Below are 288,358 nucleotides of genomic sequence, written 5' to 3'. Positions count from 1 at the left end.
TGATGCTTCTAGTGGTAGCGGACTAGACAGTGGCGTTTCTAAGGGCAGCTCTATAGTCTGATCTGTGTGTCCAGTGTTGCGTGGGGGTACTAAGGGTGGCTCCAGTGGCATAGATGGTGCATTGCCGTCCTCTTGTGCAGCCATTGGGGTGCTAAGCTCTCTAGACTTAGATGATTTTGGGGTAACAAGCTACTATTTAGGTTGATATATTGGTTGGACTTTGATGACCGCAACTGTTGTGGGTTCTGTGGGTCTTGCAACTTGGGTTTCATGGGTTGTCATTGCCTTAGATGGAGTGTGGCTGCCTAGGGGTGGGGTGGCAAGCAATGGTCATGGTTGGGCTATGCTTCTAGGATTTCCCTTCTTGGGCACCCATATCCAGATGTTTCCTTCATAATATCCCTAGGCTCACAACAAATCTTTAAGGATCCCTTGTGGCTTGATTGTGCACCTACGTCGATAGCATCAGGTCAGTCTCTTAGGTTTCGAATGATAGTTGTTAGCCTTGAGAGGCTATGTTTGCTTGCTATGAGTAGCTCGCTTTTGGTGCCTTGGCACCCATTTAAACATGGGCTATGTGGCTTTGGGGATGGCCTTAGTTGGCGGTGGTGTTGTAGTCTGGGTGGGTTGTGATGACTCACGACCCCCCTCCTTAGGCTTGGTCCTAGGTAGCATAGCAGGCTTTGTTGGAGCCTTGCTGCCCTTGCTGTAAGCTGTCATGATTCGAATGTTGCCAATGGAAAGGCGAATGTGCTGCAAATCATAGTCCACGTTGCAGTGTGCTTGCTTCTTGAAAGTGAGTCCTAACAACGATTCTTGACTTGGATCCTTCGTATTTGGCAATACATAGAAGATGACTGATAGGCTCTCAGACTCGATAGAGACTGCAATCTTGCACTTCCCTAGGAGTGCATATGACTTGCCCTTGAATGGGCTGAGTTTAGCATTGGTGGGCTGTAACTGTGGCTAACCAATGAGGGTCCAATGAGCGTAAATCAAGACATTGAAGCCAGCTACCTCATCGATCAAGGCATCAAATGCGTGTGTGCATTGGGAAGTGGCCGTGATGCGCAGGCATGCTGGAGCTACTACCTCCTCATCCTTGTCCTCTAGTTCACTGATGGTGGCTATGCGGACATTGATAGGGGATTCTAGAATATGGGAGGGTAGTAGCATCTGTCCCACGGTCATTTTATAGGTTGTCTGATAGGCCCATAATGCTACCATAAGTTTGTTGTTCCAATCACTTCACGTGGTAGAAACTACCTTTATAAGGACATTGACTAAGATCTTGTTCATGGATTCTGTTTGGTCATTAGCTTGAGGGTAGTAGGGTGAGGATTTCATGTGGATGATTAAGAAGGTTGAGAGCAGGAGGGCAATCATCTCATTGATGAAGTGAGTGCCTTGGCCACTTACTAATTTGATTGGGAAACCAAATCATGAGATAACTTGCTTCCACAAGAACTTTGTTGTGGTCCTAGTGTCTTTCTTCGTGGTGGCTCATGCCTTGGTGGGTGCATCTATCCTAAGCAAGGGTGTGACCGGTGGTTGGGCTATCCCTACGTGTTTGCAATCTATTGCTCCCATGTGCTCCAACCAGGAGCAATCACACTCCATCCGCATGACTTCTCTCTCGATCTTGTAAGCATTCCTTCTTTGGGGCTTGGAGTCTGCTCTGATGTGCTCTATCACCTTTCCGTTAGTGTTGTACTCTACGGTGTCTACTTCTTCCTCTCTTTCCTCACTAATGGAGTGGCAGCCCTCATACTCATTGTTGGAATCAACTCCTCCTGACTACTTGTCATTCCCTAGACTCTCATCTCTAGCCTGTCCTTCGTCGGTGACTAAGGCCCAATTGTACAGTAAGTTCAAATCGTGCACCTTAGTCCATTTCCACTTAGGTTTGTCCAGCAAATATTTGAGTGACTTGAGATTAACAGTGACGTTGCTTGTCAATTTGCCTGTGGCATACTCGAGGATCTCATGAAGTTCTAGCCTACTGCTAGGAACATGGAAAGAGATAGGTCTAGGTGATTGAGCTCCTGGCCATCATATAGAGTGGCACCGTGGGCTCCTTCTTTGACAAGCTCACAGTTTTTATAGCTTGTTTGTACGTCTCCTCTTCGTCTGAGAATGGGAGATCGATGGTCACTAGGACATGCATCCAATCTCGCTCATCCTTAGGGAAAGGGATGCACTTGGTTAATGGCCCGTACGATTTCTTTACTGGCACCCTTGAGATGGTAGAGATGGCATCTAGGTCAACGGGGGTTGTCTTCCAAGTGTCCATCTCGACCCTCACAACTTCTGTTCAGTTTCCTAAGAATATTAGACCGTTGCCCTAGTCTTCGACAACTTGAGTGTTTCTCATCCAAGGCGGCCTAGCAGAATGTTGTAGTCCACTCCCTTCATGACGATGAAGTTCACATAGAACTGGACACCCGCGATCTTCACTGGCCAATTTTTCAAGACTCTAAATGGACTAACTTTCATTCTGTTAGCTAGAGTGACATTGAACCTAGTGGTTTCGACATGTGGGTTTTCCCAAGCCTAGAGCACAGTATGGTTCAACACACTCACTCCCGCCCCCATATCTACGATTCCCTTTCATGCTATGTCTCCTATGGCTAGGATAGGCAAGAGTGTGTTGTGCATCTCAATGCCTTCCCAAAAGGTGCTGATGTGTAGTGACTTTGGCACTGAGTGCAGCATCAAGCTGGGTATCTGCGTGACTGCATCATGATCCTGCAAGTCAATAGCAGCATACTCCATTGGTTCTTCCACCCAGTGTTTCAACTCCTACCATAGCGTGGGGTGCTGTCTGAGTAGGTCTCCTAAACTTAGAGTCACTAGGGTGGTCACTAATGTCATGAGGAGGTTGCTGGTTGCTTGCCTCTCTCCTAGGTTTGTGCTTCTTGGCCATTGTTCTTAACTGATTGTCTGGCCCACAGCATCTGAACTTGGCCTAGGTGGCACCGCCACCTGTGGCATGGGTGCATCTCTCAACCTTGGTCATGCAAGTGAGATTGGCATGCTCACTCTACAAAGATCCTCGATCTCATCCTCTAAGATAGGCTCAGCTTCCTTGAGGTGCTCATGGGCTTCCTTTAGCCACTCTCCTTGACTTTGGGTATGGCCTCGAGTTGGCGCCTAGGGTAAGGATACTCCCCTACCTTGGCACTTCCTTTCTCTTCCGCCTTTGGAGAAGTGGTCTCTGCCTCTGCATCCGTGACCTTGTTGCCAATCACTAGCATTGTTGGATCCTCAGTCTTAAGTGTGACCTTTGCGTTAGTCTTTTTCTTCCTTCTCCTTTGGCTCTTCTTTACTATTGAGGCTGCATCTAAATTGCTAGGCCCTGGCAGTGATATGCCTACTTGCTTTGCCTATGCTCTAGTCATAATATGCAGCGGGATGGGTGTGTCCTTGCTGTCGAATGTCTTGACTTCAAACATCCCCAAAGGCAATGATGGCACAATTACCAAGCTAGAGGATGGCTTCCATCTAGGGCAATCAACAAAGAGATGAGTGATGCTGCACACTTGACACATCTAAGGTCAGCTTTTTTCCTATTCTCTTGTTCTCTCTTTGGATAGCATGATGAGATATGGCATGGGTGACCACAAGTCCAACATGATTGGATTTTGGATTGGGCCAGCGAATCCTCTGCCCCTAGCTCTACCTAACGCCATTACCAGTATTGGTCAATAGTCTATCAGGACGGATTGCCCTCGTTGTTGTACGAGACGTAAGGGTTCACATAGGCTTCATCTTTGTTAGGCTCCTCCACATAATGGACTGGAGCATCGCTTGATGAATGGGTTACGTAGGGTCCTGGTGACCTGGGTATGCCTATCGGGTTAATCTCCATCCTAGGGATGGTTGGTTTTGCATCGTTTGGTGCTAGGAGTGAAGCTGGACTCCTCTTCCAAAGAAATTTGGCAACTTCTTCATCAGAGCATCGCTCAATGGATGGGTCACTATGGGTCTAGGTGGCCTAGGGATTCTTGTGGAGTTGATGTCAATCCTAGGGGTAGTTGGCTTCGAGTCATTGGGTGTTGGTAGAGCTAATAGAGATCTTCTTCCAAAGTTGGGCTGCTTATTCCCTAGATAGTAGGGTTGAGTATAGGGTTGTGGGTATGGGAGCCTTCTTAGCAATCGGTAGTGCATCACAACATATCCAAATCTATCGTAGTTAGCACAAGTCCATGATCTAGGGTCGGGACATTCAATTGGAATATGGTTCCACCACAATGCACACATTGCATGTGGGGTCGCACTAGTCTTTTCAATATCTCTTGTAGCTTGGCCAACTCTAACTTCAAGTCAGCTATCTCTTGGTTTTGATCGATTTTTTTCCCTCATCTTGCATGCTATGGATTGATTGCTAACTAAGGGTTATGGTTCTCTCAATGTTCTTAGAGGTGGTGTTCTCTTGTAGTGTGGCTCTTGAGCTTCTCTCTCTCAGCAAGTCATCCTCCACACGTATTGCCTCTTCAAAGACCTTGGCTAACATGCCCCTTTGCAAGTTTGAGTTACTAGGTAAGCCCTTATAGAGTTCTTTGTTTTGGATTCCATTGACAAACGTGGCAGAGATTGCTCTTTCATTGGGTTGCTGTGTCACTAGAATCCTCTTATAGAGACTCTTCACATGATTGACATTCATCAACATGACAATGAGGTTTCCTAAGTATTCATCTTCAGAAAATCTCTTAATGAAAAGATCCTTTAGGCTATTGAAGTTGTTGTAGTCAGCTTTGTCTAGGCTAGCAAACCAAGTTCATCCCTTATCTCTTAGGTAGAGTCCAAAAGCTTGTGCATGATGCTGAGTAGAGTCCATGAGATTGTTTGCCTCACACACCTACTCAAAATTGTCAACAAACCTATAAGGATCATTATCTGCTTGATACTTCTCAATTTTCTTTGCAATTATAGGTATCTTGGTCTGGCTTTTAGTGTTTAGGGTGATTCCCAGTCTAGCTAGCAATAGAGATGCTAGGGCTACTCCACTTTGCTTTGCAGCAGTGTTATCTAATAGTCACTTTGTGCGAATCTCACTCAATGTAAGATCCACTTCTAATGCTCACTCTCTATCAACATTTTCTCATGCTCTATTTGTGCTTGAGATGGCTAGGACTCAATGGACCTCATTGAGCTCTATCTCTTGGCATAGCCTTCGAGCATGTTGCTCCTAGTTGTAGCTAGCTATGCATTGCAAGGAAACTCTTCCTAGCCTCCTCTTCTCCTTGATATCAGCTATGATTTCACATGCGAATCTCCCATGGTGTGCTATTTTTGTTTGATGGTTGTATCATGATATGAGTTGCTATATTTTGATTGGAAACTCTCCTAGGTCAAGGTCTTGGTTGCCTGAGTTTGTGTTAGCACTTGACATGCTAGCAATTTCTTGAACCACTAAGGTTTCAATGAGGGTGATTAGGTTGTCTAAGGATGCATCTCTAATTGTGTCTTGTTCCTTTCTTCACTTGTTGGGTTGAGGCTATTCATTTCTCAGTGTTTCTATGGACTTTCTATGATTTTCTTGGTTTGTTTCTATGGTCCCAGGGATTTTGCAAGTCCTACTGGTGGGTTCATTTCTTTGCTTAGTTCCGCTTTAGTGTGTGCCTTGCTAATTAAATCACTTTCCAAGTTATGCTTACTCACACACTTGGAGGGTGCAATGTAAGGTGAGTTGTGTACAATTAGGCTTTCAAATTTTATCATCACCTAAGTGTCTACAATGCACTTTGCAACCTTCAATGAAATCACACACACACCCCCCTTGCCAGTCAATTGTTCCATATAATTGTAGCTATTTTACATGAGTTGCGATCACACCTGACAATCAATTTTGATCCTCCATGGGGTCTTGATGTGGGTGGTCCATCGGAGTAGTCAAATAGTGTCTCTATTGAGAAGTAAACTGCAAGTGATCGGCTGACTTGGTCAATTCTTGGGCTTGTCACAAGATGAATTCGGGTGTTGATCAGCTCTATGGTCACACCTGCAAGTCTCGAATCTACCTAGGGTCACTTGATAATTAGCTCATAGCCTTTGGTATGTTTGGGGGGTCTAGATGGTCCCTAAAAATGTGTTCTAATTTAGGTTGTTTGCAAAATTGGACATTCAAGTGTTGTAGGTTTTTGTTTGTTTGAGTCCCAAACTCAACCGCCCGAGTGTGGTCAATTTGGACTGTTTGAGTGGCAGGGTCCATCGACTCGGACAGAGGCGCCAATCTAAGTCCGAGAGGGGGTGTGCTTGAGTGGAAAATTTGGCCTTTTTTAGGCCATTCGAGGAGAATTTTAGGTGTTTGAATGGATAGACTTGGTCACCCGAGTGGGAGGCATTCAAAATCTCTTTTTTTTTCTCCTAGGTTCCTGATTGTGATAGAAACTTATATTTTCTTTCTTTTTTCTTATTTTCTCAACCTTAATGCATCCTATTAATGAAAAACTCTATACCATTGATCTAACTAACGTTTGTAAATCTTCCAAAACCTAAACTACCATGCAAAGGATATCAAATACCTTCTAACTCCCTCACTCTATACCTACACCAAGCGCCATTTTAGAGATGACCTCCTACTCCGTCACTCAATTTGGAGTGTACAAGCACTCAATCTTGAATCTATTGGTTCCATCTCAACGAATCCAAAATGTTATCACTATTACTAGCAACCGCTAAGACCTTATGGATTGTTTATCAAGTCAAGCGTTTCAAGCGAGTGGCAATGGCTACCTCTCACATATTTGTGCATGCTCTCAGACAAGGATGTAGTGAGCTTACCGTTGAATTTGATCATTGTAGTCATCTTCCTCAAATCCTTTGATGGCTCCATGATTCAAAGTGCTAGCTCAAGCAAGCTCCATCTCCATTTACAACTTTCATAGGAGGGAGCATGGCACTCTTTTACAAAGTACTTAAATGCGCTTTATCTCTTGTGTGCCCTACTCTTGATTTTAAAAATCTTCCCGTGCTTCTTGGTCTTCTTTTTCCATCAGTCTATCTTCTTATGCTCCTTCTTAAGCCTTCTTTGTGCCTTGTGTTGTTTTGAGGGTTAACACTCCCCACTCTTCACAATTGTATCTATTATTACTTGAAGCCAAAGATATCGAGTGTAATGAATCCTAGTAATCGATTACCTAAAGTCTCATAATCACTATAAAGCATTTTTTCTCACTTCCCTTTGTGTATTGCTACAATTTATAGATATTTCAACCTATATATTACCTTTTGTTGCAACTTGGCCCACCACATTTATAGCATCAATGATATTTTAAATAACACATGTATCATCCTCATAATCCACACATATGCCCTACAAACCAAGTTTTTATTTTTGTACCATTGCATTTGTTGGCTTCCTAAGAAATTGTTGTTGTTTAAAATGATATCGATAATTTCTTCATGAAATTCTCTTTTTGCAATTCCAAGAGCTTCTCGAAGAGTAAAGTCAACCCTACTATTTAAGATATGCTCATCAAGTACATTCTTCAAATCAATTTCTATCTCACTATCTGACTACAGTTTGTGCCGTGGTTATTTTCTCCTTTTCTTTCCATCCTGCTTTTCTCTTGAGACACATCTTCCATCACATACTTTGGAGTAGACCTAGTAGAAGCTCTAGGCTTATTCATATTTCCATGAGTCACTCTCTTAGAAGTACTTGCATTATCCTTGTCCCTTCTTCTCTTCTCTTTGACAACCACATCCATGTTCTAAGTCTTGACAAGATAAGCATAAGAGCTAAAAATGAATCTACTGGAATATCCTAATGTGTCATCTCATGAATGCTCTTGCTTGCACTAGCTAATTAGCTATGTGTATTACATGAGTCCAAATCTAAATTCAATCTACAACCCAAAAATGGTAGCTTCCACTACTATATATACATTCCTAGTAGCCATATCCTTAAGAAATTTCTGCATCCTACCTTTTCAAATTTTGGCTCAAGTGGAAAACCTATTTTTTGCAAATAAAAGTTTTCATCTTTCCAAAAAAAAAGGATTTCTTTCTAAAGCATCCCGATGTATATCACAGTTTGCTTATGCAGAGTACTGTCACACCAAATGCAATGATGAACAAATCCCTCTCAAATTGAAGCCTTAGGGGATGTAGCCCACCCTTTTTCACAAGGTTTGCAACCTTAAGTTGTAGGTCATGCATCCCTTCAAACAAGTCATCCATAACACCATCTTTAACAAAAGGTGTGGCCATAGACACATGCTGTTTCATTATAGGATTTGTTGCCTTACTAGAGGTTGTGTGCATAATCTTAACATATAATCTAGCCCATATTCTTTTCCTCAACAAGCATAGAGATAACATCTTTTACATTTTGTCAGTTTGTTTTCAAAACTAGTTATTTCATTTCATCTTCCAAGAGCTCTTTGAAGCTCACTTACCAAGTAAGATCTGGAGCCTACAAAAACAACTTTAACTTTTGAGTCTCTAGAGCCTACTTCTCAATAGTGTCCAACGATCAAACGAACACTCAAACTCATGCAATAACTCAAAAAATCCACATTTTCTATATAGATCTTTAGATAGACTGAAACATTCCAACCATCAAAAAATTTCAATTGGCTTTCAATAAATTACAAAGCTTTAATGACAATAAATTCATATATTATAGATATTTGTAGTTGATGTTGTTGCTATTATTGTTGCAAATACATATTGAAGGTTTACAATAATTGTCTCACCTCATCATAAGAACCTGCAAGAGATGTCGTAGCATCACCATCCCCCATAACTCTTTAAATGGCATTTCATGTGGGAAGGAGGGGGGATAAGTGAAAGACCTTAATCACAAGGATTTAGTAAGAAGAGCCACAAAGGAGATAGATAAGAAATCTATGAAAAAAAGAATGTATTCTACAATAGAGACACAAGAAATGTTAGAAACCTTGCTATGTGAGAATCTTTGATCCAAATCTTATACAACATACATGAATCCAATTCAGATAAGATAGAGATGATAGCTCAAGATGATTTCACTAAGATGATAGCTATGCTTGAGATGATAGCTCATAATATCGGATATACATCAATCTGATTTGCTATATAGATGATCCAAAATCAAGAGATAGACCGCTTTGCTACTAACAAAACCTATATATGCATAGATTTCATTCAAGACAAAGCAACCCACATAAATCCAAAAGCTTTATGCTAGAGCTTTTAGAAGACACTTATTTCAGCCCTAAAGCTTTATGCATCAAGACTTTTCGTAGTAAAGCAAGAAATCTTCAAATCTATCCATACTCTGTCTCATCAGAATAGACATAGGTAAGAGAAGGCATCTGAATTTGATTGCCAAAAATATGGACTGTAGTATTTAGCCTATATATCTTGTATTACAATAGTGATTTGTTGTAGATAATCAATCCATAAAATACTTCCAAGAACTCTTCATCTTCAAGCTTTGCTATCTCTTGGTGTTACCTTTCTATGAGTTGCTTCTCTTCATGAACAAAAAACATGAGATATCTCCCTTCACATCTTTAATTAGCAAATTCTCTATAGATAGCACCCCTATTCTTCCTATAGTTTCATATATTTTCCTATCCTTAATGATGTCCAATTTTCAGCCCATAAATCCCTTCCTAAAGTCAACAAAGCATACATTAAGACTAGGTAAAAATCTTCTTGTGTAAAGTGTCTTATAGACACCTAAACTTAAGCATGAACCACATGAACTTGTCAAGTAACATAAAGAAGACTAAAGTTCCAATGAGCATGTAAGCCACTTTTTAAATCTCTATATCCAATCATCACTGAACTAACTCAATTCCTCATGTAGACAATCCAACAAGTGTCAGTAGTGTTAAAAGATGCGGGATCTAGAGCATGGCAGGCTATGGTGGCTACACAGAGCAAAGTCTGAGAAAAGGACAATGTTGAGCAGTAGATAGGGCAATGTCAAGTTCTTATGTGATATAGAGAAGCCTTGGAAGTCAAGGAATAAATCTCCAAAAGAGAGCTTGGAGAGATATGCCCTCTACAGAAAGTTATGGAAGCTCAAAGGCAGAGATGTGCAGACTGGCTATGGCTACCAAGGTGGAGTGAGTGGAGATATGTTGAGAGATGAGCTCATTAGCTATGGACTTGACCTGACTTGAGGTTAAGAGGGACTAAGAGAGCAGGGAAGGGAGTCATGCCATGCCCTACTGTGCTCTGATACCATGGACATGTAGCACTTTGAGTAGCTAGATCTTCCAAACCAGGCCATATCTTTGAGTACTCTCTTCTGTGGATCTCTTCATAGATCTAGGGGGCATCATCTTGTTACCACAATCGTCATCAGCCCATCTCTGCCACAACATTGCTCAAAATTCGTGCTCGCTATAAAAAAATGGCACAGTTTGATAATTTGCTCCCTACTCTCTCCACACACCACGAGGCTAGCTGCCATGATAGGGCTTTGGTAGCCTATCATGACCTAAGCTTCCTTGCCATATAAAAAGCTCTTGAAAGGATTCAGTCTATAGTGCACACATAAGAAAAAACCATGATGTCCTCAGAAACCCTAATCCAGACTCCATACCCAAACTATCAAAGCTTCATTTCTCCTTTAGTTTCTCTCTCCTCCCAACCAAGCCAAACCATAACCATCCTAGCATTGAAGTTTCTAGCAAATCCTTACATCAAGGAGGGGAACTTCTTGGAGTTCTTTGAAGTCTTTCTTTGTGAAGTTTGGAAGACCTCAAGCACCAATATCAAAACTCAAGCTCCTCTTGTACTTCATCTTCTCACTATTTCTTCTCATTGGAGTTATCAGCAGTAATTTTAAGCGCTAAGTTACATTTCTTGGAGGTTGCTGAAGATCTAGAAGAGTTCAAGGAAGATTAGAAGGCGTTTGCAAGCCAGCACACAAGAAGCATAACCATCAAGATAGTGCTTGTTAGCACTAAGCATAGTGTGTTTTCACACTATCTTATTGCCTCCTTTGACACATTAGGTTTCAACTCTTTTTGCTAGTCAAAAAGTCAAGGATTTGAAGTTGAGTTCCAATGCCAAACATGAAGATTTTTAAGTGGGTGCTTCTCATGAAGAGTAACATGTATCTTATGGCCCATTTACACTACATAGAAGATGTTACTCTACCTATAGGAAGACATGGAGCCATAAATGTATCCATTTGAAGACCTTGGATACAGGAAGACATGTTACTCTTTCACTATTTCATCCATTGGACATATACCACACACTAGTGTTTCAAATGACAAAAAAATTATTCTTAGAGCTGAGATTGACTTTGAGAAATAAAAAGATATTTTTTAAAATTATGAAGAATGCAAGATGATAAAATTAGAGAGCATGGAAATTTTATTTACATAACAGATCCAGATTTGTAGATGGACAGTTCTCACTTGGAATGGTATATTGGTTTTCCCAAGCTCTAGGAGGATACAATCTCTGATGTAGTAGAGTGAATATTGATGGTGTTGTTGAAATTTGATTTTAAGAGATCTAGCCATTAACCTCGAAACTTGTAACTTTTTAAAATCGAAAAAGACACTCTTCTTTCAATACCCAAAAAGGGCTCTCTTTTCATCGACATAAAAGAAGCCTCAAGACTTCCACCACACATGGGAGTTTTCCCAAGGCAAAATTAAGGTATTGTATGTGCCACATGTGGTATGACGGATCATCATATAATTTTGAATCAATGTTCAATGTCACTTTTTCTGGACGTAATTATATACCAAGCTACTGCAAGAGCGCACACTTCCAATTGGCACAGGCATAACCAAGGAGTAGAAACGCAACTACTTATGACAAGCCAACCTCTCCATTGATGAGCTTAGGGAACTTGGATTCAAAGAACAAGAGCAGCCCCATCCTCCCCCAATGGAACAAGACATCGAGGAAGGGCCAGCAGACTTCGAGCAAGAACTGGAAGAAGAACAACATCATAGAGAGCCCAATCCACCCTTGCCTGATCTACCCCCAGAAGAGCTAGAGGGTGTCTAGGTTCCTGTGCACATTATTGATGCAAGAAGAAGAAGACAAGAAGAAGAGCCTTTGACTAGTCTTACCCTTGGAGGTAGTGGAAAGGATCATTCGTTTGGGCAACACTTTAGTGAATTGATGGGTCGAGGAGCGGAGCATCATAATCACACAATGGAGGCAGGACCCCATAGACTACTAACAGGATAAGGTCTATCATGTTCCCAAAACCATCCGAGGCTACGAGGCATAGCCAAAGTGGCAGAGGAGGATTTGGGACACCAATATTGAGGCATGGATGGCCTTCTGTGCTACATGATCAGAAGAAAGGAATGATCCTATCTACATACCCTACCCTTGCAGACATGGAGTGGATTATGATAGGGGGTACATACGACTTCCCAAAGATCTACAATGTCAATGCAACAACTCCCAAGGAATGCATGACCTCTAAAGCAGGGGACTTGCACCCATCCATCAATTGCTTCCTCGAGGAATTCTCTTCCTCCCCGGACCCAGCCTTCATAACTACTTGTAATTACCTTAGGACCATTAGGTTTTTACGTAAGAAAAAGCTAGCAGTTGAGGAAGCCCACCTTCCCCCACTCTTTTTTGACATTAACCTAGGAATAGATAGTTGCGCTATGGCTAGGCTCATGATGACGGCATCCCTGCTTCCCTCTTTTGTATGAAGGTCCTTGAGGACATGAGCGATAGCCACTTCACGAGGTGCAATCATCCTTTCTTGTCAACCACACCTCTTAATGCAAAGGCTAGTATCAAGGAATACTTGTAGAGCTGTGCCTTTCTGACTAAGTCCCTAAGACCACCTCGTGAATCGTCCAAGGAAGATCAGGGCACCGCCTGAGCACACCCTTGTGTTAGAATGTCAGTTGTAATCATCTAATCTTTTTTTTTTTAAAGTGAAAACACTGGATCCCCCAAAATCATCTTCAGTGCCACAATCACTACACCTAGGGTTTCCATATCTAGCCCTATATCCCATAGCACATACTTAGGTCACATCAAGGGCAGGACATTTCCAAGACCTATCTCCCTAAGCGATGCACCACACTTACAACCATGCACAAACTGGGTCGTCAAGTGTGGGACACCACCGAGGGCTTGTCCAAAGTTGCCCAAGGTTAGACCCATCTCCCAGTTCCAGAAGCACGTGCACCATGCACTATATGGTAAGGCAGACACACCCCTTAGGAAGTGCATAACTTTGTCTTGCAAGTTAAGATCATGTCGCATCAAGGAGAGGGCACAATGAGGGAAACCCATCCAACAGCATCTTCAACCTCGAGGACAGGTCCACCATCTTCGGCTTCTCCAAGGAGGATCCACCCAACTCCATTTTTAATCAAGGGTAGATCCATGGCCTACCACCCATGGCCAACCTTAAGAAGGAGGTTTGCCTTAACACCATTGTCAATTTCAAAGGCAAACCTCCACCACAACCAACTCCCCGAAGGGACTCACTCCAACACCATCTTTAATTTCAAGCATGAATCCCTCCAACACATCCTCAACCACGTCTTGTATACAAACTCAAAAAGCCACCTGGCTACCCCATCACCACCATCCAACTCATCGCCCAGTAGTGCCATGGGATTGGCACTCCGCTAAGGGGGTAATGTTTACTATAGAGAAAAGAAAGCAAAAAAAGAGGCATCAAGAGAAAAAGTGCAAGGCAAAAAACAGAAAAGGTGCCTCATAAGAGAAAAGGCCCGAAAAGAATTTAAAAGCATGGGAACAACCACCACGAGTCCAAGATGCAACCATGGAAGCTGCAAACTAGCCAAAAGCAAGAAGGTGCACCTTTAAATATAAAGGTATAGCCAAAATCTTTGTAAAAGAGCACCAGGCTCCCTCCTATGCAATTTATAACCATGGATGGGTGGTAGGACTAAGCTAGGAAGTTAGGGCAAATGGAAAAAGGGCCTAGGCCATGACCGGCCATGTAAAAAGGGGATGGCCGCCCAAGGGGAAGAGGGCATGTATATAAGTCAAAAACTTAATGGAAACTCGTGTGGCAAAAAGCTTCTTCTCTTCTTCTTGCCTTCTTGTGTGTACTTGAGGGAGTGAGGGAGTGTGAGAGTGTGAGGGAGTGAGAGTGAGAGATCGAGGAGGAGAAGCTCCCCATCTCCTCTCTTCATCTTCTTCTCTTCTTTTGTCTCGCACAACTATGGAGGATGGAGCTTGATGGAGACAGATTGAGGTTGCTTGAGCTTGCCTCAAGGATCATGGAGCTACCAGTGTGCAAGAAAGAGGAGGATACTTGATCGAGCATCAAGGTAAGCTCACTACACCCCATAGGTAGGGAGAGCATGTCGGCTTTGTGAGAGGTAGCCATGGCCGCTTGGCTTGAATGCTTTACCAATAAAGCGGTCTGTAGGTCTTGGGGGTTGAGTGAGAGAGCTCCCTTCATCATAAGAGATATAAGGGTTGAAGTAAGAATCTTCATCCAATGGTTCCTCCATAAAGTGAATTAAAGCATCGCTTGGTGGGAATGGGTCATGATAGGTCCTAGTGGTTTAGGGATTACCGTTGGTTTAATGTCCATCTTCAGGGTGGCTGGCTTTGAATCATTAGGTGCAGGGAGAGCCAAAGGTGCTCCCTTTTGAAGTATGGTTTCCTAACTCCTTGGTAATATGGCTGAGTGTAAGGTTATTGGTAAGGCAACTGACAGTGCATGGTGTCATGCTCGAATCTTAAGCAATTGGCATAAGGCCTTGATCTGAGATTGGGATATTCAAAAGGCAAGTGGTTCCCTCCATAATACATACACTGTACGTGAGGTTATATTGGCCTTTGTATTGACTCTTGTAGTCTGGCGAGCTCCAATTTTAGGTTAGGCCTCGTCAACACTCTTTCCTTTTTCTTGTTCACTAGGGATTGCTTGCTCACTAGTTGTTGTGGCTGTCTCAACATTCCTAAATTCATTGCTACCTTAGTGCGTAGCCCAAGAGCTTCTCCCCTTGAGTATGTCATCTATGCATATGGCCTCCTTAAAGACTCTTGCGAGCGCATCCCTGTGCATATTCAAGTTGCTTGCAAAACGACAAGACGAAGACACTATGTCGGTACCTCCATAACAACCACCTGAGCCACCCTCTCTCGAACCTACACGAGAGTGAGGAGTAGCACATGCATCTCAAGCCAACCGCATCAAAGCGTGCCAAAGTAGATCAAATGAAATAGCCTGATGGTGTTTGAGAGACAGCTCCAAGTTTGCCATATCTCTGAATCGAGCCATCTGATCTAGAGACATACGTGTGAAGATCTCCTGTAGCTCCTCATCGCTCATCCCTCGACTCATCGTGCTATCCAAATATCCACAAAGGTCACTTGCAGAGACAAAAATTGATGTTAGCATAATCAATATAAAGATTCAACCAAAGCACGGTAAGGTGGATGCTCCAAGTATGACGTAGCCTATGGTCCCATGTCAATCTCCTGACACAACTCCGCATACACAAGAAGGTCGATAGAAAGGTCACCACAAAAGGATGAGTCCACCTCGTTCTCAAAGAATTCTTGGCCTCCTATCTTTCCATCCTTGTTACTCGATTTTTCCTCATCTATATGCTCCAGGCTTTGGGCGGCCTCCACCCCTTACAATATCGACCCCTCTACCTGCATACTATCCTCATCTATGTTGGAAACATTGCTTTCATCATATACTCTGGCACTTCGGGGAGCTGAAGATACAACATACCACCATCGAGGTTGTCAGGGGTTTGAATAGAAAATTACCTATTCAAAATCACATACAAGAGAGATTTAACATTTGTGACATATACCATGTCGTAACAAATGAAAAAGCATTACGAACAATGACTACACTCTAAATAGCAAAATACGCAGGCCACTTACAATCCATTCTTAGTACAAATCTGACATAACTTATGCCAATCATGGGATTTTAGCCTTGATAATTGGTCATCTTTAGAAAACGTAGATCTGAGAGAACGCATCATACCCGTCAGAGTGCAGATAGACTTGATAATTTAATTCACAAAACGCTCTTCTTTAGTGCACAAAACCCAAGGAGCGTAAGGTAGTTGCAAGCAACCATTAGCACTCGACTGTAGCCAAAGTGCCTCCATCTTACCTACCTCCTTTAAATCCATTTGTGCCCTTGCAGTGTCTCTCTTTCCTGTGATGTGGTCCCATAGTAAGCTACCCATATTCTTGAAAATATGCATGGGATCCATCAAGTGGTTGATCTGTAAGTGTGTCCAATACGACAACTTGTAGAAAACTAAGAATCATTGCATTTCGTTTGGATTTGTCTCCGTGTGGACCATTTTCAGCTCGTACTAGCTTTGGGCATTCATTCGTGCGGTGGAGGTCGTCTAAGAAAACCTTCCCTCAATTCATGACCCTCCAGCAAGAAAGCGGCATATCCTTGATATACCATCTTCTTCATGGTTTGTGACCTTTGAGAGTCTAACTGTGGCCCACACAATGGATATGCATGATAACCTGAGTTAACCAGACCTATCCCAACACCTCTATTTAGTGAACACAAACTTGAACAAGCTATGATAGATATGACCAATGACAACAAAAGCCTACTTACTTGAGCACTCGGAGAATCTTGAAAAGTCATGCATGGTCCACATGAAAATGGCTCATATATTGGTGGACCTCGACTATTGTGCTTGCTCATATCTTCCACGGCGACCTCCTCCTCCCACAAAATCTTAAGCTCATCAACTAATGGATAGAGATAGGCATCCATCTTCTTGACTTTGTAGCGGAAAGGAACGAGGAAGCTAACGATCAAGTGTCCTTTCTTCGTAGAAAGCCATGGTGGGATATTATAGTTAACAAGGACTACAGGCCACACACTGTAAGATGTTGAGCGGAGACTGAATGAGTTCACACCATCCATAGCAATATCGAGTTGAATATTCCTTTTTGGCTCTCATGCAAAGTCTGGAAAGGTAGAGTCAATGTGGCTCCATGCGTGTGAATTTGTTGAAATTCATTGAACTCCATTTGTGGATCTATTCTGTGCATGCCATATTGTCAAGCTCGCTATGCCCAACGTACAAAACATGTGAAATATACGAGGGATAAGTGAAAAGTGTCTAAAAACTTTCTGAGGGATGGTTTGCCCTTGCAAGTCCTATCGATATCTATGAGCACCACACTTTGGACATTTCTCCATAGTCTCGTACTCTCCTCAAAACAGCACGCAATCGTTGACACATGCATGGATATTGTTGTAGCCCATGCCAAGCTTTCATAAAACATGTCATACATCATCAGGAGACTTAGGCATGGTATTTCCAAGTGGTAATATATGATACTTTAGCAACCTGAAAAGAAATCATAAAACACTTTGAAAAAGCACAAATTTTTTTCATAATGGTACTGAAAAGAAATCAACGAAGCGTATGTAAAAGGTACCTGAATAACTCTATCACACTCACAACACTCCACCCGTATCTTGCCTGCACACTTAGGAGTGCAAGTAGTGTCTTCAAGTGAGATACTCGGCACCCATCATATAATGGTATGGATTCTTCCTCTCTAAGCGGCGGATTAGATGTATCGGTATCCATGGGCATCAATGCATCAATCATTGCCTCCATCTCAGGCTCCAAATTTGTAGAAAAGTTTGAAAGGTTGCCTGTCTCCTTTGGTATTGATGGTATAGACTGGGTAGTGCCTTCCAAGTGATGGATTGGCTCAGGCACTCCATCCATCATATGCCCACAAACTCTTCTAATTGGTCACATTAGGTGCACTCCTCCTTGGGATGAGACGTCACCTCCTTGTATAAATTTTAAGATCACATCCAATGTTGTTGTATATGATATTCAATTAGTTTGCAAATATAATGTATGATTGGTACACACTTTTCTTACCATTTCCTCAAATTTTGAGATTTGGTGATCAATGATCTCCGATTGAAACTCGCTGAAGCACCGTACGTGTTCTATAGACAAGCGATGTTTTTGTCTGATTGCCAGCTTGCATTGAGAGCAAGGACATGGAACACGCTGATTAAGATACGTCTCGCGATCTTGAACATCACGACCTTCATCGTTTTCCATTTTGTCTACATTACGACAAATAATTTGTTTTTGTTCTCTTTCTCTTTTTCTTTTTTAATTTATTTGAGAAGGGATTTTTTCTCTTGTAACTCAACAAAAGTAACGTCAACTGTCATCTTGGTTTTCTCCCCATTTCTTTGATTCTCCCCCTTTTTTTGCACCTTTCTTTGCGCTCTTTGTTTTATGTTCTCTCCCATTTCTCTTTCTTTCTCTCTCTCTCTCTTTCTTTGTTGCCCCTCTCTTTGTTTCTCTCCACCCCCTTATGTTTTCTCACTCATTCTCCCTCCCTCTCTCTCTCTCTCTCTTTTCCCACTTCTGTGTTGTCTTTCAAGTCTATTCTCTCTCTCTCTCTCTCTCTCTCTCTCTCTCTCTCTCTCTCTCTCTCTCTCTCTCTCTCTCTCTCTTCTTCTCCCTCTCTCATTTCCTATCTTTCTTACTCTCTCTCTCTCTCTTTCTTTGTTGCCTCTTTGTTTCTATCCACCCCCTTACGTTTTCTCACTCATTATCCTCTCTCCACCTCTCTTTGTTTTTCTCTACCCCCACATGACTATGATCTTAATAAGTGATTAGTTTAGGCAAGGAAGTGGTGGCTTCTGAGGAAGACACCTCTCACACTCCAAATTTGTCATATGTTTGATGTGTCACATGCTAGGTGCTAAAAAGATTGTTTCCTAATTTGTCATGGTTGGCTAGTAAGGCTCATTTAGTGATGTGGTCTCTATTGCATGGTCTGTAAGCTTAAGAACATTTTTGATGATTAGGTCCATTTTTCACATTGTATATATTGTAGGGGTTTCTAGAGCCTGTCAATATTTGATCTCTCTATTTCTCAAATTTCTTTATGTATTTTGTGATTTCTTTTATTTATTTATTTATTTATGTATCTTGTGTTTCTTTTTTAGAAATTTGCAATTTTACTAACTTGCAAGTATATGTAGGTTCACCATGCACAATTAGGCTTTTGTTTTCCACAATCAATGTGATTCAATATAAGTGCAAGTATCTTCATGATGATGGTGCTCAAACTTCCAATTCAATTATGACATATACAAACAAGCATTCAATCATAATTTTTACAACACTACACAATGTGTGAACTCCCTTTTTTGATTATCCAACCACTTGTGAGTGATTTTATAGGCTAATTAAGGTGAGATCCTAGTCTTCTTAGGGTTGTCATCTCTTAGATGTAGTCACTTTTGATGACCAAGTTGCATGAGATCCACTCAAGTTGTTCTCACCAAATGGTTCCAAGTGAGCTTAAGAATAGTTTAAGGTTGACTACTCAAGTTCACTTCTCGAGGTATGAAGTGAGCCTTTAGCACTCACTTTGGAAGTGAGCATATCAGAAGTGTTGGCATAATCTCTTTTGCCTCTATCTAGCACTCTGTAAACACTCCTAAAGGTGTCCAAACAAGTGAGTTGAGTTGAGCTTCCCATTAGTGAAGACTTGGTTATTCCCTCTCAAGTGCAATGGCCCTTGTGATGTGTCAAGGTGTAGGGAGTTTCTTTCACCAAGCTTTTAACATGAAATTTCCTCTCACATGACTACGGTCTCTCTTTGTTTTTCTCTACCCCCTCATGTTTTCTCATTCATTCTCCTCCCTCCCTCCCTCTCTCTCTTTCTCTCTTTCTTTATTATGTTTCATGTTTATTCCCTCTCTCTCTCGTTCTTTCTTCCTTTTCCGTTCTTCTCCCTCTCTCATTTCCTCTCTTTCTCCCTCAATGCACCTCATTCTCAACAAAAACAAACAAAAGAAAAGGAGAAGAACAAGAACAAAGCAAGAGGGAGCAATGTACTCACCGCAAAGTCTAGAAGATGGATTCTTCATCTCCTCTTCGTAACGACTCCTCTTCGCCCTTCATACACTTCCTCCTCTTCTTTGCGAACAACAACGCAGCGGCACAAATGGCAAGGAGAAGCTCTCCTTCCTTCTCTTTCTCTCTTTCTCTTCGTCTCCCTCCCTATTTCACTCTCTCTTTCGCAAACTCTTTCACAAAATGTCATGCTCGGGTTTTAGCCGCGTTTTTTTTGTCCGAGTATTGTCACTATTTGCGTTGTGACGCCACTAATTTGCATCGAAACTCAGTGTCGCTATTTCCCCCCTTCCCTTATAGTGATATGTAGAGCTACAATTCACGATTGGTTATTAGAAGACTACAAACTACAATGGATTGTTTCTGCCAAATGATTGTATTTGAAATCTCAATTGATGTTCACCTTTGATTAGTTCTCAAGTTTTTGTAAAGAGGAACAAACTAAACGGGTATTGTTGTCAATATAGTTTGTTCTTCTTGATGAGAAACATAGTTAGGAATTTTGTGAAAATTACTCACTCTATCTTAGTGACATAATACATAGTTGTGTATAATTGAGGGATTTACACAAGCTCGATATAATTGTCTTATGGACTACCTACTTCTTTGTGGGGTTTTCCTCATTGAATTCATCACCTATCTCTTGAATGGGTTGCTCCATCTCTTAGCCTCTTCCACTCTTTCTCATACTTCATGCCTACTTCATGAACAAAATCTAGAAAGAAGAAGAAAGCCCAAAAGCTTAAGGACACTCAATAGTTGCTCAATCTCCACCATAGTTTAGATGTTTTCAAAAGAATCATTCATGGTCTCTTATTCTGTGATGCAAAATTTGGTAGCTCTTATTGACCTAACCCTTTCATCCCTTCACCATGATCCCCTTGAGCAAGAAAAAGAGAAGAAAAGAGGCCTAAGATAGGAAAGCAATAGTCAAGATAGCAAGAAGGAAGAATGTCTAACACCCCAATAATCTAAGTATAACTTTCATACAAGTACATAAGTTGATTTTCACTCAATCTCAAGCTATGAAAGGTGGATAAGGGAGAAGATAGAAAAAGGGGCTCCACACAAGTTAGTACACACGAGATTTCCACTTTTATTATATGGACTTTGAAATTCATTTAGATTTATATTGATATAATGTGCATAAATTTAAGGCATCTATGATTTCTAATACAAATAATTCCATAAGGAAATTTGTATAAGAGCTACATTCTTTTGATCCATTTCTTGAAAAATGGTATAAGAGCTACATTCTTTTGATCCATTTGTAGTCTCCTTCATATCCATTTCACACTATTTTCTCTTAGACAATCCATTCTGCTACAAGTATAGTAGGTATGAGCCTTAGTTAGTGAGTAGCAATGACTAGCAATCCATTTACAGACAGTAAACACCATATCTAGATCTATTCACTAGAGCTATGGACAAGTTTGATGGGATCAAGGTCAAGATGATAGGTCATAACTCTTTTAGGGGCAAGTTTTAGAGGTAGTTTAGAAAAAATACATTTGCAAGAGTTGGACTAGATTTAAACTATGATTATGTTTCAAGAGACTCGCTTTCTTCTTCTCCTTCTCAAGCTTCCATAGAATCTATAGCAACAAATCTTCATTCTACTTATTGATCTTTATTTTACTTCAACAATGACTATGGAGAGAGCTTCCAAGCCTCATGAGCTTCTTGTAGACCACCCTTTTGATGAGGTTTCAAGGAGTTATGGCAGTTAGCACATCTTGGCACACCAAGTAGTTTGCATTGTGCTGGATAGCATCAAGCCATAAGATTGTTCCTAAGTACATAATAAGTACATGAAAGTTATAATGTATCCTTCTTATAGTAGCTTTGACTACAAGGAGAGTAGAGTATTAATCTTAAATATTTCACTTTCATAATTTTGAAATAATGAGAATCCTTCTAGATAACCCATAAGTTGTTCCTTCATTCATGGAGATAAAACCAATAGATAAAGGCATATTCTTGTTTACAAACTAGGGTCTATCTCAGGAGAAGAATGCTCCTTGTAGAATTTCCCTCCTAGGAAACCTATCTTTTATCTAACTACTCTTAATCGAGTGCATACTCACAAAAGTATCCCAAAATTTAGTAGCTAGTCTCTACTTTGATTCTTTATTTTAATGCTTTCCACTTTATTTAATTTAAATGAAGGATATAGAAACTAGATGCTATTAAGGGCACCTAAACTTGGGTCGCTAGGGGTGGAACCTCATTTTCTTGTGTGATTTCTTTTTTGGTTTGAGCACTTCTTCTCTTGGGAGCCATCACAAACATACGAATTCTTCTACATGTAATCCTCTCTTAGCTCCTTATTTGATCCTTATAGTGATCCTCAACTTGTACTGTCTTTGAAGTGGAATTCACAAGGCTAAGAAAATTATTTGGTGCAACAAAGGAACTTGATAGATGGCTATGGGTACAATAGGAACTAGGATGATAGATTCTTGCATTAGCATCAATGTAGGATAGGATAAGGATTTGACTTTACACAACAGGTATGGCTTTTATTTGATATGCTTTTAAGAGGGAAATTAATGAGACTTAATCAAGAGCAAGTGAGCTTGATGGAGTTTTTTTGCGTCTAGGGGATTTGTGGGTTTGATCTAAGTAATATGATAGAGAAACAATAGATAGGGGGAAGAAGAAGAAGATTCTATAAGCAGATTGGAATATAGATCTATTGGGGAGATCATTGTGAAGATCTAAAATGTGAAGATCTCTCAAATTCCAATCTTCTTCTTCTTCTTCTTCTTCTTCTTCTTCTTCTTCTTCTTCTTCTTCTTCTTCTTCTTCTTCTTCTTCTTCTTCTTCTTCTTCTTCTTCCTCCTCCTCCTCCTCTCCCTCTCCCTCTCCCTCTCCCTCTCCCTCTCCCTCTCCCTCTCCCTCTCCCTCTCCTCTCTCTCTCTCTCTCTCTCTCTCTCTCTCTCTCTCTCTCTCTCTCTCTCTCTCTCTCTCTCTCTCTCTCTCTCTCTCTCTCTCTCTCTCTCTCTCTCTCTCTCTCTCTCTCTCTCTCTCTCTCTCTCTCTCTCTCTCTCTCTCTCTCTCTCTCTCTCTCTCTCTCTCTCTCTCTCTCTCAATGTCTCGAACCACCACAATGTATAACTCATCCATCTGTACAAGTATGGAATCATAAGAGCCATAATTCATCATTTACAAATCCAAAAGCAGTTATAACCATATTACATTTTTAACAAACTTATCAATGTATGCTATGCATAGAATCTATCCCCTCCATCAATTCCCATGTTCCTACCTAAAAAGCAATTGATAATACTAACATGTATTTGTAAGCTTAAGTGTGTTCTAACTTATCAGAATCTATGTAACAGACTAACTTATCCCTCATTTAGAAGTTGTAGAGTTAATAGCCTAAAGTAATCATTTTCTTATGTACTAAACCGATTATCTCTGTTTGGTCATCCATCGTGATCACAGTTTGTGGTAGCAACCTCGGTTTGTTGTGGAATAGCTAGTCCCTTGGGTTGAATGGATTCGGAGGCAACTTTCACTTGCGCTTCAACTTCGTGTACATCAGTAATTACTTTCTCATGTTGGGAAGCTCTCCGAGCATAATCTCGCCTAGCATCTTGATGTCTCTTGGGAGCCATGGAAGAAGCTTGATGGATTTGAGCAATGCTTCCACGTAGGTGTGGAGAGAGAGAGAGAGAGAGAGAGAGAGAGAGAGAGAGAGCCTCGGCTGATTGTCAAAGCGCTGCGCTTGACTGCAAAAAGTCATGCAGGCAGCAGCGATAGGGATGCCATGATCTGTAGGCAAGCATTGGGCGTAGAGCTTACTGAAAGCAGGGCAGTAGATTAATCCAATTGAGAAGGCCGCGGTTGTTGCGAGGGTGCGATCAGGTTTTGAGCAGCAGGTGTGCTGCTTCTACAGACAAGCAGTTGATCAACACGTAAATCAGTGTATGGCTGGTAGGAGTGGCATCAGGAGCCCAATTCAATGAATTAATATGGTGGAGAAGGGCAATCTGATCAGATCTACAGGATGCGGCTGCCAGCTTTCTTGCATGATATTCATGTTGCATGCAACCCTCAATTTTGGGTGGCTGATATTGTTCATGCAGGAGCTGGCAGCTACTAAATGTTGTTCTCAATGCATGCTGTCGTGCATGTTGAGGCCACAACCTCCGCGCTAGGTTGACGTTCTTGATTGAGGATCTGAATACATTCTCTAAGTCAAAAGTAACAATATCCGCTCTCCAACCTACGTCACTTGTAGGCAAAGAGAAATGCACATCCAACCCTCCTCGATCAACCTTGGGTTTCAAGGAGCTTAGACACCTCACCTTCTAGTGAATCTCCTTTCTCCGCTTCTTTTTCTCCTACTTTCTTCCTCCTCTACTCCCTCCATTTATTTGTCAATTCTTCTATAGCCCCTTAAATCCCCTTTTCATGCACTCTTGTATCTTTTTCATGTGCAATATTCTTGATTTTAGGACATGTATTTACCTTTTTCTTCCCATGTGGCAACACATTTAGAATATTATATGTCTTCTCACCTATAAGAGGGACTCGCTCAAAAAATCCTAAAGAAGCTATACCTTACCCTACTACTAAGGATGATCATGTCCTCTTCCACAGTGTCAATCTATGTGCATGGGCAGCACAAATGTAAGCAGCCTAGAAAAATTCAAGCAAAAGTCTTCTACATCCTCTTGATGCAATTGACAATTAATCTTGTCCATCTAAAACTATTGAGACTATGATTATCACAAATCTGCGTAAGTTTTTTTTTTCTGCATCATTGACGGCTTTTATTGCCTTCTTCTGAATCTCCCTCAAACATCTCACACCTTGTGAAAATTTTCACTTAGGTTTTCTTGGCTTGGAATTGCTTTGAAGGCTTGAAGGCTTGATGAATCTTTTGTGAATCTTTCTTGGGATCGATTTTTTGTTTGCTTGCAGTTGATTTTAATCTTGCCATTACAATATTGGTAACTAGTTATAACAACAAAAATAATAAACAACTAGCTACAACAAAAACCAAGAACTATCTTATGAAATGTGATGGTGGGCCTTTCAAGGCATTGGAAATCTACACAACATGTTTCATACAACATTGACCAAAGAAGAAGATTTATTAGATGGCATATGAAACACAAAAACTTTAGCTAACGACACCTTAGAAGTCCTATAATCACGTTTCATATGACAAAACTCAAGAAAAATGAAACTTTTCAAATTTCATTGGCAAGACTAAAAACCATGACTTATGGAGCACAAACACATAGGTTTTATTTGTCTACGATGCTATCTTATTGCATTTAAAAAAGATGAGTACAAACACATCAGCATATTTGTTTCAAACTGATTTCATATTTAGATAATTTCAACAACACACACAAATTTTAACAGTGATGCTAGATTCTAACGATTTTTGGGATGTTTAAGAGGTGTAAAGCACATATACCTTTGTTTGGACAAGACTGTGACTTTCAATTAAGGAATGCAATTTGTGGCATTTTGTCACAAGAAAGATTAAACAAAGCGCAAGTGAATTAGTGATAAAATGCAATTAGACAAAAAAAGATAGAAGCTGTTTTTATTCAGTATATAATTACATCCAGAAAAAGTGACATTGAACATTGATTCAAATTTATATGATGATCCGTCATACCACATGTGGCACATACAATACCTTAATTTTGCATTGGGAAAACTCCCATGTGTGGTGGAAGTCTTGAGGTTTCTTTTATGTCGACGAAAAGAGAGCCCTTTTTGGGTTTTGAAAGAAGAGTTTCTTTTTCGATTTTAAAAAGATACAAGTTTAGAGGTTAATGGCTAGATCTCTTAAAATCAATTTTCAACAACACCATCAACATTCACTCTGCTACATCAGTGATTGTATCCTCCTAGAGCTTGGGAAAACCAATATACCATTCCAAGTGAGAACTATCCATCTACAAATCTGGATCTGTTATGTAAATAAACTTTTGATGCTCTCTAATTTTATCATCTTGCCTTCTTCATAATTTTTAAAAAGATCTTTTTATTTCTCAAAGTCAATCTCAGCTTTAGGAATAATTTTTTTGTCATTTGAAACACTAGCGTGTGGATCATGTCTAATGGATGAAATAGTGAAAGAGTAACATGTCTTCCTATATCCAAGGTCTTCAAATGGATACATTTATGGCTCCATGTCTTCCTGTAGGTAGAGTAACATCTTCTATGTAGTGTAAATGGGCCATAAGATACATGTTACTCTTCATGAGAATCACCCACTTAAAAATCTTCATGTTTGGCATTGGAACTCAACTTCAAATCCTTGACTTTTTGACTAGCAAAAAGAATTGAAACCTAATGTGTCAAAGGAGACAAGAAGATAGTGTGAAAACACACTATGCTTAGTGCTAACAAGCACTAGCTTGATGGTTATGCTTCTTGTGTGCCGGCTTGCAAATGCCTTCTAATCTTCCTTGAACTCTTCTAGATATTCAGCAACCTCCAAGGAATGTAACTTAGTGCTTAAAATTATTACTGATAACTCCAATGAGAAGAAATAGTGAGAAGTTGAAGTACAAGAGGAGCTTGAGTTTTGATATTGGTGCTTGAGGTCTTCCAAACTTCACAAAGAAAAACTTCAAAGAACTCCAAGAAGTTCCCCTCCTTGATGTAAGGATTTTCTAGAAACTTCAATGCTAGGATGGTTATGGTTTGGCTTGGTTGGGAGGAGAGAGAGACTGAAGGAGAAATGAAGATTTGATAGTTTGGCTATGGAGTCTAGATTAGGGTTTTTGAGGACAGCCTGGTTTTTTCTTCTATGTGCACTATAGACTGGATCCTTTCAAGAGCTTTTTATATGGCAAGGAAGATTAGGTGATAGGCTTCCAATGCCCTATCATGGTGGCCAGCCTCGCGGCGTGTGGAGAGAGCAGGGAGCAAATTATCAAACTACGCCGTTTTTTGACAGCGAGCATGAATTTTGAGTAATATCGTGGTAGAGATGGGCTGATGTTGACGATTGTGGTAACAAGATGATGCACCCTAGGTCCATGAAGAGATCCACAGAAGAGAGTACTCAAAGATATGGCCTGCTTTGGAAGATCTAGCTACTCAAAGTGCTGCAGGTCCATGGTATTAGAGCACAGATGGGCATGGCATGACTCCCTTCTCTGCTCTCTCAGCCCCTCTTAACCTCAGGTCAACTCAAGTCCATAGCTAGTGAGCTCATCTCTCAACACATCTCCACTTACTCCACCTTGGTAGCCATAGCCACTCTGCACATTCCTGCCTTTGAGCTTCCATAACTTTCTGTAGAGGGCATATCTCTCCAAGCTCTCTTCTAGAGATTTATTCATTGACTTCCAAGGCTTCTCTATATCACATAAGATCTTGACATTGCCATATCTACTACTCAGCATTGTCCTTTTCTCAGACTCTACTCTATGTAGCCACCATAGCCACTACCATGCTCTAGATCCCGCATCTTTTAACACTATTGACACTTGTTGGATTGTCTACATGAGGAATTGAGTTAGTTGAGTGGTGACTGGATATAGAGATTTAATAAGTGGCTTACATGCTCATTGGAACTTTAGTCTTCTTTAGGCTCTGACCTATGGGACTTAGGCAATCTTGCCATTAGAATTCTTTGTCCCTAGCTTGCGGATAGCAGTACATGAGAGATGGAAAGGGAAGGAAGCTTGGACCAACCATCTCATGGAATTGGAATGACTCTCTGAGACTCGGCTCATTGCCACCCACGGGCTAATTTGTGAGAAAGCACGACAAAATATGTGGTTCAACAAGCATGTCAAACAATGAGACTTTGAGCAAGGAGACCTTGTTTTTCTCTACTCGGTAAGGGTCACAAGCAAAAAATGAAATTCTGAGGATTAGGACCTTACCGAGTGCACACCATTAGTAGGATAGGCAAAGTAGAACTTGAAACCCTTGAAGGTGAGGGCATAGGCTTCTTTAATGGCAGATGCATGAAGAAGTACTACCCTCCCACACATCCACTGCATGAGCCCCCTATGCTAAGAAGCCCCTATCAATGACCATGTAGCCACCATCAGCGAACTAGAGGACAAGGATGAGGAGGTAGTACCACCAGCATACCTATACATCACGGCCATTGCACAATGCGTGCACGCATTTGATGCCTTGATCGATGAGGGAGCTGACTTCAATGTCTTGATTTATGCTCATTGGGCCCTCATTGTTGAGCCACAATTATAGCCCAACAATGCTAAACTCAACCCATTCGGGGGCAAGTCATATGCACCCCTAGAAAAGTGCAAGATTGCACTCTCTATCAAGTCTAAGCGCTTATGAGTCATCTTCTATGTATTGCCAAATACAAAGGATTCAAGTCAAGAATCGCAATTAGGACACGCTTTCAAGAAGCAAGCACATTGCAACGTCGACTATGATTTGCAATGCATTCACCTTTCCATTGGCAACGTTCAAATCGTGACAGCTCTCAGCAAGGGTAGCAAAGCTCCACCAAAGCCTACTATGCCACCGATAGAGCTATCTAGGACCAAGCCTAAGGAGGGGGGTCGTGAGTCATCACACCCACCTAGACTACAACACCACTGCCAACTAAGGCCATCCCCAAAGCCACATAGCCCATGCTTAAATAGGTGCCAAGGCACCAAAAGTGACCTACTCGTAGCAAGCAAACATAGCCTCGCAAGGCTAACAATTATCATTCGAAACCTAAGAGACCGACCCGACACTATCGACGTAGGTGCACAATCAAGCCACAACAAATCCTTAAAGATCTATTGCAAGCCTAAGGATACTACGAAGGAAACATCTGGATCCGGGTGCCTAAGAAGGGAAATTCTAGAAGCATAGCCCAACCATGACCATCACTTGCCACCCCCCCCCAGGTAGCCACACTCCATCTAAGGCAGTGACAACCCACAAAACCCAAGTTGCAAGACCCATAGAACCCATAATGGTTGCGGTCATCAAACTCCAACTAATATATCGATCAAAATAGTAGCTCGATACCCCATAATCATCTAAGTCTAGAGAGCTTGGCGCCCCAATGGGTATAAAAGAGGACGAAAATGCACCATCTATGCCACTGGAGCAACCTTTAGTACCCCCTAGCAGCATTGGACACACGGATCAAACTATGGATCTACCCTTAGAAACTCCACTGTCTAGTCCTTTGCCACTAGAACCATCACTATCTAGTCCAATTCCACCACAACCACTAGTAGGTCTTAGGCCTTCCTATGAGCGATATTCATTTCTATCAGTCACCAAGGACCTTGCTAAGAATACGAGAGATGACTTGGTGACTTGCATCAATCTCTTGGATAACATCTTTACCACATTCGCTAAGAGCTACAAAATACTTGACCTCAGCTTGCTTCATGAACCCCTTACCTCTGATGTTAGTTCTTTATCCTGCACTTGGGAAGAATACGAGTTCATGACCATAAAATTCCCCAAGGTCACAAAGGAGTTTATCGATAATGGTGAAGTCTCAAAAGAGCACGTGCTCATCAAATGGCTAATAACATCATACCACAAGCCCCAAAGGCCTACAGCACCCGTTCAGCTTGATAAACTCACTCCCCTTGCTAACTCTGACTCATCGTTCTTACAAAAGTGGTGTAACCTATGCCTCCAATGGAAGAAACAAGGTTGCCAAGTAATGACTAATGCTAAGTGCAATGATGTGCGATTAAAACAACTGAGTATGACCCAACTTACGTAGCACTAACCTCTTTTAGGGTCTTGGCCATCACACTCGAAACAAACACCTAGACAACCAGGTCTTGGCCCACCCTTACATTGATTGCATCCTTACGGAAGAGAAGCTACATGTGGCTAGCCGCATTAACTCGGGTGATTATCCAATCGATGTCCTAACTTACATTACCCAAGTATGTGTTAGCCCTCGTAATCTCGATCGTCATGCCCACTTGGAATACAACCCTGATTTCTACGACTAGCTTATGCCAAAGTAGATAGCACCATACTATGCTCAAATGCCCTTGCCTCTCCCATGTCCCATCCTAGGAAGGAATCTCATCATTTCCCGAGGGGGAAGGGGGTAAGGTGATTAAGAAAACATAGCAAGAAGGAAACAAAATTTCTTAAACAAAGTTAAAAGTTAAAAGTAGGAAAGAATTTAAAAAAGGGTTGGAAAGAAAATGTCAAAAATGTTTTGGAATGAATAGGCTACTATTAGAAAATTTCATGTCTCTAATTTAGCTTGTTTATTCTCTTCATGGAAGCAAAATCAATTTCCTACTTTACGGAAAATTCATATGAGAAATACTAATGTTGGACTATGATAAATGACAGGTATCCACAATGGCAAGCCAAGATAAAGGTGGCAAGCTCCCTTTCACTAGAAGAAGAACAAACGAGATATGGCCTAAGTGTGGAAACAAGGGTCTTTAGTCAATTCACCTTCAAGCACACACTAAACTTGGACAAAGCCACCTTGGAGGAGCCGGTTGTGAAGCAGCTAGTGGACAAGTGTGCCCTCCGAAAGTACATGGAGAAAGTAGGGCAAAGCAATTGGCTACATCATGTTCACAAAGTTCATAAGAAGTTTTGATGATGCAAGGAACTGCGGCATAATAACAATCAAGACAAGAGAAGAAGAATGTCACAAGTGGAGGAACCACTGAGCATTTCAATGATCAAGAAGGCTCTAGGCTTGGCCGTCAAGAAAGAAAGACACCCTCTGAGAGATGTATATACCATGCTAGGAGTGAATAAGCATGATGTGCACACGGTGGATGGGATAAGTCTAGCAGACATCCCAAATCCAGAAGTAAGGATGCAAGGGAAGATGGTCCATGCCCTCTTCTCAGGACAGAGGTACAATGGATTGATGAACAGAATTGGTATGCTGCTACTGGAGAGCATAGCCACAGGTTCCCCTGAAGAAGTGGACTAGAACGGGTTCTGAAAACCATTAAGAACTCGGCCACTATTCCAGCCACAAGTGCAGCACCAGTATGAGGGGAATACCCATCCTCTCAATGGCCAGATCAACATGAAAGAAGCCCACTTCTAAGGCATCCGTGATTAGATTTGGTGGAGTCTTAACGGCCATTATCCAAGAGGCCATAGAGGAGGTAGAAGGAGTTGAATAGGAGGTAGGAGAGACACCCCATCAGTCATCGTGCCTTGACGTGGAGCAATCTAGCAAGAGAACCATCAATGATTGAGGAGAGCAGGAAGTGCAGACTACCCAGAAGGAGGCCAGGGCACAAGAGAAGAAGAAGGCCACGAAACCCTGCCAACAAAGGAGGGAAGAGATGATGAAAGAAGAATGGACTAAACTAAAAAGAGCCCAAAGAGAATCCAAAAGGGCAAAAGAAGAACGAAGGAGGAAAGAGGGCGAAGAAATGAAGAAGGCAAGAGAGGAATCACAGAAAGATGAGGAGGAGAGAAAATGGAGAGCAGAAGAAGATGCTGAGGAGCTAAGAAGAAAGGAGGATGAAGACATGGCAGAGGCCATCACATGTCTATTGAGAAGACCCATGGTGCCAAAGAAATGGCCACCTTGAGCCCATGGCACGAAGGCAAGCCAAGTGGCAATGTTGAAGCATCCCTAGTTGTTGCAAAAAAGGGCAAAGCCCCGCTGCACCCCCTCCCTTTGACTCTCACACCTCAAACCACCACCACTACCTCCACAACACAAGAGTTGAAGCCTACCATGGATACCACTAATCCATGATACAGTTCTTGGTCACGAAAGTATAGAAAATAGTGCCAGAAGCAGGAGTCACAATGCCAGCTACAGGATGTTGAGTCTAGGCAAGATCCAAAAAGGCAAAGTTTGGAAGCGTCCACCACCACAGCACCGCAAACAATGCCCTCGATTTTGTAGACTATGATACCTACGTAGTTGAACTTCTAGCCCACCAGCTAGGGAAGCCTAAGGAAGAGAAGAAAGCATCCGCGGCAGAACTAGAGGCTGAAAGAGAAGTGTCCACGGCACTAAGGCTAGAGATGACACGAAAAGTTGTGGAACATCAGAAAGAAATCCAAAACCTAAAAGAGCAACTCAGTGCTAAAGAGAAGAAGGCACAAGAGAATGAAGATTGCCTAAGGCAAAGGCTAGAGGATGAAGCCTAAGACCTAGTGGCCGAGCAGTGGGCCCACAAGTTGCTCATCCAACAATACGCTGAGCTCCATTAATGAATGGCATGGGTGGAAGAGATGAACACAGAACTATGGGAGAACCAATGGGAAAGGGATCATGCATTAGAAGAACAACGCCAAGAATAGGAGGATGCCTTGGTATTCAGGTTGTGGTTAGCAATGGAGGAGCAAGAAAGGCTAGAGAGAGAGATAGAAGTCATGTCGAAGGAGAAAAAAGAGGCCATGGAAGAAGCCACCAAGAGCCTATAGGACAACCTGCAAAATGCCCAACAGGAAGTGGAGAGACTGACGGCCATGGCCATGACTAAAAGAAGGCTGCACTCAGTAGAACTACAAAGTCAAGTGCAAGCCAATGAAGATCTATCAAAAAGGCTCGCAAAAGCCCACCAGCAGTGGGATAAGCAAGGTAGAAGGATAGCAGAAGAGCAGATGAACCACTCAGACACAGAGAACACCCAAATGCTGGAAGTGTGGAATGAGTAGTAGCAAGTGATGTTGTCTCATGAGATGGAAAAAGGCAAGAAAGATCTAGAAGAGAAAGCACAGCAATGGGAGTGCGAGAATTGACACAGTGCCTGGCAGTGGTGGAGTGCAAGAGGGTGCTCACAAAATCCAGGGCTAAGGCCATTGAAGTATGCTCCGACACACAGAGGCAAGCATTTCTAAGCACAATGCTTCACGTCACACAAGTTGAAGGCAAGGATTCGGTGGAGAGAGTGAAAAGGAAGTTGGAGTTGATGACAAGAGCCTTAAAGTATGTCCTGCAAGAGCGCACACTTCCAATTGGCACAGGCATAACCAAGGATTAGAAACGCAGCTACTTGTGACAAGCCAACCTCTCCATTGATGAGCTTAGGGAACTTGGATTCAAAGAACAAGAGCAACCCCATCCACCCCCAATGGAACAAGACATTGAGGAAGGGCTGACAGACTTCAAGCAAGAACTAGAAGAAGAACAACATCATAGAGAGCCCAATCCACCCTTGTCTGATCTACCCCCAGAAGAGCTAGAGGGTGTCTAGGTTCCTGAGCACATTATTAATGCAAGAAGAAGAAGATGGGAACTCGTGGAGCAAGCCCAGTAAGAAGCGCATGCACGACCACAACAGCTTCCTGATGAGCCCATGCCACTATGCGGGGATCGCCACCCCATCAACTATCTGTAGGAGCTAACTATCTGGCAATAGTAAGAGCTCCAATCACGACCCTTTGAGTTCTCCTTCCTCTACCCATGAGCTTTGGACTAGTCTTACCCTTGGAGGTAGTGGAAAGGATCATTCATTTGGGCAATACTTTAGTGAATTGATGGGTCAAGGAGCAGAGCATCATAATCACACAATGGAGGTAGGAACCCACAAACTACTAATAGGATAAGGTCTATCAAGGTCCCCAAAACCGTCCGAGGCTACGAGGCATAGCCAAAGTGGTGGAGGAGGATTTGGGATACCAATCTTAATGCATGGATGGCCTTCTACGCTACATGATCAGAAGAAAGGAATGATCCTATCTACATACCCTACCCTTGCAGACATGGAGTGGATTATGATAGGGGGTGCATGGTACATACGACTTCCCAAAGATCTACAATGTCAATGCAGCAACTCTCGAGGAATGCATGACCTCTAAAGCAGGGGAATTGCACCCATCCATCAATCGCTTCCTCGAGGATTTCTCTTCCTACCCGGACCCAGCCTTCATAACTACTTGTAATTACCTTAGGACCATTAGGTTTTTACTTAAGAAAAAGCTAACAGTTGAGGAAGCCCACCTTCCCCCACTCTTTTTTTACATTAACCTAGGAACAGATAGATGCACTATGGCTAGGCTCATGATGAGGGCAACCCTGCTTCCCTCTTTTTGTATAAAGATCCTTGACGACATGAGCGATAGCTGCTTGACAAGGTGCAGTCATCCTTTCTTGTCAACCACACCTCTTAATGCAAAGGCTAGTATCAAGGAATACTTATAGAACTGCGCCTTTTTGACTAAGTCCCTAAAACCACCTCGCGAATTGTCCAAGGAAGATCAAGGCATAGCTTGAGCACACCCTTGTGTTAGAATGTCAGTTGTAATCATCTAATCTTTTTTTTTTAAGTGAAAACACTGGATCCCCTAAAAGACACATAGCATGCCCAACATGGCCCACCTCCTCAATAACCCATGCATTGTTTCTCCTCAACCCTTTGCAACTCAACCTGTACCATCAAGTGCATTGGGACTGGCACCCAACTACGAGGGGGTAATGTTACACCCTCAAAAGTCCAAGATGAAAAAGTCAAAAAATAAAAAATGGAAGACAGTCCCAATGAGAGAAAAATGGAAGAGAAAGACACACTCGAAAAAAAATCGAATGACGTAAAGTGCAGAAAAAAGCCTCGAATATAAAGGAAACACGCAATAATAAGTGCACTATAATATGCTACCAAGAAAAGCACTGGTCGCATTGCTTGTAATAAGGTCTTGGGAACCCATTGCAGCTTAACCGTACGTAGATGTTTATAGTTTCGTCTCGGCTTCCTAGGTTTCAAGTGTGGGTCATTAGCCTTGCGAGGCCATGGGTTTCTCTTCCTAGGTGGCAATCCTTGCTATTTAGGTACCCATTTGAACTAGGGTTCATGGGCTTCAACATTGGGTTCAGTGGGTTGCTAGCATTGAGGCTTGGTAGGTTGTGATGAGTCAGAACCCCCCTCCTTAGACTTGACGGTGAGTTTCTCTACCAATGGCTTTGCAAACTTGGAAGGAGTCACGCTACCTTTACTGAAGGATGTAATTATTCTGATGTTTCCTATGGCTAGGTGGATACGTTGCGACTCGTAGTCAACAGTACAATGAGCTCACTTTATGAAGGTTCATCCTAACAACAATTGCGTGCCTGCATCCTTAGTGATGGGCAACACATAGAAGATTATTAGCATACTTTCAGACTCAATAGAAACTACAACCTTGCACTTTCCCAAAAGTGTGTAGGGTTGGCCTCCATAAGGGCTGAGCTTAGCATTAGTAGGCTGCAATTGCGGTTTGCCAAGTTGGGTCCAATGGCCATGGATTAAGACATTAAAATCAGCTCCATCATCGATCAATTTGTTGATGGTGCATGTGTGCTTATTAGCAATGACTGTCATGCTTAGGTAAGCTGGCTCTATAGCTTCCTCATGCTCATCATCCATCTCAGTGATAGTGGCTACTCACACTTGGACAGGGGGTGCTAGAATTGGAGGCTCATGCAATGGGTACGTGGGAGGAGGGAAATACTTCTTTATGTGGCTGCCATTGAAGAAGCCTATGCCCTCACCTTCCAGGGTTTTGAGCTCTACATTACTAGTCCGATTGATGATTCAAACCCTAAAAGGTCCTAGCCCCCAAAACTTCAGCTTTTGTTTATGTCCTTTGATTGAGTACAGCAGTATTAGGTCACCTTGTTCAAAGTTGCGCTACTTGACATGGTTGTCAAACCAACGTTTGTGTCTTGCCTTCTCGCATGTTAATGCATGGGTGGCTAGAAGCCGAGTTTCCGATAAGCACTCGAGCTTAATTAGATGTTCCATCCATGCCTCCTTCCCGTCCCATCTTTCTTGCAAGGTTATCCTAAGGCTAGGTACAAAGAACTCCAAGGGTAGAATTGCCTCCGTACCACAAGTCAGCCTAAAGCGGGTCTATCTTCTACAACTGTCTTGTAAGCCATGCGATAAGCCCACAAGGCCGCCATCAACTTGTTATCCCAATTACTGCGCAAGGCAGAGATGACTTTGGTCAAGACGTTTACTAAGATTTTATTCGTGGACTTAGCTTGAACGTTTTCCTGAGGGTAATAATGCGAAGATTTTTGATAGATGATTAGGAAGGAGGACAGGAGGTGAGCTATCACTTTGTTGATGAAGTGTGTGCCCATTTTGTTGGATAGTCGATGGCCATGATGATGATTTGGCTTTTGAATACTGTGCCCCGGGAGTAATGGGTCCAATGAAGTCAATCCCCCATTTCTTGAAGGATTGTTGTGAGATAATTGGGGTTAGCTCCATGTGATCTTTATGAATGGGGACTTTAGTTCGTTGGCACTCATCACAATGCTTCACAAATCGTGTTGCATCTCGAAAGAGAGTAGGCCACCATAGTTCGGACTCCTGTGAAATGTCCTCCTACGATTCTATAGTGTGCTTTTGTCAATACGTCATGCATATCATGCTCACACATGCATCTACGCAGTAAACCATCCTATCCCAACTTGTAGAGTTGGCCTACTATCAACTGACAGGGTTTGATCTTTAGAATGAACTGCCTCTAAGTCAAAGGCCTTTTCTATTGGTCGTTCCAGTAGTCCGTGCTCAAGCACTTAAACTATGTCATCTGTCCAATATGGCGTCATGGTGGCTCTAAACAAATCCCTTTCGTTGGACAAGCTGAAACTAGATATGCGTCTGGCAGTTCGTCTACAATGCCTTACCCAGTGGGTTCTCTTGTGGGAATGCAAGACATATGGTCAGCCATGTAATATTGCTTCCCTTTACGCACCACCATGGAGAAATCAAACTCCAAAAGTAAAAGTAGCCATCTAGTGATGTGTCCTGTAGTGCAAGTTTTGTTAACCAGATATAGCAAAGCTTGATGGTCAACAAAGAAGGTAAAAGGCATAGCCAGAAGATAATGTCAAAATTTATTTACAGCAAACACCATGGCCAAGACCTCTCTCTCCGTTGTTGAGTAATTAATTTTGGTCTCAGTGAATTGTCTGCTAGCAAAGCTCACTGGGTAATCCAAGTTGTGTCCACAAGGTTGGCACAACACCGCTCATATGGCAAATTTCAAAGCGTCAATGTGCACATGAAACATGAGTGCCCAACCTTGGGCTCATAGAATTGGTGCTGTGGTTAGAGCCTTTTTTAGTTCCACATACGTGCATCTGCATTCCTTAGTCCATTCAAATATGATCAACAACTTGTATAGAGGTCTAGCAATCAATGCATAATTCAACACGAACTGTCAATAATACCCTGTATGTCCTAAGAAGCACTGAACACCCTTGTAATCAGATGGGGGTGGAAGGTCCACAATGACCCTAATCTTTGAGAAATATATGGCAATGCCATTTTTCAACACACATGTGTTGAGATATCGAGCTCCACTCGTGATATGCCAGGGTGACCGTTGTGCATTTATGTCACCGACTTGTTAGCTGCAGATGCGGTTGGTACACCGCCCATGAATAATAGCTAGACGAGCTATCCTTATCTATTCTAGTTCATGGCTCAGTTAGTATGCCACCTTAGTTAGTTGAGTTTGGTTTGAGACCCATATATAGGGTTCTTCTATTTCTCTGTACAAGAGTTCTTTTTGGCTTACACAACTAAGAAGAGAAAAATTGTTTTCAGCCTCTACCTGTGTGTGTATTCCCCCATCGTGCAAGTGAGAAAACTACAAGTGAGACTCCTTCCTTCTCTCCCACAATCTTGACACGGTATCAGAGCATGGTTCGTGTTAAGGAGCTCAAGAAAGCAAACCAAGTTCGCGGTGTTCTGGTAAGAGGACTAGTGTTTCTTTCATTTTTCGAGTTTGAGAGCAAGTCTCTGAGGTAGCACAGCCGGAAAGTGCAAGAGTGCATTGTCTTAGATTGAGACGCCCTTCGCGGTGTAGCAAGAGGGTAGTATATGCTGCGGGAAAAGGCTTTAGCCCTCGATTGCCCTGTTTTTTTTATTCGAGGCCATTTCGGGGTCTGTTTTGGAGGCGGAAGTTTTCTGCACGCACTCAGGAAAAGGCCCTATTTTTTGCTGTGCGACCACTATTCTACAGGTCGGTGAAAAGTTACCGTAGAAATTGCATCGTATGCCTGTGTGCAGAGACATTGGGAGTTACAGAATCATCCTTGTTGCCTGTTGATGCAAAATCGTCACTAGGAAGTGACTGTGTGGTCCAATACCACTTTCTTCAGTTTTGCAGATTTGCCCTTGTGAGGCTGAAGCTGTGTTTTTTGCAGTGACAGAATTTTTTGCAGTGTTCTGTAATGGCGTCTGATTCTCTTTTACAGATTGTCACTGAAAAGCTTGACAAGAATAACTTCCAAGCATGAAAGTTTAGAATGACGAATTTCCTTATGGGAAAAGGATATTAGGAATTTGTTGCAGGAAATGAAGAAGACCCATTTCTTCCTGATGTTCCCAATCAACAGCAAATGCAGGCATTTAAAGGATGGCATGAGAGAGCCAAAAAAGTGATGTACTGGCTGTCTATCAGTATTTCAGACTCTATGATTGTGCATATTCAGGATGCAAGTACGCCAAAGGAGGCATGGGATACTTTGTCAAAAATGTATAGCACAAATATGCAAGCCAGGAAAATGCAGCTCAAGCAAGAGTTGCACAATGTGCAAAGAGAAAGTATGAGCATCAATGACTACCACATGAAGGTGAAGAAGATTGCAGATGCACTTGCTTCCATTGGGTCACCAGTGCAAGATGATGATTTAATTTATGTGACCTTGAATGGTCTAGAAAAGGATTATGCACAGTTTCGAACATCCATTTCCATCCGTGAAAGATTTCCTGATTTTGAGGAGTTGATTGCTATTCTAATTTCTGAGGAGCAGAGAAATGGTGGTGCATCTTCTTCAGGAGGAACTTCAAAAGAAACTGTCTTCTACTCAAATGCTGGAAGAGGTAGAGGTAGAGGTAGAGGAGGCCAATCTGGAGGCCGTGGTAGAAATCAGAATATGCAGCAAACTCAAGAAAACCCTTCCTATGGAGGAGGACGTGGTAACTCTAGAGGCAGGGGGAGCCAAAGAGGTCGTGGTGGATGGCAAAGAGGCCAAAATGCAAACAATAATGTTGAATGCTACTACTGTCGTAAAATGGGTCATATGGCTAAAGACTACTATAAAAAGCAGAATGACATCATGAATGGAAAATTGCAACAACAGAATTATGCATCTTTTAGTAGACAGGGTGATGACAGAAATGAGCATTTGTTTATGGTACAAGACATGAACAATTCTGTGACAAGTGTAGAAGAAAGCAACGAAGTGTGGTATGTTGACTCAGGTGCATCAAACCACATGACAGGTCATGCAAAATGGATGGAGGATGCAAGGAAAATGGAAAAACCAGGATTTGTGGAGACTGGTGATGATACTGCACATCCTATTGTGCAGATTGGAAAAATTCCCTTGTCTATGCAGGATGGGAAAAAGAAATACCTGTCCGATGTATTTCATGTCCCGAATATCACCAAGAATCTGGTTTCTGTCGGTCAAATGGTTGAGCAGGGCTTGCAGGTCAGATTTAATCCTCATGGATGCTTTGTTGAGGATATGAAAAACAAAGGTCGCTTGATAGCAAAAGGAAAGAAGAAGGGCAGAATGTTTATGTTGGATGCAGACATGCCTGAATTGAGTGCAGCAATGTTTGCACATGGGACCGGTGTAGTTGCAGATATTAATATCTGGCATAAACGCATTGGTCATGTTAATGTACAGCAACTTAAATCAATGCAGGCCCAAAATATTGTTGCAGGATTGCCTAAATTCAAGATTGCAGAAATGCATAAGGTATGTGAAGCCTGTCAATTTGGAAAACAGGCAAGGAAACCATTTCCTAGACATGTTCAAGAGTAAGAAGCCATTGGAATTAATCCACTCTGATGTGTGGACTACTAAAGCTGCATCTATTGGAGGCTGTCATTATTTTGTCACTTTTATTGATGACTATAGCAGAAAAGTTTGGGTGTATTTTATGAAAAAGAAAAGTGAAGTGTTTGGGTATTTCAAAACTCTTAAAGCTATGGTTGAAAAAGAAGCAGGTCTGCAAATAAAATGCCTAAGGTCAGATGGAGGGGGAGAGTACCTCTTAAATGAGTTTGCAAGGTTCCTACAGGAGCATGGCATAAAGCAGCAATATTCATGCAGTCATACCCCACAACAAAATGGAATTGCAGAAAGGAAAAACAGGCATATTTGAGAGGTATCTCATCCCATGCTCAACGAAAAAGACTTGCCAGATTTTTACTGGGCTGAAGCAGTTGCTACAGCAGTCTACATAATGAACAGGACTCCCACTGCAGCAATACATGGCATGACTCTAGAGGAGAGGTATACTTGTAGGAAACCAAATATTTCTCATTTGAAAATTTTTGGTTGCATTGCCTATGTTCATGTGCCAGATGAGTTGAGATCCAAGTTGGATCCAAAAGCTGAGAAGTGCATCTTTATTGGTTACTCTCTGCAGCAAAAAGGGTATAGATGCTATAACCCTTCTACTCGTAAGTTTACAGTGAGCAAAGATGTTGTTTTTTATGAGATGAGTAGCTGGTATAAACCAGTAAATGTGATTGATGATGTAGATGCATAAAATGGTAATGCTGCACAGAATTCACAGCAGCAGTCACAAAATATTAGTGGACTTGGAGTGTCCTCTAGCAGTGGTTCACATTCTTCGCCATGGATAGGCAGATTGAGATCAGGAGAATCTCCTCAAAGCAATGCAGATAGTGGTATGCAGGTTTCACAAAAAGGAAAAGAGAAGGTAGATCAGCCCATGTTTGATGTGAATGCAGGTCACTCTTATGTGCATGGTGAATCCAGTGGCTCAGAACAGAGCATTGATGATGAGTTGGGTATTCCTTCTATTGTTACACCTGGAGTAAGGAAGACCAGGGATGTTTTGAGAGCGCCTGGGAGTGAACCTACTTTGCACAGGTCTACCAAAGGTTGGTATCCTATGGATAGGCTGAAATATGATGGATTTACAACCATTCACTATGCCTATATGGTCAAAGTGATACAGGAACTAGAACCCACTTCTTTTGAGCAAGCCATGGGAAAAGAAAAATGGGAGAAAGCCATGGATGAAGAAATGGATGCCTTGGAAGCAAATGCTACATGGGAATTGATACCTTTGCCTAAAGATAAGAATGCAATTGGTTGTAAGTGGTTTTATAAGGTGAAGCATAATGCAGATGGTTCTGTGAACAGATACAAGGCAGTCAAGGGGTATGCACAAACATATGGCATTGATTATGAAGAAACATTCAGTCCGGTTGCAAGGATGGCAACTGTAAGAGCAGTCATTGCTATGGCTACATCAAAGAGATGGTCTTTACATCAGATGGATGTAAAGAATGCCTTCTTGCATGGTGATTTACAAGAAGAGGTCTATATGGAGCAACCACCAGGTTATGTGCATGCTATTCATCCTGAGTTTGTTTGCAGGTTGAAGAAAGCCTTGTATGGCTTGAAACAAGCACATAGAGCATGGTCTGACAAGATAGGACAGTATCTTGTCACTATTGGCTTTCAGATTTCCAAGGCAAATTTCTCACTTTATGTGAGAAAAACAGAGAAAGGTATTATGCTACTTGTCATTTATGTTGATGATTTGATTATGACAAGTGATAGTGATGAAGATATCCTTCATGTGAAAATGCTATTAAAGCAGAAGTTTGAGATGAAGGATTTGGGAGAGCTGCATTATTTCTTGGGCATTGAGGTGATTAGATCACCAAGTGGGATACAGCTCTTGCAGAGGCAGTATGGATTGGACATGCTGTCCAAATATGGGATGACAGGCTGTAAGCCTATTTCAGTTCCTTTGGAGCAGAATGTGAAGCTGAGCGCACATGCAGGTGAGCTTCTGGAAGACCCTACTATGTACAGACGCATAGTAGGAAGTTTGATTTATATGACTATTACCAGGCCAGATTTGAGCTATGTTGTTGGATTGGTAAGTTAGTTTATGCAGGCTCCAAGGAAACCGCATTTGGATGCGGCTAGATGCATACTCAGGTATGTGAAGTCCACATTGCAGTATAGACTATTTTATGAGACTGGGGTTCAGATACAGTTGCATGGATACACTGATGTTGATTGGACTGGTAGGATTTTTGATAGACGATCTACCAGTGGATATGTGTTCTCTTTTGGGAGTGCTGCAGTCACTTGGAGCAGCAAGAAACAGCCTACAGTTGCCTTGTCGAGCACAAAGGCTGAGTACAAGGGTGTAGCAATGGCTGCATGTGAGGTAGCTTGGTTGCGTAAGCTACTTTATGATATGCATCAGCCTATAGATGGGCCAGTTGTCATTTATTCTGACAACATGAGTTGTATACACTTGGCAAATCACCCAGTCTATCATACTAGAACAAAGCACATTGAGGTGCATTATCACTATGTGCGGGAGAGGGTTTTACTAGGTCTTATTGATCTAGTTTATGTCAGCACAGAGGATCAGGTAGCTGACATATTTACGAAGGCATTGGGCGTAGAGAAGCTACGCAAGTTCAGAGACCTGCTTGGTGTGCAGGAATTGGGATTGAGCTCGAGGGGGAGTGTTGAGATATCGAGCTCCACTCGTGATATGCTAGGGTGACCGTTGTGCATTTATGTCACCGACTTGTTAGTTGCAGATGCGGCTAGTACACCGCCCATGAATAATGGCTAGATGACACCTATACTTATCTACTCTAGTTCGTGGCTCAGTTAGTATGCCACCTTAGTTAGTTGAGTTTGGTTTGAGACCCATATATAGGGTTCTTCTATTTCTTTGTATGAGAGTTCTTTTTGGCTTACACAACTAAGAAGAGAAAAACTATTTTCAGCCTCCACCTATGTGTGTATTCCCCCATTGTGCAAGTGAGAAAGCTACAAGTGAGACTCCTTCCTTCTCTCCCACAATCTTGACAACATGTCCTAGGATGCATCCACGCTTAAGCCAAAATACGCACTTCAAGGGGTTCAACGAGAGATGATATAGTCGACATCATTCAAAGACCGCTCGGAGTCTAAGTGTTCTCTCCAAGTAGAGTGAACACACAAGTCATCCACAAAGACCTCTAACTCCTTCCTCATCATGTCTTTGAATATTGTACACATCAGTCGCGTTGGAAGGTGGCTGGCGCGTTAGTCAATCCAAAAGGCATGACTATGTAGGCAAAGACTCCCTATTCAGTGGCGAATGTGGTCTTATGCATATCATTAGGATGCACTTGCACCTGATTGTATCCAGAGAAACCCTCCAAAAATTGTAAGCCTCTTTGCTAGCCACTCTCTTGAGCATGTGCTCGGTGTATTGCAGAGGGTAATTATCTCTCTTTGTAGCTGCATTTACCTTCTTGTGATACACACTCTAATCTTTCCATTCTTCTTTAACATGATGACTATGGGGGAAACCCAGTCCGTGTGTTCAGTTTCGTAGATGAATCCTACTCTCATTGGCCTTTCAATTTCTTCTTGACAGTGTGGGCACACTTTAGATTCATGGAATATGGTTGATGACCAGTGTTGTGTCAGGTGTCATGGATATGTTGTGAGTCACCACGCTCATGTCTACCCCTTCGAGCTCTTCTAAGGACCAAGAAAAGACATCTATATACTCTTGCAAGAGAGTAATGAGACTTGCTTCATCTTTCTTAGCCAAGCCATCGGCTATAAAGATAGGTCGTGGGGTCTCCCCTTCCCTGGCTACATTGACCTCTTTGACCTTGGCGAGTCCCTCGATTGGTTCGCTTGCTTGCCCCTGTCGTTTGGCTCCTAGCAAGATCACCACCCTATCTGTGTTTCTTTAGGCACAGCTTCCATCGTTCCTCCCTTAACCGTCAACATCTTAGGTGGACGGGTAGGTTCCTCTTGGTACTTCTAGACTTGGGAGGTCGAGGTATTTCAGGATTACTATTTGAGCTGACTTTCGACTCAAAATCAACCTCTTCGTCTTCGCTAGAATAGGGGCTCTCTCTGGGTGGTCATAGCTCAGAAGGTGAATCCATTCATAGTAGTGGTGCATCACTCGATTGGGTTAGGTCTATTTGCTCGTAGTCACTTGTAGTCAATTGCGCCTATGTGCGCCAACCAAGTTCGATCACAATCCTTGTGCCTAACTCCTTTCTCTACTCTAAGGGCGCTCTACTTGCGTGGTCTGAGGTCCACTCATATTTGTTCGATTATACGTCCCCTAGTATCGTATTCTATAGTATCGATTTTCCTTTCCCTCTCATCACTGAAGGAACAATAGTCCTCGTATTCATCATCAGAGATGTATCTGTCCGGTTGCGCATCATTCTCCAAGTTTGATATATCTCTTCTTGCTGGTCTAGGATTAAAGCCCAATTGTACCTCAAGTTTGAATCATGTACCTTGGACCATTGCCATTCAGGCTCATCTAAGAGATCTTGAAGTGGCTTAAGGTTCGTTGATGTATTGCCAATCAACTTGTCGGTCAAGGACCCTAGGATCTCCAAGAGCTCTCGTCTATTGTTCGAGACTTGGAATGCAATAGGATTGGGTCTTCCACATAGGCTTCCACTCATCATGCAGACTGGCACTGAAGATGTGTCCTTGGGCTCGCCAGTTGCCTTGATGGCTCATTCCTACTCCTCCATGTCCAAGAACGACAGGTCGATGGTAGCAAGAACATGCATCCAGTCTCGCTCGTCCTCAGGGCATGGGATATACTCGGTAAGGGCCCCATAGGATCCCTTAATCTAGTCATCATCCTTCAACATGGTTCAGATGGCATCTAGGTCAACTGGCATAGTTTTCCAAGTGTCCATCTCTACTTTTACAGTCTCCGTTTGATTGCCTAAGAAGATGAAACCATTGCCCCAATCTTCTACGACTCTCACATTGCGCATCATCCAGGGTCACCCTAGCAGGATGTCATAGTCCACTCCTTTCATGACTATAAAGTCAACAAAGAATTGGATTCTTATGATCTTCATTGGCCAATTTTTCAACACTCCGAATGGTTTCACCTTCATTCCGTTAGCGAGTGTGATGTTGAACCTAGCAGTCTTCAACTGGTGGGTTACCCCAAGTTTGGAATACTGCATGGCTTAGTACACTCACTCATGCCCCGTGTCTATGATTCCCTTTCTTGTGACATCCCCCAGGCATGGAGTGTAGAGTCAAACTCAATATTTGTGATTCTGCATCATGCTCACGCAAGTCTGTGGTAACTAGCTCATTTGATTCCTCGACCCACTGTTTCAACTCTTGCCATAGCATTGGATGCTGCCTAAGCAAATTGCCTAAGCTTAAAGTCACATGGGTGGTCCCAACTAAGGAGGTTGCTAGTTGCTTGCCTCTGTCCTAACTCTGCAGTTCTTGGCCAATGTCCGTGAATGGTTTGCTGGCCCGAAGCATTTAGACTTTTCCTAGGTGGCCCTGCTTGTGGTGCCATCGACTCCCTTGATTTTGGTCATGGGAGAGAGACTGGCACACTTATGCTTGAGAGATCATCGATATTGTCTTCTAGTATGGGCTTAGTGTCTTTTAGGTGCACTTGGGCCTCCTTCACCCACTCTTTCACCTTCTTGATGGCTTCAATTTGGCACTTCTAGTTGGAGTACTCCCCGATCTTAGCACTTCCCTTTTCAGTCATCCGTGGAGCCGATGTTTCTTCCTTTGCATCAATGACTTTCCTTCCAACAGGTAGTCTTATGGCACTTTTGGCTTTGAGGGTGACTTTAGCATTTGGTCTTTTCTTCCTTCGTCTTCGAATCTTCTTTCCAACTAAGGTTGCATCAAGGTTGCTAGGCCATAGCAATGATATGCCTGCTAGCTTCATCTACGCACGGGTAATGACATGCAATGGGATAGGCATGGCCTCCCCATCGAGTGTCTCGACACCAAACAACCCTAACAGAACCGATGGCAAATTTGTCGAGCTAGAGGATGGCCTCTGCCTAGGGCAATCGACAAAGAGATGAGTGATTCCACACTCAATGTATCTCGAGTGAGTCTTATCTCTATTTGCTTGCTCCCTCCTTCGGCAGTGCGAAGAAATGTGTCCTGGGTGACCGCAAGTCCAACACTCGGCTCTTGGGTCTATGCTCCTAGGCCTCTGCCTTTCCCTCTACCTAATGCCATCACCAGTACTTGTCAGTATTCCATAAGGACTACATTGTCTTCCTCATCGTACGACATGTATGGGTTTACATAAGGCTCGTCACCGCTAGGCTCCTCGACATAGTGGACTCAAGTATCCCTGGGTGGATGGGTCACATAGGGTTCAAGTGGTCTAGGGATACCTGTAGGATTTATCTCCATAGGGATGGATGGCTTAGCATCATTAGGCACAGGAAGGGCCAATGGGGCTCCCCTTCCGAAGAAGTTCAATGGCTTGTTTGCAAGGTAGGGTTGACCGTAAGGCTGCGGGTATGGGAGTCTCCGAGGTAGTCGATAATGCATACATCATGGACAAATTTACCACAATTAGCGCAAGGTCATGACCTAGGGTCCTGACACTCGGCTGGCAAGTGGTTTCCACCACAATGCATGCATTGGATGTGTGGGTGCATTGGTCGTCTCATCATCTCTTCTGCAATTTGGCTATGTCCATCCTAATCTCTGCTAGCTCTTGTCCTAAATCAATGCCCTTCCTTTTGTCCTGCGTGCTTGGGCATGCTCTCTCACTCAGTGTTGAGGCACTCTTGGAACTCTTAGCACTGGACTCTTCTTGATTTAAGCCTTGGGAGCTTCTTTCCTTGAGATGGTCATCCACTCTAATAGTTTCTTCAAAGACCCTTGTGCCAGTGAGTCTCGCTACAAGCTTGAGTTGCCGGCCAAGGCTTTCTAGAGCTCTTCACTTCGTATTCTGTTGATGAATACCGTGGATACCACTCTTTTGGTTGGTCTCACGCCCATAGGGATTCTCTTGAAGAGGCTCCTCAAAGGGGTCACATAATCTCGAATATCCTCTTTCTCTCTCTGCTTGACGTTCATGAGTCGCACTAGCAGGTTATCGAAGTACCTAGGTTTGAAAAAATCTATTAATGAAGAGATTTTTCAAGCCATTGAAATTAGCACGCTCTGCATCATCCAAACTCATGTACTAGGTCCGGCCCTTGTCACCTAAGCATAATCTGAAAGCTAAGGAGCGTTGAGTAGGATCGGTGAGGCCGTTGGCCTCGCAAACATGCTCAAACTACTCCACACAGCTATACGGGTCGTCGTTTGCTTGGTATTTGTCCAGTTGCTTCGCCACCATAAGAATTTTCAATTGGCTCTTAGAGCCTAGGTTGACTCCTAACTCCATTAGTAGCAATGTTGCTAATGCCGCAACGCTCTACTCTACTACCGTGTTATCTAGTAGGCACTTCGTCAAGAGATCGCTCAGTGTGAGGTCTCCTTCTAGTGCTCTCTCACTCTCCGATCGATTTTTGCCTGCTAGGGCTAGCACTCTCTAGATCTCTTGCATTTCCATGCTTTGGCGCAAGCTCCTAGTTTGTTGGTCCTAGTTGTACACAGCTAGGCCTTACAGAACCCTGTGTGCCAACTTCCTCTCCTCCTCGAGATCTACTATGATGCCCTCTACAGATCTACTATGTGTTCACTAGATGCTGGACAGTTCTCAGGAAAGTCTCCTAGGTTAAGTTCCTCGTTGCTTCTATACCCTGAGCTACCCCTCTTCCATGTCTAGGACTTCCTGTTGCACCAAGTTGTCAATCACGTTGATGAGATCGTGTGGATCCAATTCCCCGATAGTGTCAATCCTCGCTGTGTTTGGCTCTTCAATCGCCTTTCTCCCATGGTTCTACTTTTGGGGATTCGATCATCCTTCTATGTCTTGGGATCTTTTCATACTGGTGGGTTCCTTCAAGGTTTTATGTATGAGTAAGTTCCTTGTTAATTGCAACCAGTCCTCAACTTACCCTCACTCTGTGCATGTGTGTGCGGGTGTATTCCTTTTAGTGCACAGTGTACAACCAGTCTCTTCGCTCTCTTCTAGAGTGTTTCGGGTGCTTGGAAATTAGATTGAGTGAGAAAACAAGTGTCTGCGTAGCTTTAGTGCTCTTGTCTATGGGTTAGCTTGATAAGGTTGTGTGTTCAATTTCTAGCTCTCCTCGTCGACCCACAGCACCAGACACGTCAAGCTTGCAAAAATGCGCTATTGCATAATTCCTGACTATTCGGTCACAATTTATAGGTATGAGGCGTTCGATGGATTCTCCTGGAATGGGTCACTCTTGTCATTGGCCGAGGTTTGTCAAACTTTTAGATTTTCTCTCTCAAGCTATGTCCAATTTATCAATGTCCGATTTTGAAAATCAGGTGTCTGATTTACGAGTGTCCGATTTTGAAAATCGGATGTCCGATTTACTAGTGTCTAATTCTAAGAATCAGGCAGGGTCAGGTCCGATTGTCACAATCAGACAAGCAACTTAAGTTGGAGTTGGTCCGATTATGATATGTCTGTTTCTTGGAATCAAACAGGGGGTGCTTGGTTCAATTTGAATTTATGTCCAATCAAAAAAGTCACTATGTCTGATTCTGTGGTTTGATTGTTGCGATTGGATGCACGAGCATCCGATCAAATGGGATGGTATTATCCAATTTCTTCTCATTCGATTCTCTGAATCGAACGGAGGTGGTGTATCCAATTATGAGTTGGTCTGATTTTCCAAATTGGACGGGTATGTCCAATTGGACTGGATGGGCTTGCCCGAGTCCTGAGAATCAGACCATCTATTCTAGGAATCGGACATAGCAAAAACATCCGATTTCATTGATCAAAAACGCACGTCAATCGTGTTTTGCCAAAAATCTCCACTCTAATGTTGCCACCACCTACAAAAACTTCTAGGAATCAAGCAGGGGTGTAGGCCAAGGGCATCCTATACCTGAATCTTATGGAAAGCTCCAATAGGCTCCGATCGATCCGAAGTAGACTCGTGACCTACAAGCTCTCTCTCTCTCTCTCTCTCTCTCTCTCTCTCTCTCTCTCTCTCTCTCTCTCTCTCTCTCTCTCTCTCTCTCTCTCTCTCTCTCTCTCTCTCTCTCTCTCTCTCTCTCTCTCTCTCTCTCTCTCTCTCTCTCTCTCTCTCTCTCTCTCTCTCTCTCTCAAATCCAGGACTGCAAATGAGGCTTTCCTTGGTCACCCAAGACCTTAAACCCTTGCTATGTACCACCTAAGCCTTCTTGATCACTGCCGTTGCGACCCCAACGCATCTGAGGACTCTTTTTTTCCATTTTTTCCCTGTTAGTGCCCTATTCATGCATGTTTTACAGTGGCAAACCCTAAGCTTTCCACTCCGATTTCTCCCTCCTATCCTACTCTAAATGCAACAAAAATCAAAAGCAAAGTACTGAAATGATTTCTCCTACTCAATTAATCATCAAAAATCAAAAATACTTACTTGTAGCATGGATTAAAAACCCAAAACCTCCTATCTATCTGAAGCTCTGGTTCGGGGATGAAACCCTTAATTTGATGCTCAATCTGAAGCATGCAAGTGCTCAAGCTCTGATCCGTTGTCCCGATAACGGAACCAAAATGTAGAGGCGAGCTCAAGCTCAACCACCAAGATCCACGGACCACTTATTGTTCAAGTGTTTCAAGCGAGTACTAATGGTTATCTCTCACATAGTTGATGCACTATCCCTCCTTACAAGTGTAGTGAGCTTACCTTGATGCCCGATTGAGTTGCTTTCTCTCTTAAGCACTTCGATAGCTCCACAATTTGTGATGCACGCCCAAGCATCCTCAAGCCTCTTCCTCCAAGCTTCATCCTCCATAGCCACACGCGAGACAAGAGAAGAGAAGAGAATAAGAAGAAGAAGAAGAAGAAGAAGAAGAGAGGAGATGGTGGAAGGCTTCACCTCTAGGATCCCTAACCCTCACACACTCATTCCCTCACTTACTCACACTCCCTCCCTCAAGCACTCATAAGCAAGCAAGAGAAGAGAAGAAGAGAAGAAGAAGAAGAGTCGACTTTGCCATACATCAAAGAATGGACTCTCATTCACTTTTTGAACTTTGTATATACAAAACCCTCTTTCCCTTGGGTGGTCATCCCCTTTTTACATGGCCGGCCATGGCCGCCCTTTTTTTCCATTGTTCTCCTATCTTCCTAGCTTTCTTCCTATTGCCCATCTACCTTTACAATTTGCACGGCGCTCTTAAAATAAATCATGATGCACCTTGTGCTCTTTTAGAAAAGTATTGTCTTGCGCTTTTTCTTGTGCGCCTTTCTCATTGATTTAAGATTCTTCTGCGCTTCTTGTGTTTCCATATTTTTCTTGGCGCGCCTTCGTCTTTTACTTTAGATTTTATGGATTTTCCACCTTGTTCATCTGAGGGTTAACACTTGGAGATGGAGTTTGCTTGAGGCCGAATCTTGAATCATCGAGCCATTGGTAGATTCATAGGAGAAGGTACTCGATCGGATTCGAAGGTAAGCTTACTCTATTGGTGTATGGATGAGTGTGCATGGCTGTGTGAGGTAGTCATATCTCTGGGCTTGAAATACTTGAAGCACTAAGTGGTTTGCTCATGATGCGATGATAGATGTGTATGGCATGCTAGAGATAAATAAGCAGCAAGTGAACACGAATGATGGAATTAGTCTAGCACACATCCTCGAGCCCATTGTCTGATTGCAAGCTAAAATGGTGCATGCTCTCTTCTCGAGCCAGAGGTACAATGTACTTACGCGAATAGAATAAGGATACAACTGCTCAAGAGTATTGCAGCTAAGGCATTGGATGAAGTAAATCTAAATTTCTATGTCTAAATCATAATCCAAGCATCAACTAAGATATTGGCATCATCTCTAAGAGCCATGGGTGGAGAATCCCCAACGATAAAGGTTGAATCAGAAAGGAAAAAACCCTTATTTAAGGCATCAAATAATATGGGTTTCAGAGGAGTGCTAATAGCCCTAATACAAGAGGCAATGGGAAAAATGGATAGAGAAGAGGAAGTGGAGGAAACACTAGAACAATCTCCAATCCATGAGCATCATTCACCTATTATAGTAAGCCCTCCTGTCTCTTTCTCTATAGGGAACGTTGTGAAAGAAGAAGCTAATAGAGTTTAGTAGGAAGAAGCAGAGCAAGCGACTAAGAAGAGGGAATCTAACTACCAAGCTCAAAAACAAGAAACCTCAAGCGAGAGAATGGTCAAAGTAGGGGGAGCAAGGCTTAGCATCATCCAATCAAGGAGAGGGGCAAATAGTTATGCTGAGGATACCCATCAAAAAGACCATAACTACTAATGAAGAAAGCATAGACTTATAGAGGGCTGAAGAAGAGTCAAGGAAACTTGAAGAGAAATGTTAAAAGAAACAAGAGAAGAAGGAAGAAAGGTTAAGCCGAGAGGAGGAGGAGCAAATGGCCATTGCTATCAGAAGAATAGTGTAGAACAACCCTCTCAATCCCAAGAACTAGCCATGATGAGCTCGATACATAAAAATGTGACTGAAACAAGTGTTGCCACTTGTAGAGAAGGCTAAATAGAGACTAGTGGTAGAGGGTAAGGGAATGGCCCCCATACATGCACTACCATCATGACTACCATGGCCCCCTCAACACAAGGAGCCATAGAAGTAGTAGTCAATGAAAGTAACAAGATGGCATGGGGGCAGCACCTACTAGGCAAAGTGCATGAGTTGGCACCAACAACATTAGAAGGGGCCCTAATAGTAGGAGCCAAGAAACCAATAGTAGCCAATGAAAAATCCCACATCAAAGTCCTAAGGTGCCACGCCTTGAGGTATCAACCACTTTGGTACTGTTGACAGTACGCAACACGAAGGAGTATGATGAACTAGTGAAAGAGCTCCAAAATTAGTGTGATAGAATGAATGAGGAGAGAAAAGTTATACATCTTAAAGAAGCAGTTGGAATACCAAGGCCAAGATAAAGAGAATATGCTTGTGATATGGAAAGAGCAAGAGCAACTGATAATCATCCTCTCACAAGAGTAAAACCAAAGTCTCAAACAGATGAAAGAAAAAACTAAAGGATGGGCAAAGAAATGATGCTAGAATCAAGGATTTAGCAAAGCACCTAATGCTATCAAAAAGTAAGTGCATAATGGCTAAAGGAAAAGTAGAAGCAATAGAGACAAGGATGCTAACACAATAGTAGAATTTCTTAAACACTATGCTAAATATCACTTAGATGGAAGGAGAAGAAACAATTGATGGACTCAAAAGGAAATTATAACTCACAAGGAGAGCATTAAGATACAGTCTCCATGAAAAGACGCCCAAGGCAGCACTAGCCTAAGTATGGAAAAGAAAAGGCAACATCTAATCAAGGCAGGGTTGTCTAGGTAAGAGCTTAACATGTTGGGCTTTGGGGAACAAGAGTAGCAAGTACAGCCCCTACTAAGGAGCCTATAGAATGAGTTCTTGAAGAAGGCCCTGATTTTGAGTAGGAGAATGATGAGGAAGAGCAACCTAATGTCCTATGTCCACCCCTACAACCAAAGTCACAAGCAGAAGCACATGATGAAAACCCCATTGCTCGAGAGAAATTTGTGAAAATGAGGTGCAGAAGAAGGGAATTGGTAGAGTTGTCATAGAGAAATCTTAGTGCCAAGCCTTAGCTAGTGCTTGAAGTCTCTATCCATCAACATGAAGAGTGCTTGCTAGTCAATTGGACACAAGAACTAGCCCTATGGGAGCAATATGAAAGTCACTGCAATCCATTCGAATTTATCTTCTCCTACCCTCGATCATTTGATCGAGTACTGTCACCAAGAGTGGTGGAGGAGGTGATAAAGTTTTCAATGCAGCTAAGCAAAAGGTAGCTAGAAGAAAGAGCAAGGAAACCAACACTGTGGCAAAGAGAACTAGCCAAATACTGGGAGGATAAAGCGATGGATGAGCCTAGAGCAGTTAAGGGCTATCAATCACAGAGCTGAAGTGGAGAAGGAACATATGGGATGAGAATATGGATGCATGGATGGATTTTTGCAACACATTGCCATGTGAAAGGGATAATCTGATCTACATGCCCTACCCAAGGAGATAGGGAGTAGATTTTGGTCTCTAGAGATGCATGGAAGGTACGATTTTCCATAAATTCATAATGTTAATGTTGCACTTAAGGTGCATGATGCATGGTGCATGGTGAATTCACAATGCACTATATGGTAAGATAAACACACCCCCTAGGTAGTGCACCTATTCTTCCTTTGCAGGTACATTCTGCCGTTGTGCAATTAGCCACAACTCTAGACACCCTCTTCAATTAGTCAACATATCTTCAACACCAACAATCTCCAATCTCCTACAAGACCAAATTTCCAAAAGCCCTAAATACCATTTTACATATCACCCTCAACCTCTCCAATCCATATTGTCTAGTGCCATGGGACTGGCATTCAGCTAGGAGGGAGATAATGTTAACCCTCAAAATGATACGAGGCATAAAGAAGGTTTAAGAAGGAGCATAAGAAGACAACTTGATGAAAAAAGAAGACCAAGAAGCATGAGAAAATTTTAAGAATTAAGAACAAGGCACACAAGAGATAAAGTGCATTTTAGTCCTTTGTAAAAGAGCGCCAAGCTCCCTCCTATGCAAGTTGTAAATGAAAAGGCACATGTAAAGGAGCCATGATAATAGGAAAGAATAGGAAAAGAGTGGAAAAAAGAACCAAGGTGACCGTCGGTCATGGGAATGAATTGGGTGCCCAAGGGAAGAAGGGCATGTATAAAAGCCAAAAAGTTAATGGATAAGCTCATTCTTGGTGTGTGTGGTGCAAAGTACCTCTCTTCTTATTCTTGTTCTTGCTTAGTGTGAGAGAGTGTGTGTGAGTGTGTGTGAGTGAGGGACCATGGAGAAGCTCTTATTCTCCTCTTATTCTCCTCTTCTTCTCTTCTCTTTTCTCATGTGCATGGCTATGGAGATTGGAGCTTGGAGCATGGAGATGGAGCTTGCTTGAGCTAGCACCTTGAATCATGGAGCCATCAAAGGATACAAGAAAGAGGACTACAAAGATTGGATTCAACAATAAGCTCACTACATCCTTGTGTGAGAGTGTACATAGCTATGTGAGAGGTTGCCATTACCACTGGCTTGAAACACTTGACTTGATGAGTGGTCCATAGGGTCTCGACGGTTTGCTAGTGATAGTGATGACACGGAGCCTAAGACTCCATGTATTGCACTTATTGGATCAAAGATCAAAGTAATGGTTAGAAGTATATATGAAAATGGAAGGTGGTCGATTGATATTGATCATGGATGGAGGATACATGCAACAACCAACTCTCTAGGGGCTCTTTATGCAATTCAGTTGAATATGAGGGTTACCATTGGTGATGTGCAGGATGACCTATATTTCTTTGTACAAGACACTTCTACTCATCTAATTATTTTCACACAACCATATAGCACTGCTATCCGCATGGAAACAAAATCATTGGATGATGGATCATCTTAGCAAGAGTTAAAAGTAAAGAAAAGAGTTGTCCAGTTCTTGATTATATGTGTGAATCATGCTAGAAATAAAGACACACTAAGGGACTATCCATTGCTACCAAACATGAAAAAGTTTAGGAAACTAGGTTTTCAATCAGTGCTATTGTAAGATGGAACTAAGTGGTGCTATGTGGAGAAAGCTCTTGCCTCCTATTGTGGGCAACTTAGATGCTTTTTCAATAGGATTTATTGAATTTATAGCAATAAGTTCCATATGTTTTCGAAGAATTTAACCTAGGAATAGGGATGAAATTATATTTATATATATATATATATATATATATATATGAGAGTGTCTCTAACAGGTATGATGGATTGGCTTTGTGGACACAAGCGGCTGAAATTTCACTAATACAAAAACCCAAAAATATGGCTGAAAATAGCATGATACGGATTTGCTCACTAGGTATCCTTCAAGTGATGGAGGAGTTTGTTAAGTAGGAAGAACTATGTATAAATTAAGGATTGAAGTTGTGGTAGAGATAAAATACAACTTTGTGGACAAGAAAGTTAAACCAATTGCATGCCACTACCATAAGACAATGAAGAAATATATGATTTTATGTCTAGATAACCAATCTTAAGGGATCCAAAGGGGTTTGGTCACAAACATATTATGGAATTGCTTAAAGAGCTGAAGACCGGTTCTAATGAATTTTTGTGACCTACAAGGAGGAAATTCTTTGAGGAGATTATATCTAGGTATTTTAGCTCTTTTGTGTTTCAGCCTTGGAAATAAGTTGCATGAATCTAGGTGTTGTGGCTTCTATGGCTATTTTTACCATCCCACATATACCATGGAACTTGCGACCAATACATGTGCCGAAAGCTTACTTGCAAAAGCTCACGGATTTTCTCAATAAGAATATTAAAATGAATATTTCAAAGCCTTTATCAACCCCTTAATTGAATGCATGGTTCACCGTACTTAAGAAAAACATAGCTTTGAGATTTATTCAAGATATCCATTCAGTAAATAAGGTGACCATTAGGAATTTGGTGCAAGTCCTGTAGTTGATAAATTTGTAGAAGCATTTGTTGGCAAAGAAATCTATTCCTTGGGGGACTTGTATTTAGGCTATGATCAATTTTACTTGGCAATAGAGAGTAGGGACATTACCATTATGAAGACACCCTTGGGTTTAGTGTGCATGAACAAGGTGTTGAGAGGTTATATTCCTTATTTGACTATGCCATTCTTGGATTATATACCTATTAAAGGGTGTGCATAGGAATATAAAAATAAAGAGATAAATGATCATGGCTACAAGAAATTTGTTGCTAGGTATATTGCCAAACTGTGAGAAGATTTTGGCTAGACTAGAAGAGGTTCGCCTTACTGTTCCTAGTCAAAAGGTCTTTGGAGTAGATGAAGTAATGATTATTGGTCATATATGTGAGTCTTATGGCAAGGTCATGTCTTGTGGGAGGATCACAAACATGTATTTCTAAAAAACATCCCTATTGTGGATGAATTTTCAAAGACACTAATGGAGAAGGACACAAAAGTTATTCTACACATTTGATCTTGTACACTTTTCAAAAATTAAGAATAAATATGAAGTTGATGAGCTCAAGTAGGAAATAAATTTCCAAAGTTCTTTGAGATTTCCAAAGACAATGATACACACACAAGTCAAAAACACTTGTATTGTTGAAATATCAAAGTGAGAGCAAGAGAGTGTGCACAAGAGGGAGAAAGAGAGCTCAAGTACAGGAAGAAGATATTGCTTAATGAATTGTTCACAAGTACAACTGGTACACTCTCCTCTACATGAGTGTCTTTTAGGCTATTTAAATAGCCTCTGGATGGCTAGGTTAGGGTTTCCCCTTGCCCTCCAGTTCATTCATGCCCAGCTACCCTTATCCACCCTTGCATACATAGGATTCACATGCCTATCTCTCAACACCCCCCAATTCTAGAGTGGCATTGGACTACAAGACATGTTAATGCCCCCCCCAAACAAAGTGGGATGCCTTTATAAATCAGGCTACAAGAGTGCTTATAAATAAGTAGAGGATTTATAGATTTAGAAAAGTCAATCATCAAAAGTGGGTTGAAGACAACATTGGCCTCCAATTCTTTTGGTGCTTCAGGGATGGTAGGACATTTACTAGTAATATGCCATGTCTTCTTACATTTGTTGCACTTCATTTTGTCAGGATATTTTTTCCAACAGTTGCTGACAAGATGTCCCTTTTTGTTGCAGAACGAGCATTTAGTAGATACAATATGAACCAAGAGTTGGTCAAGGGCTGTTAAAGTGGATGCTTGACTAGTGCTACCTTCTTTCTGATTTCTTTTCTCCTCATCTAAACAAGATCGGATGGTACTTTCCACGGTTGGATTAGGGATATTTGTAAGAGTAGTTACAAGGGTTGGAAATACCTTCTTTACAGCTTTCAAGAGAATTGCAATGGCATCTTCATCATGAATTGGAGCTTGGATAGAGGATAGATGTGCCATGAGCCCCTTCATATGAGAGATGAACTTACCTAGGTCTTCTCCTTTTTAATACTCCAAGCTAAAAGATTCAATCTTATGGAAAATGTTAGATTTCTTTCCTTTAGCACCTGAAAGCTTTTCAAGCTCATCCCATTTCTCCTTAATAGTGGAGAATTTGTCAATGTGATGGATTAGGGATTCATCTAGATAAAGCATGACTATGGCTTGGGCTCTTTCATCTTCTTCTATATCAAATGGGTTTGATGGATCAATAACTTGGTCCCTTTGATGAAGGGCTAGTAGCCCCATTCCATCATTTTATACTTCACTAGTACCTGCCATGGATGAAAGTCTTTTCCATCAAACTTACATATTTGAGGTCTAACATCGGCATAGGCCATGGCCATGATAGGAAGGTCTTACCAATTGCTCTAGGCAATGGCAGTGTCTAGTCCTTTACATAATGGCCAATAAGTGCGGAAGCAAAAGGAGATGATTAATACATAGTATGCTCAAATGTGATGAGATGAGGGATGAAAATGTGTTTATACTAGATTTAACAAATATCTAGCAAGTAAGTGATTAGAAGGTTAATCAATAGTGTTTAAAAACACTAATGTCAAGCTTAATGAGATGCTTGAGTGAGGACCGGTTGAAAGTCGGCATCCTGATAAGCTCATTGATATCCCCCAGTGTTGGAGCTACTCCCAAATTTGGAACAAAATTCGAAGAATATGTTTCAGTGATTAGAATCATTGTTAATTATTCCCAAAGTGAAAAAAATGAAAATAGGAGAGCTTGAAGCTTCTTGGCTATGGCTGTCATGAAACCCACAACTAGGGTTTGATAGAGATCTCTTCCTATGGATAGAGATTTGAGGAGCCCTCTTGTGGGAGGATAGCTCACTAGGGGGCCAATCAAAGCCCTAAGGTAATCATCAATAATTCACCCTCTATTGAGCATGCAACTATACAGACTTGCACGCTACCCCAGTCTATGCCTGCCTGTAGTTTTTGACAATGCTGCCCTAGTGCATGGCCAATGTTGGGGTTTGTGGTGCTAGAAAAGAGCGCCTAAGGTTGAGGAAGATTTCTCCTAGAGAAATCACAAGCTAACATGCCCTCTTTTGCTCACACAAGCTCCTCTAAGGGAGGGAGGTGTTGGCTGGCTATGGAGGTTGAAGAACCAATATGGGAAAATGAAGCTCGTGTGCATTTAGTGGAAAATGGAGTTGAAGGAAGCTTATTGGATCAGAGATGGCTTTGATACCATGTTGAAATATCATAGTGAGAGCAAGAGAGTGTGCACGAGAGAGAGAGAGAGAGAGAGAGAGAGAGAGAGAGAGAGAGAGAGAGAGAGAGAGAGAGAGAGAGAGAGAGAGAGAGAGAGAGAGAGAGAGCTCAAGTACAAGAAGAAGATATTGCTTAATGAGTTGTTCACAAGTACAACTAGTACACTCTCCTCTACATTGAGAGTGACCTTTAGGCTATTTAAATAGCCTCTGGATGGCTAGAGTTAGGGTTTTCCCTTGCCCTCTAGTTCATTCACACCCAGCTACCCTTATCCTCCCTTGCATACATGGGGTTCATATGCCTATCTCTCAACATGTACCAGCAGTTGTCTTTTGTTAAATGTCAAATAATGGCATGCAATCAAGACCTTGCAGTATGACCCCACTTGTTGAGAAACCACTTCTCTAAGGTCAATCATCCTTGCTAGGAAACTAAACTCTTAGTTAAAACTTCATCATCACCCAATAGTGGGCAAGGTTCTACACTAAAAGAATGGACCCTTCAATCTAGATCCCCATTCGAACTCACTATAACCTTGACTTCTATGCTAGGTGAATGCCTAAGGCCTAGGCACAATAGCATTTTGTACATAAATTAACATACCCACCTCATTGTATAATTTATTTAATCCAACATAAAACTCCACACATACTAAGATAAGAACTAACCCATCAACCACACCATTCCTTGGAATGCCCATAATAAGCATTACAAGCAAGGAAAAATAAGTAGCACATATCAATCTAAAGATATCGAGGTACTAATATTTATTCTCTTTTTTTTGGGTTTTAATTTTTTGACCTTGTGCTATAAGACCCTTAAAAGGAATGTTTTATGTTTACATGTAAATGGGGAGGAAAGGATCACACATTGAACTCCTAAAAACACCAAATTCAAGGATGAGATTATCTTTACCGTAAAGCAACAATGATAGTTTGGGCTCAATCCATGACTTTGGTGCTTTCGAGACCTAAGGTTTAGGATCATGTATAACATGGACAAGTGATTGAGACCAACGACTTAATAAAAAGGCTAATGAAGTAGTGTGGTCTAAAGATGTATATACAAGAGTGATGTGTGGGAGGTCTATCAACATTCCTATTGGCTATTTTTCAAGACTTACCATCCTAAAATGGAGACTAAGACTATCATGATCTAGACTTATAATAATGTCCTACACTATCATGATTTTGCTTGGACTAAGAGAGGAAGCATTAGGAATTGGGTAGAGAAGGGAAAAGTGTAAAAATCCCAGGGAGGCCACAATTGTCTCAACCAAATGGAGAAAGCCAAAACTCGCCTAGGACAATTGGCTAAATAGTGTCATTATGGACAAGGACCTATGCATCACAATTCAAGTCTTCCACATCATGTTTACCTATATCAAGATGAACACCTATGCTAATAAAATCCCAATGGGTTGATAGAAGACTCAAGAGGCAAAACTTGAATGTCTTGTGGATTGTTATAGCCCATGATGCCATAGTGAAAGCACAAGAAATACTCACAAGGCCCTCAATGAAGCACTAACACTAGTAAATGTCAAAGGGGGCACAATCTCATTTGAAAATGCTCTCGCTAAAGTCATCAGAAAGCATGAAACAAACCACATGCTCCATCCTCCATAAAGAGGGGAATACCATGAAAGCCACTCTTAGAAGAATTTTCCTTTGGTTTTGACCAAGGAGAAGAAGAAGAAAAAGAAAAAGAAGGAGACCATCAAGAGTGAGAGAAAATCAAGGATAAAAAAAAGAGAAAGGTGATTCATGATATGATAAAGAAAATAGGAGGGAAAAAAGACAATCATCATATAAAAAACAAAAGAGAGACACAACACAACTTGGTGAGGGAAACACAGAGGACAATCAGAAAAATAAGAAAAGTAAGAAAATTTATAGCTTTAGGAAATGAGACAAAACAGGCTGGATTCTGCATCTCACCTAAAAGAATCTAGGATAGAGTTTGAGACTAGGAAAGCTACTTATGCCAAAGAATACAAAGATAACATCATAGCCATACAAATGTCCTTTTTGAGGAGGATATGAGAAATAAAAGGAATTCATGGCATAATAAGTAAAAATGGAATTGGCCAAGTCTAGACAAGGAGAGAGTTCTAGCAAAGGGGAAGGAAAAGTACTAAATGAAACACCCCCTCCCATTGCTCAGAGTGACCTACAAAGGCTGTTGGCAATAGTGCAAGAAATACAATTGAAGTTGACCATGATCAAGAAGAGAAAGTAATGGTAGAAGTGGCAAATGATACTTAAATTGGGTCACAAATCACCAGATGATTCTCTGAAATGATCCAGTAAAACAACTTGCACCCTTGAGAGTATTGATAATCAAGAGCTTATGCAAAGAACTCCAATAAGATAGGGCCATAGATGTCAAAGTGTTGCACAAAATTTAGATATAGTTCGATGATGACAAATTTCTCCCAAAGAGACTTGAAAGCACATAACCAACTAGAGGATGGAACCAAATAAGTGGAAAAGATGAAAGCAAGGTGATGGTATTGGAAGAGATACAAAAAATATAAGAGGAAACTAGAGCTTAAATAGAAAAATCCACCATCTTGATGGAGAATGATAAAGCAAAGATGACCTCTCTATCCAAGCAATTAAAAGAAAGTCATCAAGCATGGAAACAATTGAAGATAGCTTTCATAGGTTGCAAACCACTATAAATTCTACCTTGATGGGAGCAAATAAAAGTGTAGAGAAGGAACCAATGAAAATGCATGGGGTGAAAGATGAAATTTTTCAATGGACAATGTGGTTATGACCCTTTGCTATGTGCTTCTTACATACAGATGTGCGGTACTTTGACAATGGTGCCACTAAGCATACTACTTCCCAATGCAATTTATTCACTTCTCTTGAGTCTAACCTTAAGGGTGGGGTCAGAGATCAAAATTGCCAAGATTGGCGATCAATTTTTGACTTTCATAAGAACCACTTTGTCTCACAAATGCACAAGCAAGGCATAGAAGTTGGATGAGCTTTAGTGTCTTTGAGGACAACCACTACAAAGAGGGATTCTAATTCATACTCAATAGTTTATGACTCTGATGGCTACACCATTGAGCATATTCAATTAGACCCTAAACCATCTCAACACAAGCCACAACTCATTGACGCTAAAATTGTAAGCATTACTTCTGAATTAGAATGGTCGGACTACCTCAAGGGTTTGGTTCACAATCAACTTGGACCTCCAAATGACAATCTAGGTCATAACCCTGAGTTACTAACCCAACATAACCAACAAGATGCCACAACAAGTTCGGATTCAAACTTAGATCAGGACGGGACTCTAACCCTAAAATAGCTTAATCAACCTAGTCCAAGAGTGCTAGAGTTGCACTTCCAATCCGTTTACAAAAGAAGCACTTGAAAAAATATGCATGCTACATTGAGTCAAACTCTAATAGTTAGAAAACTCCACAAGATTTACCACATTGAATCATTAAGTTCAAGAAAAGGAATAAAGTCATTGTCTTGCTTGGAGCCAAGTGAGAAGGTACATCCAATGAACCTATTGAGGGACCACCAGCCAAAGTCAAAGAAAGTGTTGCGAAGCTTCTCGCATTATTTTCCCTTCTTCTCCATCCCATACTCTTGGTGAATTGTGAATGTAAGCAAGAGTGTGTGAAGTTGAGAGTGTTTGGGAGTGAGAGATGTGGTATGTGAAGCTCTATTTTCTCTCCATCTTCTCAAGCTTGTCATTGGCAACTCCTCTCATACATGGCAACAATAGAGGTGAGAATTAGAGCAAAGAGTATGCATGTGGATCATGGAGTATGGCTTGCCAATGCAATGATTACAATGTGCAAAGTATTGGTAAGTGCATTCTCTATTTCATATCAAGTCATTTATATTCACTAAATGTGTGAGTAGGCTAGGTGAGAGGTAGCCACATGCTTTGTGAGTCAAAATCCTTAACTCAATAAGGATGTGTCCAATGGTCCTAACATTCAACTCATAGAGTACAACAATATTGGTGTTGCCTCATCATCTAGAGATTCTAGTCTAAAGAGTCTTAAGGGTATTGAAGGCGCAATTGCCTTGTTGGTAGAAGATTTCCTTCTTGGATAATTGGCATGTAAGTGCATGGTGCCACATTTGAGGAGTCACGATTTGGCCTTATTATTATTAGCTTGCTCATTCTTCAGGAATCAAGACAAAATATTCCCTAGGTGGCCATGATTCCAAATAGATCATTGGTTCTTGAGGTTGTGTGCTTCCTATACTTCAATCCTTTTCTCTCCCCCCTAGTGCCATCATTAGAATATGCATATAGTCCATCAACTAGATTCCCCTCCTCGCCACATGATACATAGGGATTCACATATAGCTATTTGTCCAAAGGCTCCTCCAAATAGTGCACTATTGCATCACTTTTTTGTGGAAGTATATCCAAGGGGCCTTAGTACCCTTGTCAAATTAATATCCATCCTAGGTGAAAGCTGCTTATGATCATTTGATGTAGGGAGGACTAATTAAGATCCTCTTCTATAGTTAAATTGCATATTCATCAAATAAGGCTTTTGCTCATAAGGTTGAAGAAATGGCAACCTTCTTGGTATTTAGCAATGGATGGTCTCATGCACAAATCTTCCATATAGAACAAAGACTTCAAGGGTTGTATTTTTTAATGGTTTTTAATGTTTTTGAGTTTTTTGGGGGTTTCTTTTTCCTAACTGTGAACCATTTTGAAGTGCAAGGTTCTATTTTATCGCATAGCCACAGAGTGAGAACCTCAATTCTATTCCATGTCCCAACAACAAAACCAAAAATGTTGCATTTCACAAGCACAACAGTGGGACTTTGGATAGAGCTTTGTTTTAAGAAATTTAACCTTCCTTGGTGTTGCTATCTCTCACCTAGCTCTCTAGACACTCTCTCACTAAGCATATACTCTCCTTGCAAATCCTCAAAAGCAAGAATGTAAGATCAATGATGAGTTAGAGTGAGCTCACCTTCATGCATTGTAGTCAAGACTCGAGAGTTCAAAAACGACTCCATGATTTGAATGATGCCTCCTTGAGTAGAATTGCTATTCAATGGCCTCCATGCTACTGCACCAATGCTCCATGGTGAGGGAATGAAAAGAATAAATAAAAGAAGAAGATGAAGGTGGAGAAGAGTCTTCTCTCTCTCTCTCTCTCTCTCTCTCTCTCTCTCTCTCTCTCTCTCTCTCTCTCTCTCTCTCTCTCTCTCTCATGCAAAAGAGGATAAGCTTGAAGCAAGAGATGTCTCTCTCAAAATTGCACACACAAGAATGAGGTCTTCCATTCACTTTTTGAGTTTTTATGTATAGGGTTGGGTTGGGCACTCTATCCTCCTTTTTATCTTTTACTATCTCTACTTTGATTTATGCATGCACCTTGGGTTGATTGGAACTCCTCCAACTAAAGTAAATAGAAGCTTTGTCCCAAAAACCTCACATCTATTGCAAACCAACCATCCTAATGTCAAAATATGTTACAATTTTCATGGAAGTGAGCCCAACTCTCTTCAAAAAATATAATTATAAGTTGAGAAAAGTAAATGGGATGTATTGAGATGACAACAAAGTGCTATTTTAGACTTAAATCAATACAACAAACATAATCACTACAAGATATAGACCTTATACCGACGTTTAAAGCGACGAAAATACAAACAACAAAATTTGCCCCCGTCATCACAAAAAGCGTCGTTATTAACGATGCCATAGAAACGTCGCTATTGGCATCGCGACGCAACCAGTAAATTTGCGACACGCATAGTGACGGCAATAGTGACGCGAGCAGTAAATTTACGACGCTAATAGCAACGGTAATAGGGATCAAAAAAATTTGTGGCAGGGCAGCAAGCTACCCTGCCACATATAGCACTGTGTGCTGTATGAGAGCCATACAAAATAGTTTATACACTACTGTATACAAAGCACTTGCAAACAAAAAGAATGTATACTGAAATCATAAAACTGATACATGAAATAAATACATGATCGCATAAAAACGATTGGTACAATCATGACAGGATATCACTAATACATAGAAAATGTCTACATAGATCAGGCGACTAAAAAATAAAGGTGTATGAGCTCCAAGGATCCAAGGGCGAGCTACAAATCCTCATCCCCCGAAAGCTCATCCCGCCGCAAAGGAGCATCGAATGGACTCTACAGAAAAAAAAAACAACACATCAATCCACCATACAATAATGCATTCAAATATCTCATGGTAACTACGGACAAGAAAGATGAGTGACTTACAGGGCCGCCGTGTCTATACAATTGGTCGATCAATGCGTTGAGACCGTGCCTCTCTGCATATCGTGTCTCAAGGCCTATCGGATCACGATTTGTAATGGAGTGCTGCAAAGAAAACAAAATGCTAACTGTTAGAAACATGATTGTCAGTACAAAGAATATTTCAAAAAAACAAACAAGCAAAACAAAAGAAAAACTTACAAAGTCCTCCAAATATGTCATGTGGCCGCCACTCCCAAGATGATGGACCACTCTGGCCTCGAGTCGTGCCCTCACCGCCTCGCGCTGCTGACTCCAACGTCCTGGAGAATCTCTAGCCTCCTCTCTCTGTTGGCACCAGTTGTCTGCATCTAGCCACTCGGGCTTTGCAGCCCCACTCTTGATTGCCTTGCATGCGTCGGGGATCATCTATGTGACATGTATACACGCATGCAATCCATCATCCAGCCCGTAGAGAATCTATCTACTGCGGCTGGCACTGGAAACTCCTCGTGCAAGGATGCTACTATGTAGTCCTTGCTCCCCTCCCGTATGTTCTTCCAATGATCCAGGACGTTGTGCCGAAAAACTTGTTGGCACAACTCTCTCATGCGAGCCATCACCCTCCTCCCCTCATCATTCATGATGATGGCTCTTGACCTACTATCGACCAGATATCCATAACCCCTAGGAGTCTGCCTAAGATGGGTCCTCTCCCATCTGCGTTCACGCTCCTGGGCATATCCAGGAGACCCCTCTACATCCGGTGTACCGACGGGGGTAATCTCTCTCGAAGTGGCACCCAAAGGGGTGCCACCTCTGCTGACGGCTGCACAAAAGCCAGAGTAACTGGAGTAGACGTCCCCACAGGTGTGACAAATTTTGGAGGTGATGCAGCTCCAGCTGAACGACGAGACGGAAACACCACATCCGTGTCTCCACAGCAGCATCCCCCTGATCTCGATGCACTCCCTCCCTCTGGCCCAAGTCGTGAGTGTCGAGATCGTCTGCTCGAAGCCAAAGCATCCGATCGCACTGAAGCAGATCTAGCAAAGCGCCCTGACGAAGAACGAGACAGCTCCTAGTCTGCCATCTCTTTGAATCTCGTGAGCTGGTCTAGAGACATGCGTGCGAAGATGTCCTGCAACTCCTCATCGCTCATCCCTCGACTCATCCTGAAAATGTCGCCTGCACAGATAAAAAATGATGTTAGAATAATCAATTTAAATCATACAAAGCACAGTAATATAAATCATTTAAAAAAATCTCTCTTAAAATGCATATCTTATGTACCTTTATAAGAGATTGGTCAACGAATTGAGTAAGTGGATGCTCCAAGTATGAAGTATCCTATGGTCCCATGTTAATCTCCTGACACAACTCCGCATACACTGGAAGGTCGATAGACATGTCACCACAAAAGAATAAGTCCGCCTCGTTCTCAAAAAATTCTTGGACTCTTGTATTTCCATCATTGTTAGCCGATGTTGGCTCCAAGCTTTCGACGGCCTCCACCCCTTGTAATATCAACCCCTCTATTTGCATATTATCTTCATATATGCTTGAAACATCGCTTTGATCATATACTCTCGCACTTCAGGGAGTTGAAGGTATAACATACCACCATCGAGGTTGTCGGGGGTTTGGATAGAAGATTACATGTTCATAAACACGTACAAGAGAGTGATTAACCACAAAATCTTAAGCTCATCAACTAATGGACGAAGATACACGTCCATATTTTTTACTTTATAGCGGCGTGGGATAAGCAAGCTAAGGATGAGATGTCCTTTCTTCGTAGAAAGCCATGGAGGGATGTTGTAGTTGACAAGGACTATAGGCCACACACTGTAAGAAGTTGAGCACAGACCGAATGGGTTCACGCCATCCATTGCGAGACCGAGCCGAAGATTCCTTGGCTCTTGTGCAAAGCTTGGGAAGGTAGAGTCAATGTGGCTCCATGCGCGCGAATCGGCTGATATTCGTTGAACTCCATCCGTGGACCTATTCTGCACATGCCACGTTGCTAAGCTTGCCATGCTGGACGTACGAAACATGTGGTTTATGCGGGGGATGAGCGGAAAGTGTTTGAGAACTTTTTGAGGGATGGTTTGCCCTTGCAAGTCCTATCGATACCTGTGAGCACCACACTTTGGACATGTCTCCATAGTCTCGTATTCTTCTCGAAGACTCAGGCATGGTATTTGCAGGTGGTAATATATTATATTTCAATAACCTGAAAAAAATCATAAAACACCTTGGAAAAGCACAAATGTTTGTAATAATAGTGTCAAAAAAAAAAATCAATGAAGCCTACGTGCAAGGTACCTGAATAACTCGGTCACATTCGTATCGCTCCACCTGTATTTTGCTTGCACACTTAAGAGTGCAAGCAGTGTCTTCAACCAAGATACTCGACACCCATCATATAATGGTATGGATGCTTCCTCTCTAAGCGGATCAGATGTCTCGACATCCATGGGAATCAATGCATCGATCATTGTCTCTCTCAGGCTCCAAGATTGTAGATAGGTCTGGAAGGTTGTCTATCTCCTTTGGCATTGACCGTATAGATTGGCCTTGCGAGTGGTGGATTGGCTCCTACACTCCATCCATCACACGCCCACGAACTCTTCTAATTGGCCGCAAAGGGTGCACTCCCCCTTGGGACGAGACATCACCTCCCTGGATAGAAAATTTGCCAACAAGACCCAATCTTATTGTATATGGTTTTCAATTAGCTTGCGAGTACAATGCATGATTGATATTAACTTCAAATTACCGTTTGCTGAAAATCCGCAATTGCCTTATCAAAGATCTCAAATTGAAACTCACCAAATCGTCGTATGTGTTCTATAGACAATCGGCGTTTTCGTCTAATTGCCAACTTGCATTGAGAGCAAGGACATGGGACACGCTGATTAAGATACGCCTCGCGATCTTGAACAATAAGACCTTCTTCGTTTTCCATCTTATCTACATTACAATAAAGGAGGCTCAAATGGATAGCTTTATGGAGATGTATGTCAAGTTGCAAGTTGACCATAAGCTCTTGCTTGAGAGGTTTTAGCCTCTGCAAGAGATTGAGAAGCAAATTTTGTAAAACATTGAGGTTGATATTGATGCATCCATGGTGTTGAAATCTAAACTTCAAGATATAAGAAATGCTTTACTGATTGATGTAAAGAATGCATTGGACATAGTAGTTGAGAGATTTATTGATGTTATATCTTGGCCATATACCATGCTCAAGGATTTGTTTGTCCCGATAGATAATTATTCATTATTGTAAAAAAAAAGCATTAGTTCATAAGGTTCATGAGTCGAAGACTAAATGTTTGGACTTGACTAAAAGATTGGATAATGCCTTAGATGCTAAAAGGAAAAGTGATGAATATGTTACTTCATCATTGCAACAAAAAGATTGGTAACAAGGATGCTATGATTAATGAAGTTCTTCACGAGGTGAATATAGAGTTGAAGGGGATGGAACACGATTCTTCTTTGGGATTTAGTGGTGATCAGTCAATTATTGAGGTGTCTTCTTGTGCAACCATTATACCTTATATACCTAGCTACGGTCTCTAGGTTATGTACTTTGAGTATCTTAGAGGGGCTCTACTAGGATTACTTATACAACTGCACTAGAGGGCTTTGAGTATAAGTAATCCATTTATGAGCATCATTGAGGATCTCTTAGTCTAATAATAAATCTGTCTCAACAAAAAGTATCTTAGTAATGTGGTTTTTTTGTCCTAGGTCCATGTATAAAAATTAATGCCATCTATGAAATTTATCAACTATAGTAATAAAATTTGTTTCAATCAATTCTACTCATAGTCATAACATTTGAAGAAAATATCCTATGCTCAATTTAAGGGATTCTTCTTCTATAGCAATACTTTTGGGTTCATTTTGATGAAGTACCATAATGACCATTAGCTAGGGTATCATTTTCTTTTAGTCCTTCTGTTGACTAGTTGGCATGATTACTAATTTGTTATGCCTATAAAGTTAATACAAAAACAATGAATTGTGCATATCACAATTAGATCCCCTGCTTTGACATTATGAAGGATATGACCAATTTTAAGCCATCTTAAAGAGTCACCAATGTACGTGGCCCATGGCAAAGCACATTGCATACCATTATCAATAAGTCTATTATCGTGCATCTTAAATCTCCTAATTAGACTTTATAAAGTGTATGACTAATTTTTAGCCCTCTTAAGGAGTCGATGTAATGGTACCCATAAAAAAAGCAAAGTGCATACCATTACCATAATCATGGATATGTTATCATTCCAATATACACACACACAGGTGGACTACATCTTGAGTAGACAAAAGCTATCCATTTGAGTAGACATACATCTCCATAAAGCTATCCATTTGAGTATATATCTCTTTCTCTTTCTCTCCCTCTCTCTCCCTCTCCCTCTCTTTCTCTCTCATTTCCTCTCCCTCTCACAATATATTCTAACACTCTCCAAAAGCAAAATGGAGAGGGAGAGAGAGAATGCACTCTCCCTCCCTCTCCCTCTCCCTCTCCCTCTCTTTCTCTTTCTCTTTCTCTCCCTCTCTCATTTCCTCCCCCTCCCTCTCCCTCTCCCTCTCTTTCTCTTTCTCTTTCTCTTTCTCCCTCTCTCTCTCTCTTTCTCTCCCTCCCTCTCCCTTTCCCTCTCTTTCTCTCACATTTCCTCTCCCTCTCACAATATATCCTAACACTCTCCAAAAGCAAAAGGGAGAGGGAGAGAGAGAATGCACTCTCCCTCCCTCTCCCTCTCCCTCTCCCTCTCTTTCTCTTTCTCTTTCTCTCCCTCTCTCATTTCCTCCCCCTCCCTCTCCCTCTCCCTCTCCCTCTCCCTCTCCCTCTCTTTCTCTCTCATTTCCTCTCCTAAACAAGCAAAAGAGAAAGTGATTTAAACCTTAAACAAGCAAAAGGGAGAGGGAGAGAGAGAATGTACTCTCCCTCCCTCTCCCTCTCTCTCCCTCTCCCTCTCTTTCTCTCTTATTTCCTCTCCTAAACAAGCAAAAGAGAAAGTGATTTAAACCTTAAATAAGCAAAAGGGAGAGGGAGAGAGAGAATGCACTCTCCCTCCCTCTCCCTCTCCCTCTCCCTCTCTCTCTTTCTCTCCCTCTCTCATTTCCTCCCCCTTCCTCTCCCTCTCCCTCTCTTTCTGTTTCTCTCCCTCTCTCTCCCTCTCCCTCTCTTTCCCTCTCATTTCCTCTCCTAAACAAGTAAAAGAGAAAGTGATTTAAACCTTAAACAAGCAAAAGAAGGAGAGAGGGAGACTCACCGATGAGATATGGCGAGTGTGGGGCGGCTCCTCTTTGCGATGAAGGCTCCTCCTCTCCTTCGCGAACAACGGCAACGGCGGCGGCAAGTCTTCTTCCTCTCCTTCTCTCACAACGGTTGCTCTCTCCCTCGCTCTCGCTCTCAAAACACAAAACGCGAAAATGCGAAATAAAGCCGCACTCGATTTCGGCCCGTTTTTTTTTCATGTGGACCGTCGCTATTTGCATCGCTATTTGCATCGCAAAAGCGACGCAATAGCGATGCCGCTCACTAATCGCCGTCGCTATAAGCTCAAATCCTTGTAGTGAATTAGATCTGAGATAGAAGAGTGAACACAAGCTTTACTAATGTATGACTAAACTATCAATGTACAATGAAAATGATCCTAATCAAATTGATGATTAGGTTGATGGAGAATCACTCAATCCACTCATACAATGCTAACCTGAAGCTCAATGATATGCTACTTGAGTTATAAACTTAGTTTCCTAGTTCTTGTGTGGCTTGTCTTTTAACAAAAGGCCATTGATACTAAGTGGGTTTACAATTTGAAACATAAGCTAGATGGTAGCATTGATCCTTGTAAGGCTAGACTTGTGGCAAAGAGTTATATTGAACAAAAGGTTGTTGACTTTGATGAGACCTTTACTCCCACTTGTTGTACAAAAATGATTTGTAGTATTTGTATGTTATTGCTCATATAAAATGCACATTAGTTGAACATTAAAATTGCATTCTTGAATTGTGATTTGCATGAAGAAGTATATGTCATTAGGATCATAGTTTTATTCTGAAGGGGAAGAAAAACAATGTGTAGATTGAAGAAAGCATTATATGATCTCAAGCTAGCACCTCGAGCTTGGTATGAGAGAATATATGCATTCTTGATAGCACATGGATTTCAATATTGTCCCAACTAAGAGCACCTTAAATATCAAACATGAGGGTGATGTGTTTCTAATCATTGTGGAAGTTTATATTGATGAAATGCATACTATTGACTCAAAGGTTGAGTTGACATCAATTGATGTATCAAATTTGGGCCTATTATCATTTTTTGGGTGTCTGTTCAAGCTATGTGATGGGAGCATTGCTTTGTGCCAGAGAAAGTATGTTGAGACATTATTGCCAAGGTTTGAGGTTTGAAATTGAGACTTCATTATGCTAGAGACTACTTTGATGTAGTTATTTGTCATTAGTCTATTGGATGCTTGATTTATGTATGCATTATGAGTCTTGACATTCAATTTTTAGTCTCATAGATCAATAGATTTATGCATATTCTATGCATCAATCATTAGTAAGCAATGAAGTGTACCTTTCATTATTTGAGTGGTAGCGATACTACCTTGGGCTTTATCCCAAGGGAGGATCGTTACTATCAAATTTCTATGCATTTTCAAATTTGACTAGGCTAGTTGTTATGACACTTGTGTATCCAAAAGTGGTTTTCCCTTCATGCTTGCCTATTTCTCTACTAAAGATTTCTAAGATTCCATGGCGAAAAATTCTACAAAATGGCTCAATGCTACAACAATTGACCATACTCTAAACTAACATTGATTCCCTTTTTTTTGCTTTATCCTTCATAAGATTTTTGATCATCTCTTTCATCACTACTCTGCTTATGAGTGCAAGATATGGAATTCCTTTAACATCCAAACTAATCTTTCCTAGCTTCATAAGATTTTTTGAAGTCCCAATCTTCTACTAAGATGCCTACACTCCTTTAACACCCAAACTAATATTCCTTAGCTTCATAAAATTTAGAACTTTTGAAGTTCTACTATTTTACTAAGATGTCTACACTTCTATAGGTTTGCCTAGTTTCAAAAAATCCTCAAATGACTCGAAGTCTGTAATAATTTGTTGCACCTCCTCCTCATCATAACTGGCTTGAACCATATATAATGTTCTTTTGATAGTCATCCTTGTTAGAAATACTTTACAAATTTTGATGCACAAGTTTCTCGAGTGTCTCCTTGGGACATTTTCTCCAACTTCTATTTCTTTGAGCCTAAAGATTTAACCCTAAATTTATCACCTAAATTGTCAATCTTTGCTTACACACCTCCTTCGACCTCAAAAAGCTTGCTTTATGCATGTTCATGAAAAGCTGCAAGAATCATTCCTAGTCTACTTTTGGTTTTTCCTCTCTTGGGAGGAGGTACATTCACTTCTTAGAGGGTGCACTCCACGAAGCACACATACCTACTTTAGCATTCTAACATCCTCTACATACTGGAATATAGCAAATGTATCCTTGGTAATTGTGTATACCTTAACTAGACACATAAAGTACTCAATAAAGTATCTCAATCTTCATACAACATCCATGGTGTAAGCGTTCTAGATCCACATTAGGTTAATGAGAACTCTTCTGCGTTAGTATAATTTCTTGGTAGCCAACATACCTTGATCATAAACATATCAAGGATTTGCATAATGCTTGTAATTTTTCTATTTGAGATTTGCAATGCCTCCGTTTTCATGAGTGCATAAATCCCAATTTTCCCATGAGAGACATGCATAATCCCACTTTTTCTATTTGAGATTTGCAATGCCTCCATTTGCATGAGTGCATAAATCCCACTTGTGACACGAGAGACATGCATAATCCCACTTTTCCCATGAGAGACATGCATAAGCCCAATAACTCTATTTTGATAACCATATCGCAATAAGTGCCTCACCACCTCATAGGTTGTGATTTCTTAGCAAATTGATCACAAGCCTTTGTTATGGCTATAGGTGGGGTTGAAGTGTTGTGTGTGGCTACTTCAAAAGCTCGTCTACTCTAATGTAAAAAATACAAATAAGAAGGACTATCACCAACAATGGAAAAAGAAGGAATCTTAATGATGCAAAAATTTCCACACTTGCATGCAACATGATGATTTTGGGAAAAGAACTTTCCAATTTTTGGGGATTTTGCCTCAAATTGAGTGACATGAGACCCATACCAATGGTTGGCATGTGTATTTTTCTAATATTCAAACCATTAATTGCTATCTTCAAGATCTTCCCATCCGTGGATGCCATAATGAAGGTCCCCTACCCAACATCCTTGAAGATATACAAGGGACCCATATACTGGAGCTTTAGCTTACCTAAAATTTTCTCAAGCTTGGAATTGTAAACGACCATCCATCTTGGAAGATATTATCCTTGATATGCTTGTTAACCAAATGTTACCTTCTTCTTTGCACCACTCCTAATACATAAGGTGCTGTAACTCAATCATCCTCAAGTTGCAGAAGTCGGTGCAATTTGTTTTGAATCAATTCCTCAAGTCAAAGTTTGTGTTCAATTGCTACTTGCAAGCTAGGAAATCCAAATTCCATTAGGTTAATAGCTTCCACCGCCTTAAATGGTGTTATGCCGAATGACTTAAATGTTGTCCTAAATGCCCATAGAGTTGAAACTAGCTAGTATCCCAATCCTTCCTATTCTCATCTATAATCTTCTTCAAAACCTTTAGCAAGATCTTGTTAGAGCTTTCAGCTTTACCCTTTCCTTGCAAATGGTATAATGTTGGCTGTTTATGTAAAACCACATGCTTAATAGTTAACTCCTTGATTACCTTATGTAGGAAATGTTTTCCTTCATCACTAAAAAACTCAATATGACAATGAAAGGTTGACATCAAGTTAGTATAAAGAAAATTTGCATCACTAATAGTAATATCAGAGTTTGTGCCTCCATCCATTTAGTGCAATACTTAGTACAAACCATGATATACCTGTTGTAAGTATGTTGTGCTAGAGGCTTAATTGGACCAATAATGTTGGCCCCCAACTTTTGAAATGGCTCGAGTGGCAAAACAATATAATTTGATATTTGATCCCTTGGTTCTAGTTGACCCACATTCAAATAGACTAGGCATGTCTTTGCATATTGCTAACCCATCTATGGAGTCCTTCTTGAATGATGACCTAACTAGTATTGCAAGCTTGCTGCCAGATTGGTTTGAAGTTTATTTTCAACTCTATGGGGAAGTGGGTCACTTTGTCAACCGAGGAAAACTATAATGGCCCCACCAAAGAGGGTCTCTAACAAATGCTAGACAAAACTTAGCATTGTGCATGCTAGACTTTTATAGTGGCAAGTGGATGAATTACATGCTTAGGTTTACATTGCTCTTAAGGAGTGAGATTATCAATTAGTATCCATCTAGCTAACCTCCCTATGAGCTTAGTTTATTAATAAAAAATAACAAAGCTCAAAGATCCACATGAAACATGACCTAATTGGCCAATAAATAATGACGAGACCTCTATAATGCATAAATTATCCCCAAAGCTTCTCTATCGATCATTGCATAATTCTTTTTCTATTGAATCAAGTCTTGTGTTTCCATCATACATAGGCTTGAATTAACCCTTCACCTTTTATTGCATAAAATTTTTTCCCTATTGCCACATGAGAGGCATTCACAAATGCTTAAAAAGGATAAATCCCACTCTAACGATTTCAATATATCTACAACAATAAGAATATTCTTTAGAACCATGAATGAGCTCTCTTGATTATATCTCCAAACAAACCATACTTTTAGGTGGTTGTACTTCTAAATAGCAAGATTTTTTGTGGATCAATAATCATTTCTTCTTCCAATTTAATATGGCTAAGAAGAATCTCCCTCTTTGCAACATAAACGCCACATGAAGATAGTCAGATAAGGATCAAAAGTTTTCTAAGCTACTCCTTCAGACTCAACTAAAACATGCTTGAGCTAAAAGTTCATGACTGTGCTAACAAAGGAAACCCATTTTGTGATATATGTTGTTTTATCCATGACTTCATGGACCATCCTTATCTAGTTATAACATGAAAATCTATCAATAAAACTATACATTTGATGTCCTGTATTTTCTAGATCTATAATGAAGTGAATGGCACTTAGGTTGAATAAGTAAAATTAAGGAGAAACATGATAATTTTGTTGTTGAAAGAACAATTCATTACTGAAGTTTGGATGCATGCATGAAGTCAAGGGCACAATTTTTTTTTGAGCAGTTGAACCAGGGGACCCACGATTGAGGATGACAATTTAGGTAAAAGAGTGTAGTCCAATATCCAAGGAGGATATATTGGATTTAGACATCTCTAGGCAACATGAACATGTAGCTCAAAAAAGCCGTAGTTGAAGTGGAGCATAGATATGAGCACACCATAATGCATTCAGCACACGTGTCAAAGGATGAGATACAAGAAGTTGATTAGAGGAAACTATGGGACTTCGAGCATGTCAAGTTTAACGTTTTTGTATATGAAGGCTTTAAGCAACTTTGGTGGAGTTGTGCAAACAATTCATGGGTATTTTTGTGTGGGGGGTGACACTACTATATGGGGGTTTAGCTAGAATATCTCAGCACAAAATCAACTTGAAATTTGATGCTAAATTAGCGGTTCAATGGAGACATCAAATGCATCCAAATTATGCAATGAAATTCTTTCCACATCAATCTCAAACATTGAAATAATTGCTTCATAGCTTGCATAAATAACTTCTATTTAGCATCTTTTGCTTCTAGTACCTTATTTATTGTCTAACCCACAATAGGTTGGCATTTTTGTTATAACAATACTTTATTGGTAGCACATAGGTAGATCTCCTTTGTCCCATGCAGTATTATTACTATATAATGCCTAGTCTTATGCAAGATTTCCTAGCTTGAACCATGGCATTCCAAGAAGCATATGGTAGGACTCCTCTAGTTTCTACATCTGAAGAACCACAAAAATATACTTGAACTTAACCCATAATCCTAATTTGTTGATTTTTCAAGGTACCTAAGGGTTGAATTCTTCTTCGATATGGCATCTTAACTTGAAAATGTGCTAGTATAAGTGTTGCAATTTGTTGGCTAAATATATTGATCCTCACAAAATGTTAACTCTATATCCCCCATCTAATAACACATCATTAAAATTTTAACCTACATAATGCACTTGTATAACTGTCTATTAAGAAACCTAATCTAACCCAAAATCCTTACTACTATGAACTTTTGAGCAACACCTAATTTGCTACCATTGTGTGGTTGCATTCTTCCAATCGACTGCATCAATGGTGCTGATGGACCTCCTCTAACTTTTGGGTTATATAAACATGTTACTCTTTCATGCTAAGCTCTTTGGTAAATCTAACACAACTTAGTCTTCCGACATAGGGGGTTAACTCCCACATTCCTCAAATTTTCATTGGTCTTTCTATCCAATTTGGATTCTTCTTTGCCTTTATCTAATTTCTCATTAGACTCACTATTCTTTTTTATTGTGCTTGCTCCTCTTTTCTTCTTCTTCTTTCTTTTTCTCTTTCTTTCTCTCTTTCTCATTTGACTTATCCAAGTCATCTTTGTTTGACTTCGATTCTGATAACTTTCCAAATGAAATGTCTTCTAATTATGAATATAAACTCTTACACATACTTTTATAAGATTTACTCAAAGAATGCCTTTTCCCCACCCTTCCTGAATGAAGACATCCAAATATTGGTCCACGACTAGCCCACATTGGCAATAGCACCCTAGATTTTGCCCTTTAAGCCCTTAATGATGTATCAAATAACCATTTCATCTAATGATATTTAATCTGCCTCCAACCTATTTGATGGGTTTTTAAACTTTTGGGCATAATATTCTAGTCCACTCATTAAGAATATCCCTCGAGGTTAATCCTTACGAAAGTACCCTAAAAAGGCATTCTTTAATTGTGCATCAATATTGAAAGAATTGAATCCATAATTGTTAAACTAATCCACATCTTTGCCTTGAAGAGTGTGTCCCATGCGTTTCTTCTTTACTTCATCATCTTACAATTGAGGATATTACCTTTTAGGATAGGTTGTGGCTTCACATTTTTATTATTCTTATTGGTGATGAAATCGATCAAAATTCAACTACCTTTTGGGTGGAACTACTCATAGCATTGCTCCTCTAATTTAGAGGATTTGGAGTCTTCTTTGCCAATTTCTATTTGGGTTCTACATAAACCAAATGGATTAGAATATACTTATGGTATATTTGTCTTAGGGTTGTTGACCTTTAGGTACCTCTCTTTAACATATCTCATCCACTTTATCCCAACATGTGCACCTCCATAAGATGGGTCATTAGGAACTATCTTAGGGCCCTTGCCTTCAATGAATTTTCTTGATTCACTAAATCCATACACCCCATTTGACTCTCCACACTCAACATTATGCTAATATAATCACTCATCATCCTATTTGTGCTTTTCCAACCATTCCCTTTGCTTTTTGGCTCTTTCTCTTGTTAGGATAAACCATGGCTAGTGTGAATACCCTGCCAATATGCAAATAGTATCAGGCCTTCACATTCGTGCATGTACCCACTATAAGCACATGTATTTGTTGAGCAATGAGAACCACCCTACATCTTGATTTGAGGAATGATCTTAATATTATGCTTCATTATAAGGGAACCTACATGATTAGCAAGTGTACTTGGCACAAATACTTAATAATGCACCGAAACATAAACTTGTCTCAAATTGAGACTTTGAACAAAAACATAAGTAGCCACTAGACACACATTCTAGATAGTATCAATCAATTACAAACATCATAGCAGAGAACATCATAGCAGAGAAAATCTGATAGAAAAGGTTTAAAAAATGTGATTATGACCTTCCATTCATCATTGTCTTAAATGCCCAAAAGGCTAAATTTCAAGAGATGCAAAGAGAGTGGCATGTCTCATGACATTTAAGGACACTTCATACCTATTGAGTTGCTCAATAATCTAAGCCCTAACATTTAAGGACACTTCATACCTATTGAGCTAATCAATAATCCAAGCCCTAACAATAGGAATAGAATATAGAACCATCTGTGGGAGGGAGGATTATGCCAAGAATGAGTAATCCTCTTAGATCAATATGAGTCTATCATCAACATCCCATTGTTGAGCTCGTAGGGACAACAAATGGAAATCTTCTAGATGCCAGATACAATGGTTGATCTCAAGAAAAGTGCATAGAGGGATTAATTCATCTCAAGCATGGGGATCGATCTCTCAAGGGGTTCATTATACATAAACCCTTGTTATCACATGCATTCTAGGCCCAATTGAAAAACCCCTAATCTATGAATATATCAAGGATACAAGGCACTCTTTCCCTTTTCAACCTGTGAATACCCTCATTAAATGATATGTAAAACAATCTTAAAAAAGGATTTTACAAATCCCTTATATTACATGATATGCCTACATATTTATAATGATGCCCTACGATCAATCTCTCTAAGATCAATCTCCCTTTCTATCACATGATAGGGTTACATATTTATAATCAACCCCTAAGATCAATCTCTAGGAGCTAGCTAGAGGGAGGATGTAATATGCATCTGAATACTTTGAATGGCTTGTGGGGCCTTCCAATAGGCTCTCTTTGCATCCTAATCCTTCTAGTAGCTTATGGGCATCCCAATAGTCATTGTATCCCCCCTCTCTCTTTAATTGCTTGTAGAAATCATGGCACTAATATCGTGTCTACAAGGAAGAAGGAGAGCTATCACAATTTAGAAAAACTTCAATTGTGTAAGTCTTAGCCCCAAATGGTCTCTATAATGGAGCAAAATGTAGCCATAATATAAACTATGTACTTTCACTCTCCTATCTCATAGACACATATACAAACACACACATGTACACGTGCACACACATCTATGAAAAAGCAAGACTATTGGGAGCAAGAATAGTTTTGAAACTAAGTAGCTCTCTCTCTCTCTCTCTCTCTCTCTCTCTCTCTCTCTCTCTCTCTCTCTCTCTCTCTCTCTCTCTCTCTCTCTCTCTCTCTCTCTCTCTCTCTCTCTCTCTCTCTCTCTCTCTCTCTCTCTCTCTATGTGTGTGTGTGTGTGTGTGTGTGTGTGCGTGTGCGCGAAGCTACTTATCATGAAATTGCAATAAATTTAGACCACAATGTTGGCTTCCTTGACTAGGATATTCAAATTCCAACATGAGTAGCAACATTCTATTATAATGTGAATCATGCAACACAAATAATCAAAGGAAATTGTAGAAGAAAGAACATGCTCATACAAGTCTTGCACAACCTTAGCATTGGAATTGCTACAACAAATAGAATATCACATCCAACAAAACCCAAAAGTTATAGTCTTGCATAAGCATGGAGCTACTTCACACTCTAGTTGAACTATGCAAAGAAGGACATGAATCTACAAAAGGAAAGCAAGATCTCTCAAAATCTTTATCTAACATATGTATCCAAAAATGAAATCAAAATAGAACACACACAATAAAGAATAAGAAAAACTTGTACCACTAGCCATTGCATTTAAATAGGGGCAATCTTTTCTTTTCAATGTAATATATTCATTACACTTGACTAAGGGTAACTTTATTAGAATTCTCTAACAAGCAATATTAATAAAAGATTGGGTATCTTACCTTCAAACTATATTATCTTCTTCTCAAGACAAATCCTACCATCACATCAATGACCAAACTAAAAGAATAGAAGAAGGAAAACTCAAGGGATCACCTATGATATAAGAGACCCAATTGGTTCAATCCAAGGAGTTTATGATAGGCTTGTCAACTTCAAGGAAACTAGCCTACCAGGTTAAGAAGGAGAATAATCATATCCAATGTACATGGGGTAGAGTTGAGGCTAGAGAAAGGAAATGACTATTGGACCTCTTAAAGGAGTTTTATGATTTGTTTGCATCGAAACATTTGAACATGAAATGAAATATCCCCGATCTTGTGGTACATACTTGTGAAAAGCATGGATCTAGAGCATGGCAGCAACTATGGAGGATGGAAGATGAATACACAACTCATGATGACATAGACTACTAACTGTTACACAAGTGAATTAGGTTCCAAGGTAGAAGCTTGGACTCATAACACACATTGCTTGTTTGAGGACTGCACATTAACTAGTGACCAAAGTGTAACAACAATGCTCATAAAAGTATCACCAATGGTTGGATATACCTCAACCTTGACAAATGCACTTTCCACCTTTGAAATACACCTCCTCAATGCTGAAATACAAGCATCAAACCTTGGTTCATCTCTTGAACATTTTAGGCAAAAATATATGTGAAGGGATGTATTCTCATGAAATGAAACTCCCATGCTAGACAATATGAATTCACAAATGAAGGGATTGTATACACTTTTTGAAGGTAGAATATGTAAGGTTCTCAGGGAAAGAGGGAGGTACCGTTTGCTTCCTTTTTGCAACTAGCTTGATTAACAAAAAATATTCTCTCCCACCCACCTCATGTACATGTAAGGTCCACAATTTGAGGGTGCACACTCCATGTCTTATCCTATTGGATCATCCATTTGAGTAGCAAGATTGGTTCATCAAGCATGGTTGTGATGTCACAAGTAAATTGCATGTGTGTGCCTTTTATTGCTCTTGTTTCTTTTACAAGTGTTAGAGTAGTTACAGTTAGTTTGCTTTTATTACATTTCACTATATAAGGGACAATCACACTTCAAGAGACCTATCTACAATTTATAAGATTTTTTAGATGTATTTTCATCAAAGTACTTTGGATGTGAAAGAAATTTGTCTCAAATTGGTGACTTATATAATATTTATGGTCCCCAATGCTAAGATAATCACATAGAGGCTATACCCTATGAATCCTTGTGTCATGCATGTTAAGGAAGTAATTCAAAAACTCATGGATGTAGACTTCATTACACACATGTATTGCACATTATAATTTTCATTGTACTTAGTTAAAAAGTTCAATTTATTGTGGACTTGTAAACTGTTTGATATGTCCATAAGATTGTTAGCATAATGACATCTCATTTGGTATGATCTCCACTTAGTAAGCCATGCATATGCTTCCATAGGGGTAGTATCGTTGAGAAAAGCAAATGATGTATGACCAGATGTATGCCCTGAAGAGGCTAGAAGATAGACAAATAATGTATGCTCTAGGAAGAGATGTTCAAAATCCCATAAGCATAGTGAGGGAGAGTGGTACTATCCAAATGCTATATAAACATGTACTTGACACTCATTTCAATGCAATGGAACTATCAGTTTGAGTCATTACACAAGAATATAGCCATGACTATTAGCTAGAGCATCCAAATGAGATTGATGAGGTCTCAAAAACAAAGCCAATACATTGTGCCCTTTCCAAGAATATTGGTGATGTTATAATAACAATTAAATAGAAAAAGTTGTAGCTAAAAATGCCATATTAGTTGTGAAGGTTCTCAAATGCAATCATCCCATGCCATTGAGAAAGGACTACATTTATTTCTCAAACGTGTGTCTTCTACACCTTTCAATGACATGAGAGGACGTGAATCACATTCAAAATTTTTGAGCAACATGTTCATACATAGACGAGCTCTCTTGCTCTTATATATTTACCCATTTGAAGCCCCAATGCCAATCAAAACACCCAATGTTTCACACAATTACAAGAATGCTCTTAAACACCCATGTGAAAACCAAAATTCGGGCATGAATTATCCCTCTTTGCATGCGCGCACATGCACGCACGCACGCACACACACACACACACACACACACGCACACATGCATGCATGCATGCATGCATATATATATATATATATATATATATATATATATGTATATATATATATATATATATATATATATGTATATATATATATATATATATATATATGTATATATATATATATAATCATTAGAGAATGAGTGTTAAAAATAGAGATAAAGGTTAAGCCATTTGAAATAAAAGATACTAGTCTTACATTTTGATAAATTGATGGTGGAAAGAAACATCAAACTCTGTTAAAAGTGTGGTCTTTTAATACACAAATATAAACACTATAAAAACCGATTCACCTTGCTACAATAATCAACTATTGGTTATTAACATTGGCTTGTGTTTGTACATCATTGCAAGAAAAGCACACCATTTGTTGCACATGAATTGCAAAGTGATATCACATAATGTACACAAGCCCTTCATCGTTTGTAGGCGAAGAGACTACTTCTCTTTGCTCGTGAAAAAAGGCAAAATGAGTGAGATGTAGCCTTGCAAGGTTCATGATGATGCTACATTGTGGGAAGCACAACTAGCAATTTGGGCAAGCATTAACTTGTTGGGCCAACTAATATTTTTCAAAGCATTGAAGTTAATGACCTCAAGAGTTTTGCAATTAATAGGCATACACATTTGAAAGGGAAACCTCATTATAGAACTTTAGAATAATGAGATGTCAAAGAACAAGTTAATGTGGGCAAATCCTCCATTCAAATGCACTATTTGTAACACATATGCTTCATGCTCGTAAGGCCACACTTAGACTACATGTTGAAAAGAAAAGTAGCACCTTACATCTATGATTTTTGGAGAACAAGCAATGAAATATCTCTATTGCATTTAAGCAAAGATCGGGGAGGGGCCAAGTGTTGGTTTCCAAGCCTCCCTTGCAAACTAAAATCCAACACCTACATGTCAGTTCAAGGCTTGCATTTGCATGCTTGTTTGTCCTAGAGGCTATGATTTCTCATGTAGGCATAGCACTTTTCACAAAAGAACTATAAAAGGAGGGTTGGGGAAAATTGGATTATCACCCAATGCAACCTGTTGGTGAATAGGGTGTGTATGCATGACCATTCAGGTCACCAAGGTGGTGATAATACAATTAGAGGAGGAGGCTTCTCTATCGGAATGTGTTTTTTTGCTAGAAGAAAAGCTTTTAAGGCAAAGCACAATCTTCTGAAAAATGTTTGCAAGTCATAGTTTCACCAGTTTGAAGGTAAAACACTATCATGTTTTGCGACAATTTGAAGGCAAAACACAATCCTTTGAAAGGTAACATATTTTATAGACATGATCCTACCAAACCCAATTCTAGTAAAAGCTCCTTTGACAAAAGATAATGTGATCCCTCAATTTGTGTCTCCAACTCAACATCGATGGGTTGATCGATAGTTGAATTGAATAACAAGTCTCTCCAATACAATCCAACAATTTGTGTCTCTATCTTGATGTTGATCGATTGGTTGAATAGCCTTTAGACCAGCATATTTGGATATGCAACGCCACATTTCATGAAGAATTCTTCCCAAACCCTTCACCCAAAACGTCATCTTGTGTGGATTTCAATTGTCTTTCGACATTTCAATGAACATAAAATGTGTCTATGATTGGAGAAGGATTCAATGTATTGTGAAGCTTTCATAATCACATTGGTAAACGAGTTTAATGTTTTCATGACAAGGTTCATGTTGAGAAGTAAGCATGTGAACTCTCCTTATACTGGAGAGGATAAGGGTAGCTAGGTGTAAATGAACTGGAGGATAGGGGAGCAAGGGGAAACCCTAACCCTAACTTCTCCAGAGGCTATATAAACTGCCTAAAGTACACCCTCATAGTTGAGGAGAATGTACTAGTTGTACCTTTGAACAACTTACTAAGCAAGATCTTCTTCTTGTACTTGAGCTCTCTCTCTCTCTCTCTCTCTCCCCCTCTCATGCACACTCTTGTGCTTCCAACTCTGATTTTCCACATGGTATCAGAGCCATCTCTTATCCTTCAGCTTCCCTACATCATTAAGTGCACACGAGCTTTCAACTTCTACCTCTTGCCTCTTGACCACCATAGCCACAGCTTGACCCACCTCTCTTAGAGGACCTGGAAAGGGCAAAGGGGAGCATTTTAGCACAAGGTTTCTTATGAAGATTTCATCCCTAGCACAATGCGCAGCAGCGTGGCAAAAAAAATGCTGACATTGGGCGACATGGAGAGCAATATGGAAGAAAACACAGAAATCGGCACAGATCTGTAGGTGGGCCATCTCCCTCTAAGAGGGTTTGGAGAAATTCCTCCTCTATTGGCTGCTATGAGCAAAACCCTAACTGTGGGTTTTTGACAGCCATAGCCAGAAAGCTTCAAGCTTTTCCATTCTCATTTTTTTCAATCTGTAATCATTAACGGTGATTCTAATCACTGAAGCATATGCTTTGAAGTGTGTTCTTGGTCTGTGAGTAGCTCAAACACTTGGGGGACATCATAGGTTCACCGAGAAGCATGACTTCAATATCAGTAATAAGTTGAGTGTCTCACCAAGCTTGACAAGGTAATACCTAAACATCTCAATCTTGAGATGAGTGCTTCTAAGCACTGAAAAGGCATTTAGTGACATCAATACTACTACCCTCTAAATATTGATGCGATTGAAATCTCCTCGGACTCTTCACCGAGTGTTGAGGTCATTAATCGACCTTGCTCAACAAAATGCTCGTATACTAAACTGTAAGGAGGGGAGGAGCTAGAAGTCCAGTCAGAGTTCACCTCATTGAAACCTCGGAAAATAGTAAAACTTAAATCAAGGGTTGTCCGTAGAATAGGACCACCAAAATCTTATCTTGAGATATTACATATGTATGATTTCCAACCTTTTTCATCTTTATAGTTTCAAAGGTGGTCATCATTTGTAAGGCTATCAATTCTGCTATTTGGTTCGTACTTGGCCATTTGTAAAGGACTAGACACTGCCATTGCTTAAGGCAATAGATAAGACCTTCATATAATGGCCATGATCTATGCAGATGCAAGGCCTCAAATTTGCAAGTTCAATGGAAAAGATTTCCATCCCTAGCAAGTCCTGGTAAAATATATAATGATGGAACGAGGCTACTGCCCCTTCATAAAAGGGACCAAAGTTATTGACCCATCCAATCCCCTTGATGCAGAAGATGATGAAAGAGCTTAGGCCATCGTCATGCTTCATTTGGATGAACGTTTAATTCATCATATTGACCAACTCTCCACTGCCAAGGAGAAGTGGGATTAGCTTGAAAGGCTCTATGGCGCTACAGGGAATAACTCCAAGATCTTTCTAAAGATTGAATTTTTTAGCTTGGAGTATAAACAAGGAGAAGATCTAAGCAAGTTTATTTCACATATGAAGGGGCTCATGGCACAGCTGGCCTCCGTTCAAGCACCAATTCATGATGAAGATGCCATTGCCATCCTTCTGAAGTCTATGAAGAAGGTCTTTCCAAACCTTGTTACTACCCTAACTAATATCTCGAACCCAACCTTGGCAAGTACCATCCAATCAATGCCTGGATGAAGAGAAGAGGAACTATAATGAAGGGACTTTAGTATTTACTTCTCGTGAGCAAGTGTTAGTCCATATAGCTTCTACAAAGTGCTCCTCCTGTCATAAAAAAGGACATATTATAAGTAATTACTAGAAGAAGTCTCCTGATAAAATGAAGTGCAATAAATGCAAAAAGACTGGGCATATCACCAAAGTAAGTGTCATGGTGTTCTAGAAGTACCTAAGGAATTGGAGGCCGATTTTGCCTCCCAATCCACAGACAATAGACTCTTTTGAGTCTTGTAAACTCTCTACCTCTAACCATCTTTTGTAGCCAAATTTATTAAGGCATCTCATTGTGGATTAAGGGGGGGCATCCTATCGTGCTTTATCTAATGCCACCTGGCATTGAGGGGGGGTGTTGAGAAGCAAGCATGTGAACTCTCCTTATACTGGAGAGGATAAGGATAGCTAGGTGTAAATGAACTAGAGGATAGGGGAGCAAGGGGAAACCCTAACCCTAACTTCTCCAGTGGCTATATAAACTACCTAAAGTACACCCTCACAGTTGAGGAGAGTGTACTAGTTGTACCTTTGAACAACTTACTAAGCAATATCTTTTTCTTGTACTTAAGCTCTCTCTCTCTCTCTCCCTCTTGTGCACACTCTTGTGCTTCCAACTCTGATTTTCCACAGTTCATTGTATGCACCCCCTTAGAATGGGGGGATTGATATGTTAGTGTTATAGGCATGTGCATTTGTCTCGAAGAGTTGGAAGTACTTCACAAACTTGAAAGGACAATTGTTGTTTGTTACGTTTGGTAATTACAAGAATCCAATGCATTATAAAAAGTGATCTAATAGTCAACTCAATTTGCAAACTTGAAATCATGCAACTTATGTATGTGAAACATTGTGCCTTTGAAAGCATTCTGAAGGCAAAGGTTAAGATAGGAATATATAAAAGGAAAGATTTACAATTTTGCTTCCATTTAGCATTGTCTATAGTTATTGAGTCCCCTCTCTTTTCCAAACCCCCTTTTGATAGTCTGGAGACAAAAATATAGTTTGAGGGTCCAATGGTAAATTGTGTGCCTTTGAAAGCATGCTACAGACAAACACTAACATAAGAGGGCATCAAGTAAAATATTTTGTGAATATTACTTCTTTTGGTTGTGTTTTGTAGATAAATCACATGTTGAGGGATTCACTGGCAAGTCGGAATGGATAGAAGGAGAGCCAAAGGAGCAGATTTAGTAGATCCTAAGGTTCACAACTACCACTATATCGTTGACCTTTTCTTGGATCATGTGGTGAAATTCCAATGCTGCCATCATAGCTGAGGTGTGGATTTTGAGATTTAGAAAGGCTTCACTCATGTGATAGGAATTCTTTACGGTTTTTATTAGTCTAAAAGAAACCAGGATTAGATTGAACCATATAAACATGACATTGTAGCTTTGACGAATATAACACACACACACACATACATACACACACACACACACACACATACACATATACACACATACATAAGCGTATGCATGCATGTATGTATGTATGTGTGTATATGTGTATGTATGTGTGTGCGTGTGTATGTATGTGTGTGTGTGTATGTATGTGTGTGTGTGTATGTGTGTGTGTGTGTATGTATGTATGTATATGTATACATATATGTGTATATATATTTAGATTATATTAATATACATTAACCAATAGTAACAATGGTGCTTCAAAGTTTGGTGTGAAGTGCCAAACTTAAGTTGGCGGCTCGATGTGAAGTGCCAGGAGGAAACTAGGTGTGGGTCACCCAGTAAAATTTTATACACTTGACTCACACTCAGTCACTTTGCCCTGCACAACAACACTCTCGGATGATACAAATGGAACAACAAGTTTGCACAACACATAAACAAATAACTATATGATCATATGTGTGTAGTTCTTTAGCACACACATCGGTTCAATGATTGGAGCATGATGCAAGCATTTACAACATCAAATATATTAGAACAATGGAGACACACCTTGCCAATAATTTTTAAAAACAAAAAATTAAAAATATTACACAAAAGCATGTATAATTCTCTATTTTACCAACATATGCAAGAACCCTCTATTGCGTAAAACAACTAACAACGAATATAACTACATTTTTCTCACAAGGTAACAATACATAATCGCCAACAACATCTAAAATCACATATGGACAATTATAACATAAAGTCAAAGGAGAAACTAAAACTATACCACCATATTGGCTCGACCACAATGTAGTCTTTACTATCTGTATGATGCATGAAAACAAACTTCACAAGTAAATATGAAGAAACACCTTCCAAAACACATAAACCAATCCAATCAAAGAAGCAATCAAGCATATGAGCAAATGAAAAAGAAATCACATAACCTCACACGCACAAAAAAAAAGGAACTCAAACTAGCATGTCAAAGAAAAAACTAGCACAAGGTAATGCAGCAACACACCATGTATGGTCTTATTTTATAACTTCGATGCAGTTTAACCACTTCGCCTCATTGATTACTCACACCTTTTTAATAACAAGTGGTTGTTGCTCTTGCTACCATGCCACACTATGAGAGGATTCACAAAAAGTTGCCCAATTTATTCCGCTTCAAAGTCAAAATCTACGGTGGTGCAATGCATAGGAGGTAAGGCTTGCATGGTTGGGAAGAATTGTAAAGAAAGTTACATGGTCACAAGGTTTTTCACAGTAATACATATATTAATAACATTTACATAGTGATTTTATTAGAACCTTGATAAGAAGTAGGTTAAGAGTGGCTTGATAAGTTATTAAAAGCTCACTAGGTTTTTTGAAAAGCCGATAGGGTGATGTTGGGCTCATCTCATAGAGGTGCGCTCCCAACGAGTCACCATGTTATTACAACTCCTTAGCTTTCAAACTTAGGTCTCAGGTTTAGGGTTTTACGTGTTAATATTGAGTCGGAGTGTATTTTTCAACGTAATGGACTGTCAGTTGAACCCTCTTAAGAAACTAATGATTTTTATGTTGCATAGGGTTCAGTGTATAAGGTTTTGCGTTAATCGTGATTAACTAACAAATTGAACAATTATACAATGAAATGGGGGGCAAAATAGCTTTGAATCCAAGTTATTAGTTTGACACAACAAGTCATTCTTCCAACTTATGCTAAGTATGGGAAACCTAGGAAAAAAATTTGGATTTAACAATCCACATGTGGCATGGTAGAGTGGGGACATTAAATGGAGGGAAAGGAGGCCTTTCAAATTGAACTTTTAAACCCAGTTTTCTTTAGGGGGCCAACTAAAGTTTTGAAAAGTAGTTGATTTATGTTCATTTTGTTGTTGAATACTATTGTGTTGAAAGTCAGGGGTTATTGATAATACTTGCAGGCTACAGGCTACAGGTTCCACATATAGGCTACACACGATGGATTTTAACCATCCCCTCATTTTGACAGGCGAAAAGCGGAGAAGGAGCGAGACCCCATATTCACGCTTAATGAGACGTGATTATAATAGCGAGGCTGCGAGGGAAAAGAACTGCTCCAATCTCTGCCTTGTCTGCGAAGAAACACACGCGCTTCCTTTCCATTTTCTCTCCTGATCTTTCTTCGTGGACGGCAAATGCAGATATTCGCTGTCCCTGAGAGAAAGCGCGCTTTTGGCTTCGTCTCGTACAGGTATGGCGTTGTACCGTTCCCTCCCGCAATCTTTGCCATTTTGCTCGCTTAATTGCAGGTTTTGGCTCAAATTTCGACCTCCTTCTCCTTCCATGCCAAATTCAGGACGCTTCTGTAAAGCTTATGTCAAAACTGCACATGGTCATTTTGAATTAGCAGCCAGTTAACAGCGTTCGAGCCGTCATCCAAAATTTCGTGTTTCCGAAATTGTTATTTCCTCGCACAAGGAGCTCCTCGAAACGTCTGTTGCTTGCACAGAGAGCAGGGATTTTTGCTTTTGACTTTTTCATTCTCCGGAGAAGGTTTCTGCGACACTCCCGACGGCTTAAAAAAAATTGATTCTGAAGGAGTCTGTATTAGAGGAGATTGTTCCAGGGGCTTGAGCAACGTTCCAGCTTCAAGTACAGCTTTTTTGAAATAGGATAGTTTATATTGACCACCAAAGGCAGGAAAATACAACGGCTTTGAGTGATGTACAGGTGCACCAACACAATGCATACTGAAGTACCTCCAAGTTGTGCTCTGCGGAGCTTGTCGATTTGCTACTAGGATAGCTTACATTGTGCACAAAAAGCAGGGAAATACAACGGATTTGAGTCATGTACAGGCTCACAAACACAACGCATACTGAAGTAGCTCCAAGTCTTCCTTTGCCGAGCTTGCCGGTTTGCTTTGGTGCAGCAAGCCAGGATCTGGTTCTGTTCGAAGATAAGGAGAGTGCAGCTCACACTCTCAATTCAGCATCACTTGTCACACATGCTGGGAAGATTGCAGAGCTTTTAGCAGGCACTGATATAAGCTACTTGTAAGTTCTTTTAATGGACAGATCTGAGTAGTCATACAGCTCCATGATTGGTTGCCATTAGAATTCGATTTTAGTTATCTCTGATATATTTCAATGCTGCAGGTCAATCAGAGATGGTTCAACAACAGAAGACGCTACTTCCATTTCTGCAGAACCTGGAAGTCTTTTGGCTGCAGTTCTGGAGCATGATCCTGAGGCATTCAGCTATGCTAGATCAGGTTGAAACAAACAGAGTTAGCCTTTGCAGTTTGCAATTAAGTACTTTCAAATATCCGAGTCCCATCGCGTTTGGTATATTGAAACTTTTACACTTCAGAACTGGGCCGGCTCAAAGTGTTGTGTTTATAGATATTCTTTGTCAGTAGAAATTTGTGACAAAATTGAATAGGCAGATCTGTACTTTGCGCTTATTTGTGAAGCTCATATTTTCTAGCTCAATCAACTGAAAGACACAAGGCATCAGATAAGAAATGTGCATGTTGGTCCCTTGTCTCAGGGAATTGGGGTGATTGCTCAATATGCCTAAATGTAGGCACTTGTTTTGCCATTCTAGCCCAAAACTCTAGGGTTGAAGCTACATAAATGCATCCTCTTGTGCACTTTCTTATGCCAGCTGTTACAAGTTCCTCTCGCACTCATTTTAGTTCATTGTGCAAGAATGCGAGGATGATTTGTCATGTTACTTGAGTTTTTGTTGCCATGTAGGTTACTGGCACAGAACTAAAGTTGATTAGGTGAATCCTTGGTGTATTTGTTAGTATGTGCATGCTCTTGATGGATGGATGAGATGCCTGGTTGCTCCCTTGGAGAGGCAGGTCCGCCCTCCTTGAGCTTTGGGTCGGGCAGATTGCATGCTGCAAAGCTGGTCTTGAATGTGGGTCACTTGAAGAAGGAATGGTGGATGGTGTTGGTAGACGTGAATTGGATGGTTTGAAGCTCACCATGGAGATGACACTCGCATGGTTGATGGAGCTTGATACATAAATTTTAGCTTCTCCCATCACTTGGAAGATTTCCCATAAGTGGTGAATGTTGAGAAACCACTTTTCAATACAGTCGCTTCATTTAGGGTTTTGCATTGACAGCCCTAAAACAAGCTGGGTGCCCATATTATGGGCACTTTTTCATTGGGGTGTCTACACTGTGGGGAGCCACCGTAGACTGACCAAGGCCCATTTATAGGCCACCTCTCCGCACATTGTCACACTTCTTCAATCACTCTTCTTGATGCTTCTTCTGTCATCAAACATTCTTCTCTTCTCTCTCCATCCTCTCCATTGCTGCTCACACCCCTTTGGAGGACATTGTGGTTAGTGGTTTGTGGCTAGCTTCCATCTCCATCCTCCCTTTGTTTTAGGTGCCTTGTCTACCCTCAGCATTAGGTTGTGATTGGATCTCTTCCATACTTTGTGTCAGCATCTACACCATAGCAAAAACTCTCATCACCTAGCGACCTTGTCTACCTTGTTGGCATTGATCTTTGCAGCCCTAGGCATTTGTGTTTGGGGGAAGGTGGCCTCATTAGGCTGCATTTGCTCCTTTGGCAATTGCTCCTCCATTTGGTTGCTTCCTACAGGTAGTGGCACCTGTTTCCAAGCTCTTGCTATCTGTGTTTGCAGCTTGGCATCTCTCCTACCATCTGGCGAAAGAGTTCCACCTCTAGGTGTTTGTATTTGGGCTGTCCTCATTTGCATTTGGCAGCTCACACACCCCAAGCATTTGTATTTTGCAGCATGGCCCACTTCTTGGCATCTAAGGATTGTGTCTTTCTCCCTCGATAGCGAGCAATCTCCTTCCTCATCTTGGATGGCATCTAAGGACTGTGTTCTGCTTCCCTGACAATTCTTCTTCACCTTCGGTGATTACTTCAATAGCCCATTGCTTGGAGGATTGCGCTTCGCTTCCTTCATTGTGTAGATTTCCTTCAGGTGTTGTCACTTGTTTTAGACAGGACAATGCAATCATCTTTTGAGCTTCGGCTTTGTCATATAAACTTTTCTTCACATAGCATGATTTAATGCTTCATCTTCTTCTTTTGTGTTTTTTGAGTTTCTATTTTCTCTGAATGCTTGCCATACACACTTTGTGTTTCTCCTTGCAAACCCAATTATCTCTTTGGTTTGTTGTATATTTTGACATGGTATTAGAGCCAGAGGTGCTTAGAGAGTTGTGAAGATACTTTGCATTGGAGAAAGCAAAGATAGGTTGCGGATTCGGCATCATCTACTGATTTTTCTCTATTTTTGTTGTATCACCAAGAGATACCCTTCTCTTCTTCTCCCTCCCACCCTCCCTTTTACAGCTTTACACTTTGGTGCTATGACTTCTTCATAGGTAGATGGAAAGACCACTGGGTGCTCCTATTGCGGCATCATTAGACACACCACTGATGCTTGTTGACATCGACCTTTGCTCCCTATGCCATCGGAGCATATGCGTCTACCCCAAGGCACTCGTTGTGCCACATTTCCCTTTTGGGCCACAGAGTTTATTGCACACAGCTATCAGATTTTTATGCCCAAGGCAATAAGACACATTTGATGAGCACGAAGTCCTCTTGAGCACAAGGAGAATCAATTGGTGCTATGACGTCTTGCAAACCGTCTCAATACCAACTGATGTTTCTGCTCACCTATTTTCAGGTATAGTGGCTTCCACTGTCCTTGGATCTGTAGTCCACTCCATTGAGAGAGTGATTGTTGGATACCATCTTTTTGTTAGTCCGCTCCTTCCAAAGACAATGGCTATTCGACACCTTTCATTACTTTGGGTTTGTAGTTCGCTCCACTAAGAGACAATAACTGTTGCCCACCCTTGGCTCAGCACAAGCCTCTCTTTTGTTAGCGATCAGGTCCTGGCCGTGCAGGCGCCACGTGGCAGTCTAGTCGGACTGACCAGTCGGCCAGCCACGTGGCAGTCCGACATATACTGACCAGTCGGCTTCATTTAATGCAGCCGACCTGCCTGTTCTGGGCGTATTCTTGCTGGCTATTTATAGCCGATGTTTTGCACATCCTCTGACACTTCTGATTACAGATCTCAGGCTGGAGATTCGTGCAGATTACAGGCTGGAGATCATGCAGACTGCAGTGTACTTTGAGGTGGACAGCAAGTTGCATCGTCGAGGTGGAGACACGCAGTCCCGCGCACTGCGCTCGTGTACATATCTGCATATCTTTGTATACAGTACACTTTATACAGCAGATCTTCATCTTCCACTCTCTCTCTCTCTCTCTTCTCTCTGCGTTCACTCTCTCTCTTAGTCTTGGCCCCACGCTTCCGCATCGCTGCACTTTGACATGGTATCAGAGCAGTGAAGAAGAATTGACTGAGTGAAGAACCTACCTGAAGAGGAGATTCCATCGCGACACAAGGCTGCGTTTCCAGCGTTCGAGGGCGAGCGGGAGGGCTGCGCATCAGAACAAGGCTGAAGCGAGCGTGGGCGCGTGGGAAAGGAGTCCAGTTGGTGGATTTGCTGCTGTTTACTGCTGTTTGAAGAGGAGGAAGGCTGCGTTTCCAGCTTTCAAGTGCAGGTTTTACTTTTTCATCGCCTCCGGCGGGTGAAGAAGGTTCGGGACGCGGAAGAAAGAGCCCTAGTAGGCTGTGTTTTCACAGTTAGAGGGGGTTGCTTTTGCGTTTATGAAGGCATTACAGGTGAAGATGTCTATAGAGATTGACTTGGAGTTCTAGACGATCATGGACCGGCTCGTCCTGCAGATCAAAAGCTCGATGGCGACAATTACCGCATCTGGCGCGTGATGATGTTGGCCATCCTTGAGTCTTACGATTTGGCGGAGCTTGTACAGGAGATTGACCGGCCCTCGGTGAGAGATGAGTCCAAACTCTCTTCCGATGCTCGTGCGGAGTTGGCCAAGGCACATTCTCACTAGGACAAACTGAATGCCCGGATTCGTTCTTTTCTTTTTCTGTCTTGTACTATAGCCGTGATAGCCCACATCGAGCACTTGACGGTGGCTCGGGAGATATGGCTGGAGCTTGATCAGATGTATAACCGGATGACCCTTATGAAGCGGGTTTCTTTGGAGGTGCAGATGCGGACCTTGTCCGTGAACAAGTCTTCTTCGTTACGGGAGCACATCAACAAGCTTAGACAGCTTCAGATGCAGGTTCAAAATGCGGGGAAGCCGATTTCCTCGGAAGACATGGCGATCACACTCTTGTCCCAGTTGCCGCCACGATTCGGTGCTTTTTACTCCGCCCTTGTTGCTTCAGGGCGTGAGTCTACTCTTCTGTGGGAAGAGTTGGTTCCTATGGTCTTGGACCAAGAAGAACAACTGAAGGGACAGCATGCTTCCAAATCAGAAGCTTTGACAGGTCAAGTCTCTCAGAAGAAGGGGAAGGACCAAAAGAAGAAGGAGGACAACAAGTCAAAGAAGGACAAGGAAAAAGAATCCACATGCCATATTTGTGGTAAGACCGGCCATTGGAAGAAGGATTGCTCCAACAAAGACAAGGAGGACACCAACAAGAAGGACCCGAAGGATTCTGGAGCGGTGGCTGCACCCTCATCAGCTGCGTTTCTTCATCTAGCAGTCATTGAGAACTCTACCCCGAAGGCTTCTGATGCTGCGATGACAGCTCCCCAGGCTCGAGAGTGGATCGTTGACAGTGGTGCCTCCCGGCACATGACTCCTTCATCAGTTGGTGTTGCCTAGTTGCGACCCTCGTGTGGGCAGATTCTCATCGAAGATAGCTCTTCGGTGTCTATTGTAGGAGGGGGTGAGATGCAGCTTATTCCAGATGGACGTGGTAGTACTCATACCTCAGAGGTCTTGCATGTGCCAGGTTTAGGGTATCATCTACTTTCGGTTCATAAGATTTGTTCACTTGGACTTTTGGTGGAGTTTGACAGTGATTTGGTGCGAGTCCTTGATCGTGGGTCAAGGAAGGTTCTTTCATCAGGATATGAGGAGAACGGCATCTACAAATTGACGTCTTCTACCGCTCTCCCTACTCTTCTTCTTACCTCTCAGACACAGTCAGAGCTATGGCATGCTCGGTTTGGTCACCTCAACTATAATTATCTTCGGAGGGCGTCACGTGGACAGCTTGTTCGAGGGTTGCCGGACATAGTGGTGAGCCAGCAGCCATGCATTTCTTGCATTCGTGGGAAACAACATAGGGATGCGATTCCCAACAAAGCTTTGCGGCGGTCTACTTCCCTGATGGAGCTTGTATCTACAGATCTTTGTGGCCCTATGCGGACCGAGTCCTTGAAAGGGAGCTCGTACTTCATGTTGATCGTAGATGACTACAGCAGGATGACTTGGGCCTATTTCTTGGCGTTGAAGTCGGAGGCTTTCTCCCACTTCAAGGATTGGCTTCTCTTTGAGGAGAACCGATCGGGCCGGCGATTGAAGACCTTGCGATCCGACAAGGGTGGTGAATTTGTTTCTAATGAGTTTGCTCGTTTGTGTGCAGATAAAGGTATTCACCAGGAGTTTGCTAACACCAACACTCCTCAAGAAAATTGCATTTTTGAACGGAAGAACCGAAGTGTGATCGAGATGGCGCGCACTATGATGGAGCATCGATAGACACCTCAGTTTCTGTGGGCCGAGGCTGTGGCTACTGCAGTTCACATCCTTAACCGATCCCCCACTTCGGCCGTTGATGGGATGACACCTTTTGAGGCATACTTTGGGACTAAGCCCGATGTTTCTTATTTCAGGGTTTTTGGGTGTGATGCTTATGTTTACATTCCCAAGACTCATCGTGATAAATTTGAAGCAGCTTCTCGAAGACGGGTGTTTGTTGGCTACAGCTCTCAGTCCCAAGGCTATCGTTTGTATGATCCCGTCAAGCGGGATGTGTACACCAATCGAGATGTACGGTTCGTGGAGGTTTCGGCCATAGCAGCGGGTGAGGAGCATCCCGTTCTTGGAGATCCAGGGGAGAGTTGGGCTCCCGAGACAGTTCCTTTGGAGCCAGCGCCGTTTGATTCCGATTCTGTTTCCGATACAGAGTCTACTGTTCCACCGGTCACCCCCGAGGAGTTACCACCAGTGGATATCCCAGAGTCTTCAGCTGATAGAGAGAAACGAGGAGAGGTCCGGCCTCCTCGTTGGGCCCGTGACACACTCCGAGATTGAGGGATCGAGGGGGTCTCTGAGGAGTGGAGACCGCAGGATGGTCCGCGGCGGTCACAGAGGCACCAGGCACATTCTACGGAGCTTGTTTGCTCTAACTATTGTTTGATGACCCGTGTTATGCAGGATTGAGAGCCCACCTCTGTGAAGGAGGCTTTAGAGTCCGCACCATGGAAGAAAGCTATGGAAGCCGAGTTGGAGGCTATAGAGAGGAATGGCACTTGGTATCTCGTGCCTCGCCCCTCTCATAAGAAGGTGATTGGCGTCAAATGGGTCTTCAAGACCAAGTACCTTAGCGATGGTTCTTTGGACAAGCACAAGGCTCGCCTTGTTGTTAAAGGTTTTGCACAGCGCCCAGGGATTGATTGTCATGATACTTTTGCCCCCACTGCTTGTATGGCGACTATTTGAGCTATTTTTGCCTTGGCCATAGGAGATGGCCTGTCTACTAGTTGGATGTGAAGTCAGCCTTCCTCAATGGTGATTTGAAGGAGGAGATCTATGTCGAGCAGCCTCCTGGCTTTGGATCTTCAGATGGGCAAGTCTACAGGTTAAAGAAGGCCTTGTATGGCCTCAACCAGGCTCCGCGTGCATGGAACGAGAAGATTGACCCGTTCCTTCAGTCACAGTTGGGATATCGGCGTTCCAAGGCCGATCCGCAGCTTTATGTACACACTTTCGAGGCTGGTTGTGTGCTTTTTGTGTTGTATGTTGATGATTTGATTGCTTTAGGTGATCATGCACAGAAGGTCAAAGAGACGAAGGCAGCTTTACATCAGGCGTTCGAGATGACGGACTTGGGTCTACTCCACTTCTTCTTGGGCCATGAGATTTATCAGTCTCAGAGGGGGATTTTCATCTCTCAGCAGAGATATGTACAGGAGCTCTTGGTTTCTTTTGCGATGGAGGATTGTCGGACCATTTCTACTCCTATGGATCCGAACTGGAAGGCCACTTCCCATTCAGATTCTCCCTTGGCGGATGCTTCCTGCTACCGTCAGTTGATTGGATCATTGATTTGGCTCCTCAACACTCGTGTTGATCTTTGTTTTGTTGTTGGTCTCTTGGCAGGGTTCATGAGTGAACCTCAGACGGTGCATTGGTAGGCTGCCCAGAGGATACTTCGGTATTTGAGGGGGACATTTGACTTAGGGATTCATTATCCAGCAGGCACAGGTGGTTCAGATCTTGTACTTGCAGGTTGGAGCGACTCGGATTGGGCTGGCGATGTGGACCACAGGCGGTCTACTACAGGCTATTGTTTTACCTTGGGTGTAGGTGTTATCTCATGGAGTAGCAAGAAGCAGCCCACGATAGCCCTTTCGTCTACTGAGGTGGAGTATCGGGCCGCGTCTTCCATCACATGTGAGGCTGTGTGGCTTCGGAGATTGTTGGAGGAGCTTGGTTGCCCCCAGACTCGTCCTACTTTGCTGCAATGCGACAATGAGAGTTGCATTGCCTTGGCCCGGAATCCTGTTTTTCATGCCCGGATGAAGCACATAGAGATCCAATACCACTTCATCAGGGAGAAGCTTCTGGATGAGACCATAACTGTGGAGTATTGCAAGACGGAGGACAATCTTGTAGATTTGTTTACGAAGGCGCTTCCCCAGGCTCTACTTCGGAGACATGCCAGATCCCTCAGGCTTTTGCCCTGTCCAGGCTCTGAGAGGGGGTGTTAGCGATCAGGTCCTGGCCGTGCAGGCGCCACGTGGCAGTCTGGTCGGGCTGACCAGTCGGCCAACCACGTGGCAGTCCGACTTGTACTGACCAATCGGCTGCATTTAATGCAGCCGACCTGCTTTTTCTGGGTGTATTCTTGCTGGCTATTTATAGCCGATGTTTTGCACATCCTCCGACACTTCTAATTACAGATCTCAGGCTGGAGATTCGTGCAGATTACAGGCTGGAGATCGTGCAGATTACAGCGTACTTCGAGGTGGACAGCAGGTTGCATCGTCGAGGTGGAGACACGCAGTCCCGCGCACTGCGCCCTTGTACATATCTGCATATCTTTGTATACAGCACACTTTATACAGCAGATCTTCATCTTCCACTGTCTCTTTCTCTCTCTCTCCTCTCTGCGTTCACTCTCTCAGTCTTGGTCCCACGCTTCCGCATCGTTGCACTCTGACATCTTTTCCCCACCCTTGTCTACTCAAGTTCTAGATGCCACCTTCGGGAGTTCTTCAACATCTTTGGCACCCTAGATACATTCTTTGACATGGCTCGTGGAACTTTCTTTATCATCAAATGTCTCAAAGTTCTTGATTCATGAGTGTTTAGATTCCGTTTTCTCTCACAAAGGGGATTTAGAGGGGAATGTTCTTTCTTTGCCCTCGGTGAGGGTTTGTACTTCTTCTTTGACTTTAGAGGGTATTTCTATATATCGAGCCTCATAAGGGGCATCTCCTCATCCTGAAGTTCTTCACCCACCAATTACTTTTTGGGGACAATTTTCTTCTAGTAGTCATTTCTCTTATTGATACCTAGGATCTTCAGGTACCACCTAGACTGGGGCCTTAGAGGCTCAACCATGACATCTCTTTGGAGGACATTACGGTTTGCTATTCGCCGTTGGCTTCCATCTCCATCCTCCCTTTGCTTCAGGCGCCCTATCCACCCTCTGCATTAGGTTGCGTTTGGAGGTCTCCCACACCTGGTGTCATGAGGACGTGTATTTTTGAAACCTCACTTAACATGTGGATTAATTTTTAATCACATGATTAAGTAAATGTTGCACATGTGAGGTGCAACTAGGGTTAGAGTAAATTTATGAGCCCCGGACCCGAGAAAATCGCAAGATGTCAAAGGCAAAAGTTGCTATAAGTTATGCTGCACAGGTACTCGGTGGTATCTGGTGTCAATTGTTGGCCTAGGTCATTCATTTGGCTATAAGTGTCAGTTGGTGACACTAGAGATGTGGTGTTTAGTGGTACCTAACAACGATCTAATGGTCAAAGATGCCACAGAGAGACTCGGGAGTGGAAGATGCCTAGCCAATTTAATTATTGGTGGCCAGTTAGATTTTTTTTGGGCACCAAATTAATTATTAGATTAATTTTCAGTAATTAAAGGTTGAAAATTAATATTTAATGATGGATAATGTTCGAAAAACCATTTGGGAAAGTTGCTACTTGGTAAACTTGCCCATACAGGCTGAAGAAGAGGAAAAACGAGATCATTCTTGGTGTAGCAAATGTGGGAGAGCTGTGAGCAGCTATGGCTAGCCTATTTTCAGTCATTGCAGCCAGCCACGAGTGAGTTTTGAGGAGGCAATTGCAAATTCGGACTCTCCACAGCTGAGCAATTGCATCCAGGTACAAGGTGACAGTTGATTTGGATGTCTCGGTTGTAGGTGACAGCATTTAATGCTGTTGTGGCAGGGCAGCAGCTGCATTTGACTGATTTTTAGTCATTCTTCTTTCTCTACAGCTTTCTCTCTCATCTTCCAACCATTTCACAGCCTTGCTCCGAAGATTTGAGCATTTGGACCCTTGGAGGTTGAGAAATTGCAAATTTCTTTGCTGTAAACCCTAATTTACAGCAGAAATTAGGGTTTAGCAATAGTCTTGGGAAGCGTGTCAGAAACTGGAAGCTCCAAGACTTGGATTTTTCAGGGCTGAAGGTGAATTTCAGCTAAATTCAGGTGGAGAACTAGCTAGCCATTGAATTTGGGGCATTTCCATCATCTGTGAAGTGGGTGAAGGTCAATTAAGTGCGCGAATCAAGGGGCAAATCAGATTGAAGACTTGCTGTCACTTTGGACAGCAAGGGGAGTTTGGATTGCGAAGGGGATTGAGAGAATCCCATTGTAAATCTACTTCTTCTTCAATAAAGTTAAAGATATATTGAAAGGGGTGCCAATTTTGGGGCCAATCGGGTGTGCATTGTCCAAGGTCAATAGGTAAATTTGTATTTTCAGATTTGTATTTATTGTTTGTTGCTGTAATTAAGTTGTAATCAGGGATCTACCACCCATCCATGGAAGAAAGACTGGTTTCACTTGGCGTGAGTATCTACATCCTGGTGACAACTCTCATCACTTGATAACCTCATCTACCCAGTTGGCATTAGTCTTTGCAACCCAATCATTTGTGTTTGGGAGTAGGTGGTCTCATCAAGCTGCGTTTGCTCCTCCACTTGGCGACTTCTTATAGGTTGTGATGCAAGTTTCCTAAGCTCGTGCTATCTATATTTCCAGCTTGGCATCTCTCCTACCATTTGGCGATAGAGTCCCACCTCCAAGCATTAGTATCTAGGCTGTCCTCATTTGCATTTGGCAGCTCACACATCCCAAGTATTTGTGTTTTGCAGCATGGTTCATTTCTTGGCATTTGAGGATTGTGTTTCGCCCCCTCGATAGCTGGTGGTCTCCTTTCTCATCTCCAACAAAATCTAAGGATTGTGTTCCACTCCCTCGATAGCTGTCCTTGACCGTCTAGTGATTACTTCGATAGCCCACTGTCTGGAGGATTGCATTTCACTCCCTTCATTGTGCAAATTTCCTTTAGGTATTGTTGCCTGATTTAGACAGGCCAATGCAATCATTGTCCGAGCTTCAACTTCGTTGTATCAACTTCTCTTCACATAGTATGATTTAGTGGTTCATCATCTTCTTTTTTTGTGTTTTTTGAGTTTCTCTTCTATCTGAGTGTTTGATGTGCACACTGTGTGTTTCTCTCTTTGGTTCGTCACATATTGACATGGTATCAGAGCATACTTGGAGTCTAACAATGACTGCCAGTAGGACTTCCTTTCGGATACATCAAAGTAGTTCCGATTATGCTCTTCCTCAAAATTCTTTGTCCCAATGAGGTGGAAGAGGAGATGGGCATTGGGGATAATGAGTTGATCCTTAAATGAGGTACCATAGTCACTCTTGCACAAATTGAGCTTTCATAATTGCATTAGCACAACAAACGACAACTATAAAAATCAAAATTTAAGTTCAAATGCATTCAAGGTCGATAGGTGGGAAAGATCACTCAATAATTGGAGATGTTAAACACAAGGTTACAAGGTTGAAAACAGGTAGGTGAAGCTCGATAGTAGCAACAATTGTATGAACATAGAGGATATTGGCCAAAAATGCAAGATAGACAGCTAGAAACACTAATGGCAACAATTGCAATTAGGAGAATAGGTTGTCTTGCGGTTTGCCTAGCTCAAAATTTCATAGTTGTCAAGTACGAAAGGTACGGTACGATAAAATACGGTACTAAATAGTACCTTAAGATTTTATAAGGTACGGTACGATATTAGTAGGACAAAAACTTGATTATTTTGGACAAAAGATAATAGAATAGATATTTCAAGTCTAAATAACAATGTTATTAGAGTATATAAGATGAGTACTTGAGGGTAACATGCCAAAACCTAATGCAGAATGTGCAACATGCGCTACTGCTACCTACAACTTATAACTACATAGATGTGAGTGGATACATCATACATGCATGATCATACAAATAAGAGAAGTGTAGACTTGAGAGAGAGAAGGTTGAGAGAAATTGTTTGAATCTCAAATAACCTAATCTCATGGGAGAATCATATTAATATAAGGAGTATTTAGCTCGTCCCAAAGTGCAGTTCGAATGGGAAAGATGCATCCATTAAGTTGGTACCTTATGGTACTATCATAATAATAGCCTTACGACTTTGAGCGCGACCTTACGAGGATGTGCATTGAGCATATCTAACATGGCTACCTTGTTTGGGGTATACTTGGGTTTTGTTATCTTGACATTAGCTTCCCAAGATCTAACGTATTAGGTTTGAAGAGTGTGTTTTGCTTGTGGACAACTGCTATTCTAGAACAGATTACTTCCATAGCATTGAATTTTAGTGAGATTTACTTTAGATATCATCCTATCTGCTAGCTTGTGGGAGGGATTTTTTGAGACAGAGATATGCAATTGAATTAAAATGGATCAATTGATGTATACACAATGAACTGAAGTGAACGACAAAAATTGATTTAATTTGATGAATGCAGAGACAAAGAACTCAGGAAATAAAATCCATATACCAAAGTATGAGAGCATACAAATGACACGGTTGTGGGGAACTAGTAGGGTGCTCCCAATCTCCCTCTCTTAATCAAGGATAGAGTACATATATAGGCTAAATATGAGCCACATCGCAAGCAGGTAGACTAGCCATAAAAAAGGCCTAAAATGCAGGTGGGCCAGTCAAGAAATGGCTCACCCCATAAGCAAATGCTGAGCCCAAAGGTGGCCACTAATTGTCCACTCGAATGCCCATTATATTGCCCAAACAATTCATGATATGTACAATGCTGACACCCTCTCTCAGGTCATGGCCCATGGGTGACAAGTACAATGAAATATACAATGATGAAGACCCACAATAGAACATACAACAATGACAATCAGAGAGTACCATGGATACCCAAGGAGTGGTTGATGAAGCCACCACTAAGGTGCCTCTAGAAGATATTGATGTTGAGGTTGATCAGACCAATCCCTGACCACAGATAGTAGAAATAGCTGTATCTTGATGCCTTTCATGAACCAGCTCCATGAGAAGCACATTGTGACCAGGATTCCCTGCCTCAGCTGAACCATGAAAGTGTCCCCTCTGGGAACAAACTAGGAGGAAAGACTGCTCTCTGTTTCACCTCCCATCACGAATTTGAAAGGCCGACCTGCTCCAGGATTCGAATTTGCTAGACTTCGTCAGTGCATGTAGAAAGCCATGCTCAGGGTGCACCGCAGCTGCATTTATGTGACTTATAGCACAATGTTCCTCTTTGTAGCCTATGCTTTTGACCAGTTGGTTGTCTAGCCAATCACCTTGGATCCTAACTTCTCACCAAATCATAGAGTTTGACAAAGACCAGTGGCTGCTTCATGTCACATATTTTTTTGATCCTAGGCCATGCTGTTAATTAAGTTTGCAAGTTGTGAAATATAATGAGAGCAAGCAAACTGTTAATGAGGTTGAAGGACTCTCCAAGGCTGTTCAAATGCCTACATACCCTACATAAAAGTTGGTTGAATGGTTTGAAAGAGCCTATTGTTAGCTAGGATGATCATGGTCTCTCTTTTCATTCATCATGTTTAGCTGCTCTGCTCCAAGTTGTATTCACGACTGTATGACACATGCTAATTGGAATTTGGCGAGGCTGATGAAAATGCTAAATTTATCCAATATTTACACAGAGCATAATATGTATGCACTAATAAGTGTGTTAGATGAAAGCGATTTCGACTTCAGGACCCAGGTTGGCAACTTTATAGATGCAGTTGATGTGTGAATGAGAAACTAAGTCTTTGTTGCTCCTATAAGGGTTTTAGTAGAGGATGACATGCTAAAAACTCACTCCAAACATATCTTAAAACATACAAGGCTTACTAGATCAGAAATAACAAAGTTATTATGCATGCGCTAGACTGGGTTGCACTGCCTTTGTTGGTTCTTTGCTACCTCGTTTTTCTTAGACAGACCTCCTTGTTCTAAAAAATGCCCCAATCTGTCAAATATTTGGTTTTGATGATTCAGTGGTAAGCAAGCATGGTTCTTGAAAAAAGGGGACTGTTTTCTTTGCAGAGCAAGTTAGTCAGGGTGGTTGGAGAAATACCACAAGTGAGAAGAGGCCTCCGATCATTGTAGGGAGTGCTGTAGGAGATGTACATGACGGACATGCATCACAAACTGCACAGAAGTCATCAACTGCTCAAAATCTCACGGTACGTGTTTCTTGTATAAGATGGTTCTATGGGCTTTTCTGTCTGTTTTTAGTACATGTATGTTCAAACTGTTTGTCTCTGCTGTGAAATGCAATTCTGTTTTAGGTGCTGCCTACTTGGAATCCATAATTTTATACCATGTAGGAAGCTAGATATTGGTTTTGGTTTAGTTGTGTGCAAGCCTCATATATGTGACCATTTCAAGAAGAGCAGGCCTGCTATTACTTGTAACATGCATGATGAGGAGGTTTGCTTGTCTGAACAAAGCTTTTAAAGAAGCAAAGGCAGACTAGTAGATGGGCAAACACATTTCCTGTTTGACTTTCTTGCAAAGCGCAAAGAGTGATTGAACAGGTGTTCAAAATTTGCACCTTAACTCTGGTACATTAAGCACTGGACTTGTCGAAGTGCATAGTTGAAATTCTCAGACTTACATCTTACACATTTCATATCTAATGCCAGGAGGTTATCTTGTCACGCTATATTAAAATGCCAGGTTATTTCAAACTTCAAAGTTGAACAATCGGTTTTGTGTTGTGTCGAACATCATCAAGGATTACTTGTAAACATTTTGACCTTGTCTCAGCACATTGTAGCCTCATTATGGCTCTTGTCGTAGGAATAGTGTTTCACAGTTTGTATGTAGTGTCTTAAGACTTGTGGGAGATATTATCCATACGGCAAGGTTACAAGTCAACATAGTGGTAGCACTAATAATCTGCAGCAGTTATATCAAGTCCTTAAGCCTTACAAGTGATATTGTCCATATAGATCATGTGGAAGAGTGGTAGGACTCAATAGAGGTGCTACAAGTTAAGAGAAAAGGATCTTTTTGTGTGCTTTGTTAAAATTATATGCTTTTTTATTCGACTATGTACAATTTGTTCAGAATAGTGCCTTAGAGTTGGCCCTTGATTTGTGTTGATAGGTCAAGGTGGATACATGGAGTAGGTTAGAACTTAGATAGTACCATTTTCCACTTGTATGACCAATCGGGCACCTATGGTTGCAGCTCACACATATTGGGGTTAGATTGACAAGTTGAAGTTATACCTTAAAGTGTGGCTACATCCACTAGAAACAACAAGTACAAGCGATAAAATGGCATGATCACACAAACTTGTGTGGCATGAAGTTTGAAAGGCATACATATTTGTTCAAAAGTCTCAGTTCGAGATTTAGGTGGTGCTTTGTGTTATATGCCAAAAGACTTTTGACATGTGTGGAATCTCTAGAGATTAGGGGGAATCCCTTAATATTAGGAGGTCCCTAGATTTTAGGGGTGTTATATGCCAAAAGACTTTTGACATGCGTGGAACCTCTAGATATTAGGGGGGATCCCTTAATATTAGGAGGTCCCTAGATTTTGGGAGTGTTGGATTTGCCTAAAAATTCCCAACCTGAAAAATAGGGATGAGGGATTGAGAATAGCAAGTTTGGTCTATGTTTGATTTGGTTGTTTGTATTCTTGTCAATTTTTAGTTGAAGAAGGAAAGCACTGAAGAGAGGACAAGTGACATGGCACTTGTCATTGAAGCTTCCAAGTGTCCCTCGATTTCCTCCACTTCATGCCATTTGTTTTGTGCAGTTGCCGGGCTCACTTCCCTTGTGTACTATAGAAGCTGAAAAGACCTCACTCTCTCCTCTTTCATCAATTTTCTTTACTGTTATAAGGTCAAGAGTAGCTAAATTGATTCTCAAAGTTGTGTCCTTGGCTGTGTGCTTGGAATATAGGAGCAGGGAATTTTCATTGACATTCATACTCCTTTGAGCTGGTGAAATTGATGTCTCCTCCTCCTCCTCCTCCTCCTTTCTTATGTGTTTATTCTCAAAGATGGCTCCGTGAGGAACTTCTAGTTTCTCAAGCAATCAGTTGGCTGCCTAGGCTAATGATCGTTATGGATGGACTCCGTGTGCCCTATCATGGTTTTTAAGGAACCTTAATGCTTATTATTTTGCTTAAGTTTGTGTCCCTCAACTCATCCCACTTCATGACATCTGTCTTGTGCAGTTGCCGGGCTTGCTTTCCCTCTTTACTATTAAAGTTGAAGAGACTCCTCACTTTCTCTTCTTTCATCAAGTTTTTGTGCTTCTGTAATCAAGTCAATAGTAGCTAAAGAGAGTATCAAAGCTCTATCCTTGGTTGTGTGCATGGAATATAGGAGTGGGGAAAGATTCATCCACCTTCGAGGTTGCCTGACATTGTCTACATCTATGTGGCACATGTTTCCAGCCTTCAGAGCACAGTCTACACCATCTACTGCTGCTGTCAAGCCTTGACGATTGCTGCTCACTCTCTTGCTGTCGCCAGCAGCCATGTGGCAGTATTTGTTGCATTTGGACTTGCCGGGTGCCGCCCTGCCCACAACGACTGCAGCAATTGCTGCGTTTTGATTTTTTGCTAGCTGCCGTACAGCCTGCCATGTCATCACCAGCTGCTGTGTTTACAGTGGTCTCTCTCCTCTGTGCGTCGGACACTGATGGCATTATTTTTTGCTACGTTCCTTGCTGTTCGATATCTTGGAGGCTGCCTTGCTACGATTTGGGATCTATTGGGAGTACGACACTCTCTTCAACTCATTACCTTTGCTTCAGTCCTTGAGACATGAGAAATTGGAATACTGTATTCCTTCACTACACAGTGCCTTTGTTGCATGAGCATTGTATTATTCAGATTCATTCATTTATGATCTTCATTGTGTTCATTGTCTCTTAGCTACCCTTACCCTAACTGTGTCCTGTTGAGTTTGTGCTACGTTGTATGCTTTCATTTATGTTTCTGCATTAGGTATTTCTTTCCATGGTATTGGAGTTAGGATCTCTTTGAAGAAACGTAGGCCTTTGATCTGAAAGCCCTTCGCAAGAAGTAAGAACAACAGCAAGGCAAGATAACTTTAAATACAATATCATTTTTTCATTTCTTAAGCCAAATCCATTAAGAAACAAGACGAAGTGGGCCTCATAGCTTGCTCCGCCATCCTTTGACATGGTCAGAGAATCTTGGGACTACCACGGAGTCCATAGGCCATACGAGATTTCAAGAGCCGAATATGATCTCATCCTCATATATTGGGCTTAACTTCAAATTGAAGGTAAATTTGAGTTTTCCTCTTTAGATTCAGTGCATTTGTCTAATAATTTTGTAGGAAGACGGAAGCCCCACAAAGGATTGGCCGTCTTGATGTGGAAATTGGTATGGAGTACAAAACCTTCATCTCTTTACTACCTTCATCTCCATCTCTACCTCTTGTATCTCTTTCATTTACTTTTCCACCCTCATTCACTCCTGAGCCCTATGTCAGGTATGGAAAACAATACTTCTCCATCTTTTGAATTTTTTTCCTCTTTCCAACAAGATATAGGTGATTGTCATGAAAAGGGGACAACGCAAATATGGAATTGGTTCATCAGTCTTGAAGAAGATAGATTTTTATTTTTGAACACAAAGAAAGGTAATGAATACAAAAGATTAACTCAAACACTTGTAAGTTTTCTCCTTTGTTTTCTTGAGTTTCACCACTCTTTATTTCCGCAACATATTCCTTTCTGTCTCCTTTAGTGTACATTATATGTCTCACATATCACATCGGGGGATCCTTTACTCTTAGGCACAACCTTTAGGCCCTCATCTTTTCCTTAGTTGGAAAGTGCCCGTGATGGAGGCTCGTCCTCCCTTCCCCACAATTTTGAGAATTTCACAGCTTGTAGATCCATTATTGAGTCTGGATTAGTTGGTTGCATAGTAACATGGGATAGGGGACGGGAACATGTATGAGGACGCGGGGGATGGCTAAAAGCAGGAAACGGGGACGGGTGGTGGGACAGGCTACTAGAGGCAGCATACATAAATAGCATTTTCAAATGTATGCATGTGATGTGGTGGTGGATGTGTGGATAAATGTATACTATCAAAGAACATATGCATGTGCATGTATGTATACATGTATTTTTCATTGTTGAAAAGTTGCATGTGTAATGTGGGCTGATTTGATATGATTTCATATAAGAGTATGCTGATTTTGTATGTGTATGTGTTATAAAAGGGGAAGTCCTTGGAAGAAGTTTGAAAAGCTCACCCCCCTTCCACACCACACCACCACCCCCCCTCCCCACAAAAAAAGAAAAAAAGAAAAAAGAAAAAAAAGAGGGTCCCTAACAGGGGACATGGTAGGGGATGGCTATTGGGGACTAGCACTCTCATGTCTTGGTGCCTGCACCTCCCTCAGCACCCTATGAAAACATTTATGCTTTTGTGCCTCCGCATCAATCGGCACCCATTGGACACTTCCAGTCTATTTCTGTCTATCCACCTCGTCTTCCTCCTTATCCGCCTCTATACTTATTCATCTTGTTTCACTTATCAGACACCCCATGGTGGTTTGTTCTCATTAGCCAAACATGCCTTTAGTGACAAGACTCTTTTTAATGGATTGAACTTCACTACTTGGTCCAATTTGGTGAGACATGTCCTGAACTATGAGAACATATGGGATATTATGCAGGTGTTGGAACCCTAACCTGATCTTGTACTTGTTCCATACGAGGTTGTGTGCTTGTGGAAGGCTAGAAATTCCTTCACTATTGTCAAGGTGATGTAGGGCTTATTGTTTGAGTTTCATTCCTAGCTTCAACATTTTGATTTAGTGTCTAAGCGTTGGATATACTTGACTAATTTCTATGTGGCTTATGGATAGGACTTGATGTATGAATTTGGACCATGAGCTTCAAAACTTTAAAATCACTGAGCGGAATGGCTTGAAAGTCAAGTTGGCTAAGTATCTCACAGAATTCTCTACCATGGGGGCTCCTAAGTCCTTGGACGATCCAGCCACTTTGCTCCTTAAGAAGTTGCCACGAGAATACTTTCATTTTGTGCAACAGGTAATCTCATAGCCTACCATGCCCACATTCTATGAATTTGAGTGTTAGCTACTGCGTTACGCTTGGTTGTTCGATCAATTTCATAGTATGATCTCTATAGAGGGGGCTCTCATTGATTCTTCTCAGAAGAGGTAGCAAGTAGAGTGTAAATGAATAAAATTTTCAATCAATCTCTCAAAAGCAAAATCCAAATCAAATCCAAGCTAGTGAGACCCAAAGGAATACCTCAGTCTCTTGCCTATTTATGGGCTGTCTCTATCACTCATTTGATATGGCTGATTCATTTAGTCCGTCACCTCTTTTCTCTAGCCTCTCCACCGCCCTCACACCCCTTCAGGAGGACATTGCGGTTCATGGTTCGTGGCTGTCTTCATCATCTCCGTTGTGCTATGGCACCCTTGTTCCCTTATGTCACATTTATTCCATTCATCAGAGTTTCTTCTCTCTTCTCTTCTCTTCTCAGTGTTTACCGAGTTCACTCTGCGTATCTCCTCGCAAACCCTACTGTCTCATTGGTATATCGTCTTTTGACATACCTAGTCATATCTTAAATCTGGGTGGTAGAATATACCTAAAAAGAATAGATATTGTTAGCATTGTCAAAAGGTTGGCCACTTTGATAATGAGTGTTGATCAAAGGCAAGAGGCATAGCACCAAAATCTAAGAATCAGACCCCACTCCCATTCAGCAATCTCAAGCACAGGAGGTAGGGTGGTGGCTACCCTCAGCAAGGGTAGTGGTGAGGTTAGACCCACATTTCCACTTGTTAGCCATCATAGTCTACATCGTTCTCGATGCCAGATGGCATATCGGATTGGTCTGCAGAGACCCACATCGTCTCTATAGAGACATTTGAGGATGCGAGACTCGTCCACGTCTACAAGTTGCCTTCCGACGAGGTGACTACAGAGGCATTCGTCACAACTGAGTACTTCAGCTTAGAGGATGATCATTTTAGATACATATTTACCTTCATCTCTGCTTGGGTGTTGTTGATTCATAATCAGACTAGCCATTGTGTAGGATGCATGAGGAGTGATAGTGGTGGCAAGTTTACCTTTCATAAGTTTTTCGAGTTTTTAGAAGAGCATGATATCTCTCGCTAGCTAATCTCTATCAACTCCATTCTCTGAATGGAGTCATAGAGAGCGTAGAAACAACCGTCATGAACATGATACGCTTTATGTTGTTCTTAGTAGAGCTTCTTGAGCACCTTTGGTTCAAGATTGTTAACACTTTTGTGTATACCCTCAACTAGTGCACGACTACGATTGTCCTAGAGGGCTTTGTACAAGGTATTCTTTGGCTCTAAGCTTGTCATTTTCCACTTTAGATTCTTTGTGAGTTGTGCGCACACTGACACTTCCGATGATAAGATATGAAGACTTACTCCTTGAGCTGATCTTTTGATTTTTGTAGGTTACTCCTTCAAAGCGAAAGCTTATAATCTATTCAATCCTTGGACAAACAAGGTGATCGTTAGAAAAGATGTAGTTTTTAGATGTAGTTTTTGATGAGAGGGATATTGCCCAATCTTCTATACTAGACTTTGCATTGTTTCTTGAGATTATTCCATTGGAGATCGTGCCTATTGAGCTAAGTCAAGTACCCACTCTTGACCTTCCCACAGATTTTTCAACTCCCAAGCTCCCTCCGCGAGACTTGTTATCTTGCTAATACCGGCAGACCATGTGAGATTTGAGGATTCTTCCATTGGATTCCACTCCTGAGGGCCCTAGAAGATCTGTCTAGCTTACACTTCAAGCATTGTTTGTGCCACTATTTACAATTGATTATATAGCACATTCCGAGCTCAATAGTTGGTAGGAGGCTCTTGAGCACCCCCAGTAGTGAGAGACCATGGAAAACGAGTTAGAAAGTATTGACCAAAATGAGACTTGGATCATGGTGGATTGTTTGAGTCACAAGAAAGTCATTGGGACAAAGTGGATTTTTAGGACCAAGCTAAAAGCTAATAGAACTTAACACAAATATACGGCTTGCCTTGTAGTGCAAGGGTTTCGATAGAAGCAAGCTATTGGCTATGAAGAGACATTTGCTCTTATTGCACAGTTGATATCCTTTCGTTGGTCGGTTGTGCTAGTAGCCTAGTTGTTAATCACGGTTGGCCTATCTATCAAGTGGACGTTAAAAGTGCCTTTTTGAATGGTTATTTGGAGGAGTCTATGTAGAGCAACCACTTGGGTTTTCTTTTGTTGACCAGGAAGATAAGGTCTTTCACTCGAGGGAAGCTCTTTATGGGCTAAAGCAAGCACCAGAGGATGGATGAGTTCCTTCAAACTCATAGATACCATTCTACCCCTTATGACATGAACTTATATGTACGTGTATCACTTCAGAAGAGTTAGCTATATCCTGTTCTAATTAGATGATTTACTGATCATTGAGTTATATTTTGTTGCCGTAGTAGAAATTAAGGCTAAGATTTGCGCTACTTTTGAGATGATCGACTTCAGGTTTTTGTTTTACTTTTTGGGGATGGAGGTTGTTTGATTTGGGGGATGTATTTTTGTGTCAGAGCAGAAGTATGCTCTTCAGTTGGTGGATCAATATTGTCAAGATCAGACACGGCCTATGGCCATGCTTCTTGATTCCATTGTCCACCTGTCTAAGGATACCTTGGGTCAGCCCTTTGACGAGCGTCTTACACTTTCATTTATGCTTTTGCATTAGGGTATTTCTTTACAACTGGATGCCTGTCAATGCCTTTTTAGGATGTTAAACTTTTCAAAGTCAAGGAACTTATCTCAATGTCTTGACAGAAGCTTATTGTTGAACATATTGTTGAAGGTTTTATGTAAAAAGTTGGAATTCTCTATGCTAGCATTAGGCTAATAACTTGTGGCAAGTGTAGCATATGCAACAACACATGAGTGCCTTGCAAGGATTTTGTTGGAGATCTCATTCTTTAGGATGTTAAACTTTTCAAAGTCAAGGAACTTATCTCAATGTCTTGACAGAAGCTTATTGTTGAACATATTGCTGAAGGTTTTATGTAAAAAGTTGGAATTCTCTATGTTAGCATTAGACTAATAACTTGTGGCAAGTGTAGCATATGCAACAACACGAGAGCCTTGGAGGGATTTTGTTGGAGATCTCAATCTTGGGAATTCATAAACCTGCAAAATAGCCACGAAGCTTTTAAATATTGAAATTCTAAGTGAATGTAGGTCTTTCTTACCCCTCTTCCATGACCGAGTGAAATGCATCTTGTCAAAACCCATTGAGCCATGAAATGAATTGCTAGATGCAATATGTCTTTACTTACTGCTATCCCATGCCAAGAGGTGGTGCTTGTTTGCCTCAAGTTGTGGGATGTTGATTGAGTAGAGGTCAACATCTTTGGAGGCTAACCACAAGTTACCTTCATATAATAATGTGACTAGGAAACAAGTGACCCTTTGCCTATTGTAGCTTCTACAACCTAGCAAGACATACTTCAGTTCCCTGCACAATGAACGTTTCACAACTCTTTTGCAACTAGTACCTCTCTCTCTCTCTCTCTCTCTCTCTCTCTCTCTCTCTCTCTCGTGATGATGATGAGGAGGGGGGGCTACTTGTCAGGGGACGAGGGAGGGGGGCGCTGCCTTATATGGTGGAGGAGGGAGGGCTTCACGAGGGGGGGAGACGGCCGTTAACGGCCGCCACCCTCCACCTAGGGGGGCTGCATGTTCCCCCCTTTCACTCTCTTCACTCCCTCTCTCTCTCTCTCTCTCTCCCCCCGACGTGCTGTTGGCGGGGAGAGAGAGTATACAACACATCATCGTGGATGCACAACCTCTATAGCAAAATTTGCACAAAACCAGTTGTGCTATATAATACAATACAAAGTAGACCGTAAAAGGCCTTACTTGAAGAAATGAAGTCCATCCGAATTTTTGCACAAAAGGACGAAATAGCTTTGCATAGTATTGGCAGTAGGGCAAAACAAAGCCCCGGTCCCCAAATGAACTGAAATAAAAAATCAGACCAAGCCCAGCCCTGTGGGCTGTTCCACAATATTAGCTGATATGCGGATGCTTTGTCCCAATTGAGGGAGATGAATGGAGGGTATTGACAACTCTACCAAGAGGTTGCAGCTTGCTCTGATACCAAATGATGGATTTAGGGTTGTGGATGCACACACACAACTTGGAGGAGAAGAAGCTTGAGAGCTAACGAGTTACAACACAAAGTGTATTGAGAGGTATCAATGTAGAAGATTTACAAGACTAAGCTTGCTCTAGAGTGCATGGATATATACACATGGCCAAGAGAACGCAATTGCTTCCCCTAGCTCCAGCCCTTCAAGCAAGTCTTGTGCCAGCCCGAACCCAAGTGGGTTTGCAGTATACTGTGCAAATACATAAATATCATTCGTGCACGTGACAAATTTTGTGGGATTGTGTCCACCCTAAACGTGGCAGTATCCTCTTTTGCAGTCCAGACTGAAGTCACCTGTTCCTCTAGCATAACCAAGCAGTTAATGGAAACTGACCTAGTAAATGTGTTGCAAGTGGCAGCATCCTAATGCTTATGAAATTCATGACTTGCTGCCATAATGTTCCTAGTTTAACAGGAGGCGGCATGTCTGCAAATGTTATTCGTGGTGTTATGGTAGCTGTGGCTATCTGGTTTCTTGTAACTTCTTGCTGAGTACTTGCACAAATTCACAAAGTAAAGTGCACTTGTTGTTTTTAGGATCCGATACCATCATCGTCAAAACGAAGATCGAAAATGAGGAGAAAAGTTAATCTGGAAGCGGTAGATCCTGTGGCTTCTCCCCAGTATCATCTGGATACAGAACTTGGTATGTCCTGTCCAAAGTTCAACACTCTATGATTGCTTTTGTCATTATGTGATTGTAGATCTATTGGTGCCCTAGGTTAATGAAAGAAAGTGCATAAGTGATCCTACTTCTATTCATGTCCTAGAATGAGAAGGAAGAGGATGTTAAGAGCATTGTTTAAAAACCAGTTGATTCGATGAATGCTAGTTGTATTGGTTATATTAACTACAAAGTTAAACAGATGTTAATGGTACTTTATGTTTTCTGTGAGCAGATGCTGTCTTGGCAGGGTTTTGTGAAGTTTTGGAGAGTATATTTGAAAAGATGGATTCCCCTGATGAGGATGAAGGTGAAGGAGGATTCTCACTTCCCTATACTGATGTAAAACTTATTGCTGACGAAGTGGCTACTGCACATGTCAAGAACATCTTACAGCTTCTTCCAACTGGCCACCTTGTCAAATTATTGAGTTTACTCGATCGGCAAGTACAGCTCGCTCATGAGCGTAGTATAGATGATGATGATGATGTAAGTCATGGTTTGTGATCAGTCTGTTGTCAGTATGCATTGCTATTCTCGAACAAAAGGTTCTACAATTCTATGTCTGAGTAAGACAATAAGTGGAATTTGGAAATGTCTCTTATGAGCTATTGTATCCAATGTGTGCATATGCAGCAAAAGGCAGTGTTCTGAACCTTTTGTAAATATTGGTTGGCAGACTGGCAATGAGGTATTAAGATTGTAGCATTGCATAAAGAATAAGAGTAGTGAGTCGTTGGTGAAAGGCAGGTGTGTTTTAGACCCAGAACGTCAGGGGCAATTGGTTGACCAGATCCCATTTCGTCCTTAGACTCAATATCAATAAGCCTTACTAATGTGCAATTGATAGATTTAAAATGTGTGAATGCATCTAGATGAAATGAGGCTACTCCAGTCAAATACTATCTTGGGACTTATTACTCAATACACTTCACAAATTTCTGACATTTTGATTTGTCTCAATAGAGGGTATTGCTGTTTCTAATTGTGGCTCACAGAATGAGGTAGCAAACTTCTTGCTATATCATTTTCATTGAAGGCAGGCCTTTTGACAGAGGGCTAACATTGAGTTTATTCAAGGCAATGAGGTGTTAAAGAGTAAGAGTTGTGAGCTCATAGGGAAAGGTAGGATTGTATTTTAGATCAAGAAACCGGGGTCAATTTGCTGAGCAGATGTCCTTTTGTCCTTAGATTTAAGATGAATAGGCTTTCCATTATGCAATTGAAATGTGTGAACTCATTTGACTCATTTAGATGAAGATGAGGTTACTTCAGTCGAATGCTACCTGGGAGTTTGTACATATATTCCACACGTTTCTCTACTTTATTTGAATTGACTCAATAATAAGGTATTGCTCTTGTGCCTCACAGGATGAGTCAGAAAATTTCATAGCTATTACATCTGCGTTGGAGGCTGTACAGACATCTCTTATTATTATGACACATCAAGGCATGCCAAAGCAAGTCTACAAGGAAGAGGTATGTGGTTTGAGTTGTTTCTGATTTTCGTTACCTGAGTGATTGAGTTTTATCCAATGGATGACCTCATCAGATTTATCCATTATTTTGAGTGTTTCCTTGTTTTCTAAAGTAGTAAAGTTCAAACAAATACTGAAACCTGAATTGACATCTGTTATTACCTAGTTTATTCCTGCAGATTATAGATAGGATCATTGGATTTTCTCGGTACCAAATTGTGCACAGTATTTTTACAGCATATGATCCTGTATATAAACAGCTCCACAAGGGTGGGGAAATAGAAGATGGTATGGCATCCATGTCAAGAAAATTGTCCTTCTAATGCTATGTTAGTTTCTCAAGAAGTAAAGCACAGTTTTGTTTTTTTTGGTGAGGGCCAAGCAGATGAGGATGATGATGTTGAGGTGGAAGCTGGAGGTGGGTCGGCAAGGAAAAACCGCCGTAAAAGCAAAGGGCAAAGGTTCAAGCGGCCCAGTAGTAATAAGTAAGCTGTTGTTCCTGGGTACATAATGCACATTTAAATGGATTGTGTTTGCAGGAGACCTCAAGGGAATAGCTCTATGCCAGATTCACCAACCATAACAAAGAAAATCCTTAATTTACCACGAGCAATTCACAATTTCCTTTTTGCCAAAAGAAAATAGGTTTATGGTTTGGATTCTCCAAGAGTTTATGCATACAGATTTTTTTCAGAGAGAAGAAACACGTACACATTCTCTCTGTCACACTTCTTCACATCAAGCATCAAATTTGGGAGCTCATTTTTTAAGATTTGTTTTAATGCAGAGTGTCAGTTCCAGTATCTAGTGTGCTGCAAAAACTGTGCAGTATCCTCAGCTCTATGAAGGATCTACTTTCAGTTGAACGACTGATGGACAGCACAGTTCTCCAGTTAATCAAGACAGTTCTAGCTACCTTTGGTGTGGAGAATATACAGCTGTTGCAGTTAAAGGCAATAGGTGTTACCTGTACGGTATGTATTGGTACAACAAGCTTTCAGTGTTAACTGGTGTGCCTTAAAAATTGAATTGTCTAAGATGCCATTGATCTACTCAACAGGTGTTTGTAGCCTACCCACAGCATCGGACAGTCATTCTCGATGAAATTCTCTCGTTATTGTGGAAACTGCCTCTCTCAAAGAGGAACTTGCGTACTTACCATTTGCCTGATGAAGAGTCAAAGCAAATTCAAATGTTGACTGCTTTGCTACTCCAACTTGTTCAGTGTAGTGTGAATCTTCCAGAGCTTTGTGAGAATGCAGTAGCTCCTGGTACTGGGTCAGACACTGAGGTTGTTCCAAGTGCTGCACCCAAGAACTCTGATCCTGCCATGGAGGCTAGTACTTACTTTTGGAGAAATGTTCTGCAAAAATGGACAATGCCGAAAGCTCATGAAGGAGGAGATATTAAGATATTGATGGAGAATCTTATTGTAGACTTATTGACAACTTTAAATGCCCCTGAGTTTCCAGCTGCAAATGTTTTGCTACAGGTAGACAATTTAGAGCTGCACATGGTTCCAAAATTCATCAATACCCATGACATGTAACTGCAGCTTCATGTGCAGGTGCTTTGTGTGCTTCTATTTGGATCTGCAGGTCTGAAGTCCAAGGATGCTGCTATTCGTGCCACTGCAATTGAACTTCTTGGTCAGATTGCTGCGCGGCTAAAGCATGATAACATTGCCTGTGGTGAAGATAAGCTATGGGTCTTTCAGGTGGCACATGAGATTGATTTGGAGACTCGTGCATCAAAAGATACATGTGTTTCCTGTAATGCTGGAAGAAGTTCCAAGCTTATTGTCACTTGTGATAGCTGTCACCGTTGGTTTCATGGAGATTGTGTTGGAGTGACAGGACATGACTTTCTTAGCCGTGGTTGGCTTTGTCATTGCTGCCTGTGTAAAAGACAGCTTGTTTCTCTTGAGACCTACTTGAAAGCACAAGCCACTGATGGGAAACTGAGGTATAAAAATGTGAAGGGGATCATTGAATCACAAGCTCCTGATGAGGTTATAGTGCCAAAGAAAGGAGTTGCAATTCTTCAGCAGATGCTGCTGAACTATCTGGACGAAGCTGCTGCCAGTGACAGTACAGCTGCATATGCAAAGTGGTGAGTCTGTTATCTTGTCTTTGAACCTTTTGACTAAGCAATAAAAGTAGTATATTCACCTCTTCGATTTGCAGCTTCTACTTGTGGCAGTGGTATCGGGATGATCCTCAGGGTGAGCAGAATCTTCCCTTTTATCATGGAAGATGGTCAGGCCAAGCTTCTCCTCATGGGTTCGGCATTGTGCCTACTCCTTTCACAAGAGACATCATTGTACGAATTGCAGCTATGCTTGGTCAGCAAAGGCCTTTAGCTCGAGGCTTTGACCGGATCCTTGAAAGGCTCCTGGTATAGAACTTGTGAGATTCTTTACTGAGCAGTGAGCTGTACAGGTGCCTAACTTTTCATAGTAAAATTAAATGTTTGTTTGTTTGTTTGTTTGTTTTTTGACATTTTTCAGGTTAGCTTACAGGAAAACTCTCCTACCCCCCGTGCAAAAGCATTAAGGGCGGTAAGATCTTGGAACTTTCTAAAAATATTTATTTCATATATAGGGCTGCCTGTTAAGAGGGTCTATGTCGCTATATGAGGATCTAAACCATTGTGTTCCATTGCCATAAGACTTTCACCACATTTGCAAAGGATAATGTTGAAACATTTGTTTGTGCATATGTAAGGGTGGTGCCTTCTTTGTACCATCACAATATGAACTGTACCTTAGAGTATGGAGAGATGAGGATGATGAGTTGGATGGATAAGGATCTTAGGTGGCAAGTCAAATTGGATTCAATATGATGTACTCATGTGCCTATTTAAAAGGGCAAGCTCTATACAATGGAGGTGTGCTTTTCTTTGCTCTCTCAAACCTATGGCCTATCTTGTCTGTGAGCTTCCTTGAATCTGGCCGTAAGGTTAAAAACATCCATTATACAAGCAAAATATTAAAGATCAAAGGCAAGAAGCGGAGATTTCTTGTAGGTGCAAAGCAATATCAACAAGAACCTAGTAACCAATATCCATCCTTGCAGCATGACCTGCAATATTTGGGCTTCCTTACACTACAAGGACACCTATTAGATGAAGTGAGAAACACCAAATGCTATCAATTGATCAAGAAGAGCATGAGGGATCATCCATCTCACATGAGTTGGAGAAAGAAGACCGGAGACATATATAGCTACTTGTAAAGGCCACACCAAGATCAAGTGTCACTTTTTGTAGATTTAGGGAGAGCACATGACCATGATGTAAGGAGAACACTCTTGGGTCTATAAAGGGAATGCGGAGTGTGTATGAACACGACTAACAAGTAAACTCATAGATAAACTCAAATACATAAACATAGAGTGGGGTGAAGGAATGACTTGGTGAATTTGAATGATATAGGATATGCTCAAAGAGCAGAGGAAAACTCAAACCACTCTCTGTCAAGGATGGGTCTGTGCGGCAAAAGTCAATGGAGACGATCTTTAGAAGATCAGAACCAACATACCACTAAGGCTCAAAAGTTAGAGGATGCCAGACAGTTGGAGATGAAGAAAACACAATAGTACCAGTTTCAGAGCAATGATTAGTGGGAAGAGAAGCATAGCTAGAGGGCTCTAGGGCATACTAGTTTTGGGAGAGTTTTCACCATAGTAGACCATATACAAAGAGTTAGATCTCTCATAGAGGAGGGTAGGGCACATGGCAAGAGTATCTTTTTCTATTTTGCAGATTGTCACAAAGTCTTTGACATTGTATCATGGTCTAGGCGTATGAGAAGACTACAAAATTATAAGAGTAAAAATTATACATGTTAGCGAAATGTGTAGCAATGGAAGCAAAGAGATGGTGTTGATAGATCTGCTATAAGCACAAAGAACTCAAAAAGAATAATGATAACACAATGAACTCAGATACAATAGACTCGGAAAATGGAATCCCTATACCAAGGCTCAAGAGTAGTACAATGGTATGGATTGAGAATAGCTAGCAAATTGCAGTAGTCTCCCTCTCTCCAATGAAAGCAATGCATTTGAGTGATAAGGAGAGTGGAGGAGAGATTGCCTATAAACATGCAAAACTAAATATAGCAATAATGACTTGTCAGCTAGCGTTAAAAGGCATCACGAATACCTGGTGGTTAGCCAAATGTGCTTTTCATTTCTGTATATTGCGGGCTTTGTCACCCAAGGTATGCACTTTGCTAAACACCCTCTCTTGGATTATGGTTGATCGATAGTATAAAATATACAATGATAAAGGAGTCATTATAGTACGTACAACAATGACAATTAGATAGGATCATGCACATTCAAGTAGTGGATGATCAAGCTATTGTAAAGCAATGCTTAAGTACATATTACAAACATAATTGTACAAAAAAATGCACAAATTGATAAAGAAACTCAGTTAGGGTTAGGGTAACATTGAGACAATGAACACAAAGGATGAGTAAATCTGAATAATGAATAAATACAATGCTCAATGCAGCAACCACACTATGCAAGGTGAATAGTGAACGTTGAACTTGTGTGTCTTAGGGATTGGAATAGAGGGTATGAGCTGAAGGGTGTGTCACAGTCTGCCGATGGATCACAAAATGTAGTAGGCAGACTTTGAGAATAACTTGCAGCAGCAAATGCAACTCTGTGCGGATCAGTGATAGACAGGCAGGCAGTGCAGAAAACAGAAAAATGCAGTAGTTGTTGATGACTGGTAGGCAGTTGAAGCAGTTGAGCAGCAAAACACAGCCCTCAAGATGAGATGGCAGCACAATTGATGTTGCAGACAGTAGAAACACAGCCTTCAGCTGGTCGTACTGCATAAATGCAATAGATGTGACAGGTGGCAGCATGTGATAAGTCCTGATAGGTGCAGGCAGCAGTCCCAAGCTGGACAACAGCACAAACTGTTAGAGAGATCACAGCCAGGCAGGAGGTTTCAGCCTGGTGCAGTCGGACTGCCACGTGGCAGTCCGACCCACTGCAGGCAGTCGGCTGGGCATTTCTGGCGCCCTATTTCCAGGCAGTTGTCGGCTATAAATACCCGACATTCTCAGCAGTCTGACACACTTCTCTGCTCGCAGATTACAGACCGGCGACACGCGCAGATTCCGTCTCTGTTCGCAGATTTCAGACAGGAGACAGTGCAGACTGCAGCGGACTTCAAGGTGAACAGCAGGTTGCATCGTCGAGGTGGAGACACGCAGTCCAGCGCACTGCGCCCGTGTATATATCTGCATATCTTTGTATTCAGCACTCTTTATACAGCAGATCTTCATCTTCCACTGTCTCTTTCTCTCTCTTCTCTCTCTGCGTTCTCTCTCTCTCAGTCCTATGCTTCCGCACCGCTGCACTCTGACATGGTATCAAGGCAGTGTTAGAGGGCTGACTGAGCGCAGAATCAACCTGAAGAGGAGTTTCCATCGCGACACAAATTTGCGTTTTTTGCGTTTAAGGGCAGACAGGAGGGCTGCGCCTTGGAACAAGGCTGAAACGAGTGTGGGCACACAGGAAAGGAGTCCAGGTGGTGGATTTGCTGCTGTTTACTGCTGTTTGACGCGGAGGAAGTTTGAGTTTTCAGCCTACAAGTGCAAGTTTTGCTTTTTCATCGCCTTCAGCGGGTGAAGAAGGTTCAGGACGCGGAAGAGCCTTAGCAGGCTGAGTTTTCCTAGTCAGAGGGGGCTGCTTTTGCATTTGTGAAGGCATTACAGGTGAAGATGTCTACAGAGATTGACTTGGAGTCCCAGTCGATTATGGACTGGAAGGTGCCTGTCTTACCGGTTCTTCTTGCAGATCAGAAGCTCGACGGCGACAACTACCGCATTTGGCGCGTCATGATGTTGGCCATCCTTGAGTCCTATGATTTGACAGAGCTGGTACAAGAGGAGATTGACCGGCCCTCGGTAAGAGATGAGTCCAAACTCTCTTCCGATGCTCGTGCGGAGTTGGCCAAGGCTCAGTCTCATTGGGACAAACTGAATGCCAGGATTCGTTCCTTTCTTTTCCTATCATGTACTACAGCCGTGATCGCTCACATCGAGCACTTGACGGTGGCTCGGGAGATATGGCTGGAGCTTGATCAGATGTACAATCGGATGACCCTAATGAAGCGGGTTTCTTTGGAGGTACAGATGTGGACCTTGTCCGTAAACAAGTCTTCTTCGCTAAGGGAGCACATTAACAAGCTAAGGCAGCTTCAGATGCAGGTTCAGAATGCGGGGAAGCCGATTTCCTCCGAAGACATGGCGATCACACTTTTGTCCCAGTTGCCGCCACGATTCGGTACATTTTATTCTGCCCTTATTGCTTCGGGGCGAGAGTCTACTCTTCGGTGGGAAGAGTTGGTTCCTATGGTCTTGGACCAAGAGGAACAGTTAAAGGGACAGAATGCTTCCAAGTCGGAGGCGCTGACAGGTCAAGCCTCTCAGAAGAAGGGGAAGGACCAAAAGAAGAAGAAGGGGGATAACAAGTCCAAGAAGGACAAGGACAAAGACTCCACATGCCATATTTGTGGAAAGACTGGCCATTGGAAGAAGGATTGCCCTGACAAAGACACGAAGGACACCAAGAAGAAGGACACCAAGGATTCTGGAGCGGTGGTTGCACCCTCATCAGCTGCATTTCTTCATCTAGCTGTCATTGAGGACGCTTCACCGAATGCTTTTGATGCTGCGATGACGGCTTCTCAGACTCGAGAGTGGATCGTTGATAGTGGTGCCTCACGGCACATGACTCCTTCATCAGATGGTGTTGCCCAATTGCGACCCTCGCGTGGGCAGATTCTCATTGGAGACAGCTCTTCAATACTAGCATGTCGGGGTAAGATGCAGCTTATTCCCGATGGACGACTCAAGCAGGCTCCGCGTGCATGGAACGAGAAGATTGATTCGTTCCTCCAATCTCAGTTGGGATATCGGCGGTCCCAGGCCGATCCGCAGCTGTATGTTCACACTTCCGAGGATGTGTGTGTGCTTTTTGTCTTATATGTTAATGATTTGATTGTCACAGGTGATGATGCACAGCAGGTCCAGGAGACGAAGTCAGCTTTACATCGGACGTTCGAGATGACGGACTTGGGTCTACTCCATTTCTTTTTAGGCCATGAGATTTATCAGTCTCAGAGGGGGATCTTTATCTCTCAACAGAGATATGTATAGGAGCTCTTGGTGTCTTTTGAGATGGAGGATTGTCGGGCCCTATCTACTCCTATGGATCCGAACTGGAAGGCCACTTCCCATTCAGCTTCTCCTTTGGCGGATGCGTCCCGCTATCGTCAGTTGATTGGGTCCTTGATTTGGCTTCTCAACACTAGGGTTGATCTATGTTTTGCTGTTGGGCTCTTGGCAGGGTTCATGAGTGAACCTAAGACGGTGCATTGGCAGGCTGCTCCGAGGATACTTCGGTATTTGGGGGAGACGTCTGATTTAGGGATTCATTACCAGATCTTGTACTTGCAGGTTGGAGCGACTCGGATTGGGCTGGTGATGTGGACCACAGGCGGTCTACTACAGGTTACTGTTTTACCTTGGGTGCAGGTGTTATTTCATGGAGTAGCAAGAAGCAGCCCACGGTAGCCCTTTCGTCTACTGAGGTGGAGTATCGGGCCGCGTCTTTCACCACATGTGAGGCTGTGTGGCTTCGGAGAGTATTGGAGGAGCTTGGGTGCCCCCAGACTCGTCCTACTTTGCTGCGATGTGACAATGAGAGTTGCATTGCCTTGGCACGGAACCCTGTTTTTCATGCCCGGATGAAGCACATAGAGATCCAGTACCACTTCATCCGAGAGAAGCTTCTGGATGAGACCATCACTGTGGAGTACTGCAAGACGGAGGACAATCTTGCGGATTTGTTTACGAAGGCACTTCCCCAGGCTCTACTTTGGAGACATTCCAGATCCCTCAGGCTTCTGCTGTGCCCAGGCTCTGAGAGGGGGTGTTAGAGAGATCACAGCCAGGCAGGAGGTTTCAGCCCGGTGCAGTCGGACTGCATGGAGTCGGACTGCACAGTCAGACTGCCACGTGGCAGTCCGACCCACTGCAGGCAGTCGACTGCCGACTGGGCATTTCTGGCGCCCTATTTCCAGGCAGTTGTCGGCTATAAATACCCGACATTCTCAGCAGTCTGACACACTTCTCTGCTCGCAGATTATAGACCGGTGACACGCGCAGATTCCGTCTCTGTTCGCAGATTTCAGACAGGAGACAGTGCAGACTGCAGCGGACTTCGAGGTGAACAGCAAGTTGCATCGTCGAGGTGGAGACACGCAGTCCAGCGCACTGCGCCCGTGTATATATCTGCATATCTTTGTATTCAGCACTCTTTATACAGCAGATCTTCATCTTCCACTGTCTCTTTCTCTCTCTTCTCTCTCTGCGTTCTCTCTCTCTCAGTCCTACGCTTCCGCACCGCTGCACTCTGACACAAACAGGATGAAAAACAGTTTCCGACAGCAACGGGGGTTGAACAACAGGCGCCTAATGATGGATAGGAGTGGGTAGCAGCTTGACTTGAGATATCTTTTGTGAACGGGGTGTGGACAGTAGAGACGAGGCACTTGCAAGCTACAAAAACGAGATTAAGGCCGAGTGATGGGCAGTTTATCTATTTATAAATGGTTGGGTCCTCCCAAATTAGGGTTTCGCTTATGGGACATAAACACTTTCTAAGAATGTATTTAAAAAAATGAACATTTGGTAATTTGGTTAATTATGCTTGTTTTGGGGATGTTTAATATGGCTAATTAGCATACTATTGCATTTTTAGCTCAACACGCTCTCTTAGACCTAAAATTCGAACTAGAAAGGGATTGTATTAGCCTAAGCCCACAACAAACCCCCCCCTCCCCCCCCAAAACCCACCTACAAAAGTAGCTAGGGCATCAGATAAAGGTTGCGTATCAATTGTCTAGTGACCTACCAACTTATCAAGACTACAAAGGTGATGGTTATCTTACCAAGGGAGTCCAAGTGATTAACCCAGAGAGACCAAGGCGTTGGACAAAGGATGCTCATCAGCTACCTAGTGGCCTACCAAGACTTGCAAAGGTGGATGAAACCATAGTGGGTTTTTTTTTTTGTTTGAAAGGAGAGCTTTTAACATTTGATTTGATTTAACATTAAGTGCAGGTTTTCAATAAACGTTCGTCTCTTTGTGTAATTTGTGCCCCTAGGGGAAAACGAAAGGAATGGTTAGACGTGACATACTACAGAATGGACAAGCTATTCCAACCATCACTAGGTGTCGGTGATGAAGGAAACTACGGGGGTACGTGGTGAAGAAAAAAAAAAGAGTTGCTACGAATATTGTGGATCTAGAGTCAACCACTCTTTGATGGAAAATAGATAAATGCACATAGATGCATGTTTATGAGAATAGAATGCCAATGCATAGGCTATGCAAGAGGCAATGCAAATCATCATACTCATGTAAAATGCTATGCAATAGTATCACTTGGATGATGTCCTCTTAGGGAATTGTTCACTTGCCCAAGAATCCTTTTACAACCATAGTCTAGAGGATGGAATAATACAATGTATAAAAATAACTATATGTAAAGGAATAAATGAATCAAAATCTTGTGACCCTCAAGAATAAAAAGCTGCCCCCTTTCAATCTGTAAGAGAAAGCCAGAGGGAATCACCCTCTTTTTGTCAATTTGAAGTAGTAGGAGAGGATGCATCCATGTTGATCTTGGGTAGAAGGTATTGAAGAATCAAATGGGCTTGGTCAAAATGTTTGCAAAATTATCCAATGAAGGTACAAACTCTAGGTGGATGATACCTAGCTCAACGTGCTCTCTGGTGAAGTGGTAGTAAACACTAACATGCCGTGTTTGTGGATTAATGACAGTGTTACCAACTAGTGCAACAACTTTGGTTGTCACAGTAGAGAATAGTTTATGAAGCATGTGGAAAATGAAGTGCTACTAGCAAGCCTCTCAGGTAGACAGTCTTTATGGTACCATCGAAGTGCCAGAAGTGGTATAACAATGGAAGCATAAACATGTGCTGAAATAAACAGCTGAACACAAGACAAAAGAAAAGAAAGAGATAACACAATACAAATGAGAACTCAGATGTATACTCGGGAAATGAAATCCATATACCAAGACATGAGACAATACAGATACAATGTGAGTCACCGGCTGTGGAGGCACTGGCACTTGCTCCCCCTCTCTAGAAACTGTCAAGTGATGAATAAATGAATGAATGGAGGAGGGAGCCAAACAATATATAGGCCAAATAAATGCCTAAAATATGATTGGTCGGCCAACATTAAATGCTGGCCGATTGGCTGCAAATAATGCCCAAACCTCAATAAATAATGACAATTAAAATGCTTAAATAATGTATGTGCCCAGTCTGCTAAACCACAAGTCTAGACTCAACCATGAACTGACTAATCTGCTAACACCCTCTCTCAGATCATAGGTGATCTGATACAATACAATATACAATGATAATGTCGCATCATAGTACATACAACAATGTCCACGAGAGTAGAACCATGGATACCCAAGTAGTGGGTGTGCAAGCCACCACCAAGGTGCCTCAGAGAGAACCTGATGTCGATGTCAATCGTATGAGCTCTTGAAGATAGAGAAGATCATAGCAGCTCTCAATGTCTGTCAACAATGCTCTTGATGTAGCATACGTGACCATCGTGTCACCAATGCCGCAATGCATAAATGACCATGAATTCCCCTTCTTTGGCCAGACCGCCAAAGTGTCCCCTCATGTGAGCTCTAGACGAAAGCCACCCGGTCTCTGTCAAATAACCAGCCCATCATGAACCTGGATGTCAATCCTAGCTCCAGGATTTGTACCTGCCAGATTTCGGTCGATGCGTCAGGGATGTCCCTCTCTGGATCCTGTGCATCTGTATAGAAATATAGATGAGGCACGGCTGCCCCATCTCACCACCCTCTCACACTCTCTCTTTGGCATTGGAGAGTCGTGAGGGATGACCTCATCACCACCACTAGAAAGCAGGTGAGGAAGGGGCCACTAAGCCCTTCCCACGAACGGAAAAAGAGGATCCCTTCCGCACCTTAGACTTCGCCTTGGCCGGAGGATCGAAATCGAAATCTGAGGCAGATGATAACTCGTCGGAGGAGTCCACATCCCACTTCGTCTTTTGCTCATTTTTCTTCCTGAAAGCCGCTAACTCTTTGCAGTCCTTTCTTAAATGATCTTTCTTGCCACAGTGATAATACTAGGCCTTTGACTTCTTCGTCTCCGAACCCCTTTCTGAAGCTGCAAGAGCCTCACCTAAATCTCCATATAGCATATCATTAGTGGATGTGCATGGAGCAGCCATCTGTAGAGGATTTAGAAGAGAAGTAGAGAAGAGAAGGTATTTGGAGAGGGAACATAGCCAAACCACAAGCACAGATTGCAAAAAAACAAGAGTTCGCATATAGTATAACCCAAAATCCGATCAAAAGAAGCCAAAATCTGCTGTACAAAGTCAAAAAATTAGTTCAAAATTGCCAAAAACAGCAAAAACGGCCTGTTCTGCCAATCGCCCAGTCCAAAAGAGTGCTGAAAACAACAAAACATAGGTTGCACACTGCATAAATAGGTGTAGGGAACTGTCGCCAGCAGCCTGATGATGAAAACACTGGCAGCAAGAGGTGTTGAACAGCAGGCGATGGCAAATATGCAGAAAACGTAGGTCAAATAGGTCGCTTGTATGGAGCAGCAGCCGCCTGATCAACAAGAGGGAAAACAGTCCTGAAATCAGCAATAAAACACAGTAGAAACACAAAACTTGAAAACTGATACCATGTCAGAAGTGGTGCAGCAATGGAAGCATAAACATGTGCTGAAATAAACTGCGGAACACAAGACAAAAGAAAAGAAAGAGATAACACAATACAGATGAGAACTCAGATGTATACTCGGGAAATGGAATCCATATAGCAAGACATGAGACAATACAGATACAATGTGAGTCATTGGCTGTGAAAGCACTGGCACCTGCTCCGTCTCTCCAGAAACTGTCAAGTGATGAATGAATGAATGAATGGAGGAGGGAGCCAGACAATATATAGGCCAAATAAATGCCTAAAATATGACTGGTCGGCCAACATTAAATGCTGGCCGATTGGCTGCGAATAATGCCCAAACCTCAATAAATAATGACAAATAAAATGCCTAAATAATCTATGTGCCCAGCCTGCTAAACCACAAGTCGAGACTCAACCATGAGCTGACTAATCTGCTAACACCCTCTCTCAGATCATGGGTGATCTGATACAATACAATATACAATGATAATGTCGCATCATAGTACATACAACAATGTCCACCAGAGTAGAACCATGGATACCCAAGTAGTGGGTGGGCAAGCCACCAAGATGCCTTGGAGAGAACGTGATGTTGATGTCAATCGTACCACCTCTTGAAGATAGAGAAGATCATAGCAGCTCTCAATGTTTGTCAACAATGCCCCTGATGTAGCATACATGACCATCCTGTCACCAATGCCGCAGCGCATAAATGACCATGAATTCTCCTTCTTTGGCCAGACCGCCAAAGTGTCCCCTCATGTGAGCTCCAGACGAAAGCCACCCGCTCTCTGTCAAATAACCAGCCCATCATGAACTTGGATGTCAATCCTAGCTCCAGGATTTGTACCTGCCAGACTTTGGTCGATGCGTTAGGGATGTCCCTCTCTGGATCCTGTGCATCTGTATAGAAATATAGATGAGGCATGGCTGCCCCATCTCACCACCCTCTCACATTCTCTTTGGCACTGGAGAGTCGTGAGGGATGACCTCATCACCGCCACTAGAAAGCAGTTGAGTAAGGGGCCACTAAGCCCTTCCCACGAACGGAAGAAGAGGATCCCTTCCACACCTTAGACTTTGCCTTGGCCGGAGGATCGAAATCGAAATCTGAGGCAGATGATGACTCGTCGGAGGAGTCCACATCCCACTTCGTCTTCTACTCCTTTTTCTTCCTGAAAGCCGCTAACTCTTTGCAGTCCTTTCTTAAAGGACCTTTCTTGCCACAGTGATAATATTGGGCCTTCGACTTCTTCGTCTCCGAACCCCTTTCTGAAGCTGCAAGAGCCTCACCTAAATCTCCATATAGCGTATCATTAGTGGATGTGCATGGAGCAGCCATCTGTAGAGGATTTAGAAGAGAAGTAGAGAAGAGAAGGTATTTGAAGAGGGAACATAGCCAAACCACAAGCACAGATTGCAAAAAAACAAGAGTTCGCATATAGTATAACCCAAAATCCGATCAAAAGAAGCCAAAATCTGCTGCACAAAGTCAAAAAATTAGTTCAAAACTGCCAAAAATAGCAAAAACGGCCTGTTCTGCCAGTCGCCCAGCCCAAAAGAGTGCTGAAAACAACAAAATACAGGCTGCACATTGCATAAACAGGTGTAGGGAACTGTCACCAGCAGCCTGATGATGAAAACACAGGCAGCAAGAGGTGTTGGACAGCAGGCGATGGCAAATCTGCAGAAAACGTAGGTCAAACAGGTCGCTTGTATGGAGCAGCAGCCGCCTGATCAGCAAAAGGGAAAACAGTCCTGAAATCAGCAATAAAACACAGTAGAAACACAAAACCTGAAAACTGATACCATGTCAGAAGTGGTGCAGCAATGGAAGCATAAACATGTGCTGAAATAAACTGTTGAACACAAGACAAAAGAAAAGAAAGAGAGAACACAATACAGATGAGAACTCAGATGTATACTCGGGGAATGGAATCCATATACCAAGACATGAGACAATACAGATACAATGTGAGTCACCAGCTGTGGAGGCACTGGCACCTACTACTCCTCTCCAGAAACTGTCAAGTGATGAATGAATGAATGAATGGAGGAGGGAGCCAGACAATATATAGGCCAAATAAATGCCTAAAATATGACTGGTCGGCCAACATTAAATGCTGGCCGATTGGCTGCGAATAATGCCCAAACCTCAATAAATAATGACAAATAAAATGCGTAAATAATCTATGTGCCTAGCTTGCTAAACCACAAGTCGAGACTCAACCATAAGCTGACTAATCTGCTAACAGAAGAGGGCCTGATACTCTACCTTGGTTGTGGAAGTAGCCATCGTTTCTTGCTTATGGCTTGACCAAGAAATGGGAGCCATGCGTAAACAAAAGAAAATTGCCATGGGAATGTGGGTGTTGAATCTCGAGCTCAAATTGAACTAGTGTATTTGTGCAAAAGCAAACCATGGCCATAAGTCAATTCATAAGAATAAGTATATTGAACATATCTCAACACATGCATATTAGCAATCCAATGTGACATTTTAGATGCATTGAAATATTAGATGAGTAAAGAAATGGAGTATACAAGATATAGCCTAGTACGAATCAGTTGTCAAAAGATGACGTACTAGCGAGATAGTAGGGTTTGCAGGGAGGAACACGGAGTGAACTCGGCAAACATGGAGAAGAGAAGAGAAGAGAGAAGAAACTCTGATGAATGGAATGATGTAGTTCCGAATCATGGAGTGAATGTGATACAAGGGAACAAGGGTGCTGTAGCACAAGGAAGATGATGAAGATAGCCACAAACCATGAACACAGCTGTAAGGAATGAATGAGAGAGTGGCCTATAAATAGGCACATTCAGTCTAGGATGGCACCCCTTTTTGGGGCTGCAAACCCTAAACGCAAAACGCAAAAACACAAAAAATGCAAACTGCAGGTGAAGGGCGAAGGGTTTCTCAACATCAGCTAGAGTAATTTCCTTACAATCGACCTATATAAATGCTCATTAAAGGGCTAACCTAGGGAATTCTTAGAAATCTTGGTAGTGGGATCAAAAGACGTCATCAACATATAAAAGAATGTAGCTGACCCCCTCTGAAGTAGATTTTATATATAAGTTCAAGCCATAAGGTTTAGAATGATAACCATGAGTTCTAAGGGACTCATCTATCCTATGGAACCATGCTGCCCTGTGAAGAAAACTACTAGGATTTGCACTGAGGACACAGAGTGTACGACCACAACAGAAACACAAAGAGACAAACACAGACACAGAGGGCAAAACTCAAACCCTAAACGCAAAACTCAAAAACTCAAACACAAACAGAAGAAGGGAGAGAGAGAACACAACTTTGAAGTGAATGAATGCTGTAAATGAATGTAAGAGTGTACAGTGTGCTCAAGGCCGGAGTGTGATGTCCACCAGAGACGGATCCCAAGTCTGTGACCACCAGTCGGAGTATAGGAGTGCTGAATAGTGAATGACAGCAGGCTGGTCACCAAAACGCAGCAGTTTGGAGGCTGGAAATCGGTAAACGCAGCAGTGTACCACCGATCGGAGGCTAAAAACTATGCACAGACTACTGTAAACAGCAGGCTGAAATAGTGTTTGATGTGGCTGGCGATGACTGGATGATCAGATCACAGCAGATGATGAAGTTGCTAGCAGTTGATGTCAGCATGGATGAAGGCGCAAACAGTAGGAGTAAACACGGATGGAGTGGCAGCAGTCTCGAGGGTTGGACAACCACGTGGGAGGAGGCTGATGGCCGAAATCTGTACGTGGAGTGAGAATTCTGCACAGACGGAATAAGGCTGAATGGGGGCAACCTGTCTATTTATAGATGTGGAAGGGCGCCCCAAAAATTAGGGTTTTCCCTAAACTCTCTCGAACCGCTCCCCGTTTTAGGGTTTCCATTGAACTCTCTCGAACCGCTCCTTGTTTTAGGGTTTTACTCTAAAAGAGTATTTTTAAATGTGTTTTGGGGCTGTTTAAGAGGCTAATCAACAAGTAATGCATGTTTTAGCTCAACATGCCCCACATAAACTTGCTCCTCCAAGTAATCGGCTAGGAAGATACTTTTGACATTCATTTGATAGAGCGGCCAACTATGGTGAGCAACTAGTACAACCGACAGATGGAATAATATCAACTGTGCAATGGATGCAAAGGTCTCCTCAGAATCAATGTTATATTTTTGTGGAAAACCTTACATAACAAGGCGAGCCTTGTATTTATCCAAAGTTACATCAACTTTCAATTTAGTCCTAAAAATCCACTTGGTCCCAATGACTTTCTTGTGTCTTGGATGATTCGCCAAGGTCCAAGTCTCATTTTGGTCAATGCTCTCAAGTTTCTTTTCCATGGTCTCTCACCATTGGGAGATGCTTTAGAGCCTCCTACCAACTCTCCGACTCAGAATATGCTATATAATTTGTTGTAAAGATAGATGAAAATGAGATACTAGGTGCAGGCTTGTCAAATATTCTAGGGCTTTGTGGTGTGAAACTTGGTGGAAGGATCCTTAAATCGTGCACGGTCTACTAGTACTCGCAAGGTAACGGGTCTTGTGGAGAGACCTTGATGCTAAAGATTTTGCAGATGGGTTAGGAGCAGGTAGCAGACCTGGCTTAGATGACACTATCTTCGATATAATAGGTGGAGGAATTGGCTCAGAGGCCGATGCAATGCAACGTATAATATCCCTCCCATAATAAACGACATCTCTTCAAACAATCACCTTGTTTCTCTAAGGATCAAACAAACAATAGACTCTCATCTCGGAGGAAAATTCAACAAAAATCAGGAGTCTAGTTATCCACATCTGACTGATGGATCAACTTGTTTGATTCATCTTGTCTAGTAGGATGTGAAGAAGAGTGTGGAGGCACTGCTAGGGTTTGCACTGATGAGGAAACATAGAGTGTACGACCACGACAGAAGCACGACGAGACAAACACAAACGTAGAAAGCAAAACTCAAAACTCAAACACAAACGGAAGAAGGGATAGAAAGAACATAACTCTGAAGTGAATGAATGCTGTAAATGGATGTAAAAGTATATAGTGTGCCCAAGGGGAGAGCAGTGTGTTAGAGAATGACGTCCACTGTTGACAGACCCCAAGTGTTGTGATCACCAGTAAGAGTGATAGAGTAAGAGGAACACCCATAGTTGTCAGGTACGAAAAGTACGGTACGATAAAATACGGTACTAAATGGTACCTTAAGATTTTATAAGGTACGGTACGATATTAGTACGAAAAAAAATTAACTGCATTATTTTGAACTATAGATGATAGAACAGATGTTAAGAGTCTAAATAGCAATGCTATTGGAGTATATAAGATGAATACTTGAGGGTAACACGCCAAAACCTCTATGGCATATGCCGCATGTGCAACATGCGCTACAACTTACAAGTACATACATAGGAGTGGATACATCATACATGAATGATCATACAAATAAGAGGCATGTATGCTTGAGCTTGAGAGAGAGAGAGAGAGAGAGAGAGAGAGAGAGAGAGAGAGAGAGAGAGAGAAAGAGAGAGATGAAATGACATGAGATGCTTTATTAACGTCTACAAGAGGCCAAAATGACCTATGAGACCAACAATTACCAAACAAACCACCAAGGGTTTTGGTAAAAGATTTATGAATTTTGTTATGATTTTGTTTGGCATTGCTAAGGCTAAAGCAGCTACTGATGGTACATTCACTAATTCGTGTACTCTTAGAAGGTACATTAGGCCAAGCTATCCTCTGGCCTAGTTTTATTAGCAATGTGTACTAATGCTTTGGGTTGGGTGTTGCAAAATGAGCTGTGAACAAAGGTAAAATCAGTAGGATTAAGCTACTTGATGATTCTCAAATGGTGCTGAATTTATTTATTGATGACACTAACGTATTGTGAAAAATGATGGGACATCAATTAGAAACGTTTGGAACTGCTTGAATACCTTATGTATGGCCTTTAGCTCCAGGATAAATCATAACAAAACATGTATGAGGAGTCTAATCAAGCTTCCACCCCCTTTCTTGGTTGATTGATCAAGGCTACAAAATCACCACCACAACAACAACAATCAACAACCCAAACCACCACCAACAACAACAACCATGGCAAAAAAAAAGTGCTTGTTTTTTGGTATGATTTCATACGAATTTGTATGGTACAGTACGGCACGAACCGTATAGTACGAACCAATTCGTACTACGTACGAGTGTAACTATGGGAACAACAAACGTTGATCACTAGAGTGTGAGGAGACTGAGGCGATTGCAGAGGATGATGCTTGATGATCTGGATGAAGCAGTAAAATGCAGCAGTATAATGCCGTAGTAAAGCTCGACAGTAAAACGCAGTAGAAGAACGTTGTAGTAGAATTTCACAGTAAAACGCGGTAGTAAAATGCAGCGATAGAACGCTGCTATAAAACTCAGTAGTAGAGCAAGGTGATGGTAGCAGTTGTGAAGGCTGGACCTCCATGTGGTAGGAGATTGATGGTTGAGATCTGCACACAAGGGTGAGAAACCTGCACGGAAGTGATGGGACTGAATGGGGGACAACTTGTCTATTTATAGATGAGGATGGACCCTCCCAAATTAGGGTTTCACCGAACTCTCTCGAATAGCTTCCCATTTTAGGGTTTTCATTAAATTAAGCTTGTTTTGGGGTTGTTTAAGTGGCTAATCAGCATGGAATGCATTTCTTAGCCCAAAACCCCTTCTTAGGCCCAAAATAGGGTGAGAAGAGAAGGCCAACCTAGTTTGTCCAAGGCGTTCCACCCCAAAGTATCCAGGACATCGGACAAAGGGTGCACGATGGCTGCCCAATGGCCTACCAAGACTATAGAGGTGATGGTTATCTTACCAAGGGAGTCTAAGTAGTCACCCCAAAGAGGACAAAGCATTGGACAAAGAGTGCTCGTCTGTTGCCTAGTGGCTTGCCAAGCCCTACAAAGGCGGATAGAACTACAATGAACTTTTTTTTTTGGATTAAAAAAAAAGTGAAATGGTTTGTGGTTGATTGAGTAGAAGACGCGAGAATGAGAAGGGATGGTTAGGTCCAGCCCATCACAAAACAAACAAGCTATCGATCCACTCGAGGGTGTTGATGATGAGGGAATGGTGAGGAAGTAGTGGTGGTGTGGTATACAAACCGTCGGTGGAAACAACTTAGGATCCATCTAGTGGTGATCTACACAATGAGTATGCTATATGCTATGCAATGCTCATGCAGTAGATGCCACTTGGACAGTGTCTCTCATAGGGAAATTGTTTACTCGCCCAAGCGCCCTAGTACAAAGATGATGAAATCATGCAATGCAAAGTGTGAAGGTATAACGAGGGGAAGGGTCGATGTCGAAGACAACTGTCGAAACGTGTAGATTACCAAGAAGGATCGGAACCCCCTCTCAACCAAGAATAGTGACGTTGAAGGAGGAAGAGGAGTCAAATGTCAGTCTTCATGTGGTGCCGAGAACCATGATGAGAAGAATCATCTTGACTGGAAGAGCAAGGTAGAAGTCATTACCATGATAGCATCAAGAGAGATGCTGTACGATCTCCCTCGGGAGGGGAAGCCTCCATGTTGGTAGAAGAGCAAAACTCCTAGGAAGCTGAAATCATGAAGGGAACGGTGCGCATCCCATGTCTCCAACCCAGGTAGGAGTAGACAAACTTGTATGTTAGCCTTGTGTTGAAAACAAAGTTTGCAAAAAAGAGTAAGATCTGCAATCACAGAGGTTAGTAGTGAGATGCTCTAAAAAGAAAAACAAAATTGAAATGAAAAATGAATTGAATGAACAAGTGCAATAATGCAAATGTGTATGTGTGTGTAAATGCAATAGAAGACTTGAAAATGAAAGGCTAAGTGTGTGGCCACCATTACATACGGTGAGGTGGGAAAGAAGGCCTAGAAGTAGTGGAGTTCTTAGGAAGGGATGCGTAAAGTGCAATAAGATCAGTGCTAGTAGACCACTCAGTCAACCCCTCAGGAGTAGACTAGGATGGCTGCCAAGGCTGTCCGTGTGCCACATGTCCAGCAGTCGTGGGGGTTGAAGGAGTAGATGGGGTAGTAGCGGCGGGAGGTGTAGCCCCACTAGACTGTGTAGTCGTAGTAGTCTGTTGTGGTTTTCTAGGAGGAAGACCTTGGGCCTTGGTATGAGACTCCTTGTTCACATGGCCCGACCTCTGACAGAGTGAGTGCAAAATCCATTTTTCTTATGAATTTGCTACCAAAGGGGTCGAGATTCTTTATTTCCGTCGGTGGATTAAGTGGTGTCACCCTTGTTTTGGCTTGCCTTCGCATCTTGCGAGTTTTCGCCATTGTTGGTTTTCCCTCTCAAAGAAGAGGCAACCAACTCGTGTCCTTGTGAATAGATGTAAGTGGAGGACTTCGTGTGGACTTGATGATGCAGCCTCGTGTAACGCAAGAATTGACACTCAAACTTGTAGAAGGTTGGCAATCTAGGCAATGAGATAATGTGATGGATAAAATGGAAGTATTTGTCAGGCAACTTGTTCAAGAGGAACGTGACCTGATCGTCATTTGACTTTCGAGAGCTAGTAGTGGCAAACTCGGCTAGTAACCTGCGATATTTGTGGATATTTGGCCAACTTGACTTTTAGATTATCCCCTTAATGGAAAATTCTTGAAGCTCAAAGACGATGTTTATATGCCGAGTACGATCTCTGGCCGCATAGCGGTCGATGAGATAACTCCAACGTTTTGATACAAGAGGGAAGTGTTGTGACTGGGAGTGAAACTTAGGAAGCAAACCTTGCATCAACTTGACATTGGCTGTGGCATTGCGAGCTCTCCATAGACAGATGTAATTAGGGTAGGCTAGGTGAGGTTGGTATAGGCTCAAGATCAACAACAAGGTTCCAAAGACCCTTAGACTCAAGCACTTGTTGCATATAGTTCGACTAAGTAGTGAAATTTGACTCGTTGAAACGAGTCTTATCCGTGAAGGCATTCTTGGCCAAGGCAATAAGAGTGGTAGTGCTCATATAAGGTGGTTAGGGTGGGTATTATGGTGAAAAGGAGTACACTTGGGAATGGGTCCCAGAGTGCCTACTAGGCATTCGAGAAGTATGCATGGGATGACTAGGCATGGCATAGTGACAGGAAACGGCCGGAACGGCCCCCTGGCACGTGCAATTGCCGTCCTCGGCACAAAGCCGTCGTGGACCGCATTCCTATTTGGTGGAACGTTTCCTGTCCCGTTTCAGATAGGGAACACCACATGGCACCACTTACCTGCGGCCGGCCGGCCGTTGATCCCGCCTGGATCATCTGCGACTGCGTCATGCTCCCACTCGAGATCGTCTGTTGCTGTTGCTGCTCGAGATCACCTGCGCCCCCCTGTTCCCTACTACGCTGTAGCCTACGCTAGTCCTAGTCGCCAGCGGCCATCCCCCGTCTCCTCCCACCTCCAACCTTTTCCTTCTCTTCCTTCTCTTCCTTTTTCTTCTTTCTCTTCTTTCTCTTGCTTCTCTTCTTCCTTCTTCCTTCTCTTCACTTCTCCCTTCTCTTCTTCCTTCTTCCTTGGACCTTCTCCCTTCTCTTCTTTTTTCTCCTCTTCTCTTAAGTCTTCCTTCTTCTCCAAGTTCCAAGCTCTCCTCTTCTCTTCTTCTTCTCCCTTCTCTCCTTTTTCCTTCTCTCTCGACTCTTGAGTGAGTCTTGACTCTTGAGCCTTCTCCCTTCTCTCAAGCCTTCAATTTTCAGCCTGAAATGGCTTCATCTTGAGCCTTCAATTTTCAGTCTTCAATTTTTCCTTCTCTCGACTCTCGAGCCTTCAATTTTCAGCATGAAATGGCTTCATCTTCTTGCTCCACTCGTGAGTTGGTGGTCGAGGAAGAAGGTTCGATGGTTGGTCATGGTGGGAAGAAGTAAATGCTAACCGCCCATTGAGTGGTGGAGGATCTCGACCATGGACTTACAAGCTTTGCCCATACAAGCGAACTAGTGGAGCAAACAAGGTAATCCATTGAGCTGAGCATTTGTATTTCAAATTTTTATCAATTTTAATTTTTCAAAGTTACTTAAATATTAGAATATGGAATATCAATTGCCACTTGTTCCATTTTAATATTTATGCATAATCACGTCCGAGCTTATCTTCTACATGAGCCAAATTCAGAGGTATAGTTTTGTCCAAATGTGACCTTGGAGAGGCAAAGGGAGCTTTGTGACCGTGTAGCAGGTCAACAAGCTTATATTGCATCTAGACCACGATGTGTTGCAGTTGACCCTGCAACTTTTGTGACACCATCCCTATCAGATGTATCTAGAGCAGGATCGGTATCTGGAAGTGCTACCTCCACATCTATTGCAGGCATTGCATGGACCATGGCATCAACAACGCCACATGTTGCACGTAGACAGAGCACACTTGATGCTAGTTGGGATCCAAGAAGAAGGAAGAGGTGGATACCTTAGTGGTATGTTTTTTTTAAATCATGACCACATTTAATTTCGTGCAGCCAGGCCAGAGTATTTTAAATTGATGTGCAAGAAGATTGGTGAGTATGGCCCTTCGTATGTACCTCTATCATCAGAGACCTTATGCACCACTTTGCTCGACAAGGAAAAGCGCCTTGTTGAGCAAGCAACAGTGACTAGAAAGAGCATGTCGGCTAAAAATGGAGTTTTCTTGATTGTTGATGGTTGGAGTGATACACACAAGCGATCCATTCATGGTATGGTTGCTTATTCTTGTGGGGATATGTATTTCATATCTTCACATAATGCATCGGGGACAGGAATGTCAGCAGATGTACTTGCAGCAGAGTGGGTTACAGGTGTTGAGCTTATTGGCCCAGAGCATGTTGTGGGATTTGTTGCAGATAGAGAGCCCGCAAATAGGGCAGCAGGTGCTATTATCCAAGGATATTATCCGTATATCACAGTTTCATATTGTATGGCTCATTGCCTGAACAACCTACTAAAGGATATTGGTAACTTGTCATGGATTGCACCTGTCATAGAGCAAAGAGCTCAAATGGTTAGCTTTGTTTTGAATCACGAGTTTCTTTGCCATCACTTCTCTTTGCAGTCAAAGAAGATACATTTAAAATACTATGATATCAGATTTATCTTTAACTTTTTGATGCTAGGCAGGTTAAGAGAATGCAGTGGTGCCTTGAGGCAGTTATTTCTTAGTGATGAGTTACCTCATCAACATTGGGAGATACTCCTACAAGTATCTTATGCTTGGAGAAAGCAAATAACTCCACTTTTTGGAATGATGTAAAGCGGATAGATGCTATGGTATCACCTATTGTACATTTATTGAGGGTTATGGATGCTACGCAACCTTGCATTGGCAAGGTATATGAGGCTATGGATAGGCTAAATGAAAAGTTGCAAGAGTTGGCACCAAATGATGAGGCGTATGAGGAGATATGCCATTTGGTTGTGACGAGGTGGAACTCCTATAGCTCACCCATGCATGCAGCTGCATTTGTTGTGGATCCTAAGTTCGAGAGCAAGGGCCAAGAGAATGACACTGAGGTCATGGATGCATGGAGACTTATATTGTCTCGTCTAGTGCCTGATCATGGCACTAGACGAAAAATTAGAGATCAGCTTTCGTGTTATAAGATCTTTCGGGGTTCTTTTGGTTGTGCCGATATTATATTTGTACTTGAGTCTTGCAGTCTTGCAGTTGCTCTTTGGGCTATTTTGGCATGTCGCATTTTGCTTCAATCTAGAGATTAGACTTTATATTTATAGTCCTTTTTGGGGCAATGAGCATGTTCTTTCAAAGATTAGACTTCAATTTTATATTTGTAATCTTTTAAGTTTTTTGGCAATGGGACCATAGGCATGTTCTTTTAGCTTAGACTTTAAAGTTTAGTTCATTGTTCATTGTTTTATCATTTATGGCATATGTATTATGCATTTTATTATTTATAATTGAATAGCTTACCTCTTGAGCCCTGTAAGTTGCAATTCAATTTCTAATGAGTAGTTTTAGAATGATGCATGATATCTCAAAGTTAAAACTTAAAATGATTTGTCCTTGTGGATTATATACCTTGGTTTTAAGTTTTAACACTCGAGAGTCCACATGGATTATGAGTGAACTATTAATTTTTTTTCATGAAATTTAATTTTTTAAATGCCGTTTCCGTTTCCACGTCCCCGTTTTCTAGGTTTGGCGTTCTCGTCCCCATCCCCGTCCCCGTTCCCCGTTCCCGTTCCCTGTTTCATGTTTCTATGAGGCATAGGCATTGTCGCCGCATGAGGACCCCATGGTGGAGGGATAGGGACACATGGAGCAGAGGATGGAGATCTTGCGTAGGAGTGACCCATGGAAAGTGAGACGATGCAGCATAAGCAGAGGAAGGAAATCCCTGCATTTGAGAGGTCATGGGGTGTGCATAGGTGGGGGTAGTGAGGGGGATGCCCATCATAGCCGTCCTAGTAGGAAAAGATGTGCCTACATGAGAAAGGTAGAGGAAACTGTGTTAGAGGGTGGCATTCCCTGTAACAAAGCCCCATAGTATGGAATGGGTTGTGGAAAAGGGTAGGTGACAATGTTAAGAGGTGGAATGCCCCCTAACGAGACAGTGTGATGTGAATATGGAATAGAGAATGAGAATGTGCTAGGAGCGGAGATAGAAGGTTCAACTCCCAATGTGATAGAGGTGGATGTGAAATGTAAGCAGAGGTTTTGAAATGAGTGTGATGTGGCTTGAAGAGAAGAGGGTGGGATGGCAAGGAGAGAAGAAGAGTAATTGACTTGCTCAAATGAAACAGAAGATGTAGGTATACTTGATGATAAATGTCTGTTTCTTGAGCCCCCTCTATTAAGATTTACATACATTTGACCATCAGGATCTTGCACACCAAAAGGCAAAATAGGAGAGGGTTTTGATTCGAACAACTCAAAAGGGTTGTACGAACTTGACATAGGGCTTGGCAAAGATGATGAAGATGGATCGCAAGTCATCCCAAATGTTGTATTGCCTCCATGATCAGAAAGGTGGCTAGCCTCACCAACCGGTCCAGAAGGAGTAGCAAAACTGGAAGAAGGGATGGCTTGTGGTCCATACTTATTGCATAGGGACTCCTCAACCTCCTCCTTTGTGAGGTTAATGAAATCTGGAATATCTGGCATGGGTGTAAACATAGAGGGTAATGGTGAGGGTGAATATGGAGTGTCGTCTTCCTCGCTGAGTCCATAATACCTCCTTAGGGCCTTCAGTGATGGAAAAGCTGGATAAGACATCATGGGGTCATGAGAAGAAGGTGTTTGTGACATTATGATTCGGTTACAAGTCCTATTGTGTGCTTCATGCAAAGACTAACACTCCACAATATCCACAAGATACTCTTTATAAGAGCACTAGCTCTGATACCATGTGAAGAAGAGTGTGGAGGCACTGCTAAGGTTTGCATTGAGGAAACACAGAGTGTACGACCATGACAGAAGCACAACGAGACAAACACAGACATAGAAAGCAAAACTCAAATCCTAAACGCAAAACTCAAAACCCAAACATAAAAACTCAAACACAAACAGAAGAAGGGATAGAAAGAACACAACTTTGAAGTGAATGAATGCTGTAAATGAATATAAGAGTATATAGTGTGCCTAGGGGGAGAGTAGTGTGTTGGAGAGTGACGCCCACTGGAGACGGATCCTAAGTGCTGTGACCACTAGTTGGAGTATTTGAGTGAGAGAATCACCAAACGCTGATCACTAGAGTGTGAGGAGACTGAGGCGACTGTAGAGGATGCTACTTGATGATGTGGATGAAGCAGCAAAATGTTGTAGTAGAATGCCGCAGTAAAATGTTGCAATAAAATGTCGCACTAAAACGCTGTAGTAAAATGTAGCAGTAGAACATCACAGTAAAATGCCGCAGTAGAACACCGTAGTAAAAAACGCGGTAGTAAAATATAGCAGTAGAATGCCGCAGTAGAATGAGGTGATGGCACGAGTTGCAAAGGTTGGACCACCATGTTGTGGGAGATTGATGGCTGAGATCTGCACACAAGGGTGAGAAACTTGCAGAAAGAGAGAGGACTGAATGGGGACAACTTATCTATTTATAGATGAGGATGGACACACCCAAATTAGGGCTTCATTGAACTCTCCCGAATTGCTCCTCGTTTTAGGATTTTCATTAAATTAAGCTTGTTTTGGGGCTGTTTAAGTGGGTAATCAGCATGGAATGCATTTCTTAGCTCAATAGTAGGACATGTCCGATCATGTTCCATAGTGTTTGATCCAATCTGTCCAATTGTTTTAAGGTGCTTGTTTGTGACCGTTTGGGGTAGTTGTAGGTATTGTCTAGGCTTCCTCTCCCACAATATACGTGCATATTCTCTCTCTCTCTCTCTCTCTCTCTCTCTCTCTCTCTCGCTTCCCATCCGCCCCTCCTATGCCCTTCTCTTTTAGCAATATATTCTCTCTCTCTCTCTCTCTCTCTCTAGTTTCAAATTCAAATTTTAAGCTCAACTTTCACTTTTTGCTCTTAAACTCTCTCTCTTCAAGCTCTCTACCCTCTACTCCCTCAAGCTCTCCTTTGCTTTATCTCCGCCCTACCTCCACTCTTAAGCTCTCCATTCTCTCTATCCTTAAGCTCTCAATATGTAAGTATATTATATTAAATTTCAACATTGAGTATAGGCTTGAAAATTATATGTACAATTTTTTTCAATGGATGTAGCATTCGATGTAGGTCCAAAATTTATTGATATTAGACAGTACTAATTGAATGCCATGGGATGTGACAACCTTGATTAGGAGATCAGCTCGAGGAGTGAGCTTTTGTATCTTATCACCAAGAGTGTGTATATAAGCATGACATACGAAGACTTTGAATTGGAAAATAATAGACCGAGTGTGAGAAGATGCCTCGAAGGGGGTCTTTTGAGGGACTCTTGTAGTTCAATAGTGGTTGAGGATTTACATTAAAATGTTAATAGCCTTGATCCAAAGGTGCTCAAGAAGCTTTGGTGTAAATAGCATAGAGCATGCCATGTTCATCATAGTTCAATTTCTATGCTCTATGACTTCATTTTGAGAGGGGGATTGAGTTGGCACAAAGTGTCATGCTCCTACAGAAACTTGGTAAACTCGTGGGAGATAAACTTATGAAGAGTGCGAGTGGAAGCAAAAAGGTAAATATGTACCCGCTAGTAGACTTGTGAGTATCCAAGTCACCCACCATGTTTGCATCACAATAACCCTACAGATCTAAAGCACCCTTTCCATAGCAAATACATTTTCTTTGTGTGCCCTTAAGGTACCATAAGATGCATTTCACTGCTTCCCAATATGCTTTGCCAGGATTTGGCATAAACCTACTGACAACTCCCATTGCATGAGCAATGTTAGGTCTTGTGGCCACCATAGCATACATGAGTGAACCACAAGCTGAAGCATAAGGAATATCTTGCATAGAGCTGGTTGCCTTATCATCTTTTGGGCAATCTACTTTGCTAAGCTTAAGATATGGTGGTAAAGGAATACTAAGTGGCTTAGCATCAGCCATAGAAAAACGATAAAGTACTTTGCTGATGTACTTTTCTTGTGAGAGAAAGAAGAGCTGCTGCTCTCTATCTCTTGTCAAACTCATGCCCAAAATGTGTTTAGCTACACCCAAGTCCTTCTACTGTCTTTTTAGTGCATTAACTTGGCTTTTATACTTATTAGCAATAAGCATATCATCCACATAAAGCACAAAGATTATAGGGCTTCCATCATGAGCCTTCTTTATATGTAAGTAGTGATTTGCATTGCTTCTTTTAAACCCTTGTGAAAGTATGAAGACATCAAATTTTTTATACCACTGTCTAGGAGCTTGTTTTAAACCATACAAGCTTCTCTTAAACTTGCACACCAAATGCTCCTTTCCTAGCATAACAAAGCCCTTTGGTTGTTTCATGTACAACTCTTCTTCTAAATCACCATGCAAGAATGCAGTTCTAACAACCATCTGATCAAGTTCAAGATCCATAGATGCTACAATAGCAAACAATACCTGAAGAATGGTCATTTTGACAATAGGTGAAAAGACTTCTTGAAAGTCAATCCCCTCTTTCTGTGTATAGCCCTTAGTCCAAGCTTGGCGTTGTATTTTGGTTTTCCATCCACACACTTGATTTATAGGCCTATTTATTAGGCACACTTGATTTATAGGCCTATTTATTAGGAATAGCTTTCTTGTCTTTGGGTAATGGAACCAAATCCCAAGTATCATTTTGATACAATGACTTCATTTCTTCTTGCATAGCTAGCTTTCACTTTTTCTTTAACTCACATGATAATGCCCCTTTAGACGTAAGAGGCTCACCTTCGTCTGTGAGCAAAATGCAGTCCAAAGAGGGATCAAACCTTTGTATAGGTCTCCTGAAACGAGTAAACCTTCTTACCCAATGATTTGTGTTATCAGGTAATGGATCCACATCCAAAGGAATGGCAATGACCTCATTATTTGGCTGTTGAACTGCATGTTCAGGTTGTTGTAATACATTTTCAGGCTGTTGTAATTCATTTCAGCATGCTGATTTTGTTGCCCAAGGTGGTTTTCAGCATCCTTTTGTTGCCCATTTTCATGTGGCTCAATGATGATACGTTGGTTATCATAACTAGTGTCAAATGGAGCTGAATTTTCAGTGGCTAATGGTTGTTCAAGTGATTGATCATGTTGAAATTTCACTTTTTTTTTTGTCTAAGTCATTAGATGTGACATTTTTCAGCAGCTTTGACTCATTAAATACCACATTGCGGCTACGTAGCACTTTTTTCATGCTTGGAATTGAGACTCTATAGCCCATTTCACCTTCATTTCCATAACCCATGAAGATGCCTCAATGAGATTTTATGTCAGGTTTGGTTTTGCTATTAATAGGTACATGTACATAGCATTCACAGCCAAAGACTCGTAAGTGGTCATATGAAGCAAGTTTGCTAGACCAAACCTCTTCAGGGATGCCTCTTTTAAGTACATGATGTGGAGTGGTTGCAAATATGCACCGCGGTTTTAAGTGTCTCTCTCCAAAATGATTGCGGAAGATTAGCTGTGGACAACATGCATTGAATCTTCTCACATAACGTGTGATTCATTCGCTCAGCCACACCATTAGATGACGGATTATAAGGAGCTGTAAGCTCCTGTTTAATCCCATTGACATCACAAAACTCACTGAATTCTTTAGATACATATTCTCCCCCATTGTCCGTTCTTATGCATTTTAATTTTAAACCCTTATGAGTACTAACAAATGCATAAAAATTTTTAGAAGCGTCTAATGCCTTGCGTTTCTGCTTAAGTAGGTAAACCCATAGCTTTCTAGAATGGTCATTAATAAAAGACACAAAATAACAAAAACCACTATGAGTTTTTATTGGCATGGTGCATACATCAAAATTGACTAAATCCAAGATATATGCCTTCCTAGAGGCTCCATGAGAGTATGAACTCTTAACATGTTTTCCCAAAACATAGACATCACAAAAGTCGACTTTTAAATCCTTTTGGCTCATGTGTCCAAGACGCTTGTGCTATAACTCCGTGTGTGACCGCACTTCAGCAACTACAACAAATTTTCTAGGAAGTGCCTTGCAGTAGAGACATAGTTGCACTCGTACGTAGTACGAATTGGTTCGTACTATACGGTTCGTACCGTACCGTACGAATTCGTACGAAATTTTGTGTGTGTGTGTGTGTGTGTTTACGTGTTTGTTGTTGTTGGTGGTGGTTTGGGTTGTTGACTGTTGTTGTTGTGGTGGTGGTGGTGATTTTGTAGCCTTGATCGATCAACTAAGAAAGGGGGTGGAAGCTTGATTAGACTCCTCATACATGTTTTGTTATGATTTATCCTAGAGCCAAAGGCCATACATAAGGTATTCAAGCAGTTCCAAACGTTTCTAATTGATATTTCATCATTTTTCACAATATGTTAGTGTCATCAATAAATAAATTCAGCACCATTTGAGAATCATCAAGTAGCTTAATCCTATTGATTTTACCTTTGTTCACAGCTCATTTTGCAACACCCAACCCAAAGCATTAGTACACATTGCTAATAAAACTAGGCCAGAGGATAGCTTGGCCTAATGTACCTTCTGAGAGTACATGAATTAGTGAATGCACCATCGATAGCTGCTTTAGCCTTAACAATGCCAAACAAAACCATAACAAAATTCATAAATCCTTTACCAAAACCTTTGGTGGTTTGTTTGGTAATTGTTGGTCTCACAGATCATTTTGGCCTCTTGTAGATGTTAGTAAAGCATCTCATGTCATTTCATCTCTCTCTCTCTCTCTCTCTCTCTCAAGCATACATGCCTCTTATTTGTATGATCATTCATGTATGATGTATCCACTCCTATGTATGTACTTGTAAGTTGTAGCGCATGTTGCGCACGCGGCATATGCCATAGAGGTTTTGGCGTGTTACCCTCAAGTATTCATCTTATATACTCCAATAGCATTGCTATTTAGACTCTTAATATTTGTTCTATCATCTATAGTTCAAAATAATGAAGTTAATTTTTTTTCGTACTGATATCATACCGTACCTTATAAAATCTTAAGGTACCATTCAGTACCGTATTTTATCGTACTGTAACGTACCGTACTTTTCGTACCTGACAACTATGAGTAGAGATAATATAGAGTTTCTTTTTTACCACCTCTAGTGACTAGCATAGACCCTTTCTGTATCTTCCACATTCACCACCAAAAGTAGTGAAGTAATCCTTGTTGTCTAGCTGCCCAATAGAAAGCAAACTCTTCTTAATGCTAGGTACATACCTAACATCATGAAGGATCAATTCTTGATCATTTTCAAGAGCCAGGTGTATGATGCCCATTCCTTCAATATTACATGCATGGCTGTTGCCTATATAGACTTTCCTAATATTACCTGCTGCATAAGAAGAAAAGCACTCCAAAGATGGAGTTATATGAGACGAAGCACTGTTGTCAACAATCCACGATTGTGACAAACCATCATGAGTTGACAACAAAGCATCTATCACATCTCTTTTAGTGATATACATGTCCTCCACTGTCATAGCATGTGGATCTGAAGATGCAACCAACAAATCGGCATCTTTATCTTCTTCTATCTCCTCAATAATAACACTAGATATTGCATTTAATTTTTCTTTTTCTTTAGGAGTAGAGCTGCCATCCTTTTTATTCTTTTTGCCCTTTTCATTAGCTTGCTTCTTGCATTTTTGTTCCTTTTAAAGTAACTGCAATTGGGCTTTTTATGCCCTTTGCGACCACATTGATAATAAGTAACATCTTTCTGTTTTTCCTTGCTTTTGCTGAGATTTCTATTCTTATTTTCAGCATTTGATCTTTTTTCAGTTCTTTCTCTTACATTGTAGGCTGACCCACTATGTTCCCCACTTGCCTTGCATCTAATCTCTTCATTGAGAATAGAACCACACACACCATCAAATGTCAAATTGGGGTTGTTGCTCAATGACACAACCAATGCTTCCCATGAATCGGGTAAAGTCATGAGCAAGAAGATAGCCGTCAATTTAGGATCAAAAGTTGGCAAGCCTGCGTTATGTAATTGACTCAAAATACCAGTGAAAGCATTCAAATGCTTTGAGGTAGGCTTAGACTCATCAAGCTTCAAGTTTACCAACTTTCGCATGAGATGTACTTGATTGATAGAAGTTGTATTCTGATATGTAGCCTTGACTTTCTCCCAAACTGCATAAGTAGTAGCAAGTCCCTTGATATCAACCAAGATATCATCTGTGACAACCATATTAACGTAAGTAAGGGCCTTTTTATTCATTTTAGCCCAATCCTAATCTGACAAAGCAATAGGCTTATGTTCTGCCAAGGCATCATCACAACTTTAGAAAGAGTATACCCTGTAGGCTGTATACGATCTTTCCAAAGATCAAAGCCATTGCCATCAAATTTATAAATCTCAAAAAGATTCTTTGTGTCAGATGTAGATGCACTGCTAGCCATCTTCAGCAATAAAAGACTGCAATAAAATGCTGAATACTTTCGGCCAATTAGCAAATTTACTGAATATAATAGCAAGTATACACACTTGTACTTCCAAGGTGTCCAAGAAGCAGATGTTTTGCTGCAATTTCAGTCTCAAGGACTGATTACAATTTACAGCATGTACACAAATCAAATCTGATACATGCGCATGAATGGTGTCCAAGAAGCAGATGTTTTGCTGCAATTTCAGTCTCAAGGACTGATTACAATTTACAGCATGCACACAAATCAAATCTGATACATTTGCATGAATGACAGCTCCCACTTTAGTAATACATCATCATAATGCCCAAATGCAATGACCCAAGTGCTGTATATACCACTGTTTCATTGCATAACGAGCATTCAACAATACATATACCAAGAGAAGCTGCCGTTTTACAACATTTGAAACATTCCAAGTTTAAATTTCTCCCATTTAGCAATGAATTTGCTGCAAATTTCACTGTCAAGGTCCAAATCGACTCGAAGTGCAACACTGATGTGAAAAACCCCAAAAATTTTTGCAGTGAAATTGCCCTATTGCTTCAATACATCTTTCCAAGCATCAAATATGGGCAAATGTTGCAGAAATTTTACGAATTGTGCAAAATCCCCAAATTTCGGGGTTTAAGAGTGCACAAATTTGAATGAAATTGGCTCAATTGAGCATAATTTCACTTATACATGAAAAGCCCCAAAAATTTCGAGGCATATACACCCAATGTGTGCAATTTATGGGTCAAGAGTTATTGTTATGCATGTCGGGCACCAAATTTGGGAAAAGCCCCAAATTTTCAAGTGTAAATTTGCATAGATTTGCATTTTGTTGTGTGTCATGCTGCCCGTTGCCCACGCTGCTTGGGCCATCGCCCATAGTCCGCCTAGCCTGTCGCAGTCTAGTCGTCCGTCCTGCATAAACTGTGCCTATCGCGTGCTGGAAGCTTGACGCCCATTGCTACCCGACTTGCCTGAGCTGGTCACCTGTTGCGTGTCTATTTGCTATCAAGTTAGCAATCAATTTATGTGCTATGCTAGAAGTAGGCCAACATGACCAAGAAGCAAACAATAATTTTGATTAGCAAGGTAAATGAATACTATAAGGATAGAGAATACCCTTGCAGTTTTGTGAAATAGTTTGAACAACTTTATGAGGCAAATAACCTAACATACGAAGATAAGAAGGCTCAAGCATTTGGATTGTGCTTAAGCAAAAATGCTAGGACTTGGTTCAAAAGTCTTGACATAATAGAGAAGTCCACGTTCTCCACCTGTTTGTCAAATTTGTCGTGTATGTTAGACTTATACTTGATGTTGACAGTTGTTGCTTGCCTGGTACTAGTCATGACTGCTAGCACTGATTCTCGTGCTTTGATACCAGTTTGAAGAGTGCGAGTGGAAGTAAAACAAAGTATGCACATTGATTGAGGTGCAACAATTGTTGAGTGAAGAGCGAGTGAGAGTGAGAGTTGACGGATAGGTGTATACTAGTGTGGTACACACAAATAATAAAAGAATGTAGTTATACTTAGAGTATGGTACAGTTACACCCGCAAGGGCGAGTTAACATGTGTAAAGTAATATACACACGGGAGTAGCGTAAGGGCCTTTACACCCAACACTTACCACCACTAGCATTCTTTATACAACCTACATGACGATCCATCTGGTTATGCACTCCAAGTACCTATAAAGAGAAGTAGGTGAATGCGTTAGATTTATGCTTTAGAAAATATACCCATATGTATTTAGAAATATCTTGAAACTACTATTAAAAAAAAAGTACAACGTGCCATTAAGGGCAATAGTGGGTGTCGGCCTACCTACCAAGATCAACATGAATCAATCTTAAGGGCATCTGAGCTCTATGTGAGGTTTGTTGAGGGAATGGTGTGCATTGTTGTTTTCGGAGTTGACAAGTTGGACAGACATCCTTGGATACTTCAAGGCGGGGTACTATTTGACATCATGACAACTTATAGAGCGAGTCATACCCAACGTGTTCGAAGGAATAATGCCAAAGACGCTCATTGTTTGTAGGCTTCCATGTGGTGGCTAAAGTTTGTAAGTGGTGGAACTCTTAGTCCTTGGTTGTTGGGAAAGAAACCGAGTCATCATGCAAAGACCATTAGGTTGTGTCTTGCCTCGAGTAATCACTTAACTCTTTTGAGAGTGTAGGATCTCGACTGTGGTTGCAATAAAGAAAGATGGTCGCCCCAATTGACAAAGCTATTGAGTGGATAAAAGGTGGGAACAAGGAGCACGTCTGGTTGGGTTCCAAGACAAGGTCCTGCAAGTTTTGAGAATATAGTATGTCTACGAAGTGGTATAGTGATGAAGAATTGTGAGGCGTCTAGAAAGAAGAATAAGGGGGGATAGAGTAGGTACAGTTGATGAGGATGAAGAACTGTGAGGTGTCTAGAAAGAAGAATAAGGGGGAATAGAGTAGGTACACAAGAACAGGATGAGAAGAGTGCTTATGAAGAAGGCTCGGGGATGCTCAAACCTTGCTCAATTGTCGGCTGAGGCAAATAGCATAACCAGAAGACCATTAGTAATTGCAATGGTGGTAAATTATGGTATTAATTGACCCATACTTGGATAAGCTTGGGTAGGTATTCCAGCTGTGAATATCCCAAAGGTGTAAGACGGAGGACGAACCTCGCTTGTAGGTGCATGTGCACCACTTGAAAGTAAAAGCGTAGAGATCCTAAATGTTGTGCCTATATTTGAAGAATCCCTTGATGTTGTGTGTGAAGTGACAGACGATATTTGAAGGGGGAAGCTAAAGATGTGAACAGTAATGGAGATGCAACGAAAGAAATGGGTGGGATAGGTGGGTTTTGAAATTGAGGTGTAAATGATGTGGATGTAGATGCATTAAATTGATTTTGTTGATTTAATGATGAAAATTAAAATGTTAATGAAGATGTGTAATGCAATGAAGATAGAATATCAAACTCATTCTGACTTTGAAAAGTATAGTTCAAAGAAGAAAAAGTGGAAGGAGAGTTATCAAACTTTTTCTTATACTCCTCTCTATATGTATTAATATACAAGAATTGATCTTCAAGGGAGGCTTTTCCATGATCAATATACTAAATTCTATCTTTCTTATGATCTTTACGAAAATGTTGCAAAGGAGTAGATGCAAAAGAAGGAGGAGGAACATAAGCACAAACTTGCGTATCTTGCATTGGAGTAGTAGGAAAAGCTTGAAAGAAAGAGACATAGTTTGGATCTCTTTCTTCAACAGTGGATCCATTCATGATGGAGGTCTAGATGGCCATGCAACATTGTAATAAACCTTTTGTATATCAATTGTTACCAAGACATATTGGCTCAATGATTCCAAATTGATTTAATGCTCATGTACTTTGAAAGGTGACTTATATTATTTAAGTGTTTCAAAAAATGATCAAATGTTTTATCTTTCTATTTAAGGGTGGCCAATGGCCAGAACACCCTATAATTATACTTTGGTCATTGTTGATGAGATGCCCAAGAGAAATTAAAAGTTTAGTTGGGGGATTGGATTGACCAAAAGCTCAAATGACTAATACTTTTATACTCACATAGTCACGTTGACTAGAAGGCCATATAATGAGCGGTTTCATAAAGTGAAACTAAATGCTCATGATCGAAAAAACAAACTATGAATTGGTGAAACTATCTAATAAGCTCTCCAAAAGCTAAATTTGGTGACTTTTAAAATTTAGGAGGTTACTATTTTTGGAAGTTACGCAAATGGAAATTTTGTTCGCGTCAAAGACTCTAGAATTTCTCAAGGAACAATTTTATTTTTAGTAGCTATCTTAAAATCCTAATTATTTGAGAGATTTTTAGAGTAGAAGGTTTGAAAGCTTCTTTATCTAGAAAAGTGACATGTGGTTGTGAGAAGGGGAAGACTGAAGCTCAGTTAAGAGTATATAATTAACAATGAAGAGAGTGAGAGTGAAGACACAATATAACTCCCCATGCAATTAACCAAGAGTAATGCAAGTACAAAGTATAATCCTTAAACCTTAGGGTTGTTAATGTGCGTTCACGCTCGAAAGGTGTAAAACATGATATGTGCGTAAATGGTGTACTCTCATAAGGAGAATAAAAAGTGCCCTAGTGTCCTACTGCGGACTACCGACACTCCTATGTGAGCGTAGGCGTGATTCAAATTTCACAAACCCCCTTGGAGTGAAAAGTGATCAGCATACAAGGATCATCCATCAGAGGAGATCTCACAAGGAAGAGCTTTGGTGAATATGTCTGCCACATTATTGGTGATAGGACAGTAGACAAGACTGATCTCCTGTATGTAACCTCTATTTGGGAAAGTGATAGTGGATCTCTATGTGTTTTGTGCATGCATGAAACGTTTGGTTCCGTTCTATTGCGATGGCATTTTGACTGTTAGTAAACAAAGGAGTAGGCTTTGTGATAGATATATTACTATTAGCCAGTAAATGTCTTAGCCATACACATTCAATTGTGGTAGTGAAAGCTGCCTTGTATAGCTTCACAAGATGATGTGGCAACAATGGATTGTTTCTTGCTAAGCTAAGAGATGCAAGATGAACCAAGAACAAAACAATTTCCACTCGTAGAGTGACATAAATCAAAATCACCAGCTCAATCTGAGTCACTATAAGCATATAGGTGCAGTGGTTCCCCCTTGGCATAAAGCTGTCAAAGAGTCCTAGTATCCTGCAAGTAACGAAAAACACACTTCACAGCTTGCCAATGTGACATGTGTGGGATGTGTATGTATTTGCTCAAGGTTGAAATTGCAAATTGAATATTTGGCCTTGTGTTGCATAAATAAATGAGACATCCAACTGTTGGAGCACATGTATGGATGTCAAACAAATCACTGTCATCATGCAAAGATAGCTTATGTCTAGTCTCCATCAGTGTGCAAACTGGCTTGCAATCCTGTAAGCCAAACCTCTCAAGGAGTCTACGAATATATTTGGACTGTGACAATCCAATGCCTTTAGCATCATCGATGAACTGAATGTCCAAATAGTAGTACAAAGGCCCTAAGTTTGACATTTCAAAAGTTTGTTGCAAACTTTTCTTGAATGCTGAAATCTAATCAGTATGTGTACTTGTGAGCAAAAGATCATCTACATAAAGACATATGACCAGCAAGGATTCCCTCTCTTTGCATACGTAAAGAATAGACTATGATGAGCTGTTAATGAACCCTTGATTGAGTAAAAAGGCATTGATTTTTGTATACCAAGCTTGGGGAGCTTGTTTTAAACTATACAAAGCCTTTTTTAGCTTACATATCGAGTGCTTGGATCCCTCAACTGCAAAACCAATGGGCTGCTATACATACACTTCTTCTTGATGTTCCCCATGTAAAAAAGCAATCTTAATACACAGTTCAACCATGATGGGCAGCCAAAGCAACCACAGATCGAATGGCAGTCATACGGGATGTTCCTGAGCAAATGTCTTCGCATAGTCAATGCCTTTCTTTTGCGCGTAGCCTTTGGCCACAAACCCGGCTTTATACTTATCAATGGATCCATTCGCATTTCTTTTCAGCTTATAGACCCACTTTGTACGAATGGCTTTCTTTCCAATAGGCAATGTCACTAAATCCCATGTTTGATTCTTTATTATACAATCAAATTCAGCTTGCATTGCTGCCATACTATGCACACTTGGTTGTGCATCCTCAAAACATTCAGGCTCCTCATCATCAAGTGTGTGTGCTGCCATAACAAACTCCATTATATTAGCATGATCATGCAGAGGAGCTTGTCTTCCAGTACGACCAGCGATAGGAGTATCCAAATGACTATCTTTCATAGTCTGCAAGTACCATCTAGGCATTTGCCTAGCCTCCTAACTATGTACAAGCTCTTGCTGAACCTCAAATTCAACATCTTGCTGAATATTAAGATCAAACATAGGCTGAATTTCTGCATTGCTTAATGGAGCAGTTGGGCTGAACATTGTGTTTATTTACTGAAGCTCCAGCTGTATCACTATAAGAAATGGGCAATAGTCTTTCAAACACATCATTTGTAGCTTGATATGTAGCAAAACTAGCAAGGGATAATTTTGATTTTTCATTAAAAATTACATCTCTATTGATAAAGAATCTCTTAGAAACATGATTATATAGTCTATATCCTTTGCTCTCACTACTATTCCCTACAAAAATGCATTTGACAATTTTGTTGTCCAACTTCTTTCTTAGCACATTGGAAATATGAGCATGCGCAAGACACCCAAAGTTACAAAAATGACCAACTGAAGGTTTTTGGCTATTCCAACCCTCAAAAGGTGTAACATTTTTTAATGCCTTGGTAGGGCACTTGTTCAAAACATAACTAGCACGCAAAACTGCTTCCATCCAAAAAGCCATGTGGCAAACTCTTAGCTTTTAGCATACATCTGGCCATCTCCATGAGTGATCGATTTTTCCTTTTTGCAACGCCATTCTGTTGTGGAGAATATGCAGTAGTATATTGATGGACAATGCCTTTCTAGTTCAAAAAATTATCAGCAAGGAAGACAAGTATTCCCCCCCTCGGTCCAAACGGAGAGTCTTAATCTTGTAGCTAGATTGATTTTTAGCAAGTGCAATAAAAGCCAAAAATGTATCATATACCTCTGACTTTTTCACCAATGAGTAGACCTAGCAATAATAACTAAGGTCATCAATGAAGGTGACGAAATAATAACATGGACCCAACGACTTTGTTTGCATAGGTCCACATACATCCAAATGCATAATCTGTAATCTGGCGGTTGCCTTAAAATGCATCCCTCACAAATATGCTTAGGATGTCTATCTAAGAGAGTAATCCATCTAGCATATGAGTACGCTGCATAAGCATCAAACTGCCGTAATTGACATGCCCCATGCGAGCGTGCCATAGCTCTGCTCGTGACATAGCAGGATTGAGAGTAGATGCTAAATAGATTGATTGATCAATCAAATAGGTATCTAACTCATAGAGTCTATGACATAATGTGCTAGTCAAAACCAACGTCAATAATTCTTTATCCCTGACCATACATTTGTTATCATCAAATGTGACTTGCATACCATACTTTACTAAAGAAGAAATGGACAACAAATTCTTCTTTATGCGTGACACATATAATGCATCCTGTAAACGGAGAGTAGAGCCATCAATGGCTTTCAAGACAATCTCCCCAATACCTCTAACAGGGTAAGATGCATTGGTGGCACAATGCACAGACTTGCCAACAGGAGTTGTAATAATAGAGGAAAAGAAATCCCTGAGGGATGTAATGTGCTTAGAAGCACCACTGCCAAAGAACCTAGTGCTAGCATCCTCAGTAGAGCTAAATGCTCTATTAGCCCAAGATGAGTCATAACTGCAAGTGTAAAAATAGTAGTCACAGTCTACAACAAAAGATGCAGACTCTATAGCATCCTTGACTCCTTCTCCTTAGCAATGCGCTTCTCACGTTTCGTGATGTAATGACCTGGCTTCTGACAATAGTAGCACTTGCCCTTCTTGGCTTGTGTGTCCCCTGTTTCTTGTTGTATTCTGTGAAGTACTTGAACTTTCAGAACTTTGTGGAGCATTTTTAGATTGGCTATCCTTCCCCTTTTGTCTCGCCATAAAAGCTTGTTCAGAGACTATTACATTCACCCCATTGTTCCTTCTTGTTTGCTCTTTTTCTGGGAGCAAACTAACCAATTGAAGAAAAGTAAGTGGCTACGGAGAAATTCTCATGGTGAGATGTAGGGCCGTATGAAAGGCCAAGTAAGAGGGTGGCGAAGAATTCATAGTAGTAGAGATCAATTGTGCATCCGAATAATACTCATCTACATTCATTAACTGCTTACACAAGTCTTGAATTTTGTTAACATGATCTTGCATGGAATCACCTTCATCCATCTTTACATTCTCAAGCTCTTTTTTCAAGAAAGAGATGCGTGTCTTATTTTTTCCAGCAAACATTTGCTCAAGTGTAAGACATGCTTCATGTGAAGAAGCTGCAAACCGTATGTGTAGGATTATAGACCGTTAAACTGCCAATGCAATCAGTGATAATGCTTGAGCATCCCGTGTGTCCCAAGCCTTTTGTGCTGTTGATCTCTGGGGAAGTGGCTAAAAAGCTGGAGCGGGCCTTTGACCACGTCCTCCTGTAGGAGGTGTTGCAAGAGCCACAACTCCAGAACGGATTTCCTCACCATTAACATAATTCCAAAGGTTTTTCGCAATCAGTACATTCTTCATCATGAAAGACAATAGAGAATAATGATTGCCATCCAATAAACCAAGAGCTCAATAAATTTGGGTGTTGTTGGTATAGGATTGAATAAGACGAGAGGCTGAGTTGAACTTAAGCCTAATCCTTGGTCTGATACCAAATGTGAGAAGGAGAAGATCAAAGCTCAGCTAAGGGTACACAGTTGACAGTGCCCAAAGATTTTTCGCAATCAGTAACATTCTTCATCATGAAAGACAATAGAGAATAATTATTGCCATCCAATAAACCAAGAGCTCAATAAATTTGGGTGGTGTTGGTATAGGATTGAACAAGACGAGAGGCTGAGTTGAACTTAAGCCTAATCCTTGCTCTGATGCCAAATGTGAGAAGGAGAAGATCGAAGCTCAACTAAGAGTATACAGTCGACAGTGAAGAGAGTGAGAGTGAAGACATAGTACGACTCCCAATGCAATTACCAAAGAGTGTAATGCAAGTACAAAGTACAACCCTTAAACCTTAGGGTTATTAATGTGCGTTCACACCCAAAAGGTGTAAAGCACGATAAGTGTATGAATTGTGTAATATAAGCACGTAAAATAAAATAAAATATAACTGGGAAAAAAAACCTCTCATAAGGAGAGTAAAATGTGTCCCAATGTCCTACTAGAGATCACCAATACTCTTTTGTGAGTGTAGGCGTGAGTCAAATCCAAAAGTGGCATCTAAAAGAGGACATGTGTCATTTTGAAGAGAGAAGTGTCTCTACACTTGTCATTTTTAGTAAATACTTGTCATTTGTAGCCTCTACTTTCCACTTTTGAGCGCCCAAGCCCCACACCTATACTCTATAGGTCTCTCTCTTCATTTGAAACAAGCTCTCATGCTGAAATTTTAGCTGCATGCTTTGTACTCTTCTATCTATCTCTCATCCAAGAAGCACTTTCTATTTAACTTCATCTATTTTAAGCACTAAAAAAGAGAATGAACTTACTGCTCTGAGATTGTAGAAATCAGGGTTTCAAAACCCTAATTTTCAGAATTGCAGCAAATCAACCTTTTTGTATATGGTTTAGGCACTTGGTGCCTATGGTCTTGTATCAATAAATTCTTGTCAAGGGGAAGGGGCCGGTTCCCCTCTCAATGTGGTGTCGACTCTTTTCTCTCTAGTAATTTTCATAGTGATAATTAATTGAGTTGATTAAGTTCAAAGTATTGCCATTCTAACATTCTTCCCTGTGCTTACAAACATCATTAGATTTAGGTGAAATGTCTGAAGAGAAAGAACCATTTTTACCTTCATCGAGTAGTTGTTGTTGAAGTGCTATCCTTTTGTTGAGCTCTTCAATCTTTTTGTGCTCTATGAGCCATGAGTAGCTTTAGTTCCTCGTCTATATCAAGATAAGATCTTGTTTCTCTAGGCTAGTTACTAGTATCTCCACTCTTGTCGGAACCTAGTGGGGTAGAGCCCACTCTTGCTTAGTTCTTGGCATAGGCTAATTTGGAGAGTGAGTTCTCAGCTTTGATATCATGTAAAGAAATGCTTCACTATAGAATTTATATACAATTGTACAACAAATGCATAGATTGATAAAGAAACACAATTATGGTTAGGTAACACAAAGACAACAAACACAAGAGATGAATAAATTTGAATAATGAATAAATACAATGCTCAATGCAGCAAACAAACTATGCAAGGTCTCCTGAAACACAACAAGAAGTCTCAAATAATGTTTGGCAGCAACATATACAACTCTATGATGGTTGGACGGGTGGACAGATGGGTAGACAATGCAGAAAACAGCAAAACACAGCAGTTGCGGATGATGTGGCAGCCAGTCAAGGTAGCTGATCAGCAAAATGCGTAGTGTAGAGGTTATATGATAACAACGGATTGGTGTTACTGAAGTTTTAGCTTGTAAAGTGTTAGCCACATCATTGAACTCCAAAGGTAGCTTGTAGAGAATAATCCCCATAAGATGGGCTTAAGGAAGGATAGATTGCAAGCTGCGAAGTTGATCCTGGATCTGTGTCACCATGAGAAAAATGACTGAATCGTATCAATTGCCTTGAACTTGATACTTTGTAGCTGTCCATACAGGGCCATAATTTGAATGGTCGATGGAGCCTTGTACATAAGCTGTAGCTTAACCCACACCTTTGGGGACGACTTGCAAGAGGAACCCCCGGAAGGACTTCCTTCGAGATGCAACAAAGGAGAGCTGAGTATGCTCAGGCATCGTTAGTACCAAGCGAGAATTGCTTGCTCATAGTTGTCTACATCCCAATCGTCAAGAATAAGATAGGGTATTTGGGGTAGATTACTTTTGTTTGACACTTCGTACTTTAGTACTTGTACATATGCTTTCACAGTTGTTAATACGCTTTTCTTTCCCACAGCCGCCTTTTTTTTTGGGGGGGGGGGAGCAGTGTCTTCCTCTTTTGGTGCACTGAATCCAATAGCAATAAGTGAATTAAATGCATATGGTTTGCTTGACTCGAGGATACAGACATGTAAATCATGTAGATCTCTCAGGTATTGGGATTTTTGAGGTTCAGATAAGCTCTCTATGGTTTACAATTAGGCTGATAAGACAGACAGTGCCACAAAATCTGGCAAATGATTGCTTCTGTAAAGTCTGATGTTTCAGTAAACCTTGTAAGTAGCCGAACAAAAATGATAAGCTCACATGCCTAGCTGAGAATTGAAAATGGTTTAACTTCCAAGGCTCTCCATGGTGCTGGATGTCTCCTCTCTCTGGGAAACCCCCCTTGAAGTGCATGTCGTGGGCTGTAGGCTGATGATATAAAAAGGTGAGCAAGGAAAATGGCAAAGTGTCTATGCTCAGGAAGTTGTAAATAGTACAATGCAAAGGTCTATTGATGTCATCTTAGCAGTCCATCATGTTCTTGTTACTATGGAATTGCCTGATTGATTACTTATGTACATTGTTCTAGTTGCATATGGGTAGTTATGCATATATGTTCACTTCTTTTGCTTCATACTTGATTTCTGTTACAGGTCAGTGCAATTGTTGAAGTAGACCCTGGAGTTCTAGGTGATGAAAGGGTGCAGCGGGCTGTTGAAGGCCGTTTTTTAGATTCTGCTATATCTGTTCGTGAAGCTGCAATGGAGCTTGTTGGCAGGCATATTGCATCTCATCCAGATGTTGCTGTAAAGGTGCATGACTGAGTTTTGTATTCTAAGACAGTTTGAATACCTGAAAGATTGCCTGGCTGAAAACTTGGCTTATTTGTGCAGTACTTTGAGAAAATTGCGGAACGGATCATGGATACTGGAGTCAGTGTCCGCAAACGGGTGATTAAAATTATCCGTGATTTATGCATATCCAAATGTGAATTTGCTAAAGCAACTGATGCATGCGTTCGCATCTTGTCTCGCATCAATGATGAGGAAACTAGTATACAGGTCAGACTCACAATTATTTTTTATGCTTCATTGTGTAGAAAGCAATAGTTGTCTGCATAATATGTACATCTCGACATGTGCACATGCACATGTGTAAGCACAAACACGTTTTGTGAGACCACCCACAGCATGCATGTAAACAGACAAACACGGTTTCACAAAGCTTGCATTGTCAAGAGGGCCCAAAATCTAGTCTAGGCAAAGAAGCATGTCCTTCATGGACCACAGAAATGGGAAACCTACATCACGCTATCCTTCAGACTTCCTGATCAAACAATATGAAAACAAAACCTCTTTTCATGATTTTTCAGGTGGTTGCAATCAATTTTTACACATTCATTGTCAGTTTTGATGGGCATATTTCTTCCCAATTGGCCCTCAGCTGCTGCATGACATCGCCTGCAGTTCCATTTGGCTGCACTTATATCTGATTGAGTGGTATTGCTACACTAGGGATTCATACATGGAGGATGACACTCCTGCACTGTCCCTCAGCCTAACCCCGTGAGAATAAGTGGTCGTGGATATCTTCACTCCTTGACCATTACATCTGCATCATCTTCTTCACTCACTCAAATTCAACATTCAATCATTCATCAAATTCTACTACTCCTTGCTTTGCTTTTTTGCATTTTCGTTTGAGTTATTGTTTTTAAGTTGTGTTCATATAATCTGTGTCTTCCCTGTGCAAGCCCTAGCATATACAGCTTTCTACCCTCAGGAGAGGTTTATTCATGTGCCATTAGTGATTCCCATAATCTTGTATCCAAGTAGGAAGGATGATGATCTCATTACTTTAGCATGATTAAATTTGCTGCAGCTCTACAAAATTGCCAATCTCAGAGCCATTCATATGCCACATTTAAAAGTCCTCTTGTGTAGGCTCTTGGTGATAGCAGCCTTTGATAAGCTGTTCTGGCCAAAATGTGGTATTGTGCCGGCATTGATGATCCAAATCTTAGTAGACACATTATTCTGTGTCTTGTTCCCTGTTCACTTCCTACTTGTGAGCCTCCGTTCAAGTTAGATGAGGATGTTAGGAGCTCTGATATTGTTAGTATCTCTCTCTTTTTCTTCTACAAAAACTGCCTTCGTTACATGCACATCAGGTGGAGAATAGTGGCCTTGTCCATAGCTGTCCCTGGTAGTCCACGTTGCATAGCAATAGCTGTATCTTTACTCCTTTCTGCTGTTTGTAGCAACTTCGAGCCTGGGTGGCCACTTTTCAGCATGGGCGGACATTGTTGCTGCACAGGTGGACAATATGCACAGCAGGGTGGACAGTTTTAGACTTGGTTGTGGGCAGCAGGACACTTTTCCTGGCAGGCAGAGTAGTAGTCACTTGTTTGTGTGGCACTTTACACAAGTTGACAACATATTTTGCAGAATTTTGTGTAGTCGAAGTCTGGACAGTTTTCAGGTCATTTTGGATTAGGTTGGCCAGTTAATTCTTCTTTCCCTATTTACAGGGCACTTGTCTCCAGCCTTCATCATTGCATGCAGCTGATCTGTGTCTTTCTACTATTGTTGCAGTCACATCATCCAACCATCATCATCATCCTTCATCTTGTTCGGTCAGATTCTCATCATCTTCTGCCATCAATCTGGCCCATTCACTGATGTGGCATACACACGTAGAGGAGATGACTGTTTGCAGCTTGTATATTTGTTCAGATGAGAGTGTTCTCTCATTTTTCTCTTGCGTTTCATCTCCTCTCATACTCTCTCCCCTCTCGGTGCTCCTTTGTTTCCTTTGTTGACACTCGCACCAATTTGAGAGGATGAAACACTGGTATGTGCTGTAGTGGCTGTATCGATTCCGTTGCTGTCCTCCAAGTAGGCTTAATGTGCATCCCTAACCTATATTGCAGAAAATTGAGTAGATGTTTCATTGATGGATGAATGGATGGATGAGCAGCTGGCTGACTGGCAGGCAGACAGGAGAACATGTATATATAAACAAGAAAAGAGTCCAAACAGATGAATGAGTTTGTGTGCTCAACTTTTTATGCATTTCAAGATACATGCCCACCTCTATGTAGGTTCTTATCTAAATGCCTAGTCTATGTTCTCTGCATACACAGTAACATGGGATGGGGAATCCATGATAGTTTATCATCATGCCATTCAAGAAAGCAGCCATCAAGTCTCATCAATTAAACCCAACCCTACACACCCTTCAAGAAATGGTACCTTAATGATCTACATCACCCAACATCACAAACTCATGTGCATGTGACTATGTGTGATGCCAAATCTATAGCCCTCACTAGCCTTTGTACTTCAAGTCACGTGCAAGTGAGGTTGAAATCTTGATGTTATGATGTTGTATGGTGCCTCAAAAAGCAAAAGCAAAACAAAACAAAAAAAGAAAAGAAAAGAAAAAGTATACATGCCCACTACATCGCACATAGGAATTCTCAAGGTAGAGACACCTAGTGGCCTAGATCGTACAGCTCCATCTCTAGCACTAGCCCCCTTTCTCTAGCCCCACATATATTTGGGGCATGTCAAAGGTACGATATAACGGGGACGACGAAAAGCCAGGGACAAGGACGGGGTAGGAAATGACATATGTAAATAACATTTTAATTTCATAAATATCAAACGTATGCATGTGATGTGGTGGGGGGTGGTGTGGACAAATGTGTATTACCAAAGAACTTGCATGATGTGCATGTGCATGCATGCATACATGCATTTTCCATTGAAGAAAAATTGTGTGTAATATGGGCTGATTTGGTAGAAGATAAACACAAATGTACGACAAAGTATAGAGGGATAACAATAGAACTCAAAGGTGAAGAGTAGCTTAGAGACCATGAAGATGGAAGAAGAATGTAATGAATAATACAATGCCCAATTTAGTAAACACACAATGCAGAGTGAATATAAAACCTTGAACTCCCATGTCTCTAAAAAACCAGGTAGAGTGATGAGTTGGAGAGTGTGTAGTCCTCTGGATGGATCTTGAAACACAGCAAGCAGCTTCCAAAAAATGACTGGCTACAGAAAATGGTAGAATGCAGCATTGCAAGCTATATTATTGCAAAAACGTAGGGCTGAACATGTTGATGGTAGTGAAGACAACAAATAGTGTTTGGGGTGAGTGGAAGGGCAGTCTCTTATTTATAGATGTAGATCCTTCTAAGTTAGGCTTTGGCTTGTGGGACATACACACTCTCTAGGAAAGGTTGGTAAATTTAATGAAAGTTTGGTAATAGCATGTTTTGGGGCTGTTTCAAAGAGCTAATTGAACAATTTAAGTTTGTAATGCATTGCTTGGCTCAACACACCCTCTCAAGCCCAAAACTGGTACTCAGGAGGGCTGCAAAGCATAGCTCAACCCATAATATTGAAACTAGCCTTCCTTCCTTCATAGCTTGGCCCATTATATTGAAACCAATCTTTCTTCTTGACAAGGGTGGTGATAACTTGATTTGACTCAAATTATATAGTCACAAATTTGGAAATACACACTTTACCATTTAGTCCTGGACAACTGACATATGATTGGCTCCAACAAGTGGCACTTGTGGTGGTGTTTCTTTATCTTGTATTGCTATAAGTTTGAGGTACACTAAGGTATAGGCTTATCTCTTTCAATCTTCAATATAAATGGCTATCGTAAATGATGAGCACTGCTTGGGCGCCCTTTTCCCCTTGATTGTACAACAATCCGGGTTCAATTTGGGTATTCAATCTCTCGCATGTAGGCCACAATAATGTGGGAATGGGCTACTCCTTCGTTCAGCTACAAATTAATGCCTTTAGTAGCTACACCAAGTACATGGGGTCTTTAGTAACCAGGCATGGATCCAAAGGTAGTTGTGGAAAATCCAATAGCTGTTGCAAACGAGGGTTTCAACATCAAATTTTTTCAATTCTCAATGGTTGGAATATGCTGAAAATTGCCAAGGGAATGTTAGAGGATGAGAGAGAAAATTAGCTAAAAGGAGTATCTTCTCAATGGTAGCTTTGATGGCAATTTTTATGGGGCCAACATCTTTAAAAGAGGGGTAAAACCTTAGTGCGATTGGCGAGTCCCCCTATTCTATCATTGCCTCTCATTGAGGCGGAGAAGAAAACGTACTGCCCTTGTCCTATTGCTCTGTGCGATCAATTGTCACCTCTCTCAAAACTTATCCCATAGCGACTTTTTTCTCCCTCAGCCTTTAAATGTTGGGATGATCCTTCTCCAGCCCCTAGATAGTCTTCTTTTAGCTTGCATGGGTGATTTTGACAAGTGGCAACCTCTTTTGCCACTTGGCAGCCGTTTAATTCTAATTTCTAGCTTTAATTATTTATATAAGATTAAATTCTGAAAATTAATTAATAATTCATTTGATCTTGCCCAAGAATTGGCTAGTGCCCATTCACAATTAATGTGCTAACCCTTGTGGGACATTTAATGTTCCTAACATTTATTGGCCTTGGACTAGCATTAATTTATTAATGAATAGCTAGTCTGAGAATTCTACCATTGGATATTTAATGGCTCAATTGTGTGAGCTTTTGCTCGACCGCCAAGACCCACGGACCGTTTATTGCTTTAAGCGTTTCAAGCCTAGTGAAATGACTACCTCTCATATAGCCATACACTCTCACATACCTACGAGTGTAGTGAGCTTATCTCCATGCTCGATTGAGTTTATTCTACCTCAAGCACTCCGGTGGCTCCACCATCCAAGGTGCAAGCTCAAGTAAGCTCGATCCTCAAGCTCCAAGCTCCATGCTCCATTGCCGTGCGCGAGACAAGAGAAGAGAAGAGAATAAGAAGAAGAGAAGAGAGGAGAAGATGGAGAGCTTCTCCACCACAATCTCTCACTCTCACACACTCACTCTCTCACTCCCTCTCTCAAGCACAAGCTCAAGCAAATAAGAATAAGAAAAAGAAGAGAAGAGGAGAGCTAGTTTTGGCCACACACAAGAATGAGCTTCTCCATTCACTTTTTAGCTTTTATACATGCTCTCATCCCTTTTGGCACCCACCCCTTTTTAACATGACCGACCGTTTAGCTTAGGTCATCTTTTCCTACTCCCTTCTATTTACATTGTGCTTCACCCATGCCCGTTTACTTTTTACAAATTGCACAGGAGAGAGCTTGGCACTCTTTTACAAAGATTTAGGGGTGCCTTTGTATCTAAAAATGCGCCTCTTCCATTTTTGCACTCGCCTTAGGCTTTTAAGGTATATTTGCACTTTTGGCCCTTTTTCTTCTTATTTTTATTGTTGGGCTGTCTTTTTCCGCTTTGCCTTCTATTTTAAATTTTTCTTTTGCTTTATTCTTTTTTTATTTTTTGCATTTTTTGCACTGGGGGTTAACATTACCCCTCTTCTAATCGAGTGCCAACTCCATCGCACTTGTTGTACTTGTTGATGAGGGCTCGGGTGATCGAAGGGTTGCCATGTGGGTCGGTGATGGGGCTTTGTGGAGATTGGACGAGGAGAAGAAGCATCACAAATTTGGATGAGAGATTGTGGAGGCGGAGGGTAGATTGAGTGGGTAATGGGAGCCTTAGATGTCGATGGCTGATTGCAGTCGTTGAGTGTACTTGAAAAAGAAAAAGGAAGTGCATTACCTGGGGGTGTGTCTACTTGACTGTGCAGTGCATGGTCTCCGTGCCAGTGAAACTAGGAGTTGGGTCGAACCTCAGGGAAGCTTGCGGTGCTATCCCACACTTGAGGACCCAATTTGTGTACAAGGAAGATGCTGTGGGTGTGACTTAGGGAGACAGGTCTAACCATAGGCGGGTACAAACTCCCTAGGTGTGTCTTGCCCTTGATGTGCCCCAAGTGTGAAGTGGGGGGGGATAGGAAGGGCTAGGGGATTAGGCTTAGAGCCAATCGACTGAGGAAACTGGACGCACCTAACTTAAAGAACCCTAGGTGCGGTGATTGTGGCGGTCATCAAAAGCGAGATGTATTGCTTATTTCCTCTTTCGCTTCGAAGTTTTTGGAGATGGGCTAGGAGGTGGGGCTGAGAGGTGCGCATGCCACTCATGATCGTAGGCAACCAAATCCAGTTATTGCCTTCATAATAGCCTTGAGCACGCAACATGGTTTTAGGCACCCATCACAGCTTGGCCTTTCGTTTGGTTCTATACCACCGACTTTGTCGTCTAGGCTGAGGGCGTGGTGTTTGGGGATTATGGGTTTGTGAGGTTTTGCTGCTGGGTGCGACAAGGGATATCGTTTTGGCACCCATTTGAGTTGCTGCTCTGTGGGTTTGTGTGTGTTTTCTTTAGATTGCAGTTGGTTAGTCTTGGCAAGGCAAGACGAGTCACGACCTTCCTCCTTCAACTTTGCGCTAGGTACTTCAATTGGTGGCATTGCGGGCTTAAGCGGGGCCACAGTGCCCTTATTCAAAGCTGTCACTATTCGCACTTTGCCAATGACTAGGTGAATGTGCTGCAAGTCGTAGTCAACATTGCAATGGGCTTGCTTCTTGAATGTGCGGCCTAACAGCGATTCTCTACTAGCGGCCTTAGTGTTAGGTAACACATAGAAGATCATAGGGAGGCTTTCAGTCTCGATAGAGACCGCTACTTTGCACTTTCCTAGTAGTGGATAGGACTGTCTCTCGAACGGGTTGAGCTTAGCATTCGTGGGTTGCAATGGACTTAACCAAGGAGAGTCCAATGCTCATGAGTAAAGATGTTGAAGTCAGCTCCCTCATCGATAAGCGCATCAAGAGTGTGTGCTTTTTGAGCAATGGCTGTTATTCGCAAGTAAGTAGGTGTTATTGCTTCCTCATCCATGTCCTTGATCTCTGTGATGATGGCCACTCTTACATTTACAGGGGGTTGCAGTATTGGCGGCTCATGCAACGGATGGGTTGGAGGGTAGTACTTCTTGAGGCGACTACCATTGAAGAAGTCTATCTCCTCGCCCTCTTACGTCTCGAGCTTAACATTGCCGGTTCGACTAATGTTGTGGACATTAAATGGCCCTAATTCTTTGAATTTTACTTTTTGCTTGTGGCCCTTTACAGAGTATAGCAACACGAGGTCACCTTGCTCGAAGTCACGCCGTTTGTCATGTTTGTCAAACCAACTCTTGCGTCGTGCTTTTCCATAGATTAGCGCATGGGTAGCTAAGAGCCGGGTCTTAGAAAGACGTTCTAGCTCTATTAGGCGTTCTGTCCATGCCTCCTTTCTGTCCCATTGTTCTTGTACCGCTACTCTCAAGCTTGGAATGAAAAACTCTACTGGTAGGATCACTTAGGTCCCGTAGATCATCTTGAAGGGTGTTTGCTCCACTGCCGTTTTATAGGTTGTCCTATAGGCTCATAGCACTGCCATGAGCTTGTTATCCCAATTGTTGTGTGAGGCAGAGACCACTTCAGTCTGGATATTCACTAGGATTTTGTTTGTGGATTTTGCTTGACCGTTGGCTTGAGGGTAGTAAGGTGATGATTTTCTATGGATGATCATGAATGTGGATAGCAAATGAGCAATCACTTCATTAATGAAGTGCGTGCCTTGATCGCTAACTAGCTTGATGGGGCAGCTGAATCGTGAGATCACCTACTCCAAAAGGAACTTAGCCGTAGTCCTAGCATCGTTCTTCTTGGTGGCTCGAGCTTCGGCCCATTTTGTGAGATAGTCAGTGGCTACTATGATGTTCTTGGCTTGGGAGTAGTGTGCCGTGGGACGGATTGGCCCAATGAAGTCGATTTTCCATTTTTTAAAGGGTTGTCGTGCTATGATCGGGGTCAATTCCATCTTATCTTTACGAATATGGACTTTGGTCCTTTGGCACTCGTCACAATGCTTTATAAATTTGATAGCATCGCGAAATAGGGTGGGCCACCACAGTTGAAATTGTAGGACCTTGTGGGCCATGGTATCTCCACTGAAGTTCCCTCCAGTGATTCCATCATGTGGTTCAGTCAATACATCATGCATTTCAAGCTCACATACTCATCTTCACAATAAGCCATTATGTCCCAATCTATAGAGTTGGTCGGCAATTAATAGATAGGGTTGAATCTCGAGGATAAGGTGCTTTAGCTTGGCCTTTTTGATAGGTCTTGCAGGTAATCCGTGCTCTAAGATTTGGACTATGTCATTTGCCCAATACGGCGTTAAGTCTATCTTGAACAAGTCTTTTTCATTGGATATTCTAAATAGGAGGGCATTGGGTAGATTGTCTATAATCCCCTGTCCAGCAGCTTCTCCAGTGGGTATGCAAGATATGTGATCGGTTATGTAATGCTTCTTGCCCTTGCGTACTATTACAAAAAAGTCAAACTCTAGAAGTAGAAGCAACCATCTAGTTATGCGTTCTATAGTGCAGGGTTTATTTACAAGATAAAGCAAAGCTTGATGGTCCACAAAGAAGGTGAAAGACGTAGCCAAAAGATAACGCTGAAACTTCTTTACAATAAATACCATGGCTAGGCTTTCCCTCTCCGTCGTGGAGTAGTTCATCTTTGTATTTGTGAGTTGTCTGCTAGCAAAGCTCATTGGATCGTCAAGATTGTGTTCACCAGACTGACGCAAAATAGCTCCCACAACAAGCTGTGACGCATTGATGTGCACATGGAATGTTATGCTTCAATATGGGGCTCGTAGAATAGGTGTGGTAGTGAGAGCCTTTTTTAGTTCCTCATAAGTGCGTTGGCACTCCTCGGTCCACTCGATTACGATCAACAACTTGTAGAGTGGTTTAGCTATCAATGCGTAGTTCAGGACGAAGCGCCGTTAGTATCTCGTGTGTCCTAATAAGCATTGAACTCCCTTATAGTTTGTTGGTGGTGGCAGGTTGATAATAACCTTGATTTTGGAGAAGTTAGTGGCAATGCCGTTCTTGGACACCATGTGCCCTAGGATACATCCATGTTTTACCCAGAACTAGCACTTTAAGGGGTTTAAAGAGCGAGTATACAATCTATACTGCTCAAAGACTGTGCGAAGCTTTTCTAGGTGTTCCACCCAACTAGAGTGTAAGCATAGGTCGCCAATGAATGTCTCTAGTTCTCGCCTAAGCATGTCCTTGAAGATGGCACACATTAGACACTGGAAGGTGGCAGGTGTGCTAGTGTGCCCAAACGGCATGACTATGTAGGCAAATACTCCCCATTCTGTGGTGAATGTCATTTTGTGTCTATTGTCAGGGTGTACCTGAGCTTTTAGCTTGAGAAGCCATCTAGGAAACTGTAGGCTTATTTTCCCTCCACCCTCTCGAGCATCTGCTCTGTGTAGGGCAATGGATAATTGTCTCTCTTAGTTGCGGCATTGACTTTTTTGTAGTTCACGCACACTCGAATATTTTCATTTTTTTTCAGGACAATCACAATGTGTGATACCCAGTCTGTGTGCTCAATCTCATAGATGAATCCAGCCTTCAATAGTTTATCGATCTCTTCCTTGATGGCATGAGCATGCTGCGGACTCATTGGGTAAGGTCGCTGCTTTACTGGTGTTGCATCAGGAGTCATTGGAATGTTATGCGTTACGACTCTCGGATCGACTCCTTTGAGTTTATCTAAGGACCATGCAAACATTTCTCCCCTCTCTCGGCCAAGTTGACTTCCTTGACCTTGGTAAGCCCTTCTATCGGTTCGCTTGCCTGTCCCTATCTCTTCGTTTCCAACAACATCACTACCCTATCTCCCTTCTTGAATTTAGTGAAGTGCTTTGGTAGGTCCTGGGGCTTCCTTTGTTGTTCGGCCTTCAACCCCTTTGGTGTCCTCTCTTTTTCTCCTTTAACCATTTGTGCCTCAGATGGATCGGCAAGTCCCCCTTGGTGCATTTGGTTTTAGGTGGTCGGGGTATCTCTGGATCACTCTCAGAGCTTACTTCTGATTCCGAGTTAAACTCGCAACCCTTGCTAGAGGAGGGAGTCTCCCGTGGTGGTTGCAGTTGTGAGGCTGATTTTGCTATAAAGAGAGACGCGGAATTTGGTTGGACTAGCCGTACTTGCTCATAGTCTACCATGCCTAAGTGATCCAACCAAGTGCGATTACATTTAGTTTGGAAGATGTCTCTTTCAATTCTAAAAGCATTGGCTCTCTGTAGCTTGGAGTCTACTTTTATTTGTTCGATCAGTTGGCCGTCTATGTCCTACTCTATTGCCTCGATCTCTTCTTCACTTTTCTCATTCGCGGAGCAGTAGTCCTCGTACTTGTTGTTTGAATCACTGCATTCTAACTACTCATCATTGTTTGGGTCTCTATTCTCAATTTTTTTTTCATCCGTGATCAGTGTCCAATTGTACATGAAGTTTAGGCCGTGAACCTTGGTCCATTGCCATTTCGGCTCATTCATGAGGTCTTGGAGTAGCTTGAGATTGGCGGTTGGGTTATCTGCTAGCTTCCTCATCAAGTACTCAAGAATCCCTTAGAGCTCAAACTATTAGAAGAAATTGGAAAAGGGAAGGAGTTTGTTGTCTACTAGAGGTTCTAGCCATCATGTAAAGTGGTGGTGAAGGTGGGGTCTCATCCTTCGGTAGGTGGGATGTGGCTTTACGGGACTCATCTGTTGTCCTTGCAACTTGCTTATAATCCTTTTCTTCGTGTGAAAACGGCAAGTTGACGGTGGCTAGCACATGCATCCAATTCCACTCGTCTTTAGGATAGGGAATATACTTCGCTAATGGTCCATACGAATTCGTGACTTATGAGTCTCCCTTCATGATAGAGCATATGGCATCCAAGTCGATTGGCGTGATCGATTTTATCTTCCATGATCAGTTCCATGTCTTTTAGGTGTGCTTGGGCTTCTCTCACCCACTCCTTGACCTTATCAACCACTTTTAATTAGTGCCTCGGATCGGGATATTCTCCAACCTTGGCACTTCCCTTTTTTGCTGTCTAGGAGCAGATGTCTCTGCTTCTACGTTCGTAACTTGCTTTCCCTTTGGTAACGTAGTGGGACTATCAATTTTGAGTGTGATTTGTTTCTCATCTCTCTTTCTTCTCCTCCTACAACTTCTCTTTCCTATGGAGGCTGTGTCAAGGTTGCTAGGTCCAGGTAATGAGATGCTGGCTTGCCTTGTCTGCGCCCTAGTCATGACATTCAATGAGATGGGAGTGGCCTCGCCATCAAGTGTCTAGACTCGAAATAGCCCCAAAGGTATGGATGGCATGATAGCTGAACTGGTGGACGATTTCCGTCTAGGACACTCGGCATACAAATGTGATTCCACACTTAGGGCATCTTAAGTCGGCCTTTTCTTAGCTTGCTCTCGTTCCGGTCAATGAGATGAGATGTGTCCTGGGTGGTTGTAAGTCCAGCATGTGATAGGTTCTTGGTTTTAACCTCCTAGGTCTCTACCCCTTCCCTGACCTAATGCCATCACTAGTACTGGTCTAAAATCCATTAGAATGGGATCACCCTCTTCGTCGCAGAAGACGTGGTAAGGGTTTACGTACATCTCTTCCTCATTTGGCTCCTTAATATAATGCATCGGAGTGTCGCTCAGTGGATGGGTCAAGAAGGGTCCAGGTGGTCTAGGTATCCCTGTGGGATTGATATCCATCTTAGGGATAGTTGGCCTTGAATCATTGGGTGCTAGAAGAACTAATGGAGCTTCCCTTCCGTAAGGTGGCAGTCTATTTGCAAGGTAGTAAGGTTGATTGTATGGCTGTGGGTATGGCAACCGCCTCGGCAATCCGCAATGCATTGCATCATGACCAAACCTACTGTAATTGGCATAGGGTCTGGATCTAGAATCTATGCGCTCGATTGGAAGGTGGTTTTCTTCGCAATGCACGCATTGCACGTGAGGTTGTGCGGGCCTTTTCATCATCTCTTGAAGCTTAGCTAACTCTAGCTTCACGTCCGCTAACTCTTGGCTCTGATCGACATTCTTTCCCTTGTCTTGGGTGCTCCGGTTAGATCTTTCACCAATTGTCGTAGCCCTTTTTGAAGTTCTATAGACAGTGCTGTCTCGGGTTGTGGGTCTTAAGCTTCTCTCCTTTAGTAGGTCATCTACTCATATAGCTTCTTCAAATACCCTAGCTAGCACATCCCTTTGCAAGGTTGAGTTGCTTACCAAGGCCTTATAAAGCTCTTCGCTTCGGATTTCACTTATGAACATTGTGGAGACCGCTCGTTCGCTAGGTCGCTTTGCGGTTGGAATTCTCTTAAAGAGACTCTGCACGTGGGTGACATAGTCTCGGATATCCTCCTTGTCCTTTTGAGTGACATTCATCAACCTAACGATGAGGCTGTCGGAGTATCTTGCCTCAGAGAATCTTTTGATGAAGAGACTCTTGAGGTTATTAAAGTCATTGCGTTTGGCATTGTCTAGACTAGTGTATCGCGTCCGTTCTTTGTCTTCTAGGCAAAGTCTGAAAGTTTGTGTGCATTGAGTTAGGTCCTTAAGGCCGCTCGCCTCGCATACTTGCTTAAACTGCTCCACAAGGCTATACGGGTCATTGTTATGCTGATACTTGTCGAGTTGCTTAGCAACCATAGGTATCTTGGTCTGGCTCCTAGTGTTCGGGGTGATTCTTGGTCCTGCTAGCAATGTAGTCGCTAGAGCTACTCCGCTTTGCTCCGCAGTTGTGTTGTCTAAGAGTCGCTTTGTGAGAAGCTCGCTTAGTAAGATCAGTCTCTAAAGCTCTCTCCCTCTCAGTGTTTGGTCCTGTCTTGGCTCTATTGGTGAGAGCTAAGACATGTTGAACCTTGGGCATTTCTATGTCTTGCCTCAGCCTTTGAGCTCATTGTTCTTGATTGTAAGCGGCTATGCTTTGTAGCAATTTCCTTGTCAATTTCCGCTCTTCCTCAAGGTCAGCTATTGAATTAATAATCTCTCAAAATCATCATGGAATTTTATCATTGAAGTTTCATGGATATGAATACTTGCGGAGAGAGTATGATATTTATGACTAGTGGAAAAGTACAAGGAAAGATGAGAGGAAGTATTTGAGAAGAAGGGGTCTAATCTAAAGAATGTAAGCTAGTCAATTGTTTTCTCATCAACTTTTCTAATATTTGAGATAAAGAAGTTTAGTTGGTGAATCCATTAATTTTTTGGTATATAGAAAGAGTTGTTAGAATTTCTTGAAGTGAAAATTTTGGATAAGGTTGAAGCTACATCTGAACATGTGAATTCTAATACAATAATATCACAAGTAAGTTAATACGATTTATGTGTTTGGTTTTATAATTATCTTATTAGTTTCTTTTCCCTCTCCTGCTATGCTATTTTGACTACATGCATCATTGGAAGTTTTTAAGATCATAGTGATAAGGTGGAATAGCCTTTATCAAGCACTTCTTATTGCAAGTGTAGGGTTTCAAAATAGTTCTAAGATTTTCTTGGGTCCTAGTTCCTTATTACAAAAGAAATTGGGGATGTTGTTTACAGAGGGTATCCTTATTCATCTAAGTGGCATTCTCCTCAGGATAGTCTTTTCATTAGATGAGATATTCTCTAATGGTTTGGCTTCCGAGGATACATTCATTTACATCAAGTATGATGTCAAGTTAAAACAATAGGACTCCTTGGCTTGGCATTACAACTTGTTGATTATCAAGAATATGATCAAGATTGGGTACATAACCTTTTAGGAGATTAATGTAAAATACATCTTGAACTTTCAAGTGTTTGAGGAGTTGTAACTTGTAAGCATTGATTCCTAGACACTTGAGAATCTTGTATGGTCCACCATACCTTGGGCTTAGCTTCTTAAATTTCCCCAAGGATAAGGAACTCTTCTTAGGATGAACAAGAATAAGAACCATGTCTCCTTCCTTGAAGATCCGTTCTTGTCTTCCTAGATCAACATATGCTTTTTGTCAATCCTTGGCAGCTTGGATATCTTGTCTGATAGCCTCAACTTGTTTATCCATCACATCTTCTTGGAAGCTTCTACCCTTACAGTAGTCATACTGATTGATCATTTGCTGGATGTCGACTGGGAAATCTTCCACATCAAGCACATCAATTTCATGATTGGTGCTAGAGCCAGACATGTCGGCTATTTCTTGAGCCACTAAGGTGTCAATTAGGTTGATCAGGTGAGGCAACGTCGAGTCCCTAATGGTGCTGTTCCTCTTTTTCTCCAAGCGGTTTGGCTCCTTGATTCTTCTACCTGGATGCCTAAAGTCTTTACCTAATGGTGGGTTTGTTTAGTTTATGTTATCTTGTATGAGTTTCTTGTTATTTGAAATAGTCCTCTAATTTAAGCAACTGCCTTGTGAGTAGTGCTCTTGACTATGCACTGTGTGAAACCAGGCTTTCAACTTTTCATGTGCATTTCAAGTGATTAAGTAATATGATGTGTGAATACAACTAGTTCAATGAAAGTCTTGCTCCCCTCTCTTCGTTCGGTTTTGGCCCAATGTGGCTCTGAGGCACAAATTACGACCTACCCTCTTGGTGTGCTCAAGGTCTCTATTGGGCGTGGTTAGTGGTTGTAGTCACTTCTGGACTGTCGGGTGCCAAGTCCTCGGGAGAATTTGCTCTTTGTGGGTTTGGTCAGGTTAGAGTAGGTCAAAAATTGAGTTCGGTTCATCAGTCCAATTTTGCCAGTTTCTGTCTGATTCTCAGACTCAGTCGTTCGATTCTGGCACTCGAACTATTTTTGCTGTTTGATTATGGCGTCCGATTCGATCCGAGTCTATGTCCGATTCCGATTGTCCGATTTTTGGGTGGCCATTTGATCGGACAGAGAGAGCTAGTCCGATTCCGATTCTGCTGTTGGTGTCCGATTCCGATTTTGAGAATCGGACATTTCTGGTCGGATCGGACCATCTAATTTTGGGAATCGGATCGTGCGATCCCATCTCATAGTGCGGCTCAAATTTGATTCATTTGGGATCGATTCCCAACCCCAGGGTTCCACATACTCCAGATACGATCTATGGGACGTAAACAATTGAGGCAGCTGATCTGTAGCGTCATCTGCACTCAAATCGCACAAATCAATGCGATCTTCACTCCCTTGGTCTCCTGCAGCAACCTGTCAGCTCTCTCTCTCTCTCTCTCAAACCTGCAAGTAAAAATGAGCTCTTTCTCCCTTCCTCAGGGTCTTAAATCCCCTTTCCAACACCCCTTCGATGCTCTTTTCTCTTTCTTTTTTGATTCCAACCCCGTTTTCCTCTTTGCACCTTGATTTAGGCCTGTTGTGTTTTTCCTTCTTTTTCCCTTATTTTTTCCTACCTAAATGTCTAAAAATGCCTATAGATCACAAGCAAATTCCGATGCTAATCAAACCGACCTATCTATGCTTAAAAAATCCAAAACACTAACTTGCAATGAAGATCAAACGTCCCTTCTCCTACCTATCTACCTCAAGCATTGGTTTGGGGAAAACGCTTTTTTATTTCTCGATTTAGAGCGCACAAGATATCAAGGCTTGAATCCGTTGGTCCTGGCAACGGAACCAAAATGTGTGAGCTTTCACTCGACCGCCAAGACCCACGGACCACTTGATTGCTTCAAGCGTTTCAAGCCAAGTGTAATGGCTATCTCTCACATAGTCGTATGCGCTCTCACACCTACGAGTGTAGTGAGCTTACCTACATGCTCGATCAAGTTCCTTCTACCTCAAGCACTCCGGTAGCTCCATGATCCAAGGTGCAAGCTTGATCCTAAAGCTCCAAGCTCCATGCTCCATTGCTACGCGTGAGACAAGAGAAGAGAAGTGAAGAAGAAGAAGAGAAGAGAGGAGAAGATGGAGAGCTTCTCCACCACGGTCCCTCACCCTCACACACTTACTCCCTCACTTCCTCATACTCCCTCATACTCCCTCTCTTAAGCATAAGCTCAAGCAAACAAGAACAAGAAAAGGAAGAGAAGAGGAGAGCTAGTTTTGGCCGCACACAAGAATGAGCTTCTTCATTCACTTTTTAGCTTTTATACATGTACTCATCCCTTTTGGGCACCTACTTCTTTTTTACATGACCGGCCGTTTAGCCTAGGTCCTCTTTTCCTACCCCCTTCTATTTACATTGTGGCTTTACCCTTGCCCGTCTACTTTTTACAAATTGCACAAGAGGGAGCTTGACGCTCTTTTACAAAGATTTATGGTTGCCTTTGCATTTTAAAATGCGCCTCTTCCATTTTTGGACTCGCCTTGGGATTTTAAGGCGTCTTTATGCTTTTGGCCCTTTTTCCTCTTTTTTTTGTTGTCGAGCCATCTTTTTCCTCTTTGCCTTGTATTTTAAAATTTTCTTTTGCTTCATTCTTTTTTAATTTTTTGTCTTTCTTGCACTGGGGGTTAACACCAATTAATGGCCTAGACCCAACTGGCATCAAGTACCCACAAGTAATAGCCCGCTATAACTTTGTTTAACTTTTGCTACTGTCACCCCATAGCCACATGGAATGGGCGGAACGGAGCTTGGGAACATAGGAACGCTATCCCCTAATGGACCGGAACGAAAATCACGCTCTTTGCGGTTGGAACGTTGCGTGTGTACCGTGTCACAATGTTCGCTTCTTGGAATGTTTTAGCAAGGCCATTCCATGTTGGGAACAGAATGTTTTAGCAAGCACTTGCTTGTAGCGTGCTCGTTTGGTGGTTTAGACCAGTAGTTGTCCATATCTTCGGCTTCTGTCGCTCTATGTGCATCATGTGACCCTGCCCGCCCCGTCACTCAACCAACTGCTGCTTGCCATGTAGCATGCTACTTGCCACGGCTTGGGGCCTACTTGTAGATTGCACACACTGGAGTGACCAGTCACGTAGTTTGGTTGACCCTTGAGCCTCTCTCCTCCTCTCTAAGAGTTAGCTCTCTCTCTCTCTCTCTATCTCTCTCTCTCTCTCTCTCTCTCTCTCACACACACACACACACACACACACACACACATGCGTGCGCCTCAGGCTTAAGCTTGTTGCGTGCTCATCACAATAATTAGAAATGGTTGCTGTTGGTTCCTCCCAAGGCCAAACCTGGTGCAATGCACCTAGAGATTGGTCATAGTGGGATAAAGCGAATGCTTAGCACCTTGCTTGTGGTGAAGGAGCATGTCAATGGATGTGCAAGCTATGTCGTTATGGGAGCATAAGTAAGGTTGATAAGGTGCGTGTTCGTTTCTTGGGAGAGGAAGGAAAAGAGGTGTGCTTTTGCATATGAATGATGCATGAGAAGAGGGGAGAGCTTGAGGCATGTGTAGTAGAAGACGCCTGGGCTTGATTGAGGCAACATGTGGCTACTGATCCCACTACACGCATTCCATGGGTAGCATCTGTTGCACCCTCTCCAATATTGACTACGACTACACCCTCATCCTCCCATGTCCAGGGTCACAATGTATCAGAGGTTGGGGCATCTACTTTTGATATACCTTGTATACAACGATAGAGTACCCTTGAGGCTTCGTGGGATCCACAGGAGGAGGAGATTGATGTGGATGTCACTCGCTTTTTCTCTGTGGATCACATTGTCTTTCATATTGCGAGGTAAAATTTGTAAAATAATAAAATGTTTGTTGTTTATCTATTAAATTTTAATAAAATAAAATTTAAGTTTTAATGATAAATCCTTATTTTGATCTTTGAAGTTTGTATCAATGTATCCAATACTATACATATGAAATCTTAAATCATGATGTGTATTGTGTTTAATAATCAATTAGGTTGTAGTTCTTCAAGGGAATGCTGAAGAAGGTTGCCGAATATGGCCCTACTTACATGCCACCATCATCAGAGCACTTGTGTACTACTGTCTTGGATAGGGAGAGGTGCAAGGTTGAGTAGGCTATAGCGGATACAAAGATGCTTTGGGCACGCCATGGTGTGACATTGATTGCAGATGGATGAAGTGATAGCCGTAGGGGATCCATTCATGGGCTAGTAGCATATTCTTGTGGTGAGATATACTTTGTTTCATCTCATGATGCTTCAAGCACAGGTAAGAGTGCGGATGTACTTGCCCATGAGTGGATAGATAGCATTGAGATGGTTGGGTCACAGAATGTTGTGGCATTCATGGTAGATGGTGAGCCAACAAATATAGCAGTTGGTGCTATAGTCGAGAGCTGCTATCCTCACATTATAGTTTGTTTTTGCATGGTTCATTGTTTAAACAATCCTCTCAAGGATATTGGTAAGCTTTCATGGGTTGAGCCGATCATTACTAAACCTATTGAGATGTTGATCTTTGTGCCCAACTATTAGTATGTTTGCCATGAATTTCAAAGAAGTCTAAAAAAATTCTCATGGAGTACTCTGACACTCGCTTTGCTTACTTCTTGATGCTAGGTCATTTGAGGGGAGTGCGGTGGTGCATTGAGACAGGTATTCATAGTGATGAGTTTAGGAGCTCCAGTTTAGCTTCTACTCCTATAGGGATATCATGCATAGATATAGTTGAGGACATGGGATTTTGGGATGAGGTGGAGAGGATTGATGCGGTGGTTCAGCTTGTTATACACTTATTGCACCTCATAGATGCGATGTAGCCATGTATTGGCGAGGTCTACGAAGCTATGGACAGGATGATAGAGTGAGTGCCTAGAGGAGTTGGTGCCAAATGATGATTGGTATGATGAGATCCGCACCTTATGTGTGACACGTTGAGATGCCTATGCATCTCCTTTGCATTCTGCAACATACATGTTAGACCCAGAGTTTCAGGGTCGTGGGTAGGAGAGTGACAGGAAGGTTGTGATGGGTTGGAGGTGCATATTGGAGCGCATGGTTTTTGATATTGAGACGAGGCACATAGTGAAGGATCAACTTGCACTCTACAAGAATTTCCATGGTTCATATGGTTGTGGTGGTGCAAAGGTGGATAGGTTCACTAGAGGCGTCCCTCTGTGGTGGGAGGATTATGGCCATGATGGCCATGAGCTTCAGTGCCTAGCAGTTTGCATTTTGAGCCTGGCTGTTAGCTCCTGTTGTTTGGAGCGATTGTGGAGCTCTAGTAGCCACATTGCCTCCAAGAAAAGAAGCAGCCTTGGTGTGTAGAAGGCCAATAATATTGTCTTCGTCAGTGCAAACTTATGTATGCTTTGCAATAGTGTGACTGCAAAGCCCAATCCCTTTACTGAGTGGTAGATGAAGTAGGAGGAGGAGCAAAGAGCAGGGCAGGTCCCAAACTTGAGAGATTGAGGCGGAAGCACATGAGGTAGTAGAGGAGAGCATTGGTGATATGGCTGATGAGTCTTGACTCTAGGTCCGAGGACCTAGAGACATGTATGATGTATGATCTTTGATGACAAATGTTATGATGCGTCTTTTTGATGTACTAGAGACTAGTCACTAGACTCTAGAGTCTAGTTCCCAGTGTGATCATGAGGCATGATACATGTGATGTATTTTTTTTTTAGTTTATTGTGTACTCACAACTTAGTATTTATAAAATATGGCTCGCCGCTCTTGACTCTTGAGTCTCGACTCTTGGATTCTAAAGTTTAATCATTAGAGTTTTAATATTTTTGAATTGTGTGCACACTACACCTTAGACTTTAGTCTTTGTAATATGTGTTCAAGTCTTATTTGAAATTTTCAAATTTTCAATGCCGATTGGCCTTAACAATAAAATATATCTTGCACTGAGCCGCCAGCACCATTCATGGCAAATGCAATGTTCAATATAATGTTTAAAGTATTCTTTTAGACTCTAGAGTGTCTTTGAATACTTCTGAAGTTGTTTGATGTAGAATTGTTTTTTAACTTCCCGTTCCCCTCGTTCTCGGAATGGGGCCTCTTCGCTCCAATCGCGTTTCCATTCCCCCCGTTCCTAGAATGGAGTCTCTTTGTTCCAATTGCGTTCTTGTTTTCCCCATTCCTAGAATGGGCCTCCCCCGTTCCAACCACGTTTCCCGTCGCCATCATTGTCACCGTTTCTTGTTCCCCATTCCATATGGCTATGTGTCACCCACTATTTACTTCGGTTACTTAAGCCATTACGGTGACTTAACTGACTTGCATTTCACATGTGCCTAACTTAATAATGCCAAAGCTAAGCATTAAATATACACGTTCTCATGACATTCCAAGGTGTCCCACCTTAAAGTAGCCAAGACATCGGACCATAGTTGTGAGAAACAAGAAAACTGAATGGATATGGAAATGAAAATGGAAATTGACAAGTTTCAAGGAGGGGGACATGAAAACACCACGTCATTAGGGATTGTGGTGGGTGGGTGTGGGTGTGTGTGTGTGTGTAGAGAGAGAGAGAGAGAGAGAGAGAGAGAGAGAGAGAGAGAGAGAGAGAGAGAGAGAGAATATTAATGTCTCTAAAAGGCCAATGTGGCCTATGAGACCAAAGCAATATATATAATGATGGTGTTTTCTCATCTAGAACAAGAAAAGATAAAAAGCATGCCCACAAGATTGAAAAGTAAAATAGTGTCCTATAAAAAGAAAACATGTCGCTGATCTAAAAGTAAAAGTAGAAAAAAGAAACTCTCCACCAATGAGATGTCTGTCCTCTAGGGAGATGTATATCTGCATGGTTGAAGCATCTCAGCATTTGTCTTTTGTGGCGCTCAATGATAGCTCTAATTTTTTTGTGGTGTGGATGGCCTTTGTTGTGGTGGACATGGGCGCCTAGACCGACTGAATGCCATTGCTGTATCCTAAGGGACACCTATAGAAGATGAGGTCCAATGATGATGTACTCTGGTAGGCTGTGTGATAGTAGTAGTGGTATGTGCCATACTCGATTGTGTAGTACTGAAAAAGTTAGTGACTGCTCTCTATCTATGTGAGCCAAGCTGTGGGGGCCTTCAGCTCTATAGAATAGTTGCTCTACGCCTCTATAGCTCTAAGAAGAAGAAACCCAAGCATCTCTGATCCTCAAACTATATGATTCATCTCAAGGGTCCAAAATCCTCTCGAAATAGACAATGGTATCTGCCTTGTATATCATAATATATCGTGCATCACTAGATATAGTGGTTCTTTGTCTCTGGTTCTATGTCGCATAGTGGGCATATGCATTCCTCTGTCTATTTGCCCTCCCATTTGCTTGTCTATATGCATAGAGAGAGAGAGAGAGAGAGAGAGAGAGAGAGAGAGAGAGAGAGAGAGAGAGAGAGAGAGAGAGAGAGAGAGAGACACGCAAACATGTGTAGCTTAGTTTGTTAGGTTGAACGAATGTTGATTAAAAGGTCTTGGGATCAACTCCTACATTCCACATGCTCATTTAGGATAGGTATTAAAAAAGGGAGAATTGAACCTGGATCAATGGGTTGGTTAAACAAGTGGCTTACCACTAGGGTATCCACTTGAGAGAGAGAGAGAGAGAGAGAGAGAGGTATTTATGTCTCTAGAGAGCTAGAATGGCCTATGGGACAAAGAAGTGAGTATATTTGGCCATGTTATGTCTACTTGAGAATAACGATGAAAATGAAAAACGTTGAAATATGTTGATACTTACAATCCTAATAGCTACAAGTATGGGCTATGATCATGTACAAAATGATCTCTAAATGATTCTTTAGCTAATCCAGAGGATCCCACTGTGATCAATAGAACTCTCTAGAAACACTATGCTCACCTCTAGGTAAGAATCTTTGTCATGGGGTGGTCCAAGACAGAGAGTCCATTGAAAAGAGGTACTTATCTCTGATGGCAAGTGATAATGGCTTGAATATTGAAGATAAGAATGTTGAGCATGGTGACAAGATGGTGGGTGCTATGTACTATGGACTATGGTTGCATGGTCCACTACGACTCCTTTGACTCATGGATGGTGTAATGGTGCTGTTGTAGTGGTAGTGTCAATTGAGCAGCTCTAGAGCTAATGTTGAAGAAGTTTGTAAGAACTTGCTAAATGGAAGTAGGATGATGGTAATAAAGGGACATAAAAAGGGACAGCCAAGTTTGATTTTGAACAGTGTATGCCTCGTGCAAGTTCTTCACTTGATGCATATATGGAAAATGTATCAAAAGGGAAAAAGCAAGACCAAAGTAAATCTAAAGCTAAGCCTCTGGCTTATGAACTACAATTTGAAGAAAGTCTTGGAGGATAGGATTCTAAACAACAAAATGGAATTTACCTTGGGTCTTGGGATTGCAAAGAGAGAATTTCATGATGAAATCATAGGTATATTCAAGAAGAAGTGCCAAATTGTGGATGAATTAGTCAATATCACTTTGTAGAGAGATCCACCATGCTCAAATGCAAGGCGAAAATGTTGAAGTTGTGAATTGAGTTCTGGAAGTAATCCTTGCATGAAGTCAATGGTAACCGAAGCATTACGTGCTTTTGTCATGGGGATGTGAAATTTTGAGATGCTTTAATCTCGCTAATAACATTTAATTAAATTAATAATCAAATGTGCAAGGTTATTAAGCACATGTGATGCACATGGTAATTGTTTCAATGTAACAAGCCAAGGACCTTGAGGATGCAGTGGATGCCAAAGGCAAAAGTTGTAATAAGTTATATCTGATAGATACTAGGTGGTACTCAGTGTTAGATTTGGATCTAGACTAATTTATTGGCCACTAATGTCAGTGTTGACATTAGAGACTAGGAATTAATTAATTAATTAATACTGGTCTAAGAGCTAATAACCGTTCAGAGATACTTGGAAAACAAATTGGCCTAGCCAATTTAATTATTGGCTGGTGAAATTAATATTTTGAGCACTAGAATAATTGTTAAACTAATTAATATTTTTAAAATTAATTTAATAAGTTTGATAATGCTAGAAAATGGGATTAGAAGACAGCCACTTGGCAAAACTTGCCGATGCAAGTGGAAAAAACCTTTTTAGGGCTTGTGGAAGTCTATTCTAGCCATTGTGACAGAGAAGGAGGTTGTTACGGTGCAATGAGAGGCTATTCATGTGATTTGTAGGCACTAGGGATCAATCCTATAGCATGTGAGAGCAGTTTGAGCTCTCCAGGAGCAGATGATAGCAGCCCAAGGTCCTTTTGGTGTAGATGACAACATATAGGATGGGGCAATAGTCTTTTTGGTGCTTCTAAGTTGTAGCTGACAACTTCCGTGGCTTTTTGAGCAGGGTAGCATCAAATTTTCAGCATTTCTCGCAATGGAACTCTGAAATTTCTCTCTTTGCAGAATTCTCTATGATTTCCCAAGCCATCTCTCAAGTTATCTCGGCATTTTCCAGCTGTTTGAGCCATTGGAGGAAGAGATTTTAGTTAATCGTTGTTGTAAACCCTAATTTACAGCAAAAATTAGCTTTTTATTAGCCGCCTCTAGATGCATGCTGAGAATTGAGGGCCTAGCACTTGAATTCCAGCAATTGAAATTGAGGAATGTCAGGGAGATTCAAGAGGCCATGTAGCCAATATCAGATTTAGGGTTGAATTTGTCTTTCAAGGAGCAGGTGAAGGCCAATCCCCAAGCAATCCAAGGGGCAAATTGGTTTGGAGGCTCGTTGGTTAATTTTGACAACAAGAGGCACTTGGATTAGTGGAGGAGATTGGAGGATCTCAATTGTACTCCTTCCATTTGCAATATATGATAAAGAAACTGCAAGGGACGCTAATTTTGGGGCCAATAGGGTGTCCAATGTCCAAGATTAAAGTGGTAATATTGGCATTTTTAGTTTATGTGAATTTTATGTTGCTTGGAATTAGTGTTAAATCAGGTTATTTACTACCCTATTTGAGAAGAAAGACTGGTTTCATGGTTCCATTGTCGGGATACCATCAATTCCCTTGACTTAGTGAGCCCGAGACACCTGATTGAAGGTTAGAAGCTTTGCTCTAGTGCTGAAATTGTATTCAGCTAAGTATTATAGCAGAAATGTCTTCAAATAATGAGATGGGATCAAGCAGGGACGATGCTTCTGAATTTGAAAATTCAGAAAGTGTTGGGGAAAATGCAATGCTTGACCTTAGACAAGGCTCAAACCATAGATAGCAAGCTGAAAATGTTGCTGTTAGGCAAGATGCAGGGCCTTCAAGGCATAACGAGGTTGATGATTAGCAAGAGAAAGAGGAATTTGATAACCAGTATAAAGATCAGCTGAGGACAGCACCTGAAATGTTTATATAATTAAATGATCCTCAGTTCATGCATTTTTGAACCCTTAAAGAAGGGCAGTAAAGGCAAGAAGAGGAAGTTGCCTTCAATAGCTTCGGGATAGCAAGATGTATCGAAGGAAGAGCCAATTTAATAGCATGATGTTCTAAATGTGGGTAGCAAGCATAAGCGAATGATGCCAGTGGGGCAATTGATGCATATGCAAGGCCAACTTGGAAGTGCCAATCCCATGTTTCTTGGATAGTAGGGAATGCATGCAATGATGAGGCAGCCATGATACTTTGTGGTGGCACTAGTTTCCATGCTATGGTGGGTTAGGGATCACATATGGGGATGTATGGTACAACTCCTTATGGTATGCAGCAACCAATGCATGGTGTGTAAGGCCCAATGCATCCTGGTATGGTTGGTAATATGCATAACCCCATGTATAGCAATATTGGCATGATGTTGGGGCACAAAATGGCAAGTTTGGCAATGCATATATGCAGCCCATTGTGTTTGGGACTCATGGTATTAATGCTGGTCATGCAAATGCTCTATATAGTGTTGGTCATGAGGACAAATGCAGCTAGTAATGCATGCTACATATGGAAAAATGTATCTTGTTATGGTTGGTAGTAAACAAATTTCCATGCACAGTATCATTGCAATGGTCCAAAGTATGCAAAAAAGAATGTTTCCTAATGCACCTGGTGCTCTTAGTATGCTAGGTACACATGAGGGGTTGGTCAACTAGACAATGTTGCATATTAGTTAAGTTGAAATTCCAACAATGTGAAAGTTACAGTATCACAATGCTTAAGGGGACGAAAGGCCTACAACCTAGTGGAGGTTTTGAGGCAACTAAAGTTAGAGGTAAAGTTTTCATATGCTTCTTGGTGAAGCTTTAGCATTGTTTCACCAATTGATGCAAAGTGGATGGAAGAGGATGTCTTGGTAGACCATCCTTAGTTGTTGCAGCTTTACCTAGATGCCTTTCAATTAGAGCCAACTTTAGTTTCGTCAAGTTCAACAGAGCAGGGGTCCAGAGTATTACTTGATGCTCAAGGCGGAGGTAGCATTTTCACTCTAGTTATGGATAACTCTTTTATGTAGTGGATCTCGGATGTATTCAATATGGATCCAAGGTATTGACTGACAGTATGTTTGCCATGAGGTCACTACTTAGTGTACTAGTCACTGTGAGATGTTTGTAGATGAGTATGAGTTTCACCCGGGCATTAAAACTATACTTTTGTATAAGCTTAGGATCAATTTGGCATAAAATTTGCCTCAATTTTGAGACAAAAATTCTAATAAGTTTCAACTCAAATTTTGATAAGTTTGAGAATTGTTTATGGTCACTTTTGGGATTAGTTTTGTATCAGTTTTTTCATTGATTGTTGGTCAGTTTTTGCAATGAGTTTGATCAGTTTGGGGTCACACTTGCAGCAGTTTGTAATCAGTTCTCAGATCAGCAAGTGGTCAGTTTATGATAAAACTACATTCGATTTTCAATGGTTTATAACTAATTTCCTGGATGGTAGCATATTAGTAAATGCCATTGACAATTTCAACCATAGTTTGTATTGAGAATATGCTTTACTGTGATTCTAAAGCCAAAACAATTTAGAAACATGAGTTACGGATGTATCCAATGGGTTTTTAGCAATAGTTTTGGATTGGTTTTTAGAATTATCTCATGTTTATGTTAGTTGGAAATTTTCAGTAGGTTTGGGGCATATAGCATGGTTGGACAACAGTAGCCAATGTTGTGATTGTGATGCCTTGTGGAAAATTCAGTACGATATGCTTTTTCTTTGGCACAATGAAGTGCAATTTAGGACGATTGCAGGGATTTGAAGGGGGAGGTTTGCCATAGGGACGTGAAATTTTGGGATGCTTTAATCTTGCTAATAAGATTTGATTAAATTAATAATCCAATGTGCAAGGTTGTTTAGCACATGTGATGCACATGGTAGTTATTTTATGGTAATAGGCCAAGGACCCTAAGGATGCAGTAGGTGTCAAAAGCAAAAGTTATAATAAGTTATGTCTGATAGGTAGTAGATGGTATACGATGTCAGATTTGGACCTAGACTAATTTATTGGCCACTGATGTTAGTGTTGACATTAGAGACTAGGCATTAATTAATTAATTAATGCCGAGCTAAGGGCTAATAACTGCTCAAGGATACTTGGAATACAAATTGGCCTAGCCAATTTAATTATTAGTTGGTGATATTAATATTTTGAGCACTAGAATAATTATCAAATTAATTAATATTTTAAATATTAATTTAATAAGTTGGATAATGTTGAAAAATGGGCTTAGAAGGATGCCACTTGGCAAAACTTGCCCATGCAAGTGGAAAAACCTTTTTAGGGGTTGGTAGAGGTCTATTCCAATCATTATGAGAGAGAAGGAGACTGTTACAGAGCAAGGAGAGATTGCTGATGTGATTTGCAGCCACCAGGGATTAGTCCTACATGTGACAACAGTTTGGAGCCCTCAGAGAGTAGGTGACAGCAGCCCAAGGTCTTTTTGGTGCAGATGACAGTATATAGGATAGGGCAATAGTCTTTTTGGTGATTCTAAGTTATAGATGACAGCTTCCATGGCTGTTTAAGTAGAGCAGTAGTAGTTTTTCAGCATTTCTCACGATGAAACTCTGAAATTTAATTTCAAGGAGATTCAAGAGGCCAGACAACCAATATTAGATTCGGGGCTGAATTTGTCTTTCAAAGAGCAGAGTGAAGGCCAATCTCCAAGCAAACCAAGGGGAAAATTCGTTTGGAGGCTTGTTGGTCAATTTTGATAGCAAGAGGTACTGATATTAGCAGAGAAGATCAGAGGATCTCAGTTGTACTCCTTCCATTTGCTTGAGAAGGCCAAGAGTGGACAATCTTAGGTGGACCAAAGCAAGGGTTTGATTGGGATTCCAATCCAACCAGAGTAGACAATCTTACATGCTTTCTAAGAGTGGATAATCTCACGTCGACCAAAGCAAGGCTTTGGTTGGGGTTTTAGCCCTTGTACTAAGTCCCACAAGTTTTGCCAGCCTAGGACATGCCTCATGAGGTTTGACCAAGTGTTGTAAGTAGACTCGTTAAAATAAGTCTTGTCAGTGAAAGCGTTCATTGTTGATGTAAATGAGGAACTAGAACTATGAGGTATTAGGAAAGAAGGGTAATAGGGATAAGAATTGTAGGATGGGTAAGATAGGTAGGTAGAAATAGGATTAGGATTTCTATAGGGTGTTGTAGGAGGAGGCACTATAATTCAATATTCTTATCCAACTATTGGTTGAACCATGGGGAGGAGGCACTATAATTCAATATCCTTGTCCAACTATTGGTTGAGGCATGGGGTTAAAACATCCCCCAAGGATCCAACATGCAGTAGACGATATGCAATACAAGCAGGTTCAGGAATGTAAGAGATTGGACATCGTACTCATCTCTTTGCCATAGAGCCAAATGAGCTCAAACCTGAGCATGGGTGCTAGTAGCATTTTGAGCTATGATCACATCCCATACCACCAACCCATACCATCTTGGTGCATGGATGTGTGGGCCAACATGCCAAGAGTCCTAGATTGGTGATCACACAATGAATGTACACAATAAAGCCTTGAGTCCTATAAAGAGGACTCCATTGCTCTAACCTTGAAGTATACTTAGTGCATTCAAACTAAGATGCTTCATAACCAATGTGACCAATGTTACTAGCACCCATTTGGATATCCAAGGATATAATATGAAATGTCCCCCCTAGTATCCAACTTGCACAAGAGATACGACAGAAGCCACATTCATGAATATAAGGGATCAGACATTAGACTTACCTCCTAGCCATAGAGCCAAACATGCTCATCCTTGACCTTGGAGCTAGTGGCACTTCAGATCATGACCATATCCTAAGTATTGACGTCTCATACCACCAACCCACACCATCTCAATGTACGGATGTGTCAACCAATGGGCCAAGTGTCCAAGAGTAGTGTATGTGTACTAAGTTGCTTCATAGTCATTGTGATCGATGCTACTAGCGCCCATCCGAATGTCAAAGGGTACATAGGGACATAACCAGAAGGTCTACTAGGAATTGCCATGTTGGCAAATTGTGGTACCAAACGGTCCATACTTAGGAGGGGGAAAGCATGGGTAGGTGACCCATCTGAGGAATATCTTGAAAGTTCTTGGTTTGAAGGATGAGCCTTGACCAACAATGCACCTCCACCACTTGAACAAGCAAAGGTTGAGGACCTAAAAGGAAGAGAAGTGTCTATGTTTGAAGATCCCCTCCAAGTGTGGGGTGTGGTGTAACAAGTGTAACGGTGAAAGATGATGTGAATGAGTGTAAATGTATTAGTGGAAGCAGCGGAAGACAAGGGTGAGATGGGTGGGCTTGAAATGATGGTGTAGATGAAATGGATGCATTTGATTGATTTTGTGAATTAAATGATGGAAATTGAAAGGTACATGTAGAAGGAAGTGAAGATGAAATACTAATATCAAATTGACTATGAGAAGCAAAACTGAAAGAAGGAAAGTTAGAAGCAGCACTTTATCTTTTCTTATAACCACTTCTACATTTGTTAACATACAAAATGGATCCTCTTTGGGATTTATTCCACAGTCAACAAATTGAGACTTATCTTCACCTTAATCTATTCTAGATTCTTGCATAGATGTAGGAGCATAAGAAGAAGAAGGCACAAAAGTAGAGACTTGTACATCTTGCATTGGAGTAGATGGATTAGGTTGGAAGAATGGAACATGGTTGTTTTTCTTTGTTCATTAGGGAGGCCATTCTTGGTGGAGGCTCCGATTATCTTGAAAGATCTTTAGATTTATGTGCAACATCTAAAGGGAAAGAGTCATATTTACGTTCAATGGCTTGCTAGGCTTGATGTATAAGATTTAGGTTGTATTCGGTCTATGAGATCTCGAATGGCCTATAAGAGCCATGATAGTCAGAGGTTCTCCACCAATGATGGAATCTCATGGGCCCACTCTTGTTGAGTTCTCGGCATAGGTTGCTTTGGAAATTGAAGTGGTGAGGAATTGTTTGAACTCATCTTCCCTTTGAGAGTTCTTGTTTCACATGTTGAGCTTTTAGATCAAGGCCTAGGTTTCTTTAGAGAGTATCTAGCTCTGACATCATGTAAATAACAACTCGAACACAGAAGACAAACACAAATGCTTGACAAGGCACAAGGTGATAACAATGGAACTTAGAGGAAGAGTAGTTGAGAGATAATGAAGAAGGAAGAAGAATGAATAATGGATAGTACGATGCTCAATGTAGCAAACACACTATGTAGAGTGAATACAAAACCTTGGACTCATGTGTCTATGAGGGATTGGGGCTGAGTGCCCTCCTTTGAAAGATCTTGAAACGCAGCAGACAACCTTGAAAACATTGACCAGCTGCAGAAAATGGCAGAAGACAGCATAGCAGGCTTCAGCATCCCAAAAATGGAGGGCCAAACAGGTTGATGACTGATCTGGAAATGAAGACAGCTGAAGACAGTCGACAAACAGCTCCTAGAGAGGCAGATAGGCTGGGTGGCAGCTGCATACTGCAAATGCAGCAGTCTGGATGATGGGCGACAGTAGGCTGATGAGGTGGCAGCTGTTTGGTGACGGATGATAGAAAAACACAGCAGTTTTGAGGCTGATGATGGGTGGTCAGTAGCATACACAAGCTAATAGAGGGGTGGAAACTGGCGCCTGACTGTAGGACAGCAATATGAACTAAGATATCTGCTTGGAAGGTTTGTGGACAGCAGTAGACATGGTGTGAGGAATCTGCAAACGAAGATTGGGCTGAGTGGGTGGGCAGCCTCTTATTTATAGATGTGGATCCTCCCAAATTAGGGTTTGTTTACTGGACACAAACACACTCTAGGAAAGTTTGGTAGTAGTATGTTTTGGGGCTGTTTTAAAGAGCTAATTGAACAGTTTAAGTTTGGAATGCATTTTTAAGCTCAAGTGGGGATGGGGTAGGGGGCGGCTAGGAGCGAGGATGGCTGTCCCCCATCCCATTTTGGTGTCCCCTTCGGCAAATCAGTTTTGGACAGCATTCCCTCATTCCAAGGCCTAGGACGGCCATTCCTTGCTACTATGTGTGCATACATGTATTTGTATCATCCTTTGGCTTCAGATTAATCCCTTATGTTGCACATACAGGACATTGCCTCCTTACACCTTGTAGTGACAAGCAGGTAATGTGCACCCACTTTGGCGTTAAGGGATTTACAAAACATTCATATGTAGTATCTCCTTAGCTTTTAATTTATTCTACAATTCTGGAACATGTTTGGATGCTGTTTTCTTACTTTATTGATTTTGGGTTGGTGTTCTTTTTATCTAATCATAAGAGGTAATTAGGTGAAGCTTGATGGCAGATTGGAGAGTTCTTTGTTTGTGAGATTGAATCTTATTTCAGCTTTTTATTGGCAGGATCTTGTTTGTAAAACATTTTATGAGTTATGGTTTGAAGAGCCCACTAATCAGAATACCACATATTCTGGAGATAACAGTGTTGTTCCTTCAGAAATAGCTGAGCGTGTCCAGCAGCTTGTTGGTGTTTTGAAGTGTCTTCAAAACCATCAAGCTATGGTTATTATTGTGAAACGGAGCTTGGCTTTGGACTTTCCCCATCAGACTGCTAAGAACTCAGCAGCTAGCTTGGTTTCTCAAGCTACTGTAAGAAACCGTTGTGAATTGATGTGCAAATGCTTGATAGAAAACATTTTGAAGGTTAGTGGAATCTTATCGCATAGTATTTACCAACTTGCATGGGCTTAAAATCCATGTTGTGCGTGCTTTCTTTATTTGACAGCACTGTGCATGGCTTTATAGTATGGGCTTTCTCAACTTGACACTTATAAATTACCATAATGAATCATTTCCTGCAGGCTGAGGAGGGGCCTACTGAAGAAGCAGAAACACGTGCTCTACCTTATGTTCTTGCATTACATTCTTTTTGCATGGTTGATCCAACACTCTGTACTCCTGCTTCTGATCCATCACGTTATGCTGTAACTTTGCAGCCTTACCTAAAAACACAGGTAATTTTCTGTATGATCATGCTACTGCATTAATATCTTCTATAATCCTTGTTTCATTGACTTTATCGTTACATGACTTGGCAGGTTGACAATAGGGATGTTGCTCAACTACTTCAGAGTATTGTTTTTGTAGTTGACACTGTTCTACCACTGCTTCGTAGACCACCTCCAAATTTTGTGGAGGAACTTGAGAGGGATCTCAGACAGCTGATTGTCCGTTATTCTTTCCTAACAGTTGTGCATGCATGCATCAAGTGAGAGCCAAAATTTCTGTGGATTGGTAGACATACACTGTTTTGGTAATTGTAGGTAGATCATATTTTCATGAGCACGTATTCATGTCTCATATGTTGGCAGATGCTTGTGCTCACTGGGCAAAGTTGCAGCAAAAGGACTCAACTCATTTGAGTTTCTCGTGCGGAAGTTTTATAGACTGCTGGATAACTGGAGGCAAAATCAATTTGGAGCTTCAGAGAAGCCTGTGAGAACACTGGCCTGGATGTTGTTTGAAACAGAATATGCACACAAATTAAAGGATCTGTGAAGTTTCGTAAGGTTTCCACACACACACACACACACACACACACACACAGACACAGCCCCATAAAATAAACCCGGTCAAAAAAAAAAAGCACGCACGCGCACACACACAAAACCCACAGATCTCTACTGGAGATGTCAGTGGCATAGCTATCTATCTCAAGGCTTTAAAAATAATAATTGTTATGCTCTTGCAGAATGTGTTACGCTGTTTATTTTGCCTTGGCCTGCTTGTACGGTATGGTGCTTCTATGATTGATGCAATGGATGATAAAGAAACAAGCATGCAGCAATTGTTGCAGTTATACAAGCACTATCTTCTATCTGAGGATTTTGATATCAAGGCTCGTTCATTACAGGTAAGCTTCTTGAAGGCTGGGTGAAATCATTGTTCTAAACGACTACCAAACCTAACGTTTGATGAATGTGCAGGCTCTTGGTTTTTTCTTCATAGCAAGGCCAGAGTTCATGATGGAGAGGGACATGGGAAGAATGATAGAGGCCACTCTATCTTTGTCTGCTGATTTAAGAATTAAGGTAACAAGTTATAAAGCGCAGTCAAAATTTACAACATGTAACTTGAATCTCCATGAGCTGATTTGGCTTATTCAAACAACATCATATGTTCCAACTTTGTAGGCATGCTAATCTCATAATAGTAGGTATCAATGACATTGAGCATAATGTTTTCTTCCTTGGTGTATGGGACCTTCGTCTCCTTATTAGAATCATCCTCATCTGAACTTTTGAGCTTCTCACCATTGCCAATTTCCATGATGGAATGCTTTGATTCCTTGTCCATATATCATTTCTTGTTATCAAACAATGTGTGTATAGCCTCTGCAGCTAGACTATTCTCATCCTACAATGTAGGTGCCTTAGCACACGGATTGCTATTTTGGGCTTTTCAAATGCTTGTTGAAGTGCATTTGAAAATAGATAACTTTGCTTGTGATGAGCAAAGGTCACTAGGATGAATTGGGATGGAGAGGTTGCAATGTCTAGCATAGAACTGACAATTTTGGAGAAAAGTTCTTTCTACACACTTTTGATCAAGGAGAAAGAAGGCTCTGCTTTGCTGCTCCAAGCAATAATACTCCTAAGGTAAATCAAAAACCTGTAGTGGATCTTTGGTGTCTTGCTAACTGCATGGGCATGCACCTTAGGAAAATGCATATTCACATATTGGGATGTGAAAGGGCGCCACAACCTTGAGATGATGTCCATTGGCACTACAGTGCTGTCCTGTTATTTCTGCTGTCTGATGGTTACCTTGTGCCTAATGCCATTGATGAAACTAAGCTCTATGTGGTTCCCTTTGGTGATGATGAAGATGAAGCGATCGTGCAGTTACAAGGTATTGTGAGATGATGATGTGGGTGGGTGATCACATGAAGGAAGCACCAAGCTGAGTTTCCCATGGAGTTGTCTGGGAATTGACATGTGTACAATGATGATAGTGACAAGGAAGATGTACGAGCCCAACATATCCTAATATTCATGATTCTTTGTGTGTGATTGACTGCAGATGTGAAGCAATCACTATCATCAGTGTGTGATCGGCTACAATGTATCTTCTTATTTGGGATCATGGACATTGTCCTGCACCATTTACAGTCTGCTCTCTTTTGCCAGCATAGGTCAGGTCATGTATCTGACTGTGTCATCCAACTCAGAAGGTTTGCCAGCATATCATATTCCTTATGTGACAATTGTGGTGGGGTATCTCTGAGATGTCATGGGCACGGTAAACAGACACAGAAACCATTAGCAGCATTGGATCCTGCAAGTTCTGATGCCATCAACGTCCAAATTTCGCATCCCTAGTGTGTGGACGGACTGTAAATCAATTCAGAGTGTTGAACAGACCTAGCAGGCTACCTTGTGGCTGTCTTCAGTGCAAATTCCAGCAGGTGTGGGTGGCTTGGATGATTCAATGATTCCGAAACTGATAGAGCTGATATCCTTGGGTAGTCTGGCTATAGCCAATGGAGATGTGTTACTTGGACTTAACACCCAGACTCCAACTTCTGCAGTTAGATGCATGTTATATACACACTAGAGACTCTTTAGGATCTGGATAAAGATACCCAGACTCTCCGATGGAGATGAGAGAGGTTGCAGGGTGACTTTGAGTGCATGAGAAGGAGATATGCATTTCTTAATGTTTGGGATTCAAGCACATTTCCATCTGCAGTCACACATTGGCTGGCATTATTGACCACCAGATTGGCTTTTCGCACAACCCTCATATTTAACACTCTCCTGTGATGAGAGAGCTTGGAAATCTTCTTTTTCCTTAATATTATTGTCACCTACAGGCTCGTATTGTGTTTTGACTTTGGCTCATTAGAGAATTATAAATAGCATTCTCTCTTCTTGGAAAGAGATAGATGGGTCTAGCATTAGACTCTTGTGGAGGTATTGTGAGATAGTAAGATTCTGTTTTCTTTTGGGAGGAAGATAGAAAACAAAAAAGGGAAAAGCCCCGCCCGGGGGGGTGGGGGGGGGGGGGTGTGGTGTTGCATTTTCTGAAGCTGTAGTGCAGCCTGAGCTCATCAAGTCTTCAAGAGCCAGTATGAATCATTCCTCACATTTAGCCAACAGTCACTGTTGTTGTCCTTAAGTGTTGGAACAGCCTGTATGCTAGTCACACGAAGAACGGGGGAGGGAGGGAAGGAGAGTTCTCTGTCATAAGAGTACTGGTGTCATAAATTACTCAGATTTAAAGAGCATTCAAGCTTGTCCATTGAGTGAATTTATCTCATTCACAGGTCTGAATGAATTCTGTTGTGTTTACTTATGCTGTAGATACAATCATTGAGAAATTTTCACGATTATCTAGTGGATGTCGAAGAAAAGATGGGATGCGAAGCTGGGAATGAAGCACCAGACAGAGGCAGGCATGGATCTGGTGCTGTACCTGTGGCAGCAGGAGCCGGTGATAATAACATTTGTGGAGGTATCATTCAATTGCATTGGGATTCTATACTAGAGAGATGTCTGGATATGAATGATCAAGTCCGACAGGCAGCACTGAAGGTACTTGTTTTCAACAATTCTAAGGCCTCTGAATATCTCAAGAAGATAAACTATCTCTGAGGGTCATTTATCAAGTCTTTTCTTCTATAGATGGCTGTGATGATTCAAGGGTCACACAGTGTCCTTTGTATAGTGATTTGTATCACTGTTTGGACTGTTTCAAATTAAAGATTTCATGTTTTAGGTGGTGGAGATTGTTTTGCGACAGGGGTTGGTTCACCCAATGACTTGTGTACCTCACTTGATAGCTCTTGAAGTTGATCAACACGAATCAAATTCAAAACTGGCTCACCGCTTACTATCTCATATGAATGAGAAGTATGAGACTCTTCCTTAGATTCTGTTTGTTTAATATTCTTTCAATAATTAGGGTCTCTAAATATTTTTGGATAGGTACCCTTCATTCTTTGAGAGCCGCTTGGGTGATGGTCTTCAGCTCTCTTTCAAATTTATTGAAACTGGTGCCGCTAGTTCTTGCCAAACGTCACCTGTGGCAAAAAGTTCAAGTACCTCCAGAGGCAAGCTTGATGCAACTTTGGCAGTATCAGCAAAAGTGGGCATTAGTCGCACTTACAAGCTTATTCGTAACAGCAGAGTTTCAAGAAACAAGTTCATCTCATCTGTCGTCCGAAAGTTTGATGTAGGAACTTGGGGGTTATCTTCACTTTCTTTTTTGGTGTAAGTGAATTTACTGTTTAGATAAACTTCATTCTGCTGTGTCAACAAGGGTTATTTATTTTCTTTGCATATAAGTACATGAGCTATAGCCTGTATTGTTTGGATATCTTTACACTGGGCATGTATGTAATGTGTGGGATATCTTACATGCTAATCCATTTGTGGCTCACTTGCAGCATAGGTGAAATTTGATATAGCAGTCATAAGAGTACAATGTATGTTAGCTTGCAATGCATGTAGCTTATCCTTCTGTACCATTATAACCATGTTGATACTTTGTAAATTTTGCAGTATTTCACAATCTTGACATCAGTGGTTGATAGTTATGTTTCCTAATATTTTCCAGGTATTGTACAGAGATTCTTGCATCCTTACCATTTAGCTTACCAGATGAGCCTTTGTATCTTGTATATGCCATCAATCGTGTGGTACAAGTTCGAGCAGGAGGAATTGAGTCAACGATTAAAAAATTAATTTCTGAGGGTCCTCTGGAAGAAGCTGCCAAGCATGCAATGGAATTGTTAGCTGCTGAAAGACAGCGAGACAGTGAGAATGCCTATAATTTGGATGTTGTTCAGCCTCAAATGGATGAAGAGTGTACTGATCTTGATGATACCCAGGGTATTCCAGAAGATGCTGTATCTAAGTTGAAGGTCTTATTCCCTTGTTGTTTTAGTAACTCACCTAAAATTTTCAATTTTGGGCAATATAGATAGGTCATTCTTCTTTGGCATGTCTTTAAAAAGCTCTGGAGCAACTTATTGAGTCTTTATCCTTTTTTCTAAAACTAGGATGAATGCCTGGCAGCAGCAGCACTGGGATTATTGCTGAGATTAAAACGACATGTTAAAATTGCTTACAGCCTCAATGATGCTCGTTGCCAGGTAAAGGATTTGTTTGGTACTGTTACAGTAAATCCTTGACTAAAAAAGAGAACAAAAGTTGAATTGAATTTATGCTTGCTTTCTATGATTCTCCCCTTGTGGGCTGAACATTTAGTACATGATAGGAGATGAGTTGGCTGTTAGGTTTTTTTAGCCTGTCATGTGTGGCCAGAGCTAACGCTTCTGGGCTGCATGCAGTGCTGGTGTGAGAACAAAAAAGAATAGCACCTCGAGCAAAATCCAAAGGCAACCCCAACAGACAATCACTAGAACCCAAACCAAGATATACTAGACAATAGCTCCTTCTAATCAAGCAGAAGGTTTTATGCTCATTCAGTTGTGCACTTTGTGGGTTTTAGAATCTTAGGGAGTGTGTCACCTTTGACAGCCATGGATTCTCTCCATATTACTTTGGCTTGACCTCCTTATAATTTTAGTATCGTCACCCCATGGTCTTTAGATGGTGCATCTCAGTCAGAGCAACAGACTGCCTGCAATGGGCACTTCTTATCTAGGGGAGAGTATTGTGAGAGTGCACAATGGAATCAGAAACACGGAGAGGAGAGAGCAGAGATGAAATGGAAAAGGACATACAAATTAATGATCTGAAGACACCATTACAAAGCTGCACACAATCAGCCCCTGCATGTTGAAGAGGTGTGTTAGTGAGGACTGATGGCAGAAGATCTCACTGAGAAAGATGAGTGAGAACGATAATGGCTGGAAGTAATGGATGAGACAGTGGAGGCATGGACTGGGGCAGCCTCTCAATAGGCAACTGACTGGGAAACAAGCTTACATGCTGCAAATGCCTGGATGATGTGACCAGCTGAAAATGGCCAATTGAAGGCTGGAGTGAAGGTGCCCTGCTACTGTGTGGCATGAATGGCAAATGCACTCTATTAGGATTAATGTGTAGAGTGAACAGGCTCAAGTGAATAGGTGGATGAAATGGAGAAGAGACTCTAATCTCCATCTAATATAATTGAAATGGAAAATACTGACACATAAGAATGGATGATAGACTAAGATAGTGATGGAGCTCCCCAAGTCCTTGTCCCAGTCCTCGTTTGACACAGATTGGAGCAGAAATTCCAATGGAAGACCAGCTAATGTGCATATCAATGAAGTTTGTTGATGTAGATGTATAGCTAAGTAGCATGACCCATTTCCAGTTGAGAATTCACTGCTAGGGGTGGCAAGAAGATGCCAATGGGCGTGGAAAGGCCTTGAACAAGTCAGAGCAAATGTAACCAGTTGAGAATTGATAAGTCAAGTCTTTGATTTCTCTAGAAGACAGTACTGAGGAGCTATCGAAGAGGCCGTAGAGCATCCTAGTGCCGATAAGATCAGGGATCAAAGAGTGCTGGATGGGCATGCTAGCCAATAAGGAAGGGTGGTTTGGAGAAGAGGTAAAGTAGCTCTATAGAAAGCTAATAGCAACTAACACTACTGACGGTTTGCAGTCAGTGTGCTTGTACGCAAGGAGTTTAAGCAGGTGGCAGCAAGGGCACTTGTGTACATGCTTCATGCTTGGCAGCTCATGCATATCATGGTTGAGCAAGAAGCAGTCCACTATGACCACTTGTAGTTGTGAAGCTGAGTATAGGGCAGCTTTTAGTTACAATGGAGTGTGTTCCACTCAAATACCTTTTGGTTGATTTGGGTGTTCGATAGTCATGTGCCACCTCCATCTTCATTGACAGTCAAGAGTGTATTGGCAATTGCATGGAATCGAGTGCTCCATGCACGTTCTAAACACATTGAGGTGCACTATCACTATGTTAGGGAGAGACTCTTTGTAGGAGAGATTAGGTTGGCCTATGTGCCAATACAAGACAACCTTGTAGATCTTTTCACAAAGGCTTTGCCTTGTGAGAAGTTCAAAGCTTTTCACAAAGCTTTGGGCTTACTCCCCTTTGTGGATTGATCATAGTCCACTGGGCTTGGCACTCCCCTATACTATGCTAGCTCCGTTTCATTGCATCATTTCTAGTTCACCGCATCACTCCCAAGGGGGATTGGTTACCATATTTTGGTAGTGATGTGTGTGAACACAATGTCAAAAATAACATATATTCTTTGATACAGTATCAAAATAAGCTGCAGTGCAAGGAGATAGTAGGGTTTGTGAGTAGTAACACAGAGTGTGTACGATAAACACAAAGAGAAGAGAAACCTAGAAACACAAGAACACGGTGATGATGAATTGAATCATGCTATAAGAAGAAAAGCTGACACAATGTAGTTGAAGCTCAAAAGATAACTACACTGTCCTGTTTGAATCAAGCGGTAGTATTTGTGGGGAATTTGCATAGTAAAGGGAGCAAAACGTAGTCCTTCGACTAGTGGGCCATCAAAGTAATCACTAGAAGGTGAAAGACAATTGTCGAGAGAGTGATACAGTCCTTTGATGCCATCGGAGATGTGGAAGATGATCGCTAGCTATCGAGGGTGCGAACCATATTCCTCTGAGCGACACAATCCTTTGATGCCGTCGGAGATGTGGAAGATGATCACCAGCTATCGAGGGTGCGAACCATAGTCCTCTAATGCTGGGGAGTGACCTAGCAGTAAAACTCAAATCCCAGAATGTCGGAGCTGTCGAACGTAAGGAGAGCAGCCTAGGTGTTGATGCTAGTCGGATAATGAGGATGCCAGATGATGGAGATGAGCCGGGCGGTTAAAATGCAGGTTCCAATAGCGTCTATGACATGGGACTGATGCTAGGCGATGGAGGAGGAGCCAGGCTGGAAAAACGCAGGTCCCAGTAGCCCCTGTGATAGATGAATGGCGCTAGGTGATGGGGGAGGATCCAGGCTGCAGAAATGCAGGTCCTAGCAGCCCTTGTAATAGATAAGTGATGAAATCATTGATGCTCGGTGATGTAGACTATCGCTAGAGGCTAGGATGCTAATGTCAAGTTGAAGAAGGTATTTGGTGTATCGAAGAGATCGAAGAACTCCCAAAGGTGGCCTCTCGAACCTGAGTAATCAAGGGTAGGGAAAGGTGAGGCTCGGAGCCAAGGGTGCGCACTAGTCACTGTCGCTCAGTGGAGCGGATTGCGTAGCCAAAGTAATAAAAGGTGTTGAACAATCAGAGTCTCTTGAAGGAGTGAATTGCCGAGGGGATGGTATCCAATATCACTCTCTCTCAAGGGAACAGACTTTAAAATCATGGGTTATAGAGGTGGCATCCTTGAAATCCTAGAAGAAGTAGAAGCAACCTTCATAGCGCATTGTAGCAGTTGTAAGGAGGTTGTGGTACCGGTCAATCCTCTCGTGGCTCGAAAGGGCGTATTGTGCATTGGATGCATCTTATTGCTTTGAGCATAAAAATCTGAAAGCTGGTGCAGAATAAACTCTGTGGCCGAGAAGGGAGAGATGGCACAACGAGGGCCTGGAGGTGGATGCATATACTTTGGCGGGGTAGGGAGGAAAGGTCCATGGTGGCAAGCATCGGTGGGGGTTCTTGTGATGCCTGAAGAGGAGCACCCAGTGATTTGTCCATCTGTCTGTGGACAAGTCATAGCATCGGGGTATCAATATGTAAAAGCGAGGGTGGATGGGAGAGGAAGTGAAGGGTATCTCTGTCTCCTAGTGATGCAGTATCAGTGAGGGGGAAATTAGTAGATAATGTCGAACCCGCAACTTGTCTTTACCTTCTCTGATGAACAGAGTCTTTAGCTCTCTGAGCTCCTACGGTTTGATACCATGTCAAAAGTATCAGGTATGCTCTGATACCATGTCAAAATAAGTGACAGTGCAGAGAGAGTAGGGTTGGTGGGGAGTAACACAGAGTGTGTACGGCAAATACTGAGAGAGAAGAGAAACTTAGAAACACAAGAACACGATGATGATGCATTGAATCATGCTATGAGAAGAAAAGTTGATATAGTAGAGGCGAAGCTCAAAAGATAAGAGCATTGTAGTGTTTGCCAATGGGGAATCTACATAGTGAAGGGAGTGAAACACATTCCTCCGAGCAGTGGGCTATCGAAGTAATCACTAGAAGGTGAAAGACAACTAACAATGGAGTGGACTGTAGTCCTTTGATGCCATTAGAGATGTGGACGATGATCACTGGCTATCGAGGGAGCGAACTGTAGTTCTTTGATGCTGGGGAGTGACTTGGGTAGCAAAATGCAAATCCTAGAATATCGAAGTTGTCAAACATAGGGAGAGCAGCCCAAATGCTGACGCCAGGTAGATAACGATGATGCTAGATGATGGAGGATGAGCTGGGCTGCAAAAACGAAGGTCCCAACAATCCTTGTGATAAGTGAATGACACGAGGTGATGAAGGAGGCAGGCTGCAAAACGTAGGTCCTAGCAGCCCTTGTAATAGATGAGTGATGAAATCACTGATGCTCAGTGATATAGACTGTTGCCAGAGGCTAGGATGCTGATGTCAAGCTAGAGATTACGATGCTATGTCAAGCTAGAGATTACGATGCTAGGCAAGGAGGTCTCCACATTGAAAAACGCATGTGAAGGTGGAGTGTGATGGAGAAGGGTACTGATGCCAAGTAGATGATGGTGACACCAGGTGGAAGATGCTCCAAAGGCAAGGCCTGATGCTGGAACAAGGTGCCTGTACTAGGAGAGGAAGGGTGATGGCAGCCACGAGCCTCAAACCATAATGTCCTCCTGAAGGGGTGTGAGGGCAGTGGAAGGGGATGATGAGAGAAGGGAAGGATGTCTGATGATGGAGGAAGAAGGGTGAAGAATGAGTGAAGAGAGTGGTAGGAGGAAAGAATGAATGAAGTTGTCTATGGTGGCGCACCATTGTGTGGGGACCCATTGAAAAAGTGACCAAAATGTGAACACCAAACCTTTTTGGGGCTGTCAGTGCGAAACCCTAAATGAAGCGTGTGAATTGAAGAAGTGGTTTCTCAACACTTAGGACAGCTGGAGCACTGTTTCTCCTCTAGGAGTTTTTTTTTCCTCTGGTCTTGTATAACGCCGATTCAATTTAGGGTATACTAAGTCAAATTTTTAGTTGTGCACTCTGAAGCTTCTTCTTTTCCTAGTTGTGTAGTTGGCATTCCTAGAACCCTAAATCCAACACGTGAACATAGGCACTTCTGAATAAACCAGGCTTTCACAACAACACTTCAAGCATATTCATAATGGACATGGGCGTGTGGGATGGGATGGAGGGGATCCAACACGTGAACATAGGCACTTCTGAATAAACCAGGCTTTCACAACAACACTTCAAGCATATTCATAAGGGACATGGGTGTGTGGGATGGGATGGAGGGGATGCAACGTGTCATAGGGTTTTTACTATTTGCACTATTTCATGTGGTTTTTAGTTCACCAAGTGTGAGGACTCATTATTTGGTGGTTATTGTTGGACTTTAGTCTTCATGTCATATTGTATTTATTATTGCTCAGTTTTGACTTTTGCTATATTTCTCAGTTTGTACTGTTTCTTGTTCAGTGTTTACTGTTGTACTTTAAGTCACACAACATTTCTTAGTAACCATTTGGCATTGAAAATTATTGCTTTTACTATTCAATTGGAGTATTCATTATTTCTTATGTTTCAACTTTCATGGTTCATGTATTGTTTTAAACTTTTATGGGATATTTTTAGAAGGTTTTTAAGTTAAGCTATTATATTTGTTTAGTTTCTTTATAGATATTTCAATTATGTTTTCCATACATATATTTTTTGGGTCCCCATCCCCGTCCTGGTCCCTCGTCTCCTATTTTCCTCTGTTTGCTCTTTCCCCCCCCACCCTCAAAAAAAAAAAACTTTGTCCCCGTACCCCATCGTTGGTGACAATGACTGCAAGTCAGATAGTTAGGCTCTTGAAACTTGTCATCAATGTTAGTACATGGAGGAGTCATTGAATGATGAAATAAGGAAAGAAGCTAAGCAAGAGTATGAGAGAGTACATGGGGCACTTGGGGTCAATGAAACCACAATCGGAGGTTCAAGTGTTCAAGAAAAATGATTCAATAGAAAGGTATACAAGAGAAAGGAATATAAATTGAAGTGAGGGTAGTGACTAATCACAAAAACTGACACACATGAACCCTCTCTTAAACATAACTTATAATAAAAAATACCACCGGCCTTAGAGCTGAAAGATTGATGAGATGATGTAAGATTGATGGCTTAAACACAAGGTCAATTGGCCATGATCAATAAGGTGATAACCAAAAAGCAAAATGCAGATGTTGACAGGCTGGAAAAAGGTCGGCAATAGCTACATGAAGTACAACAAACAAAGCTGGAGTCCAAATAAAGAAGGGAAAGCTGTAAATGCAGGGTACACAATAGCAAACAGGTAGTAAAAGAGTCAGAACATGGCAGTTTAGGGCGGATTCATGCAGTATTTAGTATTCATCTTCTGCAGTCTTCAGCCTCTCTCTCTCTCTCTCTCTCTCTCTCTCTCTGTAAATATCTTTCTTTTGATCTCGTCATACACTTTTGCATTCGCTGCACTCTGACATGGTATCGGAGCAACATTGAAGGGCTGATTGATGGTGGGGATATTTGAAGAGGAGATTTCAGCGTGACACCAAGTCTAGATTTTCAGTGTTCAAGGGTAAGCAAGAGGGCTATGCGTCTACACAAGGCAGGAACAAGTAGAGTGCTGGAAGGAAAGTGAGGTTGATGTGTTTGTGCAAGTTTTGCTGATCGGGAAGGAGGAAGGCTGTATTTTCAGCCTTTTGCTATAGATTTTGATTTTTAATCGACTTTGGTGGTTAAAGAAGGTTTGAGATAAGCGGAGGAAGCCCTAGCAAGCTTTGTTTCAAAGTTAAGAGGGAGCTACCCATTGTTTTGTATAGGTTATTTAGGACCTATATCGTCAGAAATTGATGTGGAGTTCCGGGCAATTATGGATTGGAAGGTCCCTACGTTATTGGTCCTTCCACAGGATCAAATGCTAGATGGTGAGAACTATTGCATTTGGCAGTGACAATGCTTGCTATCTTGGAGCCTGGGTTTATTGCCCTTTGAGCTGTCAAAGGCTGGTTTCACTAACATTGGTTATATCTCTGTGCTCATGGGCCACTAGCACTCAATGTCAATTGTGAGTTGAAACTTCAACTTTTGAGCATGGATTGCAAATCATTAAATGTGTATTGAATGCTAGATGATTAAGTTTTACAGTGAATAATGGTTTATTGTGTCTTCAATACATGTTAACGTTTCAAAACTTTTTGTTGCGTCATGCATTGCAGTATCTGGTTAGGATGGAAGTTCTGTTTCCTTCTCCCAATTGCTTCTGTTTCTTCATTTCGGAAACTCCAAGCAAGCATGGGCTGCCTCGATCTCAAGTGTTTGCAATGATACTCTGATTTGACCAATAGCAACTCTCATAACATGGAACATATGCACACCCATGTAGCTTGGGGGTAGGGGGTTGATGTCTCTCTTATGTGCATTTTTGTAGGTGTTTGTCTCAAAACTCATGCTGTCTGCTCCCTCGAGAGTGTAAGTATGAATTGTGGTAAGCTAGTTCCATGGTTTTTGCTGGTATGATCTTCAGAGAGGTGGCTGATCCATGGATGGAAATCCTCTGCTCCAGCCCCGGTTGTGCTTTCTTCATGATTTCCTTCTCCTGTTATTGTAGCCCTACGTTTTTTGTAGCCTTCCAATTTCATGTGTTGTTTCCTATGTCTTTGAGTCCGCCTGGTTGGGAAGAAGTCCCTTTGTAAAGATTTCTCTTTACTATTTCAAAACTCCTCATATGAGAGAGAGAGAGAGAGAGAGAGAGAGAGAGAGAGAGAGAGAGAGATGATGATGTATTACGAAAAAGAAAGAAAGAGAGGAGATGACATTTGAGCTGACTTGATAGGCTTTCACTCCAACTGAAGCGATCAAGCCAGGTGATACATTATGTAAACAGAATGTGAAGGATTTTAGCTTCAAGGGATTACCAACTTCTTCAGCCAAAACAATAAAACATATGCTGAAGCAGTATCAGGTAATTAATTATTTCCGCCTTCCCTGAACGAAAGCAAGTGAAATAAAGATTCTTGTTAGTTATCAGAGTTGGTCATCTCTTGTGGGACTGACTTAAAATGATAATCAACGGGCAGATGATTTGTATCCTTAAGTGGTTTCTAGCACTGTGTGCATGTTTCTAACTGCATCATCTTTGCACCATGCTTGCATATTGAACGAATATTAATGCACATGAAATGTTGACTTTTGTACCAAACTTGCGCTGATGATAAACTCTTGACCTTGAACTTAGGCAGTAAAAGTGCATGTTGAAGGATGAATGCTGCACTTTGAATATCTGAAACTGTTGGTGCAATTGTTTGATTTTTGTAATGATTCTCTCTCTCTCTCTCTCTCTCTGTGTTTCTTTTTCTCTCTCTTTCTAAGTTTGCAAGTCCTCGGTCTGTTTTATTTCTCTAAAAGAAGATATGAGAAAATCGTGTGGGGGGTGGAACATTTTGTTGGAAATCAGCTTTATTTGGAGTGAAAATACTGCAAGTCTGCAGAGTTACAAACACCCCTTACAACCCTCACAACTCTGCAAGACTTCCGTTATTGCTACATGTTCCTTACAAAATTATTTGACAAGGAGCACAGCTTTCCATAAAGCGAGTTGTATTTATTATTTACCTTGTGCAGGAATGTAGGATATTACGTGTTTGCACACATTTTTCCCATATCAAGCAAGCAAATTTACACCAACGTGTTAGTAGTATACCAGTTAATTGAAGAAATTGAAACAGAGTCGGGCAGCTTTATGCCTACAAGAGGGTTGTAAGAATTATGGCCTTGCTCTCATATTTGCAGAACTTAAATATGTAATATTGAATGTTCTGAACTGACTCCCCGTTCACATGGGGATGACTAGAGGAACATAAATCCACGCTCAGGTTATGAGCCTGGTCTCTGAGATTATGCGCTGGGGTAGGTGTAGGCACAAGTGATGAGAGTTGAGGGCTACTCTACTCTGAGCCACCTGCAGTTTATTGGATGTTATGGTTCAGGCAGGTCATTCATGAAACGAGTACAGTTTATTTAAGTGACTCTCGGAGGATAAATATGGTGCATGGAAGCATGAGGAGCATATGCATCTCTGTGCATACTTTGTGACAGCTTGCCTGCCTCTCCTTGATGAAAAGGGTGGAACTTGGCAGAGATATTGCGCCAGAGACTTTCACTCGGATCTTGTGGTGTTGTGCATAGAATTTCTAACATAAGATTGCAACTTTGTTTTTGTTGTTGATTGTCAGGCTTTCAAAAGGCTAATGAAAGAGGATTCAATGGATTACTCCACTTACTCAGCTAATCTGTCGAGAAAAAGGAACCGATTGTCTACTGCTCCCTCTGACAGACAGCCAGTGGATGACGGTGATCTGGGCGTTCAAGTGAATGGTCATGTGCACAATTTGCGACCGGTGCGCAGGAAAAGTGCATCAATAGGCAGAAAGACTGAAGAGGAGAATTTGCATCATGATGGGTACATCGATGTTGATGAGGAGGATGATGCAGCCCTTGATGAGGAGGATGATGATGGCGATGAGGATGACAATAACTATGGTAGTAAATCAAAGAAACGAAGGCGAAGTAGTGCTGCTGGGCGGCCGCGGTCGAAGAAACAGTCCCTGTAAATTAAGACGACAGTTTTGAACCAGATTCATGCTTTGGCATGAATGGCACAATTTTGATACCTGTACAATGTAACATAATAGCTGTAGAGATGTTGAAATTCTTTTAAAGCTTCAGAAAGAAGAGCTAGTGAGCTCATTTGTAAAGAGTTAGATCCTCTACATGTATTGTGGAATGCATACCACACTTCCTAGTGGTTGCAAACACAAAAGTGTACAATATAGCTTTCTTCATCAATGTCTTTGTCTCTCACAAGAGACCTCATTGTAATGTAACATTTCCCCCTAAGATATGATGGGGCTTGTTCCAGTGTATATTTTGATCAAAGCCTTAAAATCTCAAAATACGTCGGCCCATTTTAATAATGAGGTTGATTCTCTGTTAATATTTCTTAATTTATCTGTTTCCTTCTCTGTTACAGTGAACCAGACTGTGGAGCTAGGGTATGTTGACATGCCAAATTGCAATTGGTTCTTGCTTATTATGCTTATAATACACAGATGTATATACATGTCTCTTAACCTGAATGTACGTGGGCGTGCGTGATGGTGCATGTGTGCGCACGCGTACTAAGGCATGCACACGGGTTCACACCTTCTTATGTTTTCAAGAGATGGCCAAGAGAGAGCACTTCTTACGCTCGATGCAGCAACCTTTGCTATAGGAAGGCCAAAAATAATGTTCAAACAAGGACGCAGAGCTAGTACGCTCATTGTCATATAACTGGACTGTTGCATTTGCAGAAGGTATCAGAGCACAAGGTTTTACAGGCCCCGCCATATCGACAAAATCGAGAGCATACATGCCATGGTGAGTTCCAAATGACATAAGAGACCCCACCAAGATGGAATACATGCATTGGCAACTTACGAATCGTTTGGGCAATTGGGGATTGCCAACGCCTCCAAAATCCTTCCGAAAAGCGTGGCAGTCATTCAAGCCCTTTGGGGTGTGGTCACTGGTGGCTTGTGTTAGCCCCAGTAAACTTTCATTTTTAATATCATGGAATATTTATATTAAAAGCATTCGTTGTATTAGCTTACTGATAAACTTTAATATCAACCATTTTGCAATCGGGATCCTAGTAATAAAGCGTTCAGCTTCGAGGTTGTTTGTATGAATAAGCACTCAGACTACTCAAATTGATGCCTTTCAGTTATGGGATTAAATGAAGTATGAAATACTACAATATTTTTACGAACCTCTTAGATAAACAGAAATGAACAATCTAATTATTAGATGATGCTTTATTTATAATAAAATATAATATTTGTAATATAAATAAGTAGTAATGATTAATAATAAAGTAAAACGATACTATATAATTAACGGTTTTAATAAAATAGCTATCATTCAAGCCCTTTGGGGTGTGGCACATGGTAGCCCCATTAAACTTTTATGTGTAATATAAAAGAGCTTTATATTAGAATGCCCATTGTATTAGCTTATTGATAAAGTTTAATATGAAACCTTCTTCTAATTATGATCCTAGTAATAAAGGGTTCAACTTCAAGGCTTGTTTGTACCAATAAGCACTCAAGCTACTCGAATTTATGCCTTTAGTTATGGGATTAAATGAAAGAAGTATTTTATGAAATACCTCAATATTTTTATGAACCTCTTAGATAAATAGAAATGAACCGGCTAACTATTAGAAGAAGCTTTAGCGTAGCTTTACAAGCATTTGTACTCGTACCGAATCCATTAACCAACATTAGCTTGTCTAATTTTGATTAAACACAGATCTTTGCATGTGGTCATGTTTAATGTCAATTAGTACAATAAAATTTCTATGTTGAAATATTTATTGTATTAGCTTGATGATAAACTATAATAAGAACATTTTTGAAACACGTTTTAATATAGCTATTTAAATTTATAATAAAATATAATATCTGTATAATAAAAAAGTAGTAATGATCAATCTTGAAATAAAATGATACTATATAATTAAGGTTTTTCATAAATGATATTAGAGATTTATGAATATTAACTCTTAATATTATAATTGTGTTTACAAGTCATTTTTTCTTTAATACCTATGTTTGAATGTTTATATCTAAACTTTCTTGTAATAAACATTTATTGAAATGATTTTATATTGCTTCTTGAAATTAAGAAACATTTTAATGCAATAAACATTTATAATTTTTTTTAATGATATTTTGCAATAAAATTTTAAAGATGATAATCTTTTTACATTTTAATATGATAAAATGTAATATTTCTATGATAACAAAACATCACATTTCAATTAGTATTCATTTAAAAAATTCTTAGAAAGATATATGTTAAACCATCGTTTCTTTGATACCTACGTTTAAATGTTTATATCTAAATGTTTTTTAACAACTATTATTTAAAATTTTATTTTTAAAAAAATTAGATAAAATTTTAATACAAACCCCCTATTATGTTTTATTATAATAAAAATGATTTTTAAACAAAATCTCATACTAAAATGTTTAATAATAGATTAACAATAAACTTTAATATTAAAATAGGTTTCAATATTACTATATAAAGCTATAATAAAATTACATATTTATATTATCATAAGTTTAAATCAATTATTAGTACTGAAACTAAAAAATGATAATTAAAATCTATTTGAAATATAGTTTCATAATCAAAATGTTGATTAAATTTTATTGAATGTTTAGTATAATTTGATGTTTTCATTATCATAAGTTTAAATCAATTACTAGTACTAAAACTAAAAAATGATAATTAAAATCTATTTGAAATATAGTTTCATAATCAAAATGTTGATTAAATTTTATTGAATGTTTAGTATAATTTGATGTTTTCCTAAACGGTTTTGTAAATTATCATACTCATTAGATTAATAATGTTGTTTATTGATATAACGATACAATTATTTAACGTCTTAGTATTAATGTTTCATAAAAAATGCTCGTTAATATGTATAATGTATTATATTTTATCTAAAAGGAGAAATACACGGAATATCTTGAGGGAGGCAGTGGAGAAGGGCAAGTTGATAGAATTGCGCTCCATTTGGGTCTCATGGGTGGCGACTCTCCACCAGAGAGAGAGAGAGAGAGAGAGATGGGACATGTCGGCCTGCACTAGATATGTTGTCTTGGTCCACATTTCATGTTGACCAGCCGGTGGCCTTGTCGCCCTGCCTCGGCCATGTCACCCTGCCCTTTGGACGCCACACATACACCCTGCTGCTGGAGTACAGCGCCGCCCTGTAGCTTGGCACCTGCGTGCCCTCTCTACACTGCCACTCTGCAGCTTTGCGCATGCTCTGTCGCCCCTACGTCAGCCTGTTTGACGACCTTACAGCACGCAAGGAACATCCTTGTCTGTGGTCACGGCCGCTTCTCTATTCTGCAACATAGTACCACAGGACTGCACGCATGTTGTGCTTGCAGGCAACATGACAGAGAGAAAGAGACAATGAACGGCTGACTACTTCTATTCCTTGATGGGCCGGGCTCGAATATGGATGGAGCTGTTGCAGCCTTGGATCCGGATGTGGAAGAAGATGCGGTGGAAGAAGACATGGATGATGGTGCCCTGCACCGATGAGATGTTCGACTCCCGCTCCTCCCGCCACCCACAAACACGTTCATATTAATATATAATCGTCCGGATTGCTGCACGTGGTCTGGAGAGACACACACCACCTCTAGCAATGTCCATTGCGTTCCCTCTCTCCCCTTGCTCGCAACAACATCCGATGGTCTACATAGTAAGAAACTAAAGTATTTTTATTTATTCATACGGAGGGGAAATTTTAGAGGGATGATATTCGGATAATCATTATAATCGAAACTCCTAGTTTAATGATTTCATATATAAGGAAATGGGTCAAGGAAAAAGCTCATAATGCATATCCCTAGTCATCACTCTAAATTATATCACTATGTGTACGCTTCACCATCCATCAAATAGGTGAAACCCTCCACTCTTCCCATGCATAGGGGACGTAGACAAGGTGGGTGATACTTTGGGACCATGAGGTGTCGTGATGTGGTCCCTAGGTGCATTGGTTGGATTCTCATCAGGGGCTAACCTCTCTTCTTTGTGACTGCATGTGTGGAGGAGATCTTTGCTAATCTGTGTTGTCATGTTGTTACAAGTTTAGTGAAGGAAAACCTTAGGCAAGACCAAATTTTATACAAAGACACATGGCAAAGCGTCTTTGCATAGTTTTCTAGGAACAGAACTAGTCTTTGAGACAGCTAATACTCGACATTAAGTTTTAATGACTTAATGGGATCTTTGGTGAAATGTAAACACGTGAGGATTTATCTTGAGGGCAAAAATCATCCACAAAAAGTAGCATTTACGACTATTCTGGGAGAAATTTTGCAATTTTGCCATTGTTGGCTTGTCGATTAGGTCTGTTCACTTCAACTGCACAAAAGAAAAGGAATTCAAGCACTAGAAGCAAATAGGGAGAAGAATGTCACATGCTGGTGGACACATGTTTGTGATAGATTTGGGTGAGTTTTGGGGCTGTTATATTGCTATTATAGAAAGATTTATAGGGCTCAAGTGCGGAACCTAGAGTTTATAGAGAATGTTGCCTTGATTCGAGTGTTATCTCTTGCATATTGAGTACTCAAAAAGAGGAAGTTTATGAACATATTTGGATCTTTCTTTTTCTACTGCTATGGGAAAAAGAGTGCAAGGATTTTAGGTTGCAAATACAATAGTTTTGAAGCTTTGCTCATGGAATACATTGTTCCTTTGACTGTTTTGATTCAAGTGTGTCATAGGGTTATATGAAGGTTGTTTTGAAGTCCCATTTGCATTATTTGCATTGAGACTGATGTCTTGGAATCATTAAAGCTTTTGTATTGAAGTGTTAAGTTTGAGCTATTGTCTCAGAAGTGTTATATGGTTAAGCTATCATCTTGGTCATAGAGTTATAAGTATGAAAGTGGTGGTGGAGTTGTAGAGAGATTGAAGCGAAGGTTCTTTGCAAGTATTGTAGGATACAATGTGATATTTCTCTCTTGTATACTTCTCTTGCCTACATTTTCTTTGTCTCTCATATGTAAATTCATATTATTTTTATCCTAGTGGTTTAGGCTTGATACTTTACCTTTAACATTTGGTGAATCGGACGTGAAAGGCCAACTTCACAATTAAAAGATGGGAGACCAGATTGAAGAGGTTGTTAAAGCAAGAGATATCATAGATTTTATGGGCACTTATGGGATGATTAAGTATGAAGAGGTAGTTACAAAGCTTTACAAGAGATGATTACAAAGTTGAAGAAATTCGATGGAAATAATATCTCCAAGTTTCGACGGGATCTATGTAGAAAAGCTAGAGATGGGTAGTCTTTAGGTTGATGAGATGTCATGATATTTTAGCAGGGTTGTGGTTTATGAGCTATGAAACCAAACGAATGCAATTTACACAGAGCATGCCTAGACCTGGATTGATTTTAGGAAAGCTCTAAAAGATGAGCATTACATTGAGGATATTGACATGGTTATAGAAATACATTTTCTTGAGTGGGTTGCATAGTGTGGCACATGTCGAAGGATGTGCAAGTTTAGAGGGGGTGGATGTTATGTGGTTATAGGTTTAGTGAAGGAAAACCATAGAAAAGACCATTATACAAAAACACATGGCAGGGAGTCCTTACAAGGGTTTCTAGGAATATAATTAGTCTTTGAAATAGTTCAAGTATCCAATATTAAGTTTTAATGACTTAATGAGATCTTTGGGTGAATGAAAATACATGCAAGGACTTATCTTAAGGGGTACAAGTCATCCAATCCAAAAGAGATTTTTGCAAGTCTTCCTGCATTGGCTTGTTGATAGGTATATTCGCTTTGATTTGAGTACCTAGATGACCCTATTTTGAGTTCATACGATGAAGTTATGATTGAAACAAGTTGCCGCCAAGCAGAGGGTCTGCATGAAAGAAAAAAAATTCATGAGAAGCACTGAAGTAAACAAGGAGAAGACTGACAGATGCTTATGGATGTATGTTTGTGACAGATTTGTGTGAGATTTGGGATTTTTATATTGCTGTTACATACAGATTTGTAGAATTGAAGTGCAAAACTTAGAGTTTGTAGAGGATATGGCCTTGATTCGGATGTTATCTTTTGCATGAAAGTAATGCATGATATAGTGTGATTTCTCTCTTACATACTTCTCTTGCGTACAATTTCTTTTTACCTTTTATTTGTAAATTCATATTCTCTAAATCTCAGTGCTTTAGGCTTGGCACTTTATGTCCCTCGACATTTGATATCAAAATGTCAGTGAAGGGGGAGGATGTACAGTATCAGACCTAAAACCATTGGGATCTTGAGAATATGATTTGGCATTTGAAGGGGGAAAAAATGCAGGCAATAGAAATATGTAAGAGAAATCACATTGTATCATGTATTACTTGCAAGGAACCTTTGGTTCAGTCTTTGTACAACTACACTATCACTTTTAGACTTACAACCCAATGACAAAGATGGCTTCTCAGTCAAATAATACTTCTTTTGAGACAATACTTTAGCTCAAAAGCTTTACTAATAGTAATACGTCAATCTCTACACAAATAATGCATTAGAGTGTTTAAACAGCCTGGGATAGTCCAAAGACACACTTGAATAAAAACAGTCTAAAAAACTATGTATCTTTTTAGAAAAAGCTTCACATTTTGGTATTTTCACCTAAAAAACCTTGCATTCTTTTTCCTATAGTAGCAGAAAAAGAGAGATGCAAATCTATCCGCAAAAACTCTCTTTTTGGGTACTTAGCATGCAAGAGATATCACCAGAATCAAGGCAAGATTCTTAGTAAACTCTTATTTCAACATTTTAGCCCTATAAATCCTTGTATAATAGTAGTAAAGCAGTCCCAAATCTCATCTAGATCTCTTGCAAACATGCATCCACAAGCATCTACTAGTCTTCTCGCTATTTACTTGAGTGTTTTTTCTAAGTTCGTTTACTTTTGGTGCAGGCCATGTGCTTTCCTGCAACTTGTTTTGATCATAAATTTATCATATAAACTCAGAATAGGATCATCCAAGTACTCAAATCAAAGCGAATAGATTTAGTCGAGAGCCCCCCCAAATAGTAGAAAATACCATGTTTTGTAAACATGTCACCTTTTGATATTTTTAAGCTTGGACAACTTGTATAATTCAAAGTAAGTCTTTGTATCTTTTTACATTCACCCAAAGACTCATTACATCATTAAAACTTAATGTTGGATACTTGGACTATTTTAAAGGCCAGTTCTATTCCTCGAAAACCTTGTAAAGACTTATTGCCATGTGTCTTTGTATAAATGATCTTTCTTATGGTTTTTCTTCATTGAACATATAACCACATGACATCCATCCCCTCAAAACTTGCACTTCCTCCCGCATATGCTACCCTATAAAGTCTGACTTGGTCAAAACGCCATATGGTAATCACCTAAAGTACCATGCTTATCAACACATGATCACCTCCATGATCAAAAGTCCAAATAGTCATTTTACATAAGGCTTTAGCATCATATCATCCACCTAGATCATAAACTTGAATACTTGTCTCCCTCATAAGCATGCATTCAAACCATTTTCCTCCTAGATTGTACCGTATCATAAGTTCATGTAGTCTACATAGCATATATTCATTTGTATCATAAGGCATGAAATCCATAGATGCTACACTTGATCAAATGGTAGAGATGACCCATCAAACATATCAAGCCTACAAATCCTAGATCTTAAGATAACTTTGAGTATTCCAACATCCCTTTTACAATGTACTCAAATTGTTGTAGTCCATATAACATATTCATTTTTGTTCCATTAGTATGTTACATATAAAAACATACTTTCCCTTGGTCTATCATCCATATTTGCATACGTTGCAACATATATAGAAACATAGATGAAGTGGCTTCACCCCCTTTAGCTTTGCAACCATCATTATGCATCCACGGATAAGCCAACTACAAAACATATATCTCTTTATATACAAATAGGATAACACCTTGAAGAACACCTTCTTTGACTTGCATGTTTGAACAACATGTGCAATCTTCACAACTACATTCTCAATCTTAGCATCCGTCAAAACATCATCTATATTCTTTGTCAAACTATCATACCCTTAGATAGTCTATCTATATCATTGGATAATTCTTCCATATCATTAGCATCTTGTAAAGCACTTTAATCTATGTATCATTAGCAAAATTAGCCCAAATATGTATAGAAACCACATCTATATCATGCAAGTCACTTGTATCTTTAGCATCTAGAATAGCATCCTAAGAAGTAAGTGGAAAACCCCCAAGGTTATCATGCACAATCTTTGCTACATCTCATTGTAAAGCATTCTCACAACCAACTCTAGATCATTGGCATCCTTCTCTTTTTTCTTCAACAATGATGTTTGTGTTCTATATCTTCGCCAAATATGCGTAAATGGAATAAGAATCCACATGTGAATCCCATCTAGTCTCGAATTTGCAAGAAGGGATAATCTTCTGTCATTGGCCCATTGAATCTTTCCTTTCTTCCTAAAAATCAAATTCTTGCGCAAAGCCTCTCTATACAAATTAGAATCTCTATAATCATGATTTGCACTATTGCATCAACCACATATGGGAATAAATCTTTTTCTAGGCAAAATCCAAAGCTATTGGTCTTCTTGGATCTTCAAGCTTTGCAAGCTTAATATGTTAATCCCACATATACTTAATAAGATCATCAATTGCATCATCCTTTGAAGGAACAATAGAAGACACTGTTTGCATTTGCCTTAGTATTAATTCATGCAAAGCTTTGGTAATTGCCTCTTTATACTTAATTATCTCATAAGTGAGCATAAAACCATTGATATCTCTTGCTTTGACAACCTCTTTAGTTTGGTCTCCCATCTTTCAATTTTGGAGTTGGCCTTTCACATCATTCACCAAAATGTTGGGGGAGAGAATAAAGTGTCACACCTAAAATCATGGGGGACTTAAGAATATGATTTGATAGATGAGAGACAAAAGAAATTGTAGGCAAAAGACGTAACAGAAGTATGCAAGAGAAAAATCAAACTACATCATCTATTTCTAGCAAATAACCATTGCTTTAATCTACGTATAACTACACTATCACTTTTAGACTTACAACCTTATAACCAAGATGGTATCTTAGTCATGTAATAAGATTTTGAGACAATAGCTCATATCCAAACACTTTAGCCCAAAAGCTTTAGCGATAGTAATACATCAAGCTCTACACAAATAATGCACGTAGAGTTTTAAAACAACCCGATATAGACTAAAGACACACTTGAATCAAAACAACCTAAAGAATAGTGTATTCTCTAAGAAAAATCTTAAAAAATATTGTATTTCTAGCATAAAAACCCTATACTCTTTTTGTCTACAACAATAGGAAAAGAGAGATCCAAGTCTGTCTACAAAAACTCTCTTTTCGGGTTACACTCAACATGCAAGAGATAACACTAGAGATCCTCAGTAAACTCTTAGTTTACTATTTAACCTTTGTAAATCCCTGCATAACAATAGTAAAATAGTCCCAAATCTCACCCTGATCTGTCACAAATATGTATTCACAAGTGTATGATGTAAGTCTTCTCCTTGTTTACTTCAGTGTGTTTCCTAAATTTGTTTTCTTTTGTGCATGCCTTGTGCTTGGCTACAACTTATTTTGATCATTTGTCATAGAAACTCAAAATAGGGTCATTCAAGTACTCAAATGAAAGTGAATAAACTTGATCTCAACAAGCTTATGCGGATAGAATTGCAAAAATAACCAAGAATGGTAGAAAATGATGTTTTTTTTTGTAAACATGTCACTTTCTAATATTTTTTGGCTTTGATGACTTGTACCACTCAAATTAAGTCATTGCATGTATTTACATTGACCCAAAGACCTCATCAAGTCATTAAAACTTAACATTGGATACTCAAACTATCTCAAAGACCAGTTATGCTCCTAGAAAACCCTATAAATACTGAGTAAGACTGAGTAAAGACTCCTTATCATGTGTATTTGTAAAATTTCTCTCTTATGGTTTTCTTCATTGAACTTCTAACCACACGACAGCATGGATTCTATGAGGTTGTGCTCCTTTCTACTTCAACACATGATCTTCCTATTAATAATAGCCCCTTTTCTTTGATAAATAATTGGTGCATATTATCTCATGATATTCAATGCTAGGCTTCCAATCTTTACTCAAGCAAGCATTTCTAGTATGGGTGGAAGTGGAGTGTTGCCCAAGTGTTTATTGGGCCATTTTCAAGGATGTAATGGTTGCAGTAGGCCAATGTTTTGGTACCCCCAAGTTTGAAGGCTGCCAACTAAAATCTATTGTGTATGTTGTGGGATATCACCAGAATCAGATCGGATTGGTTGTGCCTCAATTGCAACATCATGCAGCCTCTTTGCTTCATGCTTAAGTGGGGTAGTTTTACTGGTCAATATTTCTCATGTGGTCAACTAGGTCACTTCATGGCCAAATGTTTAGACTGAAAGTTCATCATGGTGGATCAACCCATGGACAAGGACCAAAACATGCCTCCACCTTCTACCCATCAAAAAATTATTCAAATAGTTTGTATAAAGGTATTCAACCCAATCTATATAAAGGCAAGCAACTAGTTTTTGTTTTAGATTTGGAAACACAAGGATGTGACAGAATCACGCTGATGCAATAAAGGAAAAGAAAATGAGACTTTCATGCCCGTAGTGCCAATTGAGCCTTGTTTCTCATAGGACCCACTTTGCACTTATTTCTGTCATCGAGATAAATTCTCTAATGCGCCTACTACTCTAGTTTCTACTTTTGCTAAGGATTTATCACCCTCTAAACAACAATCGCACTTGCAGCAACTTTTGGTAATTTACTATTTTGGGGCTGATTTAAAGAGCTAATCAGTGGGTAATGAATTGTTATCTCAATACCCCCTCTTAGGCCTAAAATTGAAACCAAGGAGAGACTAGAAGAAAAGATCGAGCCCATTTTTAACCCAAGGCATCCCACCCCAAAGCAGCAAAGGCATTGGACAAAGGATGCAGGTCAGTTGCCTAATGGCCTACCAAGACTACAGAGACGATGGGTATCTTACCAAGGGAGTCCAAGCAGTCACCCCAAAGAGGACACAATATCGGACAAAGGGTGCTCTCATCATCAGCTGCCCAGTGGCCTACCAAGTCCTAGAAAGGTAGATGGAACCAATTGAAACTATTTTTAAAAAATGGGAGAATGTGCACCGTATTGGTCGCATTATGCTTATAGTAGATAGATGGAAGGATATTAAAGTATGTTGTGTTGTGGTGAGCAAATAATTAGATGGAGTAAGCGAAATTATGCTTTTTGGAGTATGCAATTTTATGCATGAAGTTTATGTCCGCCTTAGCATGGAAATTTTTTACTGAAAGCATTATATTTTGTATGCACCTATTCGCGTAAGGACTTTGTGTGCACACATGTGAAATATATTTATTTTTTATGTATTTATTAGAGAAGACAAGATACTACTTTTGTAAACCTTTCAGAATAGAGTGTGTTTTGATTTATTTGCACCAAAAGCAAGTTGTGCACAGTTAGGAAAAGTAAGGAACATAAAAAGGATAAGGATGCTTTTAATGTATTTTTGGACAAAAAGCTTACTTTAATATTATAAATATATGCATGGGGGAGGTGCTCATCCATTTATGGGAGCATATTGTACCCAATCTTGTGTCGTGCACGTTTTGGGTGTTCTTGCTCTTCATATTATTTGCTCACTCTCTATTTTATTCTCAATTTAGTTCTATTCTATAGTGAAGGCAAGCAACATTGGTATCATATTAAAGTGATTGGTCTGCATATCAACATCAAAGAGAAGAGAGATATTCATTCCTCTTGAGGACTACATCTTCATGCATATTAAGCACCATCGAATTATCCCTTGAATGAATGCTCAATTCAAAGGTCCTTGCCTAAAAGTTGGATTTCCCAAATGTACTTCAACTTTCAATGTGAAAGTATTAAAGGAGACTCCTCTAAGGCTTTAATCAAAGACACTTTCCCTCTTTCCTATTCACAAATCCATGATTGTCAAATACCACCTCTTCTAGTGGTTTTCCCTCCAATCGTGGTTTTGCTTGAAGAAGAGAGAGAGCAAGATCTGCATGTATCGATGTGATTACACTACCTTGCTGGATCCAAAGCGCCTACATTGTCTTAGAGCTGCTAATTACGCCTTCATCGTCACGCATGGCATGCATTGATTGCATGCTTTGTTCTGCACCGTTTTCCTTTAAAAAAAGCCTTAAAGCTTAAGCTATAAAGCTAAGCTTAAAGCTTAACCACTATCTTTTTTGGATAGTCCCATAATTGTCGGGAGGGAAGACTACTATCAAAGGCCTCTCTTTGCACACAATTCCTTTTACTTCTTCAAGGGGGCAAAGAAGTTGTTTCTACATGGAACTTAAAACACATCAATATCGCTATAAACACCTATTTATATGTGGAGGAATTCTATAAGTGGTTTTACACGCGGGGGATCTTTTATTTTGTAGGTTCTACAAGAGGCCATTCACACACGAAGTATCTTATCGATCTTGTGGGATCTTTTAAGACATGTTTCATACACAATAGATTTTTCTTGGAGGTTATTTCTTGCACCATAAATTATTTCCATAATTTCTAGTCCTTCCAACACTGACAAAGTAAACATGGAAAATAAGGAATCCCTACTTTTGGAAATTACTTTGCAACAACAAATAGATCCTCTTCAACATAATTTAAATGCAGTCACGAGGGCACTTCAACAACACAAACACCAATCAAATTTGACAGCTCAAGTTGAAGACAATCGAATTTCATGGATCTTAAATGGTGTTGTTGATACTCAACAAAAAAGGATAAATTTGATGGAAAAAAGGACAAAAATATTGTTTAATCTTGGTTGAGCTAGTTGATAATTACTTCAATGAAGAAGCTTTTCCCAAGAAAGATAGAATCAAGTGTGCAACCAATTATTTGACAAATAAAGTTTTGCTTTGGTGGAATGTCCTATGCCATGGCATTGATTGTTCGAAGACATGGACTGCTTTTTAAGAAAAAGTTACAGAATCTTTTCTTCTACTTGAGTTTTATCTTCAAGCTAGGTGAAATTGGTCCAACTTATATTGGCAAGAAGGCGATACTATTTCTATTTATATTGAAAGATTTTGGCAAACAATTTTGTTGTTGTGCATGCTTGAGGAAGTTTCTAACAACTCACTACAACACAAATACGAAGATGGTCTTCAATTCGACATCCAAGCTAAATTGAACTCTCTTAAATCCACTTCTTTTTACAAAGCTATCTCTTATGCTCATGATGTTGAAAAAGAATTCCAATCCATATGGTCTAGATGCTTTGAACTGTGCAAACCCATCCATCTCGTTCCTCAACAATAACTGCAACTTGAAAGGACCTTTTCTTCATTATTTTCCTATTTCTTTTCCATCTAACATGTCTTCTAATTTCCAACCATGAAGTGGTTATGTGTAAAGGTATTTAAACAAAAAATTGAATAACAAGGTAAAGCCTCAAATTGCAAAGCTTAATGTTCAAAATAAAAAGGCCAAATCGATTTGTCATTGTTGTGGAAATTTTGGACACTTTCGAGTGGATTGTCGAGTTCAATTACCCCTCAACACAACAACCAAAACACCGCTCAATTGCACAATATCAAAGGAGAACCTGATTAGACTCTTAAGTGGACTACTGAAACCCTACACCATGAAGGAAATATGGACTAAAAATCAGGTGTATATCTATTCCTTTACATGCTATATTGAAGATGAAAGGTTTTATGTATAATCTGGATGTGACTATTTTGCATGATGATGGAAGTTCTCATGATTTTATTTCAGAAAATTTGGTTAGGAGGCTGCAATAGAAACTAGTTTTTTATAGTACAAGGTTAGATCTGCATTTCAAGGGTACAACGATACAAAAGAAAATGGATTAGAAATCTCTATGAAAAAATATAAAGAGAAACATGATTTCTAAGTTGCACATCTTCAATCATCAGACATTATCCTTGGTATGCCATTTAGACATCAATTTAAACTTGATATTGATTACCATACTCACACAATAACTTTTGAATTTCAAGACCAGCTTATTTCTTTGACTAAAAATCCTAAAATTGAATTGTTTCTATTGATTAGTCACATGCATGCTAAGGGAGCACTTAGGAAACAACACAAAGCATTCATGATTTTCGTGTTTGAAGTTGAAAAAGCTAACTCTTGTGTATCATCTACACAGAAAAAGTTTTTAGATTCATACAAATATTGATTTGCCTATGATGATTATCCACCTAAGTTGCCACAATCATGAGGAGAATTAAATCACAAAATTAAATTGTTTCTAGGTGTTACTCCATTGCAAAAAGCTTCCTATAGGCATAGGTCTTTGCATCAAAAAGAAATAGGAAGCCTATAGGAAGCTTTTTGCAAAGGTGGCAAAAAGCTTCCTATAGGTATTGATGGATGATCCACAACGAACCATCAATACCATATATCATTAAGTAGAGTTTGTTTTTAAAGAAAAAGAAGAAGGTCCATCTTGATCTCATATCTTATGAGCCACTACTCAACCAATACATACCATGAGATCTCATGTCCTACGTGAGCTAGTTGTGCCAACATACCTCAAAGGCTCTCTTAGGTAAGTAGGTCTCGGTCCATGTTGTGTACTTTGTGTTCAAAGGTGGTGATTTGAAAAGGGGCCTTCAACATCATGGGGGGTGCAACAAACTCTACTTAATGATATATGGTATTGATGGTTCGTTGTGGATCATCCATAAGAGCATGATGATCTATGTCTCTCCATCTATGTGCATAGGTATGTAGTCAAGTTAAGGGTCCAAACAGGTGCACCGTACATCATGGATAGTATGATGACCGATGAGTCAAATAGCCACCTTTGTATGTGGCACTCCTAGAGGTGTGCTTGGTGGCACCATCTTTCCATCATTGCCAATTATATATATCCTTGTATAAGTTGATCTCTAGCTATATGTGCCATGTTGAATCTCTGAGTGGATGTAGTGAACATGAATTGTAAATGGACATATGAGTCCACAACCTCCACCTGCTGTCCAACTCCTAGAGTAAAGACCAATCTCCTCCTCATTGGGGTTCATGTAAGGAAATTCAAGGTGTTGACCCAAGATTAACCACCAAGTAGAGAGAGAGAGAGAGAGAGAGAGAGAGAGAGAGAGAGAGAGAGAGAGAGAGAGAGAGAGAGAGAGAGAGAGAGAGAGAGAGAGAGAGAGAGAGAGAGAGAGAGAGAGAGAGAGAGAGAGAGAGAAGAGAGAGAGAGAGAGAGAGAGAGAGAGGATCACACAAATCGATATATTCAAAATAGTAGATATAAAATCAAACGCATAGAGCCCAAAGAAAAAGAATTAATAGAGAGAATGCAACTAATCAAAGGCATAGAGTCAAAGGAGAAGTATTGATTAAGTGGCTACAAATGGAAACATCCAAGTCTAAGGCAATGCTTGGACTGGAGACCCTACATCCAATAATCGAGGATGCCCTCATCGCTATTGAGAGAGGGGTCCAATGACTAGTTGCCACATGCAATATGAAGGAGGACAACACCGAGGACCAATCATTAGAGGCCTTGTTGGTGTCATAGAGCTCCGATGGTTCAAGAGAGCTAACCAACTTGATGGTGATTATTATGGATGCCCTATGAGTATGGCCTACCTTTGGTGATAGGCATATGTCCCTCAACTTTGGCTTAATGCCTCATCAAGCATTTTGTGTTGGAATTGATATCTCATTTTAGATTGGCTTCTCTATCCCCTCCTATGTGTGAGGCTTCTTGCTATGGTATGATGCAAGTTTTAGCTTAGCCCTCTATATGCCTGCTACTCTTCAACATGCATTCTTAGCGCGTGGTCTTTTGCATGCATCCTTTACAGCCTCTCCTTGTATCACTTGGATTCCATCTTCAAAAGATATTGGTGTGGTTGATCCATCGATTGATCTTAACGTCTGCCAAGAACTCTTTGAACCTAGCATGACCATCCATTTTTCTCGCAACTAATGGATGGTGGAGGGGAAAAATAGAGACGTGCCTATCAAGACAAACAAGGAAATAAAAGAACAATGCAATAGGGTTTTCAATTTTTTGATTGTACACACACACACACACACACACACACACACACACTCATGTCTATATGTTTGTGTGGAAATTTTTGAATGGCAACTTCACTTTCTCTCTCTCTCTCTCTCTCTCTCTCTCTCTCTCTCTCTCTCTCTCTCTCTCTCTCATATACCAATATTGCCACTGCCATCTTCATGCAAGGCCTGGGCACTTTGTGACACCTTCACAGTTACACATATACACATACACACACATGCACTTTGTCTCTATATCTATCTCTCTTGCTCATATACCAGTAGTGCCATTGCCACCTTCTCATGCAAGGCTTGTTAGTCGCTTCACAACACCTTTGTGTGTGCACACGCGCGCGCACACACACACACACACACACACTCTCTCTCTCTCTCTCTCTCTCTAGACATACTCAAGAATCCTATTTTTTTTTGTGAACTTGGGTAATCTCTCTCTCTCTCTCTCTCTCTCTCTCTCATTCTCTCTAAATCCTTTATATTTTTCTTCTCTCTCTCTCTCTCTCTCTCTCTCTCTATTTCTTCTGTTTTTTCTTCTTTTTCTTTTTCTTTTTCTTCTTCTTCTCTCTTGCTTAAACCTCTCTCTCTCTCTCTCTCTCTCTCTCTCTCTCTCTCCTCTCACACACACACACACACATTTTTTCTTTCTACTCTTTCCCCTTCTCTCTTCCCATTTTCTCTCCTTGTCTCTCATTAAGTTATTATTTAGAAATGGGTCTTTTAGCCCTCCTCTCTCCTTAAAACAAGAAAAATAGGAGAGAAGAATAGTAAAGTAATCCTCTTCTCTCTCCACTTTTACAATCTCATTTTGCCTTTTTTATATTGTCCACAAAGGATTTTCTCATATTCCTTCTCTCTCCTTATTCAAGAACCTCTTTCAACTAGATTTTATATTCAAAAGGGAGTTATTTACGGGAGTATGGTGCTTGATTTTCAATACAAAATGATTAGTAGATACAAAGTAATTGATATTTCAATCGAAAATGAAAAAATAAAATTTTGAAAGTTTATTTTAAGATATTTTGGGGATTTTTTATATCATAGATTTTGGTCAAAAAACAAACTTGTTAGTCACTTTTCTCATTTTTTGAAGATGTTTTTGAAGGTAAAATCGAATTTTCTAAAATATGAGAACTCTTGAATATCCCTACTCTCTCTAAGCCATTTTTTCCCATTTCTTTACTCTCTCATGGCTCTATTATGACCTTTCCTCTATGATTATGTAGCCTTCATTAACACACGGAACTATTTACACCTCTCTTGCTCACAATTAACACAGAGAAGTACTCTCACATGGCTCTATTATGACCTCTCCTCTATGATTATGTCGCCTTCATTGACACAAAGAACTATTTACACCTCTCTTGCTCACAATTACTCATCCATAACCACTATATACACTCTATCTATATCTATCTATCTATCCTCCCTCACTACATTAAGCTACCTACTTCCTCTTGATACCTTTGTGTGCCTCTCCATGCATATTTTCTCTACCTCTTGAGATTACCAAGCCTGGCTCTCCATTTCTATTAATATCTCTATGCATCCCCTCCAATCTATCTCCATATATAGACACCACACCAACTATTTTCATTAATGTTTTAACGAGTTGCATATTGCCATAGAGGCTAAATATGCCCCATTGTGTAAAAGAACCCATCGTACCAGCAATAACCCTTAGGTTTTAGAGAGTTACATGCAGATGGGATTGAAGCACATGGACTTGTGGGTTGATGAGGGAATCTATCCAATTGATTTCCTAACTAATAAACCTCCAACTTTCTCAAGAATTACAAAATTTTTGAAGTATGTGTGGAGGGTAATAATGGGTTGCTCGATTACACTATGCTACAACTCAATGATAAGGCATTAGAAATATTTACAACCTACCAAGAAACCATAAAAAATTATCATGATGTGATCATTGCACATCAACTTCATAAACAATAGCCCATATGACAAGTGACATAGCTAAATGAGACTACAATTCAACAAAATAATTAGATTATCACAATGTAGAACATCATCCATGACATTGGTATCTCATATGAGGAGGCAAAGAGGCACAATTGGATGACCTTGAAAATATCAACATTACGCTAACGTAGGAGCACAAATGAAAGAATAAGCCAATCAATGAGTTAATTGTTGTGAATACGGCTAGTGGATGGAAGCAACATATTAAAGCATGCAAAGAAGCTCAAAATGAAAACCTAGATGAGGGTGAGCTTGGATCATCTATTAGAAGATTGCCAAAGGTGAGTACATTGAAAAATGCTTTGAGCAATCCAAAGTTCAAGATTGTGAAGGAAAAGGTGATTGAGTCTACATTGAAAGATATTCACTTGTGGATGCACAATCCATTTGTGACAAGGCTGATGTAGTATAATGACTTACGAAAAAATATTCAAGGGTGTGAATATTGGGTTTGGTTGTGTGCTAAAGAGAAATAGAATCATGCCTCTTTCTAGATCTTCAAAGTTAATAGAGACGTGAAGGTAACTTAATGCAAAGGATTTGGAGTTGATAGGAGATCCCATGCATGTTCAAGGTGTGGAAACATTAAAGGTTGGGACCAAAATTACATATGAGGTGAAGTTCACCAAACTCAATACTTATTATCTAGATCTATACAAGGTGCAGATTGCAATGGAAATGTACTACAATATGTTTGTTAATGAATGTAATGGTATCTTGTCATAAAATTAGAGAAAAGTGAGGTCATCAAAGGAGTAAAGCTTAAAAGAGTTAGTGTAACTTTGATGAACAGAGCTTCACAATTTGACGACAGTAACCTAATGAACCCTAGTATTCAATCATAGTACCATGTGTAGTGGTTCGCTGCATTTGAGGTTCCGAAGGAAACATTTGAGGTGCTAGAGCTATTCTTTATATACACAAGCATTCCAAACATCATCCATAATTAGGAACATAGCGAGATGCTCTCAGTTGAAGGAGCAAAGCCTAGGAAGATTCTTTTAGCACCCATCAACAAGAATGAAAATATCATAGCTTGTAGGTCGAAATATTGTAAAGGGTGGAAAAAGTTGCATATTACGGTTCCTAATCGAGCTAATGGAGGCAAAACAAGATTGGATGAAGCCAAGTTTTGGATTAGTCTGGGCTCCCTTTCTTCAAAAGATAGTATTTGATAATGGAGAGAAGCAAGAGTTTATTGATGTTGTGTATAAATTCTATGAAAATATGGTGGAAGCATGGGGCAAAAGTTCTATCACACATTACATGGTGCATACTAATTTAATATTTTAAAAGTATCTGAATTGTATAAATTATTGAGCATATTTTTAATCATGTGTGATATGTGCCTTTGTAGCATATCCTTAAGACACATGGGCTATACTTTACAAAAAAGAGAAGCATCAAAGTTTGGTCTATATAAGGGATGGAAAATTCACATTGGATAGCACGTGGTGCATACCAAAGAAAAATTGATCATGGTGGAGGGATGAATGGTAGCAATCCAATGATCTTATTGCTATCTTGGTGGTGTATACCAGAGAAAAACCAATCATGGTGGAGGGGTGAATGGTAGCAATCCAATGATCTCATTGCTATCTTGGTGGTACAAGATCATCATAGTAGATAAAGCTTAACACTTGTGGAAGAGAGCAAATGAAAGTATTGATGAATAGGTTGTATAGATATGATTAAATCACTTCGTGTCACTAAAAGAGCATGTTATTATGCCTCAAGCACCAAAGAAAACCATGCCAAGTGGCTATAGATATGGTACGCTTCAAGGAGACAGTAAATGGGTTCAAAAAGAGCTAAGAGAGTAAGATGAAGAATGTGTTCAGTGTGAATGCAATTTATTATTTAAGAAAGAAAGAGAGAGTATGTCTATGTAAATGAGTCTTAAAGTTTAAGCAATATATAAGAGGGTTTCACTTTTTGGTAGACTTGATGAATGATACTCAGTGTTGTGCAATACATGTGAAGCGTACCATTGTAACTCTTAAGGACTTCGAACTTATAAAAAATCTTCAAGCAATGATGGATGCATTTGTTCCAATGGAATGAATATAGTTTTTAATGTTATCTTTTTTAGAATAATGTTTTCCTTGTGCACTAGGCATGTGACTATGTCCCAATGCAAAACTGTTATACTTAGCTTAAAAAGTGACCCCCTCAACGACATGGCATATCCCCTCCTCAAAAAACCCCACTCCACTCTCCCCCCACGACATGGCAAACCCCCCCCAAAAACCATGCTCCACCCATTCCCCTCCCCCACACTACATGGCACACCCCTTGCTCCATCCCTCCCTCCCATGACATGGCACCACCCAAGCCCCCCACAACATGGCACACCCTCCCTCGCCAAAAAAACTTGCTCCACCCAACCCCCCCACGACATGATGCACCCCCGCTCCACCCAAACCATGGCACCCCCTCCCCGAAAAACCCCGGCCCACCCACCCCTCCCCCCACGACATGCCCCTCCCTCAAAAAACCCTGGTCCACCCAAATCCCCCCCCCCCCCCCACGACACGGCACACAGCCCCTCAAAAAACCTGCTTCAACCAAACCCCCCCAATGACATGGTTCCACCAGCTCCTCAAGAAACCTTGCTCCACCCAAACCCCCCCCCCCCCAACAACATGGCACACCCTCCCTCCCCAAAAAACCCCGCTCCACCTACCCCCTCCCCATAACATGGCACAACCCCCCGCTCCGCCCAAATCGTAGCACCCCCTCCCCAAAAAACCATGCTCCACCTAACCCCCCCATGAAATGGCATACCCTCCCTCCTCAAAAAACCTTGCTCCACCCAACTCCCATAGGACATGGCACACCCCCTCGCTCCACCCAAACCGTGGCACCCCCTCCCCAAAACACCCTACTCCACCCATCCCCCCACAACATGGCACATCCCCCCCTCAAAAAACCCCACTACACCCAAACCCCCCCCCCCCCCCCCCCCCTACAACATGGCTCAGCTGCTCCACCCAAAACCCTCCCTCCCCATGTCATGGCACACCCCCCGCTCCACCCAAACTGTTGCACCCCCTCCCCAAAAAAACCTGCTCCACCCACCCCCCCAAGACATGGAACCTCCCCCAAAAAACCCTGCTCCACCAAAACCCCCCCCATGATATGGCACGCACTCCCTCCTCAAAAAAATTTGCTCTACCCAACTCCCCCATGACATGGCACAACCCCCCACTTCACCCAAATCCTAGTAGCCCCTCCCCAACAAAACCCTGCTCAACCAAAACCCACCCCCCATGACATGGTACCGCCCTAAATAAACCACTCTCCATGACATGGCTCCACCCACTCCTCAAAAAACCCTGCTCCACCCAACCCCCTCGCCCATGACATGGCACACCCTCCCTCCTTAAAAAACCTCACTCCACCCAACCCCCACACGACATGGCATACCCCCTACACCGTGGCACCTCCCTCCCTAGAAAACCCTACTCCACCCCCCCCCCCCCCCCCCCCCGCCCCCCACGACATGGCACACCCACCCCTCAAAAAACCTCCTCTCCACCCAAACCCCCACCCGCCTCCCATGACATGGCTCCACCCAAACCCCCCCTCTCCCCACGACATGGCACACCCCTCGCTCCACCCAAACCTCCCATGACATGGCACTATCCAACCCCCCCACCACATGGCACACCCTCCCTCCTCAAAAAACTGTGCTCCACCCAACCTCCCCACCCCCCCATGCATACACAGCCCCCTACTCCACCCAGACCCCCCCCCCCCCCCCAAGACATGGCATAGCCCCCCTTAAAAAATCTTGCTCCACCCACCCCACCCCCCATGACATGGCACACCCCCTTCGCCTCCTCAAAAAACCCCGTTCCACCCAAACCCGCCATGACATGGCACACCCCCCCCACCCCGCTCCACCTAACCCTCCCACGACATGGCACCACCCAACACACCTGCTCCACCCAATGACATGGTACACTCCCCTTCTTTGGCTTCAAATTTTTCTAGCACTCTCTCTTATAATACTACCTTAGACCCCCTCCTACATTAGTAGCCTTGGATCTTTACACACATACTCTCTCTCTCTCTCTCTCTCTCTCTCAATACTACAATATTAACTTTGGTCCCTTCTTACACATTAATAGCTTTGAATTTTTATCACACATAATTTGATATTCCTAACTAGTATTTATTTTTTCTCTTCTCTCTCATCAAATATTATTTTAAAACATCTGTCTCATCTTCTCTCTCATCAAAAAATTATTTAGATATATATATATCTCTCTTCTCTCCTTCTCTATTGACTCTATTGAGTCCTAATGACTCTAGAGAGAGAGAGAGTTGCAAGAGATACACATAGTGAGAAATAAAGATAAGGGCTATGCACAAATACATACATATACACACATAAAGATAGAGGTGCATACACACATGCATTGCTTAATTTATTGCTTAGTTAATGACATAATAACTAATTATTTTTAACTAATTACTAAATAAAAATATAAAGAGGGGAGAGAGAGAGAGAGAGAGAGAGAGAGAGAGATAGATAGATAGAGACGAATGAGAAAAGGAAAAAGCAAGATAAACGAGAGAGAGAGAGAGAGAGAGAGAGAGAGAGAGAGAGAGAGAGAGAGAGAGAGAGAGAGACGAATGAGAAAAGGAAAAAGCGAGATAAATGTGTGTGTGTGTGTGTGTGTGTGTGTGTGTGTGTGTGAGAGAGAGAGAGAGAGAGAGAGAGAGAGAGAGAGAGGTAGATAGATAGAGACGAATGAGAAAAGGAAAAAGCGAGATAAATGTGTGAGAGAGAGAGAGAGAGAGAGAGAGAAATTATGTGACTTGCTTTAACTTTTTTTTGGTCGAGAAGGGGGTTGCTAGCAACTCATCAAGAAAAGGGTTGCTTGCAACCCCTTCTTAAGATGAAAAAATTTACACAAGTCTCCTCCATCATTTCTTTGAGGAGACTTATGAATTTTTTTTCGCCGAATAGGGGATTGCCAACAAGCAATCCTTTCTCAGTGAATTTTTTTTTTACAAGTCCGTTCTAAAAAATTGTTCACTAAATATGGAGATGTTAGCAATCCCTTCTTAACCAAAAAAAAATCATAAGTCCCCTTAGAGAGATGGAGGCAACTTATCTTTTTTTTTTCGAGAAGGGGTTTCTAGCAACCTTTGTCTAGCGACAAAAAATTCATGTCCCCTTAGAGAGATGATGGAGGGGAGTTGTGATTCAAAGCTCTCTCTCTCTCTCTCTCTCTCTCTCTCTCTCTCTCAGAAGGGGTTGCTGGAAACCCCTATTCGGTTTTTAAAAAAATCACATCCCCTTAGAGAGATGACTATAAAGTCACATAATCTCTCTCTCTCTCTCTCTCTCTCCAAAGAAGGGGTTGCCGGAAACCCTTGTTCGGTAAAAAAAAATCATGTCCCTTAGAGAGATGATTATAAAGTCACATAATCTCTCTCTCTCTCTCTCTCTCTCTCTCTCTCTCTCTCTCTCTCTCTCTCTCTCTCAATGAAAAAACTACTACACCATTCGAGTGAACAAAGATTTGTGTTCTTCTAGTTCACATAGGAGATAAAGAGAAATTCAAACCAAATGATGATATTGAGTCTCAAAAGTCATGCAAGTTAGCAGCATGGAGACTTCTCTATGGGCATAACTTGGTATCCTTCTATAGATGTATATTTGCAATGGTATCTTGTTGATGCACATATTAGGTGCACTTGAAGGAGGAGTAGCTCATATATAAGGATTACCAAATTGAGTAGTAGTAGAATGAGGAGGTGTACGAGAGATGTTCTATCTTCCTCGACTACCTAAAGGTGAATTCCACTTCAACAAGAATGCATTACACAAAAAAATTTGAAGAAAAAAATGTGCAAGAGACATAAGGATCTAGATTCCTGGTAAGTAATTCCACATGTATCCTTTAGAATATGTCACACTTTTATGTCTTCTTCTAAAGAGAATATGGCTAATTGTAGGAAAATGAAACCTCTTGTGGATTTGTTCTCGTAACTCATTCTTTAGTAAGGAGTCAAGGTGAAGCCACAATTTCTAAAATGTTTTGATGATATTGATTGGCCACATTTTAGCCCTACAATGATACTATTTGTGGATGATAGCATAAAGAAGATGCAATATAACCCACATAACTCCTTTACATATCCATTTACATTTCAAGAAAATCCCATGGATACCATCCTCTTCAAACACATGCTTCCCTATTTGATTGAGGAAAATCCCTTCAATACTATCTTCTTGGAAAGTATACTTCCATGTTTGATTGAGCTAACAGGTTTTCATGGGGAAGTCCAGGATTTTGTTAGAGAACATCCATTTCAACCTCTAGCAATGGACAACTAGATTGATATTTAATGTTTGTAATAAATATATCCATTTGTTTTATGCATAGTAGTTCACTAACTTGCAAATGCATTTTTGGATTTAGTATATATTTTTGTAGTTTTTGTAATAAATTCATACAATTCAATGTGAAATATATCAATACATTAAATTATTTTTTTGTTAAAATTAGGAGTTTAAAATAAAGAATTCTTGAAAGAAATAATAGCTACAAGTGATAAAGCAAAATGGACCTATATTTTATGGAGATTGTGAAGCAATTGCTTGCAAGGGTCTATTGTAAATGAATGCAAAACTTTAATCCATATGTAAGCCTAATCAAAAGAGGAAGAGAGAAAAATTTTGCAAGTATAAGTGGATGTGTCTGTAGTTTGCTCGTGTGTGCATAATTAAAATACTAACACATTAAGATGTAATTATAAAATATGTGCAAAGAAGGGAGAGAGGGGAGATGTGAATGTATACATAGTGTGATATTTCATATGTATGCATAATTAAATCATTAACATTGTGATAATATTATCAAATTTGCTAGTTCTTCTTCTCGTCCTTTCTTTTCACCCTCACTCTCAAGCAATATAGGCATGGATATTTTGCATTTGCACCATTGGAGAATCCATACATGCATTTCAATGTGTTCAAGTCTCCTACAAGGTGCCATTCAACTAGGTATTCACCATGCCCTTCAATTGAGAGTATCTCATCGTGTTCTTGGTGATCAATGATGTTTGAAATACTTGTACGCATAAAGAAGAGTTGTGCTACCTAAAATGTTTCCTTAGGAACTTCAAATATAGCAAGTCACTATACATGGCACTCTAATTGAGCAGTAAAGTTCATTGGGTTATTCTCATCGAATTGTAAGGATCTGTTAATTAAAGTGACACTAACTCTTTCAAGCTTTACTCCTTTGACAACCTCACTTTCATTCAATTTGATAACAAAATGAAATTTACCATGAATTCCTAAATAGATATATAATAATACATTACAATTACCGATTGGACCTTGTATAAATTCAGAGATAGTAATTGTTGAGCATTATAGACTTAACCCCATATGCATTTTTTACCTCATCTTAGTTTTTCCACACCAATGACATGCATGGGATGCCTTATCAACTCCAAAACCTTTGTATTGAGTAGATTTTGAGTCTCTATTGACTTTAAAAGTCTATGAAGAGTATAATTTTGTTCTCTTCAACACATGACCAAACTCATCCTTCACACCCTTGAATATTTTCGAGTAAATTCTTATGCTAAAACTAGTCCTATCACAAGCAAATTATGCATCCATAGCTAAGAACTCATTTGAGACCTCTTTTAGCATAGACTTGATTACCTTCTCCTTCACAACCTTGAACATTGTATTGTTCAAAGTGTTTTCCAATGTACTTATCTTTAACAATCTTCTAATGGATGATCCAAGCTCGCCCTCACCTAGATTTTCATTTTGAGTGACCTTGAATACCTTGATATGTTGCTTCCACAATTAGTTATTCACAATTATATCATAAATTGGCTTTTTCTTTCATTTGTACTCCTATGTAAACTTGATATTGCTCTTTTTTAGGTTGTCCAATTATAGATTTGCCTCCTTTGATATGATGACAATGTCATGAAAAGGGTCTTGCATTGTGATAATCGGATTAGTTTTTTAAGTTATAATTTCATTTAGTTGCTTCACTTATCCTATTAACTATTGTATTTGAAGTTGATGTAAAACAATGACATCATGATAGAATTTTTAAAATGCTTAGCAAGTTGTGAACACTTTTATGATATGATCATTGAGCCGTCTAGTGTAAACAAGTAATCCATTTTTACCCTTATATTTTAGCAAATTTTTAATTTTTTAGAAAACTGGAAGTTTATTGGTTAGAGGATCATTTTGTTGAAATTATCCTAGTTCTAGTTAGTGGAATCTAGTAGCATATGAACTATTGGAAAAGGGAGCTAAGTTTGGTGGAACTAATTAGGTAGCTAGTGACATTTTAGATGGTGGTTTTCTAGAAAGTTGGTTTGGCCCTCAATGTTATGTATTTCACCAATAGAAGAGGCCTCAACACATGAATAAACATTGATTCTAGCACTCTACTTTTTGCTCTCATTGTCTCTCACTCCATTTGTAATGTGTGTGCTCATTGCTTCATAGATTGATGATTCTCTAATTTCTAACATGGTACCAAAGCCATATCCAATCTCCCTATATATGTTCCATATTAATCAACATGATTAGGGACTAATCTATGTATACTTATATTCAAATATCCAAAGCTTAGAATCTCTCACCTACCTAGCTCTAATGGAGGATTGAAATCTTTCTTTCTACTTCACCATTTTGGAAACTCTCTCATGGGGAGCTTTCTGAAATTAAGCACTCCATCTTAGTATCATAGAGCTCGACATTGATGATGGAATGCTTCATCATTGTCATTTTTAATCCTATGATTCAAGCTGATCATGTTGCTACTATAGTGGCTTGCTCATTGCTTTATCAATTGATCATTCTTTGATTTCAACACAATTGGGTAGATTCCTTCATCAACCCACAAGACCATGTGCTTTAATCTCATCTACTTCTAAGTTTGTAAAACTTGAGAGTTAACGTTGGTATGCTCTTCCTTTTGAATAATGGGACATATTCACGCTCTATCTTAATATGTAGCTCCTTTTGCATGTATTCATTCTACTTACCGATAGTGTGGTCCAACTACAAATATATGACTTGATTACACAATTTAGCTTGATGTATGTTGAGTGTGTCAAGATATTCTACATAGACTCATAGAGATTTTAATGAAAATAGGGGGTTTGATGTCTATAGAGATAGGTTAGAGAGGTACAAATAGATATTCTGCATAGACTCATAGAGATTTTAATGACAATAGGGGGTTTGATGTCTATAGAGATAGGTTAGAGAGGTACAAATAGACCCACTAAGATGTTAGTGGTATTAGAATGCTTGATTCTATGGAAGTAGATTGGAGAGACATAAATAGAGATATTGATGGAGTTAGATGTCTCAAGGAGGTAGACCATAGAGACATAGATAGATATATAGAGATATTAAAGGAAGTAGGTCGCTATGTGTGAAGGTAAGATGGATAGATACATAGAGATATCAATGGAAATGAAATAGTTGAGTATGAATGTAGAGTACATATACATGTCAAGGTAGGTTGCATAGACACAAAGAAAAGGTCACAATTGAGCTATGAGAGAGTAATGAAATGAAGCAAAATAAATCAAGGAGAAGGAATGTCCAAGAGTTTTTTAATTTAAAAAAAATCAATTTTACCTCCAAAATATTTTCAAAAATTGAAAATTTTAATCAACTAATTTATTTTTTAATCAAAAGAAAATCAAAATTTTCTTTAAAATCTTTAAAATAACTCTCAAGATTTTACTTTTTTACTTTTAATTAAAAATAAATTACTCATATTTGCTAATCATTTTGGATTGAAAATCAAACACCATGCTCCTATACTAACTTGTTTTGAAATATGATATTTGGTTGGAAAAAAGAATTATTGAATGAGAAGAGAGACGAAACATTAAAAAATCATTTGTGGATAATATTAAAAAAGAAAAACAAGATTGCAAAAGTGGAGAGAGAATATGATTATTTTGCTATTTTTCTCTTCACTTTCATTTGTTTTAAGTAGGAGAGGGTAGAAGGCTAAAAGGCCCAAAAGAGAGTTCATATTTTTCCTAATGTCATGATAGAGAAGGCTAAGGAGGGTTGCAGTATATAGCAAAATGTAATGAAGGAGACTGTGAGGGGAGAGAAAATGAGTAAAAGAGAGAGAAAAAGAGGAGATAGAAAGACTAGGAGAGAGAGAGAAAGACAATAAGAAGAGAGAGAATGCCAAGAAGAGAGAGATAATGGATCACTAAGTCATTCTCTCAACACCTTAAATACCCCATCAGTGTAACCATGTATTCCCATGCTAACCTCATGTCCTACCCATCTATCCCACTCTTTTACATTCTATCTCAACCTTGAAGGTTTTTGCCCTAAAAAACAAAAAGAGGACTTGCTGGTGAGTGGCTCATAGGAAGGGGGGTTGTAGAGTACTACTCTATTCATAATTTCAAAGGATAATATAGGTATGGGGAAGTACAATCACATGTGAAATTGGGACATACAAATATGTATAAGATGCATACAACATGTAAAAGTTAATAGCGTATGAGTTTGGCCACCAATTCTTGATAATTAGGGGTTGATGGACATCATGTTGTCTAGAACAAGCTTGCTAGAGAAAATTGGTCATAACTTTCTATGGGCAGCTTTGATTGAGGCATGTGACATGCCAAAACAAATCTCATGAAGTGTATTGTAAGCCCATATAGATGACACTTGCATGTCATTAATATTGGTCAATTAGTTGGCTGTGTCCTCTCAGTCCCCCTAAGAGCTTTGTTTCACCATAGAGTAGTACTCAATGCATTCATTTTGGGATGCCACGAGTGAGAAAAGGAGTTGGAACTAAGAGCCATGATTGATTTTATCAAGCGGTTGCTCATTATCCAATGGACCTCTTAGATACTCATGATAATCTACTTCAATCTCTGCATATTCTTGCTTCAAATTATTACCTTTGATTTATGAAAGCCTATTGAACTATCATGATCCATCATCTAATGTAACACCACTAGATGCATACCAACTACTCATTTCATAAAAAATATCATCCCCGCTTGCTCTGAACTCATTTGTGATAGGGTTATAGCAATGATACCATTTCTACTCTAAAGAGTATCCAATAAAAATATATTTTTCAACCTTTGGATCAAGCTTCTTTTGTAGCTCATCTAGCACATGAACATATGTCATATAGCCAAATACTTTCAAGTGTGACACATTGGGCTTCTTGCCTATAAAGCATTCTTTGGGGATCATCTCATGAATTGCATAACTGTGGGAGTTCTGTTCATAATATAGATAGTAGTATGAACAACTTCAGACTAAAAATGTTTTGGCATATTCTTTTTAATTATCAATGCCCGTGCCTATTTTTTCTTTCTGCGAACCCATTTTGCTATGGGGTATACCTGCAAAGTAAACTATCTCTTTATCCCATGAGACCTCAAAAAGTCACTAAACTCATTAGACAGGTACTCTCCCCCTCTATCTAATCTCAAGCACTTAACTTTTAAGCATGTTTCTATTTCAACCGATAGCCTTAAGTTTTGAAGTGCTCAAATACATCACTCTTTTTCTTCATGAAATACATCACTCTATTCCTTCATGAAATATACCCACACCTTCCTCGAATAATAATCAATAAGCATGACAAACTATTTGGTGCCACCAAGAGATACATTTTAAGTAGATCTCCAAACATCTATATATACAGCATCAAGTATATTTCTATTCACATCTCTATCATGCAAAAAAGGTTGTCTTGCTTGCTTATCAAACCGACATGCTTCACACACTCTGTGAAATTCTGCAACTCTAAAAGCAGACAACCCTATAACTAATCCTTTGGATTGTATTAATTTCAACCTTTGCACATTACATGTCCAATATGTTTATGCCATATTTCAATATCTTTGACTACTCCTTTCCCTTTAGCATACATAGCAATATTCAGAGCAGGAATTCCATCATCTAAAGTGAACATGCAACCAACTCTAATCTCTTTTGTGATCATCTGCACTTATAATTAAAGTCTTCTACAAATCAATCTTTTGCATAAAATTAGATCTGCAACACTTGCTCTACCATTTGGCCAACAAATACTAAATTCTTTGTGATTGATGCCACATGTATACATTTGATAGACTCTTTGTTTGGCCATCATGCAAGGACAAGGTAATCTTTCCGATGTGTAAAATTGGGTGGCATGAATCATCACCTATCTACACATAACCTGGATTTTGTAAATCATGCATCTCTCCAAACCATTTAGTATGACTAGTCATATGATTAGATGCACCTAAATCAACATACATATATCATTATGTGTCCTCTTTCTTGTAATAGCATTCATCATATGCTACATAACAAACAAACAAACACTCATTTTTATCTTCATTTTGTTCATGAAGATGATGCATAGTTTTCCTATTGCAATTTACCACTATGTATATCATCCTTTTTAGCATAACAATGGGTTGCAATATGACTTATTTTGTCACAATAATGACATACAATAGCAAAATTTTCAGAACCTCTATTATTCTGGCATCCACCTCTTACTCTAGAGCTCCCCCTATCTCTAAAGTTTTCACAACCTCCTAAAACTTGCATTTCATCGAATTTTAATTTAACTTATTTTGCTAGTTATCACCAACAAGTCTCATACCACAACCTCTCGAAGAGGATCGATATCCCCTTCCTGAACTTGAGTAAAATGCTCGGACATATTTACCATTTCTTTCAAAGGAGTAAATGGCTTCCATACTTTTACAGAAGTGACAAATGATTTCCAAGCCTTCTCATTATTAAGGCCACCCAAAGTAGATAAACCAAATCATTATCATTAGGCATTATATCAATCACTGCCAAAGCATTTGCAATGCTCTTCACCTTTAAAACATACATGATGGGTAGTCGTTCTTGTCTAGCTTCTTAATGACGGATTTCCATTGTTCTTTGCCATTATCACAAAAATTATATAAAACAGCAAGCAAGTCATTTGCAACCTTTCACAATAACAAGTTCACAACAATATACCAAGCAATCTTTTTCATTGACTACTCAACAATATATGTAATCTGCAATCTGTTTACAGATAAAACTTATGTTTGCTTCTTGACAGATATCTCAAAACTTATAGAATCTGTAACCTGTACTCTCCCTTTTGGTCAATATAGTTGAAATTGCAGTATGCCCTAAAATCTGTAACATGTACTCAATAGTACATGAAGCATGTAACCTATACTTCCACTTTTGACTGACACAACTGAAATTGCAGTATGCTCTAAAACTGATGTTTGCAATCTTGTGTGTCTAAAATAGGGCCCGAAACAGTCTCAAATGCCCAAAAAAACAATGAGAAAAATCCTAAAGGGCTTATTTGTAGAATACAGTGCTTTACTCGCACACCAAATCTCACAATGATTTGAGATTTTCACTCTTCCTTGCTTCCAGTGCCTCCACATGCACTATCCAAGAGAAATAGTGGAAGAATGGGAGAGCTTATTACACGTTTCTTACTTGCTTAAATCCTTGCTTCTTCTCCTTCATTTCGACCTTTAAAACTAGCGTCTCTCAATGGTGCCACTTTGATACCACATCAAGAATCACATGGTGGGGGGACTTGCTTGAGCTGCTATGCCAGACACACACTATACACACAAGAGGAAGCTCACTCAAGAACACATGAAGAGAGATGGAGACCAAAATCCTTTCTTACTAGTTTTTTCTTCTTCTTCCACACACAATACAATGTACACAAAGTATAGATAAGACAACATAATGGAAACTGACCTACAACATCAAACAATGCATAACTGACTACACTAATCGACTGCACTATAACTATGCTAGCTATAGGTAGATGCAACAAACTAAATATAAGTAGTGATGAGTTAGTGGCCATGTGAGGATCATAATGACCATCGACATACTAAGTATAAACATACAAACTTGTCTAACTAGGCAATCCATCATCAATGTCTACACACGTTTGAAGGTCACCACAGGGGTTTGGCAAGAAAACTGGACAAGATAGATAGAGATGTGTCTTCAAGAGATAAGTAAATTACAGTGAATATTTAAAGGTTCAAGAGGTACTTTGAGAGAGAAGAATGTATAGGGGTTCAAGAGCTTAGACTCCGGAGATGGTAGAGATAAGAGAAGGGTTGAAGGTTTCAAGCCAAGTTCTTGAAGATGTTAATAGAGCTTCCAACTGCATGTTCTTAGTAAAGATCACAAGAGTATTATCTCATAAGTTCTAACTCAAATCAAGCTTGTTTGTAAGAGCAATCACCAATTATAAAATCAAGTACAATATGTTGTCATGTTTCATAAACAACTCTGCATCCCATCATTCATACATGATGCCATAGCATGAATCAACTTTGCATGATTACATTCAATGTAGAATGTTAGGAACAAAAGCTTATGAGTCAATTACAAGGCTTGTAGGGCAAAGAGACTTGCTTCAAGAGAGCTTCAAATTGAGTTCCTGATAAGGATAAGTTACCACAACCAAGAAATAAGAGAAAAAGATCATCTTAATTCAACTCAAAGCATCTATGAATGATCTACAAACATTGCCCTGCCATAGGGGCACATAATACTTGCATATTTTGACAATATATCTTCTGTAGAGTAAAAAATGAATTAAAAGAACAATGCTGTAGCTAATTCTCTAAATATGGCTGAAGATATCAGCCCCAAATCAACCCAAATATCTTTCGGAATTCACCTCTGATGATAACATAAACTTTCCCTAACACGGTGTCAGTGCATTTGGTGTCGAGAGTTCACCACGAGGGTAAGAGACAGTAGGGTGAAGGTAGATTCAGGGAGAGGAGTAGACGAAAGAAAAGGGGTTCGAAGAAATTGAAGATGTAGAAGAATACTCTAAAAAAGAATTAGGAAATGTAGAAGAATACTAATAGAGATGAAGCCTGCCAGTTTATTTCAGCATTATGAGAAGATAAAACTCTGATAGATAAAAACATGTATAAAATAATACCTTCCTCTATGTTGCTCAAATCACCAATCTGATGCCTCCATTGACTCCAAAAAGGGGAGTAAAATACCAAGACACCTGGCCAGAATTCTACCAGATCACTCCTTCTTTATCTCCCACTCTGGAGTGCTATTCATTGCCTGAAAACAGCGATCACGCATCGTGCAATTTTGCCAATCTCTCTTTTTACATAAAATCCTCTCAAATTAGTTGAAAGCTACATGCTTTCTTTTACATGTTATCATAATCTAGAAGTTATCTATAGTTTTATGGATTTTTACAAGAGATAATACCTAGAATATCAAAAATTAACTAAAACTTGTCCAAAAAAATCTAATATTTTTGAACCCTAGACACTAACACTAATGTCTAAAATGGCATTGGCTCTCTAAATCAATAAGAAAGCCACACTTTAGATTTTTTTTTACATGGTGTACGCGTAGCGGCACGACAACGTGTTGAGCTTTCCATCTCAACACTATTGTCAAGGATATCCGAGTAGCAACCGAGATACAAAGAATGTAACTAGCAATGGCTAAGCATAGACCACCACTACCAAAGACTCACAAACTCAAAGTGTCCATAAACCATATATTCCATAAGCATATACATTACTGATAAACTATTGATAGAGGTAAGTGATGGGGTCCAAAGCATATGGAATCAAATCAGCCCACAAGCAGGGGTGACAACATCCAATAGTATACATGAGAGTATTTACATAAACTAAAAGTCCCATAGTCTCAAAGAACTAAGCTCTACCAAGTACAAGCATCTCCCATTTTGAAAGCAAGTTTGAAATGCAAAGGGAGCAAGAAAAGCTCAAGACTATTGAGATATTAGCAATCACACCCAACTTAGCCTCTTTGTATGGAGCAGTGTGGGCTCAAGTTGCAGAATCCCATATGCACAATGGTGGAAAGTACAACCCAGTCTATTCTTATAAAACATTGTACTTGCTCTCCTTTTTAATACAATATCATGATGCTTTTCTCTTTCAATTATTATTAGTGTCATTGTCACTCCACTATACAAGATTGTGTTTATGAGTCCAAGCTTCCATCTTGGAATCTAATTCACTTGTAACAGTTGTCTACTCATTGTCTATGTCAACATGAATCTAACCTTCATCTACTATCCACCATAGCTTCTGCCATGCTCTAGATCCAATATCGTAACATGGTATGAGAGATTAGCTGAGCATGGCCCAGCTCTCCTTTCACTCCTTTTAGCTCTTCTTCATCTCACTCCAACTCAGTTTGAGTGTATGACTCCCATTCTTCACCTAAATATCATGCCCACTATTTGGCAGCCATAGCCAGCCTATATTTTGTCCAATTGGAGCCTTCATATCTCACTCTATAGGTTGTATTTCTCAGCGCTTCCTTCTGGGGAGTTGTTCCTCTGCTCAAGGCACTAGTTCTTGTCACTTTAGAGTGCAACGTTGGTCATCATATGCTTCAACATTGCTAACATTTCATCACGCTGTTTTGAATTGTGCCCGTGCTAATCGTATGCTCTGATCTCTCTCCACGCAGCATGATGTTGACCACAATCATAGGGCTTTGAAAGCCCATTAGCTAAGCCTCATTTCCATTAAAAAAGTTCTAGAGATAATTGAGTATAGAGCACACACAGAGAGAAAAACCAGGTCCCTGTCCTGCAAACCCTAAAACTCCATAACCAACTCACTCGAAGCTTTAGCTTTCTTTCATTTTCTCTCATGGCACTCAAACCAAACCTCTGCCACTATGATCCATTGAGAATTGAAGTTTCCAGCAAGCATTTCCCATCAAATCAGTAAGGAGGGGAGAAATCCAAGCATCAAACTCTCAACATCAAAGCTTAAAAGCATAGTATCTATTTGACACTACCTTCATTGTGTCCCTTGACACAATTAAATCTTCTGCTACTCAAATCTAAGAGTTTTGGTGCTGATTTGTTGCTCCAACATGGGCAAAGACTCTCCAACTTTTCAATTCAAAGGGGTTAGATTCCACACCTGACAAACCCGCATCAAGCTCATCCTGATGAAGAAGGATCTTTGGGCCATTACCAATGACAAAGAGAAGAAGCCTCGGGATGGGGACCTTGCAGCTACTTGTTAAAAGAATGATAACAAAGCGCATCCCATCATTAAGCTAGAATTGGATGACAGCTACATCCACCATGTGGATACGTGTGAAACCTCTAATGATACATGGAAGAGATTAGATACTTTGTTTGGTGTACAATCAAAGTCATCTAAGTATGGATTACTTATCGAATTTTTCAAGCTAGATATGAAATCAAACACATCTCTTGCAACTCATTTAAACTACATGGAAAGTCTCTTAACTCAGCTTGCAAGAATTGATCTCAAGATGGATGAAGATATTTATATTAGTGTGTTGTTAAAAAGCCTACCTCCTAACTATGTCAACTACATTGATCAACATGCCTAGTCCTAAACTAGTTGACATTAAGGCCTCCCTGCTAGAAGAAGAAAAGAAGATAAAATCCAAAGAAGAACCAAGCACCTCTAAAGATGAACAAATGTTATATGTAGGTACCAAGTATAAGGGCAAGAAAGATCAGCTGGTATGTGAATTTTGCAAAAAGATCAAGCACATAGAGAAATTTCGTCATGCCAGGAAGAGGTCTCAAAAGGCCTATCTAGCTGCTGTTAAAGAAGAAGAGGACCATGGAGCAAAAAAGAAGAAGACCACTAGGAGAACCCTGTTATTCTAATAGAAATTTTTAGCCTTGTATTGCCTAGCCCTAATGCTTCTAACATAAGCTTGTAAACTCCTCATATAACCTTGTACTACAGCCTCTGTACACTTTGTGAGGCCCTTGTCATAGCCTCTGGATGTCCACCATGTCTTTGATACCCACACTTGTCCTTTTCTGTGACAGCCTCTTGTGTTTACCATGTTTGTGGTGTGCCCACACTTTGCGGGGGGTTGCTTCCTAAAGCCTCTATTTGTACTTCCCTAGTTGTGATTGAGGAGGGGTGTTGAGATATTGGCAATCACACCAAGCTTAGCCTCTTTGTATGGAGTAGTGTGGGCTCAGGATGCTGAATCCTATACGCACAATGGTGGAAAGTACAACCTAGTCTATTCCTATAAAGCATTATACTTGCTCTCCTTTTTAATACAATACCATGATACGTTCCTCTTTCAGCTAGTATCATTGTCAGTCCACTACAATACCATGATACTTTCCTCTTTCAGCTAGTATCATTGTCAGTCTACTACACAAGATTGTGTTTATGAGTCCAAGCTTCCATCTTGGAACCTAATTCACTTGTGTAAAAGTTGTCTACTCATTGTCTATGTCAACATGAACTAACCTTCATCTTCTATCCACCATAGCTTCTACCATGCTCTAGATCCGACATTCTAACAAAGACATGTACATCAAAGCATCCAAGAAGCCTAAGTGCATCACATATACATCCGGGAGCATAATGAAGTTTCAATACCCGTAAGTGAGTAAGCATAGAAGCTCAAAGAAACTTACTAAAGTCCAAGTACATAAAATCTAGCTCAAATCCAAGTACCAAAACATGTCATAACCATATCTAGGGTCATATATCAATGCTAGACATCACCGTAGACATGTAGCATACTCGAAATACAATGTAGGCATAATAGGCATTCGAAGCATGAGACTCAATGTTGTATACTTGCTGCCCAAATTATTATTACAGTAATAAACACTTCCATGATTGAGTAATCAATCTCTAATCAATCCAAAAACCTTTTCAAAGCATAAATGCATCATTCGAGCATTGCAAACATTCTCGATAAGCATCGTTAAAGCATAAACCAATCAAATGCTTGCTATCCAAGCCAAAATTGTTTTGTTCTGTGTAAAATACAGAATTAAAATTTGCATAAAATCAAATATATGAGTGCTCAAATCTATAGCTCTCACTGCACTCTTCCTTTCTAGCTATAGAACATCTAAATCCGATATCGTATGCAAAAGTTATGGCCAAAATATAAAAGCATTGTCAAGCTGTCATATTTGTCAATGACTTCTCTAACATACTCTGTATTCACTCAAAATGGATAGAATGGTTGGTTCTTAACTTAATAAGGAATCAATAGACTCGAATAAGCCCGGGAAGCTCCTTGACAAAAGTCGAAAGCAAGTTGGAATACGTAGGGAGAAGAGAAGGCTTAATGCATACCTCATGGGGAAGAAGTAATGGTTGCCATGAAACCTTGAGCTGAAGCTTTGAATCCGAGGTGAAACAAAGGATGAATAATATCCTCGAATGCTTGCTCTAATACCAATTGAAAGGTAAAGCCAAAGTGGAAGTACATAAGTAGACATAAGAGCTATGGAAGATGGAGCAAGAGAGCAAGAGAGAGAGACACCATATGTGGAAAATCCAATGGTCACAATGTGTGAACAAACTTCCCTTATTCAATAGTCACTGAAAGGATAAAGAATAAAGTGAGAGTGATGGGCGCCATCAAATGTAGTGTATAGATGTGTGGTCACAATGTGTATAGTAAATATAGGGCGGCATAGGCATAGGCACCCCTAATAAATATATCATCGTGTTATGTGGAAAAATCAAGTCAAAAGGGGAAGGGAAGCAAAATTATTGTGCAAGTTTTTTTTCAAGGCTTCTTCCTCTTGCACTATCTTGTGAAGCTACCCAAAAATAACGTCACACTTCACCCATGTAATATACAACATCTTGAGGGAGGTGCAATTATCATGTTTTTGTGTAGCAACTTTGTTTTTTTGTCTTTCATCCCTAATATGGAGTTGGGATATGTCAAAATTCTCACTTTTCTTTTCCGAGAGAGAGAGAGAGAGAGAGAGAGAGAGAGAGAGAGAGAGAGAGAGAGAGAGAGAGAGAGAGAGAGAGAGAGAGAGAGAGAGAGAGAGAGTGTGTGTGTGTGTGTGTGTGTGTGTATGTGTACGTGCGCGCTTCTCCTTCCCTCCTTTGTTGCTAGAAGCGATGCCAACTTGTGAGGACCATCTCTCTCTCTCCCTCATTTCATTTCCACCATGTTGATGCACTTCTAGCCTACCTACTATTCCTATTCCACACACACACACACACACACACACAGAGCTATCAATTGCTTCCACTCTGTTATGAATGTGTATGTGTGTGTGTGTGTGAAATAAGATATAGTATAGATGAGAAAGAGAAAATATGTAACCTTAATGAAATCTATGTTGAAAATGTATTTTAAGAAAGAAAGAGGTCTCTTTGAAATTCTAAACAACATCTTGTGGCAATCCACTAGCATATTCGTACTTCAAGTTTTTTTACTAATGGCCTTCACAAACATGCAAAGGGAAGCAACAATATACAAAGAAAGAAAGCCAAGAGACTTTGAGAAAGAAAAAGAAGATGAAAAAAAAAAGAAATGACAAAAGTAGAGCCAAAAAGGAGACACGAATGAAATTTTCAAGGATGTTGAGAAAATTATGTTTAAAAAAGCAAAATAGAGTTTACATGATTTGCATTTTGAGATACTAGTGAGATTGATTGAAATGTCAAGTCATATTTTTAAAAATAGGTGCATTTAGAAGAAATAGAAAGATAGAGAAAAAGAGAGGCAAAAGCATTATTTAATGCTAATCAACCCTAAAGTTAGAGAAAAATGAGTGTTTAATAGGGTGGGATGTCTCCTCTTTTATCTAGCTATGACTTGATTAGTGGTGAATCCAAAATAAATAAAATAAGTATTTTCTTTCACTTTTGGCCCTAATGGTGAGTATCTTTAATAACTAACAACACTAACACAATCCAATGATTGTGCTCATACCAACAATGTATTAGATTATTATCCACAATGCTTATTTACCACAAGAATTTTTCAATGAGCTTTCTTACAAAATGAAATCGATAGCAGTGGGATGAAGTGCTCAGGCATGGGTATGAATCTCAAGTTATGTTGGAGTCTTTGATTTGAGGATGTACACAATGCAATTAAATTAGCAGCCTAGTAGTAATAAGGATTGCTTATTTGGACTTCATTAGTTAGAAACCATGTCTATGTATTCTTCTTATAATGAGAAAATCCCTTTTGGTGGAATGCAAGTAGTATACACTTGAATCCCTTGGGACCCAAGGTTTCTTGCCTTAAAAACTAAGGTCCAAATGTAGTCAAGGCCTAGGGGCTTACAAGATAAAATGATCCCTATATAATAATGAGTCGAGACCTACGGTCTTACTTAAAAACTAAGGTGTGAATGTAGTCAAATTCCAATTATATAAGTAGAAAACAACTCAAAATTCTTCTAGAACACCTTAGATACGTGTGATTGTGAGGCTCATTTAAATTTTTATAGCATGTGGTCATTGATTCTAAGAGGAGGCCTATACAAGTTATGGTCACTTCTAGATATGTAAAAGTCATGGTCAATTCTAAATAGAGGTAGTTGATTTGAACCTCTCGTATACAAGTGAAAAATTGCTCACCAATTCATATTGAAACATGTGTTTATGGTGCCAATTCAAACTTCCACAAGTCATGGTCATTATAAGATATGTTCCTTCCTACTTTGCGATTCAAATCTCCTATATGAAAGTAAAGGCAAATAATCTAGTGCCAATAGTGCTATAATTGTTACATAAGATGTGATTGTGGTGCTGATTTAAAATTCCACAAGTCATGGTCACTACAAGACACACTTAGTCTACATTGTCAATTAAACTAACAAGGGAACCTATATTAAAACATGTGACTTATGAGGACAATTTAAAACTCCACATATATGAGTCATTGTAACACATGCTCCATTCTATTTTCTAATATAAAATAGTTAATGGCATGTGCAACACATATCTATTTATGCATGCCTATATACATATACACAAACATCTTGCATGCACATGTGTGTGTGTGTGTGTGTGTGTGTGTGCACGTGTGTGTGTGTGTGTGTGTCTGGGTGTGCGCGTGCGAGTGTGTGTGCGTGTGTGCGTGCAGGCGTGCGTGCATGCGTGCGTGCACATGCACACAATTGCTTTCTATCATCCATCTTAGCATTTTAATCCGATATGATATTTATGAGGGAGAAATTTAAATTTTAGTCATTTGAGCATCTTTTTCTTTGATATTTTTAAAATGTGAAGCAAATATTGCTTAATATACAACCTTACAAGAAGACAACACATATTTGAAGCTTAGAGATAGTTTCATTACAAGAACTATCCTTGCTCAACTTTTAGCAAGTCTAGGACCCACCAAAAAAAACTTGTCAAAGGGGTCATCTGGACCAAAACTTGTTGGCATAGTTAGTTGGATCACAAGACTTGTCAAATTGTGATGTTTGAACTCAAAAACTAGGTCGTATATACATTTAGTGATTTGTAGTAAGGTATGGAATTTGAAGCATACTCTTAAATGAACTTAGTAAATTTACTAACCCCCTCAAGACCTAAAGTGATTGGTGCTAAGTGAGCAAGGTATTGGGGTGATAGGCTCCTAGGTTATCTCAAACACAATGAAAAGAAGTATATTCCCTTGTATATCTTTACTTGACCTAGTTTAATAATCAAAGTTTTATTAGCATAAAGGAGAATAGTGATGAAGAGGACCACACAAGTTTCTTTCAAAATTATTATGAAAATGTGTGGTTGTGAGGCCAATTTCAAAACTTTAAATTCATACTCACTATAAAATAGTCTATTTTACTTAAGAGCTAAAATAACAAGCACCTAGATGATGGATGCCTCTTAATCATTGGATGATAGGAGATGATTCATCCTACTATAATGGATGTAAATATAACAAGAAGGGCGAGAATGTTTTAGTGCAAAATAAACTTTCTAGTGTTGTTATAGTCTATAGGTCCCCCATATTCTCCTTTTATACTTTATCTTTTTGGTCTTTCTCATCTCTCTTTCTAGTAGATATAGAAGATGCTCTCTCTCTCTCTCTCTCTCTCTCTCTCTCTCTCTCTCTCTCTCTCTCTCTCTCTCTCTCTCTCTCTCTCTCTCTCTCTCTCTCTCTCTCTCTCTCTCAATCAATCAATCAATCAACCAATCAAAACAAAGCATACTTTCCATTTCTTTTGCCATGACCTTGTTAAATATTATCTTATGTTTGCGTTTGAATTCACCAATGATGAAACATTCTCATCTTTCAATGCATCCACATTTTGTTAACTTTTGTAAATCCTCTCTCTCAACCAATCAAAAGAAAGCATAGTTTCTATTGCTAGCATTTATCATACAATAGACAAAAATTGAAAGAAAGTAAAGGATGACTAAATTCTTAGAGAGAAGAAAAATCCACAAAACTTTCATGACACAAGATTGGGTACAATCTTCCCCCATGCATGGGTGAGTGCCTCCCCCATATATGTATTTATTAATTATTTAAGCTTTTGTTTCAAAATACATTGAAGGCATCTTTTTTTGGTTTTTCTTTTTTTTTTCTTACGTGACTTTCTTTCGAAAAAATAAATCTAATATAACCTATTCTGAATAGGTTTGCATCCAAAAATACTATTTTAATATTTTTAGGCTTTAATAAATATATCTAAAATAATTCAATTACACATATGCATATGTAGAGTGCTTGCGCCTATGAGTGCTTACAAAAATATGATATTTTCACACTATGTAGTGTAAAAATTTTTATAGTATTTCTACAGTATGAAGCATATAATTTTGATGTATTAAAATATATATATTCCAAAATACCTACTCTACATAGCTTGACCTAATAATTTACGTAGTGTGACAATATTGTATTTTTGTAGATCCTCTTGAGCCCAAGGACTTTACTTTGCATATCCACATGTGTAATGATTTATTTTTGGATATAATTATCATGAAAAACTATAAAGGTTTAAATATTCTTTCGGATACAAAACTTTTTGGAATAGATTATCCTAGATTTATTTTCCAAAAGCAAGTCATGAGAGAATAAGAAAAGCAAGACCACAAAAATATAACTTCAATTTATTTTGAGCACAAAATCTTTACACAATCAATAGATATATGCATGGGGAAGGAGCTCGCCCATGCATGGGGGGAGATTGTATCAGATCTTGTACCTTGCAAATTTTGTGGATTTCTCTATTCTCTTGCAATTTGTTCATCTTCTATTTTCTTTCAATTATTATCTATTGTATGATGAAGGAGAAAGTGTTATGGAATTATGATAATCATACTTACTATAGAAATAACTCGATTTTATTTAGTGCATGATTTGTCACTTATTACACAATTGTACGCATGTTGTAGTGGTTATATTAAGCTTAGTAGATAGACAAAAGAACACTAAGGTATTTTGTGTTCTGATGAGTAGATTATTAGACATAACTCTTTGTGCACTCACTCATGCTACTTCACCACCCTTCATGCACTCACGCATTGTCTACTACACCCTCTTTTGCTTCACGCACTCTTGCCAACTAGACCCTCCAATCTCTTCTCAATCATTAGATGGCCACTCTTCTAGTTGTTGTCTAGCCCACAAGAATGGTTGGAGAGAGAGAGAGAGAGAGAGAGAGAGAGAGAGAGAGAGAGAGAGAGAGATCATATAGTTACTCCTCTACCTCCCTACTACTCTCTGTATTGCCCCTCCCTCTCCATTATCCTTAGCTTTGATGTTGTGCTACACTGTAGCTAGCACCTCGCTTCCCTTCCTATGTTACTCTCGCTACTCCTTACCTCCCTACTACTGCTCTCAGTAGTATTGCCCCTCCCTCTTCATTGTCCTTAGCTGTGTTGTTGTGCTACACTATAGCTAGCACCTCACTTCCCTTCCTATGTTGCTCTCACTGCTCCTCTACCTCCCTATTGCTCTCAGTATTGCCCCTCCCTCTCCATTGTCCTTAGCTCTATTGTTGTGCTATACTATAGCTAGCACCCCGCTTCCCTTCCTCTGTTACTCTCTATAAGAGAGAGAGAGAGAGAGAGAGAGAGAGAGAGAGAGAGAGAGAGAGAGAGTGTGTGTGTGTGTGTGTGAGGGAGAGAGAGTTTTCAAATTGTGGGATAGTTCGGTGAGTCTCTTGGTGTTGATGACCCTCGGGGGATCCACTAGGGTTTATTGTATGGTACCATGTGAGTGTAAGGGAGGGGGGTTATATATGGGAAGAAATGTACATTTTATAAGGTAAGGTCCCTTAAATAGGGGATAGATAAGGGGTATTTTCATATATTTCTTGCACGCAGGTGACGTCTCCTTATTACTACTAGTGAATCCCCTATGGGATGACCTTCCAATTCAACAACTTGCAAGACCACATGAGTTGTTCTCCACTTGGAGCAATAGAAGTAGTAGCACTCCTATACAATATCCTTGCTGCTATTGCACTTCCCTTGTCCTTCTCCATACAATACCCTTCTCATCAATCTCAACTTCTCTAATGGACCTCTTTTATTAGTTGTTCTTTTGTACACACACACAAAGCAATTTGAGCTTGAGAAAAAGAAAGAGAGAGACATAGAAAGAAATAAATATGCAAAAGCTTGCATAAGGAGGGAAAAACGAGTTTCAAATTTTAAATTTTAGAGGTTTGGAAAGAGGTTGCACGTTTGGAAAGCCCTTTGAAGGTGAAGGTAAAGGTCTACCTCAGCCCGAACTAAAATAACATAGTATAGTAACACATGAAAATTGTATGATGATTGTAAGTGATCCTTTTTTTTTTTGACATTGCAACTAATTTTTGTTGGGTGTGCTTTTCTTTTGGGGTCATTAACTTATTGGTCCCCTTATCATAATGTAAACTACGCGTCGAAGTGCAATATCCCTTTATTTCGCATGCAAAAAGGTATTTTGTAATGCCTGAGGGGTGGGGTGTGAACTCCTACTACCTTAGGAATTGTTTTGAATTTCATCGTGGCCGAGGGGCAGGGGTGTGAACTCCTACTACCTTAGAAATTGTTTTGAATTTTGTGAGGCGAAGGAAATGGAAGCTCCCCCGCGCTTTTGGTTGCACGAAAAGCAGAATGGAGCCTTTTTAGGCCGTTCTACGGAACCGTGGAATAAAGAGAGACAGACAGAGAGAGAGAGAGAGTGTGTGTGTGTGTGTGTGAGCAGAGGGTTGAAAACGCAAGCGCGTGAAAGCGCGTTCGTCTTCGCAAATAAAACCCCGCGCTTCCCGCCCGTCTCTGCACACACACACGCGCACACACAGAGTCACCGAGAGAGAGAGAGAGAGCGCGCGCGGAGGAGAGTCTAGAGAACTTTCTCATGAAGCCTCGCGGTGAAGAGTCCGAGCCTGCCAGCTCGGCGTCGCGGCCGGCGGGGCACAGCAGGCCGCTGCTTCGGCAGGTGTTCGAGCAGTTCGACGAGAACAAGGACGGGGAGATCAGCCGCGAGGAGATGGCGCGCGCCCTGCGCCGGCTGGGCCTCGCCCCCTCCAGCGACCGCGAGCTCTCCGACATCCTCGCCCAAGCCGACCACAACCGCGACGGCGTCGTCGACTTCGCCGAGTTCTCCGACCTCTACCGCTCCATCCAGCTGCAGGGCAAGGAAGGTCGAGACCGCCATCGCAGCACCCGCAACAGCAGCAATCATGATAATGAAAACAATGAAGGTGACGACAAAGAAGAGGAGAAGGAGGAGGATGATGATGATGAAAGCCTCCTCGAGGCCTTCCGCGTCTTCGACCAGGACGGCGACGGCTTCATCCGCGCCGAGGAGCTCCATTCCGTACTGTCTGCCATGGGAATCCTGCATGGCCGCACCCTCAGCGACTGCCGCACCATGATCAGCTCCTTCGACTCCGACGGTAATGGCCGCGTCGATTTCCAGGAGTTCAAGAAGATGATGGGCTCACGCTGGTAGCTAATTCTTTTTGCTTGGCACAAAGCTACACCGCTATGTGTCTTGTACCTCTCGTGGTGGGATGCTTGTATCATGGTGATAGCTAGAAATTCACAAGATCGTGGGTATCTAGCCCTTGCACAACCTCCATCTCTCGTAAAAGCTTTGTACAATCTGTCATTCGCCCTTGCCCCCTCCACCACTTGTACAATTCTCTCTCAAATCACTTTTTACCTTTTGGAAAAAGCTCACATAGCCATCGATTTGCCATGTAATTTTTAAGTTAAAACTTAGTAGCAACTATCATTTTTTGCTGCAAAATCTTTCCTCTATGACAATAAAACCTTTAGGACAAATGTGTGAGTCAAGCATCTCGGGTAGCTCCAAGATGTTTCCTTCTACATTGCAACATTATTGAAAGTATGAGCTTATAACCAAGTTGTTTGTCTAGGCCTTCAAAACTTAGCATTAAATCAATCTTGTTCGGCTCACTTATTATTATAAATGATTATGTTGATTGTTTATATCAATGGACTCTATAGAACTCACACTTTTGCTTGCTATGTAAGAGACCTTAGTAAATTGTCATGTAATTTAGCTACAATTTTTCATTTTGTTTATGTTATCTCAACTTTAATTTGACAAAATATGGTGCATGTTTTATTGATAATTTCATAATTCTCTCTTTTCTCTTTGCAATCTTTATGTTTACCTAGTGTTAAGCCATTTGACTATCAATCCCAATTCTCAAGTTCAAATATTATCCATGTGAATGTATGAAAGTATCAAACTTGTGATACCACTCCCTAGGTGCCTACTTAAGATCTAAAGGCTCTTCTTCAATTTGCACACTAGGTGTTCCTACCTTTTTCACAAAGCCCTTAGGTTGTTACATATAAATATTCTCATGCAAGTCTAGATATAAGAAAGCTATCTTAATATCCATATGGTAAAGATCCAAATCCAATCGAGAAACTAAGGCCAAGACCAAGTGTAGGGTAGCTATTTTAACTATAAGAGAGAAGATCACATTACAATCAACTCTCTTTTTCTATTTAAAATCCTTAGCAACTAATTGATCTTATATGTTGGCTTAGGGTGACCAAGGGTACTCTTCAATCCTTACATCCACTTGCGTGGCAATGCATACTTTTCATCAGGGAAGAAAACTAAATTCCTAGCATATGTGGTTATATATGTAGCAAATCAATTTGAAAAGTGTAACTCTTGAGTTGTGCTTCCCATTGGTCTTCACTCGCTTAAAAAGATAACTAGAAGTTTCATCTCAATTGGTCAATGAGAGCATAATAAGAATCACTAGCAAGTTTGGTAGTTAAAAATTACAAATTGCTTGATGATCAAAGGTTTATGGGAATATATTTATAGGAAAGAGTAATACTAACTCCTCTAAAAAAATATCCCTCCAAGATCAAGTCAAATGACAAGATGCTTGAAATGAAAATGTATGTGTTGGTTGTCTAATGCACCATCTAATAGCATTGGTTGGGCACATGCAAGATGCAAGCGCACCCAATGAGGCATGATTAATCCTTTTGTAAAATAAAAGTACGAAGACATGAAACATAAAGCAAGGCTTGAATTATGTAAAGGAAGCAACATGTGTTGAATAGAGGTTGAATATAAATAGCTAGATAAATACTCTTACATCTATTGGGGCACAATAAAATGATGATGACCTATTATGCTTATGGTCTTATCCAAGTGGTGAGAAAGGTGGATTGTAAATTTGCTCTAAAGGACTACAGTTGTTTGCCATATTTCATGTTAAAGATGCTCTTTACGAGCTTCTCCTAGTAGCTCAAGCAATACTCCACAAAACGGGTCACATTTGATTCTAGATAAAAATATCTCAACGCTAATATCTTGATATGTGCCCAAATAACCAAGCTAAGAGGTAGACCTTACCTATAATTTGACGTTCAATCTTTAAAAAGTGTGACCATCTCACCAAATGCTTGTTCTGGCAATAATATACACTAGCGTTCCGTGCACGCTTCACGTGCGCGAAATGCTAGGCCGTTTCACGGCATGCGAAGTTACCATACTATCGCACGACAACTTCACTCAATAATCCATTTCTCCTCTTTCTCCCTCCTATTTTCCCTCTCCATTTCTAATATGATTTATTTCTCTCTCTTTCTCTCTCTCTCTCACACACACACACACACTCTCTCTCTCTCTCTCTCACTCACTCACTCACTCACACACACACACACACACACTCTCTCTCTCTCTCTCTCCCCAATTCTCTCTAAGCACCCTCTCTCTCTGTCTCACACACACACACCAAACTTAAAACTAAAATTAGTTAAAAAAATTTGTAACACAAAATGCCAGACATAGAAACAATCTCTTCCATGCACCATACTTACAAACTTTCCTCTCGACATCAATGTAAGCAATCATATGCTTGCACGCACGATACTTAAAGAAAACAACATAATACTGAAATGGGTCATAATCAAGACAAAGACCAAGTACCACAAAAATAATTTCTATAAGAGACCTAGTGAAAATGAAGCCACAAAGGCCAAGTATAAGGCACGTAAGTGTTTCTAAGCACCATAGGCAAATGGCTGATGCCAACAAAAAAAGGCAATGTCTCGAAGATGCCTAATAGAAAGAAAGCTTCCTCTTCTTTGAGTAATCATTAACAAAATCTTCCTCGTTGAGCAAAACATGTGAAGGCGAAGCAGGGAATGATCCCATAGTTTCCATTGGTAATCGCATGGGTGATGCAATAGTCCTACCTCTCTCTTTACCACCTGCATTGGAACAAAAATCACAATATAAGTACGTGGAACAACAACGTTACATTGAAATGGGTCATAATTGAGACAAAGACCAAGCACCACAAAAATAATTTCTATAAGAGACCTAGTCAAAATGAAGCCACAAAGGCCAAGCATAAGGCACCGGCATATTTCTAAGTACCATAGGCAAATGGCTGATGCCAACAAAAAAAGACAATGTCTCCAAGACACCTAATGGAAAGAAAGCTTCCTCTTCTTTGAGGAATCGTTAACAAAATCCTCCTCCTTGAGCAAAATATGTGAAGGCAAAGCAGGGAATGATCCCACAGTTTCCATTGGTAATCGCATGGGCGATACAACAGTTCTACCTCTCTCTTTACCACCTGCAGGAGTCAACCAGCACGCAATATGCACATCTTAGTATCTTCGCGCACTTGAAGACGGATGCATAAAATTGCATTTGGGTAACACAATTTTTATTGGACAAATCATATATGTTAACAGAAACACTAACATTACTATAGGGAGCCTTTACATGCCAACCATCATCTCCCATAGGAAAAAGGAGGACATATAGCATTGGCATATATGCTCTATGCAAGTTTGAAATAGCAACACATCGACTACCCCGAGTGTAAACATGAATATCCCGACGATCAAGAGTATTCTCGTCACCCTGCCCTGGCATGATAATTGCAACCTCAGTTGCTGCAGGAGCATAGTATTGTTTACTGGTTCTTAGAACACCAAAAATACTCATTCTTAGTTCTTGCAAGGGATTATTTTGCAATTCCAAACCCACTGACCTAAAGCCTATGCATATATGTTGTGTCCATGCATCATACATTGAAGCTCCCTTAGCAAATTTGGTAATAAATCATGCATAACCCCCAGCCTGTTAAGCAAGTCATGCTCGGTATCATAAACATAGAATTGTGCAAATCTTGGCCTTTCTTGACGCTGCACATCAGGAAGCAAAGTACCTATACGGTGATAAACAGAGCCATGCACTCTAAAGGTGTAACCATTCTCGATAACAGGTAGCTCGTCAACATTAGCTTCGAGTGATACAAATGCAAGAGCACTGTTGTATGCTCATATGTTGTTTTTAAATATCCTACTCTGAGGGTGCATACCATGCAACAAATCATGCAATGGCTGTGGTGGACGTTGGAATGGTGGCAACATTACTTTTCCATTTCGACAACAGTGCCTTCCAAACAAAATCGACCCTTGCACCCGATTCTCGCATCTCCGCAACTTAGCTGAACACCTTTCACACATTACACAAAGACTTCCCATGGAATGCACATCTAGCTCTTGAAATAGCAGTATTGATGTTGCTAGGTGAACATCCATTGCAGGCAAAGCAAATGGAGCACAATCCACTACTCTAGGGATAAAAAACAACAATATTATGAACATGTGACTCATTAACCACGGAATTTTCCACATTGTGGTGATTCCCAAAATCTAAACCAACATGCTGTTTAACTGGCTCATTATCCCCATTTACAAATTCAATATGGCGAGACACACTCTCACAAACCACTCCATTAAGATTTCCCCCATGTTGGCACTTAGACATTGAAACATTATTAACGTGTGACTCGATAATCACATGATTAAGACCATTGCAACCACCCACTGATGGCAAAACATTCGTCAAATCCACACCAAACTATCGCGGGGCTTCAAAACCCCTAATGGTTCTATCCGCTGATGGCAAAATATTAGCCACATCTATACCAAACTGTGGTTGGCCTAGTTCATGATGACCACTTAGAATCTGTTGATGGAACGTCAGGTTTTCAATATCTCTATCTACCACGATCTAAAATCCCTTTTCGAGCCCTGAGTTTAGCAACCTACCATCTCTCATACCTTGTGTATGTAAGCATGTCCCTATGAACATGCAACACATAGTCTCTGCCAGTTGCTTGATGCGAACACCCCATATTGATCGGTTGGCCACAAAATTATCAATGTATAGACACATTTAATATTTAAATATCTAAATATTAAGATTAAATATCAAGATACAAAACCACTGCCACCATATTTGAGTTAGTGCCTACAACCCAATCAATGTATCTGTCTACAAAGATGCTGTGCCCGCCCATGTGAGAGAGAGAGAGAGAGAGAGAGAGAGAGAGAGAGAGAGAGAGAGAGAGAGAGAGAGAGAGAGAGAGGGAGGGAGGGAGGGAGGGAGGCATATGTACCCTAATTGCAAAACCAAACTATACAAAATGTCCCAACATATCAAAGCTTCAATCATTCTATGTATCTAATCCAATCTAAGTTACAAAAGTACGTTAGTAAAATTGCTTAGTAATCGAGAGAGAAACATAGAGAAAGAGAGACTATTAAAACAGTTTAAAAGTCGTTTTATAATTTGTAAGACACATACGATGTGTTTCAAAATGAAGATTTTCATCAAACAATTAATTTAAGAAGTCTTGCAGGAATTACATATACCAAGCAAACCACGGCAAAGGAGCACTGGTTAACATTGCCAAAAACCTATTGTGAACCACTCTTCAAAGATGCAACATTCTCTAGTGCATATCAAGGGCAATGATCTCTAGTGCCAGAAGATGAGCCTGCATGGCGATTCATCTGCGTTAACATTGCTGAAAATCTATTAAGATAAACTTTCAAAGAAGTAAGTTGCACATCAAGAGCAATGTTCTCCGGTGCAACCAAGCTCTCGTTCTTGTGTGCAATCAACTCACATACTCCATCCTCTATACGACCTGCACTATTAAGAATATCTTTCAACTTCTCTTCTTGATCGTCTGAAGATCCAGCACGTGGCCACCAAATTTTCTGGATATGTTCATAAATGTCACCTATATAACCCCTGATCTCTTCTAACTCGCCCTGTATCATTACTCCATTAGCAAGGTGCCCTTCAAATTTCTCTTCCAACATTCTCTCAATCCTCTGTAGATAGTCACCAATGTTCTTAGAAATTGAAATTGAAGCTTTTTGATGCCAAAATAGTGTCTTCACTTGCTTTTCAATCCCATCCAAGCGACGAATAAACCTCACGAGAACCAATGGAACTATCATGCCCTGCAACATGCTTAAGTGCATGACGAACAACCTTCTTCCTTGTGACCTCCTTTATTTTGTGTACATTCATTTGCACGTTAGGAGTGCACTGTATAATATCTTCTACAGTCATATTCTTGCTTGCTATAGAAGCCTCCATACTGGACAAAAAGCACGTGTTAGCCTTGAGGGATATATAAAATATTCTTGAATTTAGAAACAGCAAAAACTCCCATGTCTAATACCGCCAAAGTTCAGCTAACCCTCTCTCTTTGCTTCTCCCTATCCCTCTCTCTACACCTAATCAACCAACCAATGCACTAACTAACCAACCTCTAAACTAAAGTAACCTACCAACTAAACTAACTAAACCAAGAAAGAGAGACATTGAGAGAGAATAAGGGGATGAAGAGAAAAATGACAAAGAAAAAGAAGAATGAGAGAGAGAGAGAGAGAGAGAGAGAGAGAGAGAGAGAGAGAGAGAGAGAGAGAGAGAGAGAGAGAGAGAGAGAGAGAGAGAGAGAGAGAGAGAGAGAGAGAGAGAGAGCAGGGGGATGAAGAAGAAGAAGACAAAGAAGAAGAAGAGGTGAGAGAAGAGGGAGAACGAGATGAGAGAGACAAAGACAGAGAAGAAGAAGAAGAGAGAATGAGAGTGAGAGAGAGAGAGAGAGAGAGAGAGAGAGAGAGAGAGAGAGAGAGAGAGAGAGAGAGAGAGAGAGAGAGAGAGAAGAACAAAAAGAAACAAGAAAAGAGAGAGAAGATCAAGATTTCCCTCTTCTCTCTCTGTGTGTCTCTTTCTTAGTTGGTTAGTTAGTTAGTAGGTTGGTTAGAGAGAGAGAGAGAGAGAGAGAGAGAGAGAGAGAGAGAGAGAGAGAGAGAGAGAGAGAGAGAGAGAGAGAGAGAGAGAGAGAGAGAGAGAGAGAGAGAAGAAAAAGAAGAAGAAGACAAAAACTTACAATAACTTACTAACTCACAATCAAGAAGAAAGAGAGAGTTAAAGAGATAAGGAGAGCAAGGGAAGAGAGAGAGAGAAGAAAAAGAAGAGAGGGTGAGGAGAGAGAGATCTACTCTCTCTCTCTCTCTCTCTCTCTCTCTCTCTCTCTCTCTCTCTCTCTAACTAACCAACCTACAAACTGCACCAAATAAATCAGAATACCAATACATTAAACCATACCAAGCAAACCAACCTCTCTCTCTCTCTCTCTCTCTCTTCCATAACTAACCCATAACACATATATAAACTAAAATTAAAAAACAAACTAACCCTAAACTATATCCATAAATGAAAAATTAACATAACACACAATCTAAAGTAACTAACTAATGAACTAACTAACCAACCTACTAACTTGCTATATCTCACTAAAGTAATCTAAGGTAAGTAACTACTGCAAGGTAAAACCTACTAACTTACTAATCAATCATCGATTTATTTACTAACTTACTAAACTAAACCAACTAAACTAACTTACTATTTAAAGTTAACTCCCAGTTAACTATCTAACTAAACTAATCTATACTATATCCACAAATAAAAAACCAAAATAACATAAGAAAATAACTAACTAACTTACTAATCCAATCAATTAAACAAAAAAAAAAACTTACTAAATAAGTATCTAACTAAACTTACTAAAAGTAACTAACTAACTAAACTAAACTAAACTAAACTAAAGTTAACTAACTAACTAAACTAAACTAACCAATCAATCTAACCAAACTATCCAATAGATAATAAACAAAAATAAACTAATCTAATGCAAGCAACAAAATTAAACCAACATAAAAAGCTAACTAACTAACTAAATAATTTAAACTAACTAATCTAATAAGCTAATGTATCTAACCAAACTAACTAACAGTAAAAAACTTACTAAAGTAAACCAACAAAACTAACAACCTATTTAACTAACTAACTTACTATTTAAACCAATAAATACATCAAAACAAATTTACAAACTGAGAAAGAGAGAGAGAGAGAGATCACCGACCTGAATAATAGTTGCAAATATTGGCTAGACAACCAATCCTCACAAACATACTGCATCAAATAAACCAAAATACCAATAAATTAAACCATACTAAGCAAACCTCTCTCTCTCTCTCTCTCTCTCTCTCTCTCTCTCTCTTCCATAACTAACCCATAACACATATATAAACTAAAACAAAAAAACAAACTAACCCTAAACTATATCCATAAATAAAAAATTAACATAACACACAATCTAAAGTAACTAACCAACCAACTAACTAACTGACCTACTAACTTGCTATATCTCACTAAAGTAATCTAAGGTAAGAAACTACTGTAAGGTAAAACCTATTAACTTACTGTAAAGTATTACACGGCGCAGCGAACAGAATCTGAGAAAGAGATAGAGAGTACACAACAGATAAGAGGAGAATCAGTAAATTCTTTAACTCCAAACAACTGATACAAAGATGGCTCTGTCCACCCGTGCGCTTCCACTGTGTGAAGCTTAGATGGCGATCTAGACAAAAGATAGGTGAAGAGCTTAAGGCTAGCTGGAACAACAACTCTGACTGGGTGAAAGATGAGTGAGAGATGGCTGCGAAGGGATTTAGCTTTTATAGCCCGCGAAGGTCATTAGATCGGCCTGCTGATCGACCTACCATATGAGCCTCCACTAGTCGGCCAGGAAATATTCCAGGGAATATTCCCTTTACCATCGGGCCGGGGGCGCTGCCCCCAGACCCTTGCCAGGGGGGCCACTGGCCCCCTTGGGACCCCCCAGCCAGGGGCCACTTCTGCGGCCCCCGGACCCCACAATAGGGGCCCCTTTTAACTCCCTTACACCGCAACTTGATGCAATGCGCCTCGAGTTGCTACCAGCTTAACCACTCCATCTAACCCAAAGATTAGACCCACAACAGTCACCTTTTTGCCATCCGGTCACATAGACCTCATCTGATATACAAGTCAGGACTCAACCAATGTCTGGGCTCACATTTGGATTCTCCTCATAATGGGGGCCTTACAACTTTGAGCACCATGGATCATTGGTAGCACCTAATGAGGGTGGGGCATTGATCATATCTAACAACCCCCCCCTCAATGTCCACCCATAGGTGAACTATCTCCTCGGCCCAATGCTGAGTCTCTAAAGATGAACTTGAAGCAGATCCTTCATAAGTGCTTTGGTGAAGATATCTGCTCCATTCTCCTCTGTTGGACAGTAGACCAGTTCCAATATCCCATCCTCTATCAAATCACGCACATAGTGATACTGGATCTCTATATGTTTGGTACGTGCATGAAACACTGGATTTTTGGCAATGGCGATGCAACTCTGATTGTCACATCTCAACACAGTTGGTTCTTCATCCTGCACTCCCATATGCCATAGAATCCTTCTCAACCATACAGCTTCACATGCAGCAAAACAAGCTGCCTTGTACTCTGCTTCAGTAGAAGACAATGCCACTGTTGGTTGCTTCTTACTAATCCAAGAGAAAATTCCTGAACCCAAAGAGAAACAATAACCAAAAACTGACTTCCTGGAATGAATGTCTCCTGCCCAATCTGAGTCAATTCCCCACAAGAGAAGTTTCGAAACTGTATGTGATACCATAGTCAAGAGTTTTCTTCAAGTATCTGAGCACCCGCATCCCAGCCTTCCAATGACTCTCATGAGGTTTGTTTGAGAACCTGCTCAAAACACCAACAGCAAAACTGATATCTGGTCTGGTGTTACACAAGTAGATCAGACTATCGACCAACCTCCTATACCTCCCAATGTCTACTAGTGCTGATGTATCCTCGACGGATAACTTTGCATTCACCTCCATAGGTGTAGCTATCTCCTTGCACTCGGTCATGCCAAATGCCTTCAAGATCTCCCATGCATACTTCTTCTGAGAGATGAAGATCTTTCCTGGCTCTTGCCAGACTTCAATCCCCAAACAATAGTGCAGCAAGCCCAAGTCTGTCATTTCAAACTCAGAACTCAAAGCCTTTCGAGTTTGGTTGATCATATCTTCATAGTCACCTGTAATAAGAAGGTCGTCCACATATAGGACAATCACTACATACTTTTTACCATCCCTGTAAACATACAAGTTAGCATCTGAGGCACATCTTTTGAAGTTAAGGTTTAAAAATAACTTATCTATCCGCTGGTACCATGCTCTCGGGGCTTGTTTCAGTCCATATAGTGCCTTCTTCAGCTTACACACTTTGTTCTCAGATTGGGGGGCCTCAAACCCTGGTGGCTGAGCCACATACACCTCCTCCTTGAGGTTACCATTTAAGAACGCTGACTTAACATCCATTTGGTACACTGGCCACTTCTTGTGGGCAGCCACTGCAAGTACCGTGTGAATAGTGGTCATTCTGGCAGTTGGAGCAAATGACTCTTGAAAATCAAACCCTTCAACTTGTGAAAATCCTTGGGCAACCAGTCCAGCTTTGTACTTTTCTAAGGTACCATTAGCCTTGTACTTTACCTTCCAGATCCACTTGGTGTCAATAACCTTCCACTTTGCTGGTCGATCCACTAGCTTCCAAGTGTCATTCTTCATTATGCTGTCATACTCGGCTTGCATAGCAGCCTTCCATGATGGATCTGCAAGTGCTTCTTCTAAGTTAGTTGGCTCCTTTACTTCTCTCATAATCTCAACCATCAAGGCCATATTGACTATGTGAGCAGAAGCCCTCCTTTGCTCCTCTATTCTCTGAGACCTCCTTGGTCCGTCTGCCTTCTCCTCAACAGATGCAGGCATATGATTATTGTGGTCATAGAGCTACTTCACCCAGCGCGGAAATGGCCTTTCCAGTGGGGTGTTGTCAGGTTGGTGAACTTTTTCCTCATCATCTGAAGATGATGCTTCCTCCTCCTTAAGGATAGGGATAGCTCTCGGGACAGGTTCATAGTGGACTACTTCTTCGCTTGATGATAAAGTGGAAGAACTTGCCTTCTCCTCCTCCACTGTATGCGGCTCCTCCTTGAACACCACATCACGACTCGCGATGATCTTCTTTGCCTCTTGGTCATATAACTTGTAAGCCTTCTGCTCATCACTATAACCCAAGAAGATACATTTTCTGCTTTTTGGTTGTAACTTGTTTCTCTTCTCATCTGGAACATGTGCATAACATTCACATCCAAAAATTTTGAAATGTGAGACAGATGGTTTCTTACCAGTGTAAGCCTCATGAGGTGTTTTTCCCTTGAGAGCCTTTGTATAGCTCCGATTTAGAATGTAGACTGCAGTATTAACAGCTTCAGCCCAAAAATGGTTAGGCAATCCCTTGCCCTTTAGCATGCATCTTGCCATCTCCACAATGGTGCAATTCCTGCGTTCCACAACACCGTTCTGCTGAGGTGTGTGAGGCGTCGTCAATTATCCTTGATCCCTTTGCTCTTGCAAAAGCCTTCAAACTCCTTTGAGTTGAACTCACCATCACTATCTGTTCTAAATCTCTTCACACTTTTCCCTGTTTCATTCTCAACAAGTATTAGCCATCCTTTAAACTTACCAAAAGCTTGAGCCTTATCACGAAGGAAGTACACCCACATCTTCCTACTGTAGTCGTCGACAATCAACATAAAATAAGAAGATCCCCCCAAGGCCTATGTAGGCATCTTACCACACAAGTCAGCATGCACCAACTCTAGAGGAGCCTGTGTTCTATTCTTGCTTTCTTGTGGAAATGCCTTTCTCTGTTGCTTGCCCATCATACAAGCTTCACATGGTTCCTTCAATTCAGTTATTGTAGATAGGTGAGCAACCATACCTTGCTTTTGCATCTCCTTCAATACTGCAAATCCGATGTGTCCAAACCTTTCATGCCAAAGCTTACTTGTGCCCACTCCAGCGGTGGCTGTAAGAGCACTTAGCTCATACAGGTTGTTCCTTCTTTCTCCTTTGCCAACAATTGTGCCAGCACTATCAATAATTTCTGCACCTATCTTCTTGAACCTCACTTCATGACCAAGATCAGTTATGGCAGCAACTGATAAGAGATTTCTCCTGATTTCGGGAACATACAACACATTTGAAAGCTTTTTGACTTCACCATTTGCAGCAACAAAAGAAATAGTACATGTGCCCGTAGCAGGGCATTTAGCATCATTTCCAACCGTCACAGTGATGGATTCTTGTAGAGGCTGCATAGAACTATATAGACCTTTCTTGTTGGTCATGTAACGGGAGGCCCCACTATCCAACACCCATGAGTCAGTGGTAGATTCTTCTTGCGCCGAGGAGCACACTTCCTCAATGGTCTCCATGAATAATTCCAACTCTGCTTCAGCCGTATTGGCTGTCTCTTTCCCTTTATTTTTAAGGGTACCATTCTTTTCATCTGCCTTCTTGACACAACAATTTGCAATTGCATGTCCTTTCTTCTTGCAGTAGAAGCACTCTCCTTGAAACTTCTTCTTGCCGCCCTTCTTCTTTTTGTCACCATCATTTTTGGTGGAGGAAGCACCTTTGCCTTTTGCATTGGCAGAGAATGCAACATCTCCATTGTTGCTTCCTTCTCGGGCTTTCAGCCTCAACTCCTCCTCCATTAATAATGCACAAAACTCCTCAAAAGTCAAAGCTTGAGGTCTCACCTGAGTATTAAGGGCAGTTACTAGTCTATCAAACTTTTGTGAACAAATCCAAAGACACCTCCGAGCTAGCTCTTCGCTAGTCTTTTGTATCCCAGCGCTAGCCATCTGGTCGCGCAGATTCTTAATCCGAGTCATGAATGCTTCAACCGTCTCTCCTTCAGCAAACTTCTCCACTGCTAGTTGATTCTCCAAGTTTTGAATCCTTGTTTGGTTTCGTGTTTCATACTGACTCCTTAGTACATTCCAAGCGTCTGACGCTTTGGTTGTATGCTGAATCAAAGTCAAAACACTGTCAAAACAGCTTGTAACTAAGACACACAATGCAACTGCATTCCTTCGTTTCCAAGCTCGTAGAAGATCTGCATTCGGAGGAATCATCACACTAGGATTTGATGGGTCGGGGGTAGCCTGTGGTTCTGCGTCAGTCCCCAGCACAGTCTCCAGAAACTCATAAGAATCAAGGATAGTTGTAATTTTGAACTTCCACAAGGTGTAGTTTGTACCATCTAACTTGCCTTCGCTGAAGGTTGGTGGACGAATTCTCAGTGTTTGAATAGCCGGTACAACAACACCACCTCCTGCACTGCTTCCTAATGCGCCAGAATCGCTTCCGGAAGTCGAAATGGTTTCTCTTTGCTGTTAAAGCCTTTGCCCCTTGCACACTCTCCGATCTCTAGAGCCCCCTGGGCTCTGATACCATGTAAAATATTACACGACACAACGAATAGAATCTGAGAAAGAGATAGAGAGTACACAACAGATAAGAGGAGAATCAATAAATTCTTTAACTCCAAACAACTAATACAAAGATGGCTCTGTCCACCCGTGCGCTTCCACTGTGTGAAGCTTAGATGGCGATCTAGATAGAAGATAGGTAAAGGGAGCTTAAGGCTAGCTGGAACAACAACTCTGACTGGGTGAAAGATGAGTGAGAGATGGCTGCGAAGGGGTTTAGCTTTTATAGCCCGCGAAGGTCGTTAGGTCGAGGCCTGTTGACCGACCTACCATATGAGCCTCCACTAGTCGACTAGGGAATATTCCAGGGAATATTCCCTTTACCATCGGGCTGGGGGCGCTGCCTCCGGACCCCCGCCAGGGGGGCCACTGGCCCCCTGGACCCCCCCAGCAGGGGCCGCTTCCGTGGCCCCCGGACCCCACAATAGGGGCCCCTTTTAACTCCCTTACATCGCAACTTGATGCAATGCGCCTCGAGTTGCTACCAGCTTAACCACTCCATCTAACCCAAAGATTAGACCCACAACTGTCACCTTTTTGCCATCCGGTCACATAGACCTCATATCATATACAAGTCAGGACTCAACCAATGCCCGGGCTCACATTTGGCTTCTCCTCATAATGGGGGCCTTACAACTTTGAGCACCATGGATCATTGGTAGCACCTAATGAGGGTGGGGCATTGATCATATCTAACACTTACTAACCAACAAACTAAAGTAAGGTAAGCAACTAATCTAAGGTAAAACCTACTAACTTACTAATCAATCATCAATTTATCTACTAGCTTACTAAACTAATCCAACTAAACTAACTTACTATTTAATTAACTAACTTACTAATCAAATCAAACAAAAAATTTGAATAACTAAATAAACCAACTAATAATTTAAAGTAAACTAATTTTAAAAAAAATAACCCTAAACAGCTATACGTACTAACTTACTAATCTAATCAACTAACCACAAACAATTAAAACCTACTAACTTACTAAACTAAAACAACAAAATTAAACCAATCGTAAATTAAACTAAACTAAGCTAACTAATCTAATGTAACCAACTAAACTAACTAACATTAAAAACTTACCAATCTAAATAAATAAACACGACCGTAAACAAAACTGACTAACTAAACTAAAGTTAACTAACTAACCAACCAATCTAACTAAACTATCCAATAGATAATAAACAAAAATAATTTAAACTAACTAATCTAATAAGCTAACGTATCTAACCAAACTAACTAATAATAAAAAACTTACTAAAGTAAACCAACAAAATGAACAACCTATTTAACTAACTAACTTACTATTTAAATTAATAAATACATCAAAACAAATTTACAACCAGAGAGAGAGAGAGAGAGAGAGAGAGAGAGAGAGAGAGAGAGAGAGGTTCTCTTGGTATGGTTTAATTTATTGGTATTTTGGTTTATTTGGTGCAGTTTGTTTGTGAGGATTGGTTGTCTAGCCAATATTTGCAACTATTATTCAAGTCAGTGATCTCTCTCTCTCTCTCTCTCTCTCTCTCTCTCTCTCTCTCTCTCTCTCTCTCTCTCTCTCTCTCTCTCTCTCTCTCTCTCTCTTCCATAACTAACCCATAACACATATATAAACTAAAACAAAAAAACAAACTAACCCTTGTGGGAGCTTTCGCTCAACCGCCAAGACCCTCGGACCGCTTATTGTTTCAAGCATTCCAAGCCGAGCACTAATGGCTACCTCTCACATAGCCGACGTGCCATCCATATCTACGGGTGTAGTGAGCTTACCTCCATGCCGATCGAGTTACCTCCTCTCCCGCACACTCCAGTAGCTCCACAATCCAAGTGCAAGCTTCAAGCACGCTCCATCCTCAAGCTCCATGCTCCAAGCTCCATTGCCGCGGGCAAGACAAGAGAAGAGAAGAGAAGAGAAGAGAAGAAGAGAGGAGAAGATGGAGAGCTTCTCCTCCCCGAGTCCCTCACCCTCACATACTCATTCCCTCACACTCTCACACTTTCTCCCTCAACCAAAAGCTCAAGCAAGCAAGAAGAAGAAGAAGAAGAAGAAGAAGAAGAAGAAGAAGAAGAGGAGAGCCACTTTTGGCCACACACAAGAATGAGCTTCTCATTCACTTTTCAACTTTATATACAAAACCCTAAATCCCTTTTGGGCGGTCATCCCCTTTTTCCCTTTTTTACATGGCCGACTGTAGCCTAGGCCCTTTTTCCCATTGTCCTTCTATCTTCCTAGCTTCCTTTCCACTGCCCGTCTACATTTACAAATTGTAGGGTGAGAGCTCGACGCTCCTTGAATTAAACTATGATGCGCTTGCACTCTTTTACTAAAGTATTGACTTGCGCTTTTCCTTGCGCGCATTTCTCCCTTATTTAGGAATTTTCTCCTTGTGCGTCTTTGTCTTCCGTTTCTCTTTGCCTTGGCCTTTGTCTTTGTCTTCTGCTTTAGCTTTTCCGGATTTTCCACCTTCGTTCGTTTGAGGGTTAACATTACCCCCCTCCTAGACGAGTGCCAGTCCCATGGCACTCATTGTCATAGGTAGTTGGCGTTAGCATGCACCGAAGACGTGGGTGGCAAGGACGTTTGTGGTTGCCATGGCGGAGTGTTGGTAGTGGTGGGGAGGAAGATAATTGGGGGTACGTTGGTGGTTTAAATGGTAGATGGTAGGGCTATTGGAATTGGTGGTAGGGCTGTTCTTTGGGGGGGTTGCACTGATGGAGTACAAGTGGCGGTTTATTGGGGATTCTGTATATGATGATTCTTGGCGGGCTTGCAGGGTGATAAGGATAGGAATTCAGAGTTGAGTGTTGATGAAGAGCGAACGACACCTTCGTTGGAGTCTTCAATACCTGCAATTGAAAACCTCTCATAGGTGGTCTCTCCCTAGGGGTAGTACTAGTCTTTATCATACACAAGACATAGTTTAATTAGTTTGGGAGACAGGTCGAACTCTAAGCAAGTTGAGAGTATTGTCCTGCACTTGAGGACCCAAACTGTGTATATACTTCGGTGCAGATATTATGTGAGTGCTCGTGCATACTTAGATATTACGTAGGTAGAAGACCGCGGGCTGGTTTCTCATAACGACGTGTGTCGTCCATGTTGAGAAGTAGTACACGTGAAGGTGTATGTGACATCCTTTGTATTGTGATTACACGACGTAACATAATAGAACACATGGATACTGCACTATCGGTAGCTGGTAGCTATTGGACCTGTGTGATGAGGACAGTGTACTTTTCATAGCCATTCGTGCAGTGCTTACCACAATTGATTGCAATGGTATTAAGGCAGAGTGCAAGAGGGAATCATGTGAATGGGTCACGGTGACAAGTCTAACCATAGGCGAGACAAGCTCCCTAGGTATTCTCTGCCCTTGATGTGCCCTGAACTATTGTGGGTGATGCTATGGGGCTAGGGGACTAGGGACGGAGCTAGCCGACCAAGGTCACTGGACGCACCTAATTTGAGGACCCGTAGGTGCAATGCTGTGATCGTGGGTGCTTCTTATCTTTTCGTTCTTTTCTTTTCTTTTCTTTTCTTTTTTTTTGTTTTCTTTTTTGTTTCTTTTTCTTATGCTTTTTCTTTCTTTCTACCTTTTTTTTTTTACTTGCCTGAGTACAACCATTGCAATATGTTGAGGCTATCAGCCTTTCAATAGGTTGGGAAATATCAAGCTTTGAAGGCTCAGGAAATGGATATTACAGTGATGATTGTGCCCTAGCCTCGTTGTTAGAGAAGCCGTTGTTGAGATGGGGAGATACACTTGAGATACTGCAAACCTCTTTGCGACACGCAATGTTGGTACGATTGAGGTAACAACTGTCGTGAGCCCACTGTAGAGCTTGACCCAAGAAGAGAGCGTAGCCCATGACTATGCTTTGGTTCGTGCGTGCAATGTGGGCACTCGTAAGGGTGATTTTTCGCATTCGGTAACGTGGCTTTGTTGCGGTCCTTTGTGAGGTTGGTGGTCTTGCGGTGACTTGGGCATTCAACACGTTTGCACAAAGACTTGTGTCATCCTGCATCCACTTATCACTTCATGAGAGTATATGCAAGTCGCATGCATCAAGTACAACGAACAAATGCAATCATGTCAAGATATAACTTTTCAAAATGCTATGATGCTGATTGCAATGCCTATTCCAGTGCTTGTTAAAGACGTGGTATATATTAACGATAGGTAAGGGAAGTGTGTATAAGTGGGGAGCCTGCCCCTTTAATCATCAAAAGACAAAAAGTTATGGCAGGATGGCCTGTTAAGCTACTTGTATATCATAGGGGCTACTCGATTTGCACAAGGCGGGGTGAGTCTAGGTGGTTAGGCAACTGAGGCTCTGCTGGTGAGAGGCTCCTGTGAGGTTGGGCAGGGAAGATGTCGGCCGGGACCTGAATGGTGTAGTCTCTGGACGCAACCGTTTCCAAGATGCTTTTGAACAATGCATCGAATTCTTCCTTGTCTCGAGCTGCCCTTTCTGCATTTGAGCACCTGGTGCCCGAGCGTCTGTTGGGGGCTTGCACAGCCGGTGTTGCCACACCTTGTGTGCTTCTTTGAGCTTCTACTCCCCTAGCCTGGGGATTCTTCGGCCTACGTCCGGGGCGGTGTCGCTTGGGACCTCGTTTCTTTGCATACCTTTTGATGGTAGGCATGTAGCGCACTGGCGGAGGAGCTTGTGTTGCGTGTTCCCGTAGACAGCGGAGAGTGTCTTTGCAAGCCAGCTGCCCTAGGTGCTCCATGTCTTCCTCGTAGGGAGACCTGCAAAATGCGAACCAAGAATTAGGCCTTGATACAGGATAAAACCATTCGTATGGAAGGGATTATAGTGTGGGTTATCAAGCACATATGATGAGAAGGGGAGAGGTGAGGCATGCAGTGGTTGTAGTAGAGGGATGGCCCCTGTGATGATGTTTGTTTGGCCTCCAGCCCCATTAGCAGATCTTGGCTTATGCTAAGTTGTGTGGACTGGTTGTCAGGGAGCAGGGCAGGGCTCATCCTCGGAAGGATAGACCATAAAGGAAAAGGTGCATAGGAAGGGATCAGAGATATTGGCCAGAGCTTCCTATGGTGGTGATGAGGGTTGCATGCCCTCCACCTGGAGGCAGGAATGGTCACACAACTTTTAAATGTATGGTGAGAGAAAGACCTGAGGAGCATAGCCTGTTGAACCTAACTCTTCACTTGACTATCATTGCTTGTGTGTGTTGACATTGTCTATACAGGGTCATAAATTTCATTGTTTATTTATGTACGTATTTACAAATCCATGTCACTTCACGAGGATAAAAGCCAATTGTAGAACTACGGATTGTATTGGAGTGCGGCACACACATCTAGTACTCGTGGTAGCTTACTCAATACCGATAGATATTTTGCAACACCGAGTAGCATGGAACCTTGTCTGATTCTACTGGCAATATGTAACTCCTCTTCAGTGAGAACCTTATCAAACAGAGAGTTCTCTTGGCTAGGTTCAGCTAAGTCCGTACCTCAAATGGCAATCAGCACTCGAAGGAAAGTTGGTGCCACATAGGTTGGGTCTCTTTGAGACCGCCATTTGGCCAATTACTCCTCTGAGACTGTCATGATCTGGGCTCCTAGTTCGACCATTGCAACGCGGTTTTCACACCAACGCTATTCAAATTGACTTCGGCCCTCTGATAGTCGCTTTAGTTGCTCTATCTCTAAGAGATTTGGTTGGAAGAGCACATCATTGAATGTGACAGTTAAGCACAGTTCGTCGGCTTCCTCGTCAGAGATGAGTTGCATGCATTCATATAGGAGCCTGTTATAGTGCTCGTCAAGATGTTCTTGCTCTTTCCAAGATAAGGGAAATGGAAAGTATTCTTCGAGCTGCTCTTTAGGGAATGCTCGCATGTCTGCCAGGACATAGACACGTGCGAACACTTTCAGCTTAGCATCCAACTCGGTTAAGCATTCTGTGACACTTCTATGTTCAATGAGGGCTTGCTCGGTTGCTATCTCATGCAAGGTTCTAGGAGTTTGCTTGGGCTTTAGCGTAGCTGGGGGCTCAGGCCTAGATGAGCAAGTTTGGCCAATGCTAGCATTTCTTATGCTCTTGGGGTTTTTGTGTTTCTCCTGAGGCTTGGTTATTGCGTCATGGTTCTCCTTGGATGTGACTGGTATAAATTTGTCACTCTGTTGTGACAGCGTTGTATCCACTCTTGATTGGTCAATGCGAGTTCCATTGTCAATGGATTGAGTGTTGCAAGCAGCCATTGATGGTAACGACTGCTTTGATTTTTCAGAGCAAACGGATGTGTCTAAGGTTTCACCGCTATTAGGAGAGGCATCAATTAGTGTAGTGGTGGATGGACTCAATGCTTTATTCCTTAGCTCTCCAACGCTCTTCGTCTCAATGTTCTTGGGGTCCACAACCACCTGCAACCGCTGTTGTTTTCGTTATTTTCTCCTCTTTTTCTCGGTCAGTGTAGGTGTATCTCTCAACGACTCAGGACCTTGGACCAGGTCAACCGTTGATGTGCTTGGGGCCTCAACATTCTCTTTCTCTAGCATGTCCTTATGGGATATAGCAATGGCCTGCTGAATAGCCTCACCAGGTTGTGAGGGCACAATTGCCTCCCTTTTCGGAGAGTCTAGCTCTTCAGCCAATTACCTTGTGTTTAACTTCTCTAGCCTAGGCTTTAGGCACTTTGCTAGAGTTGTCAAGGAAGTTGGCTGTGACACCTCCTTCACAGGTAAACTACTAAGGACACATTCCACAAGGGGCATTGTCACGGCCAAGGGCTGTGACTGCTGTGATCCCTGATTGGAAGTAGTAGCGGCTAGTCCCGTGGGCTGGCTACCCTTGGTGAATTGCGGTGTCAAGTCCCTGGGGCGAGTGGAAGTGGTTGTGTCTTTTGTTGCCCTTTGAGCATTCATCTGTGTAGATCGAGCATGAGTTGATCTAGTCACATTAGGTTTCTCAGGCATATCCTTGGGCCGAGAGCTACGAATGGTGTCATGTCCCACCTCTTGGACATTTGGAAGCTTAGATGGAGATAGAGATTGGGATTGAGCAGTCACCCTTGGTGACCGCTGTTGTGCTTCCTGTGTCCGTTTGGAAAAAGAGGGTGTAGGGGGTCTAGGACTCTTAGGTGGGATGGGCACTGGCTGAATGATTTGCTCGAGGCTATTAGACGATTGTGCCATTTACTTTGTTGAGAGATCAGCCTTGCCCTGAGCAATGTTGTGCCTATGATGCCTGTTATCCTCTTGGGAAATTAAAGGCTCTTTGGGCACAAATGGCTTTTGTGCACGCCCAATGGCTACATATGACATCTGCTTATTAAGCATGCTAGGATGAGGCTCTTTCTTTCGAATACTCATGTCTGGTTTCTTGCCTCGAGACCTAGAGTTTCTCTTGGATTTCCTCCTGTGATGCGTTGCTTCTGATGTAATCTGGCCTTCAGCTAATAGAGGTGGTTTAGCAGGGGATGTTGGTACCCAAATCCATCAGTTACCTGCGTAATACCCTTGAGCACGTAGCAAGGCTTTGGATATCCATCGCGGCGTTGTGATGCCCCTCCATCGATGCCTTCGTCTATAAGGCTTGGGCTTCTTTTGGGGTCTTCTACGATATTTGTAAGTCCAAAGCTCGTTCTTGGCATTGTCTCTTGACCTTCTTGTTGTAGACATGGTCTCACTCATCACTGGTTCTCATTGTTCGACATGTGCTTGTATCAACTCTTCCAACAAGTCCTTGCTCTCATTAGTAGGCTTGATTGTTACGTCAGCACCTTCCTTGCCTTTTCCTCAAGGTTCGATGAGGTCACCCTTGCTAAAGGTTGTGACTATCCTCACACCCGGTAGCGTCAAGTATATCCTCTGTGCTACATAGTCAGCCTCACACTTGGTCGCCCTTTTGAAGGGTCTTCCTAGGAGGATTTCTTTCCCGCAGCTAGCACTATTTGGAGGAACATGAAATAGGATAGGCAAACTTTCCGTTTCAATTGTCGCAAGGATTTTGCACTTCCCTATGAGCGCTTGTGGGTGTCCCCCATAAGGGCTAAGAGTTGCACTAGTCGGTGTGAGCTCTGGTTGGCCTAGTAGGGTCCATGATTCATAGGTCAAGATATTAAAATCTGATCCTTCATCAATCAGAGCATCGATAGTATGCTCTCTTTTCGCGGTGAGTTTGACCCTAAGATAAGCAGGTGGTACTATGTCTTCGTTTTCTTGGTCTTGTCTTGTAAATTTAAGCCTTCTAACAAATGCCCTTGAGTCCTCAACTGCACGACCAGATGTGGATTCTCCACTGATGTCTTGGATCGTCAGTGCAGTGCTATTCAAGGTATATCTCTCATCAAGAGTGTCATGTCTAGTCATCTTCGCATTTGTAGCTTGCTGAAGTTACATTTTACTCTGACTAGACACGGTTTGAACACAATGTCTTTGTGTTCTCATGGTGTACCCTTTTTGCCCTTGATGGCTAGTTTGGCCCATTGATGTTCTAGGGTCTCTAATTCTCTTTGTTCAGGTATGGGCTTTTGATTGCTCTTTTACAAGTGAGGATCCATGCTCATGTAGAGCCATTACTACACTAGGGACTAATTTGGAGGACCTGTCACGACGTGCGTTTTCTCTCCAACCTATTTGGGGGAGGTGCGGAGGAGCGCCCTCTACGGGGGTCCTCCCGGCCCACAGAGCCGTTATGGTAAACACCATGCATAATTTGTAGGACTATTTATAGCCAAATTTTGAACTACTTGCTCTAAGTTTCAGCCCAGTGATGTGTCTATGATGTGCCTTTAGCTCTACGTCGCCTTTAGGGTCAATTTCGAGGTTTAGATGCGTCAAAATTTGTGTTCTTGACACCTGTCTGATTTTGACAACTTTCTGTCCGATTCTCAGATGCCCGATTTTTAGGAGTCTGATTATTAGAATCGGACGTCCAATTTTGGGTTGGTCTGATCCGCCCAATGGTTCGATTTTGGTCACGTCCGATTCTTGCAGTGGTCTGATTCTAGGAATCGGATCGGACAAGGTGGTCCGATTCTAGTAGTCGAACGGTCCGACTCTGGGAGTCGGATCGAAAAAGTGATCCGATTTTTACGCTAGAACCAATGGTCCAATTTTGACACGTGGTCCGACTCGGGGACTGGTCCGATTCTGGGTGGTCCGAGTCTGGGTGGTCCAATTTTGGGTGGTCCGATTGTGGGGTGGTCTGATTCTAGGTGGTCCAATTCTGGGAATCGAATCGAAAAGGTGGTCCAATTTTCGGAGTCAGATGGTCTGACTCCAGAGATAGGGCAATCCTATTCTGGGACTCGGACATATTGGTCCGACTGCACGGCCGACGGCCCACGAGTTGCACGCGATGCCTTAGACTGACGTCTACTTCACCAAATCGTGCCGATTTGCCTAATTAGATGCAAAGCCACGGAGGGAAATGCCTGGCGTACCTAAAAATGGTGTGCTGCTTGAATCGACCAGCACGTTGATGATCTCCTCGCACATCTCTCTCTCTCTCTCTCTCTCCCCCTGGCTCTCAAACTCGCTCTCTTCTCAGAGGGCAGGATGTCAAATGTGGCCTGTCCTGGTTCCTTGGGCCTCTTATTGACCCATTCCCGCCTGTTGTGACCTCAGAGGTTAGTCCCTTATACTCTTCCAGCCAGAAATCTGGATCTATGCCCCTATTTCCCTGTTTCAGCCTGTTATACAGCAACAAAAAACCCTACTGTTTGCTTCTTTTTCTTTGTTTTTTCCTACCCTAAATGCATACAAATCACAAAGCAATCACCTACACTACTCCAACATGCTTTTCGAAATCCAAAAAACCAAAAACCTACTTGCTAAGGAGATCGAATACCTCTTCAAACTCCCTCGCTTCCTACCTATCTATCTCAAGCACCGGTTCAGGGAAAACCCTACTCCAATGCTCGATTCGAAGCACACAAGCACTCAAGGCTTGAATCCGTTGGTCCCGGCAATGAAACCAAAATGTGGGAGCTTTCGCTCAACCGCCAAGACCCTCGAACCACTTATTGCTTCAAGCATTCCAAGCCGAGCACTAATGGCTACCTCTCACATAGCCGACACGCCATCCATATCTACGGGTGTAGTGAGCTTACCTCCATGCTGATCGAGTTATCTCCTCTCCCGCGCACTCCGGTAGCTACACGATCCAAGTGCAAGCTTCAAGCATGCTCCATCCTCAAGATCCACGCTCCAAGCTCCATTGCCGCGAGCAAGAAAAGAGAAGAGAAGAGAAGAGAAGAAGAGAGGAGAAGATGGAGAGCTTCTCCTCCTCGAGTCCCTCACCCTCACACTCTCACACTCCCTCCCTCAACCACAAGCTCAAGCAAGCAAGAACAAGAAGAAGAAGAAGAAGAGGAGAGCCACTTTTGGCCACACACAAGAATGAGCTTCTCATTCACTTTTCAACTTTATATACAAAACCCTAAATCCCTTTTGGGCGGTCATCCCCTTTTCCCCTTTTTTACATGGCCGGCTGTAGCCTAGGCCCTTTTTCCCATTGCCCTTCTATCTTCCTAACTTCCTTTCCACCGCCCGTCTACATTTACAAATTGCACGGGTGAGAGCCCGGCGATGATGCGCTTGCACTCTTTTACTAAAGTATTGACTTGTGCTTTTCCTTGCGTGCCTTTCTCCCTTATTTAGGACTTTTCTCCTTGTGGGTCTTTGTCTTCCGTTTCTCTTTGCCTTGGCCTTTGTCTTTGTCTTCTGCTTTAGCTTTTCCGGATTTTCCACCTTCGTTCGTTTGAGGGTTAACAACCCTAAACTATATCCATAAATAAAAAATTAACATAACACACAATCTAAAGTAACTAAGCAACAAATCTAAGGTAAAACCTACTAACTTACTAATCAATCATCAATTTAACTAAACCAACTAAACTAACTTACTAAACTAAACCAACTAATCTAATACTATTTAACTAACTAACTTACTAATCAAATCAAACAAAAAATTGGAATAACTAAATAAAGTAACTAAACTAAACTAACTTATCATTCTCTAACCCTAAACTTTAAAGTAAACTAAACTAAAACAAAGGATTAAGCTAACCCTAAAATTTATCTACTAACCAACTAGACTAACTAAACTAACTTAAAGTAAACTAAAACAAAAAAAGTAAACTAACCCTAAATAGCTATATGTACTAACTTACTAATCTAATCAACTAACCACAAACAATTAAAACCTACTAACTTACTAAACCAAAACAACAAAATTAAACCAATCATAAATTAAACGAAACTAAACTAACTAATCTAATGTAACCAACTAACATAAAAAACTTACCAATCTAAATAAATAAACACGATCGTAACAAATCTAACTAACTAAACTAACTAATCTAATGTAACTAACTAAACTAAACTAACTAACCAACTAAATTAAACTAACTAACTAACTAAATTAAACAAACTAATCTAATAAGCTAACATATCTAACGTCTCTCTCTCTCTCTCTCTCTCTCTCTCTCTCTCTCTCTCTTTTTTACCTACCATATTTTGTGGTGCCAAAATTTATTCATTTAATTAGTGACTTTTATATTTGATGGGATTGATGTTTTCTTATGTCCATCATTTGCTTCTATTCATGAAGTTATCTAGGTATTTTTTGCTAAAAGGGATTCATGCAAGTGTTTTTGTTAAAAGGGATTCATGCAGGTGTTTTTTTGTACATGCAAGTATTGTACAAGGTTTAGGTGAAGCATATAACTTGGCAAGTTGTAAATACTTTGAACGCTTGATCATTGAGCTGCCTAGTATAACCAAGCAACCCATTTTCACCCTCGCACACATACTTCAGCAAATTTGTGATTCCTGAGAAAGTTGGAGGTCTATTGTTTAAGGGGTCAATTGGGTAGATTCCCCCATCAACCCACAAATCCACATGTTTCAATCCCATTTGCCTATAACTCTGCAAAACCTGAGGGTTGACACTGGTACGTTGGGTTCTTTTGAATAATGGGGCATAATCAATCTCTACCTCAATATGCAACTCCTTCTTTCATGTATTCATTTTACTATTAATAGAAACGAGAAGCCTACTTGGTTGTCACAAGAAGAGGTAGAGTGGAGATGCACAGAGAGGCACACAAAGGTGCCAAGGGAAAGGAGGGTGTAAGTAATTCACTCTATTAATGAAGGTTGCATAAACACAGAGAATAGGTCACAATAGAGCCATGAGAGAGTATAGATATGGGGGGAAATAGCTCAGAGGGTAGGGATGTCCAAGACTTTTCGTATTTTAGATATTTCTATTTTGCCTCCAAAAACATCTCCAAAAAACACGAAATTTGACCAGTTGGTTTGTTTTTTGACCAAAAGCTAGGATATAAAAAATCCCCAAAATATCTTAAAAGGAACTTCCGAAATTTCATTTTTCTTTTTCTTGATTTAAAAATGTGTTCAAGAGATTTTCCCTTGAGCTGGTTTCTTTTACATCTTTGATTTTAAATTTGCTTTCTCCATCAAGCAGTGAGTGCTCAATGTCTTTGAGTGAGAGACTAGGAACATTACTTAGTGTTGAAACAATGTTCTCATATGGTTCATGATTAACATTGGCAAGTAGCACTGCTGCCTCATCCTCATCAATGTTCTTTTTAAGAGTTGCTAGCTGAGTTTCAAGGCTCTTGAACTTATTGATGTGTGCAATCATAGATGAAATATATTTTACATCCAATTTATAAAATTTTATAAGTAATTTTACCTTCGAGTTCTTTGCTTATGTACCAAAGATCTTGTCAAGTTCTTCCCATGCCTTCTTTGCATCCCTAATGGTAGAAATATGATGTAATACATCATCGGATAGACCCTAGGCAATAATACATAGAGCTTTGTTGTTCATTTTATTCCATGTCTTTGTTTTAGGCTGGTCTTCTGCAACATCTTTCTCTTTAGCATTGTCATATGCATCATCTTCCTCAAAGAGATCCCAAAGGTCTTTCCTCATGAGATGGTACATGGTTTTTTCCTTCCAAGCGTGAAAGCCTTCACCATTAAACTTTGCTATCTGTTCCACTTCAGTCATCTTAGAAGGAGGTCTTACCATGAGAATGCTCGAGCAGTGTCTATCCTTTTACAATGAGATTGAGACTTACAAGGAAAAAAATTCAAATCATTACAAGCTGAGAGTAAGCTTTGAAGCAGCTGAAGATGAGTTACTCTTGAGTAAGCCAAAGAAAAAACTTTAAGTGCCAAGAAGCACTATTTGAGTATCAATAGATACTAGTTATGCTGAGCTTGATTGTTGATTTGATTCTTCCAAATCTTCTTGAAGATTTTTCTTATTGGAATTTGAGTAGGTTTGAGTGGCAGAGGCTTCAGTGAGGAGGAATAGTGAGAAAAAATCAAGGTTGCCAAGCTTTTTCAAGTTTCTGGCTATGGCTTCCTCTAGGGTTTCAAACAACCGACTGTTCTTTCAGCTCGTGTAGCTTGTAGGCGCATTCATATCATGAATCCTCTGATGAGGAAGAAGCTTAGGCCTCAAGCTTCCAAAGCCCTATGGTCTTGGTAAGCATCGTGTTGCGCCTAGAGAGTACCAGCGTACAAATGATTAGCAAGCACATTTCAGGACAATGTGGTGAATTTTATCAATGCTAGAGCCCAGAAGCAACAATGCCCCACTGTGATGTACTAGGCAGGAGTGCAGGGAGTTCATGGATGTTTCTTTAGAAGAGAGCTTGGGAGATATAGCTTGTATGTGGAGATCCAGCTCCTCCAAGTAAGGTAGGTACTACTGTCCACATACACAGATATGGCAGCAACTTTGAAAACATGCAGTGTTGAGGCTATAGTTGCCCAATGTCACTGATTGAGGTGCAAGGGAGGAGCTCTAGAAGTAGAGAACCACTTCTTCAGAAGGAAGTCCAGAGAAATTTGGCCTATGGAGATAGATTTTGAAGCTTCATGTTGACATGGTACTATTGGCTATGGTTGCCATGGAAGCTTTATTGAAGGTAGGTATGTAAATGAAGTTGGAGATGAGATCCAACACTCAACCTGAGCTGAGAAGAAATGGAGATGAGCTAAGCCATGCCCGTTGACTAGGCTTTGATACCATGTTGAAGATCACGGATCTAGAGCATGGCAGCTATGGAGGTTGGAAGATGAAGACTATGTTCATGTTGTCATAGACAAAGAGAGATTGACAGTTACACAAGTGAATGAGGTTCCAAGATAGATTAGCTTGGACTCATAAAGACAATCTTGTGTAATGAACTGACACTGACATGATACTAAGTGAAAGTACAAAGCATCATAATATTGTATTGAAAGATGAACCATGTATATGCTTTTATAGCTTTTCAGTTTCTCCACTCTCCTCACTGTGCATATGGGATTCAGGACACCTCTTCTTGGAGCATATATCATTTGTTATTTCTCAACATCTCTCTCTCTCTCTCTCTCTCCCCTCATTTTTATTTTCCTATCTCTTTCAAGTTTTTTTTCTCTCACTCTCTTTTCTCTCTCTAGTTTTTTCCTTTCTCTCTATTTTCTCTTTCCCCTCTCCCTTATTTCCTCTCTCTCTCAAATTATATATTTCTTTCCTCTCTCTTTCTCTCTCTCTCCCCCTCTTTTTCCTTTTTTCTTCTTCTTCCTCTCTCTTTAAATTTTTTTCTTCTCTCTCTCTCTCTCTCTCTCTCTCTCTCTCTCTCTCTCTTTCTCCCTTAAATTTTATCTTTCCTCTCTTTATAATTCTCTCTCTGTGTTCATCTTATCTCTTCTTCTTCTTCTTCTTCTCTCTCTCTCTCTCTCTCCCCTTTTTTCTCTCCTCACTTTTCTTCTCTCTCTCTCTCTCTCATCTTTTCCTTTTCTTTCTCTCTCTCTGTCTCTCTTTTAAATTTTATCTTTCCTCTCCATAATTCTCTCTCTTTATTCCCTTTCTCTCTCTAATCTTCTTTTTCTTCTTCTTACTTCCCCCTCTCAGTCTCTCTTAAAGTATATAAATTTTATCTTTCCTCTCTCTATAATTCTCTCTGTGTGTTCATATTCTCTCTCCTCTATTTTTCTTTTCTCTCTCTCCCTCTCCTCTTTTTTTCTTTTTTCTTCTCTCTCTCTCTCTGTTCTCTCTTTAAATTTTTTCTTTTCTCTCTCTTTTAAAATATATATTTTCTCTCTCTATAACTCTCTCTCTTTGTGTTCGTATTCTCTCTTTTCTTTTCTCTCTCCTTTTCTTCTCTTTCCACTTTTCTTCTCTCTCTCTCTCTCTCTCTCCCTTTTTTAATTTTTTTCTTCTCTCTTAAATTTTATATTTTCTCTCTATAATTCTCTCTTTGTTCTCCTCTCTCTCTCCTCTTCTTTCTTTTCTTCTCTCTGTATCTTTCTCTTGGTTTTTTGTTCTCTCTCTCTCTTTTCTTATCTTTCTTTTAATCTCTCTCTCCCTCCCTCTCTCTCTCTCTCTCTCTCTCTCTCCCTCTTTTTTATTTTTTTCTTCTCTCTTAAATTTTATCTTTTCTCTCTCTATAATTCTCTCTTTGTTCTCCCCTCTCTCTCCTCTTCTTTCTTTTCTTCTCTTTGTATCTTTCTCTTGGTTTTTTGTTCTCTCTCTCTCTTTTCTTATCTTTCTTTTCATCTCTCTCTCCCTCTCCCTCCCCCCCTCTCTCTCTCCCTTTTTTTAATTTTTTCTTCTCTCTTAAATTTTATCTTTTCTCTCTCTATAATTCTCTCTTTGTTCTCCCCTCTCTCTCCTCTTCTTTCTTTTCTTCTCTCTGTATCTTTCTCTTGGTTTTTTGTTCTCTCTCTCTCTTTTCTTATATTTCTTTTCCTCTCTCTCTCTCTCTCTCTCTCTCTCTCTCTCTCTTTCCTCTCTCTATATTTTTTCTCTCTTTAATATTCTCTTTCCTCTCTTCCTATAGATTTTATCTTTCTCCTCTTGATAATTCTTTATTTCTATGTTCATATTCTCTCTCTCTCTCTCTCTTTGTTCCCTCCCCCCCCTCTTCTTCTTCTTTTTCTTCTTTTTCTTCTTCTTCTTCTTCTTCTCTCCCTTCCCCTATCTCTAAGAAAAGGTTTAATTTTCAAAAAGACTTTTCTATTCTCTCTTTTCCCCCCTCCCCCTCTCCCTCTTTTTCTCTTTCTTCTTCTTCTTCTTCTTCTTCTTCTTCTTCTTCTTCTCTCTCTCTCTCTCTCTCTCTCTCTCTCTCTCCCTCTCTCCCCACTTTTCTTCTCTCTCTCTCTCTTCTCTCTCTCTCTCTCTCTCTCTCTCTCTCTCTCTTCTCTCCCCCCTCTCTCCCCACTTTTCTTCTCTCTCTCTCTTCTCTCTCTCTCTCTCTCTCTCTCTCTCTCTCTCTCTCTCTCTCCTCTCTCCTCTCTTTTCCTTCTCTCTCCCTCTCTTGTTTTTTCCTTTTTTCTTCTTCTTCTCTTCTCTTCTCTCTCTCTCTCTCTCTCTCTCTCTCTCTCCATTCTCTTTGTAACCTTTTTTCTTTTCTCTCTCTTTTAAATTTTATCTTCCTCTATCTCTAAATTCTCGCTATGTTCATATTCTCTCTTCTTCTTCTTCTTCTTCTTCTTCTTCTTCTTCTTCTTCTCTCTCTCTCTCTCTCTCTCTCTCTCTCTCTCTCTCTCTCTCTCTCTCTCTCTCCTTTTCATTAGGGGAGTTTTAAGGTCTTAAAAATTCCCTGTAAGCGATCCTAGAGAGAGAAAATATTTTAGAAAAAAAATAATTTTAGAATTTTAAAACCTTTTATATTTTGGTAAGTAAATATATAAAAATTTGTTAATAAGTCATTGTTGCGATATTCTCATGGTTACATCAAACCTAAAAATCTAGGCCGCCATAAAGGTGACAAAGATTGCCATAATGAAGATCTTAGTTATCCTCATTAAAGTGAAAACTAATATTCAATTTGATTTTTTTAAAAACGTTTGATTATTTCCCTCCATTCTCACTCTCTTCTTTCTTTCCCATCCTTACTAGTTTCTTCTTTTTTTTTCTTCTTCTTTCTAATTCACATAGTTTTTCAATCCAATCTTCTAATCACATCCTTAGCTATGGATCAATCATCCAATGATCTCTGTAGCTCTAGTAAAAGACCTCTCTATCATCTTTATATTGAGTTAGATAGTGAGTATGAACCAATAAGGAAGAGAACAAAACCCATTACTATTATAGAGTCTACGAAATATATACTCAGGTTTGAAGGAAAGAAGAATCTTGATCTTTGGTTAGATGGCAAGCTATATCCCAAAGATCCTAGCAAAAATACCACTCCGCCTTGTTACAATAAAGGCATAGGAATTCACCCTAAGTAAGGGTATATGAGCAAGTGGATGTGAATGGTCTTAAGGGGCAGGGGAAACCCTAACTCTAGCTTGGCAAAGGCTATATAAATAGCCTATGGGTCATTATCAAGTGTGAGATAGAGTGTACCCAAGTTGTGCTTTGAGCAACTTAGTAAGCAAGATTTTGTTCTTGTACTTTGATCTCTCATCTCCCTCTTGTACACATTCTTCTTACTGCAACTCTGATTTTCCACATGGTATCAGAACCTCCTCTAATCCTTTTAGCTTCCTCTAACCTCAGCCTCACTAAGTGCACAAGAAAAGCTTCATTCTCTCATCTTGGACCTTCAATCTCCATAGCCAGCTTGACCCCCTAACCTTGGAGGACCTGGGGAAGCCAAAGGAGAGCATTTCAGCTCCTAGCTTCAATTGCAAACTTCTTCCCTAACATAAGATGCTTCATCATGGTATGTTAAACACATGGATTAGTTGACGTGGAGGGTAGCATTGGTCAGTTCCTGAAAACAGTGCAGTTTTGGGCAGCGTGATGTTCCAAGGCATGCCGTGGTCTACAGGTAGCGCAGTCTTCTTGGCCACCATAGGGCTTTCAAAGCTCCCCCAGTGAGCTATCTCCCTCTAGGAGGGTTTGGTGAAATTCTTCCTATGATGGTTGCAATCAACCAAACCCTAACTGTCTATTTCTTGGCAGCCATAGCCAGAAAGCTTCAAGCTTTTTCATTCTTCAAAATTTTCAATGTCTGAGCACTAACAGTGATTCTAATCACTGATTAATCTTCTCCAAAGTTAGTTGAAGGTTTGACAGTTCCATTTCAAAGTTCTTACACTCGGTAGATCTCTTTAATTCATAAAAAAATCCACATCTTATATCTCAAGTGGCATAAACGATGGATGTTGACTCAATCTAGATTTTTATTAGAAAATTAAATCCATCAAAGTGCCTTATAACATTTATCCCTTCCTGCTTGGTTGTAAGGCTATGTATACAACTATAAACACATAGACCATATCCCAATACTAGTCTACCGGTACATCAGAGATATGAGTGTTATTGTACTCTCCTTTGATTCATCCAAAAGCATAGAATTGATCGATAAGCCATGCTACACCAAAAACTCCTCTGATAGGCCACATTACCGGGAAGAGCTTGAAGTCTAGTCAAAGCTCACCTCATTGAAACCTAGAAAAACATTAAAGCCTAAATCAAGGGTTGTTTGAAGAACAAGACCTCCTAAATCCTATCTTGAGATATTACATATGTATGATTTCCAACCGTTTTCAACTCTACAACTTTAAAACTTGGCTATCAATTCTATTATTCGGTTGTACTTGGCCACTTGTAAAGGATTAGACATTGCCATTGCTTAAGGAAATTGGTAAGACCTTCCTACAATGGCCATGGCCTATGCAGATGTAAGGCCTCAAATTCTCAAATTTAATGGAAAAGATTTCCATCCTTGGCAAGTCTTGGTAAAATACAAAATGATGGAAAGAGGCTACTGGCCCTTCATAAAAGGAACCAAAGTAATTGACCCATCCAATAACCTTGATGTAAAAGATGATGAACAGGCTCAAGCCATCATCATGCTTCATTTAGATGAATCTTTAATTCATCATATTGACCAACTTTCCACTACCAAAGAAAAGTGGGATGAGCTTGAAAGGCTCTACGGTGCTACAGGGAAGAGCTCCAAGATATTTCTCAAGATTGAGTTTTTCAACTTGGAATACAAATAGGGAGAAGATTTGAGCAAGTTTATTTCACATATGAAGGGGCTTATGGCACAGCTTACCCCCATTCAAGCACCCGTCCATGATGAAGATGCCATTGCCATCCTGCTAAAGTCTGTGAAGAAGGTTTTTCCAACCCTTATGACTACCCTAACTAATATCTTGAACCCAAATTTAGCAAGTACCATCTAGTCTTGCCTGAATGAAGAGAAGAGAAACCACACTGAAGGAACGTCAACAATCACTTTTTGTGAGCGAGTGTTAGTCCATACTACTTCTACTAAGTGCTCCTTCTATCACAAAAAAGGACATATTGTAAGCAATTGCTAGAAGAAATACCCTAACAAAAAGAAAGTTGTATTCAATGAATTTAACAATATTTTCCTTGACTTGCCCACCCTACAATATTTAATTATTAGATTCTATGACTTCTCACTAGAAGAGGCACAAGGAGTGGCTAGATTTGTGGTTAAACTTGATAAAAGTTAGATTCTAAAATGTACAAAACTAGAGAGGGTCTCTATAACCTTGATGAATAGAGCACTTTCATCAGATCATTGCAATCACTCAATGTCATTTAGTGTTCAATCGGAACACAACATTTGGTGGCTAGGAGCATTCGAAGTAGATACAGAGGATTTTAATATATTGTATTGGGTTTTTCATTGAACACCAATACCTGATGTTATTAAGAGACAACAAGCAGGAAAGAGCTATTGGTTGAAGGATTTGGGAACTATAAGATTGAGTGGCACATAGTTGGTGACTTAAAGACACTTAAATGTGTGTACAATGTATCAAAGGGAGCCAACTCTAGATCTCCTTGCCTATATTGCATGTTCCTAGCCATAGAGTTGAACTCAAGAAATTGGAATAGAGCTCCCTCTAGGCACAACAAGGATCCATGGTTTAAATCAGTCCTAGATATTCATTTACTGAATGCCCATAACTATACACTTCATGCGCTTTATAGGATAATTGAAAAGCTTGTTCATCTTTATATAGGATTTGCATGGAAGTTGAAGCCATTATCAGCTATAACAAATGCTATAACAAATGCTATAACAAATGCCATTATCAGCTATAACAAATGCTATAACAAAGATGGAAAAAGTCTTATCTGCAATTGGTTTACATGGTGGTAATGTTGTTATTGAACCGGATCTTCAAAAGTCTAAGGATGGAAATTGTGTCTCCAAAAAGCCATCTATTGGTGGAGTGAAGGCTAGAAGGTTCCTAGACTTTCATAGGAGACTTGGTAAGATAAACTCTAAGAATGGTGGCTCAACTATTAGATACAATCAGTGGAAGTGCCTACATAATGCAGTTAAGGATCATGTTGATAATGGACAAGCTCAGAATAGAAAAGCCAATGTTTGGGAAACACTAGACAAAGTATTCTTTTATTGTGATAAAACTGAGTGGAATGATGATGATCTTAAAGACTTCAACAAGCAATTGAACCTTTTTTAAAAGGCAATGAGACAGAAGCTTGAGGCATCAACATTTCACTCACTATATAGTAAGAAGTTTGCATATATATGTCTCTTTATTATCTAACTCATATAGGGTTTTCTAATTGAATTTCTTCATTTGTTAACGATGCATCATATTTTATACGACCATGCTCCATATTTTATAAAAAAATATGGATCTCTATTTATATGGTCAAACCAAGGTATGGAAAAATCACATTATCAAGCAAGAACAAAATACTTTAGACACAGAAGACATGGAGATGGAAGATACAAATCAAATATTTTATTAGAGGTCTTTCAATGGTTCTACAGACAAATTTGGCACAAATTTAAGCTTAAAGATACAACCCCATCATGTAATACATCATCTTTGGCAAGGACTATATCTATTGTTATCCAAAGAAGAAAAGAGGGATATATACACTCGTGCAAAGAAAAGATATTCAAAATGGTTACAAACTAGATAAAGAGATGGAAAAATATGGGTTTCAAGAAACCCTTAACATCTTTTAGTCTAACTCTGTTTGTAGAAGAGTCTTTAGTTTCAAGGAATTCACTAGGTCCTCTAAAGGAATCTTTTGTTTCATTCCACTCGATGAGACCTCTACATTTCAAGAACTCTTATTTCCTATCTTGTCTGAATCTCTATTGAAAGCTTGGGATCAAATTACCTTGGAGATAGCATTATTGGTAAGCTTGGAGAGCTTGATAACCTGCTATGATAAATTACAAGTGTTTGATTATTTAAGCTTCCAATATAATGACCACTGCCTTGACTTTTGCCAAGCTTCAATGGCCTTGAACCCTTGACTCTTCCAAGAAAGTTGTATGCATCTTCAATTTCTATCTGCACAATAAACCACTATAGTATAAGATGTCAGTAGATAAATATCCAATAATATTTATCTATAATGCATAACATACTCTAATATAAATCACAATGGATATCTTAGAATTATCTTTCATACCTTAGGGTTTTCATCTTCTTCAAGAAGACTATCATCATATAGATTTATTGAACCTTTTGGTTTCTCCTCTAATGGAGACTTCAATTTCTCTTCATACCCCATGTTATCAATACTAAGTCTCTAACTGAATTTGTAAGAACTCTTCCTCTATAGGTATGCCCCCCTTTTCATATTCCACGATCTGGTTAATATAAGAATGCAAGGCTATAGAGATGTCTTGAAAATTCTCTCCCTCAATATCAAGAGTTGCTAGAAATTCCTCTTCATAACCTATAAAATTCTTATCATTGTGACCCCATGCTGCAAGGATTGCCAAGTAGTAATCTTCTCTAATATAAAAAATGTGTTGAATATCATTTAGCAATACATATCTTTTTTGTTGATGAGATAATTAGGAAATGTTGGGACACATTCAAGAGGACCTGTTTTAATCTTTACACTCAATTATATCTCCTTTTCTTCCACTTTTGTAATGTTCTCACTTTTAAACAAAGCAACATCAAATCCCTGCACTAACTGGTTCTCAATATCCTCATGAAACATTTCCCCCTTCTCTTCAACTTCTTTGTCTTTGCATGCAATATCCTCTATCTTCTTCTCTTCTCTTGTATTTGAAGAACTATCCATATATTGAAGATATATAAGAAATCCAATACCCTTTTGTAGTACAAGAAGGCATTGATGTTGATTATGATGAAAATGGCAATTTGCTTTCCACTTCTTGAATTCCTCATCAATAAGGCTAAACCTTGTTTGCAAAGTTGTTCTAGTAGCATTGGTAGCTTCCATTACATTGCTATAATGGACAAATTCCTTAATCTCTAGGCCTTCCACATGTCTATCATAAAACTCCCTAAAATCATTCACTTTATCTTCAAGATCCTTCAAGAGATCTTGCAAATCAAAGGGAACATTGAGCATATCTTTGATGTAAATAAATCTAGATGAATTTCCAATTGCATGAAGAAAATCAAAGAGCTTTTCATCACAAGTATCCTTCAGATCCTCCTCCTCCATTCTCTCTAAAGAAAACTTCCTTTTAGTCATCCTGATCACTCATAAAAATATATCCAGAAAACAAAAAATTAAAATTAGGGGTATAATGTACTAATCCACATATGCTCATATCCAGAAGACTAAAGAAAGATTGCTAAAAAAATTAAGTAAAAACCTACAAGGCACTACTTTTGAATTTAACATGTTTGTTATGTTAGAGATTTAGAAATGCAAGAGAGAAAGCAAAAAAATTCCGCATCTCATCGATCAAAATTTGTTATACACTCACGACTCATGAAACACGAAAACAATGATCCAAACCGCTTTATAGTTCATAAAATCGCGTTTCACACGTCATTTTAACAAAAAAACCTAACGAATTCGCATTTAAAACATTCGAAAAATTTATCCAAAACAATGCATCTAGAACATCAAAACCCCATCATTTAATGGATGTCACTCCCTTAAACGTCATGTTGCCTATTATATTGTCCCTCAAGGTGAGCTCTTGATAATTTCAATGAAGTATTTGACATTTTTCTATATGAGAATATCCATGTTTTTCCCCATACTATTCAAAATCATAAACTTCTCTAAGGGAAAGGCCACAAACCTAGCTAGGGGCAATTGCATTAGTAGCCTGCTAATCTATCTAAGTGTTTGGTCCCTCTCTTCTCGCAAAATCTCATGCTTATGATATTGTCATAATTCACAAAAATTTCAAAACTACGTAAAACTAGTTTCATAATATAAAACTAGTTTCATAATTCATAGTTTCTGATGTATCATGAAATGCAACAACAAACTTTCAAAACTACGTAAAACTAAGTAAAACCAATTTCTAAGTTTCACATTTCATTATTCTTTTTTTTTTTACATTGAAGACTCATGAAATATGAAAATATACTTTCAAAATAATTATTCAGGATTGGAGAGAAAAAATGATAAGAAAAAGTTTGTTACCTAAGATTTATAGTCCCTACTGTTGAGAATAAATGGTCTTTCGTTAAAATATGCCTAGTTAAGCTTACGATGCTTACAAGATAAGACAATACAAAATACATGAAAGAAATATTAACATAAACCTGACCCCAAGTGTCATATATCTATATGCCAACGGTCAATGCATGTTTGTCCAAGATGTATAGTACACTAATTCGGAGGAGATGCACTTAAAATGAAAAAGAAAATGCTAAGAATTATCTTTTACCTTTTAAAAGTGGAGCCATAAAAGTGCAATCATGCCAAAAAAGGAAGTGACACGTGGCACAACTTCCCCCGTACAAAAACGGTCTTTTCATTGCACGTGTGAAATTAACTGCACATTAGAGTAGCCACACATGTAAACCAACATCCTTTTAAACCCAAATCTTGAACCGCAAAAGAGTTTTTTCGAAGACAAATCTCTTTCTATACTCGATCACACCAATACAACGCTAACTTATTCTTCAATGCAAAATTATTCTTCAGTACAAGAAGGCAACTAAAGAAGGTTTCATCGTCCAGCATATGCACCGAACCCTCAAAAATGTAAGTTCTTTGACAAATTTGAGGTTACTTTGCAACACTTGACAACTCTTGCCAAATTGTACAAAAAAAGGCCCAATATATGAAACATGATTAGTCATGATCTTCCAATCAACAAGAGTTCGTTCGCGTTTCATATGTCATTGAGAATGCAAGTTTCTTCAAATGATTTTTTTTTTCCATGAATGGTCATGGCTCAACAAGTTTCTTCAAATGGGATTTTTTTTTCACGTATGCAAGTTTCTTCAAATAATCCCAAAAAATCACAACATATGAAATGTGATAAGTCATGGCTCTTCCTATGGACAAGACTTCTTTCGCATTTCATACGTCGTCGGAATGCAAGTTTCTTAATATAGAACCCTAGCTCAACAGAAATTGATGACATAGAAGGATCCTTGTTGATAATAAGATGTTCTATTTTGAGACTTGTAAAGCCTCATGACATTTATATCTTTGATCAAATATGTATCCTAGAAAGGAGTGACGTGTGAAACACGAGAGGGTATTTGTTTATCTTGTCCAGAGGGCCTCCTCGCATTTCATACGTCCTCTGCCTGCATTGTTTTATTCAAATTGGAGATAGACTATATGATTAGTGTTTGTTTGCTACTAGGTGATTTTAGATAATATTATGTCAGAGATTTGGAGATTTGTCCTAATTTACTTTTATTATTTGTTTTCTTTGATGTTTCAGATGGCTAGAACAAAGGCCACTGCAAGGAAGCAGAAAGTTGATCCTAGAGATCTTGCCTCAAAGATCCATTAGTCCTCCAATCCTTCCAAAATTACAAGGAAATCAAAGCCAAGGAGAAGGTTCTCATAGCATGTTAGATGCCTAAAGGAGATTAGAAGTGCAATGAAGGCTTTGAATACTGCAATTCCAAAACTGTCTTTTCAGAGGCTTGTTAGAGAAATTTATGGTAAGCATAGCCTTGATAGTTTTAGATGGACTAGGGCAGCTCTCAATTGTATTCAAGAGGCTATAAAAGATTTTTTGAGTGATTTTTTCCATGATTCTTATATCTATGCTACTCATGCACATAGGCTTACACTTATGGATAAAGACATGATAAATCTTAGGAGATTGAGATACAAGTTTTCAAAGGTCCTTGAGCCAGTCTCCCTTTTCGATGTGAAGGCTTTCAATATTTTAAATGTCACTCCATATAGAAAGAAGAAAAATGATCCAAGTCTTAAGGTTGAAGATGTTACCCATGAAAATGACACAAGACAACATGAGAAGAGGAAAAGGCCACAAAAGAGCTGGCAGATAAATGGAGGCAATATAAAAGAAAGAATGAAGAAGAAAAGAAAGCATAACAACTCCCATCTTTTGAAGAGGAGTTATCTACCATTCTTGAAAGAGCTGACCCTAAGGGCTTCAATGTTTGTTGCTTTTTACCTGGTGATATTAACAAAAGATCTGATATGGTATTTCTGGACTCTGACTACGTTCAAATTTTCAAAAATAAAGTGAGAGAAGTGAATGACTCTATTCTCCTTACTGGGATGAGGTATAGTATACAAAAATTTGTTTTTACTCACTATATTTTTCTAGCAATAGACTTTCATGTTGATGCTTCCTATCTCCATTCCTTTGCTAGGTGTGTAATGCATGTTCTTGATCCATCTATCTCATACTATATGAGGAGTGAGTTTAATGCAAGTGCATTTGACCATTGGTTCAATTCAATTGACTTTGAAACTTTGGAGGTTCTTGTAATTCCATATAATGAAAAGTAAGTAATATGATATTTTGTTAGATTTTATGATAAATTTCTTGCTAGATTATTGAAATATTTTTATTTTCAGTTCTCATTGGAGCCTAATTAGATTAGACTATGTGGAGAGGCAATGTTTCCTCATCATTCTATAAAGGGAAGCCATGAAAATGCTAAGTTGTAAGTTATATAATCTAGGATCTCCTTGATATTTTGATATTTTTTTATAGGTACTCTAAATATTTTGATCTTTCTTTTATAATTACTCTAAATTTTATTTCCTTTTTGGTACAGGGCTATAGAAAGATTGATTGAAGTGCTAGAGAAAAAGTCGCCCATGCCTTCTGATTTACTTGCAAAAATACAATATAAACAAGTTGCGGTAAGGTCTTGATTAATATGGTTGGAATATAATATGAAAATTTATTCTAAAAACTACCATAAACAAGTTTCATAGTTTTACTTTATATTGTTGATTGCAGTGTCCTCATCAAGATGATAGTTACTCTTGTGGCTGGGGAGTAATTGTAAATGCTAGAAGATTAGTTCAGTTTATTTATCTAAATGATGATAAACTTATAAAGGTAATGTGAAACATACTAAACTTTAAGATATAGGTTTATTGCAAAATAGTCCATTGATTATAATAATATAGTCCATTGTAAAAAAATAACAATGAACTGAAAATATTTTCTTACAAATGTATGATAGGTTACAAGGGATTGCTATATAAGTGAGCATATTTAGTATATAAGAGCAAAGTTGATGAAGTACATAATGGTCAATTGTATACAATCGACAAGAATGGAAAATAGTGGGGGCTTGGACATTGAAGGAGAGGAGGTACATGTAACTATAGCAGGTGAAGTTATGCCTTTAACACCCAAGGCAACCAAAGTATCAAAGATAGGCAAAAGAACCACTAGAAAGGATGTCCCTTCTCCTAAGAAAAGTTCTCAAAAAAAGTAGCTTTGCCTCATTGATTATAAGCCCTTACGTATAAGTCATAGAGATGGTTGACAAAAATTTGCCATAAAATTTGTACATGTATTTTATATTGATAGTAAAGAGATCTTTTCTTTAATATCCTTGCATTTTATATTCTTCTCTCTCCTCATTGATATCTGTAAAAAAAAAATATTACAAGTGTTTATTAATCAGGAAGTGAAATCAGATATACACCTAAGTGGATATAATATGATATAAAAACTTACTCGTTTGTTATTAAGTTGGAACACAAATGAGTATGGTAGTTCAATATCTTCATTTTGTAAATCCATCATCACTTGATGTAGCGTACATGATGATCTAACCTTTAGGATTGCAATAATGTCCTCATTGTACCAAACATCAAGATCCACTATAGGATCTTTGCTAAAATTATCAAGATTTTGGTCTAAAGCAACTAGACTACCACCAACATAATGTCATTTACTATAATAACACTAAGGATGAAATTTTGAGTAGAAATCATATATTTATAAGCTATAGAGTCTTGAT

The 288,358-nt window shown here is 40.7% G+C and overlaps 2 protein-coding genes across 3 annotated transcripts; both read left to right on the top strand.

The window, feature by feature from the left end:
• The first annotated feature begins 87,966 nt into the window (after positions 1–87,966).
• On the top strand, positions 87,967–203,521 carry EMB2773 (PHD finger family protein). Of its 2 annotated transcripts, none has more exons than XM_087678833.1 (29): positions 87,967–88,209; positions 88,315–89,014; positions 89,117–89,232; positions 102,700–102,839; positions 112,423–112,531; positions 112,785–113,038; positions 113,921–114,028; positions 114,207–114,315; positions 114,413–114,512; positions 114,815–115,001; positions 115,088–115,519; positions 115,595–116,139; positions 116,214–116,424; positions 116,537–116,587; positions 157,051–157,209; positions 157,291–157,347; positions 187,792–188,091; positions 188,250–188,402; positions 188,487–188,656; positions 188,760–188,883; positions 189,140–189,301; positions 189,375–189,479; positions 191,754–191,984; positions 192,169–192,302; positions 192,378–192,662; positions 193,009–193,315; positions 193,454–193,546; positions 201,369–201,497; positions 202,768–203,521. In XM_087678833.1, the coding sequence occupies exons 2-29, from the start codon at positions 88,809–88,811 to the stop codon at positions 203,143–203,145; spliced, it is 5,355 nt and encodes a 1,784-aa protein (XP_087534959.1). In that variant the 5' UTR covers positions 87,967–88,209; positions 88,315–88,808; the 3' UTR covers positions 203,146–203,521. The 2 variants fall into 2 exon arrangements, with proteins under 2 accessions (XP_087534959.1, XP_087534957.1); XM_087678831.1 differs by having other exon boundaries at positions 157,291–157,458.
• A 43,793-nt stretch (positions 203,522–247,314) lies between these two features.
• Positions 247,315–248,532, top strand: LOC148041280 (calmodulin-like protein 2). Its single transcript, XM_087687893.1, has one exon. The coding sequence runs from the start codon at positions 247,475–247,477 to the stop codon at positions 248,069–248,071; it is 597 nt and encodes a 198-aa protein (XP_087544019.1). The 5' UTR covers positions 247,315–247,474; the 3' UTR covers positions 248,072–248,532.
• The last annotated feature ends 39,826 nt before the right edge of the window (positions 248,533–288,358 follow it).

This window comes from Lygodium microphyllum, chromosome 1 (assembly GCF_053477565.2).
Source record: "Lygodium microphyllum isolate KBCC chromosome 1, Lygodium_microphyllum_v1.1.10, whole genome shotgun sequence".
Classification (NCBI taxonomy): domain Eukaryota; kingdom Viridiplantae; phylum Streptophyta; class Polypodiopsida; order Schizaeales; family Lygodiaceae; genus Lygodium; species Lygodium microphyllum.
The sequence above is the reverse complement of the archived record's forward strand: the minus strand, read 5'-3'. Positions and strand labels throughout refer to the sequence as shown.

Excerpts from the sequence above, each read along its gene's own strand:
- EMB2773 (XM_087678831.1), top strand. The coding sequence starts at position 88,809 with ATGTACAGGCTCACAAACACAACGCATACTGAAGTAGCTCCAAGTCTT. Across the intron at positions 157,459-187,791 it reads ATGAGGAAACTAGTATACAG|GATCTTGTTTGTAAAACATT; the intron begins GTCAGACTCACA and ends TTTTATTGGCAG. Across the intron at positions 189,480-191,753 it reads CTGCTGATTTAAGAATTAAG|ATACAATCATTGAGAAATTT; the intron begins GTAACAAGTTAT and ends CTTATGCTGTAG.
- LOC148041280 (XM_087687893.1), top strand. The coding sequence starts at position 247,475 with ATGAAGCCTCGCGGTGAAGAGTCCGAGCCTGCCAGCTCGGCGTCGCGG.